General features: G+C 45.0%; 9 protein-coding genes and 1 pseudogene across 15 annotated transcripts; 6 read left to right on the top strand and 4 right to left on the bottom strand.

Moving 5' to 3' along the window:
* Positions 1-5279: 5279 nt before the first annotated feature.
* Atp1a4 (ATPase Na+/K+ transporting subunit alpha 4) lies at positions 5280-50676 on the top strand. Its single transcript, XM_045153575.1, has 22 exons — positions 5280-5297; positions 5454-5513; positions 10034-10237; positions 10901-11014; positions 12038-12172; positions 12427-12544; positions 18873-19141; positions 21838-22036; positions 23216-23325; positions 23527-23661; positions 28404-28593; positions 28724-28896; positions 35266-35402; positions 35756-35906; positions 36000-36168; positions 38184-38338; positions 38574-38697; positions 41495-41640; positions 44364-44494; positions 45129-45230; positions 50244-50335; positions 50626-50676. The coding sequence occupies exons 1-22, from the start codon at positions 5295-5297 to the stop codon at positions 50652-50654; spliced, it is 2946 nt and encodes a 981-aa protein (XP_045009510.1). The 5' UTR covers positions 5280-5294; the 3' UTR covers positions 50655-50676.
* A 4866-nt stretch (positions 50677-55542) lies between these two features.
* Casq1 (calsequestrin 1) lies at positions 55543-68197 on the top strand. Its single transcript, XM_004671110.2, has 11 exons — positions 55543-56153; positions 58160-58244; positions 59444-59544; positions 59958-60069; positions 60359-60432; positions 61199-61329; positions 63235-63280; positions 63639-63693; positions 63913-64013; positions 65082-65156; positions 67573-68197. The coding sequence occupies exons 1-11, from the start codon at positions 55875-55877 to the stop codon at positions 67732-67734; spliced, it is 1221 nt and encodes a 406-aa protein (XP_004671167.1). The 5' UTR covers positions 55543-55874; the 3' UTR covers positions 67735-68197.
* A 5446-nt stretch (positions 68198-73643) lies between these two features.
* On the top strand, positions 73644-83979 carry Pea15 (proliferation and apoptosis adaptor protein 15). Its single transcript, XM_045142298.1, has 4 exons — positions 73644-73794; positions 80403-80576; positions 81753-81908; positions 82060-83979. The coding sequence occupies exons 2-4, from the start codon at positions 80405-80407 to the stop codon at positions 82122-82124; spliced, it is 393 nt and encodes a 130-aa protein (XP_044998233.1). The 5' UTR covers positions 73644-73794; positions 80403-80404; the 3' UTR covers positions 82125-83979.
* Positions 83980-84329: 350 nt separating this feature from the next.
* On the bottom strand, positions 84330-141136 carry Dcaf8 (DDB1 and CUL4 associated factor 8). Of its 3 annotated transcripts, none has more exons than XM_004671111.2 (14): positions 140943-141136; positions 139935-140008; positions 117456-117530; positions 115210-115877; positions 114224-114364; positions 110645-110739; positions 101528-101638; positions 97807-97879; positions 97294-97351; positions 96700-96807; positions 93981-94111; positions 88561-88680; positions 87629-87745; positions 84330-86229 (listed from the first exon to the last, which is right to left on the bottom strand). In XM_004671111.2, the coding sequence occupies exons 3-14, from the start codon at positions 117502-117504 to the stop codon at positions 86113-86115; spliced, it is 1788 nt and encodes a 595-aa protein (XP_004671168.2). In that variant the 5' UTR covers positions 117505-117530; positions 139935-140008; positions 140943-141136; the 3' UTR covers positions 84330-86112. The 3 variants fall into 3 exon arrangements, with proteins under 3 accessions (XP_004671168.2, XP_044998231.1, XP_044998232.1); XM_045142297.1 differs by having other exon boundaries at positions 86128-86262; XM_045142296.1 differs by lacking the exon at positions 139935-140008.
* An 8159-nt stretch (positions 141137-149295) lies between these two features.
* Positions 149296-150611, top strand: LOC123464451 (phosphatidylinositol 5-phosphate 4-kinase type-2 beta-like). Its single transcript, XM_045161570.1, has one exon. The coding sequence runs from the start codon at positions 149308-149310 to the stop codon at positions 150556-150558; it is 1251 nt and encodes a 416-aa protein (XP_045017505.1). The 5' UTR covers positions 149296-149307; the 3' UTR covers positions 150559-150611.
* A 6444-nt stretch (positions 150612-157055) lies between these two features.
* Pex19 (peroxisomal biogenesis factor 19) lies at positions 157056-163319 on the bottom strand. Of its 2 annotated transcripts, XM_004671112.2 has the most exons (8): positions 163236-163319; positions 160849-160958; positions 160272-160437; positions 159761-159846; positions 158992-159153; positions 158451-158627; positions 158187-158231; positions 157056-158056 (listed from the first exon to the last, which is right to left on the bottom strand). In XM_004671112.2, the coding sequence occupies exons 1-8, from the start codon at positions 163303-163305 to the stop codon at positions 157973-157975; spliced, it is 900 nt and encodes a 299-aa protein (XP_004671169.2). In that variant the 5' UTR covers positions 163306-163319; the 3' UTR covers positions 157056-157972. The 2 variants fall into 2 exon arrangements, with proteins under 2 accessions (XP_004671169.2, XP_004671170.2); XM_004671113.2 differs by lacking the exon at positions 160849-160958.
* Positions 163320-166958: 3639 nt separating this feature from the next.
* Positions 166959-169177, bottom strand: LOC101601396 (annotated as a pseudogene).
* Positions 169178-172634: 3457 nt separating this feature from the next.
* On the bottom strand, positions 172635-241932 carry Copa (COPI coat complex subunit alpha). Of its 2 annotated transcripts, none has more exons than XM_004671117.2 (33): positions 241533-241932; positions 235461-235574; positions 233398-233471; positions 224211-224291; positions 222940-223016; positions 222100-222209; positions 215484-215593; positions 213154-213253; positions 211499-211634; positions 210726-210808; positions 202670-202820; positions 201189-201255; positions 199225-199300; positions 197226-197308; positions 195684-195823; positions 195068-195153; positions 194812-194977; positions 189551-189713; positions 189306-189452; positions 188434-188623; positions 188232-188327; positions 184257-184345; positions 183239-183362; positions 181466-181555; positions 181190-181299; positions 180241-180318; positions 179826-179894; positions 179000-179136; positions 178541-178727; positions 178345-178455; positions 176529-176690; positions 173579-173773; positions 172635-173306 (listed from the first exon to the last, which is right to left on the bottom strand). In XM_004671117.2, exons 1-33 carry the CDS (start codon positions 241570-241572, stop codon positions 173247-173249), a joined length of 3702 nt encoding a protein of 1233 aa, XP_004671174.1. In that variant the 5' UTR covers positions 241573-241932; the 3' UTR covers positions 172635-173246. The 2 variants fall into 2 exon arrangements, with proteins under 2 accessions (XP_004671174.1, XP_004671175.1); XM_004671118.2 differs by having other exon boundaries at positions 194812-194950; positions 241533-241931.
* Ncstn (nicastrin) lies at positions 241730-262812 on the top strand. 3 transcript variants are annotated; one of them, XM_045141872.1, is made up of 18 exons: positions 241809-241883; positions 242560-242630; positions 243531-243635; positions 249743-249866; positions 250400-250524; positions 250936-251081; positions 252683-252833; positions 253133-253242; positions 253481-253633; positions 254464-254568; positions 254706-254783; positions 255577-255749; positions 259889-259991; positions 260141-260236; positions 260503-260590; positions 260865-261019; positions 261256-261468; positions 262009-262812. In XM_045141872.1, exons 4-18 carry the CDS (start codon positions 249835-249837, stop codon positions 262129-262131), a joined length of 1851 nt encoding a protein of 616 aa, XP_044997807.1. In that variant the 5' UTR covers positions 241809-241883; positions 242560-242630; positions 243531-243635; positions 249743-249834; the 3' UTR covers positions 262132-262812. The 3 variants fall into 3 exon arrangements, with proteins under 3 accessions (XP_004671172.1, XP_044997807.1, XP_044997808.1); XM_004671115.2 differs by lacking the exon at positions 242560-242630 and having other exon boundaries at positions 241730-241883; XM_045141873.1 differs by lacking the exon at positions 242560-242630 and having other exon boundaries at positions 241811-241947.
* Positions 262813-272631: 9819 nt separating this feature from the next.
* Nhlh1 (nescient helix-loop-helix 1) lies at positions 272632-278021 on the top strand. Its single transcript, XM_045141821.1, has 2 exons — positions 272632-272858; positions 275925-278021. Exon 2 carries the CDS (start codon positions 276100-276102, stop codon positions 276505-276507), a length of 408 nt encoding a protein of 135 aa, XP_044997756.1. The 5' UTR covers positions 272632-272858; positions 275925-276099; the 3' UTR covers positions 276508-278021.
* The last annotated feature ends 6808 nt before the right edge of the window (positions 278022-284829 follow it).

Genomic DNA, 284829 nt, shown 5'->3' with positions numbered 1-284829 from the left:
ACCAGGGCCTCCAGCTGCTGCAAACACTCCAGACGCATGCACTACCATGTGCTTCTGTCATATGTGGGTCCTGGAGAATCGAACCTGGGTCCTTTGGCTTTGCAGGCAAGTGCCTTAACTGCTAAGCCATCCTTCCAGCCCCAACTTGATTTTTATTTAATACTTTTTTTTTGAGGCAGGATCTACTATATAGCTCAGGCTGGTCTTGAGCTCCTGGCTCAACCTCCTAAGCACTGATATTAGTCTATTTTATACATTTTTTTTGAAGTTTAGATAATCTTATTATAACGCTTAAGAGAAGGAAAGAAAGGAGGACCCCTGTAAAGCAGGAGGGATCCTCAGAAATATATACATTTTGGGTTTTTTTTTCAAGGTAGGGTCTTTCTCCAGCTCAGGCTGGCCTGGAGCTCACTGTATAACCCCAGAGTGGACCCAAACTCACAGAGATCCTCCTACCTCTGCTTCCCCAGTGCTGGGATGAAAGGCATGCACCACAATATCCAACTGCAATGTAAAACATTTTAAAAGTTATTTATTTGAGAGAGGGGGGGGGGGAGAGAGAGAGAAAGAAAGAGAGAGAATAGACGTGCGGGCTCCTCAACTGCTCGTTGCAAACAAACTCCACATGCTTGCGCCCCCTTGTGCACATGTGCAACATTGCGTCTGCCTTATGTGGGGCCCGGAGATTCCAACAATTCTTAGCTTCGCAGGCAAGCGCATTAACCACTAAGCCATATCTCATGGAGCTGGAGAGATGGCTTAGTGGTTAAGGCGCTTGTTTGCGAAGCCTAAGAACTCCTGTTTGCATCTCCGCAGTGATGCAAGCATGCAATGCCACATATACACACACACAAGGGGGGCGCATACATCTGGAGTTTGTCCACAGTGGCTGAAAAGCCCTGGCGCACCCATTCTCTCTCTCTCTTTCTGCCTCTTCCTCCCTTTCTCTGTCTTTCTCTCTCTCAAAATTTAAAAAATTGTTTAAAAAAAAGAAGAAGAAAAAATGCCCAGCCACAATGCAGTTAAATGAATATTAAACAGAAAAGGAAAATGTATGTGATTACACAACTGCAAAATACATGTAATTGATAGAAGTATAAAACTTCAGAAGCTAGGCATGGCGGCACATGTCTTACATCTCAGCACTCAGGAGGCTAAGATAGAAAAATGGCCTAGAGTTCAAGACCAGCCTGGAGCTACAGAGTGCATTCCAGGTCAGCCTGGGCTAGAGTGAGACCCTACCTTGGGGGGGGAGGGGAACTAAAGAAAGGAAAGAAGGAAGGAAGGAAGGAAGGAAGGAAGGAAGGAAGGAAGGAAGGAAGGAAGGAAGGAAGGAAGGAAGGAAGGAAGGGATAAATTTCTTCAAGGATGGGGAGATGGCTCAGAGGTTAAAGGTGCTTGATTGCAAAGCCTACAGGCCAGGGTTTTATTTCCCAGTACCTGTGTAAAGCAAGATGCACAAAGTGGTGAATGTATCTGGACTTGTTTGTAGCAGCAAGAGGCTCTGGTGTGCCCATACTCTCTCTCCCTATCTCTGTCTCTCTGTCTCTCCTCACAAATAAATAAATAACTTCAGATCCTTTGTACATCTTACAATAGATGGTAAAAAATACTATAATCCCAACACTTGGGAGGCTGAGAAGAACTACATATTGAGTCACATATAAAACTACTAATGGTGATGGGCATGCTGGTGTACACCTTTATTCCCAGCACTCAGGAGGCAGAGGTAGGAGGATTGCCCACAGATCAAGATCAGCCTGGACTACAGAATGAGTTCCAGGTCAGCCTGGGCTAAAGTGAGACCCTACCTTGAAAAAACAAAACGAAACAAAAAGATAAGGGAAAAAAAAAAAAAAAGGACTGGAGAGATTGCTTAGTGGTTAAGATGCTTGCCTGCAAAGCCCAGAGACACAGGTTCGATTCCCCAGTACCCAAGTAAGTCAGATAGACACAGTGGTACATGTGTCTGGAGTTTGTTTGCAGTGGCAGGAGGCCCTGGAGCCTCCCGCCCCCCATTCTCTCTCAAATAAGTAAATAAATAAAATATTTAAAACAACAAGGCCAGGCATGGTGGTGCATGCCTTTAATCCCAGTACTTGGGAGGCAGAGGTAGGGGGAATCACTGTGAATTCAAGGCCAGTCTTAGACTACATAGTGAATTCCCGGTTAGTTTGAGCTACAGTGAGACCTTAGCTAGAAAAACAAAAACAAACAAACAAAAAACTCCTAGTAGCTAATCAAAGTTATTTATTGAGTTCACAACACATAAACCAGATAGTGTGCTTTATGTAGAGCAGGGTTTCTTAGAAACTTTCCACTCATGATCCCTTTTCTCCTGAGAAGTGTTTATACAACCCCAGGAATATAAACTAGGTATACAAATCAAACATTTACTGATTAAAAATAATAAGGAACTTTACTTAAAAATGCTTGTTGTATGGGTATAATTTTGCTTCTTATTTTATTTATTTAGTTAGTTAGTTATGAGAGTAAGAGAAATGGTGCACCAGGGCCTGTAGCCACTGCAAATGAATTCCAGATGCATGAGCCACCTGTGCATCTGGCTTATGTATGTCCTGGGGAATCGAACCTGGGTCCTTAGGCTTCACAGACAAGCACTTTAACTGCTAAGCCATCTCTTATTAATGATGAAAGGAAACCTACATGCTGAAATCTTGGCAGAATATTTGATGCTGTAGGACACAGAGCACCTTCAATGTTTCCCAGAGCTGATCTGTATTTTCGTTTCATAATCATTAGTGCTGAGAACATGACTTCTCATAACTATGTAGTACATAATGGCTATGGTGGTTTGAATAGATGGCCCCCAGTGTATTCAGTGTTTTATTAGTTTGTAGTTTGCATCTGCAGCTACCTTGCTGGAGGCAGTGTCACTGGGCAGATCTTAAGGTGTGGTGATGCGTTTGGTATTTCAATCTAAAGATATGCAAAGTGTGCCTAGCTGGAGTTCCTGAAGTGTGCTGTGCTGTGAGGTTTTTGGTTTATAGGTTTGTGCTTCTTTGTCTGTTGTGTCTGGTCCTGTAAAGGCAGGCCAGCTTTTTCTGCCATTATTGAACTTCCCCCGGATCTGTAAGCTTCAATAAATCCCTTCCTCCATAGCTGCGCCTGTTCTGGAAGTTCATCTCAGTGAACCTGAAGCTGTCTGCTACAGTGGCAGAAGGATGTTTAGGACCATTTCTGAAATGTCTGTTCTGTCCTCATCTCAAACCAAAAATCACTTATTTTTCATGAAACTTAGGTCAGTAACTGAAACAACAAATTTTAAGCTCATTCTAATGTAATACAATGCAAAGATAAACTAAAGTGATATGTGCATGCTGAGGAATAATGTTAGGAAAACACTAAACATCTTTGTTTTCTATAATTAAACTCCTATGTTTCTGTGAGAGCAGAAAACTTTGTCATGTACAATTAAGGCACCGTAATTTAGAACACAAAATAGTATTAGATCTGAGCTGAAGCGTTTCAGGCAGCTTTTACTGGAGTGGTGTGACCACACAGCATGCTCAGTGCAAAGGGTGCAAGTAGTGTGTGCAGAAGCCTCACTGCAGATGTCACAGGAAGGGGACACAGGTGAGTTCTACCAGAAACACCTCAGACTCATTATGTGTTTGACTTTAAATTCATTTTTGGTGACTGCACTTTCAGAAACCTTTTACTATTGCCCTATTTTTTTTGTGACCCCCACATTCACACAGTCACTATATGGAATATATAATATCCTATGTATGTGTGTCTGCCCATGTACCATGTGCATGTGCTTTTAGTGGGGCTCAATTTTTTTTACGTTTTTGCTCTTTAAAGAATTATTTATTTGGGGGCTGGAGAGATGGCTTAGCGGTTAAGTGCTTGCCTTGTGAAGCCTAAGGACCCCTGCTCAAGGCTCGACTCCCCAGGATCCACATAAGCCAGCTGTGCAGGGTGGTGCGTGCATCTGGAGTTCATTTGCAGTGGCTGGAGAACCTGCCATGTCACTTTTTCGCTCTCTCTGTCTCTTGGCCCTTTTCTCTCTCTGACTGTCACTCTCAAATAAATAAATAAAAATAAAAAGTATTTGTTTGCCAGGTGTGGTGGCGCACACCTTTAATCCCAGCACTCGGGAGGCAGAGGTAGGAGGATTGCCATGAGTTCAAGGCCACCCTGAGACCACATAGTGAATTCCAGGTCAGCCTGAGGTAGAGTGAGACCCTTCCTCAAAAAACAAAAACAAAAAAAAAAAAAATGATGTAGCAAGGGACGAGAGATAGAGAGAAAGAGAGAGAGAGAGAGACAGAAAGAGAATGGGTGTGTCAGGACCTCCAGCCACTGAAATTATATTATACATTACATTATATTACATTATATAGGTGTAAACCGTACAAAGCAAAAGCATCACTAAACCGTTCTTACTACTGATCTTGTGTCTTTGGGGGCGGTTACTGTTGTCAACTTTTTTCAGGTAGGGTTCTGTAGCACTTGGCTGGAATGAAGGTAAGAGGAAATGAACTCCAGAGGCATGTACCACCTTATGCATTTGGCTTACATGGGTCCTGGGGAATCAAACATGGGTCCTTTGGCTTTGCAGGCAAGCGCCTTAACCACTAAGCCATCCCTCCAGCCCTTCTTTATTTTTTGAATCACCTATCTGGAGTATTTCTAAGCCTCACAAGTGGAAAAACTACACAAGGGCTTTATTCTGATTTTGCCCTCTCACCCGAATCCTCTCTGTGGCAAAACCGTCTCCAGTCATCCTCAACCCTGAGACAAGGTTCTGGGTTAGAACTTCCAGGAGGCCTTTATGATGCCAGGCACAGGCTGTTGCCAGGCACCCGCAGCCCCGAGGGCTAGGGCCACCTGCCATCCCTGAAGCTCACTCACTCTGACCCCTGCTCTCCGCTCTCCCGGCACTTCCCACCTGCTGAGCCCCGGCACGTTCATCGCCGCTTAGGCTCCCTGTGACCCTCCACTCCGCTCTCCCGCCACACCTCCCCCGACTCCCACCCACCCTTGCTGCCCAGACCCGCTCGCTTTTCCTTCCTTCCTTCCCCACACCGCCCCCCTTCCATGGGCCTCACCCCTCCTGCAACACCGTTCTGCTTTCTCACCAGTTGCAGGGACAGCCATCTCCAGGGATCACTATGGAGCTTGACAAGAACAAAGGGTCAGTGGCCCGTGCTAACCACAATCTAAGCCCACAACCTAAACTCGGGCCTCCAACTACCCATAAAAAATGGGCAAAGAAAAACAAGAAAAGAAAGAAAGACTTAGAGGAGCTGAAGAAGGAAGTGGCTATGGTGAGGACTCTCCAACAAGCCGTCCCTTGAGACACCCTCAGCTTCCCACCCGCCTGACTTCCACCATCCCTGCTCCACCCCACCCCACCCCTTCTTCTCCCCTCTCCCTGAAAATGACCTGGGCTCACCACCGTCATGACTCTACTGTACCCTCAGAATGATCACAAGCTGACCTTGGAAGAACTGAGCGCCAAGTATTCTGTGGACCTGACCCAGGTCAGTAAGGACCGCCGCCGCCGCCCCCCCCCCCCACACACACACACCCTTAGGCAGGTAGAAGCTTCCAGTTGACATGGGGCTGCCAGGACAAAGCAGAGAGAGAAATCAAGCCCCCCAACTTCAAACCCAATTTCATTCCTCTCACCTTCATTCCAGCCAAGTGCTACAGAACCCTACCTGAAAAAAGTTGACAACAGTAACCGCCCCCAAAGACACAAGATCAGTAGTAGTAAGAACGGTTTAGTGATGCTTTTGCTTTGTACTGTTTACAGTACAAAAGCCCTGTTTACACTTATATAATGTGCCCAGGACCCTAAAGAGCTTTCGCTTAATGGCATACAATTATCTATATTTACCATAGTAAAAGTTAAAATTGAAAAATTTTTAAAATGTTTACCTGCTCATTTAGAAATAACAAGAGTAAGGGTGAGCTGGGTATGGTGGTGCACGCCTTTAATCCCAGCAGTTGGAAGGGAGAGGTAGGAAGATCACTGTGAGATTGAGGCCACCCTGAGACTACCTGGTGAATTCCAGGTCAACCTGGACTAGAGTGAGACCCTACTTAAAAAAAAAAAAAAAAAAAAAAAGATGGTTCAGTGCCTGAAAGCACTTGCTTGCAAAGCCTGCTGGCCCAGGTTCAGTTCCCTAACACAAACATGAACCTGAACCCAAAGTGGTACATGTATCTAGCATGCAGTGGCATGATACCCTGGTGTACATGTGCTCACAGACATGCACATGTACATGCATAAATTAAGTTTTAAACGTTTTTTAATTTTTGGAGGCAGGGTCTCACTGCAGACCAGGCTGACCTGGAATTTATTCTGTAGCCCCAGGCTGGCCTTGAACTCAAAACAATCCTCCAATCTCAGCCTCCTAAGTCCTAGGGTGAATGGTTGTGTGCCATTATACCCAACAAATTTAAATTTTATGAGCTGGGGAGATAGCTCAGTGGTTAAAGTGCTTGCTTGCAAAACCTGCCAGCCTGGGTTTGATTACCCAGTACCCACCTAAAGCCAGATACACAACGTGGCACAAGTGTCTGGAGTTTGGGTACAGTCCTCAGAAGGTGGAGAGAGAGAAGAAGCAAGGGGCCAACATCCCAATATACCTTTAGGCTTTTTAAATATTTATTTTTATTTATTAATTTGAGAGAAAGAACGAGGCAGACAGGGAATAGGTGTGCCAGGGGATCCAGCTGCTGCAAACAAACTCCAGATGCTTGTGCCACCTTGTACACCGGGGTTGTGTGGGTATCGGGGAAATCAAACCTGGGTCCTGAGGCTTCACAGGCAAGTGCCACCTCTCCAGCCTTTTGTTGTTGTTGTTTGTTTTTTGAGGTAGGGTCTCTAGCCCAGGCAGACCTGGAATTCACTACGTAGTCTCAGGGTGGCTTCAAACTCACTGCGATCCTCCTACCTCTGTCTCCTGAGTACTGGGCTTAGAGACGTGTGCCACCACGCCAGGCTCCCAATATACCTTGCAAAGCCCCTCCCAGTGGCCCACTTCTTCCAACTAAACCCTGTCTCCTAATGGTTCTGCCATCTGCCAACACCACCATCAGCTGGGGACCAAGCTTTTGGCATATGGCCTTTGAGGGACACTTAAGATCTAAACTACCAATGGGGGAGGGAAGAGAAATATCACGGTTTATTGTCTGTAAGTATAGAAGTTGTCAATAAAAAAATTAAAAATTAAAAAAAAAGATCCAAACTATCTACCATGTACTCATTTTTTTTTTTTTTAATGAGGTTTCACTGTGTAGCCCAGATTGGCTTGGAACTCACTGGCCAAACATCGACTCTTGACAATGAGAGTGAAAAAGACAATGATTTTGTATGATTATGAAAAGCTTTGATTTTATGGAGCACCTGAATAAGTCTTGGAGACTCCTTGTGTTTTTCTGAAGAGACACAGGGGGTGGCTGATGGGGTTGGTAGACTGTCAGAGGAAGAAGTGTGGGAGCTCATGCACAAGACCCGAATGGGAATCTATGCATCCATGTGTTTAGTTTTTTCTTCCCCTGTTTCCAAAATGAAAAGCCGAAGCATGGATGTCAGTGTGCACCAACATTTACCATCGCAGGGGCCTTACACATCATAATTGTCTCTATGTGCTTGTCTGTTCACTTGAACTCCGTAAGAGTAGAGACATTTTATTCTCAGCACAATTCATGGTTACCAATCCCTAAGAGAAGCATTTCAGTTCAAAAAGTTGGTAAATTAATCCATAAACAAAAAACAAAAAACGGGGGCTGAAGAGATGGCTTAGTTGTTAAGGTGTTTGCCTGAAAAGCCTAAGAACCCAGGTTTCATTCTCCAGGACCCACGTAAACCAGATGCACAAGGTGGCTCATGCATCTGGAGTTTGTGGTGGCTAGTGGCCCTGGAGTGCCTATGCCTCCCCCCACACACACCAAATAAATAAAATGTTCTTTTGAAAAGGCCTATGTAAGCGTGCTAAATGATGTTCCTTCTATTATACAAATTCTAAAATCCTGCCTTATCTAGGAAGAAGTTCCAGACTGGTGTTGAGAGGCCTGCTGAGGTCTGGACTCATGCTGGGGCTGCAAGTAGCAGATCCTCTCTTTCTCACAGCTTTCCTTTTCTGTTCACTGTTAAATTATATTTATTTAGGAAAGTATAGAGCCAAGGAAAGGCACCCACATGGCTAGCGGACCCATGTAGAAGGCCTGAGAAAACCCATGGGGGAAAAAAACGAGTAGAAAGTTTAAAGAGCACCTGTCACGTGGGGAGCGGGAAGAGATAAAGAGCCCGTGTGGAAAGTAAGGGCTAGGGCGCTTTCCCCTTGGCTCGCCAGGCTAAGCCAAGCCCAGGCTCAGCCAGGGAAAACTCACCCACAGCTGGAAGTTCCCAACTGCTCAGGCAGCTCAGCGAGCACACCTCCACTTACAAAGGTATTTATAACCTTACAGTGGTGAGTTTTGTCTTCCTGCTCAGGTGAACCAGAGAGACAGCTGATTGGTTAGGGCTAGAGGCCATCTCAGGAACTGGCTAGCCCTGACTTCAAGTTCCAGGGGCTGAACTTGACCAACCACAATGTTTAAATCCTACAAAAGACTTCCCTCCCAAGAGGAGTGCAGGTTGTTTGTAGAAAAACAGGTCTAAGGAACTAGGCAAGAGATAAGTCAGATCAACTCTGATTTCTAGCAAGTGCAGACTTTCCTGTCTTTTATTAATTTCAGGAACCTAGTCACCCTATCTGCCTACTCCCTGTCATTCCCCACTCTCTTGAGAAGACACTCTAATGCTGTCAGAGGAAAGAGGATGATGACTGGTCAGTCTTAAACTGCTTCCAGCTGAACAGGGGGGTAGACATGTGGCAGTCACAGAGCTCCCAGAGAGGGGAACCATTCTAAAGGACCCTGAAGTGTACTGATGGAGTGCAGGAAGATAGTCTTAGAAGAAACTGTTGGGGAGAAAGAATAAAAGTAAGGAGTTAGTAAGAAGTGGGCACATAGAAGACTAGTTGCTTTCAGAGTCTTCCTTCTTCTGGACTTACAGGTTTTGGGGAGCATTTGAGGGAACCCAGGTAGATGGAGTTGAATTGTCTCAGAACCATCTGAGTATGAGCTGGCTGAGACATTTTTTTCCATAACTGTTCACCAAATAGCACAGCAGTGTCTGACGTGGTCTAAATCTGTTCTTGCATGGCTTGTAAAACACATGAGATGTTAGCAAAGTTATCGGGAATATATACACAACATTTAATCTTGATAACAGTGAATATATCACATTTTGTATAATAGCCTCCCAGAGTGTACCTTTTTTTAACCTGTCCTAGCGGAAGCCAGGGCCAAAGGTTGGCACCATGAAGCCATTGTGTGTCATTAGGGGCTGTACAATATATTTTTGGCTTTAGGACTTATTTAATGATGTCCTGGAACAAGTTAGAAAGGATTTACCATTGTTTTTAGTATAGGAAGTCTTTTGAACTAAGCGACCCTTGATCAGAGTTATCCATATATGTTTTAGATTTGAAAATAACCATTTTGACATCTATGGTCATCTTTCCTTATTGTAGAATTAGAACTAGTAGAGAGGGGACAACATGTCTGAAAGCCTTGTTTGTTTTCCCTTTGGGAAGCTCTTATATTATTTAATAGGCCATTCATATAATATTTGAGGTATCCCTCTATCTTTGGTTATACATTTCTCCCTGAGTGTTTAAGACCAAGCAGGTAGCCAAAATTTAATCAAGGATTAATTTTCAAGGTCACTAATGGCTCTCCAAAGGAGACTTTAGGGACCCAGGAGTAGACCTATAGCTTCTCTGATACTGATGTTTGTTAGGAGGAGTCAGGGCCATGCTGGCCAAGTGGCTTTTTTCTCCCTCAGGAAGTAAGGAGGACTGATTCCCTACCAGGTGTGACTCTCCTGTTTCAGACAGTACACCAATTTTTTGTTTGCTTATTTTGGGGACTCTGTATCCTTCCTGATCAGGAAGACAGGTCTTTTTCACAGCTTTCTTTACATCCCTGTTTCTTCTTCACACAGGGTCACAGCATCCAAGAGGCAGAAAAAATTCTGATTCGAGATGGACCTAATTCACTGACCCCTCCTGCCACCACTCCAGAGTGGATTAAGTTTTGTAAACAAATGTTCGGTGGCTTCTCCCTCCTGCTGTGGATGGGGGCCATCCTCTGCTTTCTGGCCTTTGGCATCCAGACACATTATGAAGAGAAACCCACCAAAGATAACGTGAGTTTGTCCATCTAACAAGCCGCCAATCTAGTCCCTTGCTCTGCTACTCTTCTCTTCAGTCTTCTGACCCAAACCATCTCCACATGGTCCAGCTCTCCAAGGAAGCCCTTGGTTTCCCCAACCTTTTATCTAGAAAGTTCCTGGTTCAGTCCCCTGAGAGGCATGATTTCCTTCAGTCTTCCAGGATGACCATCAAAACACCTGGCAGCTCTTTTCTCTTCCTCGGAGCTTTCATATCTTCATCTGCCCTCTTCTGCCCTAGTCACAATCCTCCCCTCCCCCACCTGTGAGAGGGGAGGGGGAGCCAGAGCCAGTCTCAGCCTGGCGTTGTTTCTGACCACTCAGCACCATAGCCCAGGTTCCCTTCACAGCCACGAGTCCCAGTGTTCTGGCGCTGCCCCAGATTCTCCTCAGCCCCTCTGTCTGACAGCTGAGCCATCTGGTCTTCCCACTGGGAAAAGCAGCTGGCACCTAGCTTAAGATTTCCTTCTCCCTTTAGTACCAACATAATGCCATTTTTCCCTTGGGTAATAATCTTAGGAGACAGTATTTTGATAGGATGAGGAGGTTGAAGATTACCATCTAGAAGTGATCAGCTGACGTCAGAAAGATGAAGAGGCGGCAAGGAGCCTGTTGATAAGCTTTCTTTCCCTTCCCCAGCTGTACCTGGGCATGGTGCTGTCCATCGTGGTCCTCATCACTGGCTGCTTCTCCTATTATCAGGAAGCCAAGAGCTCCATGATCATGGAATCTTTTAAGAACATGGTGCCTCAGGTAGGACTGGAATGGGAGGATCTAATGAGAAGAGGCACCAAATGTGATCAATTAAATAGTAACTAACTCAGCCCCCTGGGGACTGGATCCTACAATGGGTGAACTGAGTGAGGCTGACAATGAGGGGCCAGGTTACTCTCCTGGATCTGAAACAGTGCCAGGAAAACCTATGAAACCCGGAGAATACAGCGTCACCAAGAAGTGGTGTCATCTGAAAAGCGCAGCTAGAACTTACTGAGAAAACAGTGTCTATAACCCAAATAAGAACATTCTACTGAAAACAAAAGGTGGTTTGTGGGCAGGCTGGATTCTTCAAATGTCAATGGCATTAAATACAATGAACATGTGGTATGTTCCCATTTCAAAGAGACTAAGGAGCTTTGACAACTAAATGCAATTCTTAGGCCTATGTCTGATGCTGTGTTGGGGGACAAAACAATGCTTCAGGAGATATTTTGAGTCAAATGATAAAATTAGAATTCAAGCAATAGATTTAAGTACTGTATCAATGTGAAACTGATTATTGTATTATACTTACCTTTATCCTGGCATGTGGCTAGGCTGCTCCGTGGTCCCACTTGACTCCAGCAGGAGCTAGTACGTAACGGAAGATGACCTCAGTGGAGATGGGGAGGACAGTTGGGGCCTTTCGATGTCCCCTCTTCCAGCAGGCTAGTCTAGGCTTGTTCATGGGCACAGACGGGTTCCCAGCAAACAACAGGGCAAGCCCTTTAAGCCTCTGCTTGCATCATATTTGCTAATATCCTACAGGCCAAAACAAGTCACATGGCCAACTCTAGATTTAGGGGTGGAGACAGCTTGTCTCTCCGTGGGAAAGCCACCAAAGTCACATTGTGAAGGTTCTAAAGGCAGCAATGGTAGAAACATACAGTTGACCAAGGAACTCTTCAGTAATGTGCTGGAGAGTCATACGGAAGGAGCAAGGAAGAGAAAGTTGTAGGATGGACACAGGATGCAGGAAGCAGGACACTTTACAAACAAGCCTGCACCATCTTCCTCTAGCAAGCTCTGGTCATTCGAGGCGGAGAGAAGATGCAAATCAACGTGGCTGACGTGGTGCTGGGAGACCTGGTAGAAGTGAAGGGTGGAGACCAGATCCCTGCTGACCTTCGGATCATCTCTGCACAAGGATGTAAGGTGAGGAGATGTGGAACGTCATAGGACGGGGCCAACCAAGGACTGCTGGATTTTTATCCTTCAGAGCCTTGAGAAGTAATGGGTGTGCATTTGAGGTCAGAGACTGTATCCTCTGGGAAGCACATTTATCTATCTCTGCGTCAGTGATGAGGGTGGTAGTAGGGACAGGTGCAAATATATTGTCTTCATAAATGAATCTGCCTTCCCTCCACCCCTCAAACTCTCCTTTGAACCCCTCCTCCTTCCCACTTCAGGTGGACAACTCATCCTTGACTGGGGAGTCAGAGCCCCAGTCTCGCTGCCCCGACTTAACCCACGAGAACCCTTTGGAGACCCGAAACATAGTCTTCTTCTCCACCAATTGTGTAGAAGGTGAGTATCGTACCATAAGTAGCATAGATTCAAAAGCAGAAATGGAAATAGACAGCTTTCAAGAACCTTCTGTTGTGGGCTAGAGAGCCGGCTCAGTGGGTAAAGTGCTTGCCACGCAATTGCAAGGACCTGGGTTCTAGACAACTGCGGTGGCGCGCGGTGGGGAGTAGAAGGTGGCAGATCCCCAGAGCTCAAGGGACTGTCTAATCTAGCTGAATCCGTGAGGTCTAGGGTTAGCAAGAGACCTTGTCTCAGAAAAAAGTAATAATGATAATAAATAAGGTGAAAACTGAGGAAGACACTCAACATCAACCCCTGGCTTCTGCACACATGTGAGACCACACATGGGCACACCGCACATATATACATGCTAAAAACGAATTTAAACAAATAACTCCACACAGACAAACAACAAAAAGAAGCTGGAGAGGTGGCATAGCGGTTAAGGTGTTTGTCTACAAAGCCAAAGAACCCAGGTTCGATCCCCCAGGACCCACGTAAGCTGGATGCACAAGGTGGCGCATGCTTCTGGAGTTCTTTTGCAGTGGCTGGAGGCCCTGGCACGCCCATTCTCTCTCTCTATATGCCTCTCTCTCTCAAATACATAAAAATAAAATAGTTTAAAACAACAACAGCAAAGAATCTTCTAAAGGTACTGGGTAGGTTTTTGCATGGGTTCAGTGAGCTAAGTCTAATCCACTGTAAGAGCCCTTTGACTGTTATTTTAGCTCATGAAGGGACTGTGGTTTATATGCTGAAAGTGGCAAAGAATGAGAGAAAGTTATTCATCCCTGCTAGATCACTTTGCTCCTAAATTAAGCCTTAATTTATATCTATCCTCCTTCCAAAAGAAGGTAGACTTCAGCATTGGAAATTCGAGTTCCCAGCAGTACCCCTCGGATTTTGCTGGTCAAACTTTGACTCGGCTTCTTGAATGTACTGCATCCCTGAACAGGACCCAGTTCTGTCCCAAGTGGTAACAAAAGACTTAACATCATTATGTCACTGTTTCCTTCACCCTTAAAAAGCCTAAAGACAGCCTGGAATACAACTGAAAACCATTACAGATGCTTTAAGAATAAATGTTTTGTTATCTAGAAATAACTGCTTTTTGTTGCCTACATGAGCGCATTTTATGAGATGCATGGTGTCAAGGGCTATAGATATTTCCTCTGAGTCCCACAATGCTGCACAACAGGAATCATCCCTATTTTACACATGAAAGGCTCAAATTCAAAGAAATTACATGCTGGCCACATTCAAGAGTGGCACAACAGAAAAGAGGAGAATTAGGGGTTCTAATGCAAGTCCCACCCCACCACCCTGCTCAGCACTATGAGATTGTTAATAACCTCCCTTGCCATCAGATTATTTAATGTGAAAATAGCTTAAGAAGTAACAACAGGGCTAAATAGATACTAAGGCAGAATCCAACCAGAAAAAAAAAAAAAAAATATATATATATATATACACATACATATATATATATATATATGTATGTATAATGCAGAAAAATGAAAGTTAACAAGCTCTCTCTAAAAATACTAGATTTCTGCTATTACATTTTAGGAAGAAATTTGCCCAGATTTATCTTTCTGAAGTAGGTTTTTCATCAGCTAACTATATGCTGCCAATAAGAGAGCTGGGGAGGAGTAGGCAAGGATACCCCAACTGGGAAACAAGGGTCTATCTGAGTGGAAAAGAGTGTTTCATAGGAGATAAAGAGAACTCAAGATATAGCCAAAAGGGAAGAGCTAAGTTAAAAGAACTCTCAACTGTTCTGGGGAGATGCCTCAGTGGTTAAAGATGCTTGCTTACAAAGCCTGACATCCCTGGCTCAGTTCTTTAGCACCCACGGAAAGCCAGATGCAAAACGGATGCATGATTCTGGAATGTGCTTGCATTGGCAAGAGCCCCTGGCATGTGCATACATACACATAAATAAATAAATAAATAAATTTATTTAAAATTAAAAAAAAAGAATTCTGGCAGCCAGGCATGGTGGTGCACGCCTTTAATCCCAGCACTTGGGAGGCAGAGGTAGGAGGATCTCCATGAGTTCATGAGTTCAAGGCCACCCTGAGAACACAGAGTCAATTCCAGGGCAGCCTGGGCTAGAGACCCTACCTCGCAAAAAAAAAAAAAAAAAAAAAAAAAAAAAAGAGCTCTTGGGCTGAAGACACGGCTCAGTAGTTAAGGCAGTTTACCCATGTTCAACGCCTAGTCCCTATGTAAAGTGAGATGCACAAAGTGGTACATGCGACTGGAGTTCATTTGCAGGGGCTGGAGGCCCTGGTGTGCCCGTTCTCTCTTCTCTGCTGGGTGTGGTGGCACACACCTTTTAAGCCAGCACTAGGAAGGCAGAGGTAGGAGGATCATTGTAAATTTGAGGCCAGCCTGAGACTACATAGTGAATTCCAGGCAAAGCAAGACCCTACCATAAAAAAGAAGAAGGAAAAGAACTCTTGACTAATTTTTTTTTATTTTTGCTTATTTTTATTTATTTATTTGAGAGCAACAGACAGAGAGAGAAAGAGGCAGGTAGAAAGAGGGAGAGAGAATGAGTGCGCCAGGGCTTCTAGCCACTGCAAACAAACTCCAGATGCGTGCGCCCCTTGTGCATCTGGCTAACGTGGGTCCTGGGGAACTGAGCCTCGAACAGGGGTCCTTAGGCTTCACAGGCAAGTGCTTAACTACTAAGCCCTTTCTTCAGCCCAACTCTTGACTATTAAACTAAGGGATTTTTATGCACTTTGCCAAGGAGTAGCATTTACTCTAGACCAAGCTATCCTTTCAGTTTTTCCCTGAACCAATTTGCCAACTAATAGCATCACTGCTACTTTTTTTTTTTTGCATCAAGCCTCCAGCTGGACTCACTGGGCACCTTGAGGAGCTGTGGCATAAACGCCCCTGTGAGTTCCCGTGGCTCCTTCGAGGAGGCCCAGCTGCGTCTCTGGTGGTCAATGGAGGCTGTGTGAAGCAGCAGTCTGGTCTAATATACAGGATGCTGGGCTCTCTCAGCCTCCTCCGAGTCTCATGCCAACCATCCCACCTCTACACAAACTGTAGTCATTTGTTATGTCTTGTTTCCCCAAGCATGGGAGAGCACATCAGGAGGAAAAGGTGAAGGACAGGAGCTTGGGCATGTGGTATACATAAAGTAGGAGGATCATTGTGAGTTTGAGGTCAGCCTGAGAGACTACATAAGAATGAATTCCGGGGCCAGCACCAGACTCTACCTCAAAAAAAAGGAAGCCAGGCATGGTGGCACATGCCTTTAACCCCAGTACTTGGGAGGCAGGGGTAGGAGGATCACTGTAAATCTGAGGCCATCCTGAGACTACATAGTGAATTCCAGGTCAACCTGGACTAGAAAAAGCAAAAACTAAAAAATAAAAAAATGGGCAGGGCGGGCTGGAGAGATGGCGTAGCGGTTAAGCGCTTGCCTGTGAAGCCTAAGGACCCCGGTTCAAGGCTCAGTTCCCCAGGTCCCACGTTAGCCAGATGCACAAGGGGACGCACGCGTCTGGAGTTCGTTTGCAGAGGCTGGAAGCCCTGGCGCGCCCATTCTCTCTCTCTCCCTCTACCTGTCTTTCTCTCTGTGTCTGTCGCTCTCAAATAAATAAATAAATAAATAAATAAATAAATAAATAAATAAATAAATAAATAAATAAATAAAAATGGGCAGGGCTAAACATGACACAAATAGATACAGGTGACACTATAGCCATCCGCTGCCACCCCGTGAAACATACAAGATCCTTTCAGCACCCTTTGATTGTCTTAGTGTTGTCTCGAGGCTTCAGAATGCCTCTGCCAGGGTCTTGAAGGTCGTCTGCAGAGTGTCGTATACTGCGGGCCTCTCCAGACTCCTTCAAGGACTTCGGTGCTGGCCTGCCCCACCTGCAGTGCGACCTGTGCTCAGATGCTCGTGACGGAAGCGGTCCTTTGCCGTGGAGCCCGGCGCTGCCGTCTGTTCTCGTGTTTGCAGAGCTAGACCAGAGCTGCCCCCACAAGTCCCACACAGGAGTTTATGCTGGTCCTTCTGGACCTCAACACAGGTGAATGCTGAAAGGAAGGAACCAGCATCTCAGTGTCCACCACATTCTAGGATGTTGAGAATCAGTTAACTGCAGTTTTGTAGGTGCCTCCATTTTTAACTTGCTTCTTAAATGTTTCTTTCACGTTTATCTGTGTGTATGTAGTATGTATGGTGGTGTGTGTTCATGTGCATGTGTGTGGAGGCCAGAAGATGGTGTCATATACTCTCTTCTATTGCTTTTGTTGTTTGTTTGTTTCTTTTTTTTTTAATTTTTTTTTTATTTATTTATTTGAGAGCGACAGACACAGAGAGAAAGACAGATAGAGGCAGAGAGAGAGAATGGGTGCACCAGGGCTTCCAGCCTCTGCAAACGAACTCCAGACACGTGCGCCCCCTTGTGCATCTGGCTAATGTGGGACCTGGGGAACCGAGCCTCGAACCAGGGTCCTTAGGCTTCACAGGCAAGCGCTTAACCACTACGCCATCTCTCCAGCCCTGTTTGTTTGTTTCTTAACGGCAGGGTCTCACTCTAGCCCAGGCTGACCTAGAACTCACTCTGTAATCCCAGGCTGGCCTCAAACTCACAGTGATCCTCTTACCTCTGCCTCCCAAATGCTGGGATTAAAGGCTTGTGGCCACCACATTTTCTCTCCATTCTTGGGTGGTTCTTATTCTAATGATAGGACTGTCAGTCATTATGGTTTACAGGAAGAAATATTTCAAACAATCTTGTCCTACCCCCCCCCTTATTTTTTTTTTTTTTTGAGGTAGGATCTCGCTCTAGCCCAGGCTGACCTGGAATTCACTATGGAGTCTCAGGCTGGCCTCAAACTCACGGCGATCCTCCTACCTCTGTCTCCCTACTGCTGGGTTTAAAGGTGCAAGCCACCATGCCTGCATGGCTTGTCCCTCATTTTAGGCCATACAGGTGAGTGGCCTGCATGATGGGGGGTAAAGCCAGTCTCAATGTCCAAGCGGCCCTTGTGGCTCAGGGTTGGTGGAGAGGAACCATCCTGGAAAAACACCCAACTCCCAGCTGTTATGGCCTGTGCTACCCAGCAGAGGTCAGACTGGCTCTAGCCAGAAAATCAGGGAGGGGGCTCAGGCAGGCAGGGTTTCTCAACTTCTGACATTGAAGACCAGAGAGTTCTCTGTTGCTAGGGAAAGATTGCCTTGTATAGTACAGGATTTTTAGTGGCATCCCAGGCTTCCACCCACTACATTCCAGTTCCAGCCCCCTCCCACCCCAGTTGAGACAATCAAAATGTCCCCAGACATTCCCAAATGTCTAACGAGAGGGAAATTTCTCCTAGTTGAGAGCCACTGGGTTAGGAGGATAAAGGGATGTTGGAACACAGAACAGTACCAAAAGGCTATCCACTATTTCTGAGGCTCTAAAAATTGTTCTTAAGGATCAAACAAGAAATACAGGCAACTGAAGATATTCAGATTAAGGGCAATGAAGACCTTGATAATGAAGGCAATTGAGCAATAAAACTGGCTATCTGGAGAGCTATAAAATGCCATTGGAGACTTTTCTTTTCTCGTTTGGAAACTTTGAGCTTGCTGTTCTTTTTGAGACAGGGTCTTATGTGGCCCATGCTGTCCTCGAACTTACTATGTACCCCACCATGATCCTGAACTCCTGATCCTCCTTCCTCCTCCTCAAGAGTGCCACATTCTATGCAGTGCTGGGAATTGAACCCAAGGAGACATGCATGCTAGACAAGCACTCTATCAACTGAGCAATATTCCAGCCCCCCTCCCCCCTTTTTAAGGCAGGGTCTCATTCTAACTCTAGCTTGATCTCACAATCATGCTCTGCCTCAGTCTCCCAAGTGCTAGATTAAAGGCATATGCCACCACACCCAGTCCCAAAAGCTTTCCTTAATACCCAGGAAATATTGAGAGATTTAGCTCTATTATTCAGGAGAGATGGCTTAGTAGTTAAGGTGCTTGCCTGCGAAGCCTAAGGACCCAGGTTCAATTCCCCAGGACCCACGTAAGCCAGATACAGAAGGTGGCACATGAGTCTGGAGTACATTTGCAGTGGCTGGAGGCCCTGGCATGCCCATCCTCTCTCTCTCCCTCTCAAATAAATAAATAGATAATTTAATTAAAAAAAAAAAGGTCTTAGGAACCAGGGTTAAAGACCAACATTAGCAAACCTCTTAGCAATTCTACAAATAAAGGTTTTAAGAGTTCTATGTGAGGTATTGGGGCAGAAGCCAGTATAGACAGCTGTTATTATACCACAACGTCACATTGCAGCTTGTTCATTCACAGGCACAGCCCAAGGTATTGTGATTGCCACAGGGGACTCCACGGTGATGGGCAGAATCGCCTCTCTGACGTCAGGCCTGAAGATGACCCAGACCCCCATTGCTGCCGAGATCGAGCACTTCATCCACCTCATCACGTCCGTGGCCGTCTTTCTCGGTGTCACTTTTTTTGTACTCTCACTTATCTTGGGCTATGGCTGGCTGGAGGCTGTTATTTTTCTTATTGGAATCATTGTGGCCAATGTACCTGAAGGTCTTCTGGCCACTGTCACTGTGAGTACACGGGGGGGGGGGGGGGCACCCTCACAGCAGATAAGGGAATGGAGTCACTAGTAGGCTTTTCTTATGTTTGTTTGTTTTGGTTTTTCTAGGTAGGGTCTCACTCTGGCCCAGGCTGACCTGAAATTTTCACTATGTAGTCTCAGGGTGGCCTCAAACTCATGGTGATCTTCCGACCTCTGCCTCCCAATTGCTGGGATTAAACGCGTGCGCCACCATGCCCGGCCTCCACTAGTATACTCTCTGTTAGCTTCTCGGAGTTGTAGAGTATTCCTGATATGTATATTGTTGTCAGAGATAATTTAGCTTCCAGTCTTTTTTGTTTTCTTTTTTAATTTTTTTCATTATTTATTTATTTATTTGAGAGCGACAGACACAGAGAGAAAGGCAGAGAGAGAGAAAGAGAGAGAGAGAAAGAATGAATGGGTGTGCCTGGGCCTCCAGCCACTGCAAACGAACTCCAGACACGTGCGCCCCCTTGTGCATCTGGCTAATGTGGGTCCTGGGGAATCGAGCCTCAAACCAGGGTCCTTAGGCTTCATAGGCAAGCGCTTAACCGCTAAGCCATCTCTCCAGCCCCCAATCTTCATTTAATATTTATGTATTTAAGAGAGAGAGAAAGAGGCAGGTAGAGAGAATGGGCATACCAGGGCCTTCAGCCACTGCAAATGAACTATAGACACATGCACCACCTTGTGCATCTGGCTTACTTGGGTCCTGGGGAATCAAACCTGGGTCTTTAGGTTTGGCAGACAAGCACCCTAACTGCTAAGCCATCTCTCCAACCCTAGCTCCCAGTATTAAACTTCCTCTGCCCGTTTTCTGGTGCCTGCTCTTTCTCCTCAATGACAGAGAAAGCAAGTTATAATGAAGATAAAAAGAAAGTAAGCTCTAGTCTCAAGTGCTCTGACTGGTGAGCTTGACCAAGTCACTTAAATCTCCAAGCTTCAATCATTCATCAGTTTTTAGGGAAAGATTAATTTAGAAGTAGAATTAGAGGGTTGGAGAGATGGCTTAATGGTTAAGGCGCTTGCCTGCAAAGCCTAAGGACCCAGGTTCAATTCCCCAGGACCCACATAAACCAGATGCACAAGGTGATGCAAGCATTTGGAATTCATTTGCAGTAGCTAGAAGCCCTGTCATGACACTGTCATTCTTTCTCTCTTTCTTTCTCCCTCTCTTTCCCCACCCCCTGTGCCTCCCTCTCAAAAATAAAAAATAAATAGAATTACAGAATCCTACTGGAAAGAGCTTCAAAGACCTTTTAAATTCAACCTTTGAGCCAACATTGAACATCCTCTAAAAGATCCACGTGAGATCATTATGGGCTTTTTTTTTTTTTCTTTCTGATAATGGAAAGTATACACTTTTTTGTCTCTGCCCAGCTCACTGTTGGATCACTTCAGTTAAGTTCCATTGTGTTGAGCAGAATTATACTTCCTATTCTATGCTAGTTTTCCCAACTGAAGAACCACAATGAAGAGATTCTTTCTCCCATAATCTACCCTCTGGTTTTTGGTGGTTTTTTTTTTTTTTTTATTTGTGTGTGTGTGTGTGTGTGTGTGTGTGTGTGTGTGTGTTTGAGAGTCTCCCTCTAGCCCAGGCTGACCTGGAACTCACTCTGTAAGCTCCAAGCTGGCCTTGAATTCATGGGGATTCTCTTACCTCAGCCTCCCAGTTGCGTAGATTTTAGCTGTGAGCCACCCCACTCGGCTGTCTTTGTATGTTTTTGATAGTAGCCATTACTCCCCTTTAGAGTCTTCAGGTGATGTAATCATTTTTCCTTTAACCTGTCTTCCTCTGAAAAGGTCTTCAGCCCTCTGTCTTCTTGGTGACCTGTGTGGGGTATACTCTAGTTTATCAATATTCTTCTTAAAATAGAAATGACAATAGCTGGGCGTGGTGGCGCACTCCTCTAATCCCAGAACTTGAGAGGCAGAGGTAGAAGGATTGCCGTGAGTTCGAGGCCACCCTGAGATTACTGAGTGAAATCCAGGTCAGCCTGGGCTAGAGCAAGACCCTACCTTGAAAAACAAAGTAAGAAAGAAATGACAATAATAGTTTGGATGTGTTTGGAAAACATTGGGACCCAGGGGTGTTATGTAATAAATTATAACTTCATAATTTGAATTCTATACTTACATAACCACAGCATAGAAGAATTTGTTGGCTTTTAAAACAATCCTGCCACGTACTTGACTTACATTGAATTGACTGAGCAATGAAAATTCAGTTTAAATGATTTCTCAAGTGCTTTCCAATATTTTGACATTCTTTCCCAATGTCATCCCTCTCTCCTGCCCATTCTTATTTGAAACTGTTGGCACAATGCACCCTCCACATACAGCATTGCATAACTCAGTAAGATATTAGTTATCTGTGTGGTGCCTGGAAAGAGTAGACCTGAGAGAGAGAGGTGTGGTCTGCGTTTAGTGCTGCTGAACAGAGAGGCTGCGAGGCTGCTGGGGGAGGCCCTGTTCTCTGCGCCAGTCTGGAGAGGGAGTACGCTGAAACTCTCCCAGTGAAGCACACACCACGTTCACGCCCTCAGTGTCCTTGATGACAGTAACAGGTGGAATTTCTAGAGTAGGTAGGGAATAAGAGGGAAGGGGCAATAGTCAAGCTTCCAAAACACAGCTCATGAGTTAAGACCCCGATCAGTCCATTCTCTCCCCCGTCGGTGGCTCCAGGTGTGCCTGACCCTGACAGCCAAGCGCATGGCGCGCAAGAACTGCCTGGTTAAGAACCTGGAGGCGGTGGAGACGCTGGGCTCCACGTCCACCATCTGCTCTGACAAGACGGGCACCCTCACCCAGAACCGCATGACCGTGGCCCACATGTGGTTTGATAAGACTGTGTATGAGGCTGACGTCTCTGAAGAACAGACTGGTGAGTAGTGGAACTGGTAGAACAAGAGCGGAAGGATTTGGGGGGTGTCAGGAGTGAGTTGAGAGAATAGTGAGTCCAGACAAAGAAAAAAAAAATGTCCCCTCTGTGCAATATTTGGGTACAAATCAAAGTACAAATAAACCCCTGTGCTTGATTTTTGCTTTTTTTTTTTTTAAGTATATATTTTATGGGGCTGGAGAGATGGCTTGGTGGTTAAAGCATTTGCCTGCAAAGCCTAAGGACTCCAGTTCGATTCCCCAGGACCCACATATGCCAGACGCACAAGGTGGCGCATGCATCTGGAGTTCATTTGCAGTGGCTGGAGGCCCTGGCACACCCATTCTCTCTTCCTCTCTCTCTTCATCTTTCTCTCTCTCTCTCTCTCAAAGAAATAAATAAAAATGAAGTTTAATATTTATTTATTTATTTCCAAGGAGAGAATGGGCACACCAGGACTTCTAGCCCCTGCAAACGAAACTCCAGATGCATGCACCATTTTGTGTAACTGGCTTTACGTCAGTACTGGGGAATTGAACCTGGGTCATTAGGTTTTGCAGACATGTGCCATTGAGCCATCTTTCAAACCTTCTTTTTTTTTTTCATTTTTATTTTTTGGAGGTAGGATCTCACTCTAGCTTAGGCTGACCTGGAATTCGTTATTTAGTCTCAGGGTAGCCTCCAATTCATGGCAATTCTCCTACCTCCGCCTCCAGAATGCTGGGATTAAAGGTGTGTCTCACCATGCCCAGATATTTTTCTTTTTGAAAAAATTTATTCTTGTTTATTTTTATTTATTTATTTGAGAGCGACAGACAGGGAGAGAAAGATTGATAGAGAATGGGCACACCAGGGCCTCCAACCACTGCAAACGAACTCCAGATGCATGTGCTACCTTGTGCATCTGGCTTATGTGGGTCCTGGAGAATCAAGCATTGAACCAGGGTCCTTAGGCTTCACAGGCAAGCACTTAACCACTAAGCCATCTCTTAAGCGCCCCCCCCCCACTTTTTTCTTTTTTAAAGACAAGATTTCATGTAGCCCAAGTGAGCCTTAAACTCTGCATTTAGCTAAAGATAACCTTCAACTACTGATCCTCCTGCCTGTACCTTCTGAGTATAATGCCATGCTTTTAAACTCTCCTATCCCCTTGTTTATAGTTCTTCTCTCCTTCCACCCTAGGGAAAACATTTCCCAAGACCTCTGCTACTTGGTTTCACCTCGCTCAAATCGCTGGCCTCTGCAATCGAGCTGACTTTAAGCCTCACCAGGAGAACGTAGACATACCTCAGGTATCAGGCCTAACTAAGCGCGCAGGTACCTCTGTCCAGAACGCCACCCAAACCTCTCAAAATATGTCTTTCCTGGCACTCAGTGATTTCCTGCAAATACTGCCTTCCTTCCCCATTCTGCCTCTCTCCTTGTGACCAGAGGGACACCCTGTGCCCAAGCAGTGTGCTCCTGGCGCTTACAACGCAAACCCTGCCTTGCAGCGGGCAACCACGGGGGACGCTTCTGAATCAGCCCTTCTCAAATTCGTCGAGCTGTCCTACCATTCGGTGAAGGAAATGAGAGAGAAGAGACCCAAGGTGGCAGAGATCCCTTTTAATTCTACCAACAAGTACCAGGTACAGAACTGACAGAGGTAGGGGAGTGGCGGGGGCGTGGGCTCCTCAGTGGGGGCACAGGAGCTGAGCCTTTGCCTCCAGCTGTGCTCTGAGCCCAGCAGTAGCTCTCAAGAGCCAGTTAGGAAGAAGGCTCGCTTAAGGAAAGTGACCGGCGGTGACCAGAAGGGACGAGGGAAGCAGAGAATTGGTGCTTAGTCCCAGGGGCAGCGCTGGCCGCATCACTGCGCCACGTGCAGACAGAGCAAATCAAGGCGGCCCCAGGCCGCGTGGGGCAGTCACCAGGTCACCCACGGCGCCGGCTGCACCTGTCTGCCACTGTGGGGTCGCGCGGTGTGTCGCGAAGGCACTCTACTCCTCACCCTTCCCTTGGTGCCAATCCCAGTGGCAGGTCGGCGGTTAGAGGTTCGCATGTTTGTCAAGTTTTTTTTTCATTTCCCAAGAGCACTGAGCCATCATGCAGGGAGGAATAGGCAAGAGAAAAGAAAATGCTGAGTAATGGACGGTGGTGGTATCAACAGGAAAATCGGTAAATCTGGGCACTGTTGGCTGTTGGTAATTTTGGCGCTCAGGGATCAAGAGTTCAAGGCCAGCCTGGGCTATATAGCAAGCTGCTGTCTACAAAAACAAAACAAAACAACCCTCCCCCCCAACACAAAAACAAAAATAACAACAATAAAATAAAATCGGGTGTGGTAGCTCACATCTATAATACTAGCCTGTGGCAGGAGGATTGCTGTGAATTCAAGGCCAGCCTGGGCTACTGAGTTTCAAGCCAGCCTGAGCTACAGTGTAAGAGCCTTTGCCTTTCCTTCTCTCCCTCCCTACCTACCTCCCTCCCTTTCTTCCTTCTTCCCTCCCTCCTTCCCTCTCTCTTTTTATCTTTCGAGAAAGAGAAAAAATGGGTATGCCAGGGCCTCTTGATGCTGCTGTGAACAAACTCCAAGATGCATGTACCACATTGTGCATCTAGGCTTTTACATGGGCACTAGGGAATCAAAATCAGGCTTTGCATACAAGTGGCTTTAACCACAGAGCCATCTTCCCAGCCCAAAAACTTATCTTAAAAAAACAAAATGGAAGGCCGGGCATGGTGTCGCACGCCTTTAATCCCAGCACTCATGAGGCAGAGATAGGAGGATTGCCATGAGTTCTAGGCCACCCTGAGACTACACAGTGAATTCCAGGTCAGCCTGAGCTAGAGTGAGATCCTACCTCAAAAACAAAAACGGAGTGAGTATGGTGGCTAAGGCCTATAATCTAACACTCAGAAGCTGAGGTAAATTGATTGCTATGAGTTCAAGGTCAGCCTGAGCTATCGAGTGAGTTGCAGGTTAGCCTGGACTAGCCTGAGACCTTGCTTTAAACAAACAAACAAATAAAAACCCCCATGCAAAATAAGCTAACAAACAAACAAAAAAATCCATGGAGGGCTGGGCATGGTGGCACTGATCTTTAGTCTCATAACGTGGGGAAGACTGAGATAGGAGAATTACCATGAATTTGAGGACAACTTGGGACTCCAGATTAGCTTGTGCTAGAGTGAGACTCTGCCTCAAAAAAAAAAGAGAGAGAGAAAAACCTAAGAAATAAATTGGACTCCTCCCCAACTGGGCAGCTCTGTCTGTTACACGTCCATTTTCTGCCTTTTACTTTCTGTTTTATGTTCTAATGAAGCCCCTTTTTTTGGTTTTTGAGGTAGGGTCTCACTCTAACCCAGGCTGACTTGGAATTCACTATGTAATCTCAGGCTGGTCTTGAACTCATGGGGATCCTCCTACCTCTGCCTCCCAAGTGCTGGGATTAAAGGCGTGCACCACCATGCCTGACTATGAAGCCTTCTTTAACAAAGAAAAAAGAAAGAAAGAAAGACCCATAGAGTGATAGGAAAAAGTACTTTCTCAAGTGAGTTTGGCAGACTGAAGAGTCTCCAGGAGGAGGCAGAGCACAGTAAGTGCCTTACCGTGACCGGAGGTCAACCGACCGTTTTCTTTGGGGAGTGGTTTTTTTTTTCAGCTACCATAAAGACCAGACGTTCAGGTATGAACAGAAGGGGAAATGAGACTCCCAAGTCACTTTTACCTGTCTTGAAGCAGACATAACAAAATAGCCCAGACTATATAGATCTTTAAAAACTGAATTACTAGTATTTTCATATAGAACCACTGAGTAAGCAGGAATTAAGTAGATCCATGCTTCCTGCTTGACTGGTTTCAGTCACTGTAATAAAATAGGTCTCCTAGGTCCAAACTGTAGAGTTGATTTCTACTTTTTTTTTCCTTTTCTTTCTTTCTTTCTTTTTTTTTTTTTTTAATGACATTTGGTGGCCTCACTAACCAGACAGGAATTCTGTGGTTTGGCAAGACTAGAGTAAAGCCTTTGGAAAGAATTAGGTACCTCTCCCTCCATGGGATTCAAAATAAAAACAAAATATATTCACAATTGGAAGAACTTGGAAGAGTTGGACTGACCAACAAATAACCACGTCCTCCCCCATTACTATGTAGTGCTTCTGAGCTACTATCGTTCCAGTGGCAAGCCTGGTCTCTGGGGTACACCATGACAGGCCAACTCACCAGTCCCCCAGTTCTGGAAGGCTCCCAGCAAAGCGGAGCTCCAGTCTGAAGGGGTTGCTCAGTCTATCAGTCATTTTCGAAGCTTGCTCTACTCCCCTCTGTGAGACAGAAGGAAAATGAGAAGAATCTCCGCCTTGGCATTTCCAGGCTTCTTCCTGTCTTCTTTATCTGTATTCTTTTTTAAAAGTTACTTATTTATTTATTTGAGAGAGATAATGGGCACTCCAGGGCCTCTAGTCACCGCAAACAAACTTCAAAACAACCTTCATAATAGAAAAGTACAGATAAAGCTAGAGAGAGAGGGCTCAGTGGTTAAGGTGCTTGCCTGTGAAGCCTAAGGACCCAGGTTCAATTCCCCAGTACCCACGTAAGCCAGATGCACAAAGTGGCACATGTGGTGTCTGGAGTTTGTTTGTAGAAGTCCTGGCATGCCCATTCCCCTCCCCCCACTCTCTCTCTCTCTGTACAAATAAATAAAAATTAAAAAAAGGATTTGGGGTTTTTTGTTTACCAAGTTACTAGCTGAAAAAAATCTTGCTCTCACTTCTGGGCTTTTCATTCATTCAACAACTATTTATTGAGCACGAAGAAAAGTGGCCTTTGTTAATGTTTTATAGCTCTCTGTTTAAACAAGTTAAAATGTTTCCCTTTAATTGCTTAAGCATATTTTGAACACCGCTGAGCAGTCTCTAACAAACAGGTGCAACCACATTTTATGAGCCTATTTCTCACCCTGCTTGCCCTTTAGGAAGTTCAGTCTGGCCTCCCCTGGGCTCCCACAGCGACTTTCAATGTGCTGATTTTGCTCCCAACAGGGGATAATAGCAGGCATTTCCTAGGAACCCTGGAGTTCCTTTTCATAGATCAGAGACCAAGGGAAAATGGAAAACGTAAGCCATCTGATTTCTCACTCCCCGTGCTGTGGTCTCCACACGCAGATTTCTTGAACACGGCTTCACCCACCTCACCAAGCACCCAAACACTAGGTGGTCCCACTCAGGCGACATCCCACAACTGGAGGGAGAATGGCTGGAAATTAAATTATTTTAGCTTGTATGGCACAGTTTTCAAAGTATTTATTTTTTTCGAGGTAGGGTCTCACTACAGCCCAAGATGACCTGGAATTTGAGCTCATGGTGATCCTCTTACCTCTGCCTCCCCAGTGCTGGGATTAAAGGTGTGCACCACCACACCCGGCTCAAAGTATTTTTTTTTTTTACAACTAGTTATGATTAAAAAAAAAATTGAAGTAGGCAAGGCAGGACCTTTTACCCTTCATGGAAGAAATCAAGGCTTTGCAGGATTGAGTGGCTTTACCTGAGATCACAAAGCAAACATGGTCGCAGAGTACAGGTCTTCAAGCTCTGTCTTTCCTGTCTGCCTGAGCCTCTGCAATTAGGAAGGAAGCAAGAGGAAGGGAGATGGCTGCTGTATCCTCAAAGAGCTTCTGAGAAGATAATAGTTTCCTGTGCAAATATTACCAGGCTGGGCCGAGGTGGGAGTTAGGATGGGCTGGGTGAGGTCTTGAGTCTGATTTGGCCTGGTGGGAGGGATGGGGCTGTTATAGTCCCTATGAGAGAATTACAGGCCACCACAGGTCTCACTCTAGCCCAGGCTGACCTGGAATTCACTATGTAGTCTCAGGGTGGTCTCAAACTCACGGCAATCCACCTACCTCTGCCTCCCAAGTGCTGGGTTTAAAGGCGTGCGCCACCACGCCCGGCTCTGAGAGTCCTTTATTAAGCCAGTGACTGACAGGAGGACTAATGCCAAAGGAATCCTCCGTGAAGAAATCAGGACATTTTTAAAGGCAAAACCCACACAAATTATAATGAGATCAATGCCCAGTGAAGGTTAGAGTAGCCTTGTGACAACAGTTATTTTGATCATCCATCTGCAGTTATTTGGGCTATACATTGTGGAGTCATTTGGGTTATATATCTGGGCCACAATCAGGACATGGAAAATCCTGACTGTGCTGACAATGTGGACATGACTGTGGCGGGGGAGGGGCAATAGTGGCAGAAAAGCACCCCTTCAGTCACAAAATGAAGTCAGGGCCCCATGGCATTCCCTTAGTTATTTCAGGGCTACCATGAAAGAGAACAACACTGACTCTCACCCAGCCTTCCACAGCCTCTGGTTCCGTTGCTGTCCTCCTCTCCCTAGATGTCCATCCACCCTCGGGATGATGACCCCCAGACCTACGTGCTGCTGATGAAGGGTGCTCCCGAGAGGATCTTAGAGTTCTGCTCGACTTTCCTCCTGCATGGACGGGAGTACCCAATGGATGATGAAATGAAGAAGGACTTCCAAAATGCCTACTTAGATCTGGGAGGTCTGGGAGAGCGCGTGCTGGGTGAGGGGCACCTTTGAAAGAAGCCATCATGATGGTCATTTGTGGGGTGAACACTGCAAGACATGGCGGTGAGTGGGCCGGGGACATGGAGAGAGGTAAGAGTGACTGCTGGTCTTTTGTCTCCCTCCAGGGTTCTGCTTCTTGAATTTGCCTAGGACCTTCTCTAAGGGATTCCAGTTTAACACCGAAGAAATTAATTTCCCCATGGAAAACCTGTGTTTTGTGGGCCTTATATCCATGATCGACCCTCCTCGCACTGCCGTGCCTGATGCTGTGAGGAAGTGTCGCAGTGCAGGGATTAAGGTAAATAACTGTCTGCACACTTCAGAAGTTCCTCACCGGTCAGCCTGGAGCAGCTACGAGGAAGGCTGGCGCAGAGGTAGTGCTCAATAGTGGCGACTTAATTCATTTCTGCCTCCTTGAGCTTGAGTAATACTCTCAGGAAATAGCGAAGAGTTTCTTCTAGAAGCCTATCTTGCACTGATCGTTAGAATCGCCAATGAAGCTTGAAAATTCTAGTATCTAAAGCCACACCCAGACCCATTAATTTTAAAACTCTCTAGATGAGCCTTGAAGGATCTGTACTTCAGTAACATTCCTAGAACTATGAACAAACGAGAACCAATGGTCGGCATAGTGCTTCTTAACTAACGCGCGTGTGAATCACTCAAGGGCCTTTTCTCTTTGTTTATTACTTATTGTGATTTGCATACAGGGAGACCGAGAGAGTGTGCACAAGCAAACGGGAGCACCAGGGCCTCTTACCACTGCACGCACCACTTTGTACCTCTGACTTTACGTGGGTACTGGGGATTCAAACCTGGGCCATCTGGCTTGCAAGCAAGCCCATCAACTGCTAAGCCATCTCTCCAGCTCCTGCTTTTGTGTGTGGTGTGTGTGTGATTTTTTTGAGGTAGGGTCTCCCTCTAGCCCAGGCTGACCTAGAATTCACTGTGTCGTCTCAGGGTGGCCTTGAACTCACAGGCGATCCTCCTACCTCTGCCTCCAGAGTGCTGGGATTAAAGAAAAGCATGCGTTACCACACCCAGCTTCTTTTTTTTTTTTTTTTTTTTTTTCTTTTTATTGCAACTCTTGATTCATTATGTCTAGGGCTCCTGAAAGTTGCACTTTTGTGATATATATATATTGATTATATTATATAATTGATTATATATATACATATATATCATATTGAGCACATATGCCCTTATTGCCCTTTTATATCCTTTTCCCACCAAACCCTTTCTTCCCACCACTTAAGAACCTTACTAGTAGCTACAACACAGAAAATGACTTGCCCCCTTCCCCAGCAACCATTAACTGCCATTAGTTCCTCAGGTAGGGTGTGGGGCACCATGAGCCCCGCCCCCACCCATGGTGGACTGCTGGGTGGCCCTATCATGTGTAGGCAGCCACAGCTGCTGTGAGCTCATGAGAGCAGTGGCCACGTCATGTCCAGATGACATTGTTCCACAGCAGTTTTCCCCAACCTCCCAATCTTACTTTCTTTTTTTGTTTCCCTGGTTTTTCAAGGCAGGGTTTCACTCTAGCCCAGACTGACCTGGAACTTACTATGTAGTCTCAGGGTGGCCTCGAACTCACAAAGGTCCTCCTACCTCCTCCTAAGACATGGGTCACCACCCCCAGCAGGCCTTCCATTCCTTCCATTCCTTCTTGTGCAATGTTCCCTGGGCCTTGGAGGGGAGGTTGCATTTTTTAAGCAAGCTTCCAGGCGATGCTATTGCTGCTGTCTGCAGACCGCAGGAGTAGCTGCTGAGGTGAGTGGCAGAAGGATGTGGTCAAGGGCGCTGGGAGCTGAGGCAGTGAGGATGCGCACTTAGGGGCTGGGGCTGGCTTGCAGTGGGCAGGTGCACTAGCAGGTTCAAATCTCTGGCCTTCGAGGGACAACTGAAGACAAAGGTGAATTGGTCCGAGGGTGAAACTCAGCTGCAGAACAAATCCAGAGCTGGGAAGTCCTCTTTGGTCAGAATGGCCCTGGACTTTATGAAATAGCAACAGAATCCCTCCATATTTTTTTTTCTTTTTTCTTTTGTTTTTTTTTTTGAGGTAGGGTTTCACCTAGCTCAGGCTGACCTGGGATTCACTATGGAGTCTCAGAGTGGCCTTGAACTCACTGCGATCCTCCTACCTGCCTCCAGAGTGCTGAGATGAAAGGCGTGCACCGCCACGCCCGGCTTTTTTTTTTTTTTCTAGATGTACAAACCCAATCCATTCAAATTCAAGCCCATGTAGACCTTGGCCACAATCCCTAGTGAGGTACCTGTGAGCTCCAAGTCATGGGGAGGGGCAGGAGTGAGACAGAAGCCAGGAGAAAAGGTGAGAAGGGGATCTCTTCTCCCCGCCCGCGGTGATTAGCAGCAGGTTAGGGCGGGCACGCTGTAAACCGCAGGGACACCGGGAGCCACGGGAGCTGGGTGGGGGCGGGATGAAGCGAGGGCAGAGCGGTCGAGGACGGCTCTCTCCGTGGAATCCCGAACTCTACAACAGCAGCTCTTGCGTCCACGCGGATTGGAGGAAGCTCGCCGTAGGCATTAAGCAGGGGTCCTGGAGGCCGCCGCGAGTCAGAGAAGGGGACTGGCTCGCCCACCACCACTTGGCGGGGCAGGCTGGTGAGAGATGGCAGGGCAGCAACTTCTTCTAATGGATTAGGCTGCTGTACTGCCTGGCTCTCCACGTCCTGGGAGGAGGCAGACGCATCGGTGACGTTGCTGGCTCTCTGGGTGAGGATGGAGGAGAGCAGAAGGCAGCTGTGGTCGTTGGGGTGGGGTGGGGAGGGGGTTACTAGGGTCCAGCAGCAGCTTCCGCTCCTCCCCGCCCCGGCCCGAGTCCTCGTCCTCACGGCTCCCATGAGGGTCTGAGCGGAGCCTTCTAGTCCAATGCCCTGTGGCTGCCTCTGACATGCAACCACCAACCAGATTCCTCTAATTCTGAGAGGCTGTGTGTTTTTTTCAAAGTAGAGACCCAGATCAGTGATTCACATTTGACAGATTAGATGTTGACACCTTCTTGCTTAAGAATGTGGTAATTTGGCCATTGCCTTTAATCCCACCACTTGGGAGACAGAGGTAGGAGGATGGTTGTGAGTTTGAGACCAGCCTGAGACTACATAGTGAACTCCAGGTCAGCCTGGAGTTAGAGGGAGACCTTACCTTGAAAAACCAATAATAATAATAATATTTTTTTTAAAGCCAAAGGAATGATAGGATTCCTTACAATTTCACTCTTCCAGACACAAGGCAGCCTGGATATCCATGACTTCGCAATGCTTGGCATTACCTACACAAGACCATCATAATAGGAGGAAATGATGACGTCAAAACAAAAGAGGCTAATTGAGAGGGGGAAGGGATATGATTGAGAGTGGGAGTTGTGAAGAGGAAAGTGGGAGGAGAGAATTATCATGATTTAATTGTCTATAGTTATGGAAGATGTCAATAATTTAAAAAAATTAGGGGCTGGAGAGATGGCTTAGCAGTTAAGGCATATGCCTGTGAAGCCAAAGGACCCAGGTTCTATTCTGCAGGACCCATGTAAGCCAGATGCACAAGGGGCACATGCATCTGGAGTCCATTTGTAGTGGCTGGAGACCCTGGCATGCCCATTCTCTCTCTTTCTGTCTTCTCTCTATCTCTCTCTCTCTCTGCTTGCAAACAAGTAAATAAAAATTAACTTTTTTTTAATAAAAGAAAATGGTCCTCAACTTAGTTACAGCACAAGGGGTCAGAGGCAACAGTAAGTAATCTTGGTTGGAGCTGCCCTTGCATTGGACCTATGGCTCTTGTCAGTTTGTACAGGAGTCATCCTGGGCCATGCTTAGTCCACGATCAGTCACAAGGGTGGGTGACAAAAAAAAGGATATGGGAAGTTTGTGAATGAATTCCCCAATCAAGCACCTCACAAAATTTCTGAGGCAGTAAGTTATTTGTGGACACAGCCTTATTATAGAACATCTGCATAGAATAACCAGCGTTGATATTCCCCTACCGTTCTGTAAGCTACCCGTCATGGGATGGAAGAAGGCATTCATCTTAATTTTCTGAGCTTTGGGTTAGACTGTTAGAATGCAGACTAACATTGTATATGCACCGTCTACAATTTATCTCACTTGGGAAATCATGGGTCCCTAGCAGGAAGAGTCACCAGCGTGCTGGCAGATGGAAAGGCCCAAGCGGGTGCACAGAGAAGTGATTTTAGTGAGGATGCCTGCCGGGTCAGAATGGCACTGCAGCCTGAGGCAGAGCCAGCTTGTGCTAATCTGTGAGGGCACTGAGGGCTGGCCATGAGCTAGCAGCCCAAGTGGGAGGCCTCAGTGCTATCTGACCAGTGCTTGTTACGGGCCTGTTTGTGGATCTTGCTGCAATTTTGTACCTCCTTCTGAACTCTGACAGAAAGCTGGCAGACTTGGGGAAGGCTTGTGATTCATTCCCTCTCCCCACAGGGAAGTATAAGATATACAAATGGAGTCATCCTTTAGAACGTAACAGGCACATGGAGAGACCCTCCGGGTCAGCTCTCAAATGTTAATGACGCACACTGATGACTGGCACAGGAAGTTGTATAATGGTTGAAGGGCTGCAAAATCTCTTACAAGGAAATGACTGGGGGACCAAGTTTTCTCAGGGAGCCATGTCCTTATGACTTTATAATAAGTGTGATTTAAAAATACGTTTTTTTATTGGGCTGGAGAGATGGCTTAGTGATAAAGGCCTATAAAGGCCTATAAAGCCTAACGACCCAGGTTTGATTCTCTAGAACCCACGCCAGCCAGATGCACATGGTGGCGCATGTGTCTGAAGTTGGTTTGCAGTGGCTGGAGGCCCTGGCGCACCTATTCTTTCCATATATATATGTATCTGTCTTTGTTTTTTTTTTTTTTTTCTCTCTCTCAAATAAAATTAAAAGTTAATTTTAAATATTTTATTTTTCTTTATTGAGTTGAGAAAGAAGTAGGTAAGTAGAGAGAGAGAGAGAAATAGGTAGATACAGAGAGAGAATGGGTGCACCAGGGCCTCTAGCCACTGCAAACGAACTCCGACCTCCAGATGCGTACTCCCCCTGGTGCATCTGGCTTATGTAAGTCCTGAGGAATCAAACCTGGGTCCTTTGGCTTTGCAGGCAAGTGCCTTAACCACTAAGCCATTTCTCTAGCCCACCCCAATTTTTAAATTATTTATTTTTTTTGCAAGGAGAGAGAGTATGGGAATAGATACACCAGGGCCTCTTTGCACAGCAAAAGAACTTGAGATACATGTGACAATTTGTACATCTGGCTTTATGTGGGTACTGGGGAATTGAACCCGGTAAGCTTTGCAAGCAAGCACCTTTAACCACTAAACCATTTTTCTAGCCTTACGTGTGATCTTACTCCAGAAGTATTCCCAGAGCTGGAGAGATGGTTTAATGGTTAGGGCACTTTCCTGCAAAGCCAAAGGACCCAGGTTCAATTCCCCAGGACCCTTGTAAGGTAGATGCACATGGTGATACATGCATCTGGAGTTCATTTGCAGTGGCTGAAGGCCCTGGCATGCCCATTCTTTCTCTCTACCTTCCTCCTTCTCTCTGTCCCCCCTCAAATAAAAATAAATAATTCTTTTAGCTGGGCATGGTGGCACATGCCTTTAATCCCAGCACTCGGGAGACAGAGGTAGAAGGGTCACCAAGAGTTCAAGGCCACCCTGAGACTACATAGTGAATTCCAGGTCAGCCTGAGCTAGAGTGAGTCCCTACCTCGAAAAACCAGAAAAAAAAAATTTTTTTTAAAGCATTGCCATTGTATTTATCACTTAACTAGGTATCTCAGTAAAATGAAAACACTTGGCCCTCACTGTGAACCTGGCTTCTCTCCAGGAATTGAAACCAGGCTTTGAAGGCCATGTGATAGCCTATATTTTCCTTTCCACTGCTGGAAAGTGTCTCTCAGATGGGTCTGATCTGGAAGAAGCAGGTAGAAAGGCACGAGAGGGCAGCTTGCAAGACTATGTCAGAACATCATAAGTATAGTTACACCAAGATGTTGGGAGGGGGTTCTTTCAGTACTCCATACGTTCCAGAAACTCAGGCCTTGCAGAACTCTGCCAAGTGGGGAAGAGATCGCCACACAGAGAAGTGCTGGCACATGGAAAGAATAGAATGCTATAGATGTACAGTGCGTGGAACCGCACCTTTGGGTAGGAATGGAACAGAATGAACACGATGTCATGTAGCCCAAAACACATAGACACTGAGGGACTGGGTTAGGCAGTGGGGTGAAGAGAAGTGGACGGAGGATCTGTACACACTGGGCCCCCATGAAATTTTTACTAAGCAAATGGCTTATTGCAGACATTCCGTCATTACCATGTGTTCTGTGTGTAGGTGTTTCTGTGCTGGTGCTTCAAGTTGCAGAACAGTTTCTGGAACAATTAAATGAAATTCTGAATATAGCAATATTTCCAGGATCACTGACTTGTTTCTAGGCATTCTAACATGTATGTTAGTATGGTATAGTCTGATGACCTTGCCCTCTCCCAAGGATTGAGGCCACAGTAGCAAACTGTATGACAAGTTATTGGGGATGAACTTGGGACATTATTATTCTTAGGAGAGAAAGATGAAGGATCCAGGGCTTATCTGAAGACATTCCGCTCCTCTCCCTTCCTCTTCCCAAACCAGGTAATCATGGTAACAGGGGATCATCCCATTACAGCCAAGGCCATTGCCAAGAGTGTGGGCATCATCTCAGAAGACAGTAAGACAGTAGAGGACGTTGCTGCTGGGCTTAAGGTCCATGTCAATGAAACTGATACCAAGTAAGATCCCTAAAGAACGCAGATCTCCATCCTCAGCCGGTCCCACCAGATACCACTTACTAAAGTTCCTAGAGTCTCCTGCAGGAATTAGGATTGTGGGGTTTGCACTTCACAAAATAAAACATCATAGAGAGGCAACCAAGTGATATGTCACTGATTTTTGACAGCAGGAGAAAATAGCGGGGGACAGGGAGGACTGGCTGGTAAAAGGGACCAGGGACGGAATGCAACAACTGGAGGGACAAAGGAGGCTGGATTGAAAGAAACAAAGAACCTGAAGGTTGATGTGAGGGCACAGGACCTCTGGTGTTCTTGATCCTCAGATTTAGCCTTTTTAAAAATCTTCGCCTTAGGTCTGCTAAAGCCATTGTGGTGCATGGCTCAGAACTAAAGGGGATGAATTCAGACCAGCTGGACCACATCCTCAAAAACCACACGGAGATCGTGTTCGCCCGGACCTCCCCTCAGCAGAAGCTCATCATAGTGGAGGGGTGCCAGAGGCAGGTGAGCAGGGCAGCGGGGGGCAGGGGCGGGGCAGAGTCCGGGCCCAACGGGCAGGGCCTTGGTCCTCAAGCACGTGCGGTGTCTTCTCCCCAGGGAGCCATCGTGGCAGTGACAGGTGATGGGGTGAACGACTCCCCCGCCCTGAAGAAGGCTGACATCGGCATTGCCATGGGCATCTCTGGCTCTGATGTCTCTAAGCAGGCAGCGGACATGATCCTGCTGGATGACAACTTTGCCTCCATCGTGACGGGCGTGGAGGAGGGTGAGGAAATGTTGCCTAGTGGTGGGACATGACCCTTGGACTTAAGTGAGTTTTGATGTACATCACCCTCATTCCGTATGCCTACCATTCACCCTTCAGATCCTGTACAGGTGCAAAAAAAAGAGGAGGGCTGGAGAGATGGCTTAGCAGTTAAGGTGCTTGCCTGAAAGGCCAAAGGACCCAGGTTCAATTCCCCAGGACCCATGTAAGCCAGGTGCACAAATAAATAAAATAGATAAAAATTGAAAGGGAAAAAGAAAAATCTCCAGACAAAATTTTACAAATTAGCCTGGTGTGGTGACTCATGTCTTTAATCCCAGCACTTGGGAGACAGAAGTAGGAGGATCATCATGAATTCAAGGCCACTCTGACACTACACAGTGAATTCCAGGTTAGCCTGAGCTAGAACGAGACCTCACCTAGAAAAATAAAAACAGAAAATGTGTTTTTTTTTGCAAATTAGATTCAGTTAATAACCTAGGGTGTTACTTTTTAAATATTTTATTTGTTTACATATTAAGAGAGAGAGAGAGAATGGATGCTCCAAGGCCTCCAGCTACTGCAAACAAACTCCAGATGCATATGCCACCTTGTGCATCTGGCTTTATATAGGTACTGGGGAATCAAACTCAAGTCCCCTTACAATTTTCAGACTGAAAAGGAAAGTCTACATTTGCCATGGAGACTGGGACTCTGGCATAGTATCATACCCTATTTATGCTCTTCCTGAGACAGCAATGTGTCTACAGCAAATTTCAGGAGGTAGCCATTGCCCTGGACCGCAGTCTTCAGCAAGTTCCCTAGAAACCTGTTTCCTGGGGACATATTAAGATCTATTGAGTCTAACTACGAGTTAACTCCATGAACCAAATTTACCACTCACTTTCCCAGGGAGTTCTAAAGAGAATACTCACTGGTGAACAGAACTCCAGAGCCACTGCATGCCAGGCTCCCTGATTTCTGCCTGGAGCTGTCTTACTAAAGCATACCAATCTAAATAACAGTGATTTCCATTTTATTAAAATCTAGCATGATCCTAACAGTTGGCACAGTATTTTATGCCCACTCAACTTAATAAATTCTGCTGCTATTCCAGATGTAGGGAACAAAAGACAAATTCCTGCCCACATGCAACTTAATATGGGGAGAGACAGACAGATAATGAACTAAGCAAATTTCATGGTATGTTAAAGCAATGGTGGGGGGGGAAATAAGCAGGGAGCTCAGAGAGGAATTAAAAACTTGGAAAGTGGCCTGGAAAGATGCCTTAGTGGCTAAGGCACTTGACTGCAAAACCTAAGGATTCAGGTTCAGTTCTCCAGGTCATATGACAACCAGATGCACATGGTGGCACATATATCTGGAGTTCATTTGCAGTGACTACAGGCCCTTGTGCATTATTCTCTCTCTTTCTTTCCCTCTGTCTCTAATAAATAAATAAATAATAATAATAATAAAAAACATGAGTTCAAGGCCACCTTGAGACTACAGAGTGAATTCCAGGTCTGCTAGAGTGAGACCCTACCTTGAAAATAAAAATAGAAAAGAGGGCCAGGCATGGTGGCGCATGCCTTTAATTCCAGCACTTGGGAGGCAGAGGTAGGAGGATCGCCGTGAGTTCAAGGCCACCCTGAGACTATGTAGTGAATTTCAGGTCAGCCTGGGCTAGAGTGGGACCATACCTCGTAAAACCAAAATAAATAAATAAAAATTTAGAAGACCAAGTAACCCAAGCCTGCTGCAGTCCGAGGCTCACCCCACTTCAGTTTTAATTAAAGCCTTGCAAAAGCTTTCATACTTGCATTCTCAGACATCTCTAGGATTAACCAGGCCCAAGCCTGTCTTAGTTTCAAAGATCAGATAACATTAGCCATGCTGAATCCAAGAACAAAGAGTACATAGTCAGATCATGCGAATAAATCATGCCTCTAATTAATAGTCATACAGTTTAGAAACAAGACTAGAACCACCGAGGACCGTGACTTCCCAACATTGCCGTGGCCCATTCTCCCCAGGTCGCCTCATCTTTGACAACCTGAAGAAATCCATCGCGTACACCCTGACCAGCAACATTCCTGAGATCACTCCCTTCCTGTTGTTCATCATCTTAAGCATCCCCCTACCTCTGGGCACCATAACCATCCTCTGCATTGACCTGGGCACTGACATGGTAAGTACCAGTCTGGGCTCCACTGCTGGAGCTCCTTGAGATGAGTTACATGCAGGGTGCCAATTCTCTCTCCCTCCCTCCCTCCCTCCCTCTCTCTCTCTCTCTCTCTGCCTTTTTCCTTCTTTCTTTTTCAAACAACTAAATAAGGTGTAGGGAAAACCAATGTCGAATGATGGGGTTAGAACAGAAGTTCCTTCTGCACTTCGGAGACATAACCCCCACCTGAACCCTCCAGGTCCCAGCTATCTCCTTGGCTTATGAGTCAGCTGAAACGGACATCATGAAGAGGCTTCCACGGAATCCAAAGACTGACAATCTGGTGAACCACCGACTCATTGGCATGGCCTACGGGCAAATTGGTGAGCCCAGAGGAGTGAGGGGCAAAGGGGGAGTGAAGGTGTGGGGCCGTGCCTGGTCATTTATATCACCTCCACTTAGAAGTCAGGGAGATATGTTCGCAACAGCAACCTGCGCTTGGCCTTGGGAACACAGAGAACTCTTGATCTCTGGTCAGCCCTTCACTTAACATCCAGCAGAAAAGGGACAAACTTATGTAAAATAATGGCATCTTTATATGTGCCAAGTGAATATAGACCTAGCTTGTGCCAGAAACACAACACATGCCAGCTCCATAATTATGAAGATAGTCAGCCAGACATGGTGGCGCACACTTTTAATCCCAGCCCTCGGGAGGCAGAGGCAGGAGGATCACCATGAGTTCGAGGCCACCCTGAGACTAGAGTGAATTCCAGATCAGCCTGGACTAGAGTGAGATCCTACCTTAAAAAACAGAAAAAAAAAAAAAAGATATAAGATTTTAACTTCACGAGGGAATTAGACTAATAAGTCCATACCTGCCTACGTAGAGGGGACCAGCAGAGAAGGGAAATGCATAGGCAGGGTAGAGAAGAGTGGGTAAATTGATTTGGTGATATTCTTAGTCTTGATAAGAAAGTAGTGGAAAATAGGCTGCAGACTTAAGTACCATTAACATTGGGGACAACCTTTAAAACAACACTTAAAAACCATAAAAGGGCTGGAGGGGTGACTCATCAAATAAAAGCACTTGTTTGCAAAGCCTGATGGTCTAGGCTTGATTCCCCAGTATCCACGTACATAAAGCCAAGATGCACAAAGTGGTGCATGTGTATGGAGTTAGTTTGCAGCAGCACTAGGTCCTGGCATACCCATTCTCATTCTCTCTCTGCTTGCAAATAAATAAATGAAAATTAAGGGCTATAGAGATGGATTAGTGGTTAAGATGCTTATCTGTGAAGCCTACTGACCCAGGTGACACATGCCTCTGGAGCTTGCAGTGACTAACGGCTCTGGCATTCCATTCTCTCTCTCAAATAAATAAGTAAATAACAATAAAATAAAAATTAAAAAACAAACAAACAAGTGTAACCAGGTGTGGAGGCACACACCTTTAATCCCAGCACTTGGGAGGCAGAGGTAGGAGGATCACAGTGAGTTCAAGGCCAGTCTGAGCCTACGTAGTGAATTCCAGGTCAGCCTGGATTATAGTGAAACCCTACCTTGTTACAGGACTGGGGATATGGTTTAGTGATTAATGGTGCTTGCTTGCAAAGCCTGAAGGCCTGGGTTCAATTTCCTAGTACCCATGTAAAGCCAAATGTACAAAGTGGCTCATGTGTATGGCATTTGTTTGCAGTGGCACTGGGCCCTGGTGTGCCTATTCTTTCTCAGCTTACAAATATATTTTTTTGTTTGTTTTTGTTTTTGTTTTTGTTTTTTTGGAGGTAGTGTCTCACACTAGCTCAGGCTGACCTGGAATTCAATATGTAGTCTTAGGGTAGCCTCAATCTCATGTCGCTCCTCCTACTTCTGCTTCCCAAGTGTTGGGATTGTTTGTTTTGGTTTTTTGTTTCTTGAGGTAGGGTCTCACTCTAGCTCAGGCTGACCTGGAATTCATTATGTAGTCTCAGGGTGGCCTTGAACTCATGGTGATCCTCCTACCTCTGCCTCCTAAGTGCTGGTATTAAAGGCATGTGCTACCATGCCTGGCAATAAAAATACTTTTTCAAAAAAATTATAAAAGATCTTTGTCCTTGAGTAGCCCGGTACAATGAAGTATTTCAGGGAGTAAGGGATAGACAGAGATTGGAGACAGGAAAAATCACTCCCCTATCTTGGGGAGGAAACATGTATTTAAAAAAAAAAAAAAAAAGGATAGGGGGCTGGAGAGATGGCTTAAAGGTTAAGGCACTTGCCTACAAAGCCTAAGGACCCAGGTTTGATTCCACAGGATCCACACATAAGCCAGATGCACAAGGTGGCGCATGTGCCTGGAGTTTGCAGTGGCTAGAGGCCCTAGTGTGCCCATTCTCTCCCTCCCTCTCTCTCTCTCTCTCTCTCTCTGTCTCTCCCAAGTAAATAAAATAACAACCACAAAGAAAGGATAGATTTAGGAGTTAGACTTGTTTGAATCATAATTCCTCCACTTACTGCCTGTATGATCCTACAAGATAAACAAGTCTTTTGTGTTTTGACTTGTTTAGATAATAGTTCAGAATTGTTGTAAGGATCTATGATCATAAGAACCTACACAGTGCACTGAGGTTAGTAGGTAAATATTATTGTCAGTTAACACTGTGGTCCAGGCATGAAAGACAGGAGTTTTAGTAAAAGAGAGGCAGGAGCAGACTGCAGAAATGTGAGGAGATAATAAAATTTGGTATGTATTCCATGGAAAAGGAAGGGTCCAGCTATCAGTAAATAGAGAGAAGAAAAAATTGCCTCCAAAAGCCTTTTTAGGTTTAAGATTATGTGTGATTCAGCTGGGCATGGCGGTACACACCTTTAGTCCCAGCACTTGGAAGGCAGAAGTAAGAGGATCGCTGTGAGTTTGAGGCCATCCTGAGACTTTGTAGTGAATTCCAGGTCAGCCTGGGATAGAGCAAAACCCTACTTCAAACAACAACAACAACAACAAAAGTATGTGATTCAAAGGTGACTCTATGGTGTCGTGTAAAAACAAGTGTCAGGACTGGAGACAACTTCCTTGAAGATGGCAGGGGCAGAAGATGCACACCAACCCAGCTAGAAGCAAGTCCCAGCCCTGCCACGTCTACCATCTGCCTTTTGGCCTGTTCTCTGAACAGATTGTCTCTCCAATGTTTGTGTCACTTATAGGTATGATCCAGGCTCTAGCTGGCTTTTTCACCTATTTTGTGATCATGGCAGAGAATGGCTTTAAGCCTTTTGATCTCCTGGGTGTCCGCCTACACTGGGAGGACAACTTTCTAAATGACCTGGAGGACAGCTATGGGCAGGAGTGGGTGAGTAGAAAGGGCGCGGTAGTAGCCGGTGATTCCTGCCAGTGAGGAATTCAGCCAGCCAGGGGCGGTGGCAGAAACCTATTCGCCCAGCATTTGGGAAGTAATAACAAGTAGACCAGGAGTTCAAGGCCATCCTCAGCTATCATAGAACAAGTTCTGAGCCAGTTTAGGCCTGGCCATAAAACCCTGTTATCAAACCAAACAAACAAAGGAATGAATAAGTCAAGAGTAGACTTAGGGCTGGAGAGATGGCTTAGCGGTTAAGGCGCGTGCCTGTGAAGCCAAGGGACCCAGGTTCGATTCTCCAGGTCCCACATAAGCCAGATGCTGGTGCATGCGTCTGGAGTTCATTTGCAGTGGCTGGAGGCCCTGGTGTGTCCATTCTCTCTCTCTCTCTCTAATAAAAAAATAAAAATAAATATTTTTTTAAAAAAAGAGTAGATTTAGCAATCTGATGAGGGGTGGGAGGTGGGGAGGCACCAGAGCTGACACTTCATCCCCAATGCCATCTGAGTGCCCTCATAATGGACTGCAATCTCAGACACACCAGCAAACTTCTCTTTGTTTACAATGACCTCATATCCGTTCACTCCCGCTGTTATGTAACTATTCCTTCCTGGATCCTTTGGTTCCATGGAGCTCTAAGTCTTTGTCAAACAAGCTTTACTGGGCTGATTTCTGATTTTCCACATTTTAACCATAACTGCCTCCAAAATGAGTGCTGGATCTCTCTTGCACTCCATCCCTTCATGAGAGTTCAAATATGACCTAAAACCCACATCCTCTGTGTATTCCTTTTGCAAAATATAAATAAAGCATATATATATATATATGGTTAAAAGTGAGCACTACCATGTCTGGCTTTGTGCCACTTTTTGTGTCTGGTTTACATAGGTGGCTTGGGAGTTGGACCCAGGCCAGCAGGCTTTGCAAGGAAGTGCCTTTAACTGCTGAACCATCACCCACCCCAGTAATTTTTTTTTTTTTTTTTTTTGAGGCAGGGTCTCACTTTACCCAGACTGAACTGGAACTTATTTTGTAGCTCCAGGCTGGCCTCGAACTCACTGTGATCCTCCTACCTCAGTCTCCCAAGTGCAGGGAGTAAAGACACGTGCCATCGTGCCCACCCCTCTCCACCCCACAGTAAAGTTCTCTTTTATTCTCAGATTGGATTTCACTCTATCCCAAGCTGACCTGGAACTCTGCTTGCAAATAAATAAATAATTTTAAAGCATTTTCTGCCGGATGTGGTGCACACCTTTAATCCCGGCACTGGGGAGGCAGAGGTGGGAGGATCAGTGTGAGTTCGAGGCCAGCCTGAAGAAACTACATAGTGAAGTCCAGGTCAGCCTAGGCTAGAGCAATACCCTACTTCAAAAAAATTTTTTTCCTTGTACACTGAAGTTATAAAGTATTATAGAACATGGATTGATAATAGTTGCCCTGAGGAATAAGCTCCATAAATGCAGTATCCCCGTCTTTTTTCTTTTTCTTTTCCTTTTTCTTATTTATTTATTTATTATTTGGTTTTTCAAGTAAGGTCTCACTCTAGCTCAGGCTGACCTGGAATTCACTATGTAGTCTCAGGATGGCCTCGAACTCACGGCGATCCTCCTACCCCTGCCTCCCGAGTGCTGGGATGAAAGGCGTGCGCCACCAGGCGTGGCCCGCATCTCTTCTAGCACTGCAGTTTTCCGATCCAGCAGAGAAGTGCCTACCTGGAGATTACAATGCTGACTGCTAGAAGCCAGAATAGTCCCTTACTCCATTAAACCTAGTGATCACATCCTGTACCAGGAACTGTTCTAGGCTCTGGGGATATGGTAGTAAACAAAAATGGCCAAGGCATTACTTTTATGACGCTCCCTCTAGTTAGGGGTGAAAAGAGAGAGTCTGCTGTCCTAAGTTCACTTCTTTTACACTGCCTTCCTAATTTAGTAAGCATTCACTATGTGTGAATTTAGTACACTCAGCATGGCAAGGACACTCAAAGTTGAACTAACCACAGCTGAATGTAGTAGTACATGCCTTTAATCTCTCTTCTGGAGGAAGGGCTGAGTTATGAGAAATACAGTGAGTTTGAGGCAAGCCCCAGCTAGGCTACAGAGGGAGTTCCAGGTCAGCATGAGCTATTGTGAAACCTGGCTTTTAAAAAAAGACAAATGGGCTGGAGAGATGGCTTAGCAGTTATATGCTTACCCTGTGAAGCCTAAGGACTCCGGCTTGACTCCCCAGGACCCGCGTAATCCAGATGCACAAGGGGGTACATGCATCTGGAGTTTGTTTGCAGTGGCTAGAGGCCCTGATGTGCTCATTCTCTCTATATATATCTGCCTCTTTCTTTTCTCTCTGTCGCTCTCAAATAAATGAAATAAACAAAAATAATTTAAAAAAAAAAGACAAATAAGGCCAAGTCCCTATTCTTTTTATAAAAAAATTTCCCATGGTAATTCCCTCTCTTCCCCCCCCGCCACTTTCCCCTTTGAAATTCCATTCTCCATCATACAAGTCTCTATTCTTGAAGCTATTATTAAGGGAGGAAAAATACACAACATGATATGAAAAGCAATAAGGCACAGAGATGTGTGACCACTGGAGGAATCCAGGAACAGACAGTCTAACTCGGTCTTTGGGTCGTGGAAGGCAGGACGCTCGTGAAGCCTTTGGTCCTGTACCTAAAACACTTCTGATGTTGATGGCATCTCTCTGCTCCCCGCTCCCAGACCTATGAGCAGCGCAAGGTGGTGGAGTTCACGTGTCAGACGGCCTTCTTTACCAGCATCGTGGTAGTGCAGTGGGCTGACCTCATCATCTGCAAGACCCGCCGCAACTCAGTCTTCCAGCAGGGCATGAAGTGAGTGTCCATCCGACAGCTCTCCCTCCCTCCAAAGGCCATTTCCCCGTTTGTCCTCCTCAATTTTATTACATTTGTAAATGTTTCTGGGTTTTTTTTTGGGGGGGGGCGGGTTCCAAAGTAGGGTCTCACTCTAGCCCAGGCTGACCTAGAACTTACTGTAGTCCCAGGCTGGCCTCAAACTCATGGTGATCTTCATACCTCTGCCTCCCAACTGCTGAGATTAAAGGCATGTATCACCATGCCCAGCTAAATGTTTCTTTTTAGTCCTTTTTTTTTTTTCTTGAGACAGGGTCTCACTCTAGCCCAGGCTGACCTGGAATTCACTCTGTAGTCTCAGGGTGGCCTTGAACTCTCAGTGATCCTCCTACCACTGCCTCCCGAGTGCTGGGATTAAAGGCGTGTGTCACCACGCCCAGCTCCTTTCTTTTCTTTTCTTTTTCTTTTCTTTTTTTTTTTTTTTTTTTTTTTGTAGTTTTTCAAGGTAGGGTATCACACTAGCTCAGGCTGACCTAGAATTCACTATGTAGCCTCAGGGTGGCCTCCAACTCACAGCGATCCTCCTATCTCAGCCTCCCAAGTGCTGGGATTAAAGGCATGCACTACTATGCCCTGCCCAAATATTTCTTTCTAGAAACAAGATCTTACTCTTTGGACTCCTGGAGGAGACATTCCTGGCGGCTTTCCTGTCCTACACTCCAGGCATGGATGTGGCCTTGCGAATGTACCCACTTAAGTGAGTAAGAGAAGAGATTCCAGGGCTCTCCAGATTCAGGGAGAGCTTTGGAGAGGAAGTGGGAGGAAGTGCCATCACCAGCTAGGGGTTGCCTAGATAATGGAGCTTCTCTCAGTGACTTCAGGAGACAGCCTCTGTTCTCCAAGAAGTGGATTATGTTTAGGGAACTGTAGAGACTGTGTCAAGTGATCGCAAGTCTCATTTGACTTGCAAATTTAGCAGACTTGGAAGTGTTTAAACAAGTGAGATCAAGCGGAATCTTTTCTTTTACAATAGCCTGTGGTGTATCTGTGTAAGGAGACATATTTCTTGGCACTGATATAACAATAACTGATCATAATAGCCTAATTTACCAGGTACAGTGGCACACCTATAATACCACTATTTGAGAGGCAGAGTGAGCAGAATCACCACAAGTCTGAGGTCAGCTTGGTCTACATAGAGAGCTCCAGATCAGCCTGGGCTTCATAGTGAAACCTTATTTCAAAACAGACAAGCTGGGTGTGGTGGCACACGCCTTTAATCCCAGCACTCGGGAGGCAGAGGTAGGAGGATCGCCATGAGTTTGAGGCCACCCTAAGAGTGAATTCCAGGCCAGCCTGAGCTAGAGGGAGACCTTATATCAGAAAACGAAACACAAAAAAAAGCCAGATTTATACTTTGCTAACTATGTTGTATTTATGCAAATATATTTTAATGTGTATATATGCGAATTATACACTGAAACTTTTATTGTCTGGTTCCTTGTTTTATACAACTCCCAGCTTTTTGTTATGCCTAGTCTTAACATTAATAGATCCTTGTGGCTCATGCCTTTAACCCCAGCACTCAGGAGGCAGGTAGGAGGATCGCAGTGAGTTCAAGGCCACTCTGAGACTACACAGTGAATTCCAGGTCAGCCTTAGCTAGAGACCCCACCTCGAAAAACAAACGAGCATCATCATCATCATCATGATCATAATAATAATAATATTTTTTGAGAAAAGGTCTTATGTAGCCCACGCTGGCCTTGAACCCCTGATTCTTCACCCCCAGCCTCCCAAGTGCTGGGATTGTAAGTATATACCACCGTGCCCAGCTGAAGCGCTTTATTTTAAAATTTGTGTGGGAGGGTTATGAGAGAGTAATGGAGTGTGAATATGATAAAAATATATACAAATATGAAAATGCTGTAATGAAACCCATTGTTATGTATAATTAATGCACATTAATAAAATACCCTTTGTAGTAAAATTTACAGAGCAATTGGGGGTATCCCTTGGTGGTAGAGTGCTTGCGTAGCCTGCCTGAATTCCATCTATAGCATTGCAATAAAAAGAGTCCTAAAATTTAGAGGGAAAAAAGCAAAAGTGCCATTCCTCTCCCATCCTCACCAATCCACCCTGCACAGGCAGCCTCTGTCAATGATTTGCTGCGAATCCCTCCAGCGCATTCCCCAGGCCACCGTGTGTTTTGTTCATCTGTCCATTCCTTGCAGCATTAGGCAAACCACTTTATATTATGTAGGTGCTCACTTAATGTTTAAAGATATTTTATTGGGAATGGAGGAATGGCTTAGCAGATAAGACACTTGCCTGCAAAGCCAAAGGACCCAGGTTTGATTCCCCAGGACCCAAGTAAGCCAGATGCACAAGGAGCCGCATGTTTCTGGAATACATGTACAGTGGCTGAATGCCCATTCTCTCTCTCTCATACATAAAATTAAAAATTTTTTAAATTAAAGACAATATTTTATTGGGCTGGAGAGATTGCTCAGCAGTTATAGGCACCTGCTTACAAAGCCTGACAGCCTGGGTTTGATTCCTCTGTGCCCACGTAAGCCAGATGCACAAAATGACGCAAGCATCTGGAGTTCATTTGCAATGGCAAGATGCCCTGATGTGCCCATTCCCTCTCTCTCATTCTTATTCTCTCACTCTCTTTCACACATCTCTCTGCTTGCAAATAAATAAATAAATTTTAAAATATTTTATTTATTTATTTGAAAGAGAGAGAAAGAGGGAGGGAGAGTCAGGGCCTCTAACCACTGCAAACTCCAGATGCATACGCCACCTTGTGCATCTGGCTTTACATGAGTATTAAGGAAATTGAACCTGGGTCCTTTGGCTTCACAGACAAGTACCTTAACTGCTGAGCCATCTCTCCAGTCCCTCAATTAATGTTTAACTGGAGACCTTGGCACTTGCCTTAGACACGAATAACTCTAAGTTTCCATTTCAACTCTGCATATTATTCCGTGACCTTGAAGAAGTATGCAACCACGCTGAGCCTGTGCTCCACCCGTGGAGTCTAAGCAGGCACATCTGGCAGGGATGCGATATAGCTCAGTGGAGGAGCATGTGCATAGCCTCTGTGAGGCTCTGGGTTTGTCCCCAGTACTGAAGGTAAATCCCACTTGGAATCAAGCACTGAGCATGTTTGGGACATGGCAGATGCTTTGTAAATAGAAGCTTTGCTCTTCTTGCTATTAGTGTCAGTAACAAATGGGATTGAACACTCTGTGCCCCAAACACTGCATACCTAGATCATGGTACCTAGCACCTAATACTCTGACTATCTTGTGGCGTGGCTCCGCTCTTTGTTTTGATCTCTTTGAGTTCCTGGGAATCAAAGACCACCATGTCATTACTGATTTACCCAATCCTTATCACAGATGCAGAGTACACATATAACTGTTGTATATCAATGCTTGTGTTCATGATATGTGTGTAGAGAGGGAATCATGGCCTAGGCCTATATTGTCCAATATGGTAGCCTCCAGTGAGCTTCTTGAAATATGGCTGGTGAGCTTAAGAAACTGAATTTGTACTTTTAATTCACTTAGAATTAAAAACTAAAGCAGCCAGGGGATGATGGCACGCACCTTTAATCCCAGCACTCTAGAGGCAGAGGTAGAAGGATCTCCATGAGATCGAGGCCAGCCTGAGACTACACAGTGAATTCCAGGTCAGCCTGTGCTAGATCGAGGCCCTACCTAGAAAAAACAAAAACAAAGAAAACTGGGCTGGAGAGATGGCTTAGCTGTTAAGCGCTTGCCTGTGAAGCCTAAGGACCCCGGTTAGAGGCTCGGTTCCCCAGGTCCCACGTTAGCCAGATGCACAAGGGGGCGCACGCCTCTGGAGTTCGTTTGCAGAGGCTGGAAGCCCTGGCGCGCCCATTCTCTCTCTCTCCCTCTATCTGTCTTTCTCTCTATGTCTGTCGCTCTCAAATAAATAAATAAAATTTAAAAAAAAATCTAAAGCAATATTAAACATTTATCTATAAATACAACTGTTTGGGATGTAATCACAGTGTTCAGAAAGCTGAAGCAGGAAGATCACAAGTTCAAAGCCAGCTTGGTCCATATAGTGAGACCTTGTCTCAGTAATGACACAGGGCTGGGGAAATTGCTCAGTGGATGAAGAGCTTGCCACACACACAAGCATGAGGACTGGAGTTCAGACCCCCAGCACTCACGTACATGCTAGGTAGGCATCACACTGGCCTCAGTAAATAAGGTGGAGACTGACTGAGGAGAACACTCATCCTCACCATCCTCTGGCTTCCACACACACGTTCACACATGCGCACCTACAGATATGCAAACATTATGCCACACATACACAAAACGATAATGCTTATATTGGTTATGTACATGCTTATTTATTTATTTTTTTCGAGGTATGATCTCGCTCTGGCCCAGACTGACCTGGAATTCACTCTGTAGTCTCAGGCTGGCCTTGAACTCACAGTGATCTTCCTACCTCTGCCTCCCAACTGCTGGGATTAAAGGCCTGTGCCACTTCGCCCAACTTGATTATGTACATGTTGAAATGATAGTATTTTGGATATGTTGCATTAGGTTAAATAAAATTCACCTGTTTCTTTTATATATTTTTATTTTATTTTATTTTTTTCTTTGGTTTTTCGAAGTAGGGACTCACTCTAGCCCAGGCTGACCTGGAATTCACTATGGAGTCTCAGGATGGCCTCGAACTCACGGCAGTCCTCCTACCTCTGCCTCCTGAGTGCTGGGATTAAAGGCATGCGCCACCACGCCCGGCTATCTTTTATTTTTTTAATTTTTAAAAATTTTTATTTATGTATATATTGATATATTTTTTATTTATTTATTTGAGAGAGAAAGAGGCAGAGAGAGAGAGAGAGATGGTAGGGGGAGAGAATGGGCACTCCAAGACCTGTAGCCACTGCAAACAAACTCCAGATGCATGTGCTACAAATGTGCATCTGGCTTATGTGGGTACTGGGGAATTGAACCTGGGTTCTTAGGCTTCATAGGCAAGCACCTTAACTGCTAAGCCATCTCTCCAGTCCACCTGTTTCTTTTTACTTATTTTAACGTAGGTATTAGAAAAATCTAAATTTCACACGTGGCTTACATTGTATTTCTATTAACAATGCTGTTCGTTTAGACTATATTTTCTCTTGGTCACCTAAGAAACAGCAGTACTGACTCAACCCTTCCCCGAGTCCATCTTCCTGGTCACGAGTTATAGGAGAGGCTCAAGAAGAAGAAGAAGAAGAAGAAGAAGAAAATGTGCTTAGTCTTGCAATATAGGAATATATATGTACATACACGTGTAATGACAGTGTATATTCCCTGGTAGATTATCCCCACATTAGAAGTCTGGGAAGTGCCTCAGGCAGACCCATCCTGCTCCAACCACCCCCCTCTGTAGGTACAAAGACTAGAGTGTGCAGAAAGTTCAGGGAGCCCCCTCAACAATGCCATGAATGTCACTATGAACACTGCATACAACTCTGGATGTGACATTTATTAGATTACCATTAGCATTTTAGGTTTCTGTCTTGTGTCTCTCCTCTCCATCCCCACTCCCTTAGCTCTCAAGCTCTGGGCTGCTCAAAGGATCAACTGTATCTTACCTCACCATCTCCAGCGCCCTTCTCAGTCTCAGTGAAAGAAATACACAGCCCCTAGGAACTGCTCTTAGTGCCTGCCCATCTGTGGCCCTTATATCTTCAGCCATACTGACTAACTCTTGCTCTCCGCAGGATAACCTGGTGGTTCTGTGCCATTCCCTACAGTGTTCTTATCTTCATGTATGATGAAATCAGAAAATTCATCATTCGTAAACAGCCTGGTGGTAAGGCTATCCTGGGCCCAGATCCGAGTGGTCACCAAACCCCTAGCAAGTTTCCCCAACCCATCTGGTTATTCTAGATCCACAGGCTTCCCACATCTCACTGTCCACCCTTGTCTGTTCCTAGACCCCAACCCTTGACTCCTGACTCCCAGTGCCCTGTTCCTTCCAATGCTCAGGGCCACATTCTACACAGCAGGGCTCCTTCCTTCTCCTTGTCTGCCTCCCTAATGAGCTCCCCTTGATGCCTCTTCTGTCGCCTTCTCCCTGCTCACTCTGTCTTTTCTTCACAGGATGGCTGGAGAGGGAGACGTACTACTAAGTCCAATAGAGGAAGAACTTCACGTGTCATGGGCGTCATGAGTTTGACACATCTGCGATAGAGCTTAGCTGGGGGCAGAGATACTAGGTTGAATTACTCTGGATAAGATACACAGGCATTCTTGGGGCTGGACCAAGAGCACCATGGGTAGGAGATGGGGTGGTTTGAGGGGAAACCCAGCCTTCTCTGCCTGGAGCCCAGTCCTGTTAGATCCAGTAGCCAGTGTAGAGAGTAAATGTTTAGAACCGCCCTCACCTGACTGGATGTGTTGCATTTGATTTCTGGGTAGTGGGCGTTTGTTGTGAAGCTCCCTTCCCTGCATCCTGCATCATCACCAGGCAAGGGAAACTCTGCAGGGACCTACAGACCTGCAGAGGCTGGGAGAAGAATTAGAAAGGACGCTTGCATCCTTTCCCCTAAGGGCCTCCTCTCACCTGAAAGTCCACTTCTGATGTGCTACCAAGCAAGGGGCCAGTGACCACTCGCAAGTAAGTCCAGCTGGGATCAAGAGAGGGCTGAAGAGGGGTCCATGGCACCCACACCCACAACCAGGGGGGCTTCAGGTATGTCCAGCCTTTTGACATTCCAACAGGACATCGTCACCTACAAAGTTCATGCACAATAACCATGTGATCAGATTACAAAAAAAAAATTACAAAATAGGGCTGGACAGATGGCTTAGTGGTTAAAGCATTTGCGTTCATGTCTCCAGGTCTCACATAAGCCAGATGCACAAGGTGGCACATGTATCTGGAATTTGTTTGCAGTGGTTGGAGGCCCTGGCATGCCCATTCTCTCTCTCTCTCTCAAATAAATAAAGAATAAATAAAATATCTTTCTAATTACAAAATAATCTCATAATGTTTTAAGTTGATGATTCTGTATTGAGTCACATTCACAGCTATACTCGGCCACATGCAGCCCCATGGGCCATGGGTTAGACATACCTTATAGACCCTGCCTTGGGTTTCCTCCAACCAGATTAAAGGCCAGAGAATTGTGGTTGTAAATGAGACCTATAATATGAGTGAAGAACCTGAGATTCAGTGAGGTTCAAGGACTTGAGAATGGTCACATGGAGCAGTGTCTCCCCTCTAGGACAGACTAGTGACCCCTGTCCTTTAATCCTGTTATCAGGACATCTATAGTAGATAGCCTCAGGTTGCTGAGACGAGCCTTCAAACCAGGCAAAGCTATGGAAGAAGGGATTTATTGAAGCTTACAGATCCAGGGAATGTTCCATAACGGCAGAAGAAATTGGCCTGCTTTCCCAGGTCCAAGCAGAGAGAAAAACCACCGCCAACAAGCAAGCAAGCACACTTAGGGACTCCAGGCAAAGCTCAAGGACTTTGCATGTCTTTCGAATGGAATTCAAATCCACCCCCACACCTTAGGGCTGGATCCTAGAATCTGCCCAGTAATACCAAGTTATTAGCTTGAATAAAATTCCTGAGTCAACTGGGGGGGAATCCATTCAAACTATCACAACATCTTAATCCATCTCATCTTTTGGCCTGTTTCCTCTGGGATGTCCTTGAACTAGAAACTCTGTGCATGCCAGGCAAGTGCTCTGCCACTCCATTCCCAGCTCCATTCTCGGGCATCTTTCAGAGCTGTCTGCCCACAGGCGCGCACAGTAAACGCTGAGGGAAGCTGGGGAGAGACCATCAGCTGGTTCAAGTGCCTGCACGCTATGAGTGGCGCTAGGACAAGGGCTGTGCAGAGCCATTAATTAATTCACAATATATTCCTCCCAATCCACTCCACTGCATTTCACACACAAGGAAGCTGGGGTCTGTCTCATTCCAGAATTTGAACCCTTAACCACTTTCAGACTAGTTTTAGAGTGAAAACTGGGCCAGGACACAAATACAAAACAAAACAAAAAATAGGGTAGTACTGATGGAGAGCCCATGGGTGGGTCGGGAGGATGAACTTCCACGGGCTGGCAAAGAGAATGCCCTCCCACTGACAGGGGTAGCCAGCCCCTCTTCTCCTGCACCAGGCCCCTTCTCAGAGGCTATGACTGGTTCCCCTACTTCTTCCAGCACAAGGTCTCCTAGGGACAGGGCTATGTCAGTCTGGGGTCCTCTTCGGCTGCTGACAAGGCTGAACCAGACCCTAGAAGATGGAAGGAGGGCCAGGAGGTATGGGAGTGAGTGAGGTGGGGGAGGGACCAGCTCCTCAGGTTTCAGTAGCGGGAAGCTTTGGGTGTCTGGTGGGTTAAAAATACAGACGCCCCAACTCAGGGTCATTTGATACCAGTGGCTGAGGCAGTGTTAAATCCAAGGGCCTGAAAGCAGGGGACCTAGAGCGAAGGGGACTGAGTAGAGAGTAAAGAGCATAGGTGCTGGGAGATGGCTCAGTAGTTAAAGGTTCTTGCTGGCAAAGGCTACCAGCCTGGGTACCCATGTAATACCAGGTGCACAAAGAAGCATATGCATCTGGAGTTCCATTGCAGCAACACAAGGCCCTGGCACACTCATTCATTCATTCTCTCTTAGTTTCTCTCTCTCTCTCTCTCTGCTTGCAAATAAATAAATGAATGAATAAGTTAAAATATTTTTTAAATCAGAAAAAAAAAAAAGTAGAGAGCAAACCATTAGAGAGGGAAGGATAAGCCTGGTGCAGGTGTGGTGGCGCATGCCTTTAATCCCAGCGCTCGGGAGGCAGGGGGAGGAGGATCACCCTGAGACTACATAGTGAATTCCAGGTCAGCCTGGGCTACAGCAAACAAACCAACAGACTTGGTGGAGGCAGGGGTGAGGAAGCTGGGGAAGGAAAGAGTAGAAGTGGAGCCAGAAAGGGCTAGCAAAGGGAGTAGTGGGAGCTGTAGAGAAGAGAAGAGGCCGAAGGGACCAGGGTCATCATGGAGTCCCATCTCATTCCAAAGGCTCAATTCTTAAAAAAAAAAAAAAAGAAAATGTTGATTTATTATTTGAGAGAGAGATTGGGAAAGAGGGGGAGGGAGAGAGAGCACGTGACTGGGCATGCCAGGTCCCTCGAGGCACTGCAAAGGAACTCCAGATGCATGCACCATGTGTGCATAGGGCTTACGTGGCTTCACAGGCAAGTGCCTTAACTGCTAAGCTATCTCTCCAGCCTCCAAACGTTCAATTCTTTTTTTTTTTTCTCAATTTTTATGAACATCTTCCATGATTATAAAAAATATCCCATGGTAATACCCTCCCCACCCCACTTTCCCCTTTGAAATTCCATTCTCCATCATATCCCCTCCCCATCTTAATCAGTCTCTTTTTTATTTTGATGTCATGATCTTTTCCTCCTCTTATGATGGTCTTGTGTAGGCACTGTGAGGTCATGGATATCCAGGCCATTTTATGTCTGGAGGGACAAAGGTTCAATTCTTGATGGAAGAAGTCTAGCAGCCAGTGTCTTCCCTAATGTTTCCCTCTCAGAGTGCTGAAGGAGTAAGAAATGGAGGCTGGCCCCTCTGCTTCTGATCCTGGCTGGCCTTCACAGTGGTGGCTGTGAGCTCGATGGCACGTCAGTCACTCTCCTGGGAGGGCAGGAGGCAGGACTCTGAAGTCTCCTCAGCTCCAACATGACACGCTGGGGCTAGTGTGGGCCGCTCCTGCTACAGTGACAGCTGTCCCTCTTGGACCCACTCCTGCATATTCCCGAGATTTTCTGTGTCCTTCCTTAGTTAGCTTTGTCAGGTCTGCCCCATGGGAGTGAGAAGATATTCAAACATAACTCCATGTCCCTGGCTGGGTGCAAAATAAATATTAGCCCTTTAGAACAAGTGATGGGGATGAAGGAGTCTAACTTTGATTTAGCCTATCCATAGTCTCCCCAAGCCTCAGTTTACCTATGCACAGTAAGAGCCTTACAGAGCCATGAAAAGGGTCTTCTCTGGGTACCCAGAGCTAAATTTATCAAGTATATTCTCACTTCCAAGCTGGGATTCAAAAGCCGCAGCCTTTACACCTCCGGTTCTGCTTTGGGTCTCAGACGCAGAGAGTTAAGGGACAGGCTTGGGTCAGGGCACAGGGCCCACTTCATGTTTCTCTCATGCTCATTTTTTCCCCCGGTGTCTGTTCCGGATCCTCTGTTAGCAGTCTTTGGAATCACAGAGCCTGGGGAATGGTCCCTGCCCACTGTGCTCCAGAAAGAGTCCCACAGGGTCAGGGCAGAGAGCTCCCATAGGAGAAGCAGCGCAGCGGTGCTCCCCTCCTCACAGAGGGCCTTATGGTCAAAGAAAGCTCAAGTCCGCATCCCTCCAGGATGGGATCTGGGCCAGCCCTGTCCTTCCCTTGCATTCCTGAGTTAGGACTGTTGAGTGAAGCAAAGGAAACTGGCTGGAGCTGAGCCAGCTCCCCGGTCTTGGACTCGGCTCCATCTTTTATTCAGAGAATGATCTCATCCTTGGTCCCGGTTCTTTAAAGGGAACTTGCAGGGGTTCTTTCCTGAAGGCCTGGAGTGCCTTTTATTGCCCACCCCACCCCCCATTCCTTCACAAGATCAAAAACATAGATTTCACCTACAGAAGATTCCCAGATTTTAGGATGCAGAGAACTATCACACATACATCCCATTTTACCCTGTCATCAGTTTAGCCTCTGACCCACAATAAGTCTCCTCTGTCTGCATGTCCCTCTGTGATCCCCCTCGCCCTACCCTCCGAGAGCCACCTCTGGACACTGCTCAGTACCCCGACCTCTCCCCTCCCCCGCCCCAGCTTCACTTACCCCCGACTCATCTGCTCTTATTTTTAGACTCTGTGTCTCTCCCTTTCCCTTTCTTAATATGGCGATGAGCTCTTAGGCCTGCAAGGGGCCAGGGGCTGAGGAGTCTTGGGCACTGGGGGAGGGGACCCTGGGGGAGAGGTGTAGGAGGTGGGAGGGCTCAGGCTCTCATGGAGCTGTCCTGGCCTCAGAAGGTTATCCATCCCTCTTGCCAACCACAGGGACATATTTAGACAGGACCAGGTGGGGACCAAGGGGTGCCAATTCCAAGGGGGCAGCTCCAATTCCCTCCCCGCCCCCTGCCGCTATTCCTCCTCCTGACCCTTTTTCTCTTGGCTCTGTCGGCAGTCTCTCCAGGACTCAGCAGTGTCCTCTGTCCACTGCTCTGGGCCACTCCCCACCCCACCCCCACCTGGAGCCCCCCAACTCAGGATTCTGTACCCAGGGGCTCCTCCCTCTTCCAACTAACCTCCTCTGGACCAGGAGAGCCCACCCAGCTCCCGCTACCTCCATGAGTGCTACAGACAGAACGGGGGCCAGAGCAGTGCCCAGGCTGCGGCTGGCACTGCTGTGTCTACTGGTGCTAGGGGCACTCAAGTCAGGGGTCCAGGGGGAGGAAGGGCTGGACTTCCCCGAGTACGATGGTGTGGACCGCGTGATCAATGTCAACGCGAAGAACTACAAGAACGTGTTCAAGAAGTACGAGGTGCTGGCGCTCCTCTACCACGAGCCGCCTGAGGATGACAAGGCCTCACAGAGACAGTTTGAGATGGAGGAGCTGATCCTGGAGGTGAGTAGTGGATGGCAGGCCTGCAGAGCACGCAAGGCTCCTCGGCAGCCCCCATAGTACAGCCTGTCGTCCATATCTTGGGTGGGATCTGGGGTGAGAGCAGCTCACCAGGGTCTCTGTCTTTACCAGCAACATACAACCGGCATGGTGGTCGCAGCCAAATGAAAAGAAGGCTCAGGGCTAACCTCTATCTTTGATAGGTCACTTTAAAGGGAATGCTGTGTGGGGGGTGATTGCTCCTCCAGGTTATAGGAGGCAGTGACATTAGGTTTGCCTGGGACTAGGAGGGGAAGGGGAAGAGGTTGCTGGATGCAGTACTGGCATTATATATCACCTCACCAGTGCCTTCTCCTAGCCAGAACATGCCCCTCTCCAAATGTTTAGGATTGCATACAAGATCCAAAGAACATAAATGTAAATGTTGATATCTTATTTGCTTGTTAATTAATGGCTATATCTTCTAGAGGCCACCATGCCTCCCATTGGCCTTCCAGCCCAGTCTCCCTCCTTTCTTTTCTCCCTCCCCAATTCCTTATCTGTCTCTGTTGGATCATGTTGATGCCTCCACTGGAAAATTCTTGTGGTTGAAGGAGGTATCAGAATGCCTTTTCCTATCTGTTTGAGAGAACAGACTCCTCACCCCTAAACTGATTTCAGGCCCCAAAGAGAGGATTATTATAAAAAGGAACGACCAAAAATTGGGATATATGACCACACACACCCTTTCAGATGCTAAGATGTGCTTGATTTTCCTTGTCCATGCTTTCATGATCCTTTCTCTGGCGTGGTGGTGCACAAAGGTCCCAGCTCATGGAACATTTCAGGGTGAGACACCAGAACTGCAGGCTGTCATTTCTGTGTGCCCCTGCTGGGTGCTGGAACCCGCCATCTGATTAATGAGCCAAGTATTTTTATCCCGAGTGCTCAACAGCCTCTGCTATCCACCTGCCACTGGCCTTCCTTGCCATCCCAAGAATCAAGGCGCCACAGTGTTGGGTGGGGCAAAGCTGCAAGTTGTGCCCACAGCAAAAAAAAAAAAAAAAAACACAGAGTTGATTGCTGTGCTGAGAGGCTTGTGGGGAGTAAGTGACCTCCTGGGTGACTGTCCATAGCCTAAGGACTGGCTGGAAGCAGTATGTGAAAGAGGAAAGTGGACACTGGATAAGGACCTCTGAGGAGTCTGCTGCTGTATCTCCCTGCACAAGTAATGGATGGTGACCTCTACTCTTGGCTTTCTGGCCTTCTCACTCCTCAGCAACATGACTAAACCCTTCACCCTCGCCAGCCACAATTCTTACCTTGGGAATCACATCTGAGTTCTAGGGATCCCCAGTATCACCCCCACACTGGCTGAATTTGGTCTTTGATCAGGATGGAGGGCAGGGTGTAGCCTGACTCCTCAGCATCTCTCAGGAACCAGAAGTATCAAACGTACTGCAAATGAGCCACAGCTATTCATGCTCTTTGAAAAAGCTGAACCAAAGGTTAGAGTTGTGGGGAATATTAAAGATATTCTGGAAACAAGGGGTTAGAACTCTTAGGTTTCTTGCACCTAAGTGGACCTGAGGATCAATAAGAATTATAGCCAGGCATGGTGGTGCATGCCTTTAATCCCAACACTTGGAAGGCAGAGGTAGGAAGCTTGCTGTGAGCTCGAAGCCACCCTGAGACTACATAATGAATTCCAGGTCAGCCTGGGCCACAGTGAGACACTACCTCAAAAAAAAAAAAAAAAAAAAAAAAATTGTAGCAGCTACAGGCTACAGAGAAAGCTCAACTGTTAAAGGCACTTGCTTGCAAAGCCTGACAGCATGGGTTCAATTCCCCAGTACCCACAAAAAGCCAGATGCACAAAGTGGCGCATGCACCTGGAGTTTGTTTTCAGTGGCAGAAGGCCCTGACACTTTCATGTACTCTCTCTTTCTCCCTCTTTCTCTGTCTTTGTCTCAAATGAAAATAATTTTTAAACATGTTTAGCTATTTTTAACCCTAACCCCTTCCTCCAGTTAGCAGCCCAAGTCCTAGAAGACAAGGGGGTCGGCTTCGGGCTGGTGGACTCTGAGAAGGATGCAGCGGTGGCCAAGAAACTAGGTAAGGGGACAGGGAAGGGAAGGGTAAGACTTGGGAAAGGCGTGTGAGACGGGAGGCCTAGGTGGAAGACTTGGGGATATCTGAGGGGCTCTGGAGCTCTTCTACCATGTTTATTCTGAAAGGGGACGGGGTCAAAAGTACTGAGATGAGGAGGCCAGTTTTTGGGACCCCAGTTTTATCCTCATTCTTTTTTTTTTTTTTGGTTTTTCGAGGTAGGGTCTCACTCTGGCTCAGGCTGACCTGGAATTCACTATGTAGTCTCAGGGTGGCCTCGAACTCTCGGAGATCCTCCTACCTCTGCCTCCCGAGTGCTGGGATTAAAGGCATGTGCCACCACGCCCGGCTTTATCCTCATTCTTTATAGAGACCCATTCTCCACCCCCACCATGAGCATGAGATAAGGGTACGCTTCTTTATTCTTACCTAGAAAACATGACTAAGGCTGGGCAGAGTAGTTCATACTTGAAGTCTTTGCGCTCGGGAAGCTGAGGCAGGAGGATTGTGGGTTCAATGTTCTCTGGGTTACACAGTAAAACTCAAAAAAAAAAAGTATGAAAATGCATGATGGAAACCCAATAACTTTGTATGATAACCTAAAAAGTGACCTGAAAAATTTAAAGAAAGAGGAAATAAAACAGAAAGGGAGAATGAAAAAGAAATAAGTAAACATGGCTAAGTACTGGGAGAAGGGGTAGTTAAGGAATACTGACTTGGCCAGAAAGACCTCTGCAGTCCTCTTTCCAGCCCCTTCCTCCCCTCCCCCTCCCAGCACGGCTGGATGTCACAGCGCCCTGCCACCAGGGGGCAGCACAGGCCGGAGACCGGATGTGGGCCCGGGCAGGGTGGTCAGTAAGTCAAGCAAGAAAGAAACACTCTTCAGAGAACGTGGCTGGATCGTTTGTCCCCACCTACTGCAGGCAGAGAAAGGAATGGGCTCTCCCCATTTCCCCACCTCAGACTCCACCTGACACGCCACGCCGGCCTCCCCCTCGCCTCGTCTGGTGGGGCGCGAACCCCTGGGCTAAGACCAGAGGCGTGGATAGGGGTTGTAGCAGCAGGAGGGCATTGAATTCATTTTGGGGGGAGAGAGGTGGAGAATGGGCCCCGTGGGATCATCAGGTGGCCTGTGGCCCAGGAGTTGGACTCTTGGGAGTCAGTGGAAGATTGGGGTCATGTCTTACCTCTCACTCTTTCTCTAGGACTAACGGAAGAGGACAGTGTTTATGTGTTCAAGGGAGATGAAGTCATTGAGTATGATGGAGAGTTTTCTGCGGACACCCTGGTGGAGTTTTTGCTTGATGTGAGCCTTTCCCTGAGCCTGACAGTCTTGTTTGAAGATTTCACTGCCACACACATCATATTCATCTCATATCAGACAGAGTACAACAAACGGGACAATACAACGCACACTCAAATGCACCATACATGGCATATGCCACGCACAACGTGCCCAGCACACATCACACACACCTCATGTACATGGCCCTCAGACACATACAACGCACACATCATGTATGCTCAGCACCAGACACAACACACAGACACCACGCCCACACAAACCCATACTGTTAACAGTGCACACCATGCAGATCACACCTCGAAACTCTGCCAACATCTACCACCTCATCCAGCTCCCTGCTGTTTCCTTAGATCCCTCTCTGGGTTCTACCAGGGAGCACAGAATCACTCTCCTTAATGTTCCTGCTCTTCCAGGTCCTAGAGGACCCTGTGGAATTGATCGAGGGTGAACGAGAGCTACAAGCATTTGAGAATATTGAGGATGAGATCAAACTCATTGGCTACTTCAAGAGCAAAGACTCAGAGCGTGGGTAACAGTCTCCACTGCTCCCCTCCTTGGCACCCCAGTCTCCCCTGTTATTCTACCTCCCCCCACTTCCTCCAGCAGCTCAGCATCTCCCTGCCCCTCTTTCTCCCCAATGGTGGGCTCCAGCATCTATTCTAATTTCCCTGCATGTTGGGGGGGGGTTCCCAAACAAACCTCTAGGATTCTCTCCTCTTCCACAGACATCTCAGAGGATTAGAGGCTGGGTGGAAGGTGTGGATGTCATTGTGAGGTCCACCCCTAGCAGGCTGACTGTACCTTCCCCCCTCAGATTACAAAGCCTTCGAGGATGCAGCTGAGGAGTTTCACCCCTACATCCCCTTCTTCGCCACCTTCGACAGCAAGGTTGTCCTCCCCGTGGCCTTACTGGCTCTCCCCACACCTCTAAGTTGCCCTCGGCCTCCTCTCACAGAACTGATGGGGCCTGGCCCCATCCTACATGTTGGCACTCCCTACCCCGAGCCCAGCTATCCCCTATCGATTTTAGCACTGAAGAGGGGCCTTAGATTATCTAACCCACCTGTGTCATGGTAAAGGAAGCCCAGGTAAGTTAAGAATTTGTCCAGTGTCACAGTGCCAATGACAGACCCAGGCTTTTAAAAAAAAATATTTTTATTAGCCGGGTGTGGCACATCTTTAATCCTGGCACTTGGGAGGCAGAGGTAGGAGGATCACCATGAGTTCAAGGCCACCCTGAGACTACATAGTGAATTCCAGGTCAGCCTGGGCTAGAGGGAGACCCTACTTTGAAAAACCAAAAAAAAAAAATTATATATATATATATATATATATATATATATATATATATATGATTTATTTGCAAAGAGAGAGAGAATATGAATGAATGAAAATATGGGCATGCCAGGGCCTGTTGCCACTGCAAACTAAACTCCAGGTGCATGCACCACTTTGTGCGTCTGTCTTTACGTGGGGAACTGAACCCAGGTCATTAGATTTTGCAGGCAAACACCTTAACTTCTGAGCCATCTCTCTAGCCCGAGACCCAGGTTTTTTGATTCCTTTCTTGATGTTTGTTCCCCTGTGATACCACCTCTCACTGAGACCCTGAGTCCCCTGCTCCGCAACCCACTCTCTTGTCTCTCCCCTGAAGGTGGCAAAGAAGCTGACCCTGAAGTTGAATGAAATCGATTTCTATGAGGCCTTTACGGATGAGCCAGTGACCATCCCAGACAAACCCAACAGTGAAGAGGAGATTGTCAACTTCGTGGAGGAACACAGGAGGTGGGGATGGGGAGTCCCTCCGAGTGGGGTAGGCTCCTCCTGGGGCTCGAACACCAGTCTGTGAGATGGGTTAAAAAAACTTCAGCTGCTGGGTTCACGCCTTTAATGCCAGCACTCAAGAGACAGAGGTAGGAGGATTGCCACGAGTTCGAAGCCACCCTGAGACTACATAGTGAATTCCAGGTCAGCTTGAGCTCGAGCGAGACACTACCTCGAAAAACAAAACAAAATCCTCAGCTAGGGGCTGGAGGGATGGCTTAGAAGTTAAGGCACTTGCCTGCAAAGCCGAAGGACCCAGGTCAATTATCCAGGACTCACGTAAGCCAGATGCACAAGGTGGCGCATGTGTCTAGAGTTCATTTGCAGCGGCTGGAAGCCCTGGAGTACCCTTCCCTTTCTCTTTCTCTCTCTCTATCAAACAAACAAACAAATTAATTAATTAAAATATTTTTAAAAATTTCAGCTAGGAAACTGGGCGTGGTGGTGGACACCTTTAATCCCAGCACTTGGAAAGCAGAGGCAGGAGAACTGCAGTGAGTTCAAGGCATCCCTGAGCTAGAGTGAGACCCTACCTTGAAAAACAAAATAAAGCAAACAACAACAACAGCCTCACTAACCTAGAAGTGCTTGCAGGCACCAGTGCTCACTGATGAACTAGTGGTTTTGCAGTCTTCTACTGAGCCCTGAGCCCTACAGAGAGGAAGTTCTACAGTCAGTGTATATGACTTTGTAACTTGCATTTGAACCCTCTTCTCTCCCATGCTCTTCCTCATACTCATACCAGTAGTTGTCGACAGAAGTACAGCGAGTGACAGATGGAGGAGGTGATTTCTGCCTTCCAGGGGATATTTGGCAATGTTTTCAGACATTTTCAGTTGTAGGGAATGCTGCTGGTATTCAGCAGCTAGAGGCCAGAGATGCTGCTGAACTCCCTGCATGCACAGGACATCCCCAGTGTCAGCAGTGCTGAGGTGGGAAAACTGCCTAGACTCACACACATAATTCTCTTCCTTCATGTACTCACTCATCAGGCTAAACATTACTTCCTGTCTCCTGCTAGACTGTGGCCCTCTTCATTGGAACAGAACACGTTTGCCTGATTTAACTCTACCAGATACCTATCTCGAAGCTTGTAACATATGTATATATAATGTTTTGGTTTTTCGAAATAGGGTTTCACTCTAGCCCAGGCTGACCTGGAATTCACTATGTAGTCTCAGGGTGGCCTTGAACTCACAGCGATCCTCCTACTTCTGCCTCCCATGTGCTGAGATTAAAGGCATGTGCCATCATGCCCAATTTATATTAGTATTTTTTAATTTAATTTAATTTATTTATTTGAGAGAGAAGGAGGCAGTTAGAGAGAGAGAAAAAAAAAAAAATGGCCCGAAGGCCTCCAGCCACTGCAAACCAACTGCAAATGAATGTGCCACCTTGTGTATGTGGCTTACGTGGGTCCTGGGGAGTCGAACCTGAGTCCATTGGCTTTGCAGGCAGGCATATTAACCGCTAAGCTATCTGTCCAGGCCCCTCCTTTTTTTTTTCTGGTACTGGACATTGATGCCATCACCTGGCACATGCTCAGCAAGTGTTCTACCACTGTGTTATTCCTAGTCCAGGCGTCAACTTTATTCAATGAGTGAAAAAAATACATGAATGGATACTTACCTTTTCCCCCCAAAGTCTCTCTTCCAGCCTTTTCCTTCTCTGCTCCAACTACTCTACAACTATGCAGCAACCCGGGCCTGGTGCCCAGAGCTTAGGCTTTGCCAGATGGCTTTGTTCTGGGCTACAAGCTGTCTGTGCCCTGGGCTTGACGCAGAGGTGGCCTCAGCTGTGGGGACCCTCTGGAGGGAGAAGGCCTTCCCATCCACTGAGTAAGGATTCTCTGTCTGTCTCTTCTAGATCAACACTGAGGAAACTGAAGCCTGAGAGTATGTATGAAACCTGGGTGAGTGCTTCTGGCCAGGGCTGGGACCTCGGGGAGCAGGGTGGCTGAAGACTGTTGCTCCATGTATCCTCTTGCAAAAGAGCAATGCCCCACCAAGGGGGACCCAGGCATTAGCGGATGAAGATGACAAGGGCAGAGCCTCAAGCTCTGGGGGTAAAGGGATTAACTCTGGAGCCGAAAGGGACAGTATCACCTGGGAAAGGGTCGCCACAAGAACATACTCAGCCCAGAAGTTGGCTCTCCCTGTGAGCCAGGTTCAAGGAACGTGAAGGGGCTGTCTGGGCTGTCCAGCCTCAGGGAGTACAGTAAGTTCTCACTCACAGACCCTCCTCCTGCTCTTCCTTTTACCTCCAAACAGGAGGATGATCTGGATGGAATCCACATTGTGGCCTTTGCAGAGGAAGCTGACCCTGGTGAGGGAGGAATCCTGGAGCTGCCTGGGGGAGCTAGGGGTGGCTGGTGTGTTGGAAGGAGCAGAGGCTCACGTGGCAGGCATTCCTGGGAACTTGTGAGCAGCCTGGGGCTAGACACGTGCAACTGTGGAAAATAGGGAAATATATCTATACTGCTGTTTGCAGGGCCCCTGTCTTTCCCCGCTCAACCCCACACTTAAGACTTCTGTTCTCTCCAAGATGGCTACGAGTTCTTAGAGACGCTCAAGGCTGTGGCCCAAGATAACACTGAGAATCCTGATCTCAGCATCATCTGGATTGACCCTGATGACTTCCCCTTGGTAAGAGGCACTGCTGTCTCCAGGTGGGCCCTGGGCTGTGGCACCTGCCCAGTGGGGCTTTGCTTCAGAGTTGCCATCTTCACCTCCCAGCTGAGGGCCTTGGGAGGTTATACCTATTGCATAGTCAAGGGCACTGTGGTCATGGGGCGGGGGCATCCTGAGCAAGGGGGAAGGGGATGCAAAGTGAAATTCATGGGATGTAACAGTCGATTCCCAAAGCACGGGCTGGGCAGGTAGCTCATGTGCCGGGCTCACTCCTAGAGGACAGCAGTGCTCCGTGAGCAGTTGTGTACTATGAAGTCACACTCGGTCACAGAGTCACAGATGACTCCATGCCTCATTCTCAGTGGAATCCCAGCACCTAGCACTCATTGTTGAGTGGGTAACTACATGAGCAAACAGAAATGTGGAACACTGGTGATTGCTAAGGTGTAAGTACCTTACGTTAAGAGAGTTAGGGACCTGGGCTGGAGGGATGGCTTAGCAGTTAAGGCGCCTGCCTGTGAAGCGTAAGGACTCAGGTTCAACCCTCCAGGTCTCACGTGAGCCAGATGCACTGTGACGCAACAAGATGACACATGCACACAAGGGAACACACATGTCTGGAGTTCAATTACAGTGGTTGGAGGCCTTAGCACGCCAATTTTCTCTCTCTCCCTCTCCCTCCCCCCTCACACACAGATAAGAAAGGCAGTCTGTTGGGCTTGCCTCAAAAAAAAAAAAAAAAAAAGTTGTAGGGATCTATGACCAGAGAGAAAAAGTGATCTCTCAAAGTTGCGAGGTCACTAGCAGACTCAGAAACAGAATAGGGGTTTCCACGTACTCTTCCTCACAAAGGAGTCTGGTGTGCACAGCTCGCCCTCCCGATGCTTCTCTTCCGAGGTGTCTGTTCTTTCACTGGTTAGCTCTACTCACCTTCTTCTGGCCCTACTGCGGGATCTGTCACCCCATCCAGGGTCACTTCATGCTGTCTCCTGTGTCTATATCCAAGATCATTCTCACACTCAGCCTCCTGGACTTGTTTACTCCTAGAATCTACTAAGTTGACATATTTGGTTCTTTCTACAGCTGGTTCCATACTGGGAGAAGACATTTGACATCGACTTGTCAGCCCCACAAATAGGAGTCGTCAATGTCACAGATGTGAGTGTTGTTCCTTCATTACTGGTTGAGCACTAACTCTTGTTCTCACAATAGCTAGCTCTCCCCCCACCCCACCGTCCCCATCTAACTAGGAATGAACACTGCTTCCAGTCTAATGGCTGCATTGGGAGGTGGGGAGGGGCTCATGGTCTGAACCTGCTCCAGTCCTCACCCATGGGAACCAGCTGTAGATCCTTTCTCCTCCATGAAGCCTTCCACTGGAATTATTCCTTCCATGGCATGCTTGGAGCTCCCCCGGCATTGAAATATGACTTTTAAGGTGTACATGTGTGTATGTATGTGTATGTAGAGGCCAGAGGTCAGTATCAGACATCTTCTTTATCCTCTCCACCTTATTCTTTGAGACAGGGCCTTTTGCTGAACCTCGAGCTCATGGATTCTGTTAGACTAGCTAGAGTCTATGTCCCCCATCACTGGAATTGAAAGTGCATGCCACTGCGAATTCTACATGAGCACTAGGGATCTGAACTCTGGTCTTCATGCTCGCACAGCAAGCACTTTACCCACGAAGCCACCTCCCCAACCCTGAAAACATGGCTTTTGTATGTATCCCCCTGTCTCTTCTAGCAGACTTTGAGCATCTTGGAGGTAGAAATCTCATGAACACATAATAGGTGCTCCAAAACTTTGTTGAGATGACTGGAGTAATGTACGTTTTTTGTTGTTGTTGTTTTTTATTTTTCAAGGTAGGATCTCACTCTAGCTCAGGCTGACTTGGAATTCACTGTGTAGTCTCAGGGTAGCCTTGAACTCACAGCGATCCTCCTACCTCTGCCTCCCAAGTGCTGAGATTAAAGGCGTGTGCCACCATACCTGGCTAGTAATATACATTTTTGCTTTCATAGAATTCTCAGTCTAACAGGCTAGGCAAATGCTCCATTAATTATAAGGCTGGATCTGATAACTTTACAATAACTATACAAATCAAATGCTAGAAAGGCACAAAAACCAAAATGATTTCTGCTTAAGAGAATCAGAGAAGAGCTTAAGAGAAGGTAGCATTAAAGTGGAGATTGTGGGCTGGAGAGAGATGGCTCAGCAGTTAAGGCACTTGCCTGCAAAGCTAACCTGAGTTCTATTCTCTAGTACTCAAATAAAGCCAGATGCACCAAATGGCACATGCATTTAGAGTTCCTTTGCAGCAGTTGGAGCCCTAGCATGCCCATTCATTCTCTTTTTCTCTCCTCTCTCTCTCTCTGCTTGCAAATAAATAATTAAAAAAAATGGAGATTGGCCAGGTGTGGTGGTATACACTTTTAATCCCAGCACTTGGGAGGCAGAGGTAGGAGGACTGCTGTAAATTTGAGGCCACCCTGAGACTATATAGTGAATTCCAGGTCAGCCTAGGCTAGAGTGAGACCCTATCTCAAAAAAAAAAAAAAAAAAAAAAAAAAAAAAAGAGAGATTTTACAATGTAAAGCATTTCAGTAAATAGTAATTAAGAGGAGTCTCCAAGCCAGGTATGGGGGTGCATGCCTTTAATCCCAGCACTTGGGAGGCAGAAGTAGGAGGATTGCTGTGAGTTCAAGGCCACCCTGAGACTACATAGTGAATTCCAGGCCAGTCTGGGCTAGCGCAAGACCCTAGTCAAAAAACAAAAATAAGTAGAGAGAGAGAGAGATGTTGCCAAATTAAGGAAAAAGCAAGATCAAAAAGTCCAGTTAGCCAGGCATGGTGGTGCACACCTTTAATCCCAGCACTTGGGAGGCAGAGGTAGTAGGATCGCTGTGAGTTTGAGGCCACCCTGAGATGACATAGTGAATTCCAGGTCAGCGTAGGCTAGGTCTAGGAACCAGTGGCAGTGGAAATTAGTTTTCTATAGTACTACTGGAAAGCGCGTCATGAAAGCTTCAAAGGCGGCGTCTCTGGCGTGATTCCGTCGTCTGGAGAAGCGCCAGTGGCTGTGCATCATAAGCACCACAGAGAAAAGCTCAGGACAGCCAGAGTGTGGGAAACGACTTTCAGGGGGGTCTTTAGCCCACCCAGCTTTTCTTTTAATATTTTATTTATTTATGTATTTGAGAGACAGAGAAAGAGGTAGAGAAAAAGAGAGAGAGAATGGGTGTGCCAGGGCTTCTGGCCACTGCAAATGAACTCTAGACACATGCCCCACTTCATGCACCTGGTTTACGTGGTTCCTGAGGAATTGAACCCAGGTCGTTAGGCACCACAGGCAAGCACCTTAACTGCTAAGCCATCTCTCCAGCCTCCAACTTTTCTTTTGACACCCATCTATTCTAACCCAGACCTTAACCTGGACAGTTTCCCTGTCCACTGAAAGATGAAAGAAAGAGACAGAAAATGTCAAGAAAGATGTGCAGAGCAGCTCGTGGGAGGACAGGTCCAAAGAGCTGGGTGGAACTTAGCTTTCATCCCTACTTGTGTCACACCGTAGGCGGACAGCATATGGATGGAGATGGATGACGAGGAAGACCTGCCTTCCGCTGAGGAGCTGGAGGACTGGCTGGAGGACGTGCTAGAGGGCGAGATCAACACAGAGGATGACGACGACGACGACGACGATGACGACGACGATGATGACGATGACGATGACTAGTTGCTGTGGCAACCACCTCCCAGCCCCACGGGCTCTCTTCATGTACCTTCCTGCCTTGTCCGCCTTACTCTTCCCTGAACTCCTCGGGGTGCTAGGTCTACATATTGGGTGCTAAGGCCCTGGTCCCCCTCAACTACTGAGGAAAGGAGCTACGTTTCTTCAGACACCAGCCCTTTCACTTTGACATCTGTTTCTTATGCTGTACCTTATTTGTATTTCCTATTTCTCCCATCACTCCCCACACTCTTTCCTGTGATTCTCCTTTGGCTGTATCTGTGGACCCCCATCTCTCTTCTATTCCTTCCATGCAGTCTTCCTTGACTCTTCCCACACTCAGATCTTATACCCTTCTGGTGGTCCCACCCCTGGCCAGGAGGCAGGGAGGTACTCTATTAGGGGCTCTGTCTCAACCATCTCCTGTTAATGTATTTGGGTCAAATGCAAGGAAGGCCTCAATAAAGAAATCTGGGGCAGAATGAGCAAGTGTCTGTTGGTGAAGACTCACCCCATTGCAGGAGGGAAATGACTATAGGATGGAGAGTTAAACGTGGGTGCCTTGTTAGGAATGAGCTAGAGAGCTGTGATAGGAGGAGGTTGAGGCTCCCTCCAGGCAGTTTTCCTGGGGAAGTCTAGATTATTTATCCACCTCCAGTCAACAAGCCTCTTCTGAACACGTGGTGTGTCTGTCCAGTGCTGCAGGGTTCTGGGACAGCAGAGTGCCGGCTTGTCTCTGCTCTTGAGCTGATTACCTCACTGAGCAGTCAAGATGAGCACACTAAACAACTGAAGAAAGATGCAAAGTTATACGTAATTAATGATTATGTGCTGCTTGATAGTACCCTCCTTACAGCTCTTATTTGAACATCAAGACTGAGTCCCAATTTTCCTTCTAAATGAGGCCTACCCAGACTTTGAGGTCTCCTCCTGAGATCCCCAACTCTGGGATCCCACAGCCCCTTCTATGTGCACTTCCACAGTACTCAACATATGGCTGTTCTCCATGATGTGTCTGCATCCCACACTAAATTCTGAGCGCTGTGAGGGTGGGGACCTAGGCTTTCTCCTTATTTTCACAGGTCTGGCACATGAAAGCCTGTCCCTGGGCTAAGGAGATGGCTCAGTCAGTAAAGTGCTTTTCACACAGGGAGGACTTAGTTCAGATCCCCAGCACCCATGTAAAAGCTGGACATGTGGTCCCCACCTGTAATCCCACTACTGGGGAGAAGGCAGGAGGATTCCCAGAGCCTGCTGGCTAGCTCCAAATTCAGTGAAAAATCCTGTCTCAAAAAATAAAGTGCAGGGCTGGAGAGATGGCTTAGCAGTTAAGGTGTCTGCCTGCAAAGCCAAAGGATCCTGGTTTGATTCTCCAGGACCCATGTAAGCCATATGCACAAGGGGGCGCATGCATCTGGAATTTGTTTGCAGTGGCTGGATGCCCTGGTGCACCCATTCTCAATCTCTTTCTCTCTCTCTCTCTCTCAAATAAATAAAATATATTTAAAAAATAAAGTGTAGAACAATTGAGGAAGACATTCATTGGCAACTTCTTCTACATTCACATGCACACAGGTACACACATATGCCCGCATAGGCATACCACACACATATGCAATGAAAATTAGTTGTAAAATGTCCCTTGGGGTGGGGAAATGGCTCAGTGGTCAAAGGCAGTTGCTTGCAAAGCCCGCCAATTTGGGTTCAGTTCTTGAGCACTTACATAAAGCTGCTTACAAGCTAGACTTGTGTGCAGTAAGAGACCCTGTCTCTCAAGGAAGGTGGACTACAGACAACTCCTTTGACTTCCACATGCATGCCCATACACATGCACACACATAAATTAATAAATTAACAATATGTTCCTAATTTTTGTTAAAGGAAAAAAAATGTAAAATAAAAAAAAAAAGAAGGAAAATACTTAGTAGCAGAGGCCAGTAAGTTAAAAAGGAGATATAAAGGGAAGAGAAAGGAAGGGAGGAGGGTACTTAATAGGTTGATATTGTATATATGTAAGTACAATGATTGAGATGGGGAGGTAATATAATGGAGAATGGAATTTCAAAGGGGAAAGTTTTGGGGGGGGGGAAGGGAGGGAATTACCATGAGATATTTTTTTATAATCATGGAAAATGTTGAAAGAGGACTCGAGAGATGGAAAGAGGCTTAGCAGTTAAGGTGCTTGCCTGTGAAGCCTAAGGAACTTGGCTTGAGGCCTGATTCTCCAGGACACACGTAAGCCAGATGCACAAGGTGGCGCATGCATCTGGAATTTGTTTGCAGTGGCTGGAGGCCCTGGCGTGCCCATTCTATGTGCCTCTTTCTCTCTCTGTCGCTCTCAAAAAAAAAAAAAAAGTGAGTTGGTTTTCGCTTTGCTATGGTTTTTTGAGACGGGTCTCACTATAGCTAAAGCTGACCTGGAACCCACTCTGTAGCCCGGGGGGCCTCAACTGCACCAGCGACCCTCCTACTTCAGCCAATGCCGAGAACACAGGTGTGTGCCACTACACCTGAGCTGGAAGCCTTTTCTAGTATTTCAAAAGAAGAGCATGATTTGACTACAGATGAAAGGAGTTGGGATGGGGATATTTCAGTCAGAAAATTCAAAAGCAAGCTGAGTGTGGTGGTGCACGCCTTTAATACCAGCACTCAGGAGGCTGAGGGAGGAGGATCACTGTGAGTTCGAGGCCACCCTGAGAATACAGAGTGAATTCCAGGTCATCCTAGGCTATAGCAAGACCCTAACTCAAAAAAGAAAGAAAGAAAGGAAGAAAGAAAGAAAGAAAGAAAGAAAGAAAGAAAGAAAGAAAGAAAGAAAGAAAGAAAGAAAAAAAAGAAAGAAAGAGGGAGGGAGGGAGGGAGGGAGGGAGGGAGGGAGGGAGGGAGGGAGGGAGGGGAGGGGAGGGGAGGGGAGGGGAGGGGAGGGGAGGGGAGGGGAGGGGAGGGGAAGGGAAGGGAAGGAAGGAAGGAAGGAAGGAAGGAAGGAAGGAAGGAAGGAAGGAAGGAAGGAGAAAGGAAAGGGAAGAGAAGAGAAGAGAAGAGAAGGGAAGAGAAAAGAGGGACAGAGGGAGGGAAAGAAAGAAAAACTCAAAAGCATTTGTCATAGGCACCAAAGATTAGAGAGACATGAGAAATTCAAGTTGTGGCTCTGAGATTGGGAAGATATAATGAAGCTGGGTTGTAGATCTGTTTAAAGTAAATCCTGTAAAAGAGGGCAGAAGAGCAATATTTTAATCTTGTAGCAAAGAACAAGATGGACATGGGAAGCGAAGAAGATGGAGATGCCAAGGTCAAGGAGCCCACCTCACAGTCAGAAGCGATTACAATAACCACAGTGATGTTCGGAGACACTGGGCCCATGTGCGAATGGCGAGGAGGCACTGATTTTTGCACAATAGTATCTTCCAGATTGGGGTCCACTGTCCTTTGCAGGAAAGATCCATACTCCTCCAGTACAAGCCCAGAAAAGGATAAGCCCAGAGGTAGAGGCAAAAAGGACCAGACTGCTGAGCAAGCTTCCCAACAGACATTGTAGTTTGTTCTGTTGTTGTTTTCTGACTGGGCCTCACTGTGTAGTCAGGCTGGCCTCCATCTGGGCATCCTCATGCCTCAGCATTCTTTAACGGCTGAGCCATCTCTCCAGCCCTGCCTCGACATCCTGAGTGCTGGATTAAAGTGTGCACCACCACGCTGGGCACGACATTTCAGTTTTCATGAAGCCAATAGAAGATTACTGCTGGGAGACAAGAGGATTTCTAAGTATGAAAAACTAAGACCTAGGATTAGAGGAGTTTTCGTGCTCCACAGACAAATCTATGAAGACTTCTTAGAGAAGATGCCAGAAGATGATAGAATAGTAAGCATATATTCATCCAACATGTTCCCATTTGATAAATGACTAATCAGTAGCTGGGTATTAAGTTAGATTATAAAAATAGCTTATTGTCTGGTCTTGGTCAGTGGGAGATCTCAGACTAAAGAATAGTTCCTACTTTTTTTGTTTTTCTGAGGTAGGCTTTCACTCTGGTCCAGGCTGACCTGAAATTCGCTATGTAGTCTTAGGGTGGCCTTGAACTCACGGTGATCCTCCTACCTCTGCCTCCCAAGTGCTGGGATTAAAGGCATGCGCCATCACGGCCAGCCCTTCAAATCTTTAAAAATTTTTTTTAAATTTTTATTTATTTATTTGAGAGTGACAGACACAGAGAGAAAGGAGAGAGAGGGAAGGAGAGAGGGTAGGAGGGAGAGAGAGAATGGGTGTTCCAGGGCCTCCAGCCACTGCAAATGAATTCCAGATGCATATGCCACCTTATACATCTGGCTTATGTGGATCCTGGGGAATCGAGCCTTGAACTGAGGTTCTCAGGCTTCACAGGCAAGTGTTTAACCGCTAAGTCATCTCTCTAGCCCTATATTTAAAAAAAAATTATTTATTTAAAAGACAGAGGGGCAGATAGAGAATGGGCACTGCCAGGGCCTCTAGGCACTGCAAATGAACTCCAGACACATGTGCCACCTTGTGCATCTGGCTTACGAGGATCCTGGGGAATCGAACCTGGGTCCTTTGGCTTTGCAGGCAAGCACTTTAACTGCTAAGCCCTTTCTCCAGTCTAGTTCCATTCCTACTTTTGAAGCACCCATCTGTGCCAGTCCCAACAGACTTACTCTTTCTGATTCTCAGAACCCTTCCCCGTTTCAATAGGTTACTGAGGCTTAGGTACATAATTTGTCCAGGGAAACAGCAGAGCAAGCATGAAGTCCAGGTTCCTGTGTTGTCTGGCTATCTTGTTTCACTTAGACACCGCATGTCTGTGGATAAGCCATGCAGTTTCTGAGTCTCAAAGATGGATCAAATGGGTCTTGACTCTACAATGGGGCAAAGCAGAAACATATGCAAAGCAAAGTATGAGGATGTGCAGCTCTCCAAGGGGCTGTGGCTTTGCTGTAGGCAAGAACAAAGGACAGGGCTATCAAGCCCAAAGCAGCAGGAATGTGAGCTGCTTCTCTGAGCAGGAAGGCCTCATCCAGGGTGTCAAGTAGTCTCTGCCAGGCTGTAACTGAGGCAAGATGGTGTGATTCCCGGAGGTAGGTGTACAAACACTGAGGTGTTCGGACTTCTCAGGACTACACACTGCTAGAGTTGAGACGAGACCCCTTATGCTGGGTGAAAATGGAGGCTTCCCCAATTCTCCCTTCCCTCTTTCTGTGTGGCTGAGAAAGGGGGGGAGGAAAGTCCCTGAGGTGGAGGAAGTGAAAGCCATCACCCTGGGCCTGGCAGAGGGCAGAGCTACATGTGGCTTTGTTAGTTGTCTATATTTGCATGTTGAGCTCATGGCTGCTTTTTCTCCCCAGAAAATGAAATTACATCATGGTGGGAGGAAGGAGGTTTATTTGGGAAAGGTGAGAGAACATAGGGAGCCTGCTGTTATCACCCCCCCAAGGGAAGATCCAAGGTTCCAGGTCAAGTAAAGGAGGTCCCCATATTGCTGCTCGCCTTGTCCTCCATCTCTAATCTCAGTGCCGTTGAACCTGATCATTTACTAACACTCCCCTGGCCCATAAGACTAGGAAAAATTTTCCCAAATACTAAAGCAAGTGGGCTAAGAGAAGCCAGAGCCCAAAGGGCTTCCAATCTCTAAACCTGAATTGACTATACCTCCCAGGGGTCCTGGCCACTGATCACCCAAAGGTCAAAAGAGGAAGAACGTGCCCCATGGGAAGGAATCAAATCTGAAGGCTGGTTCACACTTTACATGGAAGAGGCAATGTTTCTATTCTGCCCCTTCGCCCAATCCCCACCCGGTCCTAAGAGCCTCCCGGAACCCCGGCCCCAGGCCCGTCCCCTCCCCCTTCCCCGCCGCTCCCCGCCCCTCCCCGGCTCTGACATCACCGGCCAGCCGGGTGGGGTGAGGCGGTGCTGGGCTCCGGCTCCGGCTGCCGGGGCGGAAGAGGCGGCGGCGGCGGCAGAAGCAGCGGCGGCGGGAGTCCAGGAGGCGGCTCCGGAGGCTGCTTAGGAACCGGGGACCCCGGGAGTGCCCGCGCCCTGAGCTCTCAGCTCCGGAGGCGGTGAGATGGGCGGAGGGAAGACGTGTCGTGGGGGGTGAGGTAGATTTGGGGTCTAGGTTTGGAGGGGTGACGATGTGGGTCGCCGAGGGACTAAGAGGGGAGGCTGAGGACCCAGACAGGTCCGCCGTGTCAGGCCCCGTGGGGTCCGTCTCTGTCGGTGCGCCGGGAGCGCCACGCGTGAGCTGGGAGCGGCGTGGCTTTATCCGCCCATTCGTCGCTGAACAGCACTTTGGGAGTCCGACTGGGGCCTGGGGATTAGGATGCAGCCTGCTTCCCGCCCAGCCGGCCCGGCCAGGCCAGCTCCCGCCCCTCCCTCCCTCCCCTCCTCCCTCCCTCCCCGTCCTGGCTTCGGACTCGCCTCGGCGGGCCGGCGCTCGGCTCCGCTCTGCTCCTGGGGCTCTCCCTCTCACCCGGCCCAGCCCAGCCCACTGCGTCTGCGGAAAGGTGGGATTGGTGAAAGGTTGCCTGGAGGGAAGAAGGAAAGACCCAGGACCCGGGGAATGCTGAGGAATGATGTATCTAAGTAAAACCCTAATTTAAAAAAATCCGTATCAAAATTGATAGGGACACAAGCTCAGCTGTAGGACAAGCCACACACACAGTGACACACACCCATGTGACTTACACACATCCTCACACACACACCAGATCTCAAACGTCCTTGCACTACGCATCAACCGCCCACCACAACCCACTGCCTTCATGTGGAGTCTCCTTGACTAGGGGCTCTTGAGACATCAGTCTTAACATGTGGAGGGGAGAAGGGAGGGGCCACTGTCCCTAAACTCATTCTGATTTTTTGGGCCGCTTTAGTAAACAAGCCATTAGTGACCCTGTGTTCTTAGCTGGGTGACAGGATCCATGAGATCTCTCTTGTTGGTTCCAGTTTAGAGCATGGGGTACTGGGAGTGGCTAGTTTCTGGACATCAGTGTGGCCAAGAGATGGAGGAGGGAGTGGAAGGGAGAGGGAGAAAAAGAATGAGTATGAGTCAGCCAAGGATGGAACCCTAGTCAGAAGGAGAGAGAATGAGAGGAATGTGTGTAAGACAGACATGGAGAGAGGGACAGAGATCCAGTCAGGGAACCATGAAGCGAAAGTGAGAGATGGTCAAGATGAGGCCAGAGAATGCCGCAGAGTAGACTTAGGAGGCTCAGAAGAGGTAGGAGAAAGGAGTTGGAAAGAACATTCTGAATCTGTGTTTGTTTCTCTAGGTTGTGTCTGGCCCCCAGGCTGTCTAAGCAGCGATTAGTGTTAATTGCTCTTCCCTTTGCGATTAAACACTCCATTGGGGAATCTGCCAGAATGCCCTAGGCTGCCAGCTTCCCTGGGCACCTACCTACTTCCTCCCTTGTGTGACACCTGTACTTCGCAGCTGTATGTATTGTCATGCATGAAGAGGGTCACAGAATCACATAGCACCTCGCACTTGCACAGATCCACAGCACTGTCAAGACAGCCATGCTCACAGCCAGTGGGAGGTCAAATCAGTACCTTTTGGTCCCTCCCATTCAAACTCATTCTGTCTTGTCCAGCAGGGAGGTCATAGGACCCTGTTCTAAAGTACTCATGGCTACCACTGAATGGGGTAGGTGAATTGGAAAAGCTGGAAGGGATGACTACTCATTGAAAGGAAAGGAGGATAAAAGATGGAAAAATGAGATGAGGAAGAGACAGAGTGGGAAAGACAGAAACAGGAGCAGACACCACCATCACAGGAGTAGAAAAAAAGATGGCCTAGGGAAAACCCCTTACCATCACCCAGCCCTCCTCTGCCCTGCATGATCCACTACCAGCTATGTTTGTTGCTGCTATCCTGGGTATGGCCCCCTCCCTAGGCTGAGGGTGTAGCTTCTTCCCAGACTCAAGGACAACCTGCTTTGCTTCTTGGATGAGCATTTTGGGGCCCAGGTATCTTGCCTGTCCATGCTCCCAGACTGACCCTGCTACCGCAAAACCTTTCTCTTCCTTTCTTTAGAAATGAAGATGAAGGCCAGGCGTGGTGGCGCACGCCTTTAATCCCAGCACTTGGGAGGCAGTGGTAGGAGGATTGCTGTGAGTTCGAGGCCAGCTTGAAACTACATAGTGAATTCCAGGTCAGCTGAACTAGCATGAGATCCTACCTCAAAAAGCCAAAAAAAAAAAAAGAAAGATGAGTGTGTTGGAGTAGTGGGGGGGCAGTATATATCCAAAGCTGATAAGATTTCAAAGGAAATAAACTATAGAACTGCCCGGGTGTGGGCCCCAGATATAATTAAAAATAAAATAGCTACAACCCTACTTTCTCCCTTCCCACCCACCTCTTGATTTGCTTCTCCAGCTTCAGGCAACAAGACTGATGAACTTTAATGCTTAGGAATCCCTCCTGCCCGTAACAGGGATCTCCAGATCCCTGCAGCTGTGGGGGACCACCCTCCCCTTAAGCTTAGGCAGATGCTGCAGATGCAGAGAGAGGGACAACGTCTAATCTTCAGGCTTCTTTCTTAAGTACATTGAGGATCCAGAACCAAATGCTAGGGAAGAGAAAATCTACCGTGAATGTCAAAATATTCACAGGTTCTGCTGCTGTCACCTCCTCCACAGGTGGTCATCTATTTTGCTAGGCTTCATGAAACACCCTCAGGGCTTGTCTCTTCCTCCCTGCTGCCATCTGCCCAACTAAATGGGTCAGTATGTAACGACCCTCAGCTCCTTGCCCTCTTCCCAGCATCCGATGTCAAGGCTTTGCCTAGAGCCAGGAGAGGCAGGGAGGAAGGAAGGTGTGAGGAAGCACTGAATGAGATGGGAGGGAAGGGAACTGACTTCCTGGCAGCCTCAGCCCCGGTTCCCAGTTCCTGCCCGTATCCTGTCCCTGGAATGGCCTCCGCCCAGGCTGCCTGGCGTTGCTGTGGCAGTTTTCTGCACTGCTCCAGAGATCAGGGTTTTCCAGAGCTAGGAAGGTAGACTTCTCAGTAGGCCTTCATTCCAATGTTTTCATTAAGGAAAGTGACTCGGAAGCCAAGTTGGATAGCCAAACCAGCCAGGGACAGTACTTATCAATGAAACCTGAAAGCCACCAAAAGCAGACTCTACCTCCCCACATCCTAAAAATGTCCTCCTAACTACCCTGTCTTAGCCTCTGCAGCATACCTGGGGCATGGGCATATGGGAGCCCTGGACTCCATTCATTGCTTCCTCAAGGACCCCCATTCCTTTCTGTCCCTTCTTACTACGCTCCACACTTCCCATCCAGATGTCTTTATTCTGATGACGGGTGGGGGGGGGTGTGTGTCAGAAAACCAAGGTTGCTATGGTAACATCTGAGTTGAGGCTGAAGCCTTGTGGACTGTGTGTTTCAACCCCTAACACACATACACACAAACTTGATCCCTCCTTTGCAAGGCCAGCTCTCATCCTCCATGCTCTGTATGCTCTCCTCACCCTTCTGGATGTGAGCCTGTGGTTATATACTGCTTACACACTCTCTCAACCGCTTTAGAAACACACACATCCCACATAAGCTCACAGCCAGTGCTCCCACAGCCACACATCAGTGCTGGCACATAATTCCATTACCAGAACATCCAAGTACACCCACTGCCTCCTCCACAAAACTACCTACAAAGCAGTCAGCTTTCCCACGTAGGATACTGACATGTACACACACATTTCCACTCGCTTTGAACGTTCCTACCCCAATTTCTCTTACAGGCCTCTTGTATGTTTTACTCTTGAAAGGTTCCTATCTACTGCCCCCAGCCTTTGTGGGTGGGTGTGTTACACACATTAATCCAATCCCACCCACCTCCCCTGTAGATCTGTGTTTAAGATCCAGAGCCCTAAAACTTAACTCCTCCCAAGAGATTCATACACACCTTTACACACACTTTCCTCCCACAGCATCTCTTCTATTTACAAACTCTTCTTCCCTGTGAAATCAAGGCAGTATGACCCCGAATCCTGCCCTTTTTTAGTTGAGGGCTTGATCCCAGTGCCTCTTTATTTGGGGCAGGTTCTTGTCTCCCCTTCCTTTTATCTCTGGGCCCTCCCCCATGCCTCCCTTTCTGCCTGGGATTATCAGTGGAGGAAGGGTTGGGCACCAGAGCCCGATGCTGTGACCTAGATTTCTAGGCGGCGACGGTTCCTGGTGCTGACAGTCAGAGAGCGTTGTTCCTGGCCCGGCCTGGCAGGACGACTGCTGGGCCCCGCCTGCTGCACCTGTGCGTGGAAGCAGGCCTCTGGCTGGCTGTCTCTCGGTGGGGTCGTGCTTTCCCTGCTGTCTGGTTCATTGTCTGTGTAGCAGTGCCTGCCACCAAAGGAGGCTTGTTTATTTCTGGTCCAAGGGGGCTGGGAATGGGATCTTCTGAGTCCACCCCTCTTACTGTGCAATGGCCTTTGCCTTTCTGCCTCAGTTCCCCCACAAGAGCCCATGACTGAGGAAAATTGGGGTGTCTACCTGCCCTCTTTAATCCCCCACATCCCCAGCCCTGAGATAGGTGCAAGGTCACCTAGCTTCTTGCCTACCTTTTGGTCTAGGCTTAAGTGCTTATGGTGTAGTTTATTTTTTCAAATCGTTTTTTTCCTTTTTTCCCCCCAGGTAGGGTCTCACTCTAGGCCAGGCTTACTTGGAATTCATTATATAGTCTCAGAGTGGCCTCGAACTCATGACGATCCTCCTACCTCTGCCTCCCAAGTGCTGAGATTAAAAGTGTGCACCATCACATCCAGCCATGCTTTCATACTTTTACTTTGTGTGTATGTATGTGTGCGTGTGTGAGAAAGAGGGAGAGAGATTTCAAGGTAAGGTCTCACTCTAGCCCAGGTTGACGTGGAATTCACTAGTGTCAGGTGGCCTCAAACTCATAGTGATTCTCCTACCTCAGCCTCCCAAGTGCTAGGATTAAAGCCATGCACCACCATGCCTGGCTACTTTTTAATTATAAAAGCAATATACTCACTGAAGAAAACAGATTTCAGATTTTTTTTTAAGGCAGGGTCTCCCTTTGGCCCAGGCTGGCCTGGAATTCACTGTGTAGTCTTGTGCTGGCCTTGAAATCACATTGATCCTCCTACCTCTGACCCCTAAGTGCTAGTTTTAAAGGTGTGTGCCACCAAGCCCAGCTTCCCCCTTCTTCCTCCAGGTAAGGTCTTGCTATATTCCAGGCTGACCTGGAATTGACTATGTAGTCTCAGGGTGGCCTCGAACTCAGTGATCCTCCTACCCTTCAAGTGTGCCACCATACTCGGCTTTTTTTTTTTTTGAGACAGTGTCTTGCTATATAGTCCAGGCTGGCCTCAAACTCATGACAAGCATCTTCTCTCAGCCTTCTAAATGCTGGATTTAGTTGTGAGCCTCCACTTTGTTAAGTCAGTGTTTTGGGCTAACCACTAGAGTTTCACATTTTTTAAAATTTTTATTAGCATTTTCCATGATTATAAAAAACATCCCATGTTAATTCCCCCCCACACACACTTTCTCCTTTGAAATTCCATTCTCCATCATATTACCTCCCCATCACAATCTCATATTTTTATCAAATCCAGAAAGTCCATTCTAAGGTCTGAGTTTGCTTCCTGTTTTAGCCATAGTTCCTATTCTAGTGGAAGGAGGCCTTGAATGCTCTACTTTCTCATGCAGGTATCATGAAAGAGGAATGAAGTGAAGGCCCAGGTGAGATCTGGCCTTGCCCCAGCCTATGGGAGGCCAGGCTGAAAGAAGTGTGAGCTGGATATTAATATAAAGGGTAGCAGCCCCCCTTCCTGCCAGACTTTTCCAAAGCTGCATCTAAACTCCCCTCCCCCATCGCCCAGCCAGCCTGGGAACTGGGCAGGGGGCCAGAGCCAGCCGCTTGGTATTCTCGGTCACGGGGGCTGCAGGCGCAGCACAAAGGCTAGGAGAGAAGGTTGAGTGGGGGCCCAGTAAAGCATCAAGGGAGAAAATGGGCTCCACAAAGGTGGGGCTAACCATTGCTTCCCTCTACCCCAAACCCTAATGACCTAATACAAGAGTAAGCATGGAGAGACCAGCGGCAAGCAACCAGGCACCCATCCAAGATGAGTCATTAGTAGGGTGGTGGGAAGATGAAATGAGGGACCCCTTTGCTTCTGGAAGGTAAAACACATGAGCCTCAACCAGCCCCTCTGGCTCCTTTTCAGCATCTTTCTGCTATAGCAAGCCTCTCTCTGGTCATGTTTTTGAGTTGTTTTTTGGGGGGAGGGGTTGCGGGTGGGTGGGGCAATTTGGGGGGACTTGGGAGTCTGCTGGTGAGAAAGTCGGGAGCTGGTTGCCATGGCAACCGCCTCCTCAGTCAGGGGAGCTGTTGCCAGGGTTACTGTTAGAGAGGGAAAAAAGAGATAGTGTGTGTGTGTGTGTGTGTGTGTGTGTGTGCGCGCGCGCGCGCGCCTGTGTGTGTGTGTGTGTGGAGGGGGGTGACTTGTCACTCTAGGCTCCTGGCTAGAGTTTCTCCCCGTCTATCTAAGATCTTCCTTTTCTCCTTAGGCCCTATTCACCACCCCCCAAACTTTCATGTCTTAGCACATGCCACTCTGGCAGGGCAGAATGGAGAGTAGTCCAATAGGGAAATCAGACCCTATATTAAGCTTAGTCTTCTTTGTCATTTCTCACCTCTAGTCATGGCAGAGTACGGGACTCTCCTCCAGGATCTAACCAATAACATCACCCTTGAAGATCTGGAACAGCTAAAGTCAGCCTGCAAGGAGGACATCCCCAGTGAGAAGAGTGAAGAGATCACTACAGGCAGTGCCTGGTTCAGCTTCCTGGAGAGCCACAATAAGCTGGACAAAGGTGGGGGAGGGGCTCTGCTCATTCAGCAAATAGGAGATGAGCACAAAGCTCCCACATGAAGGGAAACCAGTATGGCACAGTAAGAGATTCTCTAAGAGAGTGCATAGGGCTCTAGGGCAGTAGTCTGTAGACATTTTTCATTGTGCCCCTTGTCAGTAAAAAAAACCAAAAACATTAATACTCCTATTACCATATACATAATAGAGCATGAAAATAGAAGTTAAAAGTGGTAAAACAAACTGACAGCTTTAACATTTTCTTATCTCTCTGAAGATTGCAGCTTTTGGGGACTGGGAAGGAAACATTGCACATCAGAGCAATATGATGCAGCTGGGGAGCTTAGGGAATAACTGGTGTTTAAAACCACCCCAAAAGGCAAATGGGATTTCTAAAGTAGAATCCAAAAGAGGACCTGCTAGTCCTGCTAGTCACAGAGCTGGGATACTTTCTGCTGAGTTTCAAAAAGCAGTATGGCTTAGCTTGACTGAGATACTAGGTCTGGCCATTAGTAGCTGAGAAGGTAAGCCAAGACTGTGTGGTAGTGGGCTCTGCGTGACAGCCTTGAAAGTGGAGAGAGTAACCTTTCTATGTACCACTCTGGCCATAGTGTAGACAGCACAGAGGAATGCCGAAGGAAGCCTTCTATATACTTAAGACAATTACAACAGCAGGAGGGCAGGAGCCAAAAGGTCTGATGGCATACGTAATCTCTTGAACTGGTCAAGATACGGAGATCATCCTTCTAATTGTGTCCACATTCCATAACCTACTAGATAACCTACAGAGATCCCACCATCCTATCCCACGTGAGCTGTTTGGGATCTACTCCTGATACAGGGAAGGAGAACAGGATGGTGTGGGGTAATCTGGAAGACAATTTTTCTATTGCTCTTTCCCTCTAGTATGGAACATGAAATCTAACTCTGTCTTCATTCCCAAACCTAGCAACTTTACTACCCTAACCAAGCAGCTTTACTTCCTGAGTCAGTCCTCTGTACTATTGTGTGGCTACTTCAGCTTTCTTTTCCTGGCTTGGTGGCCCCCTTTCTTTCAGTGCTGTTCCTTCTAATAGCCAATGAGAGCAACTCAGGCTTGGTTCCAGAACACTGGTCTGACGGAGAAAGGCAAATTGACCTCTACAGTCTAGCACTGACTCAGTCTCTTGTGTTCTTCCAGACAACCTTTCCTACATTGAACACATCTTTGAGATCTCCCGCCGTCCTGATCTACTCACTATGGTGGTTGACTATAGAACCCGAGTGCTGAAGATCTCTGAGGAGGATGAGCTGGACACCAAGCTAACCCGTATCCCCAGTGCCAAGAAGTACAAAGGTAAGACGCTAACACCTTTTGCATAGTTATACCACTGCCCCTTCCCTTTGAAGTATATGAATTTGGGAGTGGAAATCGATGCTTAATGGGCTCGCTAGGCATCTCCATACTCATAACTTCCATCCCTGGATGCATCCCTCTTTGCCTCTAGACATTATCCGGCAGCCCTCTGAGGAAGAGATCATCAAATTGGCTCCCCCACCGAAGAAGGCCTGAGCAAGGGGGAGGAAGAGGAAGAAGGTTGCACCTTCATCGGACCACTCCCTTCCCCATCCTCTATGGGAAGGGGCAAGGACATCTCCCTGCCCCATACCCATGTACTAACCTGGTCCTAACCCCCTTACTATGCGCGTGTGTGTGCGTGTGCGCACGCTCTGGCTGTCTGTCTATATGTCTAGCTCATCTAGTTCCTCTTCCTCATGAGGGGATGGGAGTCAGGGGATGAAGGTGGTTTAGTTTCCCCACTCTTAGGGGAAGGTGGGGGCTATTTTCTACATGAACAGAAATTGGCACATTCCTCCTCTTTCCTCCACTCTCCTCCCATATATTTGAAGTGTGAAAGCAGAATCTTACCTTGAGGAGCTAAGGTGAAGATGAGGTATGGGAGAGATGGTTAGATTTAAGGAAAAGCAGTGGGGAAGGTAAAGAGGCCACTCAACCCCCACTGGAAGGGGCAGAGAAAAGCCAGGGCTCAGTGTTTATACTCTTAGGCTGTACTGGCTAGAATCTTCTTTCTTGCCATTCTTCAGGCTGGAAGGTCAGAGTGTCAGTGGTCCCTTCTAATGGGCCTAGGAGGAGTGTGTCACGGATCTAATGAGAAGACCAGATCCTTTCCTGATCCCAAAGATCAAGCCCATAGAGAAGCCAGCATTTAGTGCCCCTCACTTCCACATTGCAGACTATGCTGGGAACATGCACCACTGACCCTGAGATGGGACTACAGGCAGAGATGGGTCCCTTTCCATTCTTTTATTCCTGTCTACAGACTGTTGCATATACTGATGTTGAACCAAGGGAGGTTGGGAAATGAGATCCTTAGGTTTTAACTGCAACTTGACCATACCTATAGGATCCCAATGTGGATACCGCAGGCCGCCTTCCCTATCTCGGGTTTAGAACATCCCAAGCCAGAAAGAAGTTTTTTTTGTTTGTTTGTTTTGCACTGACTCCCACCCCAATTCGATCCAGGAAGGGACTTGGTCATCTTTTTCAACATGGGCTTGTGGCTGCCTCCTAGTCAGATCACTAGAGTACAGTGAGTAACCCTAGCCTCCTCCTGTCCCAAGACTGACCTACCCTTCCCTACCTTGACCGTGCTAACTGTGTGTACATATATATTCTACATATATGTATATTAAACCCGCACTGCCATGTCTGCCCTTTTTTTGTGCTGTCTAGCATTAACTTATTGTCTAGGCCAGAGTGGGGGGTGAGCGGGGAATGCCACAGTAAAGGGTGTGGCACAGTCAAATTACTACACAGTCTAAACAGAAAAGAAAGCTTTAAAAGAAACAAATTTACATGTAAACTCAGAAGCTACTTTGTAGAAAGTTGAAAGTAGGAGCTTTTAGGATGTGGGTACAGAGCTTCAGGGGGAGGGGTGGGCTGGTCGTTAGAAGAGGGAAGAAGCCAGACTGGTTAGAGAACACCCTCAACTCCTAGCCCTACCCAACCTGTCCATTCCCTCTGGCCACTGCTGCAGACACCTGCCTTAACACACACACCTCGAAGACTCCATGGTTTTGCCTTAAGGGACCTTCCCAAGTCACCCCAGTCCTGATTGGCTTCTCCCTTAAGACAGATACTTGTAAAATTGGGAAGAGGGAAGTTACCATGAATCGTCCTTCCATCTGAGATGTTATATGTGTGTGAGAGAGATGGAGCCTTCCTTATGAAAGAAATGGAAGAGGCAGGATAATTTTTAGCAGTTTCTCTAAAGCAAAAAAAACTAAAACGACTAACCTGCCCTCCCACCCTTTGTGCTGCGGTGAGGTGGCCCCTATCCTGTGCTCCTCTGTCTGCAGCGCGCACGGCCTTGTTCTAACCCTGGAATAAAGGTGACTGTACTGTACCTGAGTGGTTCTAGAATTTCTGTGAGTGACTAAGATTTTGGAACCTTTGACTGGTAAGGGAAGGATAGCAATGCTTATCCCTATACCCTTTATTGTCGATAACATGGAATGGGGTGGAAAACACCTCCAGTAGTATCCCTAGTGGGACCTCAAATCTGAAGTGCTACTGACCTAAATTGGATCTGTTCCACTTATACCAGTTGGCAACTGGAGCTCACGCACTAGAAATAAGGATATCCTAGCCTGGACTTTTTAATATAGGCAGAGGGAAAGGGGAGGGTCAGGCATCTATATTGGAAGAAACAAAAATAGGCTATCACAAATGAATGGACCACATACCACAAAGAGCAGCAGTTGGGGGAAAAGCTTTACTGAGAAAATACAACACATTCCAGAGTGCCATCTTTTTAAGCCCACCTCATCACCTTACTAGCAATAAGGACACAAGACCACTCAGTTACCACACATTCCTTGCCTTGGGAAGAAAGTGCAGTAGCGAACATCTGGTCTGAGCTGCTAGGAAAAGGAGGGCAGAAGGAAAGAGTATCTGGTAATATCATCCTCTCCCCCCTTTCCTAAGCCTGGTTTAGTAAGTTCCACCTTTCCCAGGATACAGAATTCCGGATTGGATCTTGTGGAAACTATGGGCAAAAAAAAACAAAAACAAAAACAAAAAAAAATTGCAGCAAAAGCAGTTCAGGGCAAGAATTCAATACAAACTTTATACTCAAGGGTCTAGTGGTAATACAGGAGGTCCAAGGCCCAGCCACCAGAACCATTTTTTAAATTACTGATTTGTCCCTCAATCCCAAGGTTTAAGGTTGAGCCCAGGAAATTTCTTCTTCACTCTTCTACTGGGAGGGGAGCTGGTATGGAGTTAAATGGCTTAAAGAATCAAACAGCTAAAGGTGAGAGGGTGATTATGTACAGAACCGCCCTTCCTGAAGTCACACGTTTAATGGCAGGCCAGCCTCTTGTTAGAAGAGCAGAGCAGTCTTTAGGAGCTCTCACAAGACTTATGGGAGGTAGGAGTTCTGAGGCAGAGATGACAGAGGAATTTCTTGTTTGTCCAAACCCCTATTGCAAGGTAGAGAAGGGAGAACACCAGATCCTTCCATTCTAGAGCCTCCTGAAACCTAAGGTTAAGCCCTAAGCTCTGAAAGCCACAGGTAAATGACAAGCTGACCCCACGTGTTCCTTCTACATAATCACTCTTGATCATTCTTCCTTTAAGTCCCTTTATTGCATTGTATTCATAGAGAATATATAGGTATTTAAACTTTGACAATAATTTTAACTTGATACATCCAAGTTTAACTTGCTTTTTAATATATTTATAGGTATAAAATTAGGCCTCTTAACACAGATAGGGACAGGGAAATGGCTGCCACCAAACAATTAAAAATAAAACAAAGAGATAACATCGTTCCTATTCTTCCACCTCTGCCCCTCCCTCCTCTCCCCAACCTCCATCACCAGACCCCATTTAGGAGGTGATGAGATGAAGAGTGAATAATACCTAACCAAGTGCAAAACACTGTGATAAGTACAGAGAATAAGTGAGGTGGAAAGGAAAGTGAAGAGTGTAGGACAGATAGGACTCTAAGGACTTCAGAAAAAAAAGGGGGGGATACAGGGATGGGGTTGTTCAGGGGCCAAAAAAAAAAAAAAAAAAAAAAAAAACCTAATAAAACTGTCATACTAAAAACAAAAAAACCTAAACCAAAGAGAGAGTGGCATTCCTACCCTCCACTCTGGCCCCTTGGTACTGAATCACCAGTTGTTCCCCCCACCCCCCCCAAAAGAAACAAGGGAGGTTAAAGAAAAAGAAGCCCCATTTCCTATCCTAAACCAGTTAACAAAACAGACTTCCTCAGCACCATGGAGACACCATTTCTGCTGAGTCCTTTGCACTTTTCTTTCCGTGGAGCCCCTTAACAGGGCTCAACTCTCACTCCTAGTGGCTCTGTTGGTTCATTCCCCTCTGGTCTGTCCTCTGTGGATATCTTTCTTTTATTTAAACGAAGAGTCCAAAGTGCGTTTCTGCTGAATGCAAGGGCCTGGGACAGGAAAGAGTTGCCCAGGCAGGATCGGGTTGGCAGCCCCAGCCCGCCCCTCCTAAGTATGGAGCCTCAAGATGGCATGCATTGCACCCGGTCTGGGCCCTCCTCCTCGTCCGATGTATCTGAGGAGCTGGGAGACTCATCCGAGTCCGCATCTGTGGCCCCAACCCCAGGTTCTCGCCAGCGCTGTGGGATGGGAAATCCTTATTAGTAACATCCCTGGAACAAGGACAAGCCTGTTAGGTTTAGGTTAGGCCAGGGATCAGCACAATTTGTTTTTAAAAAATAGTATAGTGTGGCCTGGAACTCAGAATTCTCCTACCTCAGACTCCCCTCCCTCAGCCTTCCCAGTAGTTGGAATTTCAGATCTTACCACTACACCTAGTCCGGAATTTTTCTTTTCTTTTTTTGGTTTTTCAAGGTAGGGTCTCACTCTAGCCCAGGCTGACCTGGAATTCACTAAGGAGTCTCAGGGTGGCCTCGAACTCATGGCAATCCTCCTACCTCTGCCTCCCGAGTGCTGGGATTAAAGGCGTGCGCCACCATGCCTGGCTTGGAATTTTTCTTAAAGAACCATATAGGAAATATTTTATATGCATGAACCATATGGTCTCTGTTGAAATCGTTCCTTGTCCCTATACCATGAAAGTAGCCCCAGAGAATAACTGTGGCTATATTTCTTTCTTTTTTTTTAAGGTAGGGTCTTACTCTAGCCCAGACTGTCCTGAAACTGACTCTGTAGTTTCAGGGTGGCCTTGAACTCAGCAATCTTCCTACTTTAGCTTCCCAAGTGCTGGGATTAATGGCATGTGCCACCATGCCTGGCATGGCTGTATTTCTATTAAAATTTTATTTACAAAAACTAGTAGCAGGCCAAATTGCCAGTTTGCTGAGACTCCCTGCCCTAGGCCTCTTCTAGCATGACTGTAAATACAGAAGAGTCATCCCGTGATGCTTCTTCTCCACTCTTTTCCCACCTTCCTACCATTGCCTTTATGAAGATAGTATTGCAAATACAATGACAGAAAGTAAGAGAAGACATTAGCCCTTTCTACTGATGGACCTAACTAGGATGGGCCACAGGATGGGGAAACCAACCAAGACCACTCTGTTTTAAAATAGCAAGGAGGGCTGGACATGGCTTAGCAGTTAAGCTACTTGCTTGTGCCCAAGGACCCAGGTTCGATTCCCCAGTACCCACGTAAGGCAGGTGCACAAGATGACACATGTGTCTGGAGTTTGTTTGCAGTGGCAAAAGGCCCTGGCATGCCCATTCCCTAGCTGCCTCTTTCTCTTTTCTGTCTCCCTCAAATAAAATTATTAAAAAAAAAATCTTACCAGGTGTGGTAGTGCACAACTTTAATCCCAACACTTGGGAGGCAGAGATGGGAGGATCACTGAGTTCGAGGCCAACCTGAGACTACATAGAGAATTCCATGCCAGCCTGGGCTAGAGTGAGACCCTAGTTCAAGTAACTTAAATAAATAGATGAAGTAGCCAGGAGATGTGCCCTGGAACTACTTTAAATTTCCTAAGAGGGTCTCTGTCTTTGGGAGCTTACTTCTAACCCCAACCCCCAGCTTACCCGGTGATGGCGTCTCTGTCTCAGATGATGCATAAGGAACCAGAGCATGTGACTATCAAACAGGTCAGTGTGGTGCAAGCTATCTTCATCCCGTTCTCGCTTGTTCTTCTTAATAACCTGTAACCCAGAAAAGTAGGGAGCAGGGGTAACAACGACTAAGGACCTTGTTGGACTTGATCAAAAGGGCTGGTGTTGGTGGAAGGTATGGAGGGAAGTACATGCCTGTAAATCCCAGCTCTTAAAAGGTGAAGGCAGGAGAATCACAAGTTCAAGGCCTGCCTGAGGTACACAGTGATAGCTTATCTCAGAAAACCAATAGCTAGAGTATAACTTAGTGGTACAGCACTTGCCTAGCATGTGCAAGCTCTTGGTTCAATCCCCAGCACTGTAGTGAGGAAACAAAAAAAGAGGAGGTGTCTTCTATCCCAGTAAAACCTCCCCCTGAGCCAGGCGTGGTAGTGCACGCCTCAGGGGAGGCAGAGGTAGGAGGATCACCATGAGTTCAAGGCTACCCTGAGACTACATAGTGAATTCCAGGTCAGCCTGGGCCAAAGTGAGACCCTACCTTGAAAAACCAAAAACAAACAAACAAACAACTCTTCCTGGTTACAATTAATATAATGTGGATCTAGATTTTATTAGGAAAGGATGTCTCCACTTCTGCCACTAAGATTGGAGGCTTAATACCAAATAATTTTTCCTCCAAGGTGCTTACTACCCCCAATCTGACTACCAATTTAAACACTTCAAAGCTGCCTTCTGGAGTTCAATTGTCCCTTCAGAGGCAGGGATGTATCTAAGGGATGTGAGAAAAAGGGTGTTTAAGCAATGTGTTAAAGAACTGAGCAAGTTATTCCTTTCTATGGCAATGAAGAATGATAACACTATATGCTTAAGGTGAAACAAAAGAACTTCTTTGGCCAGCCACTTACATCCTTTAACCCTGTTAGCTCAGTGGAAGCTTCAGCTGTAGGTGCCCAGATCTTCACATCATGGTCTAGACCACTGGTTGCCAGCACAGGCAGGTGAGGATGGGGTTCAAGACAATTGACCTGATCAGAATGAAAGAAAGCATAGGCTCAGGGGTACGTGGAAGCAGAACTTTAAAACAACTATTCACATTGAGCCAAATTACCTTTGTTTGGAGGTAGGGTCTCACTCTAGCTCAAAATGGCCTCAAGCTCACTGTGATCTCTTACCTCAGCCTCATGAGTGATGGAATTACAGGTGTGAGCCATCACACCTGGCAAATAATTAATTGCCTTTGATCAGGGCTGCGATAGCATAAGAAAGACAGGCCCACCTACCATATGCCTAGCTCAAATGGCCGTAAGGGTAGGAGAGACAGATAGGGTACAACATTTCCTATATACAGACCAGGGTAGCTTCATCCTTAGACCTAGTGCCAGGACTGGATGAGTGAGTGGTCATGCCTACTGCTGACTTTGAGGCACAGATGATCTCATTCTTTCCATTTCTAAATTCCAACTTGCCTGAGGCTAGAAAAGCCCATTTCAGTCACTTTTATCAATTGACAAGTTTTAAAAAATGAAGAAAGCAACAGCTGCCACTGTACTCCCAGTGAAGATTCAGAGAACAATTATATTTGCTTGGCATAGTGTACTGACTAGAGGAAGGCAGAGGCAGGGAAGAGGAGGCTGAGCTACAAAAGAGAGTCATGGAGACTTGTATCTGCTGAAGAACTCTGCACATCCTAGGGGCAACACCTTGCTATAGGCCTAACATCACAATCAACAAGTTATAGGGCAGCACAGTGTAACAAGACAGCTTCTTGGGGGGCCCCACTGCACTATGCCATTCACTGAACCATCCTCAGTGAATGAGCTACCCTCATTTAGTGACCAGTGGATGACAAGACCCTTGGGCTCACTCAGGCAGTTTCCTTTTATCTGAAAGCATCCATGCCCTCTGCTGTCTGACTTAAACATGAGCTTCCCTAACAGCAGGGTGGTTCCCATCCCTACTGGAAGAGCTAGTCACAAATCTAGCTGCTAGAGCATTTTTAGGCTTTTAGTCAGATGATAAGCAGAAAGGAAAAGCCCCCAGCCCTGTAGCTGCTGTATAGTCTAAGAAAACAGCCCCTGGCAATAAGCCTTTTAATTCTCTCTGGGCCAACTTCCCTTGCTGTGCTGCACACTCAGAGAGCAGCTAAGAAGCAGCAGGCATGGAGAATAAAGATAACATGCAGACTTCAGTCTTCTTTGACTATGAGTTTACAAATAAACATGCTCAGAGAAGACTAAGCCTAAGTAAAAAGCAGAAACCCCAACTGCAACCAGGTGTGGTAGTGCACACCTTTGATCACAGTTGAGGAGGACAGCTGTGAGTTCAAGGCCAGCCTAGGGCTACAGAGTGAGACCTTGCCTTGGGAAACAAGAAAAGAAAGAAAGAAAAACCCAATTGTTGTTCTCCTCTCATTTCACATTTCAGTTCATTAGTTTATATTTTGGCTTTTTTAGGCAGTGTACCTGGAGCAAGAGGAGGCACTAGGAAAAAAACCTCCAGTGCCCGAAAATGTGAACAATAGATAAACACATATCCAAACTGGAACTCACCCAGCAGTCTCCTCATAAAGCCTTGCTAAAGTCCTATCTGAGCTTTGCTTCAACAATTCAGCAAAATGAAAAAGCACCTGGGAAGTTTCTTGGTATTTACAATGAAAGACAAAGCCAATGGCAAGAGGAACAACAGAATAAATTAATATAGTACCTGAGTTGGAGACTGCAGGGGGAGGTGACAGAGAGCTTCTGGGCCAGAGGACCTGGTCACTTCACCAGATTTGTCTGAATGCTAGGATTTATCCTGTTAATAATGCTTGAACAGACAAAAGAGCTCTGGCCTTAGAATACTGAGGTGGGGGAAGACAGGGGATGGCAAAAGCATCAAAGTACTCTTGGGGAACTAAGGAGCTGTCCTTTGACATTACCTCCCACTCTTGTTCCTGTGAAGTTAAATGGGAACAAAGAAAGAACCCCTAAGTAAGAATTAAGTGACCTAGGCAAGGAGGACAATAACTTCCAAGATCCTCTAACTCTAAAACTCTAATTTATTTATTTATTTATGAGAGGTAGAGGCAGAGAAAGACAGCATGAGCAGGCCAGGGCATCTAGCCACTGCAAATGAACTCCAGACTCATGCATCACCTTGTACACCCGGTTTTATGTGGGTACTGGGGAAAATTGAACCTGGGTCCCTTGGCTTTGCTAGCATGCACTTTAACCACTAAGCCATCTCTCTAGGCTGGAAACTCTAGTATAAAATGCTTCATAACTACATTGAGGCTAGAACCTAGTAACCTCCACTACTGGAAGGTTGTTAACACAAACCCCTGCCTCCCCCGCAAAAAAATCCACACACACACAAAAAAACCCTGAGAGAATCAGTTAAGGCACAGTTAATGTAGGTCATTCAGCTTACACAAAGGCAAGGACAAGGAAAGGAACTCTTCAAAGATAGTCACTGCATCTATTCCACATCTACTGTTCTCGTCTCTTACTCTTTCAAAGCACCAATACTCATGCCTAGGGCCTACCCTTCCCAAGTAGACACTGTTTCCACCTGAGCACCTGGATTAATCCGGAGTAAGCTAAAGCAAACTGGTCTGCAGAGTACTTGTACATGTGAACATGCAAGTGCTGGCCTGGGAGAGACATTCCTACCTGCATCTTTCTGGAACAGAATGCAAGACAATAGTTTATGATTAAGAAAGGAATCATAGGATAGAGAATGGAATTTCAAAGGGGAAAGTGTCGGGGGGAGGGAGGAAATTACCATGGGATTTTTTTTATAATCATGGAAAATGTTAATAAAAATTTAAAAATTAAAAAAAAAAGAAAGGAATCACCAGTTATGGTGGTACATGCCTTTAATCCCAGCACTGAGGTAGGAGGATCACTGTGAGTTTGAGGCCAATCTAAGACTACACAGTGAATTCCAGATCAGCCTAAACTACAGCAAGACCTATCTCAAAAACAAACAAAAGTTCCACCAGTCCCTTTTGAATTCTTCACTATATGCCTATTGAAATTTTTTCATTAAGACCCTACTGTTTAAGATTTGTTAACTTCAGGTAATAGAGAATAACATAGAGGAAGAATAAAAATGAAGGTCTGGAACATTGAGACATACCTTGAACTTGAACCTCCAGATACTTCTAGATTCTTCTATTCAAGTTACAGAGGCCCACATCTCTACAGGTCCTAGGTCTCAAACATTTATAGGAAACCAGGTCTGACATGACCTCATAGAGGCCAGGAAAAACAAGGAGGAATGGGATCTTGATTGCCAAGGAACCACTCTCTAGTAAGCCTCTCAAGTTATGGCTACTGGGCTCTTTCAAGTTCCCCACATCTTAGAAGAAAGCCCAAGCAATCCAAATCATTCCTTAGAGGCTTTAGGCAAACAAATCATCTTTGGTAATCAGTATAAAGAACTCTTCCACACTGTCTTTTCTTTCCTCAGTAATCCAAAAATCTTACAATAGAGAGCTGATTAGCTTCATATATCTTAAGACCTGACCACTCTTCACTCCTTCGTCCTTATTCTTCCTTTTGCCCAATCTCCATAGACAGTACTTACAGAACTTAAAGAACAGGCAGGCAATGAAATCACCATGCATTACAGAACAGGAGGCAGAGGCAGGAGGATTTCCATGAGTTCAAGGCCCACCCTGAGAGACTACCTAGTGAATTCCAAGCCAGTCTGGGCTAGAGTGAGACCATACCAAAAAAAAAAAAAAAAAAAAAAAAAAGAAGAAGAAGAAGAAGAAGAAGGAAAATATGGCTAGTTGTGGTGGCATATGTCTTTATTCCCAATACTTTGGAGGCCAAGGTAGAAAGATCGCTGTGAGTTTGAGGCCAGCCTATCTACTGCATTTTCTACCTCACAGAAAATTCCAGGTCAGCCTAGGCTAAAAGCAAGACCCTACCTTGAAACACCAGAAAGAAAAATATGTATTTTGCCACATTTGCATTTCTTCTATATATACACAGGCATATTACACATTTGTTTCCATTTGACAAAACATGACTCTTCCCTGGCATGGTGGTGCACGCCTTTAGTCCAAACACATTAGGAGGCAAAGGTAGGAGGATCACCATGAATTCAAAACCAGCCTGAGACTACATAATGAATTTTAGGTCAACCTGGTCTACAGTGAGACCCTACCTCAAAACACCAAAAACTAAAATAACAATGAATAAACATGACTCTTTACCTCTAAATACTTCAATGTATATCTGCTAAGTACAAAAATATTCCCAGCTGCTAAAAAAGTTTTTTTAAAATTAATACTTTCTTAAATACTACAACATCAGATAAATTTAATATTGAATACCACATTAACTAGAATACAAACCATATTCGGATTTCCCTAGCTGGAGGGTATGTCCTGAACTCTTATGCCTTCTCTTTTAGAAAAAGTCCAAGTTATACCACTGTCCTAGCAAGCACAAAGCCCTGGGTTCACTCCCTAGAACTGGAAAGAAAAAAAAGAAAAAAACACCACAAAAATAGATAGACTGGGTATGGTAGCTCATGCTTGTAATTTGTACTCCCAGAACTCAAAAGGCTGAGGCAAGAGGATCACCATAAATTCAAGGTCAGCCTGGCTACAGAATGAGACCTTGTTTCAAAAAACACCAAACACGGGGCTAGAGAAATGGCTTAGTGGTTAAGGCACTTGTCTGCAAATCTAAAGGATACAGGTTCAATTCTCCAGGACCCACATAGCTCCAGATTCACAAAGTCGCACATGCTTCTGGAGCTCATTTGCAGTGGCTGGAGGCCCTGGTGTGTCTACCCATTTTCTCCCTCCCTACCTACCTCGTCTCTCTCTCTCATAAATAAATAAAAATAAAAATAAGCCAGGGCTGTAGAGATGGCTTAGCTGTTGTTTGCCTTCAAAGCCAAAGGACCCAGGTTTGATTCCCTAGGACTCATTTAAGCCAGATACACAAGGTGATTAATGCATCTGTAGTTTACAGTGGCCAAAGGCCCTGTGCGCCCATTCTGTATCTGCCTCTTTCTAAAATAAATTTTTAAAAAAGGTTTATTATCTGTATAACTGCATTTAGGAAGGCTATATACATTTCTCCCTAAAATCCTTCCTCTTTTCAATAAACCTTCTAAGAACAGAAGAAAAAAGAAAAGAAAAAAAATTCCGTAAAAATCTTGGCACCCCTGCCAAATTATGCTGCCTTGTAATTTAGCTGTGTGAAACTCTAAGACATGGTTACCATGCTGTCACAATGAAAATTTACTGGCCCAAGTAAAACCTACCTTAGTGACTTAAGAAACTAGGAAGCCAGCCAGTCCAGCATACCATACTCACCACGCCTCCCTTGTCGCCCTCCATGAACTGAACAATCTGGCAGGATGACTTCTCCCAGAGGAAAATGTGACCACAGTCACTACCGCTGACCACAAACTCACTCTTGGGGCCATAGAAATTGACGCCTTTTACTGAAATGATAAATGGGGGGGGGGGGAATCACATTAGGGTTGGCACTGGGCCTGATATTTATTTACTTCACAGAGAAATTAATTATTCACAAACTCTGAGTCACCCAAATGCTAAGTAATCTCTTTCATTTTACAAAACAAGAGATTATATATATATAACAGATAATTTTTAAAATTGTACCAATACCATGCCGGGCGTGGTGGCGCACGCCTTTAATCCCAGCACTCAGGAGGCAGAGGGAGGAGGATTGCCGAGAGTTCGAGGCCACCCTGAGACTACATAGTGAATTCCAGGTCAGCCTGAGCCAGAATGAGACCCTACCTCAGAAGAAAAAAAAAAAAAAAGAATTGTACCAATATCAGTCCATTTATGTTCTCTCAAAGAGCTCCATCAGGAACAGGAATCTATAGTCCCTGGGCAACAGCCTTCTTCAATTACACTCTTATCAGGCAACCACAGACCTCTCAGTAATGTTTTACCTGTCCTAACCTGAACAGCTCAGGCTCTGCCCAGTCCTAGGCAATACTGAACCCTAGGATTATCCTTTGGCATGCATTTTATTAGTAATCAGTGTTTCTTGGGTCATCAGTTGATCTGAGACTAATGAAGATGCACATATGCCACAATTACCCATAAGAAGCATCTGAACTGTGCTTACTACCAGGACTTACTAACAGGGCTCCATTCTCTGGAGACAGTAAAAGCAGCCAAGATCCACAACTACTAGAGCCAGTTCTGTACCAGCTCATTCTAGCCCAGGCTGATCTGGCACTCATTCTGTAGTTCCAGGCTGGCCTTGAATGATTGGCTACTTTCTCTTTACATTTAGAACTAGGTGGAAGTGTTAAAACAATTTCCAAAGTTCAAGTTGCACCCTGCACCAATTAGATCAGTATGGAGAAGGACAGACATCAATACTTTTGACTGTTAGGTAACGCCAGGCATGGTGGCATATGACTTTAATCCCAGCACTTGGGAGGCAGTGGTAGGAGGATCGCTGTGAGTCCAAGGTCAGCCTAGGACGCCAGAGTGAGTTCCAAGTCAGCCTGGGCTACAGTGAGATTCTACTTGGAAAAAAAACAAAAGACTGTCAGGTGAGTCCAATGAGCCCCCAATTTTTGGGAACAATAGACACAGAACACCAGCAACAACTAAAAAGCTAATCTTCATTTGAAACTTGTGCTAGATACTACCGCTGGTACTCCTCCATTGCCTCAACCAAAAGAATCAACTTGTCTGGCATAGTAGCACAAGCCTTTAATCTGAGTACTCAGGAGGTAGAAGTGGGAGGATTGCCATGAGTTTGAGGCCAGTCTGGGACTACAGAGTGAATTCTAGGTCAGCCTGGCTAGAGTGAAAGCCTATCTGGGGGGGAAAAAAAAAGAATTTCTCCTTCCTCTGAGTACAGTCTTACTCCCCATTTAGGTAATTGAGCATGGCTAAGGCTTTTCCTGACTTCCTCACAAAGTCTTTGTGCCTATTCTGAAGTTACTTGAACTCATAAAGAAAAAGAAAAGTCCAGCTTCATGACCAAACCAATAGAAGCAATGTGCAGTGAAGATGCATATGAGCCCTTTTCGGTGTCAAATGGAGAAAATATGAAAACTCCAAAAAGCTGGGTGTGGTGGCACATGCCTTTAGTCCCAGCACTTGGGAGGCAGAGGTAGAAGAATCACTGTGAATTAGAGGTACCCTGAGACTGTGAATTCCAGGTCAGCCTGAGCTAAAGTGAGACCCTACCTTGAAAAACCAGAAAAAAATAAAGAAAAAGAAAACAAAACTCCAACCCAGCTGGTTATAACCTCTCACTGCCCAAACTGATACAAATAGCCTATCCTCAGTGACCTTGGGATAACTCAGAAGGCACCATGGGGCTGAGAAGTGACAGAGGAGTGCTCAGCACTGAAATCTCTCTGTCACACCTTCCAAGGCTCAGGGTCTATTGTGGAAGAGGTGGTGGAAAGAATGTAAGAGCCAAAGGAAGGGTAGGACTCATTATAACATGGTCCTCCAGACACAAAATGGCCTAGGTATCCATGACCTCACAGTGCCTGACACTATCTACACAAGACCCTCATAATAGGAGGAAAAGATCATGATATCAAAATAAAAGAGAAACTGAGCTGGAGAAATGGCTTAGCAGTTAATGTGCTTGCCTGCAAAACCAAAGGACCCAGGTTCAATTCACCAGGACCCATGTAAGCCAGATGCACAAGGGGGTGCATGTGTCTGGAATTTGTTTGCAGTGGCTGGAGGCCCTGGCACGGCGATCCTCTCCTTCCCTCCCTCCCTCCCTCCCTCCCTCCCTCCCCCTCTCTCTGCCTCTTTCTCTGCCCCCCCAATAAAAATTAAAATATTTTTAAGAATAAAAGAGAAACTGATTGAGAGGGGGAGGGATATGATGGAGAGTGGAGTTTCAAAAGGGAAGTGGGGGGAGAGAGGGAATTACCATGGGATATTGTTTACAATCATGGAAGTTGTCAATAAAATAAATAAATAAACAAATAGCCTATTCCTTAGGTAGTTCCCATTTGCACAACATGAATAAGATAATGTAGTTTGTCAAGCCATTAGAAGACAGTCTTACCTGTGGCATTATTTCTGTGACCTTTATATCTCTTAATATACTGGGCTCCATCACTGTGAGAGGAGTTGAAAAGGTAAATGTCTTCATCATTGTAACTGGCCAGCAGCTCTGCCAAGAACAAGAACATAGCATTGAAAGCTGAAAACTGCGAGGATCAGTGTTGAGGAGTAGAGGCTTCTTGCTGGTAGTGCCCCCTCAAAACACCCATCTTTCTTAGTTGGAATAGCAGGCAAGTGAGGTTATATAGGGTAGATGAACACATTACCAACCCAGGGGCAGTAAAATGCTCAGGAATATCATATCCATTAACGTAGTAATGGACCAAAGGCATAAGAACTTACTCAGGCAAGTAGCCTGAGCTTCAGGACAGGCCTGCCAGTATGTTGCAGCAGAATTCTGCAAATCGCGCCTGGCATCTCTAAGGGTCACCTACTACACCCTCCCACACTGTGCTCATGTCAGCAGCTACTTCCCAACTGCTCCACTTGGAGCTCGAGCACAGGAGTGAGCACTGGAGGGCTCATACTTCACTAGCTCAGCAGCTCCCTAGACAGAGGGGCATGCCAGCCTAGGAGCTGGGCCCTGCTCACGTACCTGTGCCGTCGTGGCTGTACACAAGACAGGTGATGTTTGCTTTGGACTCACTGTTCACCTGCAATAAGGAGCAGATACTGACTGATGCCCCACCCCCCCAATTGTTATACCACCTTCAGAAACAGGTCTTCCTAGAAACTCCCCTATACCATCATCTCCCATAGATTGATAGAGACAGAGAACAGAGAAAGGAAGTATATAACTGATGAAACATGATGACCTTAAGGGGAGGCCCTCTCTCGGTTGTCTTCTGTGTGACAGCCTTTACATATACACTGTTGCATTAGGACACATGGTAATGATGCAAGGCAGTATCTCCATTCTGACAATGAGAAAACTGAGGCTGACGCAGGTGAAACGGATGCCTAAGGTCATAAAATTTAAGTAGAAAAGTCTGGATTCAAATCTGTCTGATGTGAAAAGTCCAAACTCTTCCCATTATACCAATAAGTCAGGTCAGCCTTGGGATCAAGTAACAGAAGGCAGGAGCCACTGGCACTTTATGACTCTTACCAAGTGATGAGGACAGAATTTCTTAAGTACTCCATTGTTCTCATTCTCATCAATTTTCCTCTGGTCATAAATCCTATAAAGGAAGAAGCAACAAAAGTGTCAAAACTGGGCTGGGCGTAGTGGTGCGTGCCTTTGATCCCAGCACTCAGGAGGCAGAGGTAGGATCACTGGGTTCAAAACCAGCTTAGGACTACATAGTGAATTCTAGGTCAGCCTTAGCTAGAGACCCCACTTTGAGAAACAAAACAAAGCAAACAAAAACACCCACCAATATCCTAAATATTTTCTCTGTCCTTTCTTCATTACCGTCAAGCAAATTTTACCTTTCCTCTTTTTTCTTATTCAAGTGTGACAAATATTTATGGTAAATATATTGTGTGAGGTATGGGAATACAGTTAAGAGTGAGGAACAAGGCAAATACTATCTCTGTTCTCACCCAGCAATCTCTTCCAATCTCAGAGCCCATCTCTCCACACCTGTTTTTTATTAAAATGATTGTTTTGAGCTGGATGTGGTGGCACATGCCTTTAATCCCAGCACCCGGGAGGCAGAGTTAGAAGGATCGCCATGAGTTTGAGGCCACCCCAGGACTACACAGTTAATTCCAAGTCAGCCTGGGTTAGAGTGAGACCCTACCTTGGAAAAAAAAGAAAAAAAAAAAGTTTGTTTTGAGTTCTACTTAATTTTTTAATTTCATTTATTTATTTGACAGAAAGAGTATGGGCTCTCCAGGACTCTAACCTCTGTAAACAAGCTCCAGATACATGTGCCACATTGTGCATTCAGCTTTGTATGGGCACTGGGAAATTGAACCCAGAGTGGCAGGCTTTGCAAGCAAGTTACTTTAACCACTGACCCATATCTCCAGCCCCACACCTGTTTTGTTTGTTTGTTTGTTTATTGAAGTGTATGAGTCTAGGCTGGCCTTGAACCCATGATCCTCCTGCCTCAGTTTCCCTAGTGCTGACATTACAAGTGTGTGTGTACCACCACTCAGACCTTCAGCAGTTGTTCTTAATTTCTTCCATCCAAGGGACCCTCACTGATCCTCATCACTATCTGTCAATGGTCTCAAAACACTTTTCCTGACTGAGCTTTCCTACTATTGCTTTTTCTCCTTCCCTCGACAAATTACTCAAAAGAACTATCTGAAAAAAAAAAAAAAAAAGAACTATCTGCAGTCAATGCTTTCACTTCCTATTTTTTAAAATTTATTTATTTTGAGAGAAAAAGAGAAAAGAGATAGAATGGGTAGGCCAGGGCCTCCAGTCTCTGCAAACAAACTTCAGACACATGTGCCACCTTGTGTATCTGGCTTACGTGGTACTGAGGGAATCAAACCTGGGACTTCATATGCCTTAACCACTAAGTCATCTCTCCAGCTCGCTTATTCACTTCTCAACCCACTCCAATGTGGCTTTGACTTGGAATCCACCATTAAAACTTCTCTGGTTGTGCTGGGCATAGTGGCGCACACCTTTAATGCCAGCACTCGGAGGCAGAGGTAGGAGGATCACCATAAGTTCAAGGTCACTCTGAGACTACAGAGTGAATTCCAGGTCAGCCTGGGCTAGAGTGAGATCCTATCTTAAAAACAAAACAAAACAAAACAAACTACTCTAGTTAAAACCAATTATCTCACTGCCAAAACCAATATGACACTTTTCAAGCTTTGCTGTCTTATCATGACATTATTATTTGTTCTCTAAAATACCTTTTTGTTTGTTTTTGTTTTTTTGAAATAAGGTCTTACTCTAACTCAGGCTGACCTGGAATTCTGTAGGCCCAGGCTGATCTCAAACTCAATGATCTCCTTACCTCTGACTCCCAAGTGCTAGGATTAAAGGCCACATCCAGCTTAAAATAACTTCTTTGCCATTCTCTCTCTCTTTCCTCACAAATAAATAACTAAAAAAGTCAGGGGCTGTTAAGATGGCTTAGCAGTTAAAGCACTAGCCTATGAAGCCAAAGGACTCTGGTCTGATTCCCCAGAACCCACATAAACCATAAGCACAAGGTGGTGCACACATCTGGAATTCATTTGCGGCGGCTAACAGCCCTCATGCACCCATTCTCTATTTGCCTCTTTCACTCCCTCAAATAAATAAAATAAAATAAATATTAAATTAAGCCGGGCATGGTGGCACACGCCTTTAATCCTAGCACTCAGGAGGCAGAGGTAGGAGGATCACCGTGAGTTCAAGGTCACCTTGAGACAACTTAGTGAATTCCAGGTCAGCCTAGGCTAGAGTGAGAGTCTACCTTAAAAAATCGAAAAAAAACAAAATAATAACAATAATAATAATAATAAATTTTAAAAAATTCAGAAGCCAGATGTGGTGGTGCATGCCTTTAATACCAGCACTTGAGAGACAGAGGATGGAGAATCACCATGAGTTTGAAGCCACCCTGAGACTATATAGTGCATTCAGGTCAGCCTGGGCTAGAGTAAGGCCCTACCTCGAAAAACCAAATAAAATAAAATAAAAATTCAGTACATCAGCAAAGCTATTTAAATATTCACGTCCCTTAAGAATCTCTTTGCAGCTGGGCATGGGGGCATATGCCTTTAATCCCAGCATTTTGGAGGCAGAGGTATGGAGAATTGCTGTGATTTTGAGGCTGCCCTGAGACTACACAATGAATTCCAGGTCAGCCTGGGCTAAAGCAAGACCCTACACCTTGAAAAAGCAAAAGAAAAAATAAACTCTTTGCATATTGGCCATTCTGTGTTCCCCAGTATCTAATAGTCCTTGCATAACAGCAAAGTCATTCATTTTTCTAGTTATGCCTTCCTCCCTTCCTCTTTTTTGAAAGTGATAATCACTGAGAAATATAGCTAAAAGATACCAAGTGGCTAAGGATGGATATAATTTACAAATAACAGCTATAAGAAAATTGCTGGGTATATAAGAGGGATTAAATCCACACGTATGTTTTCCTTAGGTGTGCCTCAACAACCAGTGTACCAGTGTTAAAACAAATGTTCACAGTAACAAAGGTATTACTATAATATGTTTCATGACAAGTCCAACTGTTTCTGAATCCAAAACTAGTACTCAAGATTGGTAGTTATAATGGTAATTTATAAAGGAAAATGGTAAAAAGTTCATGTGGGGTTATGTCTTAGCTGCTCTGTGGAGAATTTGATCAATTGACCAGGCTTTAAAACATGATATATGCAAAGACATTCCACAGAGACAGTGGCATTAATGAATAAAATGTCTAAAAAGGTGCTAAAGCATTTTTGAAAGAACACAAAATTCAAGATGAAGGCTGGGAAGATGGTTATCAGGTTCAATTCCCAAGCCACCCACATGAAGACAGATACAAAAAAGCATTTGGTAATCATTTGTAGTAGCAAGAGGACTTGGTATGTGCAAATAAAAACTAAGAGAAACCAAATACACACACACACACACACACACACACACGAATGAAAATCTGGGCGTAATGGTGCACACATTTAATCCCAGCACTTGGGAGGCAGAGGGAGGAGAATTAGTGTGAGTTCAAGGCCAGCTTCAGACTAGAGTGAGTTCCATATCAGCCTGGGCTAGAGTAAGACCCTACCATGAAAAATATAAGAAAAAAGAAAAAGAAAAATTATGATGGTACTTAATGAAATCCTAGGCAATTCATTGCCTCATCATTAGAGAATATCTGACAATATACATCAGAGTATCAAACTCTCAAAAGATGCAAAAGCAATAAACTCACCTTACAAACTGATCTCGTCCACCCACAGCAAACTGATGAGTATTGGCAGGGTTCACAAAAATGGTATACAGTCCCACTTTCTTCTCCTTCTCTTTTGTCACCACCAGTTTCCTTTAGAGTAGAAAAGCATACAAAGTTACATTCCCCAAAAGACTATGAGCCTTTGAGTGGGAAACGTGGCTCAGGCCTAGATTCCCAGCACTCAGGATGTTAAAACAGGGGGGCTGCTTGAGTTTGAGAGCAGCATGGGCTACAGTGAGACGCTGTCAAAAAGGGGGAGGGGGAGAGGCTGGAAAGGTGGCTTAGTGGTTAAGGCATTTACCAGTGAAGCTTAAGGACCCAGATTCAATTCCCCAATACCCACATAGAGCCAGATGCACATGGTGGCGCTTACATCTGGGATTTGTTTGCAGTGGCTGGAGTCCCTGGCATGCCCATTCTCTTAAAAAACAACAACAACAACCAAAAAAAAACAGGTTTGGTGGTGCACACCTTTAATCCCAGAAGGCAGAGGTAGGTAGATGGGTGGATCACAGTGAATTTGAGGCCACCCTGAGACTACAAAGTGAGTTCCAGGTCAGCTCAGGCTAGAGTGAGACCCTACCTTGAAAAACAAAAACAAACAAACAAAAGTAATATGTAAGTAGAATAGGTTAATGGGGGCGAAAAGGCCCAAGTGAGGTCAGGGGAAGAGACTGAGTAAAGGAAAGACAGAGGGAGGACTAATCAAAATCTAAAAGGATATAAATAAATCATATGGAAACCTATTTTTTTGGACAAGGGAACACTCAGGAGCCATAGGTTGTTGCTAGAAAATTTTCAGTGCCAGGGATGGGATACCTTCCAGTGAGTTGTTGGCCAGGGAGGTCCCTGATGCCCCCAAATCAACATAGGCCATTACCGAGGCCCTTGGTTTCCCACCAGGAATAGATGGTAAAACCCTATTGCTGGAGACTCCACATACTTGGGCTGCAAGGCCACTGAGAAATCCTGCTGGAAATGAGCTGATAACCTCCTCCATGTAGACCAGCTGACAGAAAGCTGGAAGAAGCCATTCTGCATACAGTTCAATGGGAGAAAGAGAAATCACCAGTGAAGATACTCAACAGTGGACACTGCAAGCTTTATATTTGGCCAGCCAGGCCAAATGAGCCAATGGGTGCAATAGTGGCACATCTGTCATAGTGGAAACCAACTGCCCTCTAATTGGACTGGAGGCCTGCTCCATGGGAGGGAATACATCCCTGATACTGAAAACCTAAAACAGGGATAGTCATGAATCCTAGGGGTGTAACATCTGCTGCTGTCTGGCTAAATGCATATACTATGATTATCAAACTGCCCAGGTAAGCGCTTTTCTTAATGTTCATACCCATATATTAATGCTACTCTCACTTTCGGCAGAGAACCTTCTCTTTTCAGATGGCAGTGATCTTGGGATGACTCAGAAGGCATCATGGTGCTGGGAAGAAGTGACAGGAGTGCTCAGCACTGAAATATCTCTATCACATCTTCCAAGGGTCTATTACGGAAGAGGTGGCTGAAAGAATGTAATAGCCTATCATTAAAAGAGTACAGATGCCAAGCATGGTGGTGAATTCCTATAAGCCCAGCTTTTGGGAGGTACAGGAACTAGGATATAAAGAATTTAAAGTTCAAATTCGGGCTAGAGAGATGGTTTAGTGGTTAGGGCACTTGCCTATGAAGCCTAAGGGTCCAGGACCCACATAAGCCAGATGCACAAGGGGGGTAATGCATCTGGAGTTTGTTTACAGTGGCTGGAGGCCCTGGCATGCCCATTCTCTCTCACACACAAATAATATAAAATTTATTTTATTTTTTAAAGTTTAAAGTCATCCTCAGCTACAGTTTGAGGTCAGTCTAGGCTTACAAGAGACCCTGTCTCAAAAACCCAGAGTACAGGGCTGGAGAGATGGCTTAGTGGTTATGGCATTTGCATGTAAAGCCTAAGCACCTAGGCTCAATTCCCCAGTACCTACATAAGCCATACGCAGAAGGTGTCATACGTATATGGAGTTTATCTACAGTGGCTAGAAGCCTTGGTGCAGCCAATCTATCTGCCTCTTTTTTTTTAAATTTATTTGAGAGAAAGAGGGAGGGAAGGCGAGAGGGAGGGAGGGAATGGATGTGTCAGGGCATATAGTCACTGCATATGAACTCCAGACAAATGCACCCCTTGTGCATCTGGCTTATGTGGGTCCTGGAGAATCACACCATGGTCCTTTGGCTTTGCAGGCAAATGCCTCAACCGCTAAGCCATCTCTCCAGCCCTACCTGCCTCTTTTTGTCTCTTTCTCTCTCAAAATAAACACAAACACACACACACACACACACACCCAAAGCACAGAGATGATTAAGAATCAATGTCACTGGGGAAAAAGAAGTCACACACACCCCAAAAGCACAAGGTAGAAAAATTCACCAAAGTCTAATAGTTTTAAGAGCAAAGCATCAGCAGATGCTACTCCTTTCACAGGACCAGTGTATTTCCTCAGCATTTGAACTGTGAGAGGGCCAGGGTCAGACAAATAAAAAGTTACCATGTGGAAGTAAATGAAGAAACTAAAAGATAAATTGTAAGGCGCTGGCTCCATTGTTATATAATACTGACAAAGAGCTCAGTTTTTCCACGCTTCAATTTATTTCTCTAGAACAAGCCATTCTCTCTTTCATTGACAAAAATGCACTGACTGTCTTGAACCCTCTGGGGAGCACATCAAGGTGCTATAAAAAATAATCAAGGGCTGGAGAGATGGCTCAGCGGTGAAGACGTATACCTGCGAAGCCTAAGGATCCAGGTTTGATTTTCCAGGTCCCACGTAAGCCAGATGCACATTGTGGCACATGCATCTGGAGTTTGTCTGCAGTGGCTGGAATCCCTGATGTGCTCATTCTCACTGACTCTCTCCCTCTCAAATAAATAAATAAAATAGATAAATAATGTTGCTGGGTGTGGTAGCACACACCTTTAATCCCAGCACTCAGGAGGCAGAGGTACGAGGACCACCGAGAGTTCAAGGCTACCCTGAGACTACATAGTGAATTCCAGGTCAGCATGGGCTAGAGTGAGACCCTACATCAAAAAACCAAATAAGGGCCAGGCATGGTGGCGCACGCCTTTAATCCCAGCACTCGGGAGGCAGAGGTAGGAGGATCGCTGTGAGTTCAAGGCCATCCTGAGACTACAGAATTAATTCCAGGTCAGCCTGGACCAGAGTGAGACCCTACCTCAAAAAAAAAATCAAATAAGACTGATTGAGATAGGGAGGGTATATTATGGAGAATGTTATTTCAAAGGGGAAAGTGGGGGGAGGGAGGGTATTACCATGCAGTATTTTTTAATAATCATGGAAAATATTTTTAAAAATTGAAAACAAATCAAATAATAATAATAATAATTTTAAAAACTCAAAGGGAAGCAGCATAAAAAAACAGATAAAAATCACCAAAATCTGCCTTAAAATTCATGTGCAGGCATATCTACCAAAATGGGCAAAATAATCACAGGTTAGGTAAACCAAAGGATTCCTTTGATAAATATAACAAACTGGCTAAAGGAACATACCACCTACAATTACAAATTAAATTCTTTCCAAGATGTTTCACAATTTTGTAAGCTCCACAAAACTAAGTTACAACACTGTGGTGGCTTGAATGAGATGTGTCCACAGGTTTGCATTTCGAATATTTAGTTCCCAGCTGGTGGCAATTTGGTAAAGTTGTGGGGCATTTCAAAGGTGGAGATTGCTGGAGGCAGTATGTTGCTGGGGATGGGCTTTGGGGTGACATAGCCTAGTTTCAAGCCTAGAACTCAGACTATTTCTGGACTGCTGCTATGGAGATGTGATGCTCACCTGGCTGTTTGCTCCTGTCATGCTTTCCCCACCATGATGAAACTTCAAAACTGTAAACCAAAATAAATCCTTTCCTTCTCTAAGCTGCTTCTTACGAGGTGTTTTGTTCCAACAACTAGAAAGTAAGTACTACATGTCCTAAAAGTCCCTCTGAACCTGATCCAAAGGATAACATATTACATTTCAAAACACTAAGACAAAACAAATTCATTAACAGGTCGCATTATCTTTGCCCTTCCATTTTCCTAAGGAAAATATGCCAATGGTCTATTACAGAGCATTAGAACTTTAGAGCTAGAAACAAGATAATTCAGTCCAAGAAATAAGGTGAGGGCCGGAGGGATGGCTTAACAGTTAAGGCGTTTGCCTGCAAAGCCAAAGAACCCAGGTTTGAGTCCCCAGGATCCAATTTAGCCAGATGCATAAGGGGGCGCAAGTGTCTGGTGTTCATTTGCAGTGGCTGGAGGTCCTGGCACACCCATTCATTCTCTCTCTCCCCATTTCTCTGTCAAATAAATAAATAAATAACAAAATATTTTTAAAACCAGGGTGACTTTCGTTTTTTAAAAAATATTAATTAATTAATTAATTAATTTAAGAGAGACAGAGAAAGAAACAGAGGAGAGAGAATGGCACACCAGGGCCTCTACCACTGCAAATAAGTAAACATTCATTTTAAAAAAATATATGGGGGCTGGAGGGATGGCTTAGCAGTTAAGGTGTTTGCCTACAAAGCCAAAGGACCCAGGTTTGATTCCCCAGGACCCATGTTAGAAAGATGCACTGGGGGGTGGGCAGGGGAGCATGTGTATTGAGTTCATTTGCAGTGGCTGGAGCCCCTGGAGTGCCCATTCTCTCTCTCTCTCCCCCTCTTTCTCTATCAAATAAATAAATAAATAAAATATTAAAAAGTAAAATTTATTTATAAAAAGCTAAAATAAAAAGTAATAAATATATGGGCTGGAAAGATGGCTCAGTGGTTAAGGTGCCTGCCCAAAAGCCATAACTACCAAGTTTGACTCCCCAGTACCGACATGCAGACAGATGCACAGTGACACATGCATCTAGAGTTTGTTTGCAATAGGTGGAGTCCCTGACATGCAAACTCTCTCTCTCTGCTTGCAAATAAATAAATAATAAGATATTTAATTCATAATTTCAACTGAGCTGGAGAGATGGCTCAGCAGTTAAAGGCATTTGCTTGCAAAGCCTTACAGCCTGGATTTGATTCCCCAGTACTCATGTAAAGCTTGATGCACAAAGTGGCACATGTGTTTGGAATTGGTTTGCAACAGCACTAGGTCCTGGCACATCTATTCTCATTTTCTCTCTCTACTTGCAAATAAATAAAAGATAAATGAAAATTTTTTTAAAATTAATTCTAATTATGGGACTGAGGAGATGGTTCAGTGGTTAAAGATACTTGCATGCAAAGCCTACCAGCCCAGGGTTCAATGTCCAAGCATGCACATAAAACCAGATGCAAAGTAACACATGCATCTGTGATCCCAATGTGTCTATGACAATGAGAAATGGAGCCAATGGGAAGCAGAGCCAGGAGAATTGAAGTTTGTGCAACAGCTAATCTGGCAATCCTTTCAGTCTAGCAATTGGTTTGCAGTACACCAAGAGACCCTGTTGACAAGTTATCATAATAGTGGAAAGAGCCATAAGACTGTGGGGGGGGGGGAGTTATCAACAGTCTTAACCAGCAGTGAATTCTGGAAATTTTAGGGCTGGACAGGCCTAATGTGCCAATTGGTGCAATGGTGGCATGTCTGTTATAAGGGAAACCAACTGCTCTGTGATTGAATCTAAGGCCCACTCCATAGGAAAACCTAATTAAAAAAACCCTATAGCTGGGGGGATGTCGTAAGCCCTAGCAGGGAAACGACTATGACTGTCGAGCTAAGTGGATATATTATGTCCACCAAAATAACCTGCACATACTTATGTTTATGCATATGATCATGCTACTCTCACTTTTGGTTGCAGAAGCTTCTCTTTACAGAAAGCAGTGACCACTGGGGAGACTCAAAACTCATCAACCGCTGAGAAGCAGAGTGTGGAATGTTCAGCATAAAGTAAGATATCTCTATCATACCCACCAGGGCTCAGAGACCATTGCGAAAGGTGGCAGAAAGAATGTAAAAGCCAAGAAAAGGGGAGAAGTGCTCTGCAATACTATCTTCCTGACACAAAGTGGCTGATGCTACTTATACAAGGTCTACATAATAGATGGAAAAGCCAGGTATGGTGGCCCATGCCTTTAATCCCAGCACTCGGGAAGCAGAGGCAGGAGGATCACCGTGAGTTCGAGGCCACCCTGAGACTACATAGGGAAGTCCAGGTCAGCCTGGACTAGAGTGAGACCCTAGCCCCACCCCCCAAAAAAAAGGATGGAAAAATATGATGACATCGGCCAAGCTTGGTGGCAGATACCTTTAATCCCAGCACTCAGGGAACTCAGAAGGGTAAGGAGATTATGATCATAGCGTGTTGCCTGTATGTATGAAAGTTGTTAATAAAATTTTAAAAAATAGCTAGGTGTGGTGATACATGCCTTTAATCCAAGCACTTGGGAGGCAGAGGTAGGAGAATCACTGTGAGTTGGAGGACACCCTGAAAATACATAGTGAATTCCAGGTCAGCCTGGGCTAGAATGAGACCCTACCTCACATAAACAACAGCAAGCAGGGTCTGGTGGCCCACACCTTTAATTCCAGTACTCAGGAGGCAGAGGGAGAAGGGTCACTATGAGTTCAAGGCCACCTTGACACTACATAGTGAATTCCAGGTCAGCCTGGGCTAGTGTGAGATCCTACCTCGAAAAACAAACAAACAAAAGATATATTTTTAAAAATAAGCCAAGCATGTTGCTGCATACTAATACAAGCACTCCAGATGAAATGGAAACTGGGGTAAGGAAATTTTGTAGCCTCTTCCCCAAAGTTATGTCTTGTACTACAGCAGACCTTTGTATTGGTCATGTCCTATACTGCATAGGCTTTGGTGCTGCTAAGCATAACAGTACAGTTTTGTGGTTTTTATTTTATTTTTGGTTCTTCGAGGTAGGGTCTCACTCTAGCCCAGGCTGACTGGGAATTCACTATGGAGTCTCAGGGTGGCCTCAAACTCACAGCGATCCTCCTACCTCTGCCTCCTGAGTGCTGGGATTAAAGGCGTGCACCACCACGCCCGGCCTGTCATTTTTTATATTGTTTTAAGGCATGATCTGTACTATAGCTACTATCCTGTACTATGAATCATCTTATGTTTCTTTTTATCTCCACAGCACAGCTATAGGCATCTGTCTGCTAACTAATGATTTTCTTGTTTCTGTAAAACTTACCTATTTCATAGTCAAGGCCACTAGCACTAAGCCAGGGCTTTTAGCTCTGAATATTAGTAAGACTACTGGCTGGGCATGGTAACGCATGTGAGGCAGAGGTAGGAGGACTGCTGTGAGTTTAAGGCCATCCTAGGACTTCATAGTGAATTCCCGGTCAGCCTGGGCTACAGCAAGATCCTACCTCAAAAAAAAAAAAAAAGAAAGTCCAAGATAAGGTACATAGGCTCTGAACCACCAAGAATCAGGGACCAGGTACTGGAAGAGTCTCCTGGGCCCACGCTGATGTGAAAATAAACCAATTTGCCACTCAGTTTCTGGTGCTGACTCCTGTGAGCCTGATTCAGTTTCCAGAATCAGGGAGGCAAAGGTAGGAGGTTCACTAAGAGTTCTAGGTCATCTTGGCCTAGAGTGAGATACTTCCTCAAAAAAAAAAAAAAAAAAAAAAACTGAGTGTGATGGCTCACATCTTTAATCCCAGCACTTGGGAGGCAGAGGTAGAGTGAGTTGAAGGCAACCTTGAGATTGCATAGTGAATTCTAGGTCAGTCTGAGCTACTGAGCTAGAGTAAAACCCTACCTCAAAAACCAAAACAAAGCTGGGCATGGTGGCACACGCCTTTAATCCCAGCACTCGGGAGGCAGAGGTAGGAGGATCGCTGTGAGTTCGAGGCCACCCTAAGAATGCAGAGTGAATTCCAAGTCAGCCTGAGCTAGAGTGAGACCCTACCTTGAAAAACCAAAAAAAAAAAAAAAAAAAAAAAACCCAAGGTCAGTTGTGGTGGCCTTTAATCCCAGCATTTGGGAGACAGATGAGTTTGGGTCCACACTGAGACTACATACCCAATTTCAGGTCAGCATGGGCTAGAGTGAGACACTATCTCAAAAAATAATAATGATAATAATAATAAAAGTTAAAAAAAAGTATAAATAACTTTAAAAAAACAGGCTGGAGAAGATGCCCTGGGTATAATTCCCAAGTACCCATATAAAGCCAAATGCATAGAGGGAAGCATACATTTGGAGTTCATATGCAGTGGGAGGAGGGCCTATAAATATGCTCATATTCATTCTCTGTCTGCTCATCTGCTTCTCTCCCAAATACATTTTTTTAAAAAAAATTGAAGAAAAAAAAAAACAGCCCAGCATGGTGGCACATGCCTTTAATCCCAGCACTTGGGAGGCAGAAGGTGGATCGCTGTTGAGTTTGAGGCCACCCTGAGACTACATAGTGAATCCCAGGTCAGCCTGAACTAGAGCAAGACCCTACCTCAGAAAACCAAAAAGAAAAAAAAAAAAAACAAACCTCAGGTTCCACAGACTATACAAGATCATATAACCAGAGCTTAATCTATCCCTTTTATCTTACTTTTTACATTTTTTTTCAAGATCGGGTCTCATTCTAGCTCACAATGATCTGGAATTCACTATGATTCTAGAGACTTCCAGGGGTCAGCCTGAGCTAGAGTGAGACCCTACCTCAAGAAATCAAAAATAAATAAACTAAAAAAAAAAAGCTGAAGGCTGGGTGTTGTGGCACATGCCTTTAATCCCAGCACTTGAGAGGCAGAGGTGGAAGGATTGCTATGAGTTCAAGGCCACCCTGAAACTACATAGTGAATTTGAATTCCAGGTCAACCTGGGCTAGAGTAAGACCTTGAAAAACCAATAGATAGGTAGATATAGATGGAGGGATGACAGACATGTCTACACACACACACACACACACACACACACACACACAAACAGGACATAGGAAGGAATGACTTCTCCTAAACCTTAAACACCTCTTATCTAGGCATTAAAGTGTACCTAAGAGTTGAACATTACCATGGCATCAAGTATTTCCAAGGCCAAGCATAGAAGTCTGGAAAGATATTGTGGCTAAACTTACGAAGCTGGCCGGTCTTGTCTCAGGTCAATGGTGAAGACAACTGCATCTTCACCTGCGGATAGGAACGTACAGGGAGAGTCTGGTTCCAAGGCCAACTGAAGGAGAAAAAGGAAAAGGATGAAGTTTCTAAAAATTAGAATTTGAGGTAATCTAGTTTATTCAGTTACCTTTAGGAAGGAAAGTATTTGTGTCTTAGTAAGAAAAAATGTTCACTTTTTTGTTGTAACTTTTATTTATTTGATATAGAGATTATGAACATGTCAGTAGGACCTCTTAACACTGCAAATGATCTCTAAGATGCATGCTCTACTTTGTGTATCTGGGGTTTATGTGAGTACTGGGGAACTGGACCCAGGCCAGCAGGCTTTTTAGCCAAGTCCCTCCTTTAACCACTGAGCACCTCCCCTTTTTTTGGTTGTAAAATCCCTGATTTCACACCAAGTAAAGCACCACTCACTCTTACTCTGTATAAATTATTCACAGCCTGCTTATTCTATACAAATCAAAAGGACTCATTCTGGGCGTGGTGGCACATGCTTTTAATCCCAGTACTTGGGAGGCAAAGGTAGGAGGATCATCATGAGTTAAAAAGAGGCCAACCTGAGACTACATAGTGAACTCCAGGCTGAGCTACAGTGAATCCATACCTTAGTGTATGGAGATAAAATGATGTCCAAGTTTCTTTTCCCATGGTTCATTCCCTGTGCGTGCTTTTATCTCAGCACTTGGGAGGCTGAGGTAGGAGGATAGCTCTGAATTCGAGGCCAGCCTGAAACTAATTCTAGGCCAGCCTGTGCTACAGCAAGACCCTACCTTGAACCACTCCCCTCCCCCCCAAAATAGTAGGGGCTGGTGAGATGGCTCAACAGTCAAGGCACTTGGCTGCAAAGCCTAACAACTTGGGTTCAATTCCCTAGTATCCACATAAAGCCAGAAGCACAAAGTGGTATATGTATCTGGAATTTGTTTGCAGGGGCTGGAGGCTCTGATATATGCCCATCATCTTTCTGTCTCTCTGTGTCTTTTTCTGAGTGCAAATAAATAAAATAATTTTTTAAAAATCAAGGAAGGGAAAAGCCGGGCATGGTGGCACACACCTTTAATCCCAGCACTTGGGAGTTGATTCCAGGTCAGCCTGGACCAGAGTGAGAACCTACCTCGAAAAAAAAAATCAAAGAAGGGGGCCAAGTGTGGTGGCACATGCCTTTAATTTCAGTACTGAGGATGCAGAGGTAGGCAAATCACCATGAGTTCAAGACCAACCTGGGACGAGAGTGAGTTCCAGGTCAGCCTGGGCTAGAGTGAGACCTTTGAAAAAACAAACAACAACAAAATCAAAGCAGGGCTGTGAAGGCGGCTCAGTCAGTGGTCAAAGGCACTTGCTTGCAAAGTCTGACAGCTTAGGTCCAATTCCCCAGTATCCACATAAAGCCAGATGCACAAAGTAGCACATGTGTTTGAAGTTCACAGTGGCAAGAGGCCCTGGCACATCCATACTTTATCTCTCTCCCTCTCTACCTCCCCCCGCTCCACCGCTTGCAAATAAATAAAAGTATTTTTAATAAAAATCAAAGCAAAGCTGAGCATGGTGGTAAACGCCTTTAATCCCAGCACTCGGGAGGCAGAGGTAGGAGGATCACTATGAGTTTGAGACCACCCTGGTACTACATAGTGAATTCCAGGTTAGTCTGGGCTAAAGTGAGGCCCTACCTGGAAAAAAACAAAAAAACAAATCAAAGCAGAGGGCTAGGGAAATGGCTCAGCAGTTAAAGGTGCTTGCTTGCAAAGCCTACAGGCCCAAGTTTGATTCTCCAGTATCCACATAAAGACAGATGCACATCTGGAGCTGGTCTGTTTTGTAGCAAGAAAAAAGTCTAAGTAGGTATTTTCCATGCTTCTTAAACCATCTGGGCTGAAAAAAGACACTCAGTTGCACCAACATATCTCTTAGTGTGAGAGAACATCCTACTCTTTTCATAGCCCAAAAGAAACACAATGCTTACCCTTAGCCTGGGAAGCTCTTAGCTTCTCACTAGCTGCCACAACTGTTCAGCGTACATTCCCAGCTTTAAATAGAGCTTCCAATAACAGTGCTATTTATGAGCTGATAGTTGTACACAGGAATGTTAGGAACTTTCACAAAAAAACAACCAAAAGCTAGCACCAAGGAACTGTTAAAATGTTCTACAATCAATCAGTAAATTTCAGAGGTTTAGAAGGCATTGGAGATGCACCGATCTCCAAATCATGACTCAGACAGATCATGGGCTACAACTGTTTATTTACTTTGTTTTACACACACACACAAACACACACACACACACACACACACACACACACACACACAGAAAGAGAGAGGGAGAGGAAGAGAAGGAGGGAGGGAGGAAAAAGAGGCAGAGAGAGAGAGAATGGGCACGCCAGGGCTTACATGGGTTCTGGAGAATCAAACTGGGAACCTTTGGCTTTGCAGGCAAATGCCTTAACCGCTAAGCCATCTCTCCAGCCCTGCTTTGGGGCTTTGAGACAAAATCTCAAGCCCAAACTGGACTGGAATTATATAGCCAAAACTAGCCTTTAACTCATGGCAATACTCCTGCCTCAGCCTCCCAAGTGTTGGAATTATAAGCTTGTCATTATTTTATTTTCTTTTATTATTTTTAATATTTTATGCATTTATTTATTAAGAGAGAAAGAGGTGGGGGGAGGGAGAAAATGGGTGCACCAGGGCCTCCAGCCACTACAGACTCTAGATGTATGTGGCCCTTGTGGATCTGCCTTATGTGGGTCCTGGAGAGTTGAACCAGGATCCTTTGGCTTTGCAGGCAAATGCCTTTACCACTATGCCATCAATCCAGCCCCTTTTTGTTGTTTTTTTGAGGTAGGGTCTCACTCTAGCCCAGGCTGACCTGGAATTCAATATGTAGTCTCAGGGTGGCCTCAAACTCATGGCGATCCTCTTACCTCTGCCTCCCAAGTGCTGGGATTAAAGGCTTGTGCCACCATGCCCAGCCTCATTTTTTAAGGTAGGGTTTTGCTCTAGCGCAGGCTGACCTGGAATTAATTTTAGGATGGCCTCAAACTTACAGTGATGCTCCTACCTCTGCCCCCCCAAGTGCTGGGATTAAAGGCGTGCACAGGCACCACTACACCCAGTTTACTTTTGTGACAGGGTCTCAGTGTAGTTCACACTAACCTGGAACACATGTTTTGTGTGGAGGGGTCTTTTTGAAGTAGGGCCTTGCTCTAGCCCAGGCTGACCTGGAATTCACTATGTAGTCTCAGAGTGGCCTCAAACTCATGGTGATCCTCCTACTTCTGCCTCCCAAGTGCTGGGGTTAAAGGCATGTGTGATCATGCCCAGCTCTGGAACTCATTTTTGTAGCACAGGCTGGCAATGAACACAAAGCAATCCTTTCATATTAACCTCTGAAGTGCTAGGATTATAGGTATGAGCCACTATGCCCAGAACTGAATGAAGTAAAACACCTGGCCACAACAAAGGGAAGAATAAGGGAAAATACTCAAATCCACAGGGGATCTGGATTCCTAATCGCTGGAACAAAACAAAGGTTCACTTACTTTATGGGATGCTCCTTTGTGCTGGGCCACCCGCTTGGTGTTCTTGCAGCACTGTGTGGCAGACAGTTCTGCTACCCGGACTTGCCCATCCCGGGCACACATGGCCAAAGTGGAATCACCACTGTTAGGAAGGAACTTGGCCTGATGTGTTAAGAATAAAAAGAGGACATATAAAAGAAAATGAAGAAGTGAATTTGAAAGGAGAAAAAAGTGGTGATGACCCCTAGTCACCTTTTCTTGCACAACAGCTAGATGTAACATTCCTACTCTTGTATAAGCCCAACTTCTTCCAGGAGAAAAGGCGGGAAACCTCTTCTGATATATAAGCATTCTAAATGGTTCTAGAAGGTTGAAGTGGTACATGATTAACCTCTAAGGTGAACCAGGATTGTATCTAATAGGGAGAAAAGTAAGGAATAAACAAGGAAATTCTTGATTCAGTAAACAAACATACATTTTCCAGAAAAGAAAAGGAACCTATGAAGAATGCTAGAGAAAGGAGGATGACTGGCTAGTATCAGTATGGATAGGAATGAAGCCTAAAGTCTTCACAGAGTATCAATAGTATTAGCTAATTAATGTAATTAAATACTAGCCAAGCCATGACTCTAAATGCTTAAGCTTCATTTTTTGGGGGGTGGTTACTGGGGACAAACCTCAGGGTCTAACCATGTGCTCTACCACTGAGCTATGCCAGTCCCATTTTATAGAGACACAAATTGAAAACACAGGTTAAATAACTTGTTCAAGCTCACTTAAGCAGTTTGGTTCAGGAGCTGTCATACTAGACTGCCTGTATCAGCACACGTATCACAGTTCCAAGCACCCTACCTACGAGACTTCCAATAGTCAAGGTTGTCACTGAGAGTCAAGATAGGGCCAAGTCCTGATGTCTAATTCTAATCACAAACTGTTCTAGGCAGCAGCTCAGACTGATCTAACTCATGCTTGATTCTCTTGGTTGCCATTATGCTTCTTTGCCTCACCTGGAAGACATTGCTTTTGTGGCCACTCTCAAACTCGAGTACTGGCTGCCGACGCACCCAATCCCACACCACAACCTTCAGGTCATCACTGCCACTGGCCAGCCAGGTGCCGCGCTGGTTAAAGTGCAGGGTATTGACACAACCAGTATGGCCCTCAAGACCATGCTGTAGGCGGAAACGCTGTACAAAGACTCTTGCCCCACAGGCCTCATACACAAAACGAGCACTTGAACCCAGCTCCCGCTCCCGAAGGGCAGGAAGGGCTTGCCAGCGAGGTCGGGGCAAAGCTGTTGTCTCTGAGGATACCCAGTCCTCCAGGGCCCGCTCATCATCTGATGAGTCCTGGTCACGGCTGGCCCGTTTGCGCTGTACACGGTGCCGAGGCTGTTCTTCCTCCTCCTCCTCCTCCTCTTCTTCCTCTGAGTGTTCATGAACTCGGTTCTCATCATTGATGGAATAATGACCAGTGTCCTCCATGCTGTCAGAGTCCTTTTCTTCACCTGAGCTCTCTGTGTCCGTGCCTCGACTTTCTGTGCTGGTACGGTTGGGGGCACCATCATCCCCAGTCAAGCTCAAACTCAGGTCTGAGGCCTCCACTTCAATGCCTGAGGATGTCTCTCTCCCCTCTTCAGCGCCAGACATCTCTTCTGGACTGCTGGACAGGCTTCCTGTACATAAGTGAAGAATCATGCTCTACCATGGAAGTATACCACCAGTCTAATATTTCCATCTCTTATCTCTCTGAAACAATTTCCTACTACGAAAGAAACTTCTCCATTCACCTAGATAAACTCATCTTCCCCAAAACTCCCTTATTCCCACCACTAATTGGATCTTATTTATCTTCTTAATAGAATTTTACAAGTTTGTCCACATTTCATAGGTTTTCAAAATTTCAAACCACTTTAACTGTTAGAAATACATCTCTCAGCCGGGCGTGGTGGCACACGCCTTTAATCCCAGCACTAGGGAGGCAGAGGTAGGATGACTGCTGAGCTCAAAGCCATCCTGACACTACATAATGAATTATAGGTCAGCCCAGGCTAAAGCAAGACCCTACCTTGCAAAAAACAAAAATGCCAGGCTTGGTGGTGCATGCCTTTAATCCCAGCACTCGGGAATCAGAGGTAGGAGAATTGCCATGAGTTTGAGGCCAGCCTGAGACAACATAGCAAATTCCAGGTCAGCCTGAGCTACGGTGAGACCCTACCTTGAAAAAATAAAACACCACCAATTAAAAAAAGGCAGGCGTGGTAGTGCACGCCTTTAATCCCAGCACTTGGGAGGCAGAGGTAGGAGAATCACCATGAGTTCAAGGCCACACTGAGACTACATAGTGAATTCTAGGTCAGCCTGGACTAGAGTAAAACCCTACCTTGGAAAACCAAAAAAAAAAAAAAAGAAAGAAAAAAGAAACAAAGAAATGCATTGCTCTAGTGAACTTCTGAAAATAATCAGACAAGGTATTTGCCTGCAAAGCCAAAGGACCCCAGTTCAATGCTCCAGGACCCATGTAAGCCAGATTGCACAAGAGGGGACATGCATCTGGAGTTCATTTGCAGTGGTTGGAGGCCCTGGCACACCCATCCCCCCCCATCTCTTTCTCTTAAATAAATAAAATATATTTTTTTAAAAAAAGAGAACTCTGGGCTGGAGAGATGGCTTAGTGGTTAAGCGTTTGCCTGTGAAGCTTAAGGACCCCAGTTCGAGGCTCGATTCCCCAGGTTTGATTCCCCAGGACCCACGTTAGCCAGATGCACAAGGGGCGCATGCATCTGGAGTTCGTTTGCAGTGGCTGGAGGCCCAGGCGTGCCCATTCTCTTTCTCTTTCTCTCTGCCTCTCTCTCTGCTGCTCTCAAATAAATAAACAAAAAATATTTTAAAAAAAGAGAACTTTAGCCGGGCGTGGTGGCGCACGCCTTTACTCCCAGCACTCGGGAGGCAGAGGTAGGAGGATTGCCATGAGTTCGAGGCCACCCTGAGACTCCATAGTGAATTCCAGGTCAGCCTGGGCTACAGTGAGACCCTACCTCGAAAAACCAAAAAAAAAAAAAAAAAAAAAAAAAAGAGAACTTTGAAAACAATCAGACAAATTTAAAGGAGTAAAAGTACTAAATAATACAAGATATTTTCTGTATACTTTCTCATACTTGAAACAACACAGGAAGGGTTCACTTAGCACAGGAAAGCCAGCTTTCATCTCTATCTTAAGTAAAAATAGTTTCACCTTCAATTTGTTCTCTTACCATTAGCTAAATCTGTTTTGCCATCTGTGCTGCTCCCTTTGCTAGACATCTTGAATAATGTTTGCTGCAGCTAGCCTGGATTTAGGAGCAAAAGAGAATGAATAATTAGACAACCTGGCCAAAAAAAAATCAATGTGGACAACAAGATTTTAATAATGCATAGGCTTTCACATATTTTATAAAAGTGATTATGTGTTATTTTCAGCACTGCCCTCTGAACAAGCATCTTCCATTTTAAGTAATCATAATATATATTCACACACCCTGAAACACTTGTTTTCCCAACATGGAAAGTAAGTCAGATTCTGAACACTACACACAAGCCAACAGAGAAAGAATAATCAAACTCTTAAAGAGCCTGAGCTCTAGGTTCACTCAGATGTCTAGCTTTAAGCTTATTCAAAGACAACTAAGGATTATAAAACTAGTGATGAAATTTGAACTCAGGAGTACCTTCCCCCTAAGAAGGAATCTGCAAGTTACTTCCTCCTCTGAGACTAGCAGACATCAAGTGCAAAGGTGTAGAAGAGAATTTACATCATGCCATTTCAGTTTTTAAAAAATATTTTATTTTTGTTTATTTATTTGTTTGACATAGAAAGAGACAGAATGGGTGCACCAGGGACTCCAGCCACTGCAAACGAACACCAGAAGCATGTGTTCCTTGTGCATCTGGCTAAAATGGATCCTGGGGAATTGAACCTGGGTCCTCTGGCTTTGCAGGCAAACACCTTAACCACTAAGACATCCTTCCAGCCCATCAGCTTATTTTATAAAATGGCAAATATTATTTCAGTTAATTCCATCAGTTTTCACCAGACCTACCAATGCAGCAATGCCCTAACTATGGAACTACGCTATCTAGCTTATTTCCTTTTATGCCATTGTATTACTCCCACCCTTTCCCAGGGCCTCACTGCCACCTCCAGCAAATTCCAAAGGGCAAAGAATAATATTATTCAGACCAGAATTTTGTTAAGCCCTTTCACTGCCTTGGACAAAAGGCACTGGCAAAAGACAAAGTATGATTATGACCCCAGTCCATGTACCCAGGCACACTGGCCTCCAATCTTTCAACAGCCCTTTCATTCCCCTAACAATTATCCCAAGTAGCCCCGTTCTTATCGTTATCCACTACTCTCTTTACAGAAATCTATGCTGCCTCAACAAGTGGCCTCTGCCAAGATACAGCTACCCAAAGATTGTTAGTAGCAGGCCACAGTGATGGGGTAGAAATACTGCAGGATCAAAATAATTAAAAAAAGTTGGTTGTGGTGCCACAAACCTTTAATCCCAGCACTAGGGAGGAAGAGGTAGGAGGATCACCATGAGTTTGAGGTCAACCTGAGACTACATAGTGAATTACAGGTCAACTTGAACTAGACCCTAGAGCAAGATCCTACTTAAAAACACAAGCTGGGCCAGGCATGGTGGTGCATGCCTTTAATCCCAGCACTCGGGAGGCAGAGGTAGGAGGATTGCTATGAGTTCAAGGCCACCCTGAGACTCCACAGTGAATTCCAGGTCAGCCTGGGCTAGAGTGAGACTCTACCTTGAAAAACAGAAAAAAAAAAAAAAAAAAAAAAAAAAAAACAGGCTGGAAGCCAGGCATGGTGGTGCACACCTTTAATCCTAGCACTTGGGAGGCAGAGGTAGGAGGATTGCCATAAATTCAAGCCCACCCCGAGACTACATAGTGAACTACAAGACTGCCTGGGCTAGAGTGAGACCCTACCTTGAAAAACCAAAAAGAAAAAAAGAAACAGGCTGGAAAGATGGCTTAGCAGTTTTATTCCCCAATACCCATGGAAAACCAGATGCACAAGGTGGCACATGTGTCTGGAGTTTGCTTGCAGTGGCTAGAGGCCATGGTGTGCCCATCTTCTTTCCCTCTCAAACTATTTTTTAAAAAAAGTCTGAAGAACAAGCTGTTTCCTTCCTCTTATTATCTTTTTGTTTGTTTGAAACACAGTCTCATTCTAGCCCAAGCTGGCCCAAGTTCATGGTGACCCTCTGCCACCAAACCTTTTCCTTACTTTCATGTACAGACTTGTTTTCTCTCTCAATCATCCCTTTGCATTGTTTAGCATCTCAGCAATATCTTCTCTCCCATCTAAGGGCTTAAAATTAAGTACACTATGACTGGAGAGATGGCTCAGCAACGAAAGGCACTCGCTTGCTAAGACTGATAGCCCAGGTTCGAGTCCTAGCACCCACATAAAGCCAGATGCACAGAGTGGCACATTTGTCTGGAGTACATCTGCAGTGTCTAGAGGTCCTGGCCTGCCCATCGTCTCTCTCTGCTTCTCTCTCTCTCTTGCTCTCAAATAAATGAGTAAAATATTAATTAAAAAAATAAAAGAGGGCTGGAGAGATGGCTTAGCGGTTAAGCGCTTGCCTGTGAAGCCTAAGGACCCTGGTTCGAGGCTCGGTTCCCCAGGTCCCACGCACAAGGGGGCACACGCGTCTGGAGTTCGTTTGCAGAGGCTGGAAGCCCTGGCGCGCCCATTCTCTCTCTCTCCCTCTGTCTTTCTCTCTATGTCTGTCGCTCTCAAATAAACAAATAAAAAAATGAACAAAAAAATTTAAAAAATAAATAAATAAAAGAAATCAGAATATCTGAGCTTGTCATATTGCTCTAAAAAAAGACACTTGCTTTCCAACCCTCCATGACCAGTTCCAAGATGTAGGGAAAAGGGAGCCAAGAAGTTCAACTCATACAAAGGTTGAAGGGTAATCTTTTGGAGGAAACTGGTTTAAGGTTCTTTCTAGAAGGGCTCTTCTCTTTAAGAAATTTGTGTGTGTGTTTGCACATGTACACATGTGCACCAAGGTCCCTTACTGCTACAAACTCTGTGAGTGGCTGGAGAATTGAACCCAGATCAGAAGTGCCCTTAAATGCTGAGCCACCTCCCGGCCCCTATTCTTTGAAGAAAAAAATTAATAGAACTCATTACTATATTCAGATGAAAACTCTGTGAATGCTCAAGTCAAACCTAAGCAGTATTTAAAGGTTACATTTTTTTTTAATTTTTTTATTTATTTTTTTGAGAGCGACAGACACAGAAAGACAGATAGAGGGAGAGAGAGAGAGAATGGGCGCACCAGGGCTTCCAGCCTCTGCAAACGAACTCCAGACGTGTGCGCCCCCTTGTGCATCTGGCTAACGTGGGACCTGTGGAGCCGAGCCTTGAACCGGGGTCCTTAGGCTTCACAGGCAAGCGCTTAACCACTAAGCCATCTCTCCAGCCCTAAAGGTTACATTTTAAAGACGGGTGTGGTGGCGCACATCTTTAATCCCAGCACTCAGGAGGCAGAGGTAGGAGGATTGACGTGAGTTTGAGGCCACCCTGAGACTACATAGTGAATTCCAGGTCAGCCTGGGCCAGAGTGAGAACATACTTCGGGAAAAAAAAAAAAGGTTACATTTTAGAGCCAAAGTTTAAAACAAGTCCTAGACTAATAATTATGAAGTCCCGGGCATAGTGACACATGCCTTTAATCCTAGCACTTGGGAGGCAGAGGTAGGAGGATCGCTGTGAGTTCAAAGCCACCCTGAGACTATATAGTGAATTCCAGGTCAACCTGAGCTAAAGCAAGATCCTACCTCAAAAAAGTAAAAAGTTTTGGGGGAGGGAAGGAATTACCATGGTATACTGTTTACAAAATAACTTGTCAATTAAAAAATTGTATTAAAAGAACGTCCAGGGCTCCCACTGATTTGGGCTAAAAGCCTACACCTTTTAAATTCTCTCTTAAATAATAATGGTTATCCCATTTACTCAGTGCTGACTTCACTCTCTGTTGGAGAATCTGCTTCTCTTTTTCAGACAGGAGTTGGATATGAGGAGGTAAACGATCCAGCACGTTCCACCTCGGCCCCAGCTGAAACCACAGAGAACTAGGAAAATGAGCAGGAGTGCTGCTTTCTCATTGAACCTGGTGTCAGCACAAGGGTGAAGGAGATAGACACTGAGGACACTCAACACCTACCAAAGCAGAGATCCAGAGGCTCCTAAGTGCCCATCATTGAAGTAGACTTAAAATGCACCCAACTTGGCTCAAAGAACTTTGCGGAAGAGGTGGTAGAAAGATTGTTAGAGCCAACTTGGGACATTTTGCACAGAGACATTGCCTCTCCCCCATAACTGACTGCTGCCCCCATAATGCACAACCCATAGTACCCATAGGGTTGACCTGCATCCCCAACGAGGAAGGCCTCTTCAGAACAGGACAAGGGAGGAAGGAAAGGATGGTACCAACATATGTTGTTTACATACTAAATATGTCCATATCTAATAAAAATAATTTAAAATAAAAGTCCAGGGCTGGAGAGATGGCTCAGTGGTTAAGGAGCTTGCCTGAAAAATCTACGGACCTGGGTTCGGTTCCCCAGTACCCACGTAAAGTTCTGGTACGCCCTCTCTATATACATATATACACTTCTTTCTCTTGCTCTCAAATAAATATCATAAAAAACAGAGGTCCAGGATATCTCATATAGATCAAGCCAAAGGCATACTCAGCCTCTGATAAGCCACATAATCATCTCTGAACTTCACTTTTTGTTTTGAGGTAGGGTCTCACTCTACCCCAGGCTGACCTGGAATTCACTCTGTATTCTCAGGGTGGCCTCGAACTCACACAATCCCCTTACCTTTGCCTCCCAAGTGCTGGGATTAAAAGCTAAAGGTAGTGCACCACCACACCCAACTTCATTCTTTTTTTCTTCTTCTTGAGGTCTGGACTTCGCTTTTTATCAATAAAAACAGACAGACTGAAAGCCAGACATGGTAGCCTACTTCTGTAAATCCCAATATTTGGGAGGTAGAAGGAGGAAGATTGTGAATTTATAGTCATCTTTGGGTAAATAAAGTTCAAGGGCCTACACAACATGACCCCTACCTTAAAACACACACACACACACACACACACACACACACACACACACAGATATAAAATAGTAATAGGGGCTGGAAAGATGGCTTAGCCATTAAGGTGTTTGCCTGTGAAGCATAAGGACCCAGGTTTAATTCCCCAGTACCCACATAAGCCAGATGCACAAGGTGGCACATATGGTGGCAATTGACTTGCAGTGGCTAGAAGCTCTAGTGAACCCATTCTCTCTTAAATAATTTTTAAAAATAAAATAATAATAATAAAATAAGGCTGGAGATATGGCTCAGTTGTTATAGGCACTTGCTTGAAAAGCCTGAAAACCCAGCTTTGATTCCCCAGTACCCACATAAAGACAGATGCACAAAGTGGCACATGTATCTAGAGTTAGATTACAGTGGCAAGAAGCCCTGGTGTGCCCATTCTCACTCTCATCCTACAAATACATATATTTTAAAAACATTTTATTTATTTGAGTGAGAGAGAGAAAAACACTCCAGAACCTGGGCCCTTTGGCTGTGCAGGCAAGTGCCTTATTCGCTGAGCCATCTCTCCAGCCTACATAGTGCATTTCAAGCCAGCTTGAGCTAAAGTGAAACCTTACCTAAAAAAATAAAAGAAAAATAAATACACCATTTTTCTAAAATACCTATCACATAGATATTTCAAGATTCCTAGTGCGGGCTGGAGAGATGGCTTAGCGGTTAAGCGCTTGCCTGTGAAGCCTAAGGACCCTGGTTCGAGGCTCGGTTCTCCAGGTCCCACGTTAGCCAGATGCACAAGGGGGCGCACGCGTCTGGAGTTCGTTTGCAGAGGCTGGAAGCCCTGGCGCGCCCATTCTCTCTCTCTCTTCCTCTATCTGTCTTTCTCTCTGTGTCTGTCGCTCTCAAATAAATAAATAAAAATAAAAAGATTACTTTAATAAAAAAAAAAAAAAAGATTCCTAGTGCATCTGGCTTTACTTTGGTACCGAGGAATCAAACCCTGGCCATCAGGTTTTACAAGCAAGTGCCTTTATCCACTGAGTCATTTCTTCAGCCCCTCAACATTCCCCCCACCCTTTTTCTTTTTTTTCGAGGTCGGGTCTCACTCTAGCCCAGGCTGACATGGAATTCACTATTAGTCTCAAGGTGGCCTTGAATTCTCAGTGATCCTCCTACCTCTGCCTCCCAAGAGCTGGGATTAGAGATGTGCACCACCATGCCCAGCCTCAACATTCCCCTTCTGTATATAACTGGATCGTCTTATGTATCCCTTGAATATTCTAATTCCCACTCTAGGGACCACCTCTCTAGAAATTATAATAAAATACAACTACTTTTAGGATGAGCTATTATTCTTGTAAGTTTCCATCAAAATGAAGAAATTTCAATACAATTCTAGTGCAGAAATTATACTATTATATAAAAATTATATATAAACTTAGATAAATTATACTGGGCTGGAGAGATGGTTTAGCAGTTAAGGCACTTGCCTACAAAGCCGAAAGACCTTGGTTCAACTCCCCAGGACCCAAGTAAGTCAGATGCACAAGGTGGCGCATGCGTCTGGAGTTTGTTTGCAATTCCTGGAGGCCCTGGAGCACCCATTCTCTCTCTCTCTCTCTCAAATAAGTAATAATTAATAATAAAATATTTTTTAAAAAGTAATTATAGTAACTGCCTGCTACAGACTCAACTGTACATCATCTCCCTTCCCCCAGCTCATATATTGAAATATGTATGATGGTATTTACAGACAGCCTTTGGGATAGACTCAGGTTTTGATTAGGACATAAACATGGGTTCCTTGTTATAGAATTAATACCCTTGTAAGACAAAATGGGTTTTTTCCCTCCCTTTGTTTCCTGGAGGACAGAGTGAGAAAGTAAACTACAAGCCAGAAAGAAAGCCTTTGCCAGAAACCAATCCTGCTGGTATTTGGTTATTAACTTCTACCCCCTAGAACCATGAAAAACACAAATTCTGCTGTTTAAGCCACTAGTCTATGGTATTTTGATATGGAAGCCTGAGTTGTCTAAGATACTGCCCAAATTAAAGCAGGTAGAAAGAACATGGTGACTGACCCCTGCAACTTAAATATTGTAGCCACTGTAGACTCTCTTCCATTCCCCAACAAAATACAATCTTATTTTACACGGTAAGGTTAGAGACCATACTGGATTCAAATACAAACTATCTTTTCTATTCTTCAATGTATTCTATACTCAAGAAGAAATCTGTTTCTACTTAATCTATTAACATGCAAAATCCAGTCCAGAGCAAACCATGCAGTGCTGAAAGAGCTGGAGAGGGTTCATTAGATTATCTCTACACCTGTGGCATCTGAATGTATGTCCCCTATAGACACAAGTGTTTTATTAAAGCTTGTAACTTGGGTGTCCATCTGCCTGGCTAGAGGAGGTGTCACTGGGGACAGAATCCTGAGGTCTAGCCTTAAGGTACGTTTGGGGTTGGATCTGGTTTCCAACCCAAAGGTATGCAGAACAGTCTGAGCTCAGGTGCCTGCTGTTCAGGCTGCTGTCATTCTCAAATAAGTAAATTAAATGAACAAAAAAAAAAAAAAAAAAGATGCTCTGGACATACCAGGACTACGCAAGAGCTACCACAGAGTGCTGTTGGCTCGGGATGGAAGTTTTCCCTGTCTACCCAGTCCAGCAGGAGGGACAGAAATTGGAAACTCCAGAGACCATCATACTGGTTATGAAAGTAAGACTTGAAGTACAAATGTTTGCCCAATGCTTATTGATTTTACATTGGTCCAGCCTCTCCTTGTTAAGCCTTATAGCAATGAAAATGTTTACTCTGTGCCATTATATGTTAGAAATATTGAACTTGATTTTTGTTTTGTTAACTTATTTTGATTTTACAGGACTCACAGTTAAGAGACAATCTTATCTGAATGAGACTCAAAACTTTAGAACAATCTTAAAGTTGGTAAAGACTATGGGAACCTCTGAGGTTGTACTGAATACAATTTGCAATATGACATAGTCCTGAGTTTATTGGGGAGTAGAGGCAGAATGTGATAGTTTGAATGCATGTTCCCCATAAACATAGGTGTTTTATTAAAGCTGCTAACTTGGGTCTCCCTCCACCTGGCTAAGTTTCCCTGGGGACACAGCATAGGTTCCAGCCCTAGGGTGTGTTGGGGCATATTTCCACCAAAGGTATGCCAAACAGTCTGAGCTCATGTCCCTACTGTTTGCTGCTGTTTGATGTGTGTTAGTAGTGGTGTTTTTGCTTGCTGCTTTTGGTTTTTTTCTGGCTGTCTGGTTGTTTCTCTGTGGTGTGAATATTCATTCCAGCAATGTGAAACTGTCTACAATGCCTGAAATCTAAAAATAACCATAACTCCTGCCAAATTGAAAGTTAAAGAGTAAACTATCTGATGATAGGGTAAAGACCCAGGTATTATTTCAATTTCACAGAGATTTCAGTGTTCTAGTATTGTTTAAATTTTTTGTTATTGTTGTTCTAGTATTTTTATTTTGTTTTTCAAAGTACGGTCTCACTCTAGCCCAGGGTGATGAATTCACTATGTAGTCTCAGGCTGGCCTCAGACTCCCAAGTGCTGGGATTAAAGGCATGTATCACCAAGCCCTGTAGGGTCCTAGCTTTTTATGTCTTAATTAAGTTAAATTAAGACTTTTAAAGTGGGGTGTGGTGGTGCATGCCTTTAATCCCAGCATTCCGGAGGCAGAGTAGAAGGATGCAGAGAGTTTGAGGCACTGTAGACAGTTTCACGTTGCTGGGATGAATATTCACACCACAGAGAAACAACCAGACAGCCAGAAAAAAAACAAAAGCAACAAGCAAAAACACCACTACTTATACACGCTAAATAGCTGCAAACAGTAGGGATCTGAGCTCAGACTGCTTGGCACACCTTTGAGCAGGAAATCAATTATGCCCCCAAATACATAAGAACACAGAGTAAATTCCAGGTCAGCCTAAGCTAGAGCGAGACCCTACCTCAAAAAACCAAAAAATCAAAAAACTCAGAAATTAAAGACTTTACATTTGCTTTCTTTCTTGCTTTTGTTTTTTCAAGGTAGGGTCTCAACTCTACCCAGGCTGACCTAGAATTCACTATGTAGTCTCAGGGTGGCCTTGATCACACCACCTTCCTCCTATTTCAGCCTTCCCAGTGCTGGAATTAAAAACATGCACCACCACGCCTGGCCAGCTTTGAAGTTTTTTAAATGCATGACAAAATATTACCTAAAAGAAAAACATAACCAAAATTTTCTTAACATTGCCAGGGTTTTTCCTTCTAATGATGAAGGAGCTCAGATATGTTACATTAAATATAAGTAGCCAGACTGAAATAAAACACTATATGATACTGGAATACTTTATGATTACATCTATGGTACTTTCTGTAAAAGATGAAAACTAGACTGATAGGTAACAGATCAGAGATTAACAAGGTTAGTGGATGGAAGAATACAGTAAATACAAAGGGCATGAAAAGTTTGTGGAACAATGGCAATGTGCTATGTCACCATTGCAGTGGTGTTACAAGGTTGAATTTGACAAAATTCAAAGAACATGTAACTGAAAAAATGATAAATTTAGCCAGGCGTGGTGGCGCATGCCTTTAATCCCAGCACTCAAGAGGCAGAGGTAGAAGAATCGCTATGAGCTCGAGGCCACCCTGAGACTGCACAATGAATTCCAGGTCAGCCTGGATAAGAGTGAGACCCTACCTTGAAAAAAAAAGAAAAAAAAAGTGGTAAATTTAAGCCAGGCGTGATGGCACACACCTTTAATTGCAACACTCAGGAGGCAGAGGTAGGAGGACTGCTGTGAGTTCAAGGCCACCCTGAGAATACATAGTGGATTAAAGTTCAGCCTGGGCTAGAGTGAGACCCTACATCAAAAAAGAAAACAATCAGCCGGGTGTGGTGGCGCACGCCTTTCATCCTAGCACTCGGGAGGCAAAGGTAGGAGGATCGCCGAGTGTTCGAGGCCACCCTGAGACTACATAGTGAATTCCAGGTCAGCCTGAGCCAGAGTGAGACCCTACTTCGAAAAACAAAACAAAACAAAACAAAAAAAGAAAACAATCAAAAAAAGTTAAATTTTACTATACATAAATTACATCTCAATAAATATGGCATAAAAATAAAATAGAGAAGACTGAAGAAAAAAAAATCATCCAAATTGTTACATAACAGATACTTAGCAATTAAAAGCATTTCAATTCTGGGGGCACCCAGCTTTCCACTCCAGCACTGTACTAGCACATACATGTGCATACACCACACACACACACACACACAAAACGAAAACTCCATCTTACCATGGGCCTGATGAAAATACCAACATCTAAGCCAGGCATGGTGGCACACACCTTTAATCTCAGCACTTGGGAGGCAGAGATAGGAGGATCACCAACAGTTGGAGGCCACCCTGAGAATACAGAGTTACAGTGTGAATTCCAGGTCAGCCTGGGCCAGAGACCCTACCTCAAAAAACCAAAAAATCTAATATTGCTATACTATCCTTAAACCTTTTATTCAAAATGTAATTCAGTTTTAGTCAATTCTCATGATTTACATTTTCCAGGCACTGTCTCCAGCCAGTCCATGCCTCATTTTGTTAGATAACTCTCCTAAACTCCCATATTTAAACAATAAGGCTTTAGAATTTCCCCTAAAATTGAAAGGTGATAGTATAAAAATTCAGTTATGAATAAGACAGATTATCTGACAGCCACATGGATAACAGTCCCTCTAGAGAGGGCAGGTTCCATACTATGTACAACTGAACAGCTGCTCAAGACTAATCTCCACCCAAAGTACATATGTGCTTTTGAAGGTCTGACAGTCCATCTGGAATTAAATAGTCCTACTTTCCTTACTCCCGGTTTTTATTTTCAAGTTCATCTAAAATTCATTTTCCTTACTTTAATATTTTCTGCTTCATAATAAACACTTTCCACAAAGCCAGCTATACTGTAATAATATGTTCATTAGTCAAGAGAACTTAAAGCACTGAAATTGAAAGGGTCAGCCCAAAGAGGCTGGAACAGTATAAAAATATATTTGTAGTACTTAAAGCTACTATCTATTACTAAGTATCTGGAGGGGTTGAATAATTAACATTATTTCCAGTAGGCTGGATGAAGATGTAAAAAACAACCAACTACACTTTTCTGAAATAGGAAAATTTATCCCCCCCCCCCCCCCCCCCCCCGCTCACACACTCTTTTTTTCAAGGTAGGATCTCTCTCTAGCACAGGCTGACCTGAAATTCACTATGTAGTCTCTCAGGGTAGCCTCAAAGTCTCATCAATCCTCCTACCTCTGCCTCCCTGAGTGCTGCAATTAAAGGTGTGTGCCATCACGCCTGGCTAACCCTATTCTTATTGCACAAAGACACGATAATACAAGGCATCCCAAGTGTACAAACTAGAGAACCCATTTGTACTCAAATTATTGGCCTCTTGCACCACCCAGTGGTCCATCTGTACAGACACAAAATATGCAACAAGGTGCCAGGCAATAAACACAGAAGCTACAAATATCAACAGCATATCCACAGTCCCTTGTAAAACTAATTTAGGAAAAGTATGTAACTGTAACATAAAAGATACAAATATCTGGGTCTGAAGAGGTGGTTCAATGGTTAAAGGCACTTACTTGCAAAGTCTCACAGCCTGGGTTTGATTCCCCAGGACTGACATGAAGCCAAGTGCACAAAGTATTGACTCACACTCTTCCCCCTCCCAGTGTCTGTATCTCTCTGCTTGAAAATCAATATTTAAAACAAGAAAGAGGGCTGGAGAGATGGCTTAGCGGTTAAGCACTTGCCTGTGAAGCCTAAGGACCCCGGTTTGAGGCTCGATTCCCCAGGACCCATGTTAGCCAGATGCACAAGGGGGCGCACGCACCTGGAGTTTGTTTGCAGTGGCTGGAAGCCCTGGTGTGCCCATTCTCTCTCTCTCTCTCTTTCTGTAGCTCTCAAATAAAAACTTAAAAAAAAAAAAAAAAACAAGAAAGAAAAACTTGTAAGGTCGAGAGATGGCTTAGCAGTTAAGACTTCTTGCCTGTAAAGCCTGAGGAACCAGGTTAGATTCCCCAGTAACCACCTAAACCAGATGCACAAGGTGGCACATGCCTAGAGTTCATCTGCAATGGCTAGAGACCTGATGCAATGATTTCTCTATCTACCTGCCTCTCCCCCTCCCTTCTCTCTCAAATAAATAAAATAAAAATACACTGTGAGTTCAAGGCCACCTTGAGACTACATAGCAAATTCCAGGTCAGCCTAAGCTAAAGTGAGATACTACCTTCTAACCCAAAATAAAAAAATTAATTAAAATTAATTTTTAAATAGCCTGGTAAATGGATCAGGTGTAGTGGCACAGGCCTTTAATTCCAGCACTAAATATGTTCTGGGAGGAATCTATGGGGATGATTCTTATTTCCTTATACTTAATCCTAGCACTCGAGAGGCAGAGGTAGGATTACATGAGTTCGAGGCCACCCTGAGATTACATAGTGAGTTCCAGGTCAGCCTGGGCTAAAGTTTAGTCCTACCTCAGGGTGGTCTCGAGCTCATAGCGATCCTCCTACCTCTGTCTCCTGAATGCTGAGATTAAATGAATGTGCCACCACTCCCAGCCTAATGTCTTATTTCTATGCTGATAATATAAATTCCCACTGCTGGGAGATGGCTTGGTGGTTAAGGCACATGCCCATGAAACCTAAGGACCCAGGTTAATTTCCTAGTACGCACATAAGCCAGGTGCACAAGGTGACACATGTGTTTGGAATTCATTTGTAATGGCTAGAGGCCCATGTGCACTTATTCTCTCACTCTATTTGCCTCTTTCTCCTTCTCTCTCTCTCAAAAAATAAATTAAAATATTAAAAAAAAAGAAAAAAAAAACAGTCCTTAGAGTTTTACAGGCTTAAAAAAATCATTTATTTAATAGAGAATCAAAGAGAAAGAGGCAGGCAAAGAGTATAAGCAAGCCAGGGCCTCCTTCTGCTGCAAATGAACTCCAGACATATGTGCAACTTTATGCATCTGACTTTATGATGTGGGTACTGGGGAATTGAACCCAGGTCATCAGGCTTTGCAAGCAAGCACATTTAACTGCTGGACCATCTCTCCAGCCCTATAGGGCTTAATTCTCTTAGCAATATTTCAAAGTATGTTGGAATGCACTCTGGACTCTTTAAGTGTTAAGTCTCCAACAGCAAAACTAAAAGTTTTAAAAATATATACATACATTTAAATATTTTTATTCATTTACAGGCTAAGTGAGAGGTTGTGCGTGCCAGAGCCTCCAGCTGCTGCAAACTCCAGATGCATGCACCACTTTGTGCATCTGGCTTTTCATGGGTACTGAGGAATTGAACCTGAGTCGTTATGCTTTGCATGCAAGTGCCTTAACCACTAAGCCATATCTTTAGGTCCCTGTTTGAGGTATGGTCTTGCAGTAGTCCAGACTGACCTGGAATTCACTACGTCTCAGGGTGGCCTCAAACTCCTATTGCTGCCTTCTTAGTGCTGGGATTAAAGACATGCACCATCTAATCTTATTGCTGAAGACTCCACACACTTGGGCTGCAAGGTCACTAAGAAATCCTGCTGGAGCTAAGCTGAAAACCTCCTCCAAGTACACCAGCTGACCTAAAGGTAGAAGAAGCCATGCTACAGGCAGTTCAATGGGAGAGAGAGAAATCACCAGTGGGGATAGACAACAGTGGACACTACAAGCCTTATATATGGCCAGCCAGGCCAAATGAGCCAATGGGTATAATAGTGGCATGTCTGTTATGGGGGAAACCAGCCACTCTCTAACTGGACTGGAGGCCTGCTCTATGGGAGGGAATACATCCCTGATACTGAAAACCTACAACGGCGGGGGGTGGGGGGAGTAGTCATGAGCCCTAGGGGTGTACTGCTGTCTGGCTAAATGTATATACTATGTTCACCAAACTGCCCAGTAAGCACTTCTCTTAATGTTCATACCCATGTATTAATGCTACTCTCACTTTTAGTTAGAGAACCTTCTTTTCACATGGCAGTGACCTTGGGATGACTCAGAAGGCACCATGGTGCTGAGAAAAAGTGATAGAGGAGTGCTCAGCATTGAAATATCTCTATCACACCTTCCAAAGCTCAGGGTCCATTGCAGAAGAGTTGGCTGAAAGAATGTAAGAGCCAAAGGAAGGGTAGGACTCCTTACAATGTGCTCCTCCACACACAAAAAATGGCCTGGATACCCATGACCTCACAGTGCCTGACACTACCTACATAAGACCATCATAATAGGAGGAAAAGATCAAGACATCAAAAGTAAAAGAGAGACTGACTGAGAGGAGGAGGGGATATGATGGAGAGTGGAGTTTCAAATGGGGAAGTGGGGGGAGGGAGGGAATTACCATGGGATATTTACAATCATGGAAGTTGTCAATAAAAATATTAAAGGATATGCACCATCATGCCCAGCTAAATATTTTATTTGAGAGACAGAGAAAGAGAGAGACACCAGGTGTATGCATAGGAGTTTCAGGGCATCTTGCTGCTGCAAATGGACTCCAGTCACATGAGCTACTTTGTGGGTCTGACTTTACATGGGTGCTAGGTAATCAAACACAGGCCATCAGGCTTTGTAAGTAAGCACCTTTAGCCACTGAGCAATCTCTCCAACCCTAAAACTAAAATTTTTTATAACATAATTTTTAATATATACAATTTTTTATAACAAGCCCATAAATCTCAATTTAAATAATTCTAAGGATTATCTACTCTCCATGGAGTTTCCACCATGACTTAGCTTTACTAACAGAATACATTTCCCAGAAACAGTTTTGGTCATTCATACTTCAGTTCTTAAGTCAATGTTAAATAGCATTTAAAAGAGGAAAGTGGGGCTGGAGGGATGGCTTGGGCTGGAGGGATGGCTTAGCGGTTAAAGGTGTTTGCCTGCAAAGCCAAAAGACCCAGGTTCGATTCCCCAGGACCCATGTTAGCCAGATGCATAAGGGGGCGCTCATGTCTGGAGTTCATTTGCCTTGGCTGGAGGCCCTGGTGGGCTCTCTCTCCCCCTTACTCTATCACTGTCCAATGCATAAATAAATTTTTTTAAATTTTTTATTTATTTATTTGAGAGTGACAGACACAGAGAGAAAGACAGGTAGAGGGAGAGAGAGAGAATGGGCGCGCCAGGGCTTCCAGCCTCTGCAAACGAACTCCAGATGCATGCTCCCCCTTGTGCATCTGGCTAACGTGGGACCTGGGGAACCGAGCCTTGAACTGGGGTCCTTAGGCTTCACAGGCAAGCGCTTAACCGCTAAGCCATCTCTCCAGCCCAATAAATATTTTTTTTAAAAAAAGAGGAAAACGAAGCTGGGCGTGGTGGCACACGCCCTTAATCCCAGTACTCAGGAGGCAGAGGTAGGAGGATCGCTGTGAGTTCAAGTCTCACCCTGAGACTACGCAGTGAATTCCAGGTCAGCCTGAGCTAGAGTGAGACCCTGCCTCGAAAAACCAGAAACAAAGTCAAATAAAAGAGAGGAAAGTGACAGTCCAAAGGTACAACTTTAAAAACAAGCAAAGGATTCAAATTTAAGAAACTGGACATGGTGGCACATGCCTGCAATTCCAGCACTAAAAAAGCTGGAGGAGGATTAACCCAAGTTTAAGATCAGCCTTGGCCACATAGTAGGTACAAGATTACTGGGTCAACCAGAGCTACACAGTGAAATTCTGTCCCAAAAGGAAAAATCAAGAAATGAAGGCTAACACTGTATGCAGTTCAATGGGAGAGAGAGAAATCACCAGTGAAGATATCCAACAGTGGGGGAGGAGATAAGATGGAGAGTGGAGTTTCAAAGGAGAAAGTGGGCAGAGGGAGGGAATTACCGTGGGATATTGTTTACACTTATGGAAGTTGTCAATAAAAAATATGTTATATATAAAGAAATGAGGGGTAGAGAGATGGCTTAGCAGTTAAGGTGTTGGCTTGCAAAGCTTAAGGACCCAGGTTTACTTCCCCATTACCCATGTAAAGCCAGTGCACAAAGTGGCATATGTACCAGGAGTTTGTTTGCAGCAGTTAGAGGCCCATTCTCCCTCCCTCTCTCTCCTTACAAATAAAGAATTTTTTTTTTTTTATTTTAAAAATGGAGCTGGAGAGTTGGATAAGCAGCTAAGGCACTTGTCTATGAAGCCTAAGAATTCCTATTTGAATGTCCAGGTCCCACATTGCCAGATGCAGTGACACAGCATGCAGTGTCACACATGTGCCACAAGGCGGCGCACACATCTGTAGAGCCTTCACAGCAGCTAAAGGTCCTGGCATGCCCATTCTCTCCCTCCCCCACCCTCTAAAAATAAAAATAATAAAATACATTTTTAAAAAAGTGGCCTATAACTTGTTTGCAAGCCTGCTGATCCAGGTTCAACTCCCAAGCCACCCACATAAGTCAGACACAGAAATGGTACAACTAGCAGGGTGTGGTGGCGCATGCCTTTAATCCCAGCACTTAGGAGGCAGAAGTGGATCACTGCGAGTTCAAGGCCATCTTGAAACTATATAGTTAATTCCAGATCATCCTGGGCCAGAGTGAGACTCTACCTTGGAAAACCAGAAAAAAAAAAAAAAAAAATGGTACAACCATCTGGCATTTGCTTTTACCTGCAAGAGGCCCTGGAGTGCCCATACACACACACACTGGAGGAGGGGAAAAAAAAAAAGCCAGGTGTGGTGGGGCACAACTTTGATCCCAGAGGCAAAGGCAGGAGGATCACTGGGTTTTAGGCCAGCCTGGGACTACCTAGTCAGCTGGGCTAGAGTAAGACCCTACATCAAAAAATAAAAAGAAGGGCTGGAGAGATAGCTTAGCGGTTAAGCGCTTGCCTGTGAAGCCTAAGGACCCCGGTTCGAGGCTCGGTTCCCCAGGTCCCACGTTAGCCAGATGCACAAGGGGGCGCACGTGTCTGGAGTTCGTTTGCAGAGGCTGGAAGCCCTGGCGTGCCCATTCTCTCTCTCTCCCTCTATCTGTCCTTCTCTCTGTGTCTGTAGCTCTCAAATAAATAAATAAAAAAATTAAAAAATATATATATAAAAAAAAATAAATAAAATAAAAAGAAGCTGGGCATGGTGGTGCACACCTTTAATCCCAGCACTCAGGAGAATCACCATGAGTTTGAGGCCACCCTGAGACAACTACATAGTGAATTCTGGGTCAGCCTGGGCTAGTGTGAAACCCTACCTTGAAAAACAAAATAAATAAATAAATAAATAGCAGTGCATTCCCAGCAGGATCAGTTAGCCCTCTCTCCAAGCTAGATTAGTAGTTAAAGGCTATTCTAGGATGAAAACCTGTCTCAAAAAATAAAATAAAAACCAAAAACATAGCCCTCCTATCAACTTCTAAGGACAAGGTATAATCCTAGGCCCTAAGTAAGCTCAATAAAGCATATTCAATAATGTGGCAATGATGAAAGTATATCCTATTAGTCTTTTGACTACTGCTCAAAGCAAACTTTTAAATTCATTTATTTAGGTGGTGTGTGTCAAGTATGTGTATGTAATATGTGATGTTATGTGTGTAGTGTATACAGGCACATGTGCACATGGTTGCACATACCTGTGAACCCAGCACTTGAGAGGCAGAGCAGGAGGATCATCATTAATTCAAGGCCAGGCTGGTCTAAGCAGTGAGCTCCAGATGAACTCCAGCTACAGTGAGACCCTGTCTCACAGAAACAAAACCACCAGCACCATCAAAAGAAAACAAAAAATGTGATACCAGTGTGGATAATCCATGTTGAACTTGGCTACACTTCCTTGAATCCAATCCTCAGAGGACAATAGCAAACATGTAAGTTTTCAGCTATCATGCTGAAAAACTGAGCGATTATCCAAGCCTTTAGGCATACCCCATAATATTAATCACTCCCCAATGCCCTTGTCAAACTCACAGTAGGGGCTCAATTCATTAGCTTACCTATATTGTAACACATTCCTGGTCTATGACAATACTGAGACACTGGACTTCTGACACAAAAACTACAACCTATAGGGGCAGAGATTTAAAAAAAAAAAAAAAACTGCTATAAAGGTATGGTGGTGCACACCTTTAATCCCAGCACTCAGAAGGCAGAGGTAGGAGGATCACTGTGAGTTAGAGGCCAGTCTGGGACTATAGAGATAACTTAGTGGTTAAGGCGCTTGCTGGCAAAGCCAAAGGACCCAGGTTTGATTCCCCAAAACCCACGTAAGCCAGAAGCATAAGGTAGCATATGTGTCTGGAGTTTGTTTACAACATCTGGAGGCCTGGCACGCCCATTCTCTCAATCTGCCTCTCTCTCTCAAATAAATCAATAAAAATAAAATATTATAAAAGTGCTTTAAAAAGCCCTTATTGTACTATATGTCATAGCAACTACAGCATAAAATTTTTTCCCTTTAATTTTTTTAGGCAGGCTAGTCTCAAACTCATGGCAACCCTCATTCCTCAGCCTCCAGAGTGCTAGGGTTAAAGGCACGCAAATCACACCTGGATTTACAACCTAAGATTCTTTTTCCTGTTTTGATGGGAGGAAAGGCATGCACACCCTTATGTTTCCAGACAGGCCTAGAGCTCAAGATCTTCTTGCCTCAGTCTCTTAACTGGCTGTAATCATAGGCATAGGCCACTATACCTGACTTTCCACTCCTGAGAATTTTCACTGAAAGATTTTACAGCTTCCCTTTAATAAATCTGAATTGTCAGCATTATTACTTTTTAAAAATAATATATTTATTTACTTGAGAGAAAGGCAGAGAGAGAAAGAGGGAGAGAGAATGGACACACCAGGGCCTCCAGCCACTGCAAATGAACTCCAGATGCATGCTCACCCTTGTGCATCTGGCTTATGTGGGTCCTGGAGAGTCAAACCAGATCCTTTGGCTTTGCAGGCAAATGCCTTAAGCGCTAAGCCATCTCTCCAGCCCTCAGCATTATTACTCTTGTATTTATGGGCTGTTATTAGTAAAATAAAGGTTAACTGAAGCACTGTGATCTGATAAGCCAGATGACTATTAAGTGACCAAGAAATCAGTAATGTATACAGCTTAGATGCACCACATGAAAAAGATGATTCATGTCCCAGTGGGCAAGGTTTCATAATGCTATTCAGAAAGGCATACAATTAGAAAGTCAAGAATGATTTAATTCCATATGTTTTCATTTACTATTTCATCACCATGGTTTATTCTGAAAATCAAATTGCAGGTATTGCCTACTGTGAACATGACACTAGACCTGCATGCCTGCTGACTGAACTCACTCAGTCAAATGCTAGACCTACTATGAACATGATCAGTAGACCTCCATGCCTGCTGCTGATTTAATTCATTCAGATGCTTGGGGTCTAAATAGGTAAGGATGAATAGCAGATTATCTTGGCCTATTGAAAATCTAATTTAAAAGAAAAAGGCGCACATCTTGAATCCCAGCACTTGGGAGGCAGAGGTTTAAAATCCTTCACCCACACTGTCTTAAGATGGGATTCTTTGTTTTTGTTTTTATTTTTATTATTATTTTGTTTTTTTGCTGGCCCAGGCGGACCTGAAATTAACTATGTAGTCTCAGGGTGGCCTCAAACTCATGGCGATCCTCCTACCTCTGCTTCCCGAGTGCTGGGATTAAAGTCGTGCACCAACATGCCTGGCTTAAAATGGGATTCTTACTTAACTACCTCCTAGTTCAGGTTCTGAGGTCTGGTCAAAATCCCTGATTATTTGTTGATGAGGAACACCGCCGTTTACCATGGCAAAACTGAAAGGCATATGGGCTACCTGCAGCACCAGCAAATACCACTGTAGCAAAAGGGAGAGCAACACAACACTGACAACTTTGCTAAGATGTGCTAACACAGACCAAGAGGAAGGAATCCGTGAACAAACTGATTATTTAGTTTAAGAATGCATTTAGAAGTATACATACAGAGGCTGGAAAGCTGGTTCAATGGTTAAAGGAGTTTGCATACAACCCTGATGGCCCTAGTTTGGTTCCTCAACACCCATGTATAAAAGCCAGATGCAAAGCAATACATAAAACCTGATTCAGGGCAATAGAGTTTATGAGTGTAGGAAAGAAGGAATATCAAATGTTGCAAGTATATTTCTATTTTTAAAAAATAATTTTATTTACTGGGCTGGAGGATTGCCTTAGCGGTTAAGGAGTTTGCCTGCAAAGCCAAAGGATCCCAGTTCGATTCCCTAGGACCCACGTAAGCCAGATGCACAAGGGGGTGTACATGTCTGGAATTTGTTTGCAGTAGCTGGAGGCTCTTACGCACCCATTCTCTCTCTCCCACTCTCTCAAATAAATAAATAAATAAAATATCTATTTGCAAGGAGAATGAGAATGAGACTGGGCACACTAGAACCTAGTACCATTACAAGCAAACTCCAGACACACGTACTGCTGCTTTGTGCATCCGGCTTTACATGGGTACTGGGAAATTGAACCCAGGCCTTCAGGCTTTGCAAGCAAGTCCCTTTTAACTGCTGAGCCATCTCTCCAGCCCTATTTTTTTTATTGCTGTTTTTTGTTTCTTAAGGTTCTCACTGGAGCCCAGGATGATCTGGATATTCACTATGTAGTCTCAGGCTGGCCTCAAACTCATAGCAATCCTATTTCTACCTCCCAAGTGCTGGAATTAAAGGCATGCAGCATCACACCAGGCCTATTTCTATTTGTTTTAAACATTATTATTTATTTGAGTGACAGAGAGAAAGAGGGAGACACAGAGTGAGTATGGGCATGCCAGGGCTTCCTGACACTGCCAACACACTCCAGATGCATGTACCACTTTGTGCCTCTGAGTCTTAACTTCCAGAGTTGCACAGATCTTCTGTCATATCCTATGAGCCAACTACTGCTCTATTCTCTCTTACAAGGAAACTAGAAGCCTTATAAAAACTGTAAGTGGGGCTGGTAAAATGGCTTAGTGGTTAAGGTGTTTGTCTATGAAGCCTAAAGACCCCAGTTCGATTCCTTGGGACCAACGTAAGACAGATGCACAAGGGATGCAAGCATCTGGAGTTCATTTGCATTGGCTAAAGGCCCTGGCACACCCACTCTCTCTCTCTCTCTGTGTGCCTCTCTCTCTCAAATAAATGAATAAAGAAATAAAATATTTAAAAAACTGTAAATGCTGGGCTGGAGACATGGCTTAGTGGTTAAGGTGCTTTCCTACAAAGCCAAAGAACCCAGGTTTGATTCCCCAGGACCCAAGTGTGCCAGATACACAGGGATGGTGCATGCATCTGGAATTCATTTGCAGTGACAGAAGGTCCTGGAGTGTCCATTCTCTCTGCCTCTTTCTCTGTCTCAAATAAACAAATTTTTTAAACTGCTAAGTGGGTTTGACTTCATCTTTGGCACTGTACTAGCCCATGCTGATTTTGTTTTTTGCCTCCTGAGAGCTAGGACTAAAGGCATGCTCCACCATGCCCAGCACTAAACCACGTTGATGATTCTTCTACTAAACAAAAATTCCGAAGGCCAACTCCAAAACCAAAACAAAAAATAAGTAATAAATAAAGGGTTATTAGGGCTTGGAGAAATGTCTAACTCAGTAGTTTAAGGTGCTTGCTTATAAAGCCTGCCAGTCAGGGTTCAATTCCCCAGCCACATACAGAAAGCCAGTCAGGCATTTGAATGCAGCAGCAAGAGATCTGGTACATGTGTGTAAGTGAAACAAATAAATAATTGGGTTGTTTGTTGTTGCTTTTTGCTTGTTTTTAAGGCAGCCCTTACTGACCTGGAACACACTCTATAGCCCAGGCTGGTCTCAAACTCATGGCAATCCTACCACCTACCCTTCTGAGTGCACAAATAAGTAAGTTTTTAAAATTAAAAAAAAAAATGAGCTACTAGTTGGGGGTGGTGGCACACGCTTTTAATCCCAGCACTTGGGAAGCAGAGGTAAGAGGATCACCAAGAGTTGGAGGCCATCCTGAGACTACATAGTGAATTCCAGGCCAGCCTGGGCTAGAGTGAGAAAAGAACCACTATTTTATCACTATTTTATTTTTCCCTCGAATGTTCTCAAATATGCTGTAAGATACTTTGATGAATTGGGCTTAGGCACCAACTAAATGCAAGAGCATGCATCACTCCTCACTCTTAGTTACAAGTAGGCTAAATATTCTCCAATTGGCAAGTGTGGTAACACAGAGGTATGGGAGAAATAACCTGACCGAACAAAAGGCTCAACAGAACTCAGGCAAACTAATACTCAGTGTAACTAATACTCATGTAAGAGACATGATCCACACAAAGAAAAATCACAGGTAAACGAATAAAGAAAAAGAGGAGGAACCCTGCGACTCCCTCACCTTTAGGCTTAACTCAAGCCACATGAAGATATACAGCAATAATTGAGGACAGAAGGTCAAAACACAGCCAATTAAATTTGTGAAAGTAACCAAAGCTGCAACACAGCCAAGAACAACAGACAAACTTTGTAAATCGTGGCAAGAGCTTTATGAGCACTTGCACATCAGGTAGGGTCTTGTCTTGCATTCAAGAAGTAAATGCCTTCAACTCCCACTCACCTTTCCCCCTGTTATCACTGAAGTAAGGCCAGGCTGAGCTCCTGAGAAAATAGGTCTGGAGGTTCACTGAAGAACTAAGAAAAGTTTAAAAGTTTACATGGCAAAAATATCTTTTTTCCATACGTAATAAAAATACTTATGACTACATTTTAGTGCCTTTTTAACCTCCTCGAACTACTTAAAACCAGAATAACTTACCTAATTCTGACTACTGAACAAAACCTACACAACAAACAAAAATAAAACGAACTCACACGAGACTTAAAACTCCAGGCAACTTAACCCGGACCCATCAAATTACAATTTTTTTAAAGTCATTTAAAAGGAAAACCCGAATCTTTTCAACACTAAGCCGCTACACAAGCGCCCTAGCAGCAGCAGCCGCCTCGGGGCAGGGGGTGGGGGAGGGAATCCCGGGGAGAACGTGATAGCGCTGCCGCCGGTTTGTTTACAGACACTCCAGCGACAATCCCAGGAGTCAAGAAATTCAAGCCAGCAAGACGCTTTCCAGCTCGCAGGGGCCGAGGGGGGCCCGTCCCCCGTGCCTGCAGGATGCGGGGGTGGGAGGAGGTGGACTAAGGCGGCTCCATGCAGCGCCGAGCCGGCGTCCCCGGCCCTCCCCCGGCCTCCCGTACAAGGTGCTGGCCCGAGGACTTGGGGGGTGGGGAGCGGAGCGGAGGGGGCCGTCCCCGCGCGGCGGCCTCGCGGTGGCGGGGAAAGGCCCGGGCGAGCCGCGACCCCACATCTAAGGGGACAGCTGCGAGCGTCCAGACGGGTCAGCCGGCGGACAGGCACGTCCGTCCGTGTGGATTACGGGGCTGGCTCTGGGGAACGACCCCAGGGCTACTCGGAGGGAAGGACAACCCGTCGTCCCGGCACGGACTCGGGTCGCGGGACTAAGACCTAAGCCCTCGCCGCTGAGACAGGGGCCCCGGCCCGTCCTGGGGGAACCGGTCGGGGAGCGGGGAGGGGGAGAGGGGACAGGCCGAGCCGGAACGAGACACGGACCGGGTAAGGTCAAGGGGGAAGGGGTGTCCAGCTGGGGCAGTTACAAGCACGGGAGCCGGCGAGGCTCAGTAGCCCGCTTCCCGTCTTGGGTCATCCTTCTGCCAGCGGCTGCTCCGACAGTTCCAGGCCCGGCCGCCCCGTCCACTGCCGCCACCAACGCCGCCGCCATCTTACACTGGCCAGCGGCCGCCACCGCCGCCGCCTCCGTTCTCTGCGCCTGCGCCTGCGCCGTCGCGCTTTCCGGCCCCGTTTGCGACGCCGTGCACCCCACGCCTGGGGAAGAGTCGTCGCGCGAGCTCGCGGTCTCCAACCCTCCACGGAGCACGCAGACGGGGCGGGGCTTAAGGCCAACCGAAAACAACGAGGGGCGCGTGCGCATTCCCGAGGAGCCAAGCTGTTTTCACGGTTTGCGCTAGTCTGGCTTTGCCCGTGGTTTTCTAAACACTTGCGACCTCGTGGCTACTTAGAGTAGTCAGGAAAAATAAAACTTAATTTCCAAAGGACTGACAGGCAAATCATGGGTGGCCTCCCGTCTTGTCTTCTTAAAAAATTATTTCTGGACTGGAAAGATGGCTTAGCGGTTAAGGCACTTGCCTTCAAAGCATAAGAACCCAGGTTCGATTCCCCAGTACCCACGTAAGCTAGATGCACTAGGTGGAGCATGCATCTGGAGTTCGTTTGCAGTGGCTGGAGGCCCTGACGCGCCCATTCTCTCATGCACACTCTCCCCCTCTACTCGATTTCAAAATGTTTTAAAAAATTATGTCTGTGCACGTGTGTATATGTGTGTGTGGCGGGGGGGGGGGGGGAGGGAGGGAATCCCTTGCCAGTGCAGACTATGCCTATCCAGCTGTATATGAGTGACTCGGGAACTTGTTTGCAAATCCTGATGACCTGGGTTTGATTCCCCAGCACGTAGTGGCTCATGGTTGAGTTCCATTGCCATGACACTCTAGTGTTCGTTCGCTTGCTCTCTCCCCCTCTCCCTCTTCCCTCTTTCTCTCCCCTGGCAAAAAAAGTTTTTTGTTTTTTTCTCTTGATTGTTTGGGACTGCACATCATTATCTACTTGGCTATCCCCTTACTCTACATGGCTTAAAGAGATGATGTCTCTCAAGCTGAGCACTGTGGCCCATGAATGTAATCCCAGTACTTGGGAGAATGGAGAGTTCAATGTCATTCTCACCTACGTAGTGATTTGAGGCCATCCTGGGCTACATGAGATGAGGTGGGGGGTGGAGGAGGGTATAAATGAGAATGTGTGTCTCACTACATTGCCCCAAGCTGGCCTCCGAATCTTGGGCTCAAGAATCCTCCAGTTTTACAGGGGTAGTCATGAGCCCTAAGGGTGTAACATCTGCTGCTATCTGGCTAAATGTATATACTATGCTTATCAAACTGCCCAGTAAGCACTTCTCTTAATGTTCATACTCTTACATTAATGCTCCTCTCACTTTTGGTAGAGAATCTTCTCTTTTCAGATGGTAGTGACTTTGGGATGACTCAGAAGGCATCATGGTGCTGGGAAGAAGTGACAGGAGTGCTCAGCACTAAAATATCTCTATCACACCTTACAAGGCTCAGGATCTTTTGCGGAAGAGGTGGCTGAAAGAATGTAAGAGCCAAAGGAAGAGTAGGACTCTTTACAACGTGCTCCCTCCAGACACAAAATGGCCTGGATATCCATGACCTCACAGTGCCTGACACTACCTACACAAGACCATCACAATAGGAGGAAAAGATCACGACATCAAAATAAAAGAGAGACTGATTGAGAGGGGGAGGGGATATGATGGAGAGTTGATTTTATAAGGGGATAATGGGGGGAGGGAGAGAGGGCATTACCATCGGATATTGTTTACAATCATGGAAGTTGTTAATGAAAAAAAAAAAAAGAATCCTCCAGTTTTAGCCTACAGAGTAGCTGGGATACTTGAAAGGTGTGTATACCACTGCATCCAGTTTGCATTGCTTTTTTTCATAACATCCTATATATGTTTTTATATTTTTTATCTATTTGATAGGCAAAGAGAGAAAGGGAGAGAATGGACATGCCAGGGCCTCCAGCCAAAACAAACCAACTCCAGTCGCATGTGCCACTTTGTGCATCTGCCTTAAGTGTGTCCTGAGAAATAGAACTGGGTCCTTTGGCTTTGCAGGCAAGCACCTTAACCATTAAGCTATCTCTCCAGTCCATAACTATATATTTTAATCTATTCTATTAGAATATAAGCTTTTAAGGGCAAGAACTATGCCCTTTTCATCTTTGTAACCACAATACTTACAAGAGAGCTAGAGAGTAGTGATTTATTGTCTTGCCTTTCTAATTAATTCTTTAATTAAGTCAACAACTACTTACTGTATTCCCATCATATGGGAGGCCACTTTCTAGGTGCTGGGATCACAGCAGTGAATAAAACATACCAAGTTACAGAATTTATTAGTGAAGGGTTGGGAGTATAGGGAAAGGAGAGAGAGACACAGAAAAATAATATAAAGCTATGAAAAGTACTGTAAAAGGAAACAGAGTTAAGTGGGATACTAGGGTGGGTATACTCTTTTACTCTGGGAGTTTGGAGAAGGCCCCTTTGCTGAGGTGTTATTTGAACAAAGACTGATGTGGAAGAGTGTGTCATACATACTCACTTGGGGAAAAAACAAAACAAAACAAAAAAATTACAACCAGGAGGAACAGCAAAGACTCTGAAGCCTGAGTGTGCTTACCTAAGAAGCCAGTGTGTGTTTTGTTTGTTTGGTTTTTAAAGGCAGGTAGAAAAATTAGTTTGGAGGAGGAGAGTCAGATTGATTACAAATTTATGAACTAAGGAGAGACTGGATTTTACCCTAATTGTATGCTAGGAAGTCATAGAGAATTTTAAGTAAAAGTGACATGATATGATTTATAGCTGAAGAGGTCCACACCAGCTGATTCTTTCACTGCCTTCAGGGAAGTAAAATAGAAGCTGTACCATAGCCAGAATTATGGAGCTATTGCAAAACACTTGCAAGACTAGTATTGTAGTGGAAGTGTTATGAGGTGGTTGTGGACTGAGAATGTACTTTGTAAGCAGCATAGAGGTGACTTGCTAATAAACTGAACATGGAGTACAAGATAGTCTAGGGCTGTCTTGCATAACTAAACAGTAATACCTTCTATTGAGACACAACATGTGTGGAATAGGAGCAGGTTTTTTTGGGGGGGAAATATCCCATTCTATTTTAGACATGTCAAATTGCAGATATCTGTTTGATTTCTAAAATGGAGCTCCTGAGTAAACAATTACAAATACACGCCTTTAATCCCAGCACTCGGGAGATAGAGGTAAGAGGATTGCCATGAGTTCGAGGCCACCCTGAGATTACATAGTAAATTCCAGGTCAGCCTGAGCTAGAGTGAAACCCTACCTCGAAAAATCAAAGAAAAGGAAAAAAAAAAAAAAAAGAAATATGAATCTGGAGCTTATCAGGTTGAAAAGATGGCTCAGTGGTGAAGTGTGTGCTTCCAGTGCAAGTGTGAGGGCCCAAGGGGATGTGAAATCACCAGATCTCAAATCTCCAGAACCCACGCAAGCATCTTGGTGTGGCCATGCACATGGGTAACCCCAATCCCACAAAGGGGAGCAGAGACCAGGGAGTCGCTTTGGCTCATGGAAACCAGCAAACTCTGGTATCAGTAAGAGACCCCAGCTCAAACACGAACACGTGGAAGAGCAATGGAGCAGCATACATACTGCAGCCCCCAGACAAGTACCCTCTGCCACAGGCATGCACATCAGGTGCCACAAGGACACATGCTCATGCATACACCACACACACACACCCTGCATCACATTGCAAATACACAAGCAAAAAATGAAATAAGCATGAATCTGAAGGCCATAAAAAGGATACCTAGAGCTTTAAGCTGGAAAGCTATTAACTTGTAAATGATATAAAGACCATGAGAGAAGAAGAGCTCAATTAATGTGGAAGAGAAATAATTTAAAGACCATGACCCCTGAACCTGAGACACTCAAAGTAGTTGAGGTTAGAGAGGAACATCCAGTAAAACTTGTTTAAAATAAGTAGTCAGAAAATAAGAATAAGAAAAGGGGAAAGTGAGGGATATAATAAAACAAACAAAAAGGGCTCAGGCTAGAGAGATGGCTTAGTGGTTAAGGTGTTTGTGAAGCCTAAAGACCCAAGCTGGCTTCAAACTTGATATGTAGCTGAGGCTGGCTTTGAACACCTGATCTGGTCCTCTCCTCTCCACCTTCCAAGTGCTAGAATTACAAGCTTGTGCCACCACACCTGGCTGGGATTCTAGATGTTCTAAAAAAGAAGATATGAAAGTAGAAGCAGGGAGACCTGGAGATGGCTCAGAGGTTAAAGGCACTTACTTGAAAGTGGAAGGGGGACTATTTGATAAGAGAAGGGATGCCAGCAGTAGACAGGAGATATATGGAGTAAATGGGAAGGTGGAACGTGATCTATATCTATGAAAATCACATAATGAAACCGTTACTGGCCTAAGGGAATTGTTCAGTGGTTAAAGGTGCTTGCTTGTAAAACCTGTCAGCTTGGGGTTTGATTCCCCAGTACCCACATAATGGCAAATGCACAAGGTGGTGCATACATCTGGAGTTAGTTTTCAGGGGCAGAAAGCCCTGGAATACCCATTGTCTTTCTCTTCTCTCTAAATTAAATATTTTTTAAAATTACCATTTATACCTAATATATGCTAATAAAAAAATATGGTGCACGTGTCTGGAATTTGATTACAGTGACTAGAGGCCCTGGTGTGCTAATTCTCTCTTTCACTAAAAAAAAAATCTACAGGAGCCGAGCGTGGTGGTGAATGCCTTTAATCCCAGCACTCGGGAGGCAAAGGTAGGAGGATCACCATGAGTTCAAGGCCACCCTGAGATCACACAGTGAATTCCAGGAGAGCCTGGGCCAGAGTGAACCCCTATCTCAAAAAACAAACAAAACAAAACAAAAAAACAATTTACAGAGCTGGAGAGATGGTTGAAGCCTAAGGAACCCAGTTTGAGGCTCGATTCCCCAGGACCCACATTAGCCAGATGCACAAAGGGGTGCACACGTCTGGAGTTTGTTTGCAGTGACTGGAGACCCTGGCACACCCATTCTCTCTATCTGCCTCTTTCTCTCTCTGTCGCTTTCAAATAAATAAAAATAACAAAAAAAAAAAAATACAAAAAACTAGTATTCAACAGTGGACACTGTAAGCCTTATATTTGGCCATCCAGGCCAAATGAGCCAACTGGTATAATAGTGGCACTTCTGTTATGGGGGAACCAATTGCCCTCTAATTTGACTAGAGACCTGCTCCATGGGAGGGAATACATTCCTGATACTGAAAACCTACAACAGGGGTAAGTCATGAGCCCTGGGGTGTAACGTCTACTGCTGTCTGGCTAAATGTATATACTATGCTCACCAAACTGCCCAGTAAGCACTTCTTTTACTGTTCATACCCACATATTAATGCTACTCTCACTTTTGGATAGAGAAGCTTCTCTCTTTTTTTTTTTTAAAGAATAGGGAATTTTCTTTTTTTAAAATATATTATTTATTTGAGAGAGAGAGAGAATGGGTGTGCCATGGCCTCCAGCCACTGCAAACAAACTCCAGATGCATGCACCCTTGTGCATCTGGCTTATGTGGGTCCTGGAGAATCAAACCAGGATCCTCTGGCTTTGCAGGCAAATGCCTTAACTGATAAGCCATCTCTTCAGCCCTAGAGAACCTTCTCTTTTCAGATGGCAATGACCTTGGGATGACTCAGAAGGCATCATGGTGCTAAAAAGAAGTGACAGAGGAGTGCTCAGCACTAAAATATCTTTATCACACCTTCCAAGGCTCAGGGTCTATTGCAGAAGAGGTGGCAGAAAGAATGTAAGAGCCAAAGGAAGGGTAGGACTCCTTACAATGTGCTCCTCCAGACACAAAATAGCCTACATATCCATGACCTCGTGCCTGACATGACCTACACAAGACCATCATAATAGGAGGAAAAGATGATGACATTAAAATAAAAGAGACACTGACTGTGAGTGGAGGGGAGATGATAGAGAGTGGAATTTCAAAGGGAAAAGTGGGGGCTGGGGAATTACCATATTTTTTACAATCATAGAAGTTGTCAATAAAAATAAATAAATAAAAAGTATCTAGGGCTGAAGAGATGGCTTAGTGTTTATGGTACTTGTTTGTGAAGCCTAAGTACCCAGGTTCAGTTCTCCAGTACCCACATAAGCCAGATGCACATGGTGTCGCATGTGTCTGTCTGTTTGCAGTTGCTAGAGGCCCTGATGCACCCATTCTCTCCCTCTCTCTGCTTGTAAATAATTTAAAATATTTATTTATTTATTTTTTTGAGGTAGGTCTTACTCTGATCCAGGCTGACCTGGAATTCACTATGTAGTCTCAGGGTGGCCTTGTACTCATGGCAATCCTTCTACCTTTGCCTTACAAGTGCTGGGATTAAAGATGTGGAGGGAGAAAAACTACTGAACTTAGAAACACATTAGTTAAAACTTTTAGTGGAGTTAGATGTGATAGTTAAATCATTGTAAATTTAACTGGGTTGAGAATCAACATGGAAACATACTTCTGGATGTGTCTATAAGGGTGTTTCCAGAAAGGTTTAACCTTGATTTCATGTGGCATCATACCACAGGCAAGGGTCCTGGACTGAATAGAGAAAATAGCCAGATGTGGTGGAACATGCCTTTAATATCAGCACTCGGGAGGCAGAGGTAGGAGGATTGCTGTGAGTTCGAGGTCAGCCTGGGAGTACAGAGTGAGTTCCAGGTCAGCCTGGGCTAGAGTGAGACCCTACCTAAAAAAAAAAAAAAAAAAAAAACATGGGCTGGAGAGATTGCTTAGTGGTTAGCACTTGCCTGTGAAGCCTAAGGACCCAGGTTCGAGGCTCAATTCCCCAGTACCCATGTAAGCCAGCCAGACGCACAAGGTAGCGCATGCATCTGGAGTTCGTTTGCAGTGGCTGGAGGCCCTGGTGCACTCATTCTCTCTCTTTCTGTCTGTTGCTTTCAAATAAGTAATAATAAATAAAAAATTAGGGCTGGAGAGATGGCTTAGCAGTTAAGTGCTTGCCTGTGAAGCCTAAGAACCCCAGTTCAAGGCTCGATTCCCCAGGACCCACGTCAGCCAGATGCACAAGGGGGCGCACGCATCTGGAGTTCATTTGCAGTGGCTGGAGGCCCTGGCGCGCTCATTCTCTCTCTGTCTCTTTCTCTCCCTCTCTCTCTATCACTCTCAAATAAATAAAAATGAACAAAAAATATTAAAATAAATAAATAATAAAAAAACAAAAAATAGAGAAAATAGGTAGAGCACCAGCATTCATCTGCTTCCTGAGTACAGACACCACGAGCTGCCACTCCACCCACTAAGCCTCCACCATGATATAACTATCCTACAAGAACAAACTAATCCTACCTTGGGTTGCTTTTGTCAGGTGTTCTGTCATAACAATGAGAACAGTATAAGGGGACAAAGGGTCTTCCCCTTGATGATACAGTTTCTGAGCCCACTTCTTTGTGGACACCATTTCTGGATCACCACCAAATCAACTGCCACAACCACAAAATGTTCCTGTTCTCATATGGGCTTTCCTATCATATTTGAAATTGGGGGCTGGAGAGATGCCTCAGTGGTTAAAAGTGGTTGCCTGCAAAGCCTGTTAGTCTGGGTTCAATTCCCCAGTACCCACGTAAAGCCAGATGCACAATGTTGCACCTGCATCTGGAGTTCATTTGCAGTGGACAAAGGCCCTATGTACCCATACACACTCTTTCACATGAAATGTATATATATGTATTTTGGTTTTTCGAGGTAGGGTCTCACTCTGGCCCAGACTGACCTGGAGTTCACTGTGGCGTCTCAGGGTGGCCTCGAACTCATGGCGATCCTCCTACCTCTGCCTCCCAAGTGCTGGGATTAAAGGCGTGCACCACTACGCCCAGCTTTCAAATGAAAAATTTTGTATTTTGAAAAAAATTTTTGAGATTGTGATAACCATCTCTAGGATGCTGAATTCTACTGATCTTTGTTACAATATATTTTATGAATCTAACTATATCTCTGATTACTTACTAGGATCTCTTCTTTATTCCACATGTTCCTCTTATGTGATTGTTCCCATTGAGTCTAAACTACTACCCACATAATAACTATTACATCTTTTTTTCTTTCTTAAATTTTGTTTACTTGAGGGGGCAGATAGAATGTGTGTGCCAGGGGAGGCAGCGGGGGTGGGGATCGGTTCGGGGGAGGCCTAGGGGCCGCTTGTTCGTGTGCTGTCTCCGCCACCCCCCCCTTTCGCCGCCGCCGCCGCCCCGGGCATGTCGTCCAACTGCACCAGCACCACGGCGGTGGCGGTGGCGCCGCTCAGCGCCAGCAAAACCAAGACCAAGAAGAAGCATTTCGTGTGCCAGAAAGTGAAGCTATTCCGGGCCAGCGAGCCGATCCTCAGCGTCCTGATGTGGGGGGTGAACCACACGATCAATGAGCTGAGCAATGTCCCTGTCCCTGTGATGCTAATGCCAGATGATTTCAAAGCCTACAGCAAGATCAAGGTGGACAATCATCTCTTCAATAAGGAGAACCTCCCTAGCCACTTCAAGTTCAAGGAGTACTGCCCCATGGTGTTCCGAAACCTGCGGGAAAGGTTCGGGATTGATGATCAGGATTATCAGAACTCCGTGACACGCAGTGCCCCCATCAACAGTGATAGCCAAGGCCGGTGTGGCACACGTTTCCTCACCACCTACGACCGGCGTTTTGTCATCAAGACTGTGTCAAGTGAAGATGTAGCTGAGATGCACAACATCCTAAAGAAATACCACCAGTTCATAGTGGAGTGTCATGGCAACACCCTTTTGCCGCAGTTCCTGGGCATGTACCGCCTGACTGTAGATGGTGTGGAAACCTACATGGTGGTCACCAGGAATGTGTTCAGCCATCGACTTACTGTACACCGCAAATATGACCTCAAGGGTTCTACTGTCGCCAGAGAAGCGAGTGACAAGGAGAAGGCTAAGGACTTACCAACATTTAAAGACAATGACTTCCTCAATGAGGGACAGAAGCTTCACGTGGGAGAGGAGAGTAAAAAGAACTTCTTGGAGAAGCTGAAGCGGGATGTTGAGTTCCTGGCCCAGTTGAAGATCATGGACTACAGCCTGCTGGTGGGCATCCATGATGTAGACCGGGCTGAGCAGGAGGAGATGGACGTGGAGGAGCGGGCAGAGGAGGAGGAGTGTGAGAATGACGGGGTGGGCAGCAGTCTGCTCTGCTCCTATGGTACACCTCCAGACAGCCCTGGCAACCTCCTCAGCTTTCCCCGGTTCTTTGGTCCTGGCGAATTTGACCCCTCTGTTGATGTGTACGCCATGAAAAGCCATGAAAGTGCCCCCAAGAAGGAGGTCTACTTCATGGCCATCATTGATATCCTCACACCTTATGATACTAAGAAGAAAGCTGCACATGCTGCCAAAACAGTGAAACATGGGGCAGGGGCTGAGATTTCAACTGTGAACCCAGAGCAGTACTCAAAACGCTTCAATGAGTTCATGTCCAACATCCTGACGTAGTTCTCTTCTACTTTCAGCCAGAGCCAGACTGCTGGATACGGGGTCAGGGATCGGGAGAGAATGTGTGTGCCAGGGCCTCTAGCTCCTGCAAACACCAAGCTCATGCACCACCTTGTGCATCTGACTTTATGTGCATACTGGGGAATGAAACCTGGATCCTTTTGCTTTGCTGGCAAGCACTCTAACTGCTAAGCCATATCTCCAGCCCCCCAAGTCTATTTCTAGAAAACCTAGCTTCTCTTTCAAGCTATAAACAGACCTGATAGCCAAAGACACTTTAAAAAACAAAAACAAACAGCTTTATTGAAGCTAAGAGTGGGGCCTCATGCCTGTAACCCCAGCATTCAGGAGGCTGAGGCATGAGGATAACCTCATGACTTCAAGGCCAGTCTCAGGTACATATCAAGTTCCAGGAAAATCTGGCTTGGAGAGAGACCCTGTCTCAGGAAAACCAAAAAGTGCTACTAGGAGCTGGGCATGGTGACACAAGGCCTTTAATCCCAGCACTGGGGAGGCATAAGTAGGAGGACTGCTGTGAGTTCAAGGACACACTGAGACTACATAGTGAATTCCAGGTCAGCCTGGGTTACTGCAATTCCCTACCTTGAACAACAAAAATCTTTATTAAGCTATAATTCATGTACATACAATTCACACATTAAAAAATATATATATATATTTGCCAGCAGAAATAGAGAGAAGAGAGGAAATGGACATGGCAGGGCCTCTAGCAGCTGCAAATGAACTCCAAATTCATGTACCACTTTGTGCATCTGGTTTTATGTGGGTACCAGGGAATTGAACCCAGCTCATTTGTCTTTGAAGGTAAGTGCTTTAACTGTTGAACTATCTCTCCAGCCCTCTGCTCTTTTATTTTTTTTTTTTTTTTTGAGGTAGGGTTTCACTCTAGCCCAGGCTGACCTGGAATTCACCACAGAGTCTCAGTGTGGCCTCGAACTCACTGCGATCCTCCTACCTCTGCCTCCTGAGTGCTGGGATTAAAGGTGTGCGCCACCACACCTGGCTTCTGCTCAATTTTTGTTGTTGTTTTGTTTTTTAAGGTAGGGTCTCAAATTCACGAACTCACAGTGATTCCCTTATTTCTGCCTCCTGAGTGCTGGGGTTAAAGGTGCCACTTCTAGATGCTTATATGCCATTCGTATTTCTTCCTTTGAGAACTCTCTATTTAGCTCCATAGCCCATTTTTTGATTGGCTTGTTTGATTCCTTATTATTTAACTTTTTGAGTTCTTTGTATATCCTAGATATTAATCCTCTATCAGATATATAGCTGGCGAAGATTTTTTCCCATTCTGTAGGTTGCCTCTTTGCTTTTTTCACTGTGTCCTTTGCGGTGCAAAATCTTTGTAATTTCATTAGGTCCCAGTGGTTAATCTGTGGTTTTATTGCCTGAGCAATTGGGGTTGTATTCAGAAAGTCTTTGCCAAGACCAATATGTTGAAGGGTTTCCCCTACTTTTTCCTCTAGCAGTTTCAAAGTTTCCGGTCTGATGTTAAGGTCTTTAATCCATTTGGACTTAATTCTTGTGCATGGAGAGAGAGAAGAATCTATTTTCATCCTTCTGCAGATATTTATCCAGTTTTCAAAACACCATTTGCTGAAGAGGCTGTCTCTTCTCCAATGAGTATTTTTGGCATTTTTATCGAATATCGCGTGGCTATAGCTACTTGGGCTTACATCTGGGTCCTCTATTCTGTTCCACTGATCTACATGTCTGTTTTTGTGCCAGTACCATGCTGTTTTTGTTACTATGGCTCTGTAGTATAGGTTAAAATCAGGTATGGTGATACCACCAGCCTCTTTTTTGTTGCTCAGTATTATTTTAGATATTCGAGGTTTTTTGTGATTCCAAATGAATTTTTGGATTGTTTTTTCTATTTCCATGAAGAAAGCCTTTGGAATTTTGATAGGGATTGCATTAAATGTGTAGATTGCTTTAGGTAAGATTGCCATTTTCACGATATTGATTCTTCCAATCCAGGAACAAGGGATGTTTCTCCACTTTCTAGTGTCTTCTTCAATTTCTCGCTTGAGTGTTTTAAAGTTCTCATTGTATAGATTCTTTACTTCCTTGGTTAGGTTTATTCCAAGGTATTTTATTTTTTTTGATGCAATTGTGAATGGGAGTGATTCTCTGATTTCATCCTCTGTGTGTTTGTTGTTAGCATATAGGAAGGCTACTGATTTCTGTGTATTTATTTTGTATCCTGCTACATTGCTGTAGGTTTTGATCAGCTCTAACAGCTTGCTAGTAGAGTCTTTAGGGTCCTTTATGTATAGAATCATGTCATCTGCAAATAATAACTTGATTTCTTCCTTTCCAATTTGTATCCCTTTTATGTGTGTCTCTTGCCAAGACTTCCAAAACTATATTAAATAGAAGTGGGGACAGTGGACACCCTTGTCTTGTTCCTGATTTTAGTGGAAAAGCTTCCAGTTTTTCCCCATTTAGTAATATGTTGGCTGTAGGCTTGTCATAAATAGCCTTTATTATATTGAGATATGTTCCTTCTATTCCCAGTCTCTGTAGGACATCATAAATTCTTTTTTAAAAATATTTCATTATTATTTATTTATTTGACAGAAAAAGAGGGAGAATGGGCACACCAGGGCCTCCAGCCACTGCAAACAAACTCCAGATGCATGCACCCCATTGTGCATCTGGCTAATGTGGGTCCTGGGGAATCGAACATGGGTCCTTTGGCTTTGCAGGCAATCACCTTAACCACTAAGCCATCCCTCTAGCCCCATCATAAATTCTGTATGAGCTGGGCATGGTGGCACACCTTTAATCCTAGCACTTGAGGCATGGGTAGGAGGATCACGGTGAGTTCAAGGCCTGCCTGGGACTAGAGTGAGTTCCAGGTCAGTCTGGGCTAGAACAAGACACACACAATCTCAGCACTTGGGAGGCAGAGGTGGGTGGATTGCTGAGTCCGAGGTCACCCTGAGACTACATAATGAATTCCAGGTCAGACTGGGCTAGAGTGAAACCGTACCTTGAAAAAACAAAACCAAAAACAACAAAAAAAAAAAAAAAAAAAAAAAGAGCTGGAGAGATGGCTTGGCGGTTGGGCGCTTGCCTGTGAAGCCTAAGGACCCCGGTTCGAGGCTTGGTTCCCCAGGTGCCACGTTAGCCAGATGCACAAGGGGGCGCACGCGTCTGGAGTTCGTTTGCAGAGGCTGGAAGCCCTGGCGCACCCATTCTCTCTCTCTCCATCTGTCTTTCTCTCTGTGTCTGTCGCTCTCAAATAAATAAATAAATAAAAATTAAAAAAAAAATGTTTAGAAAAAAAAAAAAACAAACAAACAGAGGGGGCAGGAGAGATGGCTTAGTAGTTAAAGTACTTGCCTGCAAAGCTAAAGAACCTAGGTTTGATACCATAGGATCCATGTAAGTCAGATGCACGGTGGTGCATGTGTTTGAAGTTTGTTTGCAATGGTACACCCAATCGCTCAAATAATTTTTTTTTTTTTAAGTTCTGTATATATGAAAGCTGGGTGTGGTGGCGCATGCCTTTAATCCCAGTACTTGAGAGGCAGAGGTAGGATCACTGTGAGTTCGAGGCCATCCTGAGACAACATAGTGAATTCCAGGTCAGCCGGGGCTAGAGTGAGACCCTACCTTGGGGAAAAAAAAGTTCTGTATGAATTCAAGTGCTGAGATTAAAGGTGTGTACCACCACTCCCTGCTGCCTTTTTTTTTTTTTTTTTTTGAGGTAAGGTCTCACTGTATCCGAGGCTGACACAAAACTCATTCTGTAGTCTCAAGATGACCTCAAAATCATGGCAATCTTCCTACTCCTACCTCCTGAGTACTGGGATTAAGGTGTGAGCCAACATGCCCGGGTAATATTTAATAAAATAAATTATAAAGCCAGGCGTGGTGGTGCACGTCTTTAATCCCAGCACCCAGTACTCAGGAGGCAGAGGTAGGAGGGTTGCTGTGAGTTCAAGGCCACCCTGAAACTACATAGTTAATTCCAGGTCAGCCTGGGCCAGAGTGACACCCTACCTCGAAAAAAAAAAAAAAAAAAGAAATAAAAAATTTTATATATATATATGATTAAATTTATTTGAGAGACAGGCAGAAAGAAGCACAGAAGTGAGTATGGGCATGCCAAGGGCTTCCTGCCAAGCAAACAAACTCCAGACCCATACACCACTTTCTGTATAGGGAATCAAATCTAGGCAGTTAGGCTTTGCAAGCAAGAACCTTTAACTGCTGAGCCTTCTATCTAGCCCCATAGTTTTATATATTTGTTGTTGATTTTTTGAGGTAGGGTCTCATTCTAGTCCAGGCTAACCTGGAACTCACTAGGTCATCTCAGGGTGGCCTCAAACTCCCAACAATCCTCCTACCTCTGCCTCCCAAGTGCTGGAATTAAAGGTGTGTATCACCATACCCAGCTTAGTTATTTTAAAATATTTTTAAATAAAATTTTAAATTTAGATTGAAAGAGGCAGATAGAGAGAATGGGTGTACCAGGGCCTCTAGTTGCTGCAAATGAACTCCAGACACATGCACCACCTTGTGCATCTATCTGGCTTATGTGAGTCCTGGGGAAATCAAACCAAGTTCCTATGGCTTTGCAGGCAAACACCTTAAGTGCTAAGCCATCTCTCCAGAAAGGCTGTATAATAAGACATTTTTGATGCTGAGTAAGTTCTTCATAGTGACCTTCATATGGGAGAACTTAAGTATATAAATACATGTTTACCTGAGACCTGTAGAGATGCCCAGAGCAGCATTACTCCTGTGAAGTTTTTGGTTATTCTTTTACCTGGTTGCACTATCTTATAACATTAGGAATCAGAAACTGAGTATTTCAAAACCTTTGAAAGTATTTGACACTGCAGTGGGTTTAACCTGTTGAGCATAAACTGGATAATTAAGGTGCTATCAAACTAGCATGAGCTGGGTGTGGTGGCACACACCTTTAATCCCAGAAGAGGAAGGAAGATCACTATGAGTTCAAGGCCACCCTGAGACTACAGAGTAAATTCCAGGTCAGCCTAGGCTAAAGTGAGACCCAACCTCAAAACCTCAAAAAACTAACCAACCAACCAAACAAAAAACCCCAAATACAACACATCCAAGGCAAATTGCTCACGTTTAACTAAAATAAAAATGAAAGAGTCATGGAAATAAAACTAAAGTGGATCATGGCTTCTTTTGGATATTTGAAGGCTCTGATCAGATTATCAGAATTTATAAAGGGAAAATGACATGGCACTAAGCACAAGATACCACAGGGAGGACACTTTTTCCTTCTCTATTCTTCTTGAGTGTTTAAAAAATATTTTACTTATTACAGAAAGAGGCAGAGAGAGACTGGGCGCACCAGAGCCTCCAGTCACTGCAAACGAACTCCAGATACATGCACCACCAAGTACATCTGGCTTACATTAGTTCTGGAGAACCAGGATCCTTAGGCTTTGCAGGCAAGCACCTTGATCATGAAGCCATCTCTGCCCTCTTCTTGAGTTTTTATTTATTTATTCGAGAGAAAGAAGTGGGGGGGGGAGGGAGGATGGGCCTCTTGCCACTACAAATGAACTCCAGATGCATGCGCCCCCTTGTGCATCTGGCTTACGTGGGTCCTGGAGAGTCCAACCAGGATCCTTTGGCTTTGCAGGCAAATGCCTTCACAGCTAAGCCATCTCTCCAGCCCATCTCCTTGAGTTTTTGACCAGAGCTTTGAGAGATACTAGCACTGAGGCCCTGTATTATTATAATTCTGCTCACATTTCTTCCATTTCTCAGAAGAGTAGTCTCCTTCTGGCTTAGGATCTTCCACGTTAAGGTAAAATGTGCTATTTGGGTTTTCCCAAACAGCCTGAGGCCTCAAGAACATTTCCTCCCTTTCACACCACAGTATGTGCGGTCTTAAGGGATGGAAAGTTTTGCCGGGCATGGCAGCACATACCTTTAATCCCAGCACTAGGGAGGCAGAGGTAGGTGGGTTGCTGTGAGTCTGGGGCCACCCTAGTGAATTCCAGGTCATCCTGGGCTAGAGTGAAACCCTACCTCGAAAAAAAAAAAACAACAACCAAAAAAGTTTTAATATCACAGAAAGTGGCATATCAGGAACTGAAAGTGACTCATGATGAATGTGAACTTGCTTTAGCAAATTCTTTTCCAAGTGAACCAAGACAGCTAGATAGGCTAACCAAAGTATCTGCCAAACAGTCAAGGTCAGATCAGACAGATAATTTACAAACTATGTTAAATATCATTCAAACTAAGTTATAATATAAAATAATATTTTACCAATTAAAGGGCTTTTTAGGCTGAAATGACAGGAGCTGAGGAGTCTCCTTTGCCAGCTGCGGTGGACTGAGCTAGAGGACCGAGCTGGTAGGTTGGTAGTGGAGGCCAGTATGTCACAAAACTATCTCCTAACATTGCCCACTCTGCAGCTTGTAGACACTAAGGAAGATCAGAACCAAACCTAGATGAAAAACAGGACATACTCCTTGCTTAGAATATTTATTAGATAATGCCCCAAGGGGCCGGCAGGAAAAAGGACCCAGGCTACACCCCTTTCCCAAGCACCTTCCTGAACCAAGGATTGTAGGGAATCTGTTGTCTCAATTAAATCAAATGTATGCGGGGTAGAGAGAACATTCATTCATTAGACCTGACACTAAGTACAATTATGTATTTGCAGGAAGGAATTACTGAGAATGCTGGAGGTACTAGATGAGGGAAACCAGATAGGCCTTCCTCTATCACAGCTTTGGATCACAGAGTTGGAATAAATAAGAATTTCAAAAGAGAGGAGGTGACAGAGCAGTTGGTCAGGGGCTACAGTCACCCAAATCACCCAGCAAGGGTATCAACTTGAGTTCTCAAGCTGGCACAGGGAGTTGAAGGCTCAGCACCTTGGCACAAGAAAAGCCCAGGGCTTCTCTTCCAACCCTACTGTGATTAAGTGCAAAACTTCTTTCCCTTCAGAGAACAGAGCATGGTCTATCTGAAGGCAAGAGGGCATGGTGACAGAATTACAGCCCCAACCCAGGCTAAATTTCTTCTCATTCCTAGAGGCCCTGCCTAAGAAGTATGGATTCCCATGACTTAGCTCCTACTATCCAGATCAAGGGGGAGTAGAAACAAGGCACAAAGTCCCCGGGAGTAAAGGTGAACATTGCTGTGGCTATGTATCACATTACTGCGGCAGAAACCACAATGGAGCAAGAATCACAGGAATGGCCCGAGGGAAAGACCCTGTTCTGAGTAACAGGAAAAGCCTCAGCTGGCATGGTTCGGTCTTGAATGAGATAATAGTGTCTGTGGTGGGCAGACAGCTCCCATGGACAACACTCCTGCCTCAGTTTCCAATGGTTCTGCTGACTCTGGATATTCCCCATAGCTGGGAGGAAAGTGTATTTCACATGATCAGACACTGTTCGCCAGCAGCACCAGGTGGACCCGAGAGATTGAGGGCATCCAGGTCAAAGTTGAGGCCAGGAGGCTGGAGAAGAGATGAAGGCACTCAGATAACTGCTCATAATTAAGGTCAGACCATCACTTTATGTGGATTAACGAGAAGTTATAGGGTTCTGCAAACTGGGCATGGGTTAAAATATAGGATGTAGACTTACCATCTCCCCAGCCAGCTCTTTTGGAGGATGGCCCAGATCCTGAAGCTGAAAAATAAAAATAAAAATAACCCATGGAAAACAATGTAAGAAGTCAGACGAGGAGGAATCTGATCAGTGAGCTCTGCTTCCTTCTGACCATAGTATATGGCCTCTTGTGCTCTCCCTAGGTTGGGCAGTGGAGGCAGCATCCCTCCCAGAGACCTCTCCTCCAGATAACTCCTCAGAGGACAGCACCAGTGGGAAGGCAGTGAAAGGAGGCCTTACCTGTTGCATAAGATCTAACACCATCTCAAAACGAGCCTTCTGAGTAGCCTCAGTGTCTGTGGGAGTCTCTGCCTCAAACTGCTCACATATTTTGACCATGACGCTATGCTGCTCCTGGTATTTTTCAAACTGCTCTGGAGGAATAGATTCCCGGTGACTCTGCAGCCATTCTGGATACTAAGAAGACAGAGAATGATGGAAAAAGAGTGAGTAGGAAAAGGAAAAGAGAACAATACTTAGAATGCGAAGAGAAAAAGATAATGTAGAATGCAAAAGCTCAGCAAGCCAGATTGTCATAAACAGTACCAGTGACGGCAACAGTGTCCCTGGCTACACTAGTGTTTTGGTCACTAGAGATTAGCAAATAACTTCTGTTTGCTAGGTAGTAAGCATTTTAGACTTTGAGCCATATGTGGTCTCTTCTGAGTACTGTTCTTTGCTGCTTTCCCCCTTAAAGGTATACACTCAAGTTACTCTCTGTGGTTCTGAGCTGATGGACTGGGAGAGTGAGAAGAAAGGGCAGAAGCCGAAATCCACACACCTTTTCTGTGATCTCCTTCAGTGATGGGTACAGCACGTCCTTGGACAGCAGGTTCTGCATGATGCTCTGCATGATGGGAAGGATGTTCCCTTCTCCATCAGCCTCGTCCATGCCCAGCCCCTCCATGGCCTTGGTCAGCTCCTCTTCTGACATGCCTGAGTTCTATTCAGGACAAAAAACAATTTGGGGGGCTGGAGAGATGGCTTAGCGGTTAAGCGCTTGCCTGTGAAGCCTAAGGACCCCGGTTCGAGGCTCAGTTCCCCAGGTCCCACGTTAGCCAGATGCACAAGGGGGCGCACGCGTCTGGAGTTCGTTTGCAGAGGCTGGAAGCCCTGGCGCGCCTATTCTCTCTCTCTCCCTCTATCTGTCTTTCTCCCTGTGTCTGTCGCTCTCAAATAAATAAAAAAATGAACAACAAAAAAAAAAATATTTAAAAAAAAAAAACAATTTGGGATGTTCACTACCCTTTCAGGTGGGAAGGACTGTCTAGATTTGTTTGTAACACAAGAGCAGGGCAAGGACAGACCTGGAAAAATACCCAAGAGGACCTGTCCTTTTTTTTTTTTTTGAGGTAGGGTCTCACACTAGCCTGGGCTGACCTGGAATTCACTATGTAGTCTTAGGCTGGCCTTGAACTGAGGGTGATCCTCCTACCTCTGATTCCCAAATGCTGGGATTAAAGGCGTGCACCACCAAGACCAGCTCACATCTGTCTTTTGAGACTCCTGTAAATATATCTGGGAGTGGACCCCATTTTCTTCCCCCTTACCTGAAGGTCATTGGCATTTTTGGCTAGCCCACTTAATGTCTCCTTTAAGCAAGAGGTGAATTCTTGTTGGGAATTTGCATCACTGCCTAGAGGAGATCAAAAGAACCAGAATTACCTAGGGTGTTCACTGTTCACGTGTCTAGACAGCTGATTACCAGCTTAGGCATGAAGCGTTTACTAGTAAATCACTTCAAATCTTTGACTACTCTATGATTATCTTCAGTCATTTGATAAATCTAAATGGATAGCCTGCCAGTTTATTCTCCACAGTGGCACCCACAATATCACTCACTATCTTTAAAGTGGTCGGTTTTGTGTAATCTTTTCTATTACTTTCTCACATCTCTTCCCTTTCATAAGCAGGATTCCCAAACCTCTTCCTGTTGCCTCACCCCACCCCATGGCTATGACATCATGGCTGCTATCAATTTTACTGAGAATACTAGTATTCTCAAGCAACAAGACTTAAGAGGTGTGTCCAGGTATGTCTTTTCCTGTGGGGTCTCCTTACCCACTCTCCCAGCAGCCTCTGAGAGCTTCTGAAACTGCTCCACTAGGTGGGGCTCTTCTTCCGCCAGCTCCTTCATGGCCTTCTCGAACTCTGCAGTGGCTTGGGAAGCCAGTTCACTGTCGAACAGTTCTTGGAAAAACTTCTCTTGGGAGGCAAACAGGGCATCCTGCAGGGGAGAGGTAGCCAAAATGCATCTCTATGGAATCACACTGTACTGGCCTCTGAGGTAAACTCAGGCAGCAGTTCTGAAAAATCAAACATCCCCCCCAGTCATCTCCACGAGACATTCTATCTACTCTTCCCCATTGAGGACAGCAAGAAAGGAATCTGGCCATGAAGAGAAAACTGTGAGGTGGTGGCACATCAACCCACCACGCTTTTCTCTAAGAACCTCCTTGAGATCCTGCCACTCAACCTCAAGTCCTTGTTTCATAAGGACTGAGGCCTAAGAGAGCACTCAGCAATGTGAGGCAAAGGCACCCCCACCCTCCCCTTGGGCCCATAGGGCCCCACCCCACCCTGGCTGGCAGCTGTATGCCCCTCCCCTCCCTCTCCCTTAAGGGGACAGAATTTATACTTTGGCGGTGTCTCCTGGCGATCTCTTCTGGGGCCCCGAAGCACCGGGGGCCGAGGTGGTAGGAGGGGGTGCTGGGGAGGGTTTGGCTTTATCGAAATCATCAAGAGCACCTTCAGAGACAAGAGACATGGCGTGTATGTTGGGGAGGGATGAGAATGGAATGGAATGGAATGGTGGGTGATTTCTGAGCATAGTATTAGGAAAATGATCTTATCAAGTGCCAGCTTTCCTCAACTTCTCTCTTTGTCTATCTCTGTTTCTTTCTCTCTCTCATTTTGGAGTCTCTCCCTCCTCATCCACTGATCAATAGATTTCCCACTTCCCTCAGGATCATCTAATTTATTGTGCTCAATTGGGAAGAAGGCCTTTAGGCGGGAGCCAGTGTTAATCTTAGAGCTGGAAGGAGAGGATTAAAAGCAGTTCTGCAGGATCACTATGAGTTCGAGGCCACCCTGAGACTACATAGTGAATTCCAGATCAGCCTGAGCTAGAGTGAGACCCTACCTCAAAAAAAAAAAAAAATTAAAAAATATATGGGCTACAGAGATAGGTGGCTTAGCAGTTAAGGCACTTGCCTGTTGCAAAACCAAAGGACCAGGTTCAATTCCCCAGGACCCACATAAGCCAGATGCACAAGCTGGCACATGCATTTAGAGTTCTTTTGCAGTGGCTAGAGATCCCGGTGCACCCATTTTCTCTCTGTCTCTCTGTCTCTGTCTCTCTGCTTCTTTCTCTATCAAATCAATAAATAAAAAATAAAATATTTAGGCTATATAGTGACTTCTGAGTCAGCCTGAGCTACAATGACAGCCTACCTCAAAAAACTAACGAAATAAATAAATGTTCTGCAGGCAGATCTCCACAGACATGCTCATAATTTCCTAAAAATCCCATAAAAGTATCCAACAGGTTCAGAGGACATCAATGTCCTTCCCTCCTCGAACTCACTCTGAAGCCTTAAAGGTAATAGTAATGTGGCAGAGGACATCCTACCCGTCTTTCCGCTGGTCCCAGTACTAGTACAAACTGTGACTCCAGCATGCTGTCTGTGGGGGCTATTAAAGCGTTTTAAGCAGCCGGGCATGGTGGCGCATGCCTTCAATCCCAGCACTCAGGAGGCAGAGGTAGGAGGATTGCCATGATTTCGAGGCCACCCTGAGACTCCATAGTGAATTCCAGGTCAGCCTGGGCTAGAGTGAGACCCTACCTCGAAAAACCAAAACAAAAAAACAAACAAACAAAAAAAAAAAACCCAAAGAAAGCGTCTTAAGTTATCCTCCATTTAGTTCTTGCCCGACATGCTCGTGGAGCTCCCTCTGTCCTCATCTGCAGATAACCCTGTTTCAGTTCAGTAACTTGGCACTTCTCATTGTCTCTGTTCGTTTTCTTCCTGCCCACATGGCTGTGATCTGCAACAGATAGCAGGTTCACCTCTGTCCTGAAAAGCCTATGTTGTCACAACTACTCTGCTTGCCAGGCCTAGGGAAAGGGCACTGGCCTCACTCTGGGCTGGAAGACAACTGAAGAAGAACGGAACTCCCTCCATCTTTTCAGAAGGATGTATAGTCTTTCCCCTGGCATCCCTTCATCCTTACTTTCTCAAAATATAGAAAAAGGATTCCACATTTAGTGATGCATATTAGTCTTGAGGCAGAAGTAGGAATTTCAGGAGTTCAAGGCCATCCTCTACTACATAGTGAATTCAAGGTCAGCCTGGGCTACAATGAGACCCTGTTTCAAATAATAGTAGCTGTATTAATAACAATAATAATGTTAGGGGAATCTACAGGAACTGCTTACACGAAAGAACTAAGGGCCTGGTAAAGAAAGGTGAAAGAACTGGGAGAGAGGAAAAAAAAAAAGAAAGCCTACACTCAGGAGGCAGAGATAGGAGGAACGATGTGAGTTCAAGGCCACCCTGAGACTATTTAGTGAATTCCAGGTCAGCCTGGACTAAAAGACCCTACCTTGAAAAAAAGGAGGGGGGAACCCTTCGAGTTTACTGGCATTCTTGTACTGTGAGGGAAGATTTCAAAAATTAACTCTTCTAAAACAGCGCACAGTGGTGGCTCAACCCTGTAATCACTGCACTAGTGAGGCCGAGGTTCGAGGCCAGCCTGGGCTTGAGAAACAGCTTACTCATCTAAAGCAAGGGAAGTTTGGAGAGCGTCGTGAACCGCCTCCCTGCAGCGAGACTGTGGGTCTGAGCGGGTCAGCAGTCCACCGGACGACCCGGCTCCCGCAACGGCGGAGGGACTCACTGGGTGACCCGAGATTTTCTTCTGAGGCGCAGTCACACCTCCTCTCCCGCTCCGCGCCGAATGTCTCGAGCTCGCTTAACTCCCTGCTTGGGTCCCCTTCAGGCCCTTCCCACCATAGGATCTTACTTTCCAGAAGCTCCTCCAACTCCTGGTCCTCTTCGACCCCAGCACCACAGCCATCCTCAGCAGCCGCCATCTTGCCGCCTCCGACTTGCCATAGGGGGCGGAGCTACAGACGGCACCGCGTGCCCCGCCTCTGCTCCCACCCCCTGTGACTCGTGCAGCCAATAAGATCGATGGGCCGTGGGAACCGCCATTTTTAAAGGGACAGCAAGCTGTGGTTTTGTTTTTGTTTTGTGGTGCTGGGGATCAAATTAGGTCCCTGTATGTACTAGGCAAGCGCTCCATCACTGGACTATTTTTTGAGGTAGAATTTCGCTCCAGCCCAGGCTGACCTGGAATTCACTAAGTAGTCTCAGGGTGGCCTTGAACTCACAGCGATCCTCCTCCCTCTGCCTCCCATGGGATTAAAGGCGCATCCCTTCTTTAATATTATTTTTTTATTTTTCATTTTTAAAATTAATTTATTTTTTATTGACAACTTCCATGATTGTAAGCAATGTCCCATGGTAATGCCCTCCTCCCCACTTTCCCCTTTTAAACTCAACTCTCCATCATATCCCCTCCCTGTCTCAGTCTGTCTTTTATTTTGATGTCATGATCTTTTCCTTCTATTATGAAGGTCTTGTGTAGGTAGTATCAGGCACTGTGAGGTCATGGATATCCAGGCCATTTTGTGTCTGGAGGAGCATTGTAAGGAGTCCTACCCTTCCTTTGGCTCTTACATTCTTTCTGCCACCTCTTCCTCAATGGACTCTGAGCCTTGGAAAGTGTGATAGAGATACTGCAGTGCTGAGCACTCCTCTGTCACTTCTTCCCAGCACCATGATACCTTCTGAGTCATCCCAAGGTCATTGCCATCTGAAAAGAGAAGGTTCTCTACCAAAAGTGAGAATAGCATTAATATATGGGTATGAACATTAAGAGAAGTGCTTACTGGGCACTTTGCTGAGCATAGTATATACATTTAGCTAGGCAGCAGCAGACATTACATCCCTAGGGCTCATGGCTACCCTTGTTGTAGGTTTTCAATATCAAGGATGTATTCCCTCCTATGTAGCGGGCCTCCAGTCCAGTTAGAGAGCGGTTGGGTTCCAACCATGACATCTTTTAATATTTATTTTTATTTATTTGAGAAAAAGAGAGGAGCATATATATATGTCGAGGGGGGGGGGATGGATGTACCAGGGCCTCCAGCCACTACAAATGAACTCCAGATACATGTGCCACTTTGTGCATCTGGCTTGTGTGGGTCCTAGGGAATCAAACCTGTGTCCTTTGGACTCGCAGGCAAGTGCCTTAACCTGTAAGCCATCTCTCCAATCCCCATCCCTTTTTGTGGTTTTTCACTCTAGCCCAGGCTGACCTGAAATTCACTATGTACTTTCAGGGTGGCCTCAAACTCAAGGTGATTCTCCCACCTCTGCCTCCCTGGGATTAAAGGCATGTACCACCAAGCCTGGCTCTTTTGGACTTTTGAGACAGTCTTTTTGAATCTCAACTGGCCTTGAACTTACAATCCTCTATCCTCCTCCCAGAATGCTCAATTCATGGTCTTTACCTAGGTGTGTGGGTGTTTGTTTGCTTTGTCTATTTTCCCTTTCATTTGGAAGGATTAAGCTGGAAAGTTGGGGGTTTTTGTTTTTGCTTTTGAGACTGGGTCTTAGGTAGTTCAGGCTGGCCTACAATTTATTTTTCCTCCTGCCTCTGATAGGAGACAGAAACTGGCTAGGCTGTCAGAGTGAGAGAATCCCAAATGTGAATGCTTTTTTATTCCTTGACTAAAATCAGGAAATGTCACTAAGCTTGCAGAAACCTGGGTGTGACACCTCCAGAAAAGATTTCCAGATCAAGCTTGCACCCTTTCTGAAGACAAGAACTCTGATTCTCACCTAAGATCGCTGTCCAAACTGTAAAATCTGGTCTTTGTTGTAGTAAACTGCCAACCTGCCAGCATGGTCTTCCTCATAGTCACACTTTCTTTGGGGGCAGTGTGACTACTGAGCCAGGTATGGTGGCACATGCCTTTAATCCCAGCACTTGGGAGGCAGAGGTAGGAGGATCACCATGAGTTCGAAGCCACCCTTGAGACTACATAGTGAATTCAAGGTCAACCTGAGCTAGAGTGAGACCCTACCTTGGAAAACAAACAAACAAACAAAAACATATTTGCTTCTCAAGGTTGGCTTCTCAAACACCCCTCTTACCTTCCTTGGCAAGAGCTCCTCCCTCTTTGCTTTCTTATGTTTTAGGCTTAAACCCTCTTCTCTTCATCCTCCTAAAGTTTTAAGCTATAATAAAAATCTGAACCTTATCCTCTGGTCCATGGATCTCATTCTTCAAATTCATCAGACAAGGGTCTGGGAACACCCCAAATTATCATACATTGGCATTATTGGCATGCAAGGAACCCAAAGTTTTTGTATCACTTCTGCCTCTGTCATGCTGGGATCCCAGGCATGGACTGCCATGCCTATCTCAAACTGGAATTACTAAGCTTCCACATGGGAGCACATACTTGGGAGGCTGACACGGGAGAATTGCAAAGTCCAAGGCCAACCTGGACTACTAGTGAGACTCTGTCTCTGAAATGAATGAAGGGTAAACATGGAGAAGTTATTGTTTTATCTTCTGCCCGGTTTCTTACTCATCTGGACCCCACTCAATTGACATTCCCTAGAAAAGCTCTTAGCCAGGTGTAGTGGTCCACCCCTTAAATCTCAGCACTTGGGAAGCAGAAGTAGGAGGATCATTGTGAGTTTGAGGCTAACTTGAGACTACATAGTAAATTCCACACCAGCCTGGGCTAGAGCAAAACCATACCTTGAAAACCCAAACAACATAAAAGCTTTTATCACTGGGGCAGCACAACCTGACTTGCACATACTTGATACTTGTCAATTGCCTGCCTTCTCCCCACCCTCATAGAATCTAAGACAGAGAGTAAGGATTTTCACTGTTGTTTATTGATGTACCCCCAGCTCCTAGTCCAGAGCTTAATAGATGGCTTAGTATTTAGGGCACTTGCCTGCAAAGTCAAAGGACCCAGGTTAGATTCCCCAAGACCCATGTAAGGCAGATGCACAAGAGAGCACACTCATCTGAAGTTCGTTTGCAGTGGCTGGAGGCCCTGGCGTACCTATTCTCTTTCTCTACCTGCCTATTTCTCTCTCACTCTCTCTCTTAAATAAATAGTGCTTGGTGTGGTGGTGCATGCCTTAAAAAACAAATGTCAAGCTGAAGGCTAAGAACTTAGAAGTCAATGTAAGACAGGAAAAGTGTTTTTGTGACTTTGGATTAAGCAAAGGATAATTCAAATATAGTAGCAGCAGATTTACTGCTTCCCACACCCCTGCCCCACCCTTCACTCCCAGCCTGTTTTCCTCAGAGGTCAGTACATCTGCATTGCAACGAATAAGCCTTCCTGAGAAAACCTCCCCCTTCCTCCTCTTGTTTCTGTCTTCATTCTCCCTTCCTTCCTTCCTTTCATTAATTAATTAATTAATTATTATTATTATTTGTTTGTTTTTCGAGGTAGGGTCTCACTCTAGCCCAGGCTGACCTGGAATTTACTATGTAGACTCAGGGTGGCCTCGAATTCACAGCGATCATCCTACCTCTGCCTCCCGAGTGCTGGGATTAAAGGCATGTGCCACCATGCCCGGCTTTATTATTTATTTATTTTTAACTTTTTTTTAAAAGGTAGCATATGGATTTATTAAGATGCTTCTAAAACAGCCCTGGGGGCTTGCCCATGACACTCTTAATGTACAAAGCCAAGACATTCTGCCAATTATCCTTGAGCAATGACACCAAGAAATTGACAGCCAGGTGACCTTCACATGACCAACTGTAATAGCCAGACACAACACCTTCTTCATATGGAATTTGATGGGACTTCACTTCTCCCACTTTGGTCATCATGTTTTCATTATGAGTCAGCAGGGAAGAGAACTTGCCTGCCTTGTTCAGGTCTGGGCCCAGGATTCGTAGGATTTGCTTGATCCAAGACACTGGAAAGGCATCATACTCCTTGGCCAGCTTCTTGACCCATTTCTTGTTGTTAAGCTTCTTCAGTGCCTTGATAGCCATGTGGAGGATTGTCCACTGCATTGATCCCTGAGGGTCATAGTTCTTCAGGCTGATCTGCAGCTCCACCATCTCTAGAAACTTTCTGCGCTTGGGCTGGTTCCCATGCAGGACTTCCAGCACCACCTTGTACAGGGTGTCATGAGAGACTGCCACTCGTGGCAGCTGGTTGGGCTGCAATACCAGAAAAGCTTAACTTTTAAAAATTGACAGCTTCCATATTATAGACAATAAACTATGATAATCCCCTCCCCACTCCCATTTTCCCTTCACAGGTCCATGCTCCATCCTCTTTAAAAAAATATTTTATTTTTATTTATTTATTACAGGCAGAGAGAGAGAGAGAGACAGAAAGAGAGAGAGAGGGAGGAAGAGAGGATGAGCCCGCCAGGGTCTCTAACCATTGCAAATGAACTCCAGACACATGCTGCACCTTGTGTATCTGGCTTGTGCCTTAAACCACTAAGCCAACTCTACAGCCCTTATTTATTTTTTTAATTTTTGGTTTTCAAAGGTAGGGTTTCATGGTAGCCCAGGCTGACCTGGAATTCACTATGTGAATTCCATTCACGGTGGCCCTGAACTCACAGTGATCCTCCTACCTCTGCTGCCCAAGTGCTGGGATTAAAGGCGTGCCACCACGCCAGGCTTGTTTCATTTTATTTCAATTACTTATTTATTTTGTTTTCTTTTTTGAGATAGCTTCTCACTCTAGCCCAGGCTGACCTGGAATTCACTATGTAGTTTTAGGGTGGCCTTGAACTCAACAGGGATCGTCTTATCTCTATCTGCCAATTGCTGGGATTAAAGGCATGTGCCTCCATGCTTGGCTGGTAGTTGATTTTCTTTTTATTTTTTTCTTTTTGTTTATTTTTATTTATATATTTGAGAGTGACAGAGAGAGAAAGAGAAAGAGAGAAAGAGAATGGGCGTGCCAGGGTCTCCAGCCACTGCACATGAACTCCAGATGCATGCACCACCTTGTACATCTGGCTTATATGGGTCCTAGGGAATTGAGCTTCGAACTGGGGACCTTAGGCTTCTCAGGCAAGTGCTTAACCGCTAAGCCATGTCTCCAGCCCTGGTAGTTGATTTTTTTGAGGCAGGGTCTCACTCTAGCATAGGATGACCTGGAACTCACTCTGTAGCCAAAATTAGCCTCAAACTCAAGTAGATCTTCCTACCTCAGTTTCCCGAGTGCTAAGATTAAAAGCGCACAGTACCACGCCTGGCTATATTAATTCATGGTGTGTGTCCACTACATGTAAAATAATGAGAACAGTGATAGTCAGAAATAGGTGCTGGGGGCTGGAGAGATGGCTTAGCGGTTAAGCGCTTGCCTGTGAAGCCTAAGGACCCTGGTTCGAGGCTGGGTTCCCCAGGTCCCACATTAGCCAGATGCACAAGGGGGCGCACACGTCTGGAGTTCATTTGCAGAGGCTGGAAGCCCTGGCGCGCCCATTCTCTCTCTCTCCTTCTGTCTTTCTCTGTGTCTGTCGCTCTCAAATAAATAAATAAATAAATAAAAATTAAAAAGAAATAGGTGCTCGAAGCCGGGTGTGGTGGCATGTGCCTTTAATCCTAGCACTCAGGAGGCATAGGTAGGAGGATAGCCATGAGTTTGAGGCCACTCTGAGACTACATAGTGAATTCCAGGTTAGCCTGGGCTAGAGTGAGACCTTTCCTCGGAGGGGAAAAAAAAAGGTGCTGGGAAGTCACCAGAGTTCCATATGACTTCAGTCTTTAAGTTCAGCAGTTTCCTCCTTTGGTAACCTTTGGAACATGGCATTCTAATGTCAACAGACTTGTGGGCATAGATCCTCCTCGTGGAAGATATGTTCAATGCCCATAGGATTCATCTGTAGGCATGTTGGCAAGGCTTGCCAAGCTGGTAGAACAAAAGCCAGAGCCATGACAAGAGAGAGAAAGAAGGAAGGAAGAAATGGTGCTGGGGAAGGTGTAGGTAGCATCTCCACTGCAGCAGGTGAACGAGGAGGTGGACTTCTCCATTCAGGAGACCATGGAGACGAATAAGCCCTGCATGTACCTGGCTGTCCACACAACAAGGTGTTATTGGACAAGAGGCTGAGAGCAAGGATCTGCAGTGTGAGGTGGAACTTGAGGAGCCCACGTTCACACCTAGGAGGGTGAACTGGAAGGATTCATAGGCCCTGAAGTAAATCAAAGCCACCCAGGCTGTAAATGAAAGTCCAGCACCTGTGCAGGATGGTGTCCATGGGGCAAAGGAAGCCCACCAGCTGGTGAAACTGGCCAAACATCAACTAGATGAAATCTGTGAGGAGCAGGAGATGGTCACATCCCAGACAGAAGTTGTCCTTGCCCTGTTGGACACAGTGAAGGAGCAGGACCAGGTCCTGACACAGCTGACTGAACTCCTGCCCAGCTGGAACCGTCCTCAGAATAACAGGAGCAGCCAGGACTAGGCTTGCCTCTGGACCATGCCATCCCTTCTCCCTTTCAGCTCCCTGACAACCTCAACTCATGACATTCCACAGTCTGTGACCAAGATCCCCTTGGAAAAAGATGCCCACTACTAGTTTCAAACCTAGCCAGAAGTACAAATATCAGTCTCTCTCTTGGTGCCTTGAGGAGGCTTCCCCTCCTCAAGGGGGCCAGCACTAGCTAAGGCTCCATGTGCTTAAGTGTTTCTGGAGGAAAATCACAAAAAAATTAGATGGAGATGCAGAGACCCCACCAAGAGTTACTGAGAACCCATTTTTTTTTGTTTTTTTTTTTTTTTTTTAAACCAGGAATGTGGCTGAGAGTAAAGACATCACAGTGCAGTGATGCACACGAGGATGACATCCATTGGTGCTCATGGGGGTAGGGGGCAGGGGTGGGTGGGGGCTTTCAGGTCACTGTCCAGCACTTCAGCAGTCTGTGTAGGCCCTTGTCCCTCTTTGGTTTGTATGAAATCTGCCATGGAAGATTCTGGGGATGGCACACTTAGATCCAGACAGAGCCAACCAGAAAAGCATGATTCTTTTCTGTAGTGTATAGCTGACTGACTCCAAGCCCTGGTCTTGTCATGCACACACAATGGTAGAGATGCCCAACTACAGAGATGACACGTTGCTCAGTCATCATTGTTCCATAAGGACATTGACTAGACATTCTCCAATTTATTTATTTATTGCTTTGAGGTAGGGTCTCATTCTAGCCCAGACTGACCTGGAGTTCACTCTGTAGTCTCAGGGTGGCCTTGAACTCATGGCAATCTTCCTACCTCTGCCTCCTAAGTGCTGAGATTAAAGGCGTGTGCCACCACGCCCAGCTACATTCTCCAATTTTACATCAGGAGCCAGGATCCTTGGTAAGGATTCCAGATGATGAGTCACCTGTTGTTTTTGTACAGGCAGGTGCTTCCCAGAGAGTTATGTGAAACTCGAAGAAGCACAAAGGTTATGTTCGTTCAAAGAAGCAGAAAATGAGTTGTCACCTGAACAACCTGCTGCCGATGTTTTCATTTTTCACAAATCAGTGACTAAACACAGTACATCATAACAACCCAACGTGGTGATTCCTCTAACTGCCGTTAGCATTATGCAGAGTGGTCTGTGAACTACAGCCCGACACAGGGAGAATCCCATCGGAACCTAAAGCCAGGCACAATGAGTTACACCAACACACACACACGTGCAAATTTTTTTTTTTCTTTTTCGAGGTTGGGTCTCACTCTGGCCCAGGCTGACCTGGAATTCACTATGTAGCCTCAAACTCAGTGACACTCCTACCTCTGCTTCCTGAGTGCTGGGATTAAAGGTGTACGCCACCATGCCCAGCCCTAAATAAATATTTTTTTTTGAAAAGGCACAAGTGACTGGTGCTTATTTCTAGAGGCAAGAGGCCCTGCCCACCCCCAACACACCTACCTACTTGCAGACAAATAAAAATAAAAATAAATGGAATAGTGAATTGCTTTTTACTACTCAATAGTACTTTAGGTCTATGCTTCACATATATACTAAGAAAAAATGTTTAAGTTATTTTTCTCCTTCAATAATGTATTAGTTCATGTGATGGTTAATACTGACTTTCAAGTTGATAGGGTCTAGAATTATGTAGCAGACAAATCTCTGATCCTGCTAGAGTTTTAGACTAGTTAATGGAGGTGGGCAGGCCCAGCCTCTGTGGGTGACACCATCCTGCATAGGGACTGAATAAAGAGGAGAAAACACGCTGGGCACAGCATTTACTGATGTTTCCTGACTGAAAGCTGAGGGGGACCAGTTGCTTTATGTTCCTGTTGCCCTGCTTCTCCATCATGATGAACTAAATTTTCCTTTTTTTCGAGGTAGGGTTTCACTCTAGCTCAGGCTGACCTAAGTAAGTCACTATGCAGTCTCAGGGTAATCTCGAACTCAGGACAATCCTACCTCTGCCTCCCATGTGCTAGGATTAAAGGTGTGTGCCACACCTGGCCGAACTGTATCTTCTTGAATTGTAGGTTGAAATAATCTTCAAAAAAAAAAAATCATGTGTTTGCAAGCAGTGAGAGGGAGGAAGACAGAATACATGAATGGGCATACCAGGGCCTCCAGCTCTTGCAAATGAACTCCAGGTGCATGTGCTACCCTGTGCGTCTGGCTTTACATGGGCACTGGGGAATTGAATCTCTGTTGTTAGGCTTTGTAGATAAGCTCCTCAACATCTAAGCTATCTCTCTAGCTATCGTAGTGAGCTTCATGTTGCTGGGATGAACCTTCAGACTAGACACAGTGATGGAAGGAAGGAAATTTACTGAAGCTTACAGATCCAGGGGAAGTTCCATGATGGTAAAAGGAGCTGGCCGCCTTTCACAAGTCCATGCAGAGATAAAAACCAACAACACCATAAGCAAGCACACACCAGAACCCCAGGCAGAGCTCAAGCATTCTGTATATCTTTAGTCTGAAAACTAAGATCCGCCTTCACATCTTAGGGCTCGACCCTAGGATCTACCCACAGTGACACCAAGTTACAAGCTTGAATAAAACTTCTGAATCTGCCTGATTATTTTAGCTAAATTCGGAGATATTTCATTGGGCAGGAAAACATATATTAACAACATTTCTAGCCACAGTTATTTAAGCATAATGTGAAAGCATCCAGACCAAAGGTAAGTAGCTATTTCCATCACAGTTGCCTGTGCCCAGGGAATAAGATGCATCCTTCATAATTGAATTGGTTTTTCCCACTTCCAACTGGAAACAAAACAGAAATAAAATAAATAATTATTGAAGGAAAGCTACCTGCTTTGGTGTGGTAGCTACATGAAAAGAAAGTGTTCAAGAAATGAATGGCAAGCTAGGAAGCTCTTGTAGAAATTTATTTTATTTAAGAAATAAAACATGAGAACAATGGCTGTAAAGGACAAATCAATGACAAGTGGCTTGCATTTTGTAAAACCAAATGATTTCTTCTGAGACTTTAAGTGCTTGGGCACACAGATGGTACTTATCAAGGGAATGAAATACCCTAGGAAAAGGGGATATAGCTAGGAATTTGGTGTGGCTGAGTAAAAATTGCATCTTACTTGTTACATCTTGCTCCCTTCTAAGTAAAAAGAAAGCAAAAGTGGTGGTGGGGGGGGGAGGGGAGGAATAAGTACTGAGGAATTTATTAACAATGCCCATCAGAAAGTTTTCATTTGATCCTTGAAAGACCTAAGCTACAAAGGCAGCAAGGCCAACCATGACCACAACTGTAGTCACCTGAAGAAGATGAGAGGTTCTCAGAACAACAAAGCCAGGTCTGGATATTCTGATTCACCACAGAAGGGAAAAGGACTAAGTGTTAGGGAGCACCAAGGGTCAACAATCTGAGGGTGGCTATGGAGGGAGGGAGGGAGGGAGGGAGGGAGGGTGAGTATGATAAAGACAGACTACGGCAGAAAACAGATGCTTCACTCCCACACCCAAGGGCACCTCAGCGAAACTGAAGAGGACTGATCCTCAGACCAATCACATCTTTGCCAATTTCTGTCACCTGTAGGAGAGGAAACAGGGCCAAGTCAGAGATCTGTGAAACTGGGAATCCTGGAACGCTTACTCCCTATTCCCCTCAGGAAGCAATCAGATGGATGGCTGTCTCTGAGAAGTGGAGTGGCGGGGGTGGGAGGGTGAGGTGTAGGGGGGAAGCCCTGGTTCTCAGTGTCACCGCCTCAAGGAGCAGGGCGAGGACACAGTAGTCAAGACCGTATGCTTCCTGCTCTCTCCCTCCCCTCAATATCCAAGCTGTGTTTCAAAGACAGTACTTACTGTGGTGACTCTGCAGATTTGCCCCTTGAACTCGGGGGAATAGCAGGCCCCACTGAGTGGACACTTCTCCACTGGCTTTCCACGGTAGATGGGCCGATAAGATGCAGCACAGATGTCAAAGGGGTTGTGCATGTCATAACTGAGCTGGTAGGCATCTGTGGGGTTCTTCTCACAGGCAGACAGGATTTTTCTGGTCTAGGTGAGGGTAGGAATGTTTTACTTAAGAGGCCAGAAAGTAGCACACAACAAATATGATGATTTTTTTTGGAAGTAGGGTCTCATTCTAGCCCAGACTGACCTGGAGTAATTGTAGTCTCAAGGTAGCCTCAAATTCACAATGATCCTCCTACCTCTGCCTCCCAAGTGCTGGGATTACAGGTGCCACCACACCCAGCATATCCAATGATCTTTGATGCCAGATGCCACTATATGCTGGGTGTGGTGGCACCTATAATCCCAGGACTCAAGAGCCAAGAGGATGATCTTAAGTCACAGGCCAACCTGAGCAATAAGATTCTGTCTCAAAAAACAAAATACAGGGCTGGAGAGATGGCTTAGTGGTTAAGCACTTGCTTGTGAAGCCTGAGGACCCCGGTTCGAGGCTCAATTCCCCAGGACCCACGTTAGCCAGATGCACAAGGGGGCACATGCGTCTGGAGTTCTTTTGCAGTGGCTGGAGGCCCTGGTGCACCCATTTTCTCTCTCGTTCTCCCTCTTTCTCTGTCTGTCACTCTCAAATAAATAAAAATAAACAAAAACCAAAACAAAACAAAACAACAACAACAAAAAAACCAAAATACAAAGCTGGGCATGGTGGTGCATGACTTTAATCCCAGCACTCGGGAGGCAGAAGTAGGAGGATCACTGTGAGTTCGAGGCCATCCTGAGACTACATAGTGAATTCCAGGTCAACCTGGGTGAGAGTGAGACCCTACGTCAAAATCCAAACAAAAACCAAACAAAAAAGCAACTAGGGCTAGAGAGATTGCCCTAGCATGCCCATTCTATCTACCTCTTTCTCTCTTTCACATTTTCTCAAATTTTAAAAAAGTAACTAGCTGGGCGTGGTGGTGAATGCCTTTAATCCCAGCACTTGGGAGGCAGAGGTAGAAGATCGCCATGAGTACAATATTACCCTTAGACTACTGAGTGAATTCCAGGTCAGCCTGGGCTACAGCAAGACCCTACCTTGAAAAACCAAAGAAAAAAAAACAAAAAACAAAAAACTATATTACATGAATACAGTCCCATGCTCTTTACAGGATGTATGAAAATCAATTTTTTTGGGGGGGGGGTTTCAAGGTAGGGTCTCATGCTAGCCCAGGTTGATCTAAAAATTCACTATAGTCTCAGCCTGGCCTCGAACTCATGGCAATCCTATCTCTGTCTCCTGAAATTATTATTTAAGTTTATACTGACAACTTCCTTAATTGTAAACAATATCCAATGGTAATCCCCCCCCATTTTCCCCTTTGAAACTCCACTCTCCATCATATCCCCTCCCCCTTTCAATCAGTTTTTCTTTTATTTTGATGTCATCATCTTTTCCTTCTATTTTTTTTTTTAATTTTTTATTTATTTATTTGAGAGCGACAGACACAGAGAGAAAGACAGGTAGAGGGAGAGAGAGAGAATGGGCGTGCCAGGGCTTCCAGCCTCTGCAAATGAACTCCAGACGCGTGCGCCCCCTTGTGCATCTGGCTAACATGGGACCTGGGGAACCAAGCCTCGAACCAGGGTCCTTAGGCTTCACAGGCAAGCACTTAACCGCTAAGCCATCTCTCCAGCCCATCTTTTCCTTCTATTAAGATGGTCTTGTGTAAGTAGTGTCAGGCACGGTGAGGTCATGGATATCCAGGCCATTTTGTGACTGGAGGAGCATGTTTTAAAGAGTCCTATCCTTCCTTTGGCTTTTACATTCTTTCTGCCACCTCTTCCACAATGGACCCTGAGCCTTGGAAGGTGTGATAGAGATAATGAAATGAAATTATTTAAATATTCTATTTATTTGAGAGAGAGGAAGAGGCAGACATATATAAGGAGAGAGTGGGCATGCCAGGGCTTCTAGCCACTGCAAACTCTAGACATATGTACCACCTTTGTGCAGCTGGCTTAAGTGGGTACTGGGTAATTGAACCCAGGTCCTTAGGCTTCACTCCAGACCCCAGCTTTGTTTTTATTTATTTATTTTTAAGATAGGGTCTCATTTTAGCCCAGGATGACTTGGAAATCACTATGTAGTCTCAGGGTGGCCTTGAACTCAGAGCAATCCTCCTACCTCTGCTTCCTGATTGCTGGGACTAAAGGTATGTGCCACCACGCCCAGACTATATGTAAAAATTTAATAGTGTCATTGATAACTGATGGTCATGGTAGCACATATGTATAATCCTTGCACTCAGGAGGCTAAGACAGGAAGAATAGCAGTTTGAGGACCAGTCTGGAATACAAAGTGAAATCTCAAAAATTCTCTCTTGCTCTCCCTCACACACACACTCACACACAGCTCCATTAATTTAAACCCACAATCTTATACCATGTTTGGGGATTAGATTATCAGGGTGGGGCCCTAAAAAGGGTTAAAGCAGGATTTCATTGCCCAAGAATACTTAATAGAATATGTAAGTTAAATCGAAGAGGACAATATAGGATATCTGAGCTTAAGGGAAGACTGGGGTTATGTGCAGGTGCAGTGGAGCTAGTTTAGGTTGCAAGCCACTCATATCAATGCCACATTTAAATGAACTATTATTATTTTTTTTAACTCTTCATTTATTATTATTTTTATTTCTAGAAACAAAAAGAAGGTCAGTAAGTCAACAGAGGGTGGCATTCTGTTAGCTCCTTTTTGTTGAATGTTGTTTAGTTTCAGAAGCAGGGATCTTGGGCATCTGCTCCTTCATTTAAGAGATCTGGTTCCCCTATGGTTACTGAAGGAGTTCCCATTTACCTGTTGAGCCACTTCAGGCTTGGGCCCAAGTTCCAGCAGGCGCCGGGCAAAGGTGGCAGCTGTCTTGAAGTTCTTGAGCTTGAAGAAGAGGTTGAGGGCTGTCCGCAGTACCAGGATCATGTGCACAGGCTGCAGGTTGGAGTGTGTGAAATAGGCTGCCATCTAATGGACAGAAAGAGGAGCATATATCAAGATGATGTTACTGGGCTTGGCAGTTAAGGAGCTTATCTGCAAAGCCAAAGGACTAGGTTCAATTACCCAGGACCCACATAAGCCAGATATACAAGGTGGTACATGCATCTAGAGTTCATCTGCAGTGGCTGCAGGCCCTGGTGTACCCATTCTCTTTTTCAGAAACAAAGTTAATTAAAAAAAAGTTGATGTTACAACTGGTAAGGTCATTTATAAACTGCTTCATAAAAATAACAACAAAAACAAACAGGACCTGGCATGGTGGTGCATGCTTTTAATCCTAGCATTTGGGAAGCAGAAGTAGGAGGATCACTATGAATTTGAGGCCACCCTGAGACTACATAGTGAATTCCAGGTCAGCCTGGGCTAGAGTGAGACCCTACCTCAAAAAACAAACAAACAAACAAAAATCAAAACAAAAAAAGCAAACAGGATTGGTTGTAAAACAAAGTTTGGTTTTCTCTGTAGCTGTGCATGGTGGAGCATGCTTTTAATCCCAGCACTTGAGAGGCCAAAGTAGGAGGGTCACTGTGTTTGAGGACACCCTGAGACTACACAGTGAATTCCAGGTCAGCCTGGGCTACAGACCCTACCTTAAAAAGCTGAAAAATCGGCGGCGTGGTGGCTCATGCCTTTAATCACAGCACTAGGAGGCAGAGGTAGGAGGATCACCATGAGTTCAAGGCCACCCTGAGACTACATAGTGAGTAGTGAGTTCCAGGTCAGCCTGGGCTAGAGTGAGACCCTACCTCGAAAAACCAAAAAAAAAAAAAAAAAAAAAAAAAAAAAAAAAACATGGCTGGAGAAATGGCTTAGTGGTTAAAGCACATGCCTGAGAAGCCTAAGGACCCAGGTTTGATTCTCCAGGTCCCACGTAAACCAAATGCACATGGTGGCTCATGCGTCTGGAGTTCGTTTGCAGTGGCTAGAGGTCCTGGTGCACCTATTATCTCTCTCTCCCTCTTTCTGTCTCTAATAAATAAATAAATAAAAATAAATATTAAGCGCTTGCCTGTGAAGCCTAAGGACCCAGGTTCGAGGCTCGGTTCCCCAGGTCCCACGTTAGCCAGATGCACAAGGGGGCGCACGCATCTGGAGTTCGTTTGCAGAGGCTGGAAGCCCTGGCGTGCCCATTCTATCTCTATCTGTCTTTCTCTCTGTGTCTGTCGCTCTCAAATAAATAAAAAAATGAACAAAAAATATTAAAAAAAAAACAATAAAAAAAATTGAAAAAACAGTCAGGCATGGTGGTGCTCATATTTAATTCCAGCACTTAGGAGGCAGAGGCAGGAGGATCACCATGAGTTCGAGGCCACCCTGAGACTACATAGTGAATTCCAGATAAGCCTGAGCTAGAGTGAGACCCTACTTCCAAAACAAAAACAAATTGAAAAGAACAAACCAGCAAAAACTCAAAGAAACCTCCCTAGGTATAGAGGACCTACCAATAAGACAAGGCTGGAGATAATGGAGGAAGAGGGGAAATGTAGCCTCTCTTCATAGAAACAGACCCATTTTTTTTTCCTACCCCAAAGCCAAAGTACTTTGGAACCAAAGAACTTAGATGTAATGGAGTGTTGAGGGGAGGATGCCTTTGCAATGCTCAAGAATCCATGGATCTTACCTCACAGATGCGCTTCTGCTGGTCTAGAGTCTCTTTGGGCAGCTTCTTCCTTTCTATTTCCATGGACAAACCCACAATGTATTCCCGGCATATGGTGATAAGCTGCTGGGCCTGGAGAGTTGCAGAGGAAGTTGTGGTACAAAAACCAGAATACGGGAGTGCCTAGGATTGGGACAAGTGGCTAGACCCCTCGTACCTCTGCGATCTCCTGCTTATTGTCCACAACAAGAAGTGGCACACTGAGCAGGATGGAGCGGAATTTCTCCACAGCCTCCTCAAATTTGCCAACTGTGGTGAGCTGGTAGCAGAGCTGTAGCCGCTGGATAAGGTCATTGAGCTTCAGGCCCACGGCTGGCACACCATTCTTTAGCCCTGCATCCTTCCTGGACAGAGAACAACAGGTAGGAAACAGAATAGTCAACGGCCAACTAGGACTCATGTTCTCTTTCTGAAAAGCATGATCACAGACTCGCTACTGTGAAAGTAGCTGGGGATCAGGAAGGCAGCAGGTATAAACCAAACACTGCAGTAACTAACCAAAGATCTTTCCTATTAGGGAACCTTAGCCTTGAGACAATTCTGTGTAACTGAGACTACCATCTGAAGTAGCTACTTCCAACTCAGAACAGGCGGAAGCATGGAGCAAGGGACTTACCAATTGCGATTAGGGTAACTATACATGGAAGGCAAGCAGGGAAGAGCTTGGTAGGCGGTACGGCCTCGAGCAAATGTCTGCAGGAACAGCTGCTTATAGGGGCCAAACTGGATTACGCCTACCTGGTCATGAAGAAGCTAGAACATAGGAAGAAGGAAACATGGATTTGGGCACTGCCAGTTAAACATTACTTGAACTTAGGCAATGTACTTAACTCTTTTGTATTGCTTTCTCTTAGTAAAATACATTTAATTATATAATCAGCTTTATTTAAAGTATTGAATAATAGTCTTGGCAGACAGTGATATTAAATAAATATTAGTGGTTGCTGTAGTTATTACTGTTGTTACAACACGACTTGGTGTTCAAAGTATACACCTGTCACAGGAAGGGGTGCTGATTTCATTAACATGAGCTAGAGAGCAGGCTGTGAATAAAGACGAGGAAATAGCTGAAGGGTCCATCTTAAAAGGTTACAGCAGACGTGATCCCAGGGCTAATGGAAGCAGGTAAGAGGAAGCCCTTACAAAATAGGTTCCTGGGGCTGGAGAGATGGTTCAGTGGTTAAGGCACTTGCCTACAAAGCCTAAGGACCCAAGTTTGGTTCCCCTGTGCCCACATAATGCCAAATGTACAAGATGGCGCATGCATCTGGAGTTTCTTTGCAGTGGCTAGACACCCTGGTGCACCTGTTCTCACTTTCTCTACTTCCGTCCTTTTGAGTCAGTCAGATCCTTTCCATTTGGTTGAAGAGATGTCACCATCCCTTTGAGACTCTGGGCTAGGCACATTCAAGAGAAAGGGCCAAGGTTACTTCAAGACTTACCCGCATGGCTGTTTCAAAAGAGCCTGCCAGGATGTGATCAACTGGAAGCTGAGAGTTATTGCACCAGATCTAATAATAAAACAGAAAATCCAGGGCTGGAGAGATTGTTCAGTGGTTAAGGCACTTGCCTACAAAGCCTGATGACTCAGTTTCGATCCCATAGTATCACATAAAGCCAAATACACAAAGCAGCACATGCATCTGGAGTTTGTTTACAGTGACTAGAGGCCCTGGTGCCCATTCTCTCTCTACTTGATAATACATATATTTAAAAAAGAAACAGAAAAGCCAATCCACGAGAAATACTGCCTTTTCTCTTTTCAAATTGTCAAGTACCCACTACTTCTTCCCCATGAATCAAGCATTAGCCAGCTTAGGAATCCTCATCTCCATTTGGCTGTATTTTCCTGCTTACCTGAGCTGGGCTTGTTCCCTTGGTTGGGGGCACAAAGAACCCATCTTCAGCACCACCAGCTGTGCCAGAAGGTATATCCTAGAGAAAAAAGCAGTAATTTTATTTATTTATCCAGGACCTCAAGTACCCCAGTGTGGCATTGAACCCTCTCTGTAGCCAGGGTGATCCCCCAGCTTTCACCTCCAGTGTTGGGATTACACTCCACACCTGGTTTACAGTGCTAGGAATGGAGCCCAGGACTTCAGGCGTACTACACAAGCACTTCACTTACTGAGCTGTGTCCCTAGCCCCCAAAGTAAGACATCTTTTTTGGGGGGGTTTTTGAGGTAGGGTCTCACTCTAGCTCAGGCTGACCTGGAATTCACTATGGCCTTGAACTCATGGTGATCCTTCTACCTCTGCCTCCTCAGTGCTGGGATTAAGGCGTGTGCCACCACGCCCAGCCTAGTTAAAACATTTTAAAAGGCTGCTTAGAGCCAGGCATGGTGACACATGTCTTAGAGGTAGGAGGATTGGGACTGCTGCGAGTTCGAGGCCACCCTGGACTAGAGCAAGACCCTATTATGATAATAAAACAAAACAAACCAATCAAGGAAAAGGTGCTTAGGCATGCATTCTGAGGAATCCAACATAAACATTGACCTTATTTCCTAGCCTGTTGGGGGAAAAGGATGTGGGAGAAGAACCCCACAACAGGAGCCACCCCACCAGTAACAACATGACATACCAAAAGCTCTAATTCATATTTTAAAAACTTGTTGCTTTTCCATAAACTGTGCTGGCACCACCCTGATTATCTCATCTTCCTTTCTCTTTCAAATGGAAGATAGGCATTAGACAGGAGTAGATCCCTCCCTTGTGGAGACTCCCAGACAGGTGTGGGTATGACAGAGCCACTAGTCTTCACAGAGAAAAGGGATAACTTCCCAAGGATAACAGTTTTACATACCAGCTCAGGTGGGAGCTCCAGATCTTCTTCTACATCCCAACCACCTCCTTCTTCCTGTCCCTTGCCAAGAGCATCATCCCCTAAACCTTCTGTGGCCTCCACAAACCCATCTGGAAGGAAAATCCATGATCAACACAGACTTGGGTAGTAGCGCACTCTTAGCTAAAGGAAAGTACAATGGTAGGATCCAAATGGGTTCTGTGGGTTAGAAGCCTTGAAGACTGCCCCTCAACTAGCTAAATCCATGTAGTCTGTCATCTCAAACAGCGCTCTTACCTTCATCGAGCTGTAGCTCTGCGTCTTCTCCCCAGCCCTCAGCACCAACAGTGTCAATGTCAATGTCAGCAGCCAGTGCTCCTCCTTTCCCTACCAGAACCAGAACAGAAAGGAGCTGGTTATCGCCTAGCCTAGCGTGTCTTGCAATGCGCATACTTTTGGACGTAGATATCCATGACTGTGTCCTTAGGAATATGTGTGGTTAACTTAGGAACTGCTAACTGAACTTCAAAAGATGCACTTTATCTGTTATTCTCCAAAGAAACAAAAGGCAGTATTTGCGCTCAGGTTCTCTTCTATACACATGCTTTCCTCCTTTCCTTTCTCCCTCCCTCCTCTCCTCTTTCTTTCTTCTTTTAACTTTCTTTCTCTGTTTATTCTGAGGTAGGGTCTCACTGTAGCCCAGGCTGACCTGGAACTCATAGTAATCCTCTTCCCTCTGCCTCCTGAGTGCTGAGATTAAAGGTGTGCACTACCACAGGCAGCTCTCTTTTCCTTTTGGTTTTCCGAGGCAGGGTCTCACTCTAGCCCAGGCTGACCTGGAATTCACTATGTAGTCTCAGGGTGGCCTCAAACTCATGGACATCCTCCTACCTCTGCCTCCCAAGTGCTGAGATTAAAGGTGTATGCATCCCCCACCCAGCCCCTTTATTCTTTTGTATCTTTATTTATTTGCAAGCACAGAGAGAGGTAGAAAGAAGAAAATGGGCAAGCCAGGATCTCCAGCAGCTGAAAACAAACTGCAGATGCAAGCGCCACTTGGTGCTCCTGGCTTTATGTGTGCACTAGGGAATGGAGCCCAGGTCATTAGGCTTTGCAGGTAAGTGCCTGCCCCTGAACCATCTCTCCAGCCCCTCTTTCTTTTTGAAACATACTTTTTTTTTTTTTTAATTAATTTGTGTGAGAGAAAGAACACATGTGTGCACCATGGTCTTTTGCAGCTGCAAGTGAACTCCAGATGCATGTGTCACTTTCTCAATTTGGCTTATGTGGGTATTGGGGAATCACTGGGGAATCTAAGTTGGGCTGGCGTGCTTCGCAACAAGCACCTTTACTCCCTAAGGCATCTCCTCAGCTCTCTTTTTCTCTCCCCTTCGTTTTTGAGACATGGCCGCATGTGGTCCAGGCTTACTATGTACCCTAGGATGGCTAGCTTTGAACTCCTGCTTCCACTTTCCAAAGTCTAGGATTTACAGGTGTGTCACCACTACACCTGGCTCAACTTGTCTTTAATGACCTCAAAGGCCTCTCTTCAACCTGTAGGACTGGGCCCCAGCTCCATCTGGCATGCTGGTGCTCTAGGAAGCTTCACACAGACAAGGACAGATAGAACTGTTAGAGTATAGTCTAGGCTAGTTCTTCCTATTAATTAGCAACACAGCTGGGTCTGGTGGCCCATGCTTCTAATTTCCACACTTGGAAGGCTGAGGTAGAAGGACCTCTATGTGTTCAAATCCTAACTGGGCTACAGAGTAAGTTCCAGGCCAGGTAGGGCTAGAGCAAGACCCTGACTCAAAAAGTAAATATAAATAAAATAAAAAATTAAAAAATATATAAATCCGGGTGTGGTGGCATATGCCTTTAATCTCAGCATTTGGGGGACAGAGGAAGGGTTGCCACGAGTTCGAGGCCACCCTGAGACTAGTGAATTAATTCCAGGTCATCCTGGGCCAAAGCAAGACCCTACCTCGAAAAGCCAAAAAAGGAAAAAAAAGAAAGAAAGAAAAAATGAAACCACCAATGCCAAGTGCTATAGGAAGTACAGGTACTTACCCTTGCTGGCAATGGAGCCTTCAAAGAATCCTTTGGACACAGTTAATAAGGGCCAATTGGTATCTAATGGCATGATAGGTGCAGGCGGCTGGAGCAGTTTGGCATTAGGGTCTATGTCTGGAATCTGAGGGGTGGAAAAAAAATAGGTTAACCATGAGCAGTTTTCAGGAGTCATACTGGATATGGTGGCTCCTTTGAACTCTTCTTTCTTTTCTGTTTTTTTTTGAGGTAGGGTCTTGCTTTAGCCCTGGCTGACCTGGAATTCACTATGTAATCTCAGGGTGACTTTGAACTTATGGCAATTCTCCTATCTCTGGGTCCCTAGTGCTGGGATTAAAGATGTGGTGGCACCACACCCAGCTTCCTTTGAACTTATCATTTATTAATTTTTAAAAAATTATTTATTTGAGAGTGACAGAAGACAGACAGAGAAAGAGACAGAAAGATAGAGAAGGGCATGCCAGGGCCTCCAGCCACTGCAAACGAACTCCAGATGCATGCGTTGTCTTGTGCATCTGGCTTATGTGGATCCTGGGAAATTGAGACCCGAACCAGGGTCCTTAGGCTTCACAGGCAAGCGCTTAACCACTAAACCATCTCTCCAGCCCCCCCACCCCCTTTTCTTGGTTTTTCGAGGTAGGGTTTCACTCTAGCTCAGGCTGACCTGGAATTCACTATGTAGTCTCAGGGTGGCCTCAAATTCACGGCGATCCTCCTACCACTGTCTCCGGAGTGCTGGGATTAAAGGCGTGCACCACCATGCCCGGCTTCAGCCCTTTTTCTTAAAGGTAGGGTTTCACTTTAGCCCAGGCTGACCAGGAATTCACTGTGTAGACTCAGGGTGGCCTCGAACTTACAGTAACCCTACCTCTCCTACCAAGTGCTGGATTAAAGGCCTGGCTGTCTTTTGAACTTTTATTTCTAAGCCTCTTTAACTTGGTGTAGAATGAAACTTACAGTTTAAATTGTCCCAAGATCTAAGTTAATCTTGTAATTAGAGACACTGCATAATACTTACTGTCTCCTTCTCTGGGTCAAATGTCTCCTTTAGGCTCTCAGCTTCTTCATCTAAGCCATGGGTAGCAGCTGTGAGATAGGCCAGGGACTCTGTAGAAAAAAGATGGAATTTGTGGTATAGGTCTAATTCCAAGGGAGTGTGGCTCTGGTAGATTCAGGGACTCCTAATGCTTAGCTAATTAACCAACCCTCAAGTGTGAGTTGGAGTCATTAACTAGGTTTAATGGAAAAGCATGGCAAGTGATGACATGGCATGTTCAAGATTAGCTAATAACGACTGTGCCTTCTATCTTGGATGCCCTCTTGCTCAAGTTCTCTGGGAGTTAACTAACTGCCACATTGGGAATTGCATAATGAAGAAGCCAACATGGAAAGATAAGGCCATCTTCCAGGCAAGAGAGAGCAAGAACTGAGCAATGCCCACACCCATGTGAGTATGGAAATGGACTCTTGCCTAGTGGGCCTTAAATGTCTGTAGTTCTGGCCAACACCTTGACTGCAGCTTATGAGAAACACCGAGCCAGAGCTAAACCATGTTCCAAATGCAAGAGAAGACATGTTGGTAGTTTGTTTTTGAGGTTGAGTATTGCTCTAGTTCAAGCTGGCCTGGAATTCACCATATGGTCTCAGGCTGGCCTCAAACTCACGGCAACTCATGCGCCCATGTTTGTAGCTTTAAATTATAATGGGGATGGGGGGGGGGAGCTGGAGAGATGGCTTAGTAGATAAGGTGCTTGCCTGAAAAGCTCAAGGACCCAGGTTAGATTCCCCAGGACCCATGTAAGCCAGATGTACAAGGTGGCACATGTGTCTGGAATTCTTTTGCAGTAGTTGAAGGCCCTGGTACGCAAAGTCTCTTTCTTAAATAAATATTTATAAACTATAGCTGGGGAAGGAGTGGCAGGCCCCATGTTGGGTTGTGAAGGTGGCAGGAAGCACTAAAGGGCAGGTGCCAAAGACATGGATAAAGAAGGTAAAGCTTTCAAACAGAAACAAAAGAGGGGAAGGGGCTGGAGAAGTGGCTTAGTGGTTAAGGTACTTGCCTGAGAAGGACCCAGGTTTGATTCCCCAGTTCTCATGTATGCCAGCTATATAAGGTGACTGGAGTTTGTAGTGGCTCGAGGCCCTGGTGCACCCATTTTTTTTTTTCTCTCTCTCTCTGCCCCTTTCTTTCTGTCAGATAAATAAAATATGTCAGGCATGGTGGCGCATGCCTTTAATCCCAGCACTTGGGAGGCAGAGGTAGGAGGATCCCCATGAGTTCAAGGCCACCCTGAGCCTCCATAGTGAATTCCAGGTCAGCCTGGGCCAGAGTGAGACCCTACTTCAAAAAATAAAACAAACAAACAACAAAAAAACCCAAAAAGTATTTTAGAAAATGGGGAGCTCCAAGGGCCTAAGAAAACAGGCCCTGGCCACAAGTGGAATCAAAAAAGTCTTACCAGGCATGGTGGTGCATGCCTTTAATTCCAGCACTTGGGAGGCAGGGGTAGATGGATCACTATGAGTTCGAGTCTACCCTGAGAGTACAGACAACATAGTGAATTCCAGGTCAGCCTGAGCTAGAGTGAGATCCTACCTCAAAAAACAAACAAAAAAAGTTTTGAGGGGGCTGGAGAGATGGCTTAGCAGTTAAGCACTTGCCTGTGAAGCCTAAGGACCCCAGTTCGAGATTCAGTTCCCCAGGTCCCACGTCAGCCAGATGCACAAGGGGGCGCACGCATCTGGAGTTCGTTTGCAGTGGCTGGAAGCCCTGGCGCGCCCATTCTCTCTCTCTCCCTCTATGTGTCTTTCTCTCTGTCTGTTGCTCTCAAATAAATAAATAATTAATTAAAAAAAAAAAGTTTTGAGGTTTGGAGCATTTTACTTTGGATTTTCAATCACAAATGTTCAAAGACCTGTACTAAGTTTTAGAGAAATTTGTTAGACAATAATGAATTCATAACAAATATAGTTATTACCTTTATAATCTATCATCAATATTAATGACAACCTTGGATTTATGCCTAACTCCTATCACACCCAACATCTAGTACTTCAAAAAAAATTATCGATTGATTTGAGAAAGAGGCAGATAGATAGATAGAGGAGAAAGACAGAATGAACATGGACTCACCAGGGCCTCCAGCTACTGCAAACTGATTCCAGACACATGTGCCACCTTGTGCATCTGGCTTTCATGGGTACTGGAGTACTAAACCTGGGTTCTTAGGCTTTGCAGGCAAGCTCCTTGGCCACTAAGCCATCTCTCCAGGCCACTTAAATTTGGTTTTTAAATTTATCTTATTTATTTGAGATGAGAGAGAGAAAGAAAGAGGCAGATGAATAGAAACAGAGACAGAGAGAGAGAGAATGGGATCACAGGGCCTTTAGCTGCTGCAAACTAACACCAAACACATGTGCCACCTTGTGCATCTGGCTTGTGTGGGTCCTGGGAAATCAAACTTGGGTCCTTTGGCTTTACAGGCAAGTGCCTTAACTGCTAAGCCATCTCTCCAAGCCATTTATTTATTTTGGTTTTTCAAGGTAGGTTTTCGCTCTAGCCCAGGTTGACCTGGAATTCACTATGCAGTCTTAGCATAGCCTCAAATTCATGGCAATCTTCCTACCTCTTCCTCCTAAATGTTGGGATTAAAGGGTATGCCACCACATCTGGCTCTATTAGTTTATTTTTAAAAAAGAGAGAGCGTGCCATTTTTTCTTGAGCTGGGTCTTGCTATGTAGAAGACCAGTTTGGCTTTGAACTCTGAAGCTAACTTCTTGCCTCTGCTTTGAGAGCTGAGATTACACCCAGCCTTACATCCAGCACTCTAATTAAATTCATACTGCTCCTCCCTCCAAAATGTATCCCATGTCTAAACACTGCTAACTCTCCTACTACTAGTATCCTGGCCCATCTCAGCTAACTTTCTTTCTTTCTTCATTCGTTCTTTCTTTCTGGGGGGGGAGAGGGAGAAATGGCACACCAGGACCTCCAGCCACTGCAAACAAACTCCGGACATATGCACCACCTTGTGCATCTGGCTTATGTGGGTCCTGGGAAATCGAACCAAGGTCCTTTGGCTTTGCAGGCAATCACCTTAACTGCTAAGCCATCTCTCCAGCCCTCAATTTATTTTCTTCCTTCCTTCCTTCCTTTCTTTTTTCCTTTTGGTTTTTCAAGGTAGGGTCTCATGCTAACCTGGGCTTACCTGGAATGCACTCTGTGGCTCCAGGCTGGTCTTGAACTCATGATGATCCTCCTACCTCTGACTCCTGAGTGTTGGGATTAAAGGTGTGCACCACCATGCCTGGTTGTAACATTTTTATTTATTTATGTTCAAGTAGAAAGAGAGAAAGAGAGACATACAGAAAGACACAGAGAGAATAGGTACCTCATGGCCTCTTGCCACTAGAAACGAACTCCAGATGAACATGCTACTCTTTGCATCTGGCTTTACTTGGGTATTGGGGAATCAAACCCAGCAGGCTTTGTCAACAAGTCTCTCTAACTGAGCCATCTTCTTAACCCCCTATAGTAAATTCTCTAAAAAAGTCTCTTGTCAGGTACGGTGGCACACATCTTTAATCCAGCACTCAGGAGTATGAGGTAGGAGGATTGCTTTGAGTTCAAGGCCAGCCTGAGATTATATAGTGAATTCCAGATTAGCCTGGGCTACAGCAAAACCCTACCTTGAAACCACCCCCCCCAAAGTCTCTTAAACATACATGGATAAATAATTTGTGAAACCTTTAAGCATTTAATAGGGTGTCTGCCTTAGAAGCAATGATCCTCTAGCTTCACTTGACTGACTACAGGTGTTGGCTCTCCACCTCCACTTTGATGTTGGAAGTTTTCTGAGTTTATGAACATGTCATTTCTCCTGGAGGGGGAAGGGAGGGCCATTTTCAACCACTATACATGAGTAACTCAACATGAAGAGAGGGTACATCCAAAGGCTCAAGAGGAGCTAGTGACTCCTGGAGAGATGCTTACTCTGTCCACAGTTCTTCAGGATCCGTACCCGCTCGGACACGTCACCCAGATATAGGGCATTCTGATAATGGCCACTCATGTCCTTTCGGATCTCAGCTGCACCAAGTGAATGAGACACCAGGTTAGGTCTGAAGTTCTTTCTCTTTCACTCACCTTCCTCCTCTTGCCAAGCCCCCTACTTCCCATCCTTTAAGGGCCTCACCAATCTTCATCATCTTGCGAAGTTTCTCCAGGTTGCCAGTAATAAGGTACAGGAAGGAAAGTTTGTCAAAGTTTTTGGTGCGCTGGTAACACATTTCTACAATCTGGTGATTCCCCTGTAGCAGTGCCACTTCTCCCAGCTTCTCCCAGCAGTTCTTGTCATCCAGGGCTTTGGCTGCTTCCAGAGCAATCTAAAGAATTCCCAGTTCTGTGTTAACTGCAGGGGTGTGATGACTCTAAACAAGCACCTCTGCAGCCACGGTAGCTGCCGCCGTCACTGCCCAAGGCGCTCCCTACACTTGCAATCACTACTAGCTCCCTCTATTTCTGGTGAGATAGAAGTCTCACATCCTATTACTCTCCTCAGAAAGCTCCTGTAACAGTAAAGCCACCTAGCAGTTGCTGATTCTCAGAGTTGTTCTTGCCAAGCTACATGATTTCCTATCTGCTGGCTCTCAAGATCCACAGAAGCTTCAGGAGTGGCAGAAAAAATAAATAAGTAACTTCAGAACCAGAGAATCAACTTTCCTAAGCCCTTTCTTCCAAATGCCCATGTCCTCAGGGCCTCCACAATGACTAAGAATTCTGTCTAAGCAACTTAAATCAAGTGTCCAAGAAAGAACAAGATCTTTTAAATGTCTATCTTGCTTCTCTTAGAATTTACATACAGAATTCAGTGTGAATGGTAGAAATGCTAGGGAAGCAGAGATAGGAAAAAGCAGAAACAAGTAAACAGCAAAAGGAAAATGGTTCAATCTAACTAAAAACACCCAAATTCCATTTTGGCTAAAGAGGCAAGCCCAGAATAATGCCTTCCTGATGTCACTCTAACCCTCTCACCTTCTCTAAAAGGATCTGGGCTGATCCGCTCACCTCAATGTTTCCACACTCCAGAGCCAGACTAAAGCGGGTTTTCTCATCCTTGACAAAATGCAGAGCCACTTCAGGATAGCCCTTCTTCTGCAGATAAGCAATGATTGATTGGCCGACTAGTTTGGCATTCCTCACCATGTGCAGGACCTAGACATTTGGGTTGGGTAGGTAAGAAATAGAGACTGTTTATACAAATATAAGGAGTGCTACCCCTCTTAATGCTAATAGGCCTCTTTCCTTCATACCTCATCGTACTTTCTGTTGATGAGGGCCAACTTGAATTTGAACTCAGTGGGATCAATGGTGAGTACCCGAGGACGACACTCCCTGTCTAGGCAATATACATTGTTGCCTTTCACTCGTGTGACATAGATGGGTAAATCCAGAGTTCGGATGATCCCATGGTCCCTAAGAACAGGAGATAAAAGGTACAACTTTCAGGAAATGAGAGGGAAAATCTAGCTTATAAAATGAGCAAGACTATGACAGCTTTGTACCTCCTATTACCCTTTTGTCAAGTGTTGCATAAACAATGGTACCTGGAAAGTGATTCAAATTGATTTTACTTTTTTAAATTTTAAATATTTTATTATTATTTTTAAAAAATATTGTATTATTTATTTGAAAGACAGAAAGACGGAGAGAGAGAAAGAGAGAGAGAGAATGAGAATGAATCCATGGCTTGCAACCACTACAAATGAACTCCCCTTGTGTATCTGGCTTATGTGGGTCCTGGAGAATTGAGCCGAGGTCCTTTGGCTTTGCAGGCAAGCACCTTAACCGCTAAGCCATCTCTCCAGCCCCCTGAATTTACTTTTTAAAAAACATTTTTACTTATTTATTAGAGGGGGTACAAATAGAGAAAATGGGTGCACCAGGGCCTCCAGACACTACAAATGAACTCCAGAAGCATGTACCACTTGTACATCTGGCTTACATGGGTCCTAGGAAACTGAACCTGGGTCTTTAAGCCTAGGAGGCATTCACCTTAACTGCTAAGTCATCTCTCCAGCCCGATTTAATTCTTTTTTTTTTTTTTTTTTTTTATGATACAGCAGATGATATCATTCTGGCGAGGGAAGGTAGTACTGGGTATTAAACCTAGGGTTTCAGGCATTCTAGACAAGCAATCTACAACTGTAGTATAACCAAAGCCCTTTTTAATTTTCTATTTTGAGATATGGTCTTGCTGAATTGTTATGGCTAAACTTCTCTATAAGCCAGACAAATCTTGAACTTGTGAACTTGCCTTAGCCTCCCAGGCAGCTGGGATTACAGGCTTGTGTCACTAGGTCTGGTTTTGATCTTTCTTCCTAAGCTATTATTCTAGGAGCTGAGTAACAGACATGACATGAGCTTGGAATTTAATTTTTAGATCTGATTCTTATAGTCATGCATACACTGTATTAGAAGAAATAATAACATAAATGGGTTCTACATGCATATATCAAAAGAGATTAGAAATTAATGAGTACCTATCTCAAAAAAGTTACTATTCGACTTGAGTTAAACCAAAGAAAGAGTTAGAAGCCAAAAATAAAGCGAACAGTAGAAACTGAAATATACAAAACAAAAATAAAATGGCAAATTTCAGTTATATCAAAAGTTGGGCTGGGCATGGTGGCACACACCTTTAATGCCAGCACTTGGGAAGAGAGGTAGGAGGATCGCTGACAGTTCAAGGCAACCCTGAGACTACACAGTGAAAGAATTCCAGGTCAGCCTGAGCTAGTGTGAGACCCTACAGTGGAAAGCAAAAAACAAAAAAAAGTTGAATAAGATGGATAAGCAAATAAGCAAAACCTCTCATTAGAGTAATCAAGAAAAACAAAGCTGGGTATAGTGGTGTGTACCTATAATCCCACAATTTGGGAAATGGACACCAAGGTAGGAGGATCAGGAGTTCAACACCTGCCTTGACTAAATAGCCTAAGGTCAGCAATAGCTACATAAAACTTTATTTAAACAAGTCAGGGCCAGAGAGATGGTGTAGCAGTTAAGGTGCTTGCCTGTGAAGCCTAAGGACCCAAGTTCGACTCTCTAAGTCCCATGTAAGCCAGATGTAAAAGGTGATGCAAGCGCGAGGCAGCACATGTGCACAAGGTGGTACATGTGTCTAGAGGCCCAGGTGCACCAATAAATTACACCCCTCCCATAAAAAAACAACACACAAAAAAAAATCTTACAAAAAGGGAAGCAGGGTAGGAAGGACATAGAAGAGTAATGAGGGGAATGTGATAAAAACACATTCTGAGCAGGGCATGGTAGCGCATGCCTTTAATCCCAGCACTTGGGAGGCAGAGGTAGGAGGATCACCACTCTGAGACTACATAGTGAATTCCAGGTCAGCCTGGACTAGAGTGAGACTCTACCTCAAAAAAACAAAACAAAAAATCAGAGAGGGCTAGAGAAATGGCTTAGCAGTTAAGGCGCTTGCAGGCAAAGCCAAAGGACCCAGGTTCAATTTCCCAGTACCTACGTACAGCCAGATGCTCAAGGTGGTACATACATTTGGAGTTCACTTACAGTGGCTAGAGGCCCTGGCATGCCATTCTCTCTCCCTCTCTGCCTCTTTCTCTTGCTCTTAAACAAACAAAAGTAGCATTTCTTTAAAAGGAAAAAAAAAAATTCAGAGGTTGGGTGTGGTGGCACACACCTTTAGTACCAGTACTCAGAAGGTAGAGGCAGGAATATTGCTGTGAGTTTGAGGCCACCCTGAGACTACACAGTGAATTCCAGGTCAGCCTAGGCTACAGCAGTGAGAGATCAGGAAAAAAATTAGAAAAATCAATATGATGCAATACAAAGTATTTACAAATTATATTTAAGGTCTGGAGAGATGGCTTAGTGGTTAAGGTGCTTCTTGCCTGCAAAGCCAAAGTACCCAGGTTTGATTCTCCTGGACCCATGTAAGCCAGATGTGCAAGGTAGCACATGCATCTGAAGTTCATCTGCAGTGGCTGGATGCCCCTGGTGCGCTCATTCTCTCTCTTTGTCCCTCTCACTACCTCTCTCTCTCTCTCTCTCAAATAAATAAAATATTTTTAAAAAACAAATTATAATTAAAAACTACTGTTTTGGGCTGGAGAAATAGCTTAGTGGCTAAGGCACTTGCCAACAAAGCCAAAGGACCCTGGGGTTCAATTTCCCAGATCCCACGTAAGACAGATACATGCGTTTGGGGTTTGTTTGTAGTGCCTGAAGGCCCTGACGTGCCCATTCTCTCTATCTGCCTCTCTCTCTCTCTCAAACAAAATAAATTAAAAACAACAACAACCAAAATTACTAATGTCTAATATATTTAACCACCAAAATGCAAAACTATAAAGCTTTACTGAAACTTCAGAAAATCTAAGAAAGTGAGATCAGATTAGGACAATCAATTACTGTAAAGCCAATAGTTACCCTCAAACTGACATTCAGATTTAATGTAGTCCAATCAAAATTATGTTTTTTGATCTCCTTTACTTTGGGTGGAGTTCCACAAGCTGATTAAAAACGTGAGAAAGCCAGATGTGGAAGCGCATGCCTTTAATCCCAGCACTAGGGAGGCAGAGGTAGGAGGATTGCCATGAGTTTGAGGCCACCATGAGACTCCATAGTAAATTCCAGGTAAGCCTGGGCTAGAGTGAGACCCTACCTCAAAAAACAAAAAACAAACAAAAACAAAAACAAAAAGTGAGAAAGAAAAATGTATTCAAAAATAGCCCAACAGGGCTAGACAGATGGCTCAGTGGTTAAAGTGCCTGTCTTTAAAACCTGACAGTTAAACAGATGTTCAGTATTATTATTATTATTATGATTATTTTGGTCGAAATAGGGTCTCACTCTAGCCCAGACTGACCTGGGAATCACTATGTGGTCTCAGGCTGGTCTCAAACTCACAGTGATTCTCCTACCTCTGCCTTCCAAGTGCTGGGATTAAAGGCATGGTCCACCATGCCTGGCTTTTTTAAAAATTCTTTTTTTTTTTTTTTTTTTTGGTTTTTCGAGGTAGGGTCTCACTCTAGCCCAGGCTGACCTGGAATTCACTATATAGTCTCAGGGTGGCCTCGAACTCATGGTGATCCTCCTATCTCTGCCTCCCGAGTGCTGGGATTAAAGGTGTGCGCCAACACGCCTGGCTAAAATTCATTTTTTATTTTTACTTTTTTATTTTAGAGAGTGTGAGAGAGACAGAGAAATACAGAGAGAGTTGGTGTACCAAGGCCTCAGCCATTGAAATCAAATGCCATATGCTTGCATCACCTAGTGGGCATGTGTGACCTTGCACTTACTTGCCTCACCTTTGTGTGCCTGGCTAACATGGGATTATAGAGTCAAACATGGGTCCTTAGGGTTCTCAGGTAAGCGCCTTAACTGCTAAGCCATCTCTCCAGCCATATATATATATATATATATATATATATATATATATATATATATATTTATTTATTTATTTATTTATTTATTTATTTTAATTTATTTGAGAGAGAAAGAGGCAAATAGAATGAGAGAATTGGCACACCAGGGCTTCTAGCTACTGCAAATGAACTTCAGACACATGTGCCACCTTGTATATCTGGTGTTACATAGGTAGTGGGGCATTGAACCTGGATCCTTAGGCTTCGCAGGCAAGTGCCTTAACTGCTAAGCCATCTCTCCAGCCCTAACACACACACACACACACACACACACACACACACACACACACACACACATTTATATTGTTTTTCAAGGTAGGGTTTCACTGTGGCCCAAGCTGACCTGGAATTCACTGTATAGTTTCAGAGTGGCCTTGAACTCATAGCAATCCTTCTACCTCTGCCTCCCAAGTACTAGAATTACAGGCATGGGCCACCATTCCTGGCCCTAAAAATATTTTTATTTATTTATTTGCAAGTAGAAAGAGAGAAAGAAGGAGAGAGAAAGGGAGAATGGGCACTCCAGGGCATGTAGCCACCGCAAATGAACTCCAGATGCACATGCCCCTTTGTGTATCTGGCTTTATATGGATACTGGGGAAATGAACTCAGGTCATTAGGTTTTGCAGACAAGCACCTTAACTGCTGAGCCATTTCTCCAGCCCCTTCAGTCAGTATTTTATAATGTATGTTATTTTCCATATTTGGGTTAAAAGAGTTGGGGGGGGGGGGAGAACATTCTGAGGCTTCTAATGCATATATACTAGTTCAGGCTTCTTTATTTTTTGTTCATTTATTTATTTACTTATTTGAGAGTGACAGAGAGAGAGAAAGGGCAGAGAAAGAAAGAGAAGGGCACGCCAGGGCTTCCAGCCACTGCAAACGAACTCCAGATGCGTGTGGCCCCTTGTGCATCTGGCTAACGTGGGTCCTGGGGAACCCAGCCTTGAACCGGGGTTCTTAGGCTTCACAAGCAAGCACTTAACCGCTAAGCCATCTCTCCAGCCCTAGTTCAGGCTTCTTTATGAAGAAAAAGCTCTTGAGACAGGCCAGTGATTTCAAGACGCCACCTTCTCCCACTCTACCCCAGATAATTAACTTACCCAGTAGTAACAGCATATTTGATGTGGTTGCTTGTGGTATAGATAAATACCCCACTCTCATCCCAGGCCCCACTCTTGACACGAATGTTCTCATGGATGTTACACAGAGCATCCAGCTTGCGGTTACAGATCACAATGGCTGTAAGAGGCAAAGGGCATGAGTGCTCTGCTGGATAGGGCGAGTGCAGTGGACTGGCAGGGATGGGGGGAGGGAGGGAGTGGACTCTACAACAACATGGATATAATGAAGCCTTACCATGTTTGGCCAGTAGTGCTACATGGGACATGTCTGCTGACCAGATAACATATTTCACTTTGGAAATCTTCACAGATGCCAGAGTCCTGAGATAAAGAATGGCAAACATGAATGACTGAAGTCCCTATTTCCTTATCATCTTCCAATTAATGTAAACCCCAATTTCTCAGTGTAATACTAAACAAACATTCCCTAAACAGTAGGTTAGTTAGTGAGGTAAAGTCTGGCCCACACTGTGCACTCTTCCCTACCTCACCCTTGCCCCTCATTCCCCCTATTCTTAGGGATTTGTGTGTCTGTTTTCACCACCGGACTATAAGTCTTTAGTGCTCTTCAACTCTGTGTCCCTCCTAGTCTACGGTCCAATAGCATTCTTTGTTCAGGTAAGTACTATAAAAATAAATAGTGAGCCAAGCCCCTTGCTGTAACGCCAGCATATGTGCAAGGTGGAGAGTCACCACAGAAGGGAAAGGGAGAAGGTGGAGAGAAACAGAACTGGAGCTACAATACAAGAAGTGGCCAAGCCACATGGAAAACTCACTTAGGAAAAAAGCTGCTACTCAAGATGCCCACTGTCCCCTCAAGCCTATGTGCTTAGCAGCACCTATAACGTTACCGCTTCTGTTGTACATCAAAGAGAGTGATGGAATCTGCATCTCGAAGCAGGAGGTTGCCTGTGCCTGCATAGAAGATCTCATCACAGTTGGGTACCTGAATCTTCTTGGTGATCTCATTCTTCAGATTCTTGATGAGAAGCTGAAATGAAGGATTAAAGGTGGGGTTCAGAGAAGAGTTTACATAGACAGTAACAGCTGATAATGTCCCTTAGCAGTTGTTTCTTACTGTTAATACATTAGGGAAGATTTTGTTTGCCTATCCAAGTGATTAACATATCAGGTAGATCACTCTAAGATTCACTCTAGGACCTTATTATTACTAACCTCTTTCTCAAAACAAAACAAAACAGGAATCGTGAAAGGCTAGGCCTCATGGCACAGGCCTGTCACTTAGTCACTTAGGAGACAGAAAAGAGACAGAAAGACTACAAGTTCAAGGCCTGCCTGGGCTATAAACTGAGCCCAGAAGCAGCAACTTAGTGAGGTCCTTTGGGGCTACGGCTTGGTTAGAGTGCCTGCATAGCATATAAGCAAGGCCTGCAATTCAATTCCGGTAATGAGAAGAAAATAAAGTTTTTAGAGAGGTTCATCTGTCTGAGTTTTTCAATTAACCAGAGAGGAAACAGTACTTCTAGGACTAAACCTTTGTTAAATATTTTCTGGAGAGAGCTTTGCTTATTTTCTATTGGGCTGTTACATTTCAAGTGCCACTAGGGGTAGTAGGACAAGGAGGGAGATCTACTACTCATCTGGTGCATCTACCTACACCTTGACATTGGTTTAGTCCCTCTACTCAAGAATGACTTCAGCTTGGTAATTAAGCCCAGAGTTATGGTGGTAGCAAATCACCCTCCTCCCAGAGGATTAGTTTGTGAACTAAAGTCCCTGAAAGAAAGCAAAAAGCACTATATCTATTTCAAACAAGGCTGAATGGACTGATAGAACTCCTATGATCATGGAGAAATGGAATGTTGCAGGATCATAACCAAATTACCTTGGGCTACCTTTAACCCTTCAGTAACCATTTATTGCCTACCTCTGTATCTGACCTCACATCCTTGAGACAACCCGGTTATGAGGTGTGACCTTTTTGGAATGTACTAACAGACCACCAGCTTCCACAACCCAAAGGCACATAAATGTCATTAGATAGCATCTGATGCCTATAACAGAGATTGCAATCGTCTTTGTAGTTACTCACCTACCTGATATTTCCACCAGTGCATTTAAAAGTGCCTTGGCTTATGATTCTTTTGCTCTATAACTAGAACCTTTCTGAAATTGTTAATGCTCCGGACCAGGGAATCTGGGATAACCTGAATCTGTGTTCCTGAGCCATGGTCACTTATATTTGGGTCCAGAATAAATTAACGCTTATCCCCTTTGAGGTGAGAATGGTATGTTTTCTATCAGCAGGTTTAATACAGGAAGACCATAGCTGCCCTGGGGAAAATGAGAAAAACAGTGCTCTTTATTCTGCACCATCTATGCCAGTGCCACCACTTTTCCCACACTGGCTTTTACTTTTAGTCTTAACTCACCGAGTGCATCCGATCTAGGACAGCAAACCGATTTCGAGCAACCCAAACGGCTGTCAGACCCGAGGACCGTTTCCCTTCAGGGGCTGAGGAGAACAAAACCAAAGGATGGGCGCATGTGGTGAGCTACTGGCAGGTGACAGAGTCAGGTGCCATGGAGCTGCCAGTCTTGCTGGCTGCCATTTTGGCTTTGCCAGTTCAGCTGCTTCCTAACTAATTCAGCCATAACCTCAGGCTATTGTTGAGTGACTTCCCTACCCGTTCCCTCCAAACTCCAACCCCCACCCCTGCCAAGCCTCTTTTCTCTAGGCCAAGTGGCTGCATTTCCGCCAATACCACATACTGGCAGAAGGACTTCCCATCTTGGGAGATAGCATACTCCATCAAGATAACGAGCAGTGCCTCCCTGGCCAAGCTAAGGCACAGCAAGCAGCCTGTCAATGTCTAGGACCTCCTATCTACACAAGCTGGGTAGAAACAGAGTCCCTCCCCAGGACGCAGCTGCTCGGCTGCTTTTAACATGCAAATACTGGCCTCCTAGTAGGGCAGGGTAGGGCACAACACTCCCAGCTAAATCTTGACAGCAGAGCTCAGTGCCTGGCAGTATTCAGCATCAAGCTGTTGCTCGGTAAATGTCAACCCACCATTATTACTCTGAGGAGAGTTATAAAATGCTCCTCTTTCATGCCTGATTAGAATTGTGCAATGGCCACTCCTCAGTGAGAAACTTGTACCAGCAGAAAACTGACCCAAGTATGCTGGTCAGCCTTGCTTTGTACTTCTCTGCCATGGCCGGGAACCACGGAACCATACTACTCCAGCTTCTGCTTTCTGTTGGTCATCCTGGGACCATGCTTTTACTAATTACTATCCCCTTCAGAGGATGAGTAACAGAAATGTAATAATAAAACAAAACCATTTTAAGCCTGCTAATTGTTCATGATTTGGGGGAAAAAAAAGAAAACAAAACAAGTGAGCGGGTTTGGGGGAATCAAGTCATAAGATTTAGTCAGAAATACCCTGACTAATTTACAAACGAGACTTTGGTGTACAGATATGAAATATATATATGTTTTCTCTTCTTATGGGCATATTTAAAAGAGAGTGAATTGAGTTGGGCATGATGTGTAATCCCAGCATTCAAGAAACTAATACAGGAGGATCAGAAGTTCCAGGCTACCTAGGGTTACACAGTGAGACCCTATCTCAAAAAACTAAAGAGACGGGGGGGGGGGGGGAGGGAGGGAAAATATATTAATGATCTGGTAGTACTCACAAAAAAAGGGCAGAATTACAGAGTTTTCTCCGGATTGTGGAGAGATGGGATCTAAAACATCACCAAAATACTCTGAGAAAATGGGAGCCCAAGGACTAAACCTCTGACCTGGACTGGTCATGCCTATTAGTCAACTGAAAGAAGTAAAGGAACACAAAGAAAGTTCAGTTGTCCTGGGAATGTTCTGTCAGCAAGTTCTAATAGGAAGGATATCAACAAGAGATTGCAGTGAGGAAAGAGGCAGGCAGGGGTCTCAGCTGGATCCTAGGATCCCAGGTGGGGTGTGAGGCTGTGAGCAGCCTCATCTTTTTGACATGCAAAAGGAAGCAAATCGGATCTGGATGTGGATAGGATAGCATAAATCCCTAGTCCCAGGATGAAACATTGCAAGACGGGAGCCACAGTTTTAAATAAATGAAACTACCAGGGTGAAAGGCATATCAGCTGACAATAATCTAGGATAACATGCTGTGCTGAAAGAGAAAATGGAGAGTTTCTAATAACCAAATTATAAAATATATATATCTAGCTGGGGTAATAAAATGGAGACAGAACATGAATATTTCACAGCATGGTTGCCTCTGGTGCAACTGTCAGTAGCACCTGCCAACAGACATGAGTGATGGAGCCAGGGCCTGGGGATGGAATGTGGAAAACTTGAAAAGAAGTGATGATGTGGGTGAGAAGAGCTGGAAGCAGAGTGGACTAGACAAAGAGAACACCTACCATCAGGATTCTGGGAGTCAGCATCCTTGGGGATGGTATACAAATCATAGGTACTATTCTCTAAGTTGCTTGCTCTCTGTAAAGGAAAAAGGGAAATTAAAATGTTAGTGAAAGGCACCAAAGACACTGGTTTATGGACAGAGAAAACAGTTCCACTACAGAAGCAACCATGTGAAAGTATATTTTTGTATTTGAGTGCACCACCACGCCCGGCTTGCTTTATCCTTTAAAGATGAGGATATTATATGAATGAAAACCAAGATTGCTCTTTATTTCACAAACTAAAAGACAATGAACCTGCTGATCTGGGGTCCTATGTGAGAATATATGTCAATTGAAAAGTCTACTTGAGGGCTGGAGAGATGCCCATATTCCATTTTCATTCTCTCTCTGACTTTTTCAAATAAATAAATATGTATTTTTTAAAAAGTCTACTTGAGGGCTTGAGGAGATGGGTCAGCAGATAAGAGCACTTGTCATGCAAGCATAAGGGCCTAGTTTGCCCTGAGTTTGATTAGCAGCCCTGCAAACAGCTGGATGTGGCCATGCTTGCTTGTAGGGAGTGGAATCAGAGAATCTCTGGGGTTCACTGATTCAGAGACTGTTTCAATCAAACACATAAAAAAGTAATAGGGGAGGACTCCTGACATTCTCCTCTGGCCTCTGCATATACACTACATATACACACTACATACTACATACACATGCAAAAAAAAAAGAAGTCTACTTGAAAGTAAGAAAAAAAAAAAAAACACATCTGCTGGGTGTGGTAGTGCGTGCCTTTAATCCCAGCACTTGGGAGACAGACGTAGGATCACTAAGAGTTCGAGGCCACCCTGAGACTACATAGTGAATTCCAGGTCAGCTTGAGCTACAGTAAGACCCTGCCTTAAAAAAAAAAAAAAAAAAAAAAAATCAACAAGATATATGCCAGGTATAGTGGCAGACACCTTTAATCCCAGCACTCGGGAGGCTGAGGTAGAAGTGCTGTGAGTTCAAGGCCACCCTGAGACTACATAGTGAACTACTCTAGGTCAGCTTGAGCTGGAGGGAGATTTTCCCTCAAAAAAAAAGAAAAAAAAAAAAAAAGACATGAGAAAACTGCCATGGGAATACGAGAGTAATAGATATTAAAGGATAAAGATTAGACATTAGAAGTTACATAAGGAAAGAGATTCTCATTCTGCCTTCAAGGCATTAATAATAGAATGTATGGCTGGAGAGATGGCTTAGCGGTTAAGTTGCTTGCCTACAAAGCCAAAGGACCCAGGTTCAATTCCCTAGGACCCACAAAAGCCAGAGATGTACAAGGCAACACATGCATCTAGAGTTTATTTGCAGTGGATGAAAGTCCTGGCATGCCCAATCTCTCTTTATCTGCATCTCTCTCTCAAGTAAATAAATAAAAATTTTTGAAAAATTGAATGCCATTATCTATTTTTATTTGCAAATTGTGTGGCAAGAAATGTGGAGGACTTTGATGACTCTGAAGGCAACTCACTGAAAAGAACCCCCTCCCTTTCCAAACATGCTTTTATTCTCACCCCAGAGGGTGGATGAGAAAAAGCATCTCCTTTGCATAGAAAATAGTTGCAAACATTCTCTCCAATCACTTTTGACAACTGGGTCATTACTTTGAGGCGTAAGTTTAGATACCATTAGCTTTTATGAAATATCTAGGGTCACAAACCCTTACCAGGCTGGTGACAACTGAAGTCTGTGTAGTTTGAGCCTGTGAGTGTTCACTGTTCCACTCTCATAAAATGACCATTAAATATCTTTTACAGGGGATAGAGAGGGCTCACTGCTAGAGTTTGCCTAGCATGTGTCCTACTTTCAATCCTCAGTACTACACAAGCAATTAAATAAATAAGGGTTCTCAGAAAGTACTAAGGATCCTCTAAGGGCAGTAAGATACTTATGAAAGATTAGGAAAGCCTAGGAATATTCCACAAGTTACTTACAGTGCACAGTAGGACTGCATTTTCTGCTGGATTATATGACATGTTGAACACTGGAAACTTGGAACCACTAGGGGAGAGAGAGAGAGAGAAGAGAGGAGAGGATAAGAGAAGGGAAGAGAAGAAAGGAATTATACCTTCAAATCCTGTATGTCCAATCTTCATACATATACTTATAACTCTTATAATCAGGAATAAAAACAAATATTATATTTTTTTTCTCTTTCCATTAAGGCTTGAGAACACAACAGTTCACAAAAAGCAAACCACACACAGTACAGGTGAAATTATTCAGCAGGGCTGAAGAGATAGTTTGGTCAGTAAAGTGCCTGCCTTCTAAGCATGGTGACTGGAGTTCAGTTCCCAGAACTCATGGGGAAAAAAAAAAAAAGCTAGGCATGGTGGCACATGTCTTCAATGCTAGCACTGGGAAGGAAGAGACAAAGCGGATACCTGGTCTAGCCTAATTGTCAAGTTCCTGACAAGAAGACCTTGTCAATTAAAAAAAAAAAGAGCTGGGCGTGGTGCTATACACCTTTAATCCCAGCACTTGGGAGGCAGAGGTGTAAGGATTGCTGTGAGTTTGAGGCCACCTTGAGACTCCATAGTGAATTCCAGGTCAGCCTGGGCTAGAGTCAGACCCTACCTTAAAAACAAACAAAAAAAGTAGATGGTGTCTGAGGGACAACACCCAAGGTTGTTGTCTGTCCTCCACATGCACACACACAAATTTAAAATTTGCCAGGCATAATGGTACACACTTTAATCCTAGCACTGAGGAGGCAGAGGTAGAAGGATTGCTGTGAGTGGAGGTCAGCCTGGTACTACACAGTAGATTCCAGATCAGCCTGAATTAGAGTGACACCCTACGGTAAAAAAAAAAAAAAAATTTAAATATTCAACAAAAGCTAGGAATAGCACTCCATGTAATAAGTGGGATTGGGTTTGCTTGGGTATAAATTCCTACACATTCTTGCAGTGGACACCACAGAGTTACATGATATAATGTCCCTGGCTGGTTTCTCTATCACTGGGATTGTTCACATACCCTCTCTTGTTATTGTAGTGCTGCTAGAGGGTGGCTATAAACCCACATGCAATGTTTGCCACCATGAATGTTTCAGCACACTGATGCAGCTGGCTTTCCAAAAGGACACTTCCTTTTGCCAGGCATCCCAGAGGTTATCATCTCTTCCAAGTTAGCAGTTCTGGAGACAGATATTCTCATTCAGAGTTGTGGGCATTGTGCTGGAAAGGAAGAGCTATGTTAAGCTGTGATTCTTCTACAAGTTTTCTTCATTCGTCCCTATTTTTCTTGTCATTCTGATTATCTACCATGTGAGGTGTAAAGTAAGGAGGCTAGTCTACAGAGAATACAGAAGATAAGAGCCAAAAGGTTAGTTGGAAGAGTCCTGTCGACATGTAGACCATACACCATGATGTCAGATGAAAGAGTTTGGAAAGAAGAAACAAGTGGGACTTACCTCCGCAACTGCATCACAGCCACATCCTTGGAGCTGTTGAAATCCAGCTGTCGTAGGAATCGGTCCTTTACATAATGCAGCATGTTGCCATGGACAGCATAGGCTGGTCGCTCCCGTTCCAGTTTAAACACAATCATGCCACCATCATGCCCTAAGGAACAGAAAGCAGAGATCCACAAGGATGACAGCCATGTATGTATGACAAGAAAAGGCAAGATGTCTGCCATGGTTTCATTATGGCTTCTCCCTCATGTTTGGGGGCTTGGTGTGTGGTGATGCTGAGGTGGTAGAAACTCTAAAGATGAGGCTCAGTGGAATGTGATCAGGTCATTAGAAGTACATCCTCAGTACCACTGTAGTTCTCTCAAGAAGAGAATGCTGCCATACAAGGAGTAAGACTGGAGGCTAGGGAAATGGCTCAGCAGTTAAAGGCACCTGCTTGCAAAACCAGACAATCCAAATTCAATTCCCCAGTACCTATGTAAACCCAGACACACAAAGTGGTACAAGTATCTGCAGTTCCTTTACAGTTGCAATAGGCTCTGACATACCCATACCCTTCTCCTCGCACACATGCAAATAAAACCAACCCACCAACCAATCAGCTGGCCAAAGGACACGAGTGATCCCTGAATCTTCCCTAGGCCCCTGTCTGCTTACATGATTCTCTCCTTCTCACATACTCCACCACATATCATATTGTGACTGAACTGAGGGGACCCTCACCAGAGGATTTTCAATTTTCAAAATGGTGGGGAAACACACTTCTTTTCTTTTAAAATATTTATTTATTTGATGAGGGGGAGAGAGAAATGGGCATGCCAGGGCCTTTAACCACTGCAAATGAATTCCAGACGCATGCACCCCTTTGTGCATCTGTCTAACGTAGGTCCTAGGGAATCGAACCAGGGTCCTTTGGCTTTGCAGGCAAATGCCATAACCACTAAGCCATCCCTCCAGCCCAACTTCTTTTCTTTATAAAGTGGCTAATGTGAAGTGTTTTTGTTACAATGATAGAAGACATAATAACATCTAAATGCATCCCTAAGTACTCACAATGCTTAGAACCGTTTCTTCAAATATTTTTTAAAAATTTTATTTATTTATTTGAGAGAAAGAGACAGACAGACATTGGGCACGCCAGGGCCTTCAGCTGCTGTAAACGAACTTGACACATGAGCCAATTTGTTCATCTGGCTTTTATGTGGGTCTTGGGGAATCAAACCTGGGTCCTTTGGCTTTGTAGGCAGGTGCCTTAACTGCTAAGTCATCTCTCTAGCCCTCAAATAATTTTCTGTAAATCTTTCTTCTATGAATCTTCTTCCTTTTTGGTGGTACTTGGGTTTGAACACAGGGCCTTGCACATGTTAGGAAAATACCACTGAGCCATATATCTCCAGCCTTGTGGATCCTTCTGTACTATTGTACCAAAATGTCACGCTTAAAATATTTTTATTTATTTATGAGAGAGAGAGAGAGAGAGAGAGAGAGAGAGAGAGAGAGAGAGAAAGAAAGAAAGAGGGAGAGAAGGAAAAAGAAGAGGAGAAAGAATGGGCATGCCAGGGCATCCAACCACTGAAAACAAATTCCAGATGCATGCACCATCTTATGCAACTGACTTACATGGGTCTTAGGGAACTGAAACTGGATCCTTTGGCTTTGCAGGCAAGTGTCTTAATTGTTAAGTCATCTCTCCAGCCCACAATGCCACATTTAAATGCACCCTTCCATGTGCTCCCTAACACTTTGTATAAACCTCCATTATGGCACTTAGCATTTAAAAGTCTCACCTACACCACCCTATGTGTTGTCTAAAGGCAAAAACTAGACTAATTTTCATCCTCCTGTCCCTAGTAAATGAAAGGATAAAAATAATTAGCTTAGCCAGGCATGGTATGCATGCCTTTAATCCCAGTACTTAGGAGGCAGAGGTAGGAGGATTGCCGTGAGTTCAAGGCCACCCTAAGATTATACAGTGAATTCCAGGTCAGCCTGAGCTAGAGTGAAACCCTACTTCAAAAAAGCAAACACACACACACACACACACACAAAGATTAACTTAAAAAATGTTAACTTTGGGCTGGAGAGATGGCTTAGCAGTTAAAGTGTTTGCTTGCAAAGCCAAAGGACCCAGGTTTAATTCCCCAGGACTCACATTAGCCAAATGCACAAGGGGGCGCATGCATCTGGAATTCGTTTGCAGTGGCTGGAGGCCCTGGTGTGCCCATTCCCTCTCTCTTAACAAATAAATAAATAAAAATAAAAAATATTTTTAAAAGTTAACTCTAATTAGTTTTTTTAATTTTTATTTGAGAGAGAGAATGAGGAAGAGAGAGAGGAGAGAATGGGCATGTTAGGGCCTCCAACCACAGACCCATATGGCACCTTCTGCATCTGGCTTATGTGGGTTCTGGGGAATTGAACCTAGGTCCTTTGGCTTTGTAGGCAAGTGCCTTAACTGCTGAGCCATCTTTCCAGCCCCAAATGTTAATTTTAAAGGTCTTTGTGGTTGCTTTTGAAAAATGTTTTGGCTGGTGTGATGGTGCACACCTTTAATCCCAACACTCTGGAGCCTGGGGTAGGTGGGCTGCTGTGAATTCAAAGCCAGCCTGTAGGTAGAGTTCCACATCAGACTGAGTTAGTGACACTTCCTCAAAAAAATACCCAAAAAACAAAGTTTTGTACTTTCCCTCTGAGAATCACCAATTCCTCAGAAAACTTTTCCATTCTTGTATCCTACAGTGCTCCATATATAAACCAGTTATTTATTTATTTATTAGATAGATAGATAGATAGATAGATAGATAGATAGATAGAATGAGAATGGGCACGCCAGGGCCTCTAGCCACTGCAAACAAACTCTAGATGCATGCTCCACCATGTGCATCTGGCTTATATGAGACTTGAAGAATTGAACCTGGGTCCTTAGCCTTCACAGGCAAGTGCCTTAACTGCTAAGCCATCTCTCCAGCCCTTTATTTATTTTTTAAGCTAAATTAAACTTATGAGAAAGAGACAAGAGCAAGAGAGAACTGGCATGCCAGGGCCTCTAGCCACCATAATCGAACTCCAAACACATGCATCATCTTGTGAACATGTGTGACTTTGTACTCATGTGTCACCTTGTGTGTCTGGCTTATGTGGGGTCTGGGGAGCTGAACCTGGGTCCTTAGGCTTTGCAGGCAAGCACCTTAGCCACTAAGCCATCTTTCCAGCCCTCTTGTTTTTTTAAAAATATATTTATATGTGCATTTAATTATTTATTTAAAATATTTATTTTTAAATATTTTTGTTTTTGAGGTAGGGTCTCATTCTAGCCCAGGCTCACCTAGAATTCACTGTGTAGTCTCAAGGTGTCCTTGAACTCAAAGCAATCCTTCCACCTCTGCCTCCCAAGTGCTGGGATTAAAGGAGTATGCTACCAAGCCTGGCTTAAAATATGTATTTTATTTATTTGAGAGAGAGAGAGAGAGGGAGGGGAGGGAGGGAGGGAGGGAGAGAGAATGGGCATGGCAGGGCCTATGGTCACTGGAAATGAACTCCAGATGCATGTGCCATCTTGTGCATCTTGGCTTATGTGGGTCCTGGGGAATTGAACCTGGGTCTTTGCAGGCCATGCCTTAACTGCTAAGCCATTTCTCCAGCCCTTTATTAATTTTTATTCTTTTGGCTTTTGGAAGTAGGTCTCACTCTAGTCCAGGCTGACTTGGAATTCACTATGTAGTCTCAGACAGGCCTCGAACTCATGGAGATCCTGCTCCTTAGTCTCCCAAGTGCTGGCATTGAAGGTGTGTTCCACTACACCTGGCTTGCCTGGCTCTTTTATTACTTCATACATGTACTTAGTTTTGTTTAACCCTTTCCTTCTTCTGCCCTATCTCCCTGCCTCCAGGCCTGCTTTCATCCTCCCATCCCTGGTATTCCCACTGTGACTTTCATATCACTTAAAATCTACTACCTTCACTATCCCTGAAGATTCATTTTCACATCCTCTCATGGGCTACTTTCAAGCTCCCTGGCATCTATACATTCTCTTTCAAATGACAGCATACATGTAGAAAGATTATAAATTGCCAGGCATGGTGGCGCATGCCTTTAATCCCAGCACTTGGGAGGCAGAGGTAGGAGGATCGCTGTGAGTTCGAGGCCACCCTGAGACTCCATAGTGAATTCCAGGTCAGCCTGGGCTAGAGTGAGACCCTACCTTGAAAAACAAACAAACAAACAAACAAACAAACAAACAAACAAACAAACAAAAAGATTATAAACTAGGATCCACATATGAGAGAGAACATGCATTTATCTTTTTTTTTTTTCTTCCTTTGGAGGGAGTTCTTCGCTCTAGCCCAGGCTAACCTGGAATTCACTATGTAGTCTCAGAGTGGCCTTGAACTCATGGCGATCCTCCTGCCTTTGCCTTCCAGTGGTGCATTTATCTTTCTACACTTGAGTTATCTCACTTTATCGATATACCACATTTTCATTATTCATCCCTCAGAAGATGGACATCTAGCTGATTCCATTTTTTTGCTATTGTGAAGAGAGCAGCAGTAAACACTGAGAACAAGAATCTCTGTAGTAGGGTAGTCATTTGCAAATATGTCCAGAAGTGGTGTGGCAGGGTCATACGGTAGTTCTAGTTTTAGCTTTTTTAAAAAAAGATTTAATTAATTAATTTGAAAGAGAGAGAATGGGCATGACAGGGTATCTGGCCACTGTCAATGAACTCCAGATGCTTGTGCCATCTTGTGCATCTGGCTTTATGTGGGTCCTGGGGATTGAACCTGGGTCCTTTGGCTTTGCAGGCAAGTGCCTCAACTGCTAAGTCAACTCTCCAGTCCTTAGTTTTGTTTTTGAGAGTTTTTTTTCTTTGTGAGCAGGGTCTCACTATAGCCCAGACTGGAGTTGAACTCACTGTGATTTTTCTATCTCAGTGACTAAGTACTGGGATTAAAGATGTGTGTCACCACACTTATTTTTAGCTTTTTGAGAAACTTCCACACTGCTTTCCATAGTGGCTACACCAGTTTACACTTCTACCAACAGTCCTCACACACTCCTCAGCATTTGCTGTCCTTTGTTTTCTTGATGAAAGCCATTCTGCAAAGGGTGAGATGGAATCTCATAGTTTTAATTTGTATTTCCCTGATAGCTAAGAATGTTGAACACTTTTTAAAGCATTGATTGGCCATTTGTCTTCTGTTTGTTCTTCAGCTTTTTTTTTTTTTTTTTTTTTTGGTTTTTCAAGGTAGGGTCTCATGCTGGCCCAGGCTGACCTGGAATTCACTCTGTAGTCTCAGAGATCTACTTTTTTTGTTTATGCTAATCGTTGAGGTGTTGTATAGATTTTGTATATTCTAAATCTCAACCTCTCTGTTAGATGTATAGCTGACAAAGATTTTTTCCCATTCTGGAGGGTGTCTCTTCACTTGGTTAAGTGTTCCTTTGCTGTACAGAAACTTTTTACTTTTATGAGGTTCCATTAAGTGATTGTTGACCTCATTTCCTAAGAAGCTGGAATCCTATTCAGAAAGTTCCTAACCATTCCTCTATCTTTAAGAGTTTTCCTCAGTTTTTCCTCTGCAGTTTCAAAGCTTCAGGTCTCCCATTAAGATCTTTGATCAATTTGGAGTTTTGTACTTGGTGATAAGAACCTAGTTTCATTCTTCTGCATGTGGATGCCCAGTTTTCCCAGTATCATTTGTTAAAGCCAATGGCTTTTTTCTTTTTTGAGGAAGGGCCTCACCCTATCCCAGGCTTATCATTCTGCAGCCCAGGCTGGCCTCAAATTCATGGCTAATCTCCTACTTCTCAGCATCCTGAGTACTAGGATTACACTACCACACTCCAATGGCTTTTTTTTTGTTTTTAAGTAGTTTATTTGAGAGAGAGTGAGCAGAGTGTGTTTGTGTGTATAGGCATGTCAGAGCTTCCTCCTACTGCAAACAAATTCCAGATGCATGTACCACTGTGTGCATCTGGCTTTATATTGGGAATCAAACTCAAGCTGTCAGGCTTTTCAAACAAGTACCTTTAACAAATGAGCCATCTCCAGCCCCTTGCTTTATTTATTTATTTAGGTTTTTCAAAGTAGGGTCTCACTCTAGCCCAGACTGACCTGAAACTCACTAGTATCAGGGTGGTCTCAAACTTATGGAGATCCTCCTATCTCTGTCTCCTGAGTTCTGAGATTAAAGGTGTGCATTACCATGCCTGGCTTTCTTGCTTTTCTATTAAAATATATATATATATATATATATATATATATATAGAGAGAGAGAGAGAGAGAGAGAGAGAGAGAGAGAGAGAGAGAGAAAGAGAGAGAGGGATAATTTTTTTTTTATTTATATGTGAGCAGAGGGAGGGGAGGGAGAGCAGAGAGGAACAGAAAGAATGGGTGTGGTGTCAGGGCCTCTTGCCATTGCAAACAAACTCCAGAAACGTACTACTTTGTGCATCTTGCTTTCTATGGGTACTGGAGAATTAAACCAGGGCCAGCAGACTGAAGCAAGTGCTTTTAACTGCTGAGCTTTCTTCCCAGCCCCTCCAATGGTTTTTAATTCACTGAGAATAAAATCTCAAGCTCAAGACAGTACAAAATCTGGTGCGGTCTTCTTCTTATTTAGTGCCCTACTGACTGTACTTACGGTACCGAACTCTCTGGTGTTCTCCTAACATACTAAACACTTCTCTTTTTCATACCATGCCATGTTCTTTGTAATGCTCCCACTTTCTCACTTATTTTTACTTCTCTGAACATTCCATATAATGTAGTTCGTATACTTGTCCCTCTTCATACCCTTACTTTTGCTTAAATTTTCTTTAAAGCATTTTTACCATACTTCACTTCATATATTTCTTGTTTATAGTCTTCCTCCCTTGATCATAAATAAATGCTCCATTAAAGCAGTGGCTTTAATTTACTGCTTTAAAACCAGCACTCAGACTAAGGTCTGTCACTTAATGCATATATGCCAAGTGAATGAATAAAGCTTAGCTTCTAGCTTCTCAGTGTGAGAGCTACAAGTGTTCAGTATGAAGCTCCTCTGAGCTCCTAGGAGCAAATGAAAGGATCTTGGTAGAGAAAGAATACTAAAGACTACTACGCCAAGGCTGGAGAAATGCCTCAGTAGCTAAGGTGCTTGCCTACAAAGTGTAACGACCCAAGTTCGATTCCCCAGTACCCATGTAAAGCCAGTGCACAAAGTGATGCATGTATCTGGAGTTTGTTTGCAATGGCTAGAGGCCTAGGTGTGCCCATTCTCTCTGTCTGCCTCTCTTCTATCTCTCTCTGCTTGCAAATAAATAAATAAAGACATTAAACAATGAGAGTGCTGGAGAGATGGCTTAGCAGTTAAGGTGTTTGCCTGTGGAGGTTAGGGACGTATGTTCAATTCCCCCGTACTTACATATGCCAGATGCACAAGGTGGCACCTGCACGTAGAGTTCACTTGCAATGGCTACAGGCCTGGGTATGCCCGTTCTCTCTCTCTGCCTCTCCTTCTCTCTCTCCCAAATAAATAAATGGTTAAAAGAAAAAAAGATACTATTCCAAAAGGTTAAGAGGGGAAGGAGAAAAGTCTTACTTGGGTGACTAAAAATTCTGCTTCTCTTTTGTCACCCTGGAGACAAAGCTAATGAAGAATCACTTTCTTCTTAACCGCTAAGCCATCTCTCCAGCCCAAGAATCACTTTCTTCTTTTTTTAGTGACTAGCCAGGCATGGCATCTGGCTTACATGGATCCTGGGGAATTGAACCTCGGTCCTTTAGCTTTGCAGATAAGTACCTTAACTGCTTAGCCATCTCTTCAGCCCCAAGAATCACTTTCAAATTCTACAAACTTTTTTTTTTTTTTTTGGTTGTTTTTTTCACGGTAGAGTCTCACTCTAGCCCAGGCTGACCTGGAATTCACTATGTAGTCTTAGGGTGGCCTTGAACTCACAGCAATACTCCTACCTCTGCCTCCCGAGTGCTTGGATTAAAGGTGTGCACCACCATGCCTGTCTAATTCTACAAACTAAAGCAAGAGAGGAGAGGAAAGGAAATAGCTCTTACCTGCTGCAAAGAGGTTAAGGTTGGGATGGGCAGCTAGGACCCAGAAACGATCATGATCCCTACGGAAGGTCTGGACTCCAGTCCTAGGAAAGCAAAAGGTACATAAAGAAAGGCATTACTTAGGAATCTTCAGTCCACCAAATATAAGAAAACACAATATAAAGCCACAGCTGTTTTAAAAACTAAACTAGGCCAGTAGGTAGCCCAAGTAAAATTACATGCATTGATACATTCCACCAAGGGACAAAAAGTTCAAATTGATCCTATTATTGTTGACATGCCAGCTTCTCCCTATTTATCATAATTTCCTGCGATGGTTTCATTCCATATTCCTTACATCCCTAACTAAAGAATTAGGAGAAGGAAAGAATGTGTTTAACATTTTTAGAAGAGAAAAAGAATATATATTTAGATGTTTCTGACAGAAAATTAATAAATACTGACTGATTTTCTAGATCTCTTCAACACTGTTTTTTTTTTTCTCTTGTTTGTGATACTAGGGATTGAATCTAGGACCTTATGCATGCTAGGTAAGCACTCTACTATTGGTTTTTGTTCACTCTGAAGATGAGAAACAAAATCAAGTATTCTAATCTCAATTTCTTTTCTCATTTTGGATTTTTGAGAGAGGGTCTCACATAGCTTCAGCTGGCCTTGAACTCATGATCCTACTACCTCCAGCTCTCAAGTGCTCTGACTACAGGTATGCACCACACATGGCTTCTAACGTTTGGAAACACAGAGTAAGACAGAGAGCATGGACATTCCCTTACCGCTTAGACATATCCCAGACTCGAATACTCTTATCCTCAGAATTGCTGAGAATCAATTCTTGACGGGGGTGAAAGACAGCACAAGACACATTGTTGTAATGGCCCCGGCAGGTGTCAACCTCCCATGCCTTTGATTCTGAAGAAAAAAGAATTAGATCATCATACCTCACTACTATAACTTTGGGATCTGGAAAACTGACATCCTCTTTTTGAGATGGGTCTAATGCAGTCCAGGCTGGCCTTTCACTATGTAGCCAAGGATGATCTTGAAATTTTCTGCCTCCACTCCCCTAGTGCTGGAGATTACAGGCATGTGTCGCCATGCCCAGGTTATATGGAACTAACCATTAAATCCAGGGCTTTGTGCATGGCAGGTGAGCACTCTATCATCTGAGCTATATTCCCAGTCCCATATCCTGTTTTTTTCAAGAGCTTGAAACAAAGATTTACTTTGTGGCTAAGGCCACAAAAAAAGGAGGGTCACCTGAAATCCTCCTTTCCCAGCCTCCCAATGCTGGGATTGCAGGATGTACCACCATGCCCAACTGTGATAGCCTTTTAATACAGTGCTAAGTTCTGTTCCAAAGTACAAAATTAACTTCTTTCTCATACAGCATTTTTCTTCATTTAAGTCTCTTAATCTTTATTTCATACTCTGTTTTTTTTTGCAAGGGTATGTATGCATGTGTATGTGGAGAGGGTTGTGCTCTGTGGAGGATGGTATGTAGGTGCTAAGAATTTAAAGTTTGGAGGTCTCAGGCCCTCATGCTTGCATGGGAAGCACTCTTATCTACTGGGCTATCTCTTTAGCACTTATTTTTCCTGTTAGATTTGTTTTTGAGATGAGGTCTTGCTGTGTTGCCTACTCTGGCCTTGAACTCCTATTCCTTAAACAATGCTCCTGCCTCAGCCTACTAAGTACCTAGAACTATCAGCACATGCCACACCTGCTCCAAGTCTCTCAAGCTTTCTGTATGTCTCTGTTCTTTTCTGATTCTTCTATTGATTATAATATCTTTATTCCATCATTCTTTATACTTTTATCCTGTTTATACTGATAGCATGTCATTAACTGCCATTTTAGGACAAGTACAAATTCCATAAGGTGAGAGTTTTACCTGCTTACATCACCATTATATATAGAGAGCCCTGGCCAATATCTAGTATGCAGCAGGCACTCAATATCTGTTAAATGAGTGGATGATTCTTATTCTTTTTTTTTTTTTTATAATCTGAGGGTGGCCTTGAAATCAGTGATCCTCCTACCTCTGCCTCTCAAGTGCTGGGATTAAAGGCATGTGCTACCATGCCTGGCTGTGATTCTTATTCTTATGTATGTTCATGTTCCTCAAGAAATCAGATACCGGGCAGGCATGGTGGCACATGCCTTTAATCCCAGCACTCAGGAGGAAAAGGTAGGAGAATTGCTGAGAGATCAAGTCCAGCCTGAGACCCTACCTCAAAACACAAACAAACAAACGAAAAAATCAGAACACTGCCATGAGGGGTATAAAGAGGCAATGTCTATATACCTAGAATTAACAGGAAATAATCATCCAAGACAGAAAAATCGTCAAAGTCCAGAAGAACTGGCTATTTCACCTTGCTGGCCAGCAGTCCATTTCTTAGACATGACTACACTGTTACCAGCTTACCATTCATGCGCCAGATCTTCACTTGCCGGTCATCTGCCCCAGACACAATAAGGGGCATAGTGGGGTGAAAAGCTGCCCAGTTTACTCCACGATCATGACCCTATTGAAAAAAAAAAAAGAAAAAGTAGTTCTTCTATAACAGCTTTATAAATATTATCCAAAGGAAATCAATGAACCATGCTGGTAGTTATAACAAAAGATGTCTCTGATTTTTTTTTTTTCCCTTTCAAACTCATACCCTTGCATATGCTAGGTAAGGACTCCACCACTGAGGTACATCCCTAGCCCTCTGAGTTACACGTCAAGTAAAAATGACTCAAAAAGAAAAGAAAAGAAAAGAAATCACTCAAGGTACTATGTCACTGTAAAGTTGTTTATATTGCTGTTATTTTCTTTATTTTTCATTTGTTTGATTTTGTTTTCTGAGTCAGGGGCTTGTTACACAGACTTAATCTTGAGATCTTTCTGCCTCAGCTCCTGGGATTATAGGAATGTGCCATCATCCTTGGCTCACTGCAAGGCTTTGAGCACTAGAACTGCCACACCAGTTTACTTATTATCACTTCAAATTCTCATGGGAATTTACAAATAGTTCCATTACAAAATTCAGCTTCATACCAGGTGTGGTGGTACATGCCTTTAATCCCAGTACTTGGGAGACAGGGGTAGGAGAATCACTGTGAGCCTGAGGCTAGCCTGGAGCTACAGTGAGACCCTACCTTGAAAAACCAACAACAAAATTCAGTTTCACTTGCATATAATATCTTCTGCCTTCCTTTTTGCTTGTATATTTATGCTTTATTTCTCCAACGAATTATTACAATATTGAACCGGGGTCTTTAGGCTTCACAGGCACACATCTTAATTGCTAAGCCATTTCCCAGGCTGGGTACAGCTCAGTGGTGGAGCATGTGCAAGGCCCTGATTTCAAGTTGCAGCACCAAAGCAAGCAAAGAAACCTCCCTGTTTTAATTTCAAATACGGTAAAAAAAAAAATAATGCAACAGGCTGGGCGTGGTGGCGCATGCCTTTAATCCCAGCACTCAGGAGGTAGAGGCAGGAGGATCATCTTGAGTTCAAAGCCACCATGAGACTACACAGTGAATTCCAGGTCAGCCTGGACTAGAGTGGGACCCTCCCTCAAAAAAAAAAAAAAAAAAAAAGATAAACATAATTTATGTAAACAAAAACTTGAATGCTTAGTAAATTTCAAGAGCATGAAGACCAAATAATTTACAAATTATTGATTTTGGGCTGGGAAGGTGGCTCAATAGTGGTCAAAGGCACTTGCTTTAAAAGATGGATGGTTCAGGTTCAATTCCTTAGCAACCACATAGAGCTGATGCAAAAAAAAAGTGGTCAAGCATCTGGCGTTCATTTGTAGCAGCCAGAGACTCTGACATGTGCTTGCACAAATGCAAATAAATTGTCAATTTATGTTCATAGCTTAAAGTAACCAATAAAAATTAGTTGCTCCATTTATTAGATACATGTGGACTTTGGCAAACTGTTCTAAGTCTCAATTTTTTTCATGTGTAGTATGAGGTTAATAATATATATTTCAGTTCCTAGCTGTTAGAATTACATTAGCATTTTTATTTTATAAAAATTGGTTTCCTTTCCTTTTAATTTTCTATTTTCTCACTAGTTATTTATACATGGTTGGTTTTCTGTAACTTTCATTAAATTTCTTTAGGTCACCACCTTCTAAAAGGTTTGACAAAGTAATGAAGTCTTTACACATCTGTCTTCTGTTCTCTCACTGGCTTTTTTTTTTTTTTTTTGAGGTAGGGTCTCCCTCTAGCCCAGGTTGACCTGGAATTCACTATGTAGTCTCAGGGTGGCCTTGAACTCATGGCACTCCTCTAACTTCTACCTCCTGAGTGCTGGGATTAAAGGCATATGCCACCACACCAGCCTTACATTGGATTTATAAAATGACATAATTCTCCTTGAGGTGATGTGTAATTTTCTTTTTTTTGCCTTTTATTTTGGGAGAGAGAGTGGGGGTGGGTAGTGTGGGCATACCAGGGCCTCCTGTCATTGCAAATGAACTCTAGACACATGTGCCACTTTGTGAATCTCATTTACGTGGGTACTGGGATATTGAATCTGTCAAGACTTTGCAAGCAAGTGCCTTAACTGCTAAGCCATCTCCCCAGACCCCTAACTTTCATTTATCTGTTGGCTCATAAACAATTCTAGTCCCCAAACCTCAAACAGTGCCTGGCACTTAATACATATTTGCTGAAAGAATGAAAAAATGAACAGCATGTTGAGATTTCCTCTCAAGGACAGTCCATGCCCCCAACAGCTGTAGAGATAAATACCTCCAGTACATGCTTCACCACTGCGTCCGTAGTCCCGAAAAGATCAACCCCAGTGATTCCTCTCACATCTGACTCCACAGCACCAGGGGACAAGTTTTTTTTCCTTAGACCTTTGAAGGGTTAAGGAGTGGGATGGAATATGCAATATAATGTTATCAAAAAGAGCATGATAGCAAAAGCACAGAAAGATGCACCAATAAACTCATATCACATGAAAAAGGAGAAAAGAAATTTAGGAGTGAAGAAAGAAAAGAGACTCAAAAACACCTACCTATTCCTCAGTATCTTCTTCAACACTTAACAGACTCACTCCTGGGAGCTACCCCATCAAACCTCCCATGTGTCCAAGATCTTCAAACCTCACCAACTTCAGATAATGCCCACTTCCCATTCTTAAATGTTCTCCACATGTGATCTTAAAAGGAAAGCATTCAATGTTTGCTTTCATGTTACCTCATGAAATCTGTAAGAACTTTTTCCTACCATCTCAAAAAAAAATTTTTTTTTTAAAGAGGCAGAGATCATACTTTGCTGTTTCTCAAACTGAAAGCTTTGAGGCAATTTATAGGAAAATTCCAAACAGGGTACTGAAATTGAACCTATTAAGAACAAAACAAGCCAGGCATGGTGGTGCATGTAGTTAGTCCCAGCACTTGGGAAGCAGAAGCAGGAGGATTGCTTAAAGTTTGAGGCTACCTTGAGACTATATAATAAATTCCAGGTCAGCCTGAGCCAGAGAGAGACCCTACCTTGAAAAAAATAAATAAAAGAAAAGCTATCTAGTTTGGAAAAACTATAACAAATACTATGAGACATATGTAACAAAATAATAGCAAAAGACCATATTCTTTTGTATTTTGATTAAAAAGACTGCTTATATAGCCAGGTGTAGTGCACATGCCTTTAATCCCAGCTTTTGGGAGGCAGAGGTAGGAAGATCACTGTTAGTTCAAGACCACCCTGAGACTACATATAGTGAATTCTAGTTCAGCCTGGGCTAGCATGAAACCCTACCTCAAAAAACCAAAACCAAAACAAACAAAAAGGTTGCTTATAAATATGAATGTATGTATTTCACCACTGAAGGCCCCGGAGGCTGGTTTCACATGGAGGATTTAACCTCTACTTTTTTTGTTTGTTTATTTGAGGTAGGGTTTCACTCTAGCCAAGGCTGACCTAGAATTCACTATCTAGTCTTAGGCTGGCCTAGAACTCACAGCTATCCTCTTACCTCTGCCTCTGAAGTGCTGGGATTAAAGGTGTGTGGCACCACACCCGGCCTTAATCTATACTTTTATAAGAACAGGTAAAAGGTACTAGGATAAGGGGTGTCTGTTCATGAAGACTCACATTTAGGGTTTGTCTATATATCTTATGCCTTTAATCCCAGCAGTGAAGGAGGAAACCACCATGATGCCAGCCTGGGCTACAGACAGTTCTAGGAAAGCCTGGACTAGAGTGTGACCCAACTTCAAAATACATCCCCATACTTCCCCCAAAATGCTGAATATTTGGAGTCAGGCATGGTGGCTCACACTTGTAATCCAAGCACTCAGTTGACTGAGGAAGCAGGATTTCTGTGAGTTTAGTCTGCGCTAGAATGTGTTACAGAGTAAGACCTAGTTTCCTGTTTTTTTTTTTTTTTTTTTGCTTTTGTTATTTTTATTTTACAAGAGACAGAGAGAGAATTAGTGCACCAGGGCCTCTAGCCACTGCAATCAAACTCCAGACGTTGCGCCGCCTTGTGCACATGCGCAACCTTGCATGCTTGTGTCACCTTGTGCATCTGGCCCACAGTCCAACGTGGGTCTTTAGGCTTTGCATAGAAGCATCTTAACTGCTAAACCATCTCTCTAGTCCATGTTTTTTTTTGGTTTTTTTTTTTTTTTGGTTTTTTGAGGTAGGGTCTCACTCTAGCCCAGGCTGACCTGGAATTCACTATGGAGTCTCAGGGTGGCCTCGAACTCAGTGATCCTCCTACCTCTGCCTCCCGAGTGTTGGGATTAAAGGTGTGCGCCACCATGCCCGGCTTTGTTTTTGTTTTTTAAAGTTACTTGCTAATAGTCAGAACCAAATTATAGTAACAAGATTACTACCTTACACAACACTCTAGTTTTCTAACATATATTACATGATGTTTAAAAAATGTATTTTATTTACTAATGAGAGAGTGAGGAGTAGGGGAGAGAGAAATGTGCATGTTAGGGCCTGTTGCCACTGCAACTAAACTCCAGATGCCTGTGCCACCTGTGTATGTGTCTTCACATGGGTACTGGGGAATCCAACTCAGGCCATCAGGCCTTGCAAGCAAGCACCCTTCACTAACCAGTCATCTCTAGCCTGTAGTACATGATTTGATTTTGATAGCAACCCTTGGATATAGGTAAGCATGTATAATCATTCCAGTTTATACATACGAAAACTCAACTGGGACTAAAATCCTACCTCTTCAATTAGGGGAAAGAGTGAAAGATGAAATTACTTAACATAAAAATTTTCTACAAAGAAATTTTATAACAGAGGAAAAGTAAAACCAAAGTAGCTTCAAGTCTAAAATCTGGCATCTATAGGGAAAGAAGAAAGTGACTGTATTTTTACTCATTGCTTTAAAAATATGCTGCATCTCTTCTCCTATAGTAGTACCTAAACACCAGCTTTGGAGAAGAAAGTGTAAACGGTCTTGATAGTTTAATTATCTTGTCTCTGTCTAAAGGAGCATTTAGCCAATAGGTATAGAGACAACGCTAATGCTATGAATGTCTATTCCCCCAAGCTTCATAATTACATTATTACGAGGATACTTCCTTTCACTTATTTCACTTGTCTCTTTAATAGGATCTGTCAACACTTCTAATAAATCTGATGTATGAAACAGATTCAAAGAAAGACACAAAGACAGCCAGCTGTGAGGAACTTCATCTCCAATAAGCTTCAATAAACACATTAAAAGGAAAGCTGTATGACAGAATGGAAGCCTTTGTTGCACTTGCTGGTAATGATCCAGGGAAAGGGGAAGGGCGAAACAGATGAATAGTGACAGGCAGTGAAAAGATACTCAAGAGAAGAAATATTTGAGTCTTTAACAAGCTACTGACTAGGACTGAACGACAGATGGAAAATTTCTACAGCAGCTACTCAAATCCAGAGGGAGAAGAAAACACTCTCAGAATGGACCATGTTATGCATGCCTCCCAGTGAGGACCAGCGGAAGCACAGAGAGAGAGGGATGAGGACAGATTTGGCAGCATATTAATATCGCTTTAGTGGTCATTGCAAAGAGTGAGCCTGAATTACATGGACTTGACATGCAAAGGTGTAAGTACATTTAAAAAATTTAACTGTCAATTTACTTGAAAGATCAACCTAAAAAAGTAACCTATCTGATACACCTAGAATATAAACATATTCTCTTTGAAAGAAATAGTTTTTGCCAGGAAAATGAGATTCAGGTTTTCCTAAGCTCCAGGGATTTGATCCACATGAAAGAGGTGTATGAAAAGATAGCTTCTTCTTAGACAGGCATGGTGGCGCATGCCTTTAATCCCAGCACTTGGGAGGCAGAGGCAGGAGGATCACTGAGAGTTCAAGGCCACCCTGAGACTACATAATGAATTCCAGGTCAGCCTGAACTAGAGCGAGACCCTACTTCTGACAAACAAAAACAAAAGCACAAACAAAAAAGATAGTTTCCTCTTTAAAGATCATTATATTATCCAGCTGGCTGTTGTGGCTTATGCCTTTAAAACCAGCACTCAGGAGGCCAAGAGTAGGAGAACTGCTATGATTTTAAACCCAGCCAGAGTGAGATCCTACCTCAAAAAACAAAAAACAAAACCAAAAACCTACATTCTCTTATTCGTTTGGTGCTTTCCTACTAGTTTAGAAAGTGTTCCTTTCAGGGCTGGAGACATGACTTAGCAGTTATGGCACTTGCCTATGAAGCCCAAGGACCCAGGTTTAAATCTCTTAGCACCCATGTAAGTCAGATGCACATGGTGGCACATGCATCTGGAGTTCATTTGTAATGGCTAGAGGTCCTGGCATGCCTGTTGTCTCTCCCTCCTTCCCTCTCTCTCTCTCCCCCTCTGCCTCAAATAAATAAATAAATAAATAAATAAATAAAGGCAATAAAGACTGCTTCTGGGGAAAAAAAAAAACAAAACCATGCTGATTTCAAGAAAAGAAAGAATAAGTGCCTAAGTCTAACCCCTCGGTTCCTTCCACTGGTTAAGTAGTCAAGCCTCTCCTTCCTCTCTGTTAAGATATTACTTGAAGTCAACAGAATTTAGTAGAGAAAACACTTAGAGATGGTAAAGTGAGCATTAACATTAGTAAAGGAAGTCAGCACAACGTTTTTACTACCATACATATAAATTACAGCAATGGCAATATTACATAGTAACCCATGCAATTCACACATTCAAGAGCAAGTATAAACCCTAAGAGGTCATACTCTCTTCCTCTCTTCTTCAATTTAATTTGACAAAAACATATTTTCTGCCTGCAAAAGGTAAAGAGGAGGATTTCTTGCCTTAGGCATCTCATGTTCATCAATATGAATCTGACCATCTGATTTCCTCCAAATTGCTTTTCTTTTCAATTAGTTAAGTTTTTAAAATTTATTTCCCAAATTGCTTGAGCTAGACTCTAGGGAACACATGCTAAAATCAGTGGCACCAACAGTACTTTCAGAGTAAGCAATATATGAGCCATCTCAATCAAGCATTCGAGGAATTAGGCTTGAATATTCAAAGACATCACTTTAGGTATAAAATAATGAACTTATGATCTAGGTGCTAGTTGTACACCATTTCTGGAAGAACTGAGAAAACAGCCACTTCAAGGTACTTCCCATAGCACTTGATTTTCCCACAGAATTCAGGTTGGAAAAGGGTATTCTAAATCACTCCTGATAGTTGGGGCAGCACGAGCTCAGATCCAACCTTATTAGGCATCCTGAGAGAGAGGGTGGTTTGAATGTGTGCATAGTGAAAACCTATAGAAAGCCACAGCTAGGTTAATGGAAGAGTAAATGTTAAGCTCCCTGATACTGGCAATGCAGAGAAAGACTCAATGCCTGTACCTAGCCCCTCCTGTTGGCATGGCTGGTCACATCTGGGTGTACTTCAGAAAGGTAGTCGGTCTGACGAAAAACTGCAATGGCAAAGTCCCAGGAGGAGCACGCTCACCCTACCTCCCATGTGATCTTGCTCATACTACTGCCCTACAATTTTAAGTCTTTGAACTCAAAAGACAGCAGGCTGCGGTGATTCTACTCTCCAACTGTCCATTTCATGGCTTTTTATTTTTCTTTTAATTTTGTTTTTTAAGATAGAATCTCATGTAACTCAGGCTGGCTTCAAACTTACCATGTAGCTAAAGAGGACCTTGAACCTTGATCCTCTTGCCTCTATCCCAAGTGCTAAGGTTACAGGTGTGCAACACCACACGTGGATCTCTTGGCTTGTTTCTATATTGCACAAATTGTAACTGCTACGAGTTCCTATTATTAATGTGCTGTTAATTAATGGCTTATAAGAACAGCAAGTACCAAATTCCCCTAGTCTATCATGGCACAAAGAAGTTGGTAGTTACTACCTTAGTTGCACAAAGCAGAAGGCCAAGTCCTTTATTACCATGAAAAACCAATCAAGGACCTGTAAGTAGCCTTCCTGTTTTGGAACACTAGTTTATTTTGTAGTTTAGCTAATAACTTTTCAGAGTACATAAAGATAATCCATTAAGTAGTAAGTGACTGTCAGTGGACAGAGAACCACAGCATCTGGTCTCATTTCCCTATTCCAACACAAGTGCCTCCATCTATATATATAGTCCTCTCTCATTTAAATTCTCTGGTCAACATTTTAGATCTCTACAGAGCACTAAATAGCCCTATGTCAAAATCATGATTTATAAATCTTGACAGGAAGTATTAACATAATTATCCCAAAACTACAAAGTCTTAGTTAGAAGTCTGCTCATTGAAAGGTATTCTGGATATAAAAGTTATCACCTTCCTTCTACTCTATGCTCTTTACACTAGAAATCTAGTAAGCCAGGCGTGGTGGCACACATCTTCAATCCCAGCACTAGGAAGGCAGAGGTAGGAGAATCACCATGAGTTCGAGGCCACCCTGAGAGTACATAGTGAGTTCCAGGTCAGCCTGAGCTAGAGTGAGACCCTACCTTGAAAAAATAAATATGTAAATAAAAAAATAAAATAAAAAAGAAGAAGAAATCTAATAGAATTGTCCTATTCTTAAATAATGCAATAGTAGTCAAGACTCCCAGATCTTTGCATTAACTGATTCCCCAAATTTCTTTTTGGTCAAAGATATATTCTTAGAATAAAATTCTTGACAGTCAAATACCTCCAAAAGCATAGAATTTAACTAAAAACTGAGGTGAAATTGTACTCCATTTATATAAATGTTCTAGAGTAAGCACTTTTTATAGCAAAGCTGTACCTACGAATATCCATCAATACAAGGATGCTCCTGTATGGGAGTGGAATACTAGAACTTTTTTATTCTAAACTAACTACCCTTGCTATTTTAAGCAATTGCAGTTTTGCGCCAGACATGACTAGATTGTCCCCTGAACTTGGGCAGCTCACCAGAAATATCCCAAACGCGAACAGTCTGGTCCAGGCTAGCTGATACAACCAGGTCTTCCGAGGGGTGGAACTGAGCACACATGACATAATGGTTGTGCCCTGTTAACACACTGCAAGGGGAAAACAAAACAAAACAAAACACAGTATTAAACTTGATGTAGAAATCAACTGACTCCTAAGCTAAACCCCTTTCTTTGTTTTCCATAGATGTTTGTGTGTGCTTTTATGAGGCAAAGATAAAAGCCACCCTAACAATTCTGAAGTAATACTGCACAATGTCAGCTGTATTAACAATAAATGGTTTTCTACTTGACTCCAATTCTGCAATATTTATTATTATCCATTTCAGGAAAACTGTGGTTATATACTTCTCCTCTCGGATTAAAGACATTAAATATAAATATGTATGGAATCTTAGTAATTCATATTGTAAGTCAATTACTTGATAGATTTTAGCAAGGCACTCTCAAATGGTATCATTTTAAATAGGCCTCACCACTTCACAGAATGTTCTAGTAGCGCTCTAGCCCCAAATACAAAATAAGAATAGTTGTAGACCCTGATTTAGACCTTGAATCAGGTTTTCTGGGTACAGAACTAAAAGTTCTGCTCTAAAGGCTTAGCTACATTACTTACTCTCCCTGATATGAAGTCACAAAACTTAGATTCAGATATTACTAATTATATTTATTATTCTATCTTTAAAAGCATCCTACAAAGTAACCAGTAACTAGTCAGCAGACATAGCCCATTTGGGAAGGGAGATGACTGTTTCGAAGACAAGCTATTATAAAGTCTAGCAAGCAGAAGGCTTTTTGAGGCTGCTGCCTCCAGTTTTACCAGACACAGGTTCTAGACTGCCAGTTCCACACGCGAATGGTCTGATCATCTGAGGCACTCAAAATCCAAGGATACTCCTGAAAGATATTTCAAAGGCCCTAAACATTAAACACATGTTAGATCACACTCATCACTGAGTGCTCTCCCTAGCCCTTGTTTTTTTTTTTTTTTTTTTTTTTTTTTTTATTTCAGACAGGGTCTCACTATGTAACTCAGGCTTGATCTTGAATTGTCTGTGTAGCCACCACCTCCCGTGTTCAGAGTGCTAGGATTATAGGGTTATGTCACTGTGTCTGGCTAGTGGGATTTCTTTTTTGTCTTTTCTTCTTTTTTGTTTTGTTTTTTCAAGGTAGGGTCTCACTCTAGCCCAGGCCGACCTGGAATTCACTATGTAGTCTCAGGGTGGCCTTGAGCTCATGATAATCCTCCTACCTCTGCCTCCCAAGTACTGGGATTAAAGGTGTGCACCACCACACTCAGCTTCAGCAAGTCCTTTATGCAAATAGTATCTACCAAATGGATTATCTCATGAAGTAGTTGTTCTGTTTTAGTTATAATTTTCTTATTCTATCTTATGCTAATTTTTTTTACATTTTTAAGGAAATAAAGCCATAAATACTTGTTTATTTCATTATATTCTAACTGAATTCAAGAGACAATTTTCTTAGAGCCAGACTAATTCTAGTAGCATTGACTCATAGGGAGAGCAAAGCAGAACGCAAACTGACTAAGAGGTTGGGAATTTCTAATCTGTACCTCACTCTCTAAATGTACTCTGAAACCTGACAGCACTGAGCCTAACTAAAGGAACAGGCTCTACCAGACCCCAAATCCTAGAATAGAGGGGCATGGTTGTTGTTTACTAGTTCCTCTACTGCTTTCTAACAATACTGCATAGGGGATAAGCCTAAAAGCTTGTGTGGTAGATCAGCAAACCTGAAATAAAGGAGTGACAAAGACTTTCTCACAGAGCTCACTAAACCCAATCAAGTTAAATTGAGTATAACCTCAAGTGCTTTTACATAATAACACAGAAAAGCCAACGTCCTACACATCCTAGAATAGCCATACTAATAATATAAACTGTTACAAAAGCATGGTTTCTTAAGGATCAAGTAAATTACTTATGGGGGAGTAGCCCAGTACTGGAGCTCCTAGCATTTATAAAATCCTGGGTTCAATCTCCAGCATGACAAAAAAAAAAAGGAGTCAGGCAAGTAGATTACAACGGGGAACTAATGAATGCTGCATGGAGTCTGATGGCTACTTACATGATGAAAAAAGGTGGTGCGAATATAATCCAAGTGCCCAAGCAATGTGAAGAGACAGCGGCGAAGCTTGTAATTCCAAACCTGCACAAACAAAGATCCAGCCAAGAAATAGAATGTAAGGGTCTTGGGCTTCTGAAAGGCTTATCAAGTTTATTGTTTACTTATTTAAGGAAGGGTCTCAGGTAACCTTGAACTCCTTAGGTAGCTAAAGAAATTGAATTTCTTGGGCTGGAGAGATGGCTTAGCGGTTAAGCGCTTGCCTGTGAAGCCTAAGGACCCCGGTTCGAGGCTTGGTCCCACGTTAGCCAGATGCACAAGGGGGCGCACGCGTCTGGAGTTCGTTTGCAGAGGCTGGAAGCCCTGGCGCGCCCATTCTCTCTCTCTCCCTCTGTCTTTCTCTCTGTGTCTGTCATTCTCAAATAAATAAATAAATAAAATTAAAAAAAATCAAAAAAAAAAAAAGAAATTGAATTTCTTTCTTTTCTTTTTCTTTTTTTTCTTCCTTCTTTTGGTTTTCTGAAGGTAGGGTCTCTCTCTAGCTCAGGCTGACCTGGAATTCACTATGTAGTCTCAGGGTGGCCTCAAGGGTGATCCTCTTACCTCTGCCTCCTGAGTGCTGGGATTAAAAGCATGCACCACCATGCCCAGTTTAGGCTGACCTGGAGCTCACAATGTAGGCTTAAGGTGACTTCGAAGAAACTTAAATATTTAAATTTCTGATCCTTCTAATTCTATCTCCTGAGTGGTGAAAAAGGTACAGCATGTACCACCACACTTGGTTTTTTTATTTTTTAATGACAGAAAATTGGCACACCAAGGCTTCTAGCCACTGTAATTGAACTCCAGACATAGGGCTTCATTTTTAGGTAAGGTCTTACTCTAGCCTAGACTGACCTAGAGTTCACTACGTAGTCTCAGACTGTCCTCAAATTCACAGTGATCTTCCTACCTCAGCCTCCCAAGTGCTAGGATTAAAGCCATGCACTACCACGCATGGACCCCTCATAAGATTTCTTTTTAAAGTTTCTTAAAATTTATCTTATTTAAGGGGGGGTTGGGAGGGAGGGGAGAGGGAGGAAGAAGGAGGGAAGGAGGGAGGGAGAAAGAATGGGCATGTCAGGGCCTTCAGCCACTGAAACAAACTCCAGACACATACACCACCTTGTGCATCTGGCTTATGTGGGTCCTGGGAAATTGAACCTGGGTCCTTTGGCTTTGCAGGCAAGGGCCTTAACTGCTAATCCATCCCTCCAGCCCTCATAAGGTTTCTTTTTTTTTTTTTTTTAAATTTTTTTGTTCATTTTTTATTTACTTATTTGAGAGCGACAGACACATAGAGAAAGACAGATAGAGGGAGAGAGAGAGAATGGGCGCGCCAGGGCTTCCAGCCTCTGCAAACGAACTCCAGACGCGTGCGCCCCCTTGTGCATCTGGCTAACGTGGGACCTGGGGAACCGAGCCTCGAACCAGGGTCCTTAGGCTTCATAGGTGAGGGCTTAACCGCTAAGCCATCTCTCCAGCCCTCATAAGGTTTCTTAATGAACAAGTTTAATTTCGCTTGGGGGAGGGGGATTTCTAAATATGTAGAAAGCTTGGTAAGAAGTCCTATTTAAGATTGAAGGGGAAAAAACACCAAAGATGAAAAGAGGTCAGCTAAACAATTTAGAGGAGCAGGGCTGGGGTGGGTAAGATGAAGGAGAAGCTAAAGATAAAATTATAAAAGGTATTTGCCAGATGTTATGGCACACATCTTTAATCCCAGCACTTGTGAGGCAAAGGTAGGAGGATTACTGTGAGTTTGAGGCCAGCCTAGGACTAGAGTGAGTTCCTGGTCAGTCTGCACTAGAGGAGACCCCACCTTGAAAAAAACAAACAAAAAAAGTATGGAAAAGTACTTGTTTTCTTTCTTTGGGAGATTTTTATTTATTTATTTATTTTATCTTTCCACAATTTTTATTAACATTTTCCATTATTATAAAAAATATTCCATATTATTACCCTCCCTCCCCCACCCTGCACTTTCCTCTTTGAAATTCCATTCTCCGTCAAATTACCTCCCCATCTCAATCATTCTACTTACATATATACAATATCAACCTATTAAGTACCCTCCTCCCTTCCTTTCTCTTCCCTTTATATCTCCTTTTTAACTTACTGGCCTCTGCTACTAAGAAATTTCCTTCTCCCGCAGAAGCCCAATCATCTGTAGCTAGGATCCACATATGAAGGAGAACATGTGGCGCTTGGCTTTCTGGACGAGATTTTTATTTTTATTTTATTTTATTTTTTAATTTTTATTAACATTTTCCATGATTATAAAAAAAAAATCTCATGGTTATTCCTCCCCCCCCAAGACACTTTCCCCTTTGAAATTACATTCTCCATCATATTACCTTCCCATCTCAATCATTCTACTTACATATATACAATATCAACCTATTAAGTACCCTCCTCCCTTCCTTTCTCTTCCCTTTATATCTCCTTTTTAACTTACTAGCCTCTGCTAAGTATTTTCCTTCTTCCGCAGAAGCCCAATCATCTATAGCTAGGATCCACATATGAGGGAGAACATGTGGCACTTGGCTTTCTGGGCGAGATTTTTATTTTTAAAAAGTATTTTAGGGCTGGAGAGATGGCTTAGCGGTTAAGCGCTTGCCTGTGAAGCCTAAGGACCCCGGTTCGAGGCTCAGTTCCCCAGGTCCCATGTTAGCCAGATGCACAAGGGGGCGCACGCATCTGGAGTTCATTTGCAGTGGCTGGAGGCCCTGGCGCGCCCATTCTCTCTCTCTCCCTCTATCTGTCTTTCTCTCTGTGTCTGTTGCTCTCAAATAAATAAATTTAAAAAAATTTTTTTAAATAAAAAAAAAGTATTTTATTTAGATGGACATGCTGGTACATACTTTTAATCCCAGCACTCGGGAGGGAGGCAGAGGTAGGAGGATTGCTGTGAGTCTGAGACCACCTGAGACTACATAGTGAATTCCAGGTCAGCCTGAGCTAGAATGAGACCCTATCCTGAAAAAAACAAAACAAAAAAAATATTTGAGACAGGGAAAGAGGGAACGAGAGAGAGAGAATGGGCACCCAGGGCCTCCAGCCACTCCTGAGCCCAAGCAGTCCTCCTAAGGCAAACATAGGGAATAGTTTAGCCACCAGGGACACTACTTGGTTTGGGCAGTAAACAAATCCTTTCCCTAAACAATTCATCTAGCAACCTGGTGTGAACTTGGGGCCCCCATGTGTACTACGCTGTATGAACAACCCACTCCAAACACTGAACAAGTTTTTTCCTCCCCTTAGCAACCATTATTTGTGATCAGTATCTATTTAAATATGTTGTAGCCCAGGCTGACTTGGAGCTTACTACGTCAATAATGAGTTCACTGTCTCAGGATAGCCTCAAACTCACAGCAATCCTACCTGTGCCTCCTGAGGGTTGGGATTAAGTGTGTGTGCCAATATGCCTGGCTCAAATATGTTCGAAGGATCAGGAACAGCAGGGAATCATCCAGCCTGCTCATTTTGGATGCACATACAATAAGGCAAACTGTCCTCTAAGTGAACTTTTAGGGAGTAGCTCTATTTACCATCTTACGCCTATGTATAACTGGATCAGATGTATAACATCAGATGCATAAGAGAGGAGCAAGCACAGTATACATTATATAATTCAAACTTGTCAAACCAGAGCGCCACCCAAACTATTCCCCTGGAATTGGTCCATCCTCTCCTAAAAATCCCATTTAAAAAAATTTCAGAGCTAGAGGGATGGCTCTGCAGTTAGGGGCCCTGCTTGCAAGGCCTGATGACCCAGGTTCAGTTCCCCAGTACCCACATAAAGCCAGATGCACAAAGTGATACATGCATCTGGAGTTCATCTGCAGTATCAGGTGGCCCTGGCATGCCCATGTCTCACTCTGTCTGCCTTTGTCTCTCTTCTTCTGCTTACAAATAAACAATAAATACAAGTACTGAAATACAAACAGAAGCCCCAGAGCATTTTTTGATGCCCTTGAGAACTCTGAGCCGGGTGGCCTGCTGCACACCTCGACCACAGCTTTATCCACAGGAAGTCTTCCTGCTCTGTCACGACTTGTGGGCATCTTTCTTCAATGCTTGAGTAAGATGCCAAGAACCTGGAAACACCCAGATATTAAGAGGGAAAGGGAGGAGGGAGAAAGACAGACTGACCACCAGTGTACTGGTAACACTCCTGTCACTCTCGTCGCAGCCGCCCAAAAAGCCAGGACTAGGAAAGTGCTACCGAGTCCAGCTTGAGACACCTTTTCTCTTGTTTCATTTCATTTATTTATTTGTAAGCAGAGAGAGAGAGAGAGAGAGAGAGAGAGAGAGAGAGACAGATACACACACACACAATGGGTGCACCAGGGCCTCTTGTCATAGCAAACTCCAGACATATGTGCCACTTTGTGCGTATGGCTTTACATGGACACTGGAGAACGGATCCCACCTAGGCTGTCAGGCCTTGCAAACAAGGGCCCTTAACCACTGAGCCACCTTTCCTGTCCCCCAAAATATCCTTACTTACAATGCATTTAGACAACCCAAAAGTATAATTTTCCAAATATGAATGTAAGGCCCTTAAAGGCAGATCATGTCCCGCCCTTAAGAGCCAACATTTTGGCTGACACTTGCTTCTTATTCCTATGTAGAAATGAGACAAACGGGCTGGGGAGATGGCTCAATGGATAAAGTGCTTATCATGCAAATGTGAGGATCAAACTTTGGGTCTCCAGATCCCATGCATAGCTGCAAGCAGCAGTGGGTGTCTGTAATCCCAGTATTCCTACATCAAGTCAAGATGGAAGGCAGACATAGTAGAATGCTCAGAAGCTCACAGGCCAGTTAGGCTGGTGTATGCAGCAGCCACAAGAGACCCTGCCTCAAGCAAGGTGGAAGGCAAGAACACACACTGTGGGCGGCAAACACTTGTGCTCACACACAGATTTAAAAAAAGAAGAAATGGGCTGGAGAGATGGCTTAGCGGTTAAGCGCTTGCCTGTGAAGCCTACGGACCCTGGTTCGAGGCTCAGTTCCCCAGGTCCCACGTTAGCCAGATGCACAAGGGGGCGCACGCGTCTGGAGTTCGTTTGCAGAGGCTGGAAGCCCTGGCATGCCCATTCTCTCTCTCTCCCTCTATCTGTCTTCTCTGTGTGTCTGTCGCTCTCAAATAAATAAATAAATAAAATTTAAAAAAAAAAAAAGAAGAAATGAGGTAAGTAACACAGAAGTGAGAGGATATTAATAACTTTCCTTCCATCTGTTCTGTCATCTACATGTAAACAAACATACATGATGGCACTGAACAAAAATATTACACTATGCCACAAATGCTTCTCTTCAGCTGATTTCTTTTCCATTTATAGCATCAATCATTTTAAACATCCTTATTTCTAGCTTCAAATTATTATGACTTTCTTTTTTTAAAATATATTTGAGAGCAACACAGAGAAAGAGGCAGATAGATAGAGAATGGGTGCACCAGGGCCTCCAGCCACTGCAAACGAACTCCAGATGCATGTGCCCCCGTGTGCAACTGGCTAACATGGGTCCTGGGGAATGGAGCCTTGAACTGGGGTCCTTAGACTTCACAGGCAAGTGCTTAACTGCTAAGCCACCTCTCCAGCCCATGACTTTCTTTTATACATATGAGAGAGAGAAAGACTGGGAGAATCGGCACACCAGGGCCTCCAGCCACTGCAACCGAACTCCAGATGCACACACCATTTTGTGTGCATGTGAGACCTTATGCACTTGCATCACTTTGTGCGTCTGGCTTACATGGGACCTGGTGAGTCAAACATGGGTCCTTAGGCTTCTTGGGCAAGTGCCTTTACTGCTAAGCCATCTCTCCAGCCCATCATGACTCTTTTAATGTGCTTGATAGCTCCAGAATAGTGAATCCTTTATAGAGTCTTGGGGGCCAGGGAGCTGGCACAATAAATACAACATTTGCTGTGTAAGCCTGAGTACCAGAGTTCAGATCCCCAGAAGCAAATGTTAGGGAGTGTGGCAGCCTTCTTATAATCCTAGCACTTGAGAGGCAGAGACAAGGGACAAGGGATGAGAAGAGGCTGCCGGGCTGGGGAAATGGCTTAGCAGTTATGGCATTTGCCTATGAAGCCTAAGGACCTGGGTTTGATTCCCCAGGACCCATGTAAGCCAGATGCACAAGGGGGCGCATGTGTCTAGCGTGTGTATGCAGTAGCTAGAGACCCTGGCATGCCCGTTCTCTCTTTCTCTCTATATGTCTCTTTCTCTCTCATAAATAAATAAAATATTTAAAAAAAAAAAAAAAAAAAAGAGAAGAGGCTGCCTAGTTAAACTGGCCCAATCAGTGAGCTCTAGTTTCAACTAAGAGACCATGTTTTAGTAAATAAAGTGCAGTGATTTAGGAAGACATCCAGTGTCAATTTCTGGCCTCCACATGTACCTGTACACATGTATACCACATATACATACATATGTTAAAATATGGGCTGGGGAAGTGGCTTAGTGGTTAAGGTGCTTGCTTGCCTGCAAAGCCAAAGGACCCAGGTTCAATTACCCAGGACCCATGTAAGCCAGATGCATAAGGCGGGGCATGCGTCTAGAGTTCGTTTGCAGTAGCTGGATGCCCTGGTGTGTCCATTCTCTCTCTGTCCTCTCTCCCTCTTTCTCAAAAAAAAAAAAAAAAAAAAGTCTTGGGCTAATACTCTGGCTATTGGCTGGGCTTCCTGTTTTATTCTTTATAAATGAGGACCATATTAATACTATATTTAAGTAATATGATGATCCACAGACATGCCTTTTTTTATTTTTATTTTTCAAGGTAAGGTCTCACTCTTTCCCAGGGTGACCTGGTATTCACTATGTAGTCTCAGGGTGGCCTTGAACTCATAGCAATCATCCTACCTCTGCTTTCCAAGTGCTGGGATTAAAGGTGTGTAACACTACACCCCGCCAAAACATGCCCTTTTTTAAAAAAATTTTTTTTGTTTATTTTATTTATTTATTTGAGAGTGACAGAGAGAGAAAGAGGCAGAGAGAGAAAGAGAGAGAGAAGAAGAAGAAGAAAAAGACGAAGAAGAAGAAGGAGGAGGGAGAGAGGGAGGGAGGGAAAGAGAAAGAGAATGGGTGCGCCAGGGCCTCCAGCCACTGCAAACGAACTCCAGATGCGTGTGCCCCCTTGTGCATCTGGCTAACATGGGTCCTGGGGAACTGACCCTCAAACCAGGGTCCTTAGGCTTCACAGGTAAGCGCTTAACCACTAAGCCATCTCTCCAGCCCAAACAAGCCCTTTTAAAATAATCCTTTTCTGTTAATTATTAGGGAGATTCAAAACCATGGCACGTAAGTTAAAATCCACCAGCAAGCTAATAGAGAATTCCTTTATTCTAGCAAATTATATTGCGATACAATTCAGATACCATGCAATTTACTATTTAAAGTACAGAATTAGCCGGGTGTGGTGGTGCATGCCTTTAATCCCAGCATTTGGGAGGCAGAAATAGGAGGACCTCTGAGAGTTCGAGGCCACCCTGAGACTACATAGTGAAATTCCAGGACAACCTGGGCTAGAGTTGAGACCTTACCTTGAAAAACCAAAATATAAAAAAATAAAGTACAGAATTCAGTGGGATTTAGTATATTCAGTTCTGCAGCCATCACCATAATCCATCTTAGAACATTTTATCCCTCCCAAAAGAAACCCATACCTAAAATCTGAAACTGTTAGAGGAAAAAGTAGGAAAAACACTTCAAGATATAGGCATAAGCAAGAACTTTCTCAATAAGACTCCAGTCACTAAGGAAATAATGCCAACAAGTGACAATGAGACCTCAAGACATTAAAAAGCTTCTGCAAAGCAAAAGAAAGTGTTAATCAAGTGAAGAGACAGCGTACAGAATGGGGGAAATCTTTGCCAGCTAGGCCTCTGATATAGGACTAGTGTTTAGAATATATCAAGAACTCAAAATACTAATAAAGAAATCAAACAACCCAGTCAATAAATGGGTTAATGAAATGAACAGGTGTTAAAAGATGAAATACAAATGGCCAACAAACATGAAAAGACATGCAATTTCACTAGTCGTTAGAGAAACACAAAGCAGGGGATGGAGAGATGGCTCATTGGTTAAGGCGCTTGCCTGAAAAGCCTAAGGATTTGAGTTCGAGTCCCTAGTACCCATGTAATACCAGATGTACAAGGTGGCACATGGGACTAGAGTTCTCTGGTAGTGGCTAGAGGCCCTGGCACAACTATTCTCTCTTTCTATTCATTTCCTTAAGTTCTCACATCCATCTCTTTCTCTCCATTTCACATAGAACCAGCTAAGCCAGGCCCTGTTCATCTCTCACATGGATTTGCATAGTAGACTCCTAAGTGGCATTTCTGTCTCCAGTCTTGCCCAATTCATTTAATCTTCTTTAAGTTACCAGCTGAGTAATCTTGAAAAATAAATCCCATGTAAATCCTTTATCACTCCTATATTTAAACCCTTTAAGGGTTCCACATCTGTATAACATAGGAACTCCTGAGCACCACAAACAGATGAGCTTCTCTTACACTCTATACCTTCTCTCACCTTCCTCCAGTGTTTTCTTTTCTTTCTTTTTTTTTTTTTTTTTGCTGTTTTGAAGGTAGGGTCTCATTCTAGCCCAAGCTGACCTAGAACTCACTCTGAAACTCCAGGCTGGCCTCAAACTTGTGGCAATCTTCCTACCTCAGCCTTCTGAGTGATGGGATTAAAGGCATGTGCCACCATGCCTGACAATTACCTTATCCAAGTTTTATTCCTACAAAATGAACTGGAGTTTCTCAAGCACATCCACTGTCATGCCCATATTTGTACCTGGACTATTCTTTCCTACCTCACTTTGAATATCTATTATCTCATTCACCAAACTATACAAATATTGTTTTAGGATAGGCTTATCTCTTCATTTAGATTAAAAGCTCTTTGAGACCATAAGTCATTCCTTAATTTCTAAGCTTCCATAAAAAGAAAAGCTGGATATATAATAAGTAGTCAAAGAAACATCTGCTGGATAAATGCTTTGGATAATGTTAATATTATGAGCTCGATGTTAATGTGTTGGCTTGTTCTCCGTCCTTAGTATAATTCCCAAACCTTACCACATCCTCCAGTTCTTTATCATCATGTCACAACAGACCCACTGTACCTTAATCTTATAGTCATCTCCTCCAGAGACAAACAGTGGCTGCTGTTTATGGAAGTCAATGCCTCTCACTGGACCTGGAGAAGGCAAGCAATATATGTTAGAGAGAGCCATTCGTTCTAATAAGATTCTTTTTTTTGTTTTTGTTTTTTTCAAGGTAGAGTCTTGCTCTAGCCCGGGCTGACCTGAAATTTACTAGGTTGGGTGGCCTTGAACTCCTCTCAATCCTCCTACCCCTACCTACTGAGTGCTGGACTTAAAGGCATACGCCACTATGCCCAGCTAAGATTTGAAAACAAAATCAAACAACAACAAAAATCCTTTTTCCAATGTATTAAATGTTTAGAGGTCTGTTATACTAACGTTATTTATTAATTTTTTTTCATTTCCATACACAATTAACTAAAGAGCTTTTTCAAGCACCCATGTCTGTAAAAAAATTTTTTTAAATAAACTTTCTTTTGTTGTGGCAAAAAAAAAAATCCTTTTTTATTTTATTTGTTTGCGAGAGAGGCAGAGAAAGAGAGAGGGAGAGGGAGAGGGAGGGAGGGAGGGGGGAGGGAGGCAGGGAGGGGGAGAGAGAGAATGAGTGTGTCAGGGCCTTCAGTTGCTTTAGACAAACTCCATACATGCATCTGGCTTACACGGGTCCTGGGAAAGTGAACCTGAATCTTTTGGCTTTGCAGGCAAGTGCCTTAACTACTAAGCCATCTCTCCAGCCCAAGATTCTTTTTTTAAGTAATGCAGTATCTTTTATTATTTATTTGTGTAGTATGTATGTATGTGTGGATGTGTATGATGTGTGTGTGCACACCACAGCTCACATGTGGCTATCAGAGACAATCTTGGGGTGTTTTTCCTCTCCTTCCACCAGATTTTGAGGCAGGGACTCTGTTGACACTGCCGTCAGCAAGCTTCCAGATTCTCCTGACTCTGCCTCCCACTGCAGTAGGATATATTAGGATAACAGACACATGGGCCACTTTGGGGCTAGTTTTATGTGGGCTCTGAGGATTGAACTCAGGTTGGCAGGCAAGTAAGCAAGCACCTTTAACTGCTGAGCCATTTGACCAGCCCTCTAATGAGATTCTTAACAGAGGCTGGAGAGACAGCTCAGAAGTTATAAGCATGAGGGCCTGAGAAACCACAAGTTCAATTCCTAGTTCCATTCCACATAAATGGCTGGGTTTGGCCATGCACATCTCTGACCTAGTACCATGGGAAGGAGAGACAGGAGCCAGGTTGCAAGGGAAAAAAATAAATAAAGAAAAACAAAAAGAAATCCCTCCAAGAGTTGGGATCATTAAGAGATTGAGCTCAAGTAACAATATGCAGAAAAGTGACGCAGTGGGACACTTGACCCACTGTTGGCAAGTACCCAGGGCACCACTCTATACACCTACATGCAAATAAAAAGAAAAAGGGCTGGAGAAATGGCTTGGCAGTTAAAGGCACTTGCCGGCAAAGCCAAAGGGCCCAGGTTCGATTCCCCAGTACCCACATAAAGCAGATGCACAAGGGAGCGCATGCATCTGGAGTTCGTTTTGCAATTGTTGGAGGCCCTGGTGCACCCACTCTCTCCCTCTCTCTGCCTATTTCTGTATCTCTCTCAAATAAATAAATTAAATTAAATATTTTTTAAGAAAAGATTCTTTCTATTTCTATCCCTTCCACATTGTTTTTTGTTTGTTTCATTTTGGTTTTTCGAGGTAAGGTCGCACTCTAGCCCAGGCTGACCTGGAATTCACTATGTAGTCTCAGGGTGGCCTCAAACTCATGGCAATCCTCCTACCCTGCCTCCCAAGTGCTGGGATTAAAGACTTGCACCACCACACCTGGCCTGTTTTTTTTTTTTTTTTTTTTGAAACATGGTTGCATGATTTACTGAATACAATGTTAGAGGGTACCAGGCTGGGTAGTAATTAAACTATCACCTGAGACCCCTTCCAGATTCATTAATCCTAAGGGAATTCAGGTCCAACAAAGATTCTTGTTTTCAGATGCTTAAATTACCCTAGAAGATGATAAGTACTTATGTCTTTCAACTTCCCCCACAACTATCTTACCATCATGTTCATCAAACTTGTCAATGAGTGTGCACATGCGATAGTCCCATAACTGGATGACCCCATTATGTAAACTGGTCAGGATCCAGGGTCTTTTGGGGTGAAAACTGAGCCCTGGGGATGGAAAAAAGACAATGAGATAAGGTCCATAATGTCTCCTTCTGTCAATTCTGATAAGAAAAAGAATAGGTGCATTAATCATAAATTCATTCATCCATTCATTCAGCATGCTTGATGACTTTTGATACTTAGTATACAAAATAATGAGCTTCACTATGACATGTTTAAAAAATATTTTATTTATCTAAGAGAGGCAGGTATAGAGAGAATGGGTGCACCAGGGCCTCTAGCCCCTGCAAATATGCTCCAGAAGCATGTACCACCTTGTGCGTTTGGCTTTATGTGGGTACTAGGGAATCATACCTGGGTCCTTTGGCTTTGCAGGCAAGTGCCTTAACCTCTAAGTTATCTCTCCAGCCCCCATTATGACATTTTCATACACATGTATCATTTGTACTTTGCTTATACTAGACTTCCACTTGATAACTTTAATAGATACCAGATATAAATTTGGATGCTTAAATTTGGTATTGTTAGCTACTGAGCTTTTATTATATTACTATAAATATCATTGAGTTTTGTTCTGGGATGCAGTTAAATTACTTGGAATTAGATCATCCTTTGAGGTTTGCTTTTAAGTCTTATTAAAGTTTGTCTACAGTGGCCTTCAGTATGAGTCTAACCAGAAATCTGTTAAGGTAATACCCATCTCTATCTGATGTTCTACATAACACCAGGAACTCTTCCATTCTCGCTAATAGGAACACAAAGTACTCCTAGCCCTGTGTGATTTCCAGGAGTAATTGTTCTGCCTTTTCCTTTTTTTTTTAAAAAAATGTTATTCATTTATATATTCTTTCTTTTAAAAAATTACTTTTATTTGTGGGCATGCATATAGGAAAGAGATAAAGGAGTGAGGGAGGGGCATGCCAGGGCCTCCAACCACTGCATATGAACTCCAGATGCATGTGCCACATTGTGCATCTGGCTTTACGTGGGTACTGGGGAATCGAACCCAGGCCCCAGGCTTTGCAAGCAAGCATTTTAACTGCTGAGCTGTCTCTCTAGCCCTTTTTCTTTCTCTTTCTTTCTCTCTCTCTTCTTTTTTCTATGAGGTAGGGTCTCACTCTAGCCCAGGCTGACCTGGAATTCACTATGTAGTCTCAGGGTGGCCTCGAACTGATGGCAATTCTCCTACCTCTGCCGCCCAAGGGCTCGGATTAAAGGCATGTGCCACCACACCCAGTCCCCCTTTTCTTAAAATATATTTTATTTATTTGAGAGAGAGAAAGATGTAGAGAGTGAGCAAGAGAGACAGACAGAATGGGCATGCCAGGGCCTCCAGCCACTGCAAACCAACTCCAGATGCATGCACCTCCTTGTGCATATGGCTTATGTGGGTCCTGGAATCAAACCTGGATTCTTTGGCTTTGCAGGCAAGTGCCTTAACTGCTAAATCATCTCCTCCAGTCCCCCTTTTCTTTTTTAAAAGGGAATTTAACTATGTAGTCCAGGTTGGCCTCAAAAGTGCAATCCTACTGCCTCAGCTTCCCAATTACTAGATTACAGGTATGTACAACCACAACTGGCTCTCAACAGTCCCGAGTTCTGGGTAGTTTCCTCACATGTATGTGCAGGTCAGTACAGACACAAACCCGAGGGGATCCTTACAGACCTCTAATTCTCTCTGTGCGAATCTCTGGGATTTGGTATTTTGCCCAGCACCTTTTGGCCATCTTTGCCTCCTAGACAACAGGGTTCTTCTGTCTTCCTTCACTGTGGCCTGGAAACTGTCTATAGGCAGTAAGCTAAAACAACTGCAGAGCTCCTCTTACTTATTAAGTACTTACTTATTCTCTTAAAAACTATTTCCAGGATGGAGAGATGGCTCAGAGGTTAAACATGCAGCCCAAGTTAAATTCTCCAATACCCATGTCAAGCCAGATGCACAAAGTGACACATACACTGGAAATCATTTGCAGCTCCAAGACCCTGGTGTGCCCAGCACCCACCCACCACTGGCTTGTAAATTAAAAAAAAAAAAAAAGTTTTCATATGCTGTTGACCAATGTCTTAAGACCTTTAATTAACTGTATAGCTGTGTAAGGTAGCAAAGTAAATCTCGTCCTTGTTACTCTACCATGATGATAAATAGAAAACCCCAAAGGTTACAACTCTTAACAGCCTGGAGTATATCCTTTCAGGTTTTTTTTTTTTTCTTTTTTTTTTTTTTCCAAGGTAGGGTCTCACTCTAGCCCAGGCTGACCTGGAATTCACTATGTAGTCTCAGGGTGACCTCAAATTCACAGCAATTCTCCTACCTCTGCCTCCCAAGTGCTGGGATTAAAGATGTGTGCCACCATGCACAGAAAGATTTTTTATTTTATTTATTTATTGGCAATCAGAGAGGGGAGAAGAAAAAAAAGGGGGGAGAGAGAGAGAATGAATGGGCATGCCAGGGCCTCATGCCACTGCAAACTCCAAACACATGCATCACTTTGTGCATCTGGCTTTACGTGGGTACTAGGGTTTGAATCCAGGCCATCAGGCCTTGTAACCAAGCACCTTAAACCACTGAGCTATCTCTTCAGCTCCCTCTTTCAGATTTTTTAATGCAGTTAATATAAACATAGGTCATATTATTTTGTGAAAACAGAGCTCACCTGATCTTTTCACTTAAATCTATAATATGAACACCTTTTCATTAGTATGTCATCTCATTATTTTTCTATCAGTAAGGAAGAAAGATGACACATTTTTAAAGCCATTCTGAAGCTGGGGATTTAGCTCAGTGGTATAGAGCTTACGAAGCTCTGGGTTTGGTTGCCAGCATACACACATGCTGAGCACGGTGCCACACACCTGTAATCCCAGCATGTAGGAGGCTGATGCTGGAAAATTGCGAGCTTGAGGTCAGCCTGGGCTTTGTAGTGAATGAACCCTATCTTTTAAAAAATATTTTATTTCTATTTATTTAAGAGTGAGTGAGCGAGCAAGAGAAAATGGGCATGGCAGGGCCTCCAGCCTCTGCAAATTCCAAACGCATGTGCCACCTTATGCATCTGGCTTACATGGGCCCTGGAGAATTGAACTTGGGACCTTTGGCTTTGCAGGCAAGTGCCTTGACCACTAAGCCATCTCTCTAGCCCTGAAACCCTATCTTTAAAAAAATAAAAATCACTCCCAGGCATGATGGCACACACACACACAGAGACAGGAGAATTGCTGTGAGTTCAAGGCCAGCCTGGGCAAGAGCAAGACCCTACCTGAAAAAAAAAATCACTGAGAATAATTTAAAATTATTTAATTTTATCTTGCTTTTGTTTATAAGAAAGGGCTTCGAAGGCTATTTACATTAGTAGTGCTTTTAAAGACCTGAAAATGGGATGGCTCAGGAGTAGACTATGCATTTAAGATCTTGACAGAAGGCTAGACAGATGGCTCAGTGGTTAAGGAACTTGTTTGCAAAGCCTGATGGCCCAGTTTCGATTCCCCAGTACCATGTAAAGCCAGATGCACAAGGTGGCACATGCATCTGGTGTTCACTTGCAGTGGCAGGAGGCCCTGGTGTACACAATCTCTTGCTCCCCCCCCCCCACAAATAAATAAAAATACTTTTTACAAAAGATCTGAATACTTTTTTTTTTTTGAAATATTGTCTCACACCTGCCATAGGCCTTCTACTTTAGCTTCCCAAGTGTTGGAGTTACAGGTGAACCACCATACCCAACTCTGGTATATAGTTTAGTTGTCAAACCACTATCAATATATTTTCACCAGGTTTATGAAGGCATACATTTTGCATGTACTGGCTGACAATGTTACCAGTTATTTATTTATTTTTTTGTACTTTTAAAATTTTTTATTTATTTACTTGAGAGAAAGACAGAGAGAGAGAATGGGCGCGCCAGGGCTTCCAGCCACTGCAAATGAACTCCAAATGCATGCATCCCCCTTGTGCATCTGGCTTCCATGGGTCCTGGGGAAATCAAACCAGGTCCTTTGGCTTTACAGGCAAATGCCTTAACCGCTAAGCCATCTTCTCCATCCCCCAGTAATACAAATCTAAGCCCTCTCCCAAAATGTTATCCCTCTTCACCATGACTTTGGGCTATTTATGGAACATTTTATAATTATTCTCTAAATTGTCTAGTTAAGGGCACTTATTTACAAAGCCTGATCATCCAAGTTCAAATCCCTGGTACTTACGTAAAGCCAGATACACAAAGTGGCTAATGCGCCTGGAGTTTATTTGCAGTGGCAAGAAGCACAACTATATTCTCCCTCCCTCCCTCTCATTCTGCTTTCGAATAAATAAATATTTTAAAGTTTTTATTAGCATATATTGATACATAAAAATGGGCTTCATCATGACATTTTCATTCATAGATATAATGCGTTTTTTTGTTGTTTGTTTTAGGGTTTTTTGATGTAGGGTCTTTCTCTAGCTCAGGCTCACCTGAAATTCATTCTCTAGTCTCAGGGTGGCCTGGAACTCAAAGCGATCCTCCTACCTAAGCCTCTCAAATCCTGGGATTAAGGTCATGTGACACCACACCCCACTTATTTTGATGTTTTTAAATGACAGATCTTGCTATGTAGCCCAGGATGGCTGACTTCAAACTTATGGCAATCTTCCTATCTCTGCCTCTGGAGTGCCTGGACTCAGCACTCTTTTAATGGAGATGAACCCTTAAATATACTGATATGTTTGTCCAGGAAGAAATGAGAGGAGAATTCAAGGAAAATTAAGGCTTATTTCAACCATCCAGGTTCCAGAAATTTCATATCCTTTAAAAAAGTTAGTTAGTTAGCTCGTGCATGTGTGTGCACAGAGTGCATTGCGTATGAGTGTGCCAGGGACTTTTGCCACTGCACATGGAACGCCAGGTGCTTTTGCGACTTTTGGGGTCTGGCTTCACATGGGTGGTTGGGGAGCTAAGTGAGGACCAGCAAGCTTTGCAACCAAGTACCTTTTAACCGCTGAGCCATCAACCCAGTCCCCAGAAACTCTTAATGGTACCCTTTCATGATCAAGTTTCCCACGAGACTTAGAAACTGTTCAGACTGTATCCTCATATTAATAATGACCTCCAGTTACTGAGCTACTGAGTTTGGCCAGGCACTATATAATTTCTCATTTCAATTCTCTCTCGAGGAGAATGCTAATTACCCTCATTTTCAAAGATCAGACTATAGAAGATTTAGAGACATTAAGTAAATTGCTTTGGGTCATACAGCCTGTTAGCGGATATTTCAGAATTCCAAAGCAGGCTCACTTGACTCCAAAAAGTTCCAAACAACTTCGCTCTGCTGCCACTTACAAAATATTCCAGATACATTCTTTTCAAGGTCTCAGTAGATCTTATTTGTTTTTCTAATGTTACCATCCTGAAAGACTACTGAGATTTCAGTTGTTTGTCCATAAAGTTCCTTGCTAAAAAAAATTACCTGCTATTTATCTGAAATTCAAGTCTAATACAGGGCATCCTGTATTTCATACGTCCAGCCACCCCATCAAATCTCAGACTTTATTCCTGTCCTATTTCCAAGCAAGCTATAGAATCAAAAGGAAGGACTGGACGTTGAGATGGTGCAGACAGCTCTCCCTATGAGAAGTAGCCAGTCTCTGAAAAGGTACTGTGACCGAGGTTGAGACGAGACCCCAGGGCTGGTCAACAAAAAGCCAGTATGTCACAGAGCCTTAGAAACCAAAGAGTGAAAGCAGGGAGCACCATCCTCCAAGAGGGGAGGGAGAAAGCAAATAGGAAGCGGGCCTCAGGGGTCCCCTGCGGTGCGGGAACCAATTCGCCGGTAAACCAAAGTGCTAGCATACACAATGTGCGGACTGCCGGGATGCCGGCTAACCCAGCCCAACCCTGGTTTTCCTCGAAGTCCGTTCGGTGGGCCCAATTAGGCCCGCAGGCCCTTCCCACTCTCTCTCTCTCTCTTCCTCGGTGACAGCACCGCCCGTGACACCTAACCTCCACGTTCCCTTTTATTCTCTACTACCTTTGACTCGCGCGCTCTTGGTCTCGAATTTGGTTAGCATTCTTCTGGCCTCGGGCCCCGATGTCCGACTTCAGGGTCCCGCCACTCCCCGCAGACCTTCCGATGCCTCCACGTCAGCTACCCTAGGCCGCGGCTCCCGGAAGCGCCTCCGACACGAACTTCCGGTGCCTGGGGCTCTGGACCACAGAGACGCCGTCGGTGACAGCCTAGAGAGGCCGATACCAGCCTGGAGGGGAACCAAGGCTTCCGCTCAGCGGAGAGGCAAGATGGCCACGGCTGGGGGCGGCCCTGGAGCTGACCCGGGAAGTCGGGGTCTTCTTCGCCTTCTGTTTTTCTCCGTGGCTCTGGCAGGTGAGGCCACCCCACGAGTGAGCTCCGCTCCCTGAGGGGAACCTTCCGGATCTGCCCAACGCAAGTACTGGCGTTTCCCTTCTGGTCCCCGCTGCCCCTCTGTCCCCCCGCCCTGTTAATCCTCTCTCTCTTTCGTTCCCACGACAGAAGTTCCCCCCTTTGCCTGCACCTTCTGTTCTTCGCTCGCGCGGCGTGTCGTTCTGCTTCTGTCCCTCGAGGCCTTTTCCTAGTTTTCCAACCCGATTCCCACTTTGTCCGAATGGCACGTTTTCCCCACAGTCCCATCCACCCCACCCACAATCAAAAGGAACAGGTGTGGAAGTTCAGCCTCCTTCCCTGCCTTTAGGACTTCAGAGACCAAAACAGTCTCGTTTTGTGGGTGCTGTGTGGCTCTGAAAAGGGAGAGTCCACATTTCTTCCTCTGTTCGTTCCACTATAAACTCGTGTCTTGCCTTCATTTCTTTGATAAGTAAAGCGAGACGGAGGTGGGCTGGGCTGTTCTTAATTGTTAAGACGGTGAAGTAACGATTCAAGGAAGTTTAGGCGTTTCCAATGTGTTTATTTGTTTATATGTAGGTGGCTGTCTAATTGATTGGGCCCTAAAATGCAAATGTGCCTGCCTATAATCATGACTGTATCTTTCCCTTCAATTCACATTGCTTTTGACATCTTCAAGAGCGGAACTGTAGCTGCCCCACACTGTAGGGTGAATACAAATGACCTGCTGGTGTTTGATTAACTGAACAGGTGTGTGCATAAGGTTTATCCCACTTCTGTTCAGATTCTTGGAAAAAGTCTTAGGGTTTTTGTTGTTTTTATTGGTTTTGTTTTGGTATTCTGCATTCTTAGGCCAGCACTCTTTTCTTTTTTCTTTTAAATTTTTACTAGCATTTTCCATGATTATAAAAAAAATGTCCCATGGTAATTCCCTCCCTTCCCCTCCAATTTCGCCTTTGAAATTCCATTCTCCATCATATTACCTCCCCATCACAATCATTGTACTTACATATATACAATATAACCTATTAAGTACCCTCCTCCCTTCCTTTCTCTTCCCTTTATGTCTTTTTTTTTTTTTTAAATTACTTATTTATTTGCAAGCAGAGAGAGAGAAACAGAGAGTAAAAGAATGGTTGCACCAGGGCCTCTAGCCACTGCAAATAAACTCCAGATGCATGTACCACTTTGCGCATCTGCCCTTAAGTGGGTACTGGGGAATCAAACTCTGGTTGTTAGGTTTTGCAGGCAAGTGCCTTAACCACTGAGCAATCTCTCCAGCCCAAGCACTCTTATTAACTGTTTAGTAATATGCATACAGAATAGAAAGGCACAAGTGTTTACCCATGCAATCAGAAGCTGGCACATGTGATGTTGATCACTTTTCCTGTGACAAATCACGTTTTTCTTAGCTTTATTGTCAAAGGCTCCTCATGGAGCTTACTAACCGTCTGAGCCACATAGAGGGGAATTATGTAGAGCACCTATTTGTCCCAATGTGACCATGGACTGAAAAGAATGATCATTAGTTCCATTTTAGAAAATATGACATTGGGTGATTTGCTCAGGCCATGAACTGGGCTAGTAATAGAGACTAGTATCAAATGTCTCTTGATTTCCTTTCCATTTTTATTTTAATCTTTTGATCAGGTTTGTGTCGGGGAAACTCAGTGGAGAGGAAGATCTACATCCCCTTAAATAAAACAGCTCCCTGTGTCCGTCTGCTCAATGCCACTCATCAGATTGGCTGCCAGTGTAAGTTGAGATTGGGATTTGTGTGTGGGGCCATCGATATTTCAGTTTGCATCCTGGATACTTAGAAATATTCATGTCCTATTTAGTCTTGGCACTCAAATTAGACTATGTGTGTAGGAGGTGGTAGAGAATCATCTGTCAAACCAGGAAGATAATTAATAAACACCAACATTTAGTAAATACTGCATGCTAAACTTTTTCACATGTGTATGTCATTTAACCTCTACAACCATCTTTTTAACATTGTACAAAAGCTAACTAAAATTTATAGAAGTTATTTTCACGTCCCAACATCATGCTGGTAATAAGTGATCATATTAGGATTTGAACCCTAGTGGTCCAAGTTCTAAATCAGAACTCTTTTTTTTTTTTTTTTTTGAGGTAGAGTCTCATTCTAGGCCAGGCTGACCAAGAATTCACTATGTAGTCTCAGGGTGGCCTGAACTCACAGCAATCCTCCTGTCTCTGCCTCCCGAGTGCTGGGATTAAAGGCGTTCACCACCAAGCCCGACCCTAAATCAGAACTCTTAATCCTACCATACAGTTTTCTAAGGAGAAAGAAATTAGCCTTATGGAATTTGTCATCAATCTGAATGATCGTTGTAGAACCAAAATGATGGGCTCTTTTATTTTGTATTTTTCTTTGAGATGGGGTCTTGCTGTGTATTCCAGGCTGGCCTCAAACTCACCATCCTCCACCCTTTGCCTCCTCAGTGCTGGGATTATAGGTGTATGCCACCATACCTAGCTGAACTTTTTGTGTGTGTGTGTGTGTGTGTGTGTGTGTGTGATGCTAGAGATTGAACCCCTACCATTGAGCTACATCTTCCACCCCAAAATGGGCTGCTGCAGGCCAGTGAACTCAGTCATTAAAGTGCTTACTTTGTAAGCATGAGGACCTGTGCTCAGACCCCTAGTACTCACATAAAAGCCAGGCTTAGCGGTGTTCACCTGCAGTCCCAGCACTAGGGAAGCAGAGACAAGTGATCCTGGGTTGTTCTGGCTAGCTAGTCTAGTCCTGTTGGTGAGCTCCCGATTCAGTGAGTGATCCTGCCTGTCTCAAAAAAAAAAAAAAAGGTGAAGAACAGTTGAAGAAGACACCCTGTGTCTTAGCTCCACATGCACAAGCATATGTGCTCCCCTGCACACACACACATGCATCCACCCATCCAAGCATACATGCATACCATACACACAAAAAGCCAAACACCTGCAAGAGGAAGTAGTGAACCATTTGTATCTACCTTTATGATTTGTAAGTGTGTTCCAGAACAGTATGCTATGACCCTGTTTTGTTTTGTTGTTTCCTTTTTTTCTTTTTTTTCCGAGGTAGGCCTGGAATTCACTATGTAGTCTCAGGGTGGCCTCGAACTCACAGCAATCCTCCTACCTCTGCCTCCCGAGTGCTGGGATTAAAGGTGTGTGCCACCACACCTGGCTCTGACTCTGTTGTTCTAAACACTATATAAATCACTGAGGCCATAGTTCAGTGGTAGAGCTCTTGCTCGTATACATAATGCTCTGTGTTCAGTCCCTAGGACTACACACATCCAAAAACCAAAAGTCAAGGGGAGAGGGTGGTATGATCTGAAAGCTGAATCCCAGACTGTACTCTGCTTATGCTATTATCTTTAGATTTTGGTCTTCTCTAGATGGTGGTTTTGTCAGAATGTAATTTTGCAGGTAAGCAGAATCATCTAATCTTGGTTTCATCATCGAATCAACCATTTCTTAATTTTACTTTATTCCTTTAGTAATGGTTGGAATGATGGCGCACAAAATCGAAACTTGAACTGTCTTTTTTGTTTTGCTGTAGTGACACAGCTATAGTTATGTAGCCCAGACTGGCCTTGAACTCTCTGTAGAGACTAACCTGGCCTTAAACTTGTTATTGTCCTGCCTCAGCCTCCCTACTGCTGGGATTACAGGTGTGCACCACCACTCTTAGCTTCACACTATCTTTTATTAGATGCTGAATCAATAGCATGATCTTGAGCAGTACTGTTTGATTTCCTGAAACCTTCCAGCTTGGTAAGAGGAAACAGTTACTGGAAAGTAAGGGATTTTCTCAGGCTATTATTAAATGCTTTTCTTCCCTGAGCTAATTATCCCAGAGCACCACAAATAGGTTCATTGGTTACAAGCAGCCTCAAGTAAAGTCTTCATTGGATTTAGTTTCTAAACTGAGTTTGTGGGTGAAAAAAAGAAGCAAGTTGAGGATGGATTGAGATCAGACTGTTGGAAGAACCTTACTAGGACCCAATTCTCCTGGAACTCCCCTTTGGAAGTGAGTCCTGCTGCTGCCGCCTGTTCTGAAAACAGCCCCGTGGGGAGCCAAGTGCCAGTGTGGAGAAAGAAGAGGGAGGAGTTGGACTGTGTCCATTTCCTCATTAAGATCTTGTTTCCTTTTCAACCTACTTATTTCTAAGTCTTACTTCATATGTGCTGTCTATTCTATGCAGGCTACACCCTTTTTAATTAAGATTGTAGCACAATAAAACCGAGAAGAAAAATGATCTAGGTTTGACTTTTCTGGTTATAATCACCTACTTCTTTTGGGTCCTAAAGTGCTCAAAGAGAACTACATGTAACTCTTCCCCCGCCCCCAAGGTAGGGTCTTCCACTAGTCCAGGCTGACCTGGAATTCACTCTGTAGCCCCAGGCTGGCCTCAAACTCATACAGTGAACCTCCTACCTCTGCCTCCTGAGTGCTGGGATTAAAGGTGAATGCCACCATGCCCTGCTTACTACATGTAACTTTCATCTTCACTGTATAGATTCAGGCAGTGGGGTGGGGTAGGAAAGCTGGAAGTTATTTACAATCATCAGATGGGACCTAGATTGGCATCCAGATTTCTCCATTCTAGTATCATAGTTTGTCTTCTATCCTCCCTGGAGATGAAGTTGCATATTTGTTTAACACACTAGCTTTTCCTTTTTTCATGTTTTAAGAACTATCGCGAGGACTGGTTTTTTTTTTTGTTTGTTTGTTTGTTTCTTTGTTGTACTTAGAATATCATTGGTATCTGTATCTTAATTAAAGCTGGCCCAGATTCTAATGATACCCTTATTTTTAAAAAACATTTAGTTTATTAAGAGAGAGAAAAAAACAAAAACAGACTGAGTATGGGTACACCAGGGTGTCCTACCACTGAAAATGAGCTCTATGTGCCACTTTGTACATCTGGCTTTACATGGGTACTGGGGAATCGAACTGTGGCCATCAGCCTTTGTAAGCAAGTGCCTTTAGCCACTGAGTCATCTTTCCGGTCTCTGATTCCCTTATTTTATTTATATGAACTTGTTAAGTATTTACTATGTATATGCCATAGTTAAGTGTTGAGACCCTGCACCAATGCCTAGAATTTTTTTTCTTTATTTTTTTATTTTTATTTTGGGGGATTTTCAAGGTAGGGTCTTGCTCTAGTCCAGGCTGACCTAGAATTCACTATGTAATCTCAGGCTGCCCTTGCACTCACAACGATCCTCCTACCTTTGCTCCTGAGTGCTGGGATTAAAGGTGTACACCACCACGCCTAGTTAATGCCTAGATTTTTATCAGAACCCGTGGGAGAAAATTTTTGCTGGGCTAGCAAATGGTATGTGCTTATGGCTTTTGTCTTCTGCCAGTTACAGGTGTTTCCGTGCCTTGCCCTAGAAGCACAGCTCTCATGTCTAGCTATATGTAGTAAAGAACTGTACATGTTTTGAAAATACATGTGTCTGGACTTGATCTTTAGTGAGTTTAGTATAGGAGATATGCAGTAGAGTCCAGGCTTCTGTGTATTTTGAAATCCCAGGGCCTGGGGTAGAGTGCATGCTATCATGCCTGAGGCCTTCAGTCTTATCCCTAGCACCAACAAGAAAAGGACAAAAAAAGTCTCAAATTATGTTAAATTCTAGACAGTCTGGACATAGTCTTCCCAGTCTTTGCATGTTGTGAGATGCCTAGGAATGTTGTGTGCCATTCTTTTGTTAAAAATTTGTATTTATTCATTTGCCTGTGTGCATGCATGCATGTTGCTGCGAATGAGTGCTTGCCAGGCTTCATGTGGGGGCTGGGAAATTGAACCTGAGCCAACAGGCTTTGCAAGCAAGCACCTATAACTGCCGAGCCAGCTCCCCCCTCCTTTGTATGGAGTTCAAGCACATGTAGACATGGGTATTATTTGTAGTCTGTCCCGGGATAAATGATGGGACTAATCTTGCTAGAGTTGACCAGCTGAAGGTCTTTGAAAGTACCAGATTCCCAGGAAGGATGGTAGTCGTCATCCGCATCTCTCAGATCCATTCAAGGCCTACTAGTTGGGAAGCTGTGCTGTAGAGAGCTCAGAGTGCCTGGTCACTGTCATCTGGAACTGTAGCTCAGGTGGCAGAATGCTCACCATGCATGAAGCTGTAGGTTTGGTCCTCAGCACTGCATAAAACAGGGTTGTAAGCCTAGCACTCTGGAGGTGGAAGCAAGAGGATCAGAAGTTTAAGATCATTCTTAGCTATGTGGAGAGGTCAGCTATGTGGAGAGGACACGGCCCTGTCTCAGAAAAAGCCAAAAAAAAAAAGCTGGGCGTGGTGCCACACGCCTTTAATCCCAGCAGAGGTAGGAGGATCATCATGAGTTCGAGGCCACCCTGAGACTCCATAGTGAATTCCAGGTCAGCCTGAGCCAGAGTGAGACCCTACCTTGAAAAACCAAAAAAAAAGAAAAAGAAAAAAATCACCTAAAGCTGGCCAGAAGCAAATACAAAGAAGGCTACTGAGGCCAAGGGAGTCTACACCTTTCCTTTCCTTACCTCTTTCTTTCCTACACCTTTTTCTCTGTGTGTTTGTATGTGTGTATACACACATGCATGTTATTGTGTGTCAATGTGGTTGTGCATGTGGTGGTCAGATAAGAAGTTTTGGGTCTTGTTCTTACTGTTATTCATTGCTGTGTTTAACAGGCTAGCTGACCCACAAGCTTCCCAGAAATTCTGTCTCCACATCCCTTCTTACCCATCTTACCCTCAGTGTGCTGGGATTACAGAAGCCTGCCATACTTCTGGCTCTTATGTGGGACCTGGGGATCTGAACTCAGGTACTCAGGATTGAGTCGCAAGCACTTTGTCCACTGAGCCATCTCTCCAGCCCTCTATACATTTTCTTAAAGGAAGATCCAAAGCTAAAAGTCCCAGCTAGAAATTTAGAGTCTAGCATTTCATGGAGAAAATATTTTAAAGCTAGGCATGGTGGCACATGCCTTTAATCCCAGCTCTCGATATAGGAGGATCACCGTGAGTGCAAGGCCAGCCTGAGATGACATAGTAAATTCCAGGTCAGCCTGGGCTAGAGTGAGACCCTACCTCAAAAAAACCAAAATGATAATAATAATGATAAGGATTTTGAAACTTGAATGCCTACTGTTCTAGAATTTTGTATATACAATTAGGTAGGTTGTTGGAATTGGGAAAAATAAGTGAAGATCATGACACCTTTCCAGCATTTAATTTAAAAAGCAGATGGGGTTAGGTTGAAGAGATGGCTTAGTGATTTAAGGCACTTGCTTGCAAAGCCTGCAACCTAGGTTCAGTTCTTCACCCACCCACATAAAGCTGGACAGACATTTGATTAGAGTGGCAAGAGACCCTGGTGCACCCATACACCCACTCACACACACACCCACACATACATACAAATAAATAAATAAATAAATCATTTATTTTTAAAGATTTTATTTATTTATTTATTTATTTATTTATTTGACAGAGGGAAAGAGGTAGAGAGAGAGAGAGAATGGGCACGCCAGGGCCTCTAGCCACTGCAAAACCTTGTGCATCTGGCTAACGTGGGTCCTGGGGAAATGAACCTGGGTCCTTTGGCTTTGCAGGCAAGCGCCTTAACCGCTAAACCATTCCTCCAGCCCTCAATCACTTATTTTTAAAAGGCCTCCAGTGAGTCCATTTGGAATATTTTTCTCCCATCCCCATTTCATCTCTTCAGTTCAAGTCTAGAGGTGGCTGTATTTACCCAAATATGTCGTGACATCTTTAGAGAGAAAAGATGTGCAGAGTCAGACAAAATCAGAGCTGTCAACTATGGGAGCTTTAATTTGACCTGTTCTGTGCCGGCAGCTTCAATTAGTGGGGACACAGGGGTTATCCACGTAGTGGAGAAAGAAGAGGACCTGCAGTGGGTGCTGACAGACGGTCCCAATCCCCCTTACATGGTTCTGCTGGAGGGCAAGCTTTTTACCAGGTAAGAACTGGATGTGCCTGTTGAGACTATTTTTCTAGAGAAGGATTTAGTGAAGAGTCCTCATACTTGTGAGTAGAAACCTCCCTTGGCTGTCTTGGTCTGGTTGAGGAGGGCCAAGACTAGTGTTGAGAAGGAAACAGACCCCATCAAAGGGAATCATCTTGATGACCGTAAAAGTAGAGCTCTACTAAGGACCTCAGGGAAGAAGTGGTGCCCAAGCCACTCAGAGATTAGGTAGATGAAATGAATCCCTGAATTCAGATCGAGCCGTAGTCCAGAGTCAAGAGTTAAAGACTGTCTAGGGCCATACTACCCAGAACGTGCCCAATCTCATCTGATCTCAGAAGCTAAGCAGGTTTGGGCCTGGTTAGTACTTGGATGGGAGAAGTTGAAACCCCCAAAGGGAAGTGTGTTGATAGTTGTGATTTCTGTGACTCTCCATTATTTCCGGGGGGGGAGGGGGTGGCCGTGGAGGGAAGATATTGGGCTGTGATACCTTCCTGTCTTCTCCCATGCCATTCCCTCTATTCCAGGGATATAATGGAAAAGCTGAAGGGGAGAACCACCCGAATTGCTGGTCTTGCAGTGACTTTAGCCAAGCCCAATTCCACTTCATTCCACTTCTCTCCTAGTGTGAAGTGCCCAAATGATGGGTTTGGTAAGAGCACGGAAGGATTGGGAGGACCTGTTGTCATACAAGGCTCATTGTTGCTCAAGGCTTTGGGGATGGGGTGGGCTGGTTTATGTCTGTCTCTGTCTGTGTGCATTGTGAGCAACTGACTTCACTCCTCCTCCTCCTCTCCCTCCTCCTCCTTTTTTCTCTTTCTCTTCCATCATTCTTTCTTGTCCCATGCTCAGACCCCTGATCTGCCCACCCAGGGTTCCTTGATTGCATGTCTCTATTTCAGTGAAGTTGGTGATAGATTCTCGCCTGCTTCTGTGAGTCACTACCTCCTCCTGTACTCTATCCCAAATCGCCTGAGATCCCACCTTTCCTCCTTCATCTGGCTCCCGAGTGCTTGGTGTCTCAATAACCTGTCCCCTTTCCTACCCTCCTTCCTCTCTTCAGGCATTTACTCCAACTCCTATGGGTCAGAGTTTGCTCACTGCAGAAAAGGGCTGTGGAATGATCTGGGCAATGGCTTAGCTTATGAAGACTTCAGTTTTCCCATCTTTCTTCTTGAAGATGAGAATGAAACCAAGGTCATCAAGCAGGTACTGACACTACCAGAATCTAGCAATTCTAGAAAGAGGATTATTTTTATGCCTCTTGCCCTATTTAGAGGGAGGTTTGTTTTAATAGTGCACATTTTAAAAAATGGTTCCTCCAAAAAAAATGTACTAAGAAGTTTGGCCAGGTATGGTAACGCAGCCTACAATACCAGCACTGAAAAGCAGGAGGGAGGATTGTCACAGATTCAAGGCCATCCTGTGATGAGGATATAGTGAGACTGTCTCAAAAGCAAAACTAGGACACCAAGAAATTTGTTGTCCCTACATTTCCCTCTTAGCATTTCTTCTTTCCTGATACCACAGCATCTGAAGCTTTAGACTGAAAGGAAACAGAATCTTTGAAAAATGAACATGAAACAAGGTACTTGACCATGGTTAAGAACCAGATAAAAAGAGCTTTGGGCTAGGACTTTTGACTCATTTTTGGCAAGAAAAATATCACAAGTTAGAGGCAACTGACTTGTAGACACACAGTGAATTTTAGGTCAGCCTGGGCTACAGAATGAGACCCTGTTTCAAAAACTGAGCAACAAAAACCAAAAGAGCATTGGACTAAGAATTGAAAATGTCAGTTCAGTAATTCCTGAGGTTCTGTATAGTCCTATCATGTCCTAATTCTGTCTAGTCTAGCTGCTTCATTCTAAAATTATAACCAATTAAAAGATTCATCCAAGATGACAAGGTGAGTTGACGACCAAGCATTTTTGAATCTTTTTAAAAAATATTTTATTTATTGCTGGGTGTGGTGGCACATGTCTTTAATCCTAGCACTCGGGAGGCAGAGGTAGGAGGATCGCTGTGAATTCGAGGTCACTCTGAGACTACATAGTGAATTCCAGGTCAGCCTGGGCTAGAGTGAGACCCTACTTTGCAAAACCAAAATCAAATCAAATCAAATCAAAAAAAAAAAAAAAACAGTGACAAAAACCAGACATGGTGGCAACACCTGTAATGTCAGTACTTAAGAAGAAGAGGTCATGGCAGGAAGATTGTGAGTTTGAGGCCATCATGAACTACATAGCAACGCCCTGACTCAAAAACAAAACAAAAAAAACCAACCCCCCCCAAAAAAAAACCCAGATAAACAGTTAACCAGGTGTATCAGCTTATACCTTTAATTCCAGCATTCTAAGGCTTTAGTGTAGCAGGATAGCTGTGAGTTTGAGTCTAGCCAGAGTATCAGAGTGAGTGCCAGGTAGGCCTGGGCTAGAGTAAGACTCAGCCTCTGAAAACAAAATGAAACAGACAACAAAGAAAAGTTCATCTGTTCTAACCAAGGCATTGATTCCATGCCTTCCCCTCCCCACCCCCCCCAAGGTAGGGTCTCTTTCTAGACCAGGCTGGCCTTGAACTGACAGTGATCCTCCTGCCTCTGCCTCCTGAGTGCTGGGACTAAAGGTGTGCGCCACCACACCCAGCTGAGCCTTTACCCTTTTAAGGAATTTTTCTGTGACACCCGTAGCTCAGGGATAGTGTATCCCAGAAGATAGTGACTTAAGGATGGAGCGGGCCCATCCTCTTTCTGGGAGCAAGAGAGGGCCTCCATGGCTGGCTGGCTCAGGGCTGTCCGTCTCCCTTTCCAGTGCTATCAGGATCACAACCTGAGTCCGAATGGCTCTGCGCCAGGCTTCCCACTGTGTGCCATGCAGCTCTTCTCGCACATGCACGCCGTCATCAGCACTGCCACGTGCATGCGGCGCAGCTTCATCCAGAGTACCTTCAGCATCAACCCAGGTAGGGCAGCTGCGCACTGGCTGCACTGGTGGGGGAGGCGAACCAGGCCGGGGAGGTCGATGTGATTATGACAGGAGAGGAGTCATCCCAGGCAGCAAGCACCGGGTGGGGGAAGTCTCAACAATCCTGAACAGTTTAGGCACCTGAGCACTTAAAGTAGGTGGTGACAGAGAAGCCAAGCTGCAAAGTTGAAGGTGGAGAAGACCCTCAGTGTCCACGGGCACTAAGCGAGGTCTCAGACCTCCTTCACAGCTGCCTTCTCCCTTAGTGCTGTTGATCTCTTGTTTGGTCCTGCTCAGAAATCGTCTGTGATCCCCTGTCTGACTACAATGTGTGGAGCATGCTTAAGCCTATAAATACATCTGGGACATTAGAGCCTGACGACAGGGTTGTGGTTGCTGCCACCCGGGTGAGTGGTGCCCCTGAGTGGCACGGGAAGGGTTGGCACAGGAAGAGTTCGTAGGGCATATCTGACCTCAGAGTGAGCACATTGGGAAGAAGGAGCTGGGCTGTGGGACTCCTGGGTTCTGTATGTGCCCTGACCCATGCAGATGATCTTGATTGGAACAGGAGCGGGGGCTGGCGAGCTGGTCCTAATGCGCAGTTTTAAAGTGTACGCCCTGCCCCGCCTTCTCGTCTTTCCCCAGCTGGATAGCCGGTCCTTTTTCTGGAATGTGGCCCCCGGGGCAGAAAGTGCTGTAGCCTCCTTCGTCACCCAGCTGGCTGCAGCTGAAGCGTTGCAGAAGGCGCCTGATGTGGCCAACCTGTCCCGCAATGTCATGTTTGTCTTCTTCCAGGGGGTAAGGGCTCTTCCCCTCGGGTGGGGTGCCAGAGAGGAGGGGAGATGTGGAAGGAGCTGCTCTTGTAGACCCGAGTTGTGAATCAGTGGAGTCTGGATGTGTCCATATGTTTCCCCTTTGGGACCCTCTATTTTAGGAAGTTTCTGTGTCCTGAAGTGATGTTACCCCCCCCCCTTTCCCTCCCGCTCTCCTCAAATAGGGTTGCTTGAGGCTTCCTTTTGCTTTTCTTGTCCAAGTCCCTTTACTGCTACCTGAGGGACCCCGCGTCTCCCCTGTGGCACCACAGCCTGGCTGTAGCATAAGGGAATAGCGGCTGGGGCTGAGCCAGTGCAGGTAGGGGAGAGTCAGGAAGCAAATGCCTAACAGCTGGTATTTGCTTTGGGCCTTTGCAAAGGCGGTTTTCCCTGTTCCTGGGCTCCAGAAGTCCCATGATACATGCATGTGAGGGACAGTCACTGCTGGGAGGTTGTTGGGTGGAGGTGGGGGAGTCACATGGCTGTAAGATGACTGCAGTTGAGGGGATTCAAGAAAGCAGCCTTCTTGCCTGCAGCTTTTTCCAGCCTTTTTAAAAAATATTTTTATTTACTTGAGAGAGAGAGAATATGGGTGCACCAGGGCTTCCTGCCACTGCACATGAACTTCAGGTGCTTATGCCACTTACTGCATCTGGCTTTTATGTGGGTGCTGGGAAATCAAACCCACTACATCAGGCTTTGCAAGCAAGTACCTTTAACCACTGAGCCATCTCTTCAGCCCCTATCTATCCTGTTCTAAGCCTGCCTTAACCCTTGGGAATTTCTGTTCCTTTTCCCACCATTTTCACTCCTCAGGAAACTTTTGACTACATTGGCAGCTCAAGAATGGTCTACGATATGGAGAAGGGCAAGTTTCCTGTACGGCTAGAGAACATAGATGCGTTTGTGGAGCTGGGACAGGTGTGCAGCTTGCTTTGAACTTTTGCTTCCTGTCCTGTTACCCTTGTCACAGGCACCACTCACCCCATGACTCCTTCCCCCCAGGCCTGGGTTGCAGCAGGAGACAGACCATAAATGTTGCTCTTCATCCTCCTCAGGTGGCCTTAAGAACTTCACTACAGCTCTGGATGCACACAGATCCCATGTCTCAGAAAAATGAGTCTGTGCGGAACCAGGTAACCCAACAGATAAGAGAAAGGATTGGAGTATGCATTGGCTAGAGGATGTAACCCCAGCGGTCACAGCTTGCTGGGAGGATCAGGAACTTGGTGACACTGGTTAGCTCCCTGGAATGGGTAATCCTCTGGTCACTTGGTCCCTACCAAGCTACCACTGCCTTTTAGGGGCAGGTGAGTGACTAGCTCCTTCTCTTCTTGCTGTCCTACGGACCCGGTTGTCAAGGCTACCCAACTAGATCGCTGCCAGCCTCAGCCCCCTACCCACGTTGCCCTCCACCCACAGCGCTCCTCCTACCTTTGCCGCCGCTCTCCGCTGAGTTTCCCAGACTCCCAGGCCCTTTGGAGGGCAGCGTTAAGCCTCTTCGCAGCGCTTTTGTGCCGCTGCAGCCTTTGCTGTCATCCTCGTCAAGATTCCCGTAGTACTGGGAGAATTGTTTCCCTATTTGACATTCTGTCATTTATTTGCGCCCTCCAGATCTGTACCCCAAATAATAAGAGAAACATCCACTAGGAGTAAGGTAGAGTCCTGGGACAGTGGAGTTTACTATAAACGTGAAACCAGCGGCGCTCTTCTTTGTGCTCTAATCTCCTTCCTAGGAAGAAGGGTGAGTGCAGAGGAAATTCAGAGCATTGCTCCCGATAGGTTTGAGGAGTACAGATCTAGGCGGGCATGGAGCTTGCAGTGACCCAGACAAGGGGGCCTGAGGTGCACAGTGCATGTGCTTCAGGCCTGAGAGACCCCTCACCCCCCACCCCACCTCCTGGCAGTCAGCCCCCCTCACCCCCTCAGGTGGAGGATCTCCTGGCCACACTGGAGAGGAGTGGTGCCGAAGTCCCTGATGTCATCCTCAGGAGGATAAATGAGTCCCGGCCCCTCCCACCATCTTCTCTGCAGCGATTTCTTCGAGCTCGAAACATCTCTGGTGTTGTTCTGGCTGACCACTTTGGTTCTTTCCAGAACCGGTGAGTTACTGGCCCTGCACCCTCTTCTCAGAAGCAGGTCTATTCTTCAGTCTGGGAGGAAGGTTACGGTTTCTCTCCCCATGCCACACACTTTCTCCCCAATTTCTAGGCAGTTTGGGTTCTTTGCTGCTTGGTGGCCTGGTTCCCTTATTCTCACAATGAGCCCTTCTTTTTTGTTGTTTGTTTTCCTCACTGTAGCTCAGGCTGACCTGGAACCCTGGAACTCTGTAGTCCCAGGCTGGCCTTGAATTCACAGCAACCCTCCTTCCTCCATCTCCCAAGTTCTGGGATTAAAGGTGTGTACCACCACACCTGGCTCAACCCTTTTTAAATAATATTTTTTTATTGATTATTTATTTGTAAGCAGAGAGGGAGAGGAAAAAAAATGGGCATGCTAGGGCCTCCTGCTACTGCAAAGAAACTCCAGACACATGTGCCACTTCTTTTGGCTTTATGTGGGTACTGGGAAATTGAACCTGGGCTGTCAGGTTTTGTAAGCAAGTGCTTTAATTGCCGAGCCACCTCTTTAGTCCCAACTCTACTCCCACCTTAGCACAGTCATCCTTGCTGTTTCCACTTCTGCCAGGTCCTCTTGGCACCTGAGTTCCCTAGGGCTGCTAGAAGAGGGCATCATCTCAAACAAGCGTGGGAAGGATGTGGGGTTCCCTGGCTGGAGGACAAGAGTGGTCTTGGTCTGGGACCTGCCAAAGGATGCCATAAATGGTACTCAGGCTCTGTAAAACGCAGCATGTTCTTCCCATATGGTAGGTGTACATGGTTCAGTGTGCTGGCGGGGACTTGAGAGATAAGAAAGCACTGGTGATCACCTTTTTTCCCACCGTGGGTACCCTTAAGGCTGAATGGCTACTTCTTCAACCTCCCAGGGACCAAATGAGTTTATAAGTAAAAAATAAGCCAGAGCATAAGTTCCCTGGCCCCAGTCAGAGACCTTCTCGTTCACTTGGAGGAGTGACAGTTCTAGGACTAGTCAATTCTCTCACTCGTTGCTTTGTGTTACTTTGAGGTGGGGGGTGATTTATCACTTGATCATGTTTGGAGTTGATTAATGTGGCAGACGTGGTTCTATGTGGGGCAGAGATTTATGCATAGTAAAAGTTGGGAGCATTCTTTTTTTTTATTAACAACTTCCATGATTATAAACAATATCCCATGGTAATGACCTTCCTGCCCTCACTTTCCCCTTTGAAACTCCATTCTCCATCATATCCCCTCCTCCTCTCAATCAGTCTCTCTTTTATTTTGATGTCATGATCTTTTCCTCTTATTATGATGGTGTTGTGTAGGTAGTGTCAGGCACTGTGAGGTCATGGATATCCAGGCCATTTTGTGTCCAGAGGAGAACGTTGTAAGGAGTCCTACCTTTCCTTTGGCTCTTACATTCTTTCTGCTACCTCTTCTGCAATAGGCCCTGAGCCTTGGAAGGTGTGATAGAGATATTGCAGTGCTGAGCACTCCTCTGTCACTTCTTCCCAGCACCATGATGCCTCCTAACTCATCCCAAGGTCACTACCATCTGAAAAGCGAAGGTTCTCAACCAAAGTGAGAGTAGCATTAATAAATAGGTATTAACATTAAGAGAAGTGCTTACTGGGCAGTTTAATGAGCATAATATATACATTTAGCCAGACAGCAGCAGACGTTACACCCCTAGGACTCATGACTACCTCCGTTTTAGGTTTTCAGTATCAGGGATGTATTCCCTCCCATGGAGCAGGCCTCCAGTCCAATTAGAGGGCAGTTGGTTTCCACCAAGACAGACAATGCCACTATTGCACCCGTTGGCTCATTTGGCCTGGCTGGCAAAATATAAAGCTTGCAGTATCCATTGTTGAGTCTCTTCACTGGTGATTTCTCTTTCTCCCATTGAACTGCATGCAGAATGGCTTCTTCCAGCTTTCTGTCAGCTGGTCTACATGGAGGAGGTTTTTAGCTCAGTTCCAGCAGGATTTTCAGTGGCCTTGCAGCCCAAGTATGTGTAGTCTTCACCAATAGGGTCTTACCATCTATTCCTGGTGGGAAACCAAGGGCCTCAGCAATGTCCTGTAATGTTTTGGGGGCATCAGGGACTTCCCTGGCCAACAACTCTCTGAAAGGTATCCCATCCCTGGCACTGAAAATTTTCTAGTAACAATCTATGGCTCCTGAATATTTCATTGCCCAAAAAAAGTAGGTTTCTTTATGATTTATTTATATCCTCTTAGATTTTGATTAGCCCTCCCTCCACCCTTCTTTTACTCAGTCTCTTCCCCTGACCTCACTTGGGCCTTTTCACCCCCCATTAATCTATTCTTCTCCTTACATATATACAATACCATCTTATTAAGCACCCCTTTCCCTTCCTTTCTCTTCCCTTTATATCTCTTTTCTAGCTTACTGGCATTTGCTACTGAGTTTTCTTCCTACTCACACATATGAGAGAGAACATGCGATGCTTGACATTCTGGGCCTGGGTTACCTCACTTAGTATAATCCTTTCCAGATCTCTCCATTTTCCTGCAAATTTCATAACTTCATTTTTCTTTACCACTGAGTAGAACGCCATTGTATAAATGTGCCATATCTTCATTATTCACTCATCATTTGAGGGACATCTAGGCTGGTTCCATTTCTCAGCTATTTTAAAATGTTTCCTTGGTACTTCCCAAGGACCAGCCCAGTGAGTTCATATATATATGTATGCATACCTGATCCTAACACTTGATGCCCCCAGCCTCAGTATGAATGTTCATTGGAATAGTTGCTGTGACTTCATGGCAGTTCTCTGAGAAGCCTCTTAGCTAGCTCTGTGTCTCAATAATTAGAAGAGTCTCCAGTGTTTACAGCTTACTACTTTGTCCATTAGCAGTATCTGCATTTCTTCCATTCTTTTTTTATTTTAATTTTTATTTTTTGAGGCAAGCCCAACAGACCAGCCAGTCTTGTTTTTTTAATGTGTGTGTGAGAGAGAAGTGTGTGTGGGGGTATTGGTGTGCCAAGGCCTCCAGCCACTGCAGTCAAACTCTAGACATGTGCATCCCCTTGTGTGTTTGTGTCACTTTGTGCATCTGGCTTACGTGAGACCTAGAGAGTCAAACATTGTTCTTAGGCTTTGCAGGCAAGCTCCTTAACCACTCCAAGCCCTCTTTTTAAAAATTTATTTATTTGGTTTTGGTTTTTTGAGGTAGGTTTTCAATCGAGTTCAAGCTGACCTGGAATTCTCTATGTAGTCTCAGGGTGGCCTAGAACTTGTGATCCTCCTACCTCTGCCTCCTGAGTGCCAGATTAAAGGCATGCACCACCATACCTGGCTTTTTTTTTCTTAGTGGGAGAGAAGGAAGCAGAGAGAGAGAATGAATATGGGCATGCCAGGGCCTCCAGCCACTGCAAAGGAACTCCAGATGCATGTGCCCCCTTGTGCATCTGACTTATGTGGATCCTGGGGAATTAAACCAGGATCCTTTGGCTTTGCAGGCAAATGCCTTAACCACTAAGCCGTATCTTCAATTCCCCCACCCACCTTTGTAAAATAAAGTTTTTTTTGTAAGCACTGAGAGGGAGAGAGAAAACTATGAGAATATGGGTGGGCACCAGGACCTCCAGCCACTACAAATGAATTCCAGATGCTTGTGCCATCTTGTGCATCTGGGTTTATGTGGGTACTGGCAAATTGAACCTGGGCAGCTATGCTTTGCAGGCAAGCATCCCAATTGCTGAGCCATCTCTCCAGCTCTTTTTTTCCATTCTTTTCGTTTTTTGGTTGGTTGGTTGGTTTTGGTTTTTTTGAGGAACGGTTTTGCTCTAACCCAGGCTGGCCTGCAATTCACTATGGAGTCTCAAACTCACGGCAAGTGCTAGCATCATAAAGGTCTGTGCCGCCACACCTGGCTTTTTTTTTTTTTTTTTTTTTAAGCAGAGAAGAGAGAGTTCACATCTCTACGTCTCTAACCATTCTCACCCTTGTTCCTACCTCCTTGTTTTTTCAGTGCCTTTCTTTAATGGTGGAGCCTAATTTTCTTTTTTCCTTTCCCCTTGGATGATGGAAAATAAGATACCAAGTTTCTGTATAAGGGGCATTTAAATAGGAAAGGGGCAAAATTCTGGCTGAATCTAGCCAGGTCTCATGCTGGCTTTCTTGGCAGCTTTTACCAGAGCATTTATGACACTGCTGAGAACATTAATGTGAGCTACCCTGAGTGGCAGAGCCCAGAAGAGGACCTGAACTTTGTGACAGACACTGCCAAGGTAGAGTTGACCCAGGCTGGGTGGGAGTGGGTGGAACACAGTGGAGATCACGAGAATGAAGCGCCCAAGGGAGCCACTCTTTTCCCCTCCCCTTCCCTCCCCTTCCCTCCCCTTCCTTCCCCTCCTTTCTCCTCCCCTCTCCTCTTTAGGCCCTAGCAAATGTGGCCACAGTGCTAGGACGTGCACTGTACGAGCTTGCAGGAGGAACCAACTTCAGCAACATGGTTCAGGCTGATCCCCAAACGGTAAGAACGATGGGCCCCATCCTTTCTATGTCTGTTTACAGAGGCTGCCCTAATTTTCCCTTGCCCATTCTTAGACTCTGGAATTCAGTATGTCTGTCCATGCCTGTGGGTTTGGTACCCCTGAGAGTGGGCTTGTGGCATCTTTGTGAGCCGGCTGTTATCTCCCAGCCCTGGTATAGCTTCTTCCCTGTGACTTATCTCTACTCCTTCTTCTCTGTTCTTGTAGCAAGACACAGCAGTTTCTGTTCTCACTGTTCCAATCCTAGGTCACACGCCTGCTCTATGGGTTTCTGGTTAGAGCCAACAACTCATGGTTCCAGTCTATCCTCAGACAGGACCTACGGTCTTACTTGGGTAAGCGTCTGTTGTAAGAAGGGGCCCCCCTCAGCTGAGAAAAGGTGTAGAGAAAAAGGTATCATTTTGGTTTAATCCTCACTCTTTTTTTTTTTTCTCTTTTTCCTCTCTGCCTTCCCTCCCTTTTTTTTTTTCTCTTTCTCTTGATGTGTGTCGGATCCTTTTCCCTTTTTCTTTTCTGGCTCCTGCTAATGTTGGGCTCTCCCTACTCTAACCTGCCTTGATTCCCACCTTTCACCTACCACATCCCCCCTTCCGTGTGGCCTGCAATCAGGTGATGGGCCTCTTCAACATTACATCGCTGTCTCCAGCCCCACCAACACCACTTATGTTGTGCAGTATGCCTTGGCAAATCTGACTGGCAAGGTGACTGACCTCACCCGAGAGCAGTGCCAGGATCCAAGTAAAGTCCCAAATGAAAACAAGGATGTGAGTGGTGGTGGGGGTCGGGGGAACCCTGGGGCCTCTTTCCCTTGGGAAAGTTGGAAGATCTCCTAGGACCAGGTGGATTTGGGGATTGGGATGGAGAGGTGGATACAGCCCTGTGAACCTGAGTGCTTAAGAAGCGGTCGTGTGGGTGAAGTCAGGCTCCCACGGGCTGAAGGGATGGCAGGCGCTTAACGAGAGTGTCATCTCAGCCCTGGGCTATGGCCTGTCTTTTGCAGCTGTATGAGTACTCATGGGTGCAGGGCCCTTTGAGCTCCAATGAGACGGGCCGACTCCCACGGTGCGTGCGTTCCACAGCTCGGCTAGCCAGAGCCCTGTCCCCTGCTTTCGAACTGAGTCAGTGGAGCTCCACCGAGTACTCCACATGGACTGAGAGCCGCTGGAAAGATATCCGAGCCCGCATATTCCTCATCGCCAGCAAAGAGCTCGAGGTAAGATGGGGTCCCAGGGGAAGCGGCAGAGCTGGACTCCTGTTGTCTCTCATCTCGTCTTTTGTTTGCCCCAGAATTATGGCAGAAATCTACTGCAGATCCGCACCTGGTCTGCCAGCCCCCATTGCAGGCCTCTTTCTGCTGGTGGTTTGAATGTGGGCTCATTTGGGAAAGCCCTGTGGGACCCGGAAGGTTTTCCACAGCGCTCACTCCCACCTGGGCATTCCTCATCTAGCACAGCTGGGAGGAGTGGCTGTGACATTTATTGAGCCCATTACAAGTAAGTCATACGCAAGTGCCACATGAGAATCAAAGCCGTAGGTCCTGCCCTCCAGACCCTTAAAAATCTCAGTAACACGAGATGGATAGAAGAACCGATGCAGCTCTTTGCAGATGAGGAGTGATGAGTTTGCAGACTGGGGAGATGTTGCCATGGCTGTCCATACTCGGTGCTTAAGCCAGCACCAGGGTCCCCGTGTTCTGTCTGCCGCACCTAGTCACCCCAACCTGCAGGGCTCTGAGAAGGCATTTCTTCTGCAGCTGATCACCCTGATGGTGGGTTTCGGCACCCTCCTCTTCTCTCTCGTCGTCACCTACTGCATCAATGCCAAAGCCGATGTCCTTTTCATCACCCCGCGAGAGCCCGGAGCCGTGTCTTACTGAGGAGAACTCCGGTGCTCCCTGCCAGCTCTGCACCTCATCTCCTACATCAGTTGTCCCACTGGGAACACACCACTAATTTGTCACTGGACTCTCTCTGGGCCTGTCTCAGACTGGGATTAACATAAAGGAGTGGAACTGTAAGTGGAGGCCGTGAGAGATAAACAAGTTGCCTCCCTTTTCCCAGTTTCTTTCCTCTTTCTTCTTCCTTCCCTGTCCTCATGAGATACTGGGCTTATGATCGAAGCTTCCTGTTCCTGTTTAACTCCCCAATTACCCACCCTCACCTGCCCTTCCTAAGGACACCTCCTCTCTTTCCATCCCGCCCTGTACCTCCCTCTGCTCCCAGTGTCACCCCCATCTCACCTCCTGTCCCCAGCCACCTACTGGACCAGGAAGAAGGACATGAAGAATTGAGCATAGGGATCAAACTACAGTGAGCCTCCGAGGAGGAAGTGGCCTCTGGCCTGAGTCCACTGTCTCCTTCCAACTGCCCTTTCTCCAGGTCCTCAGATGGTATGATAGGGTGGGCATGTTGCCGGGTGGGTATCCCACCTCCAGCCCACAGTGCTCAATTGTAATTTTTATTATTAAGCTGTAATATCTATTTTTGTTGGTTTGTTTTTCCTTTTTTGTAAATATATAAATAGCAAATTTCATTAAAATTGTCCCATACAACTTGTACTTGACGCTTGGTGTTCTCCAGGCACCTTGCCCAGTGCCCTGTAGACGGAAGTGAATGAGCTTGCTGCTCTGTGTGCTCCAGACGGTCTCAGCAGTAAGACCTGTTAAACAACCAACGTCCAAAAAGAAGGACCCTACGAGCCCTGGCATCCCCCTTAAAAGAATGGTGTTGTCAGTTTCTTTGTACTTTGTAAAGGACAGACATTTTTTTTTAAATTATGTATAGTTGGGTGTGATACAGGCCTTTAGCCCCAGTACTTGGGAGGCCAAGATAGGAGGATCGTTGTGAATTTGAGGCAAGCCTGGGACTACATAGTGACTTCCAGGTCAGCATGGGTAGAACGAGACCTTACCTTGGAAAAAAAACAAAAACAACTGTGTGTGTTTATTTATTTATTTGACAAAAAGGGAGAGAATGAATGGGTGTGCCAGGGCCTCCAGCCACATGCGCCCCCTTGTGCATCTGGCTAATGAGGGTCCTGGGGAACTGAACCTGGATCCTTTGGCTTTGCAGGCAAATGCCTTAACCACTAAGCCATCCCTCCAGCCCTGTATGTGTGTGTTTATATGTGTGTGCACATGTGTGTGAAAGCCAGAGGTATACATCAGGTGTCTTTCTTAATCATGCTTCACTATTTTTTTGTTTGTTTGACTGATTTTTGAGGTAGGGTCTCACTGTAGCCCAGACTGACCTGGAATTCACTATGTAGTCTCAGGGAGGCCTCAAACTCATGGCCAATCATCCTACCTCTGCCTCCCGAGTGCTGGGCTCAAAGGCACATGCCACCACATCTGGGCCATTCTCCACTTATATTGAGACAGGATCTCACTGAACCTAGAGCTCATCCATTCAGGTAGGCTAGCTGGCCACTGAGCCCCAGGAATTCGTGAAGCCTGCCACCCCAGCACTGGGATTATAGGTACATACTGTATCACCCAGCAACTTACTTGGGTGAATCTTACCTCAGTTCCTCAACTTACACAGCAAGCACTTTATGCAATGAGCCCAATAGGCACTTCTGTCTTCACTTTTAGACGCTGGCTGGTGTACAGAGAGGAAGCAGAAACAACCTTACCCTCCTGTAGCTCACAGTCAGGGTAAGGGAAGAGACACACTTACACTGGGTGTTCTCCACAGTGCTCCAGTAGCAGAAGGGTGGGATGCCTGCAATGGGTGATGCTTGAGTCAGGCTCGAATGAGGTCACCACGTGTGGAAGCACCATCAAGCAGAGGCACAGGTTATGTTTGGGAAGCCGTAAGTCACTCAGTGTGTCTGACCCATGGGCAGGAGGTGAGGTGGAGGTGTGCTTGGGAGTTTGGGCCCTCCACGAACAGTGGGCTGCTTGTAGATCAAAACAACGGTGGTTTGGGACTGTTGCAGAAAGCATCACAGGCTCTGCAGAGACTAATTCCCTGGGTCTTCATGGAGGCAAAATTCTGGAGACTATGGGAGCTGCCAACTGATGGTGGGCAGCAGTCTCAGCAGTCAGCTGGGAGGGGAAGAGAACCAGCCGTGTGGAAGCTGAGCCCAGCTTCTGCCCTTGCAGCAGGAGGCCAGGGGCCATGTTTCTTGTTTGTGCCCGAAGACCAGCAGTGACGGCAAACTGGCCACTTTCACAAGTACCAAGCACTCCTTAGTTCCTAGGTTGAGCGGTTTGCTATTCTAGAATCCCACTGGGAGGAGATGATTTCTCCAACTTTCTCTCCAGGCTCTGTCTAGAGGGGGTATGTTAGGATTCGGAGATAGGAAATGTACCCTGCTGCTCTCCACCCCCAGCTGGAGACAGGCCGTGTGCTGCGCTGGCGCTGGCGGGAACTGAGCACAGCTGCCGCCATCGCCACCGCCTGGGCCAGCTCCCTGCCTCCCCTGGCCAACAGGTCTCCCAGCGGACACAGCAGTAAACTCCCCCATCCTGCTGGCAGCTTTGGGAAGTGGGGACGTGGCTGGTACCAGGGAGGGAGCTAAATGGAAGCAGAGGCTTGGGCAGATTTAAGGGTAAGATGGGTAAGAAAGAAGGGCACAAGATGTTTCCTGTGGCTACGAAAGAACCCACAGCACAAGCTCCTCTTCCATACTCTTCCTCCTCTAAACAATGAAAAACCTCTTCTATGGCTTTTAGAGAGGCCAGGCTCCATAGAAGGAGCACAGCCAGCCAGATGACCCAGTGGGGCTTCCGAATACCCTCTCAGACCGTGGTGCTGCCACTTCACCAGGCATCTCGTGTGCACTGAAGACTGATGCCCATGGCATCTTTTTGGACACATCTTAATTCCATAGCTTCCTTCGATCTAGGCCTGGTTTGCCCTGGGCCTTCTGATATACATACAGCATTTCCCAACTCCTTTCCCTTCCCCGAAGGCTTCCTGAGTTCTCACTGCCTCTTCTCAGCCCTCACAACCCATGTAGAAAGATTGAACACTGTGCCCCAGAATCCAGTCTGTCTACCTACCTCAGCTCTTGGGACCAATGCTGAAGGCTTTCCTACCATCTGGTGTCTTTCCCAGTCAGAGTAAAGGGGTTTACTATTTTCTCTCTCTTTCCAACTTCCAGGCTATTGCTCCCAAAGGTATATCCTATTTGCATGTGTGTAGTGAGGAGGGGGGAGAAGGGGTGCATGTAGATATCTCAGAGTATGTTTGTCCTCTCCTTCCACCTTCCTTGAGAGACAGGGTCTCCCTTGTCCTTCCTGTCCCCTCCCCAGCCTCCCCTACTAGTATGTGGGGAGCAGACAGGAAGTCTAGCCTGGCTAGTGAGCTTTGGGATTCTTCTAGGATTCATGGATATTGGAGAATTGAACTCTGTGTGGGCAAAGTATCTTTAACTGCTGGACAATCTCCAAGGCTCCAAGGAGATATTTTTATTTTTATTTTTTATTTATTTATTAGAGAGAAAAAATGGACGCTCAAGGGCCTCCAGCCACTGCAAATAAACTCCAGACACATGCGCCACCTTGTGCATCTTCTTTGCATGGGAACTGGGGAGTTGAACCTGGGTCCGTAGGTTTCCCAGGCAAGCACCTTAACTGCTAAGCCATCTCTCCAGCCCAAAGGAGATATTTTTAATCTATATTCTGGTGTCCTAAACAATTTCTTTTTGTTGTTGGTAGTTTTTTTTTATTTATTTAGTTTTTTTGTTTTGTTTTTCGAGGTAGGGTCTTGCTCTAGCCCAGGCTGACCTGGAATTCACTATGTAGTCTCAGGGAGGCCTTGAACTCATGGCGATCCTCTACCTTTGCCTACTGAGTGCTGGAACTAAAGGCATGCGCCACTATACCCACCTCAGAAGTTTTTAAAACATTGTTTTTATTTTTACTTATTTATTTGAGAGAGAAAGAGGCAGGTAGAGAGAGAATGGGAACAATAGGGCCTCTAGCCACTGAAAACAGACCCCAGAAACATGCACCACCATGTGCATGTGGCTTTTATGGGTACTGGGGAATTGAACCTGGGTCCTTAGGCTTTGAAGGCAAGTGCCTTAACCACTAAGCCATCTCTCTAGCCCTTGTTTTGTTTTTGAGCCAGGGTTTCACTATGTAGCTCAAGCTGATATTGACTTTGTAGTCACTCCTGCAGTAGTAGTAAGTGTTTTTTGAGCATGGCTACAGCAAGGCCTTCTGTTCTCACATCCTCAAAGGTTAGCAGAGATGGTGTCTGTCCTTTGAGATGCCAGACCCAGCGTTCAGATGCCGCAGGTAACATGGCAGAGATAAATAGCCAAGTAAGCTGGGCATGGTGGTGCACGCCTTTAATCCCAGCACTTGGGAGGCAGAGATAGGAGGATCATCATGAGTTCGAGGCCACCTTGAGAGTGCATAATGAATTCCAGGTCAGCCTGGGCTAGAGCATAACCCTACCTAGAAAAACAAACAAACAAACAAACAATAAATAAATAAACAAAATAGCCAAGCAAGGTTTTTTTTTTTTTTTTTTTTTTGAGGTAGTGTCTTGCTTTAGTCCAGGCTGACCTGGAATTCACTATGCAGTCTCAGGGTGGCCTCAAACTCATGATGGTCCTCCTACTTCTGCCTCCTGAGTGCTGGGATTAAAGGTGTGTGCCACCGTGCCAGGCTCCAAGCAAGTTTTTGTTTTGTTTTATTTTGAAGTAGGGTCTTACTCTAGCTCAGGCTGACCTCGAATTCACTCTGTAGTCTCACGATGGCCTCAAATTCATGGTGATCCTCTTACCTCTGCCTCCTGAGTACTGGGTTTAAAGGTGTGCACTACCATACTCTGCTCCAAGAAAGTTTTTTTTTTTCTTTTTAATAGTTTGGTTTATTTATTAGAGAGAGAGAATGGGCACACTAGGTCCTCTAGCCACTGCAAATGAACTCCAGACACATGCACCACTTTGTACATCTGGCTTACCTGGATACTGGGGAATTGAACCTGGGTCCTTAGGCTTTTGCAGGCACGTGCCTTAACCATTTAGCCATAAGGTTTTATATGCAAGGTCAGGTTCACAGGAATGGTGGGTTTGCATCAGGCAAGGGGCTAGTGAGGAGGAGCACTTAGACACTAAAGTGAGAGCCCACACTGGCTCTCTGTCTGGTTTTGTGAAGGGATGGGTGGGTTGCCACCTCCTCTCCCTCCTCTCTCCAAGTTCCTCACGGTAGGATCCTTTTGAAAGGCTGATCGATTCATGAACTCTGTAAGGTAGCACTCAGGTCAACTCTAGGCCCAAGGGACACTATTGTCCCCTAGCCCAGAGACAATAAGCATTTGGGAAGTGCGGTATAATGTGATATAAAAAAGACCCTGTCACTCAACATCACTTCCTCAAAGAAAGTAAAAAAAGAGCAAGAGAGGGAAGAAGGAAAGAAAAGGGACCGAAAGGAAAGGAGGAAAAAAAGAGCCAGACACTGTAGTACTAATGACTATAACCCCAGGGTGACAAGAGGGGAGACAAGACAGGAGATTGCCCAGAAGTGCACAGCCCGGCTAGCCCTGTGCACACAGCAGTGAACAATGTGAGATGCTGCCTGCTTCAAACTGGGACATGAGGACTGGCACCCAAAGTTGTCCTCTGACCGCCACACATGCATAGGCACCGAAGCACAGCCAACCTCATTCACACACGTGTGAACACACATACACACACACACACACACACATAGAGGAAGGAAAGAGAAAGAGAAAAAGGGAAGAAGAAAAGGCTTGGGCAGGTGTCCAGAGTTGAGCTGGAAAGTTGAGGCCCTTGGAAGGTTAGGGTCCCAGTGGGCCTTGGGATGAACTTTTACTCCTTCCTGATTTCAAACTCAGATGGCCGCACTGCCAGGGCGGAGAAGAGCAGCTGTAGCCCCCGTGCCCAAGCAGGGGAAGCTGGAGCAGGAGTTGAGGGTCATCTCAGGGGGCCTAAAGAGAAGCCATTCACCTGAGATGATGCAACCAGGAACCAACCTTGCCAGTCCCCCTCTTAGGGGCTGGGATCCTGCAGTCCCGCCTCTCAGGAAAAGTAGAGGGAGGAAACTAAAAACTGAGGTGAGAGAAAAGATGCAGATAAAAAACAAGCTCAAAAGGAGCGGAAGTAGGATTCCTGGTAGGGCGAAGGAAGAAAGGGAGGGGAGAGGGAACTGAGCCCAAGGGGGAAAGGCCAGGCAGGCGTGGCCAGGAGGGTGTAGGCCCAGTGCTGGTGCGGGTGACAGATGGGTGGACACAAAGAGGAGGGCTTCGGGGAAGACAGATGGAGGGGGGAGGGAAGAGGAGAGCTGGGGGCAGGGGCTGTACAGTGGTTGGAGGCTGAGGCCGTAATGAGATTGGAGATGGGCTCTGAGCTGAGGAGAGGTGAGTGGAGAGGAAGAAGAAAGGAGAAGCCTTAGAAGACAAAGGCGATAAGGCCTAAGGGGCCAGGAGCCCAGGGCTCAGGCTGGATGCTGAGAAGGGGGGGTGGGGGAGGTGGGGGGGATTCCAGCCGCGTTGGCAGCACCGAGAGTGACAGATTGCGTAGTTAGCCAGCGCGGAGACCCGCTGTCACCTAGAGGCACAGAGAGGTGGAAGACAGAGAAAGACAGACGGACGGAGACCACGTGGAAACCAGCAAGCACAGAAACTCGAAGGCACGCTCAAACATTGCTGCTACTTCCCAGAGACCCGAGCAGCTCCAGCCCGGCTCCTTCCGTCTGTTTTGCTCCCGTGGCCCAAAACACCTCCAGTCTCTTTACAAAATAATGCTCCAGCCAAGGCCACTCCCAGGGAAGGGTCAGGCAGTGTGGCACAGCAAGGGTTAACACCGTCTGCTCTCTCTGCCAGCCGCTTGCCTAGTTGGGTCCCCAGGGCTCCCCACATATGTCACCCCCTCTCCTGCCAAACGCACTGCTTCCCAGCTCCTCCAGGCCCTCCCCCACCCTCAAGACTGCCCCCAGCCCTTGTGTCTCCCCTTCCCTCTAACCTCCCTCCCCCAACAACCTCTCAGGCTGCGTGAGGCTAGAAGGAAATTTGTGAACCTCAGTCTGGAAAAGTGAATGCCCATAAAACAAAAGATAACAGTAAGCCATGAAGACATAATCATCTTCTCCATCCCCAAGGCCTGTTTCTCTTTTTAATTTCTTCAGGCAAGACACCCCCCAACCCCTACAATAGCTCTCAGGGCTCAGCTTCTCTCAGTCCTAAGGTCTCACATACATGTGTATGAAACTTCTTGCCCCCTTTAAATCACTATGCAAATGTAAGGGGTTGGGTGGGGCTGAGCACTCTACTGAAGCTGTTTTCCAAGATGCCACAACAACCCTATGACATTATCCCCATGTCACAGAGAGCGAGCGACAACAGCAACAAAAAGAATCCAGTCAAAGTTACAAGACTTGTCCAAAGTCACCAGGACACCTTGGCCTCAGGTCTAACTGACCCCAATCTGGTACCGCCAAGTCTGGTTCAGAAGATAGAGTGCTTCCCACCACCCCATGCTGTTAGCTCTTCTTGTACCGAGTTTGTTCTTTTCAGCTACTGCCCTAAACAGGTAAAATCTGAATCCCTGAGTGAGGCCCCAGAGCCCAGGATCCTGGACTGACAGCTGCAGAGGAAGAAGTGCTCTCCAGGGGCAAATTCTCAACTGTTTGCCCAGGGGACAGCTTGGGTTGGGTGCTTCAGGGACAGAGGCTGGCGACAGAGGTTGGCTCCTTCCTTACTTCCCCATGCCGCCTCCCATCGCTCAAGGTTTGACTTCTACTGTCCTCAACATCTTACCTCCCTATTTGATTTATTTTGGTTTTTCAAGGTTGGGTCTCACTCTAGCCCAGGCCGACCTGGAATTCGCTATGAAGTCTCAGGCTGGCCTTGAACTCACAGTGATTCTCCTACCTCTGCCTCCGGAGTGCTGGGATTAAATGTGTGAGCCATCCTGCCCGGCTTTTTGTTGTTGTAGTTTATTAGCGACAGGCAGAGAGAGAGAAAGAGGCAGAGAGAGAGCGGGGGGGGGGGGGGGGGGGGGGGGAGAGAATGGGCACGCCAGGGCTTCCAGCCACTGCAAACGAACTCCAGACGCATGTGCCACCTTGTGCATCTGGTTCTCGTGGGTCCTGGGGAATCGAGCCTCCAACCGGGATCCTTAGGCTTCACAGGCAAGCCCTTAACTGCTAAGCCATCTCTCCAGCCCACCATGCCCGGCTTTACCTCCTTATTTTAGTAACACTTCCAACTTTATCATTGTATCTCCTACCTGTGTCCCATAATTGTTCTGTTCCTTACAACTGTCTGCTCTCCATACCCCCATGTCTACATCTCCCTTCTGTCTTGGGGCTTCCCTTGGATCAGAAGCAGCATCTCTCCATCATGAGTAGCTGTTGTCTCCACACCCGTGTCTCTCTAGTGACGTTCTCCTCTGTCTTCTACAAAGTCTTGGTGACCTGGCACTTCTTTTCCCCATTCTGTCTCCTCTCTGTCTGTCTCCCTTTGACTGCATCTTCCCATTTTTCTGCCTGGTACTCAGATGACTCTGGTTCTCAACTTTCCCTTTTTCCCTCTCTTTCTCTGAGTCTCAGGGTCTTCTCTAGTCCTTTGCTTTCCCTATTTGCCCCTCTATCCCAATCTTTCTGTATTTCTCATCTCCCCTATGGCACCCTCTTCCGAGTCTCCGTCTCCCAATTTCTTGGATGGGTTAGAGGGCAGGAGGGCGGGGGAGGTAGGATTGTTGATGCTGGGGGCTCATTAGGTGGAGATTGGTTTTTAATCAGCACCATGGCAATGATGATGCAAGAACTAAGACGCCACCTGATCCCCTGCCCCCCCCCATCCCCTCCTAAGGCCTCCTTTCCCCTCCAGCTCAGCCCATCTGCTGGCGCCTGGGCACCTGTCTGGGCCTGCCCAGGTGGGACTTGGTACCTCCCAGACCTTGGGGCTGAGAGAGGAGCATGAGCTTGGGGAGGAATTATGGGACTTCCCAAGGGGAATGCCTCATCCTAAAAAAAAAGCACAGAAAAGACTGACAAGCCACAGAGAAGTGGCAAATCCCTCCCACAGCCTGTGCTCCTACTAAGGCCTAAGCTTGTTATAAGCATTGTCATACTTGATCTCCATGGCAACTTGAGAAGCAGCTATAATTAACCCCATTTTACAGAAAAACATTGAGGCTCAAGAGGGTGTTACTTATCCAAGGTCATACAGTTAACAGAGTCTTTTTTACTGTCTTTGAGGTCCTCTTCAGCCATGGTTGGGTTTGTACACCCACTGGAGCCCAGTGAAGACATTCCAAAACTAAGTACAAGAGAGAATTCCCATGATGAGCTCTGTGCTTCCCTTAGCCCCAGAGCCTCATTCCCTTCTCCTACCACCTTACAAACACCCACAGACAGACAGACAGACAGACAGACACGCACACGCACACGCACACGCACACACACACCCTGGAGGCAGCTGAGCTATTGATGTGAGCTTAATCAGTGTTCTTTTGTAATTTTGTATCTACTTTTCTTGTTGCTCATTTGATGCCCTGCGCACTCGAAGCCTCCTAGGCTGCCCTGCCTTCCTTCCCACTGTCCTGCTAATCCTGGCTCTTCCTCTCTTGGCACTCCTCCTTCCTTTCTTGTTAGCCCTTACCTCTTTCCTCCTAAGAGCCCCTCATTCCCAGTGGGTCAGATGGGGCTGTCTGGCCTTGAAAATCTCCCCGTGGGGTCTGAATCCAGAATCTGACCTGGTCTGGCGATGGCGTGGGTGGGAGGATAGGGTCTAGAAGAGAGGGTCGGAATGACTGCGTTCCAGGGTGATAAGGGCTGGGGCCTGAAGAGCAGCGAGAGGCAGCCTGGCAAGCTGTGGGTAGCAGCTGTATGAAGGATGAGAACTTAGTTAGGGTGAGGGCCCAAGGGTGCTCTTCTGCATTTTAGTGCTGGTCACTTGCTCTTTTCGTAATCTCCCTGTTAGTACTTGGGAGAGCCTTCTGCTCAGGGGAGAGGAAGACACGAGGAAGGGGCTGTCAGAGCCACTCTGGCACTCACAGTGCTACTACGACACTTAAATCCAGCTTTCTAGTAGTCTGCCCTACTGCCTCTAGTGTGGGAGACTGAGGGAGTTCATCTGTGGTCCTGCCCTGGCTGTCGCCCCAGCCCCACCCCTTCCACGGCTCTCCATTTCTTGCTTATGAAATATGCATGGAGAACAGATGTCCCAGCTCCCCTACTCCCCATCCCCCCCCAGGACCAGTCCCCCGCCCCTGGCTCCCAAGGGCTTCCCAGATCCCTCTACCAATGGCTGCTTGGCCTGGCTGTTTAATATTGATGAGGAGGGGTGCCTGGGCCAGCCAATGGAGAACTGGGGGTGTGTGTATATCTCCATATATATACATAGGGCTGGGCCAGCTCAGGTGTGTGTCTGTGAGTGTGAGTGTAGGTGGTCTCCATACCTGGCCAAGCCCATCCCTTCCACCCGGGTCCTACATCTCCACCATGTGCACACCTCTCATCTGCCCTGAAGCCTGTTCAGCTATGCCAAGCTGTCCCTGGGAGCTCTAGAAGCTGGTCATTAACTTTGCAGACGGATGAGCCCTGAGAGCCAGAAGAGACTGGGGTTATACGCGGCCCCCTATCCTGCCAGCTTGGATCCCTTGGCAGGGTCCTCCTAGGTAAAGGGGGAAACCATGGGCTGGGGAGGAGTCAGCATGTCTGATACCCGGCTCAAGCCCGCTCCCAGAGCCTCACTCCAGTACCGGGTCTCTCCATCTCTGCCTCTCCCTCTTCCCTATTTCTCTTTGCTTCTTTGTGCCTATCTCAGTTGGCCTGTGGTTGCGGGAAGTAGGGCAGAAAGTCCTCTCCCAAGTGCTTGGAATTACCGCTTTCCTGTGTCCTTGGAGCCTGGAACTTTGAGACCTGGAGACAATTTGAGAATTTGAACTTTGAGACCTGGATTTGATGGGGCGGACTTGACGGAAATAGAAGCTGCTGCTAGGAGCCGAGATGGGGAGGATGGTGGGGCCAAATGGAGATGGACGGTGGCAGACAGGGACACAGCGAGGGGAAGGGAGAGCCAGAGCCGGGCGGGATGACCGGGCAGAGAGAGAAAGAGAGCATCGGGCAGTGACAGAGGGAGCCCCACGGTTAAACTGCTTCGGATTCATCTTGGGACTGGGGAGTTAGGAGTTAGTAAACATGTGCTGGGAAATATTCCTACACTACTACTGTCTCCTCTTCTTCCCTTCAAGCTCAGAATATGGAGAATGCTTGCAACTCCAGCATTAACTTGCTCCTGGCTTACGTCTTAGCTGCGTAGTTGTCCTCCGCGGCTCTGCGCTAACACCCTCCCCGCCCTCAGACGCTGGTGACATTGCATCCCCTGGAGCTTAGTAACTGCTGTCTTGTCTTGAACCTGACTTCACTGCGGTGGGGTGGGGCGAGGCTGGGAGGAGGGTAGACAGGGCCCCTGTGAGGGTGTCTATCAGGTGGGAGAGTCAGGGTGGGGGAGGAAGGGTAGGAACCTCAGTGCTTCTTGCAGTTAAGGTGAGCTCACCATGAACAGCTCCCAGTTCCCCGCCAGCTGTCCTCCAGGCGCCACTCATTCCCGGGCCGTGTTCCTGCGGATATGCCCTGATCGCCTCTGCTCCCGGGACCAGCAAGCTCAGGCAAGCCCCATAAAGGTAGCTCCAGGAAGCGATCTCTGCCCTCCCCTGAGGACATGCTCTGGTCTCTGGGTGAGTTCCACAGTGTTCCTGGCAGAATTTCGGAAAGGGCCAGAAAACGGCAAGGGCTTGAAAGGGTTAAGGACGGAGGTGGGGCATCCCGTGGTCCCGAGCCGGGGTTTGTAGCGAAAGGAACTGTTTCAGCGCACCAGGACCTAATGTCAATAGTGGCCGTGTTGAATTTGAGGAATCGAGAGGGACTGAAGGAGAACAGCTGTGCCAAACTCCATATGGCACCGTCCACTCTGTAGTAGTCAGTCTGCGCGTTTAACCCCAACCCCCAAGAAACCAGGGTGCTGGCGGCAAAGGACAGGGTCCCAACGCCAAGGCTTGCAGCTCTGCCCCCGCAGCTGGGAGCGGGCTCTCCTGGGGGTTGTTGTTCCCATCCTGCTTGGCCATTCCCTCTGGCTATATATTATTACAGGGGGTTAAAAAAAAACTACACACAACAAAATTTACAATCATAACAAGTTTCAGTGTATATAGTTCGATAGTGTCAAGTGTATTCACACCGTGTGAAACAGATGTCCAGAACTTTTCATCTTGGAAGATGTGAAATTCTATACCCAATTACTCTCTTTTGCCCCTCCCTCCAGCCCCTGGCAACCTCCATTCTACCTTCTGTTTCTATGAATTAGACTGCATTAGAAAAGTCAAATGAGAGGAGCCATGTATTTGTGCTGGTTTTTTTTTTTTTTTTGAGGTAGGGTCTCACTCTAGCTCAGGCTGACCTGGAATGTACTAATTAGTCTCAGGGTGGCCTCGAACTCATAGTGATCCTCCTACCTCTGCCCTCCCGAGTGCTGGGATTAAAGGTGTGTGCTACCATGTCTGGCTATTTGTCTTGTTTTGGCTGGTTTACTTCGCTTAGTATAATGTTCTGAAGGTGTCAACTATGTTGTAGCCCATGACAGGGATTCCTGCCTTGTTAAGACTAATAGTATGTTTTGTATTTCTACCATGTCTACACATTCCCCGGTTGATGAATAGTAAAGTTGTTTCTACCACTGCCCTGAACATGGGTGCGCAGATATCTCCTTGAGACTCCACTTTATTTGGACATATATCCAGAGCTGGGAGAGCTGCATCATGTAGAAGTTTCCCGGTCAGCTTTCTTGAGGAACATCCACCGTGTTTTCCATGGCGCTTGCACCACTATATAATTCCACACACAGGTTCCCATTTCTCTACATCCATGCCCACATTGATTTTGTTTTAGACTTGTTTGTTTTCACAGTAGCCTTGTCTACTGGATGTGAAGTGGTATCTCTGTGGTTTTGATTTTTGATTTGTATTTTGAGTGATCGGTAATGGTCAGCATATGGTCATATGCTTGCGGCCATTTATATGTCATCTTTAGAGAAATGTCTGTTCAAGCCCTTTGCCCATTTTTTTATTTGGGCTATTGGATATTTTTGTTGTTGAGGACTTTTTATTTTCTGACTGGGTCGCTAAACTCAAGATGGCTTCAAATTCACAATCCTCCTGCTTCCGGTCCTCCAGTGCTCATGGTGCTGACGAGCCGACACCCAGCTAAAAAGTTCACTCTGTGTTCGGGATGTTTGCATTCTCTCGTTCCATAGACAGCGTTTTCAATCTGGAATTGTGCCCGCAAATGCACTAACGTCAAGTTTAGCATGGCCCCACTTTACCTTTTTGCTTTGTGTTTGCTTTTGCTATCATATCCAAGAAATCATTGCCAAGCCCAGTGTTAGGAAACCTTTCCCCTGTTTTCTTCTAAGAGTTTGGTAGTTTCAGCTCTTTAATCTTCTTGGTCAGTTTTAGCCTTCACTCATTTCCCCTTCTCGCGTCCTGGCACTTTCAGGATTCTCTTTCCTTCTATTTTTCTTCCCACTCCTTTCCAGCAAGTCCAGCCTGCCTCTCCTCTCCGACCTTGACCAGCTCTGACCCCACGTTTGTTTTCTCTCTGCTCTCACCCTCACCAGCTCCTAACTCCCGGCAGCCCCCCGACTTCGGGTTCTTGCTCCTGTCGATTATCTTTTTTCTCTTTTTCAGGTCCCAGGCTGGAACCTTGGCCATGGAACCTTGACGTGGTTCCGAGCTCCCCAGCTCAGTGGCAGCCCCCAGCCCCCGAGGCCCTTCCTGCCCCTCCCACAGCCAGCTTTCAGACTCCCAGAGGGAGGGCTGGGGAGGGGGCCCGCAGCTCGCGGGGCGGGGGGCGCCTTCCATCATGATGCTCAACTCGGACACCATGGAGCTGGACCTGCCTCCCACCCACTCCGAGACCGAGTCGAGCTTCAGCGACTGCGGGGGCGGGGCGGGTCCTGATGGGGCCGGGCCCGGGGGTCCCGCGGGGGTCCCCGCCCGGGGCGGCTCGGAGCTGGGCGCGGAGCCGGGGCGCAAAGACCTGCAGCACCTGAGCCGCGAGGAGCGCCGGCGCCGGCGCCGCGCCACGGCCAAGTACCGCACGGCCCACGCCACGCGCGAGCGCATCCGCGTGGAGGCCTTCAACCTGGCCTTCGCCGAGCTCCGCAAGCTGCTGCCCACGTTGCCCCCAGACAAGAAGCTCTCCAAGATTGAGATTCTGCGCCTGGCCATCTGCTACATCTCCTACCTGAACCACGTGCTTGACGTCTGAACCCAGCCTGCCTCCGCCCTGGGGGGGCTCCGGTCCTCCCCAGCTCCTTGACATCAGCCCCGCAAACAGTGGCCGTGTCCTCCCCTTCCCACCGAGCCCACCGCCTGTCGTGGAGGCCACTTTCTTTGACTGGCCCAGGCACGCCTAAGAGAGCTGTTCTCCTGGGTTCTTTCCTAAGGTGGTTAGGGCCCAGCTAGTTGGTTAGGATTGCTTGCTGGAGTGGTCAGAGAAGAGGCCTTGCCGGGTTTACTAAGCCTAGCTCTCTGGTCAGCTGCTGTCTTCTCTACCCCTATGCCCAAATTTTCAGAGACCCGGGACCCAGACTCTCCCTTCTCCTCTACCTTCTTTTACCCATGCTGGGTATGGGGCGTCAGAACCCGAGTGGGGAAAGGCTAGAGGTAGATCGAGGCTTGGGCTCCTCTCAGTTCTGTCTTCGAGGGGAGGGCTCCTGGGAGGCAGAGGGATGAGGGAGGTGACTCCTGGCCAGTCAGGACTTAGAGGAGAAACTCTGCCTTGCTTTTGTCCACCTTATTCCTGAGGCTCAGCACGTACAGACCTCAGATCTTACTGGGTAGTGAGTGCCTTGCCCTCTTGGAGCTGTTGGGCCACCTCCCTATCCCCTCCTACTTCTACTGCCAGCTTTCACTCTCTTTGTGCTAGTGGAAAAATGGAAAGCTACTGTCCTGGGACAGGGGGTGACAACTTCAAATAGCCCAGGGCACTTGCAGACTGTGCCAGCCATGGGTAGGACAAGATGGCCCCTATGGCTGCTTCTTCCATCACAGCAGACATTGAAAACCTGCAGACCACCCCTGCCCCCTCTCAGATACGGAGGTGCCTATTCCTGCCCTCTGAAATGCTAGAGGACCTGTTGATTATGTGTGTTCTCCTTCCTTAACTGTCATTGACCGGAAGGCGCTCACTGTAGCCAGGTGCTCTGTTCAAATGAAAGAACTTAGGATCCATGTAGAAGTGAGCTCCCTCCCTCCACCCTCATACCAAACTCCTAGCTCTTCAAGGATATCTATTTACGTATTTATTTATCCATCTATTTATTTACTTATTTATTTATTTATAAATACTACTATTTATTGCCGAGTTGTGCACTTTGGAGTAGAGTCAGGGGGGCTCCCAGTGGCTCTAGCTGAGTCTCCCTGGCTTTCTCCCTGGTTTTTACTTTCCTTTTCTTGCTCCTTCTCTAGCTCCTGGTATGTGTGGAGATCCCCTTTGCTCACCATACCCCATATCTCTTCCTCAGCTCTAACTGTCCCAACCCCCCTTCTTCTGGGATAGCACCCCTTCTCCAGCTCCACAGTTCCTGCTGTGCTCTCTCAACCTTCCCCACCTGCTGACAATCCCACCCAGTTCCACCTCTTTCCTCTCTCTAGTCCTCCCCCAAGACTCTTGCGTTTCCTAATGCCACCAAGAGCAGGCTCCCAGAGTCTGTGTCCTGTGTCTTGTGTGTGATTCTCTCCAGCTGCATTTCCAGTTTCGTATAAAAAACAAAAATTAAAGTGACCTCGTTCTAGCACCAGATCTGGCTGTGGCCTGTGGCTGACTTGATCGGGTGGGCAGACGGCCTGCGGGTTATGGGGGAGTGAGCAATGAAGGCCCCAGGCTTTGAAGCCAAGCCTCTTCCAGGAAGACCTGAGAGCACAGTGTGGTAGATAAACGAAGATAAAGAGAAAGGGAAAGAGATCATACATAGGCCCCAGAAATATACCCTCATCTTGGCAACCACTAAATGAAATTTCTTTTTTCATTAAATGAATTTTTTTTTCTTTCCTTTTTTTCCCCCTGAGGTAGGGTTTCACTCTAGCCCAGACTGACCTGGAATTCACTATGTAATCTCAGGGTGGCCTTGAACTCATAACAGGTCCTCCTACCTCTGCCTCCCAAGCGCTGGGATTAAAGGCGTGCGCCACCACGCCCGGCCAGTAAATGAATTTCTGACTTTCAACTCCTATCTCCTATGGGCCTGAGCAGGAGCTGAGTGTCCTAGTGGAATCCAAGTTCATGCTGCTGGGAAAAGCCATGGCATAGATTTTGAGACAATGCCTTTTCCTTTATCATCTCCAGGCCACATCAACATTTCTTGAAATCTCCATTCCTGGTCTCTTTTGTGTTCTCTGGGATTAGGATCTTGTGGAGAACATGATAGAGGAACTGACACTGAGAGGAATGAGAATAGGGATTAAAAAATTTTTTTGTTTATTTTTATTTATTTATTGGAGGATGACAGACAGAGAAAGGGGCAAATAGATAGATAGATAGAGAGAGATTGAGAATGGGCTAGGGCCTTTAGCCACTGCAATTAAACTCCAGATGCGTGCGCCCCCTTGTGCATCTGGTTAACATGGATCCTGGGGAATGGAGCCTCCAACCGGGGTCCTTAGGCTTCACAGGCAAGCGCTTAACCCCTAAGCCATCTCTCCAGCCCAAGAATAGGGATTTTTAGGAAGCGCCCGGGGGTTGGGGCGATGGCTCAATGGGTGAAGTGCTTACTATGCCAGCATGAAGACCTGAGTTCAGATCTCTAGCATTCACATGAATAAAAAAGTAAGCCGAGGCTGGAGAGATGGCTTAGCAGTTAAGTCACTTGCCTGTGAAGACTAAGGACTCAGGTTCAATTCCATAGTACTCATATAAGACAGATGCCCAAAATGGTGTATGCATCTGGAGTGTATGCCGTAGCACGAGGACCTAGCCCACCCATTCTTTCTCTCTCTCTGTGACTTGCTTTCTCAAATAAATAAAATATGAAAAACAAAAGCCAGCTGGTCATGGTGGTGCACTCCTTTAATCCCAGCACTCAGGAGGCGGAGGTAGGAGGATCGCTGTGAGTTCAAGGCCTCCCTGAGACAACAGAGTGAGTTCCAGATCAGCCTGGACTAGAGTGAAACTGTACCTTGAAAAAAAAAATGAGGTGGGGCTGAGGAAGCAGTTCAGTGGGTAAGCACTTGCCACACAGCATGAGGGCATGAGTTGCTTTAAGTTGGACCCCCCAGATTCCACATAAACAGCAAACCTGTAAGTGCGCTCATGTGGGGGAGGGGAGCAGAGAACCACGGCAGCTCCCTGGTCAGCCAGTCTGACTGAGAAATGGCAAGGAAGAAAGCGATGTTCTCACATGGGATGTACTTGTCTGTACACATACATGCATATACCCTTCTCTGTCTGTCTGTCTATCACATATGCACCATATTTACCACACCACACATATGCAAAAACCTCCTCAAATAAATAGACACCTGATGTTGACCTCTGGCCTCCACATACATGCAAGCACATGCACACATGCAACAGCACACACATGCACACACCATACACATGTGAACAAAAAACCCAAAATACCAAGCATCCAGTATAAGCTGAGACTAAGGCAGGGAGGTCAGGAGGCCAAGACCAGCCTAAACTACACAGTGAGGTCCTCAAAACACCTAAGGGGAAAAAAAAAAGCCCAGCAGGCAGCAAAGGGATCCTAGGAAGAACCTCAATTTGTAAGAACACTGAAGCCCAGAGTCATTAGGCCTCGCACAAGGTCACAGCAAATTGGAGGCCCAGCTAAGACTCAAATCCAGTTTCTCTTTTGGACAGCATCTCAAGTAGCCCAGGCTGGCCTTGAACTCACTATATAGCCAAGGATGACCTTGAACTTCTGATCATGCTACTTGCACCTCCCAAGAGCTGGGATGACAGGTATGTAGCACTGTGTCAGCTTAGGTTCAGTGTCTGCATGCATGTATGTATATGCACATGTATGTATGTATGTGCACACGTGCCTGGCACACCTGTGAAGGTCAGAGTACTACTTCAAGGTGTCCATCCTCTCCTTCCATATTATTATTTTTTTGGAGGGGGGTTGGTTTTGAGGTAGAATTTCACTGTAGCCCAGACTGACCTGGAACTCACTCTGTAGTCCTAGGCTGGCCTCCAACTAATGACATTGCTTTTACCTCTGCCTCCCAAGTGCTATGATTAAAGAGTTTGTGCCAGCATACACGGCTCCATCTTCTTCTTTAAAAAAAAAAAAATGGAATTGGGCTGGGGAGATGGCTTAGCGGTTAAGGCGTTTGCCTGAAAAGTCAAAGGATCCCAGTTCAATTCTCCCGGACCCACGTAAGCCTTATATACAAGGGGCCACATGCATCTGGAGTTCATTTGCAAAGGCTGGAGGCCCTGGCACACCCATTCTCTGCCCCCTCTCTCTAGCAAATAAATAAATTATAATTTAAAAAATTTATTCGGGTGTGGTGGCACATGCCTTAAATCTGAGCATTGGGAGGTAGAGGTAGGAGAATAGCCATGAGTTCAAGGCCGCCCTGAGACCACAGAGTGAATTCCAGGTCTGCCTGGGTTAGCGTGAAACCCTATGTCAAAAAAAAAAAAATCAATTTACAACTTCCATCTATATAGATAATATATCATTATTATAGTCCACTCTCATTACTCTCCCTTTTCTAGCACATGAACCTCCTCCCTTGAAGCCTTTCTTTTTCCACCTTCTTTCCTAAATTTTTTTTTTATTGGCAGCTTCCATAATTATAGAGCATAAACCATGATAATTCCCTCCCCCACACACTTTGCCTTTGAAATGCCACTCTCCATCATACCTCTTCCCCTCTCAATCAGTCTCTCTCTCACTCTTTCAGGGTGGCCTTGAACTCACCGCAATCCTCCTACCTCTGCCTCCCAAGTGCTGGGATTAAAGGTGTGCACCACCACACCTGGCCCTCTCTCTTCTTTTGCTGTTATCATCTTTTCCTTTTATTATGATGGTTTTGTGTAGGTAGTATCAGGCACTGTGAGGTCATGGATATCCAGGCCATTATGTGTCTGGAAGAGTGCATTGTAAGCAGCCCTACCCTTCCTTTGCTCTTACATTCTTTCCACCACCTCTTCTGCAATGGACCCTGAGCCTTGGAAGATGTGATAAAGAGATTTCTGGGTTGAGCACTCCTTTATCATTTCATCTCAGCATCATGCTGCCTTCTGAGTCATCCTAAGGTTACTGCCATCTGAAAAGAGAAGCTTCTCTAATCAAAAGTGAAAGTAGCATTAATACATGGTTATGAACATTAAAAGCAGTGCTCACTGGGCAGTTTGGTGAGCATAGTATATACATTTAGCCAGATAGCAGCAGACGTTACACCCCTAGGGCTCATGACTACCCTGTTGTAGGTTTTCAGTATCAGGGATTTATTCCTTCCCATGCAGCAGGCCTCCAGTCCAATTAGAGAGTGGTTGGTTCCCCCATAACAGACATGCCACTGTTGCACCCATTGGCTCATTTGGCTTAGCTGGCCAAATTTAAGGCTTGCAGTGTCCACTGTTGTTTATCTCCACTGGTGATTTCTCTCTCTCCCATGGAATTGCATGCAGCATAATAACTTTTTGCTCCTTTCTGTCAGCTTGTCTACACAAAGGAGGGTTTCAGCTCAGTTCCAGCAGGATTTCTCAGTGGCCTTGCAGCCCAAGTATGCGGAGTCTTCAGCAATAGGGTCTTACCATCTATTCCTTGTGGGGAACCAAGGGCCTTGGCAATGGCCTGTAATGTTTTGGGGGCAACAATTCACTGGAAGGTATCCCATCTTGGCGCTGAATTTTTTTTTCGAGGTAGGGTCTCACTCTGGTCCAGGCTGACCTGGAATTAACTCTGTCATCTCAGGGTGGCCTTGAACTCATGGCGATCCTCCCACCTCTGCCTCCCGAGTGCTGGGATTAAAGGCGTGCGCCACCACGCCCGGCATGATTTTTTTTTTTTAATAACAATCTGTGGCTTCTGGGTGTGCCATTGTCCAAAAAAGTAGGTTTCCATGTGACTTATTTATAGCATCTCAGATTTTGATTAGCTCTCCCCCGACCTTTCCTTTACTCAATCTCTTCCCCTGACTTCACTTAGGCCTTTCCATACCCAGTAATCTGTTCTACATGCATAGATACAATACCATTCTCTTAAGTCCTCCCCTCCTTTTCTACCCTCTTTATATCTTCTTCTAGCTTACTGGACCCTGCTACTGAGGTTTATTCCAACTAACACAGAAGTCCAATCATTTGAAAACATGTGACAATTGGCTTTCTGGGCCTGGGTTACCTCACAAAATATAATCTTTTCCAGATCCATCCATTTTCCTGCAAATTTCATCTGTCTTTACTGCTGAGTAAGAACTCCATTGTATAAATGTGCCACATCTTCATTATCTACTCATCAGTTGAGGGATATCTAGGCTGGTTCCATTTCCCAGCTATTGTGAATAGAGTGGCAGCAAACATGGTTGAGCAAGCATCTCTAAGGTAATGAGATGATTTCTTAGGATGAGTGCCTAGGAGTGGTATAGCTGGGTCATATGGTAAATCTATTTTTAGCTGTCTCAGGAATCTCCACACTGATTTTCACAATGGCTGAATTAGGTTGCATTCCTATCAGCAGTATAGAAGGGTTCCTCTTTTTCTGCATCCTTGCCAGCATTTTATTGTCATTTATTTTCATGCTGGTAGCCATTCTGACAGGAGTGAGATGGAATCTCAAAGCTGTTTTAATCTGAATTTCCCTGGTGGCTAAGGATGTAGAACATTTTTTAGATGTTTGTATGCCATCTGTATTTCTTCTTTTGAGAGCTTTCTATTTAGTTCCACAACCCATTTTTTAGTTGGATTGTTTGATTTCTTATGATTTAGTTTTTTGAGTTCTTTGTATATCCTAGATATTAATCCTCCGTCAGATGTGTAGCTGGCGAAGATTTTCTCCCATTCTGTAGGTTGCCTCTTTGCTTTTTTCACTGTGTCCTTTGCGGTGCAAAAGCTTTGTAATTTCATGAGGTCCCAGCAATTGATCCATGGTTTTATTTCCTGAGCAACTGAGGTTATATTCAGAAAGTCATTGCCTATGCCAATATGTTTAAGGGTTTCCCCTACTTTTCCCTTGAGCAGTTTCAGAGTTTTGGGTCTGATATTAAGGTCTTTGATCCATTTGGACTTAATTCTTATGCCCGGAGAGAGATAAGGATCTATTTTCACCCTTCTACAGATACATATCCAGTTTTCCTAGCACCATTTGTTGAAGAGGCTGTCTTTTCTCCAATGAGTATTTTTGGCATTTTTGCCAAAGATCAGGTGGCTATAGCTACCCAGACTTACATCTGGCTCCTCTATTCTGTTCCATTGATCTACATGTCTGTTTTGTGCCAGTACCATGCTGTTTTTGTTACTATGGTTCTGTAATATAGGTTGAAATCAGGTATGGTGATACACTGCTAGCCTCATTTTTGTTGTTCAATTTTTTTTTTTTAGATATTCGAGGGTTTTTTTTTTGTATTTCCAAATGGGTTTTAGGATTGTTTTTTCCTATTTCTGTGAAGAAGGCCATTGGAATTTTGATGGGGATTGCATTAAATGTGTAGATTGCTTTTGGTAAGATTGCCCTTTTCACCATATTAATTCTTCCAATCCAAGAACATGGAATGTCTTTCCATTTCCTAGCATCTTCTGCAATTTGTCTTGAATGTTCTAAAGTTTTCATTATAGAGATCCTTTACTTCCTTGGTTAGGCTTATTCCAAGGTACTTTATAATTATTATTTTTTGATGCAGCTGTGAATGGAAGTGATTCTCTGATTTCATCCTCTGTGTGTTTGTTGTTAGCATATAGGAAGGCTACTGATTTCCATGTGTTTTATTTTGTATCCTGTTACATTGTTATAAGTGTTTATTAGCTCTAACAGTTTGCTGGTAGAGTCTTTAGGGTCCTTTATGTATAGAATCATATCATCTGCAAATAGTGATAATTTGACCTCTTCCTTCCCAATTTCTATCCCTTTTATGTGTGTCTCTTACCTTATTGCTATGGCTAAGACTTCTAGTACTATATTAAATAAAAGTAGGGACAGTGGAAACTCTTTTATAATTCCTGATTTTAGTAGAAATGCTTCCAGTTTTTCTCTGTTTAGTCATATGTTGGCTGTTGTCTTGTCATAAATAGCCTTTATTATGTTGAGATATGTTCCTTCTATTCCCAGTCTCTGTAAGACTTTTATCATGAAGGGATGTTGGATTTTGTCATGTGTTTTCTCTGCATCTAATGAGATGATCATGTAATTTTTGTCCTTCAGTCCATTTATACAGTGTTTTGGGGTTTTTTTTTTTTTTTTTTTTTTTTTGGTTTTCTGAGGTAGGGTCTCAAGCTGGCCTGGAATTCACTATGTAGTCTCAGGGTGGCCTCGAACTCTGAGATCATCCTACCTCTGCCTCCCAAGTGCTGGGATTAAAGGCATGTGCCACCACACCCGGGTTGTGTATTACATTTATTGATTTGCATATGTTGAGC

This window comes from Jaculus jaculus, chromosome 1 (genome assembly GCF_020740685.1).
Source record: "Jaculus jaculus isolate mJacJac1 chromosome 1, mJacJac1.mat.Y.cur, whole genome shotgun sequence".
Lineage (NCBI taxonomy): Eukaryota > Metazoa > Chordata > Mammalia > Rodentia > Dipodidae > Jaculus > Jaculus jaculus.
This window is presented reverse-complemented; position numbering and strand designations above follow the sequence as displayed.

Coding starts and splice junctions, on each gene's coding strand:
- Atp1a4 (XM_045153575.1), top strand. Junction 5,514..10,033: donor ATTCTGTGGACCTGACCCAG/GTCAGTAAGGAC, acceptor TTCTTCACACAG/GGTCACAGCATCCAAGAGGC. Junction 12,173..12,426: donor TCTCTGCACAAGGATGTAAG/GTGAGGAGATGT, acceptor TTCCCACTTCAG/GTGGACAACTCATCCTTGAC.
- Casq1 (XM_004671110.2), top strand. CDS start 55,875: ATGAGTGCTACAGACAGAACGGGGGCCAGAGCAGTGCCCAGGCTGCGG. Junction 60,070..60,358: donor CAAGAGCAAAGACTCAGAGC/GTGGGTAACAGT, acceptor TTCCCCCCTCAG/ATTACAAAGCCTTCGAGGAT. Junction 65,157..67,572: donor GAGTCGTCAATGTCACAGAT/GTGAGTGTTGTT, acceptor GTCACACCGTAG/GCGGACAGCATATGGATGGA.
- Pea15 (XM_045142298.1), top strand. CDS start 80,405: ATGGCAGAGTACGGGACTCTCCTCCAGGATCTAACCAATAACATCACC. Junction 80,577..81,752: donor CCACAATAAGCTGGACAAAG/GTGGGGGAGGGG, acceptor GTGTTCTTCCAG/ACAACCTTTCCTACATTGAA. Junction 81,909..82,059: donor CAGTGCCAAGAAGTACAAAG/GTAAGACGCTAA, acceptor CTTTGCCTCTAG/ACATTATCCGGCAGCCCTCT.
- Dcaf8 (XM_004671111.2), bottom strand. CDS start 117,504: ATGTCTAGCAAAGGGAGCAGCACAGATGGCAAAACAGATTTAGCTAAT. Junction 94,112..96,699: donor TCACAGAAATAATGCCACAG/GTAAGACTGTCT, acceptor TTATCATTTCAG/TAAAAGGCGTCAATTTCTAT. Junction 87,746..88,560: donor AGCTAACAGGGTTAAAGGAT/GTAAGTGGCTGG, acceptor TCTGGGTTACAG/GTTATTAAGAAGAACAAGCG.
- LOC123464451 (XM_045161570.1), top strand. CDS start 149,308: ATGTCGTCCAACTGCACCAGCACCACGGCGGTGGCGGTGGCGCCGCTC.
- Pex19 (XM_004671112.2), bottom strand. CDS start 163,305: ATGGCGGCTGCTGAGGATGGCTGTGGTGCTGGGGTCGAAGAGGACCAG. Junction 160,959..163,235: donor GTTGGAGGAGCTTCTGGAAA/GTAAGATCCTAT, acceptor TTGTCTCTGAAG/GTGCTCTTGATGATTTCGAT. Junction 159,154..159,760: donor AAAATGCCAATGACCTTCAG/GTAAGGGGGAAG, acceptor TGTCCTGAATAG/AACTCAGGCATGTCAGAAGA.
- Copa (XM_004671117.2), bottom strand. CDS start 241,572: ATGCTAACCAAATTCGAGACCAAGAGCGCGCGAGTCAAAG. Junction 235,575..241,532: donor CAAGAGCGCGCGAGTCAAAG/GTAGTAGAGAAT, acceptor TTCCATCCCCAG/GGCTCAGTTTTCACCCCAAA. Junction 202,821..210,725: donor CCTTAACCTCTTTGCAGCAG/GTAAGAGCTATT, acceptor TCTGTTCCTTAG/GGCATGATGGTGGCATGATT.
- Ncstn (XM_004671115.2), top strand. CDS start 241,799: ATGGCCACGGCTGGGGGCGGCCCTGGAGCTGACCCGGGAAGTCGGGGT. Junction 253,243..253,480: donor TTGTGGTTGCTGCCACCCGG/GTGAGTGGTGCC, acceptor GTCTTTCCCCAG/CTGGATAGCCGGTCCTTTTT. Junction 260,237..260,502: donor TTCAGGCTGATCCCCAAACG/GTAAGAACGATG, acceptor TTCCAATCCTAG/GTCACACGCCTGCTCTATGG.
- Nhlh1 (XM_045141821.1), top strand. CDS start 276,100: ATGATGCTCAACTCGGACACCATGGAGCTGGACCTGCCTCCCACCCAC.